The 240,939-nt window shown below is 45.8% G+C and overlaps 72 protein-coding genes across 72 annotated transcripts; 33 read left to right on the top strand and 39 right to left on the bottom strand.

Annotated features, from left to right (window-relative positions):
• Positions 1 to 1,368: 1,368 nt before the first annotated feature.
• Positions 1,369 to 3,273, bottom strand: F5Y00DRAFT_272556 (salicylate hydroxylase). Its single transcript, XM_048013003.1, has 3 exons — positions 2,770 to 3,273; positions 2,098 to 2,664; positions 1,369 to 2,048 (listed from the first exon to the last, which is right to left on the bottom strand). Exons 1-3 carry the CDS (start codon positions 3,019 to 3,021, stop codon positions 1,605 to 1,607), a joined length of 1,263 nt encoding a protein of 420 aa, XP_047861807.1. The 5' UTR covers positions 3,022 to 3,273; the 3' UTR covers positions 1,369 to 1,604.
• A 153-nt stretch (positions 3,274 to 3,426) lies between these two features.
• F5Y00DRAFT_245147 (uncharacterized protein) lies at positions 3,427 to 4,711 on the bottom strand. The gene has a single exon (XM_048008928.1). It carries the CDS (start codon positions 4,161 to 4,163, stop codon positions 3,768 to 3,770), a length of 396 nt encoding a protein of 131 aa, XP_047861808.1. The 5' UTR covers positions 4,164 to 4,711; the 3' UTR covers positions 3,427 to 3,767.
• A 2,392-nt stretch (positions 4,712 to 7,103) lies between these two features.
• Positions 7,104 to 8,226, top strand: F5Y00DRAFT_245148 (ADP-ribosylation). The gene is made up of 2 exons (XM_048008929.1): positions 7,104 to 7,276; positions 7,332 to 8,226. The coding sequence occupies exon 2, from the start codon at positions 7,589 to 7,591 to the stop codon at positions 8,090 to 8,092; it is 504 nt and encodes a 167-aa protein (XP_047861809.1). The 5' UTR covers positions 7,104 to 7,276; positions 7,332 to 7,588; the 3' UTR covers positions 8,093 to 8,226.
• A 570-nt stretch (positions 8,227 to 8,796) lies between these two features.
• F5Y00DRAFT_245149 (uncharacterized protein) lies at positions 8,797 to 9,692 on the bottom strand. The gene is made up of 2 exons (XM_048008930.1): positions 9,476 to 9,692; positions 8,797 to 9,416 (listed from the first exon to the last, which is right to left on the bottom strand). Exon 2 carries the CDS (start codon positions 9,385 to 9,387, stop codon positions 8,839 to 8,841), a length of 549 nt encoding a protein of 182 aa, XP_047861810.1. The 5' UTR covers positions 9,388 to 9,416; positions 9,476 to 9,692; the 3' UTR covers positions 8,797 to 8,838.
• A 187-nt stretch (positions 9,693 to 9,879) lies between these two features.
• On the bottom strand, positions 9,880 to 12,259 carry F5Y00DRAFT_245151 (HET-domain-containing protein). Its single transcript, XM_048008931.1, has one exon. It carries the CDS (start codon positions 12,215 to 12,217, stop codon positions 10,169 to 10,171), a length of 2,049 nt encoding a protein of 682 aa, XP_047861811.1. The 5' UTR covers positions 12,218 to 12,259; the 3' UTR covers positions 9,880 to 10,168.
• Positions 12,260 to 13,200: 941 nt separating this feature from the next.
• Positions 13,201 to 15,863, top strand: F5Y00DRAFT_245152 (uncharacterized protein). The gene is made up of 3 exons (XM_048008932.1): positions 13,201 to 13,740; positions 13,835 to 14,637; positions 14,696 to 15,863. The coding sequence occupies exons 1-3, from the start codon at positions 13,366 to 13,368 to the stop codon at positions 15,675 to 15,677; spliced, it is 2,160 nt and encodes a 719-aa protein (XP_047861812.1). The 5' UTR covers positions 13,201 to 13,365; the 3' UTR covers positions 15,678 to 15,863.
• Positions 15,864 to 16,467: 604 nt separating this feature from the next.
• F5Y00DRAFT_245153 (GroES-like protein) lies at positions 16,468 to 18,160 on the top strand. Its single transcript, XM_048008933.1, has 3 exons — positions 16,468 to 16,612; positions 16,671 to 16,947; positions 17,009 to 18,160. Exons 1-3 carry the CDS (start codon positions 16,538 to 16,540, stop codon positions 17,749 to 17,751), a joined length of 1,095 nt encoding a protein of 364 aa, XP_047861813.1. The 5' UTR covers positions 16,468 to 16,537; the 3' UTR covers positions 17,752 to 18,160.
• A 980-nt stretch (positions 18,161 to 19,140) lies between these two features.
• On the top strand, positions 19,141 to 20,426 carry F5Y00DRAFT_254957 (Golgi phosphoprotein 3; the record flags this gene model as incomplete). Its single annotated transcript, XM_048010233.1, has 4 exons — positions 19,141 to 19,392; positions 19,505 to 19,751; positions 19,819 to 20,270; positions 20,337 to 20,426. 4 exons carry the CDS (start codon positions 19,141 to 19,143, stop codon positions 20,424 to 20,426), a joined length of 1,041 nt encoding a protein of 346 aa, XP_047861814.1.
• A 545-nt stretch (positions 20,427 to 20,971) lies between these two features.
• F5Y00DRAFT_245157 (uncharacterized protein) lies at positions 20,972 to 22,586 on the bottom strand. Its single transcript, XM_048008934.1, has one exon. It carries the CDS (start codon positions 22,482 to 22,484, stop codon positions 21,099 to 21,101), a length of 1,386 nt encoding a protein of 461 aa, XP_047861815.1. The 5' UTR covers positions 22,485 to 22,586; the 3' UTR covers positions 20,972 to 21,098.
• Positions 22,587 to 25,525: 2,939 nt separating this feature from the next.
• Positions 25,526 to 27,914, top strand: F5Y00DRAFT_254959 (HPC2-domain-containing protein; the record flags this gene model as incomplete). The annotated part of the gene is made up of 3 exons (XM_048010234.1): positions 25,526 to 27,225; positions 27,276 to 27,533; positions 27,857 to 27,914. 3 exons carry the CDS (start codon positions 25,526 to 25,528, stop codon positions 27,912 to 27,914), a joined length of 2,016 nt encoding a protein of 671 aa, XP_047861816.1.
• Positions 27,821 to 29,797, top strand: F5Y00DRAFT_245163 (NAD(P)-binding protein). Its single transcript, XM_048008935.1, has 9 exons — positions 27,821 to 28,303; positions 28,360 to 28,389; positions 28,466 to 28,679; positions 28,734 to 28,849; positions 28,911 to 29,046; positions 29,124 to 29,151; positions 29,203 to 29,296; positions 29,363 to 29,505; positions 29,622 to 29,797. The coding sequence occupies exons 1-9, from the start codon at positions 28,240 to 28,242 to the stop codon at positions 29,712 to 29,714; spliced, it is 918 nt and encodes a 305-aa protein (XP_047861817.1). The 5' UTR covers positions 27,821 to 28,239; the 3' UTR covers positions 29,715 to 29,797.
• Positions 29,798 to 30,064: 267 nt separating this feature from the next.
• Positions 30,065 to 31,413, bottom strand: F5Y00DRAFT_265072 (glycoside hydrolase family 5 protein; the record flags this gene model as incomplete). Its single annotated transcript, XM_048011748.1, has 3 exons — positions 30,065 to 30,772; positions 30,842 to 31,168; positions 31,219 to 31,413. The coding sequence occupies 3 exons, from the start codon at positions 31,411 to 31,413 to the stop codon at positions 30,065 to 30,067; spliced, it is 1,230 nt and encodes a 409-aa protein (XP_047861818.1).
• A 1,349-nt stretch (positions 31,414 to 32,762) lies between these two features.
• On the top strand, positions 32,763 to 34,841 carry F5Y00DRAFT_245169 (SURF6-domain-containing protein). Its single transcript, XM_048008936.1, has 3 exons — positions 32,763 to 32,939; positions 33,025 to 33,108; positions 33,167 to 34,841. The coding sequence occupies exons 1-3, from the start codon at positions 32,919 to 32,921 to the stop codon at positions 34,652 to 34,654; spliced, it is 1,593 nt and encodes a 530-aa protein (XP_047861819.1). The 5' UTR covers positions 32,763 to 32,918; the 3' UTR covers positions 34,655 to 34,841.
• Positions 34,842 to 36,429: 1,588 nt separating this feature from the next.
• F5Y00DRAFT_265074 (uncharacterized protein) lies at positions 36,430 to 37,580 on the top strand (the record flags this gene model as incomplete). Its single annotated transcript, XM_048011749.1, has 3 exons — positions 36,430 to 36,528; positions 36,589 to 37,150; positions 37,216 to 37,580. The coding sequence occupies 3 exons, from the start codon at positions 36,430 to 36,432 to the stop codon at positions 37,578 to 37,580; spliced, it is 1,026 nt and encodes a 341-aa protein (XP_047861820.1).
• Positions 37,581 to 37,752: 172 nt separating this feature from the next.
• Positions 37,753 to 39,670, bottom strand: F5Y00DRAFT_159129 (uncharacterized protein). Its single transcript, XM_048004668.1, has 2 exons — positions 38,729 to 39,670; positions 37,753 to 38,669 (listed from the first exon to the last, which is right to left on the bottom strand). The coding sequence occupies exons 1-2, from the start codon at positions 39,398 to 39,400 to the stop codon at positions 37,833 to 37,835; spliced, it is 1,509 nt and encodes a 502-aa protein (XP_047861821.1). The 5' UTR covers positions 39,401 to 39,670; the 3' UTR covers positions 37,753 to 37,832.
• Positions 39,671 to 40,287: 617 nt separating this feature from the next.
• On the bottom strand, positions 40,288 to 41,688 carry F5Y00DRAFT_272573 (M6 metalloprotease; the record flags this gene model as incomplete). The annotated part of the gene is made up of 2 exons (XM_048013004.1): positions 40,801 to 41,688; positions 40,288 to 40,735 (listed from the first exon to the last, which is right to left on the bottom strand). Exons 1-2 carry the CDS (start codon positions 41,544 to 41,546, stop codon positions 40,288 to 40,290), a joined length of 1,194 nt encoding a protein of 397 aa, XP_047861822.1. The 5' UTR covers positions 41,547 to 41,688.
• A 490-nt stretch (positions 41,689 to 42,178) lies between these two features.
• Positions 42,179 to 44,061, bottom strand: F5Y00DRAFT_272575 (putative GMC oxidoreductase; the record flags this gene model as incomplete). The annotated part of the gene is made up of 2 exons (XM_048013005.1): positions 42,179 to 43,797; positions 43,852 to 44,061. 2 exons carry the CDS (start codon positions 44,059 to 44,061, stop codon positions 42,226 to 42,228), a joined length of 1,782 nt encoding a protein of 593 aa, XP_047861823.1. The 3' UTR covers positions 42,179 to 42,225.
• A 773-nt stretch (positions 44,062 to 44,834) lies between these two features.
• F5Y00DRAFT_245175 (MFS transporter) lies at positions 44,835 to 47,090 on the bottom strand. The gene is made up of 4 exons (XM_048008937.1): positions 46,863 to 47,090; positions 46,495 to 46,566; positions 46,053 to 46,432; positions 44,835 to 45,994 (listed from the first exon to the last, which is right to left on the bottom strand). The coding sequence occupies exons 1-4, from the start codon at positions 46,872 to 46,874 to the stop codon at positions 44,884 to 44,886; spliced, it is 1,575 nt and encodes a 524-aa protein (XP_047861824.1). The 5' UTR covers positions 46,875 to 47,090; the 3' UTR covers positions 44,835 to 44,883.
• A 991-nt stretch (positions 47,091 to 48,081) lies between these two features.
• F5Y00DRAFT_265079 (putative gibberellin 20 oxidase) lies at positions 48,082 to 49,178 on the top strand (the record flags this gene model as incomplete). The annotated part of the gene is made up of 3 exons (XM_048011750.1): positions 48,082 to 48,610; positions 48,675 to 48,794; positions 48,841 to 49,178. The coding sequence occupies 3 exons, from the start codon at positions 48,082 to 48,084 to the stop codon at positions 49,176 to 49,178; spliced, it is 987 nt and encodes a 328-aa protein (XP_047861825.1).
• A 722-nt stretch (positions 49,179 to 49,900) lies between these two features.
• F5Y00DRAFT_272581 (membrane dipeptidase-domain-containing protein) lies at positions 49,901 to 51,733 on the top strand. The gene is made up of 3 exons (XM_048013006.1): positions 49,901 to 50,218; positions 50,279 to 50,480; positions 50,546 to 51,733. Exons 1-3 carry the CDS (start codon positions 49,944 to 49,946, stop codon positions 51,536 to 51,538), a joined length of 1,470 nt encoding a protein of 489 aa, XP_047861826.1. The 5' UTR covers positions 49,901 to 49,943; the 3' UTR covers positions 51,539 to 51,733.
• A 476-nt stretch (positions 51,734 to 52,209) lies between these two features.
• Positions 52,210 to 54,262, top strand: F5Y00DRAFT_245180 (cytochrome P450). The gene is made up of 4 exons (XM_048008938.1): positions 52,210 to 52,549; positions 52,605 to 53,396; positions 53,462 to 53,759; positions 53,829 to 54,262. The coding sequence occupies exons 1-4, from the start codon at positions 52,373 to 52,375 to the stop codon at positions 54,161 to 54,163; spliced, it is 1,602 nt and encodes a 533-aa protein (XP_047861827.1). The 5' UTR covers positions 52,210 to 52,372; the 3' UTR covers positions 54,164 to 54,262.
• F5Y00DRAFT_245182 (NAD(P)-binding protein) lies at positions 54,248 to 55,696 on the bottom strand. Its single transcript, XM_048008939.1, has 4 exons — positions 55,345 to 55,696; positions 55,189 to 55,289; positions 54,631 to 55,102; positions 54,248 to 54,570 (listed from the first exon to the last, which is right to left on the bottom strand). Exons 1-4 carry the CDS (start codon positions 55,421 to 55,423, stop codon positions 54,362 to 54,364), a joined length of 861 nt encoding a protein of 286 aa, XP_047861828.1. The 5' UTR covers positions 55,424 to 55,696; the 3' UTR covers positions 54,248 to 54,361.
• Positions 55,697 to 55,850: 154 nt separating this feature from the next.
• Positions 55,851 to 59,101, top strand: F5Y00DRAFT_159168 (uncharacterized protein). The gene is made up of 2 exons (XM_048004669.1): positions 55,851 to 58,185; positions 58,238 to 59,101. The coding sequence occupies exons 1-2, from the start codon at positions 56,252 to 56,254 to the stop codon at positions 59,004 to 59,006; spliced, it is 2,703 nt and encodes a 900-aa protein (XP_047861829.1). The 5' UTR covers positions 55,851 to 56,251; the 3' UTR covers positions 59,007 to 59,101.
• Positions 59,102 to 59,237: 136 nt separating this feature from the next.
• F5Y00DRAFT_245184 (chaperonin Cpn60/TCP-1 family) lies at positions 59,238 to 61,472 on the bottom strand. Its single transcript, XM_048008940.1, has 6 exons — positions 61,326 to 61,472; positions 61,172 to 61,266; positions 61,097 to 61,118; positions 60,794 to 61,030; positions 59,742 to 60,741; positions 59,238 to 59,681 (listed from the first exon to the last, which is right to left on the bottom strand). Exons 1-6 carry the CDS (start codon positions 61,365 to 61,367, stop codon positions 59,452 to 59,454), a joined length of 1,626 nt encoding a protein of 541 aa, XP_047861830.1. The 5' UTR covers positions 61,368 to 61,472; the 3' UTR covers positions 59,238 to 59,451.
• A 727-nt stretch (positions 61,473 to 62,199) lies between these two features.
• Positions 62,200 to 63,177, bottom strand: F5Y00DRAFT_272585 (uncharacterized protein; the record flags this gene model as incomplete). The annotated part of the gene is made up of 1 exon (XM_048013007.1): positions 62,200 to 63,177. One exon carries the CDS (start codon positions 63,175 to 63,177, stop codon positions 62,200 to 62,202), a length of 978 nt encoding a protein of 325 aa, XP_047861831.1.
• A 1,951-nt stretch (positions 63,178 to 65,128) lies between these two features.
• F5Y00DRAFT_245186 (prenylcysteine oxidase) lies at positions 65,129 to 67,508 on the top strand. Its single transcript, XM_048008941.1, has 3 exons — positions 65,129 to 65,322; positions 65,518 to 66,131; positions 66,187 to 67,508. Exons 1-3 carry the CDS (start codon positions 65,208 to 65,210, stop codon positions 67,162 to 67,164), a joined length of 1,707 nt encoding a protein of 568 aa, XP_047861832.1. The 5' UTR covers positions 65,129 to 65,207; the 3' UTR covers positions 67,165 to 67,508.
• Positions 67,237 to 70,736, bottom strand: F5Y00DRAFT_265087 (uncharacterized protein; the record flags this gene model as incomplete). Its single annotated transcript, XM_048011751.1, has 10 exons — positions 67,237 to 67,715; positions 67,772 to 67,865; positions 67,916 to 68,047; positions 68,112 to 68,633; positions 68,686 to 69,425; positions 69,477 to 69,573; positions 69,628 to 69,671; positions 69,726 to 69,921; positions 69,985 to 69,993; positions 70,050 to 70,736. The coding sequence occupies 10 exons, from the start codon at positions 70,734 to 70,736 to the stop codon at positions 67,237 to 67,239; spliced, it is 3,000 nt and encodes a 999-aa protein (XP_047861833.1).
• A 1,045-nt stretch (positions 70,737 to 71,781) lies between these two features.
• F5Y00DRAFT_159192 (uncharacterized protein) lies at positions 71,782 to 73,890 on the bottom strand. Its single transcript, XM_048004670.1, has 7 exons — positions 73,373 to 73,890; positions 73,236 to 73,308; positions 73,057 to 73,172; positions 72,959 to 73,001; positions 72,726 to 72,907; positions 72,390 to 72,639; positions 71,782 to 72,324 (listed from the first exon to the last, which is right to left on the bottom strand). Exons 1-7 carry the CDS (start codon positions 73,494 to 73,496, stop codon positions 71,955 to 71,957), a joined length of 1,158 nt encoding a protein of 385 aa, XP_047861834.1. The 5' UTR covers positions 73,497 to 73,890; the 3' UTR covers positions 71,782 to 71,954.
• Positions 73,891 to 74,285: 395 nt separating this feature from the next.
• Positions 74,286 to 75,573, top strand: F5Y00DRAFT_254973 (longevity assurance proteins LAG1/LAC1; the record flags this gene model as incomplete). Its single annotated transcript, XM_048010235.1, has 2 exons — positions 74,286 to 75,089; positions 75,178 to 75,573. 2 exons carry the CDS (start codon positions 74,286 to 74,288, stop codon positions 75,571 to 75,573), a joined length of 1,200 nt encoding a protein of 399 aa, XP_047861835.1.
• Positions 75,574 to 76,212: 639 nt separating this feature from the next.
• On the top strand, positions 76,213 to 77,682 carry F5Y00DRAFT_245196 (galactose oxidase). The gene is made up of 2 exons (XM_048008942.1): positions 76,213 to 77,377; positions 77,429 to 77,682. The coding sequence occupies exon 1, from the start codon at positions 76,229 to 76,231 to the stop codon at positions 77,264 to 77,266; it is 1,038 nt and encodes a 345-aa protein (XP_047861836.1). The 5' UTR covers positions 76,213 to 76,228; the 3' UTR covers positions 77,267 to 77,377; positions 77,429 to 77,682.
• Positions 77,683 to 78,050: 368 nt separating this feature from the next.
• On the top strand, positions 78,051 to 80,237 carry F5Y00DRAFT_245197 (MFS general substrate transporter). The gene is made up of 5 exons (XM_048008943.1): positions 78,051 to 78,397; positions 78,463 to 78,485; positions 78,538 to 79,621; positions 79,679 to 79,760; positions 79,827 to 80,237. Exons 1-5 carry the CDS (start codon positions 78,208 to 78,210, stop codon positions 79,987 to 79,989), a joined length of 1,542 nt encoding a protein of 513 aa, XP_047861837.1. The 5' UTR covers positions 78,051 to 78,207; the 3' UTR covers positions 79,990 to 80,237.
• Positions 80,238 to 81,331: 1,094 nt separating this feature from the next.
• On the top strand, positions 81,332 to 83,865 carry F5Y00DRAFT_254976 (TIP-1 family-domain-containing protein; the record flags this gene model as incomplete). Its single annotated transcript, XM_048010236.1, has 4 exons — positions 81,332 to 82,942; positions 82,998 to 83,286; positions 83,340 to 83,389; positions 83,446 to 83,865. The coding sequence occupies 4 exons, from the start codon at positions 81,332 to 81,334 to the stop codon at positions 83,863 to 83,865; spliced, it is 2,370 nt and encodes a 789-aa protein (XP_047861838.1).
• A 246-nt stretch (positions 83,866 to 84,111) lies between these two features.
• On the bottom strand, positions 84,112 to 85,243 carry F5Y00DRAFT_254977 (mitochondrial carrier; the record flags this gene model as incomplete). The annotated part of the gene is made up of 2 exons (XM_048010237.1): positions 84,112 to 84,929; positions 85,141 to 85,243. 2 exons carry the CDS (start codon positions 85,241 to 85,243, stop codon positions 84,112 to 84,114), a joined length of 921 nt encoding a protein of 306 aa, XP_047861839.1.
• Positions 85,244 to 87,569: 2,326 nt separating this feature from the next.
• On the bottom strand, positions 87,570 to 88,991 carry F5Y00DRAFT_265094 (uncharacterized protein; the record flags this gene model as incomplete). The annotated part of the gene is made up of 2 exons (XM_048011752.1): positions 87,570 to 88,163; positions 88,764 to 88,991. 2 exons carry the CDS (start codon positions 88,989 to 88,991, stop codon positions 87,570 to 87,572), a joined length of 822 nt encoding a protein of 273 aa, XP_047861840.1.
• Positions 88,992 to 90,092: 1,101 nt separating this feature from the next.
• F5Y00DRAFT_245208 (kinase-like protein) lies at positions 90,093 to 92,294 on the bottom strand. Its single transcript, XM_048008944.1, has 5 exons — positions 92,135 to 92,294; positions 91,485 to 92,081; positions 91,089 to 91,357; positions 90,816 to 91,033; positions 90,093 to 90,764 (listed from the first exon to the last, which is right to left on the bottom strand). Exons 2-5 carry the CDS (start codon positions 91,760 to 91,762, stop codon positions 90,411 to 90,413), a joined length of 1,119 nt encoding a protein of 372 aa, XP_047861841.1. The 5' UTR covers positions 91,763 to 92,081; positions 92,135 to 92,294; the 3' UTR covers positions 90,093 to 90,410.
• A 1,334-nt stretch (positions 92,295 to 93,628) lies between these two features.
• On the bottom strand, positions 93,629 to 95,150 carry F5Y00DRAFT_159364 (uncharacterized protein). Its single transcript, XM_048004671.1, has 2 exons — positions 95,082 to 95,150; positions 93,629 to 94,995 (listed from the first exon to the last, which is right to left on the bottom strand). Exon 2 carries the CDS (start codon positions 94,654 to 94,656, stop codon positions 93,910 to 93,912), a length of 747 nt encoding a protein of 248 aa, XP_047861842.1. The 5' UTR covers positions 94,657 to 94,995; positions 95,082 to 95,150; the 3' UTR covers positions 93,629 to 93,909.
• A 2,039-nt stretch (positions 95,151 to 97,189) lies between these two features.
• Positions 97,190 to 99,715, bottom strand: F5Y00DRAFT_159373 (cytochrome P450 4V3). The gene is made up of 4 exons (XM_048004672.1): positions 99,160 to 99,715; positions 98,576 to 99,102; positions 97,600 to 98,511; positions 97,190 to 97,503 (listed from the first exon to the last, which is right to left on the bottom strand). The coding sequence occupies exons 1-4, from the start codon at positions 99,286 to 99,288 to the stop codon at positions 97,374 to 97,376; spliced, it is 1,698 nt and encodes a 565-aa protein (XP_047861843.1). The 5' UTR covers positions 99,289 to 99,715; the 3' UTR covers positions 97,190 to 97,373.
• A 389-nt stretch (positions 99,716 to 100,104) lies between these two features.
• F5Y00DRAFT_245214 (carbohydrate esterase family 4 protein) lies at positions 100,105 to 101,283 on the bottom strand. Its single transcript, XM_048008945.1, has 4 exons — positions 100,965 to 101,283; positions 100,841 to 100,913; positions 100,402 to 100,769; positions 100,105 to 100,349 (listed from the first exon to the last, which is right to left on the bottom strand). Exons 1-4 carry the CDS (start codon positions 101,209 to 101,211, stop codon positions 100,276 to 100,278), a joined length of 762 nt encoding a protein of 253 aa, XP_047861844.1. The 5' UTR covers positions 101,212 to 101,283; the 3' UTR covers positions 100,105 to 100,275.
• A 3,280-nt stretch (positions 101,284 to 104,563) lies between these two features.
• F5Y00DRAFT_159474 (Mss4-like protein) lies at positions 104,564 to 105,462 on the top strand. Its single transcript, XM_048004675.1, has 2 exons — positions 104,564 to 104,647; positions 104,759 to 105,462. Exon 2 carries the CDS (start codon positions 104,772 to 104,774, stop codon positions 105,228 to 105,230), a length of 459 nt encoding a protein of 152 aa, XP_047861845.1. The 5' UTR covers positions 104,564 to 104,647; positions 104,759 to 104,771; the 3' UTR covers positions 105,231 to 105,462.
• F5Y00DRAFT_159475 (MFS general substrate transporter) lies at positions 105,463 to 107,298 on the top strand. The gene has a single exon (XM_048004676.1). The coding sequence runs from the start codon at positions 105,695 to 105,697 to the stop codon at positions 107,150 to 107,152; it is 1,458 nt and encodes a 485-aa protein (XP_047861846.1). The 5' UTR covers positions 105,463 to 105,694; the 3' UTR covers positions 107,153 to 107,298.
• Positions 107,299 to 107,932: 634 nt separating this feature from the next.
• F5Y00DRAFT_159447 (uncharacterized protein) lies at positions 107,933 to 110,458 on the bottom strand. Its single transcript, XM_048004674.1, has 2 exons — positions 109,791 to 110,458; positions 107,933 to 109,733 (listed from the first exon to the last, which is right to left on the bottom strand). Exons 1-2 carry the CDS (start codon positions 110,222 to 110,224, stop codon positions 108,191 to 108,193), a joined length of 1,977 nt encoding a protein of 658 aa, XP_047861847.1. The 5' UTR covers positions 110,225 to 110,458; the 3' UTR covers positions 107,933 to 108,190.
• A 7,970-nt stretch (positions 110,459 to 118,428) lies between these two features.
• F5Y00DRAFT_245225 (uncharacterized protein) lies at positions 118,429 to 119,468 on the bottom strand (the record flags this gene model as incomplete). Its single annotated transcript, XM_048008946.1, has 2 exons — positions 118,725 to 119,468; positions 118,429 to 118,662 (listed from the first exon to the last, which is right to left on the bottom strand). Coding segments are annotated over exons 1-2 (857 nt in total), but the record flags the coding sequence as incomplete, so codon positions are not given.
• A 1,033-nt stretch (positions 119,469 to 120,501) lies between these two features.
• On the top strand, positions 120,502 to 121,660 carry F5Y00DRAFT_265103 (uncharacterized protein; the record flags this gene model as incomplete). Its single annotated transcript, XM_048011753.1, has 3 exons — positions 120,502 to 120,895; positions 121,014 to 121,184; positions 121,308 to 121,660. 3 exons carry the CDS (start codon positions 120,502 to 120,504, stop codon positions 121,658 to 121,660), a joined length of 918 nt encoding a protein of 305 aa, XP_047861849.1.
• A 747-nt stretch (positions 121,661 to 122,407) lies between these two features.
• On the bottom strand, positions 122,408 to 124,920 carry F5Y00DRAFT_245226 (glycoside hydrolase family 125 protein). The gene is made up of 3 exons (XM_048008947.1): positions 123,205 to 124,920; positions 122,923 to 123,055; positions 122,408 to 122,865 (listed from the first exon to the last, which is right to left on the bottom strand). Exons 1-3 carry the CDS (start codon positions 124,511 to 124,513, stop codon positions 122,757 to 122,759), a joined length of 1,551 nt encoding a protein of 516 aa, XP_047861850.1. The 5' UTR covers positions 124,514 to 124,920; the 3' UTR covers positions 122,408 to 122,756.
• A 313-nt stretch (positions 124,921 to 125,233) lies between these two features.
• On the top strand, positions 125,234 to 127,476 carry F5Y00DRAFT_245228 (uncharacterized protein). Its single transcript, XM_048008948.1, has 2 exons — positions 125,234 to 126,099; positions 126,155 to 127,476. Exons 1-2 carry the CDS (start codon positions 125,428 to 125,430, stop codon positions 127,139 to 127,141), a joined length of 1,659 nt encoding a protein of 552 aa, XP_047861851.1. The 5' UTR covers positions 125,234 to 125,427; the 3' UTR covers positions 127,142 to 127,476.
• Positions 127,477 to 127,735: 259 nt separating this feature from the next.
• F5Y00DRAFT_272597 (DUF1793-domain-containing protein) lies at positions 127,736 to 130,315 on the bottom strand (the record flags this gene model as incomplete). Its single annotated transcript, XM_048013008.1, has 1 exon — positions 127,736 to 130,315. The coding sequence occupies one exon, from the start codon at positions 130,313 to 130,315 to the stop codon at positions 127,736 to 127,738; it is 2,580 nt and encodes an 859-aa protein (XP_047861852.1).
• Positions 130,316 to 133,188: 2,873 nt separating this feature from the next.
• On the bottom strand, positions 133,189 to 134,721 carry F5Y00DRAFT_159560 (uncharacterized protein). Its single transcript, XM_048004678.1, has 3 exons — positions 134,514 to 134,721; positions 134,436 to 134,459; positions 133,189 to 134,385 (listed from the first exon to the last, which is right to left on the bottom strand). Exons 1-3 carry the CDS (start codon positions 134,561 to 134,563, stop codon positions 133,632 to 133,634), a joined length of 828 nt encoding a protein of 275 aa, XP_047861853.1. The 5' UTR covers positions 134,564 to 134,721; the 3' UTR covers positions 133,189 to 133,631.
• Positions 134,722 to 134,808: 87 nt separating this feature from the next.
• On the bottom strand, positions 134,809 to 135,898 carry F5Y00DRAFT_245231 (endoplasmic reticulum-based factor for assembly of V-ATPase-domain-containing protein). Its single transcript, XM_048008949.1, has 2 exons — positions 135,604 to 135,898; positions 134,809 to 135,533 (listed from the first exon to the last, which is right to left on the bottom strand). Exons 1-2 carry the CDS (start codon positions 135,856 to 135,858, stop codon positions 134,988 to 134,990), a joined length of 801 nt encoding a protein of 266 aa, XP_047861854.1. The 5' UTR covers positions 135,859 to 135,898; the 3' UTR covers positions 134,809 to 134,987.
• A 525-nt stretch (positions 135,899 to 136,423) lies between these two features.
• On the top strand, positions 136,424 to 137,640 carry F5Y00DRAFT_254985 (terpenoid synthase; the record flags this gene model as incomplete). Its single annotated transcript, XM_048010238.1, has 2 exons — positions 136,424 to 137,422; positions 137,479 to 137,640. The coding sequence occupies 2 exons, from the start codon at positions 136,424 to 136,426 to the stop codon at positions 137,638 to 137,640; spliced, it is 1,161 nt and encodes a 386-aa protein (XP_047861855.1).
• Positions 137,641 to 139,877: 2,237 nt separating this feature from the next.
• F5Y00DRAFT_265110 (uncharacterized protein) lies at positions 139,878 to 141,084 on the top strand (the record flags this gene model as incomplete). The annotated part of the gene is made up of 2 exons (XM_048011754.1): positions 139,878 to 140,413; positions 140,658 to 141,084. The coding sequence occupies 2 exons, from the start codon at positions 139,878 to 139,880 to the stop codon at positions 141,082 to 141,084; spliced, it is 963 nt and encodes a 320-aa protein (XP_047861856.1).
• Positions 141,085 to 142,760: 1,676 nt separating this feature from the next.
• On the bottom strand, positions 142,761 to 145,415 carry F5Y00DRAFT_272601 (uncharacterized protein; the record flags this gene model as incomplete). The annotated part of the gene is made up of 5 exons (XM_048013009.1): positions 142,761 to 143,844; positions 143,903 to 144,177; positions 144,244 to 145,152; positions 145,227 to 145,319; positions 145,389 to 145,415. The coding sequence occupies 5 exons, from the start codon at positions 145,413 to 145,415 to the stop codon at positions 143,316 to 143,318; spliced, it is 1,833 nt and encodes a 610-aa protein (XP_047861857.1). The 3' UTR covers positions 142,761 to 143,315.
• Positions 145,416 to 149,189: 3,774 nt separating this feature from the next.
• On the bottom strand, positions 149,190 to 151,937 carry F5Y00DRAFT_159704 (cytochrome P450). The gene is made up of 5 exons (XM_048004679.1): positions 151,279 to 151,937; positions 150,969 to 151,223; positions 150,203 to 150,916; positions 150,073 to 150,154; positions 149,190 to 150,022 (listed from the first exon to the last, which is right to left on the bottom strand). The coding sequence occupies exons 1-5, from the start codon at positions 151,397 to 151,399 to the stop codon at positions 149,332 to 149,334; spliced, it is 1,863 nt and encodes a 620-aa protein (XP_047861858.1). The 5' UTR covers positions 151,400 to 151,937; the 3' UTR covers positions 149,190 to 149,331.
• Positions 151,938 to 154,648: 2,711 nt separating this feature from the next.
• On the bottom strand, positions 154,649 to 157,313 carry F5Y00DRAFT_159710 (ferric reductase like transmembrane component-domain-containing protein). Its single transcript, XM_048004680.1, has 2 exons — positions 156,639 to 157,313; positions 154,649 to 156,566 (listed from the first exon to the last, which is right to left on the bottom strand). Exons 1-2 carry the CDS (start codon positions 156,803 to 156,805, stop codon positions 154,853 to 154,855), a joined length of 1,881 nt encoding a protein of 626 aa, XP_047861859.1. The 5' UTR covers positions 156,806 to 157,313; the 3' UTR covers positions 154,649 to 154,852.
• Positions 157,314 to 158,958: 1,645 nt separating this feature from the next.
• F5Y00DRAFT_265114 (uncharacterized protein) lies at positions 158,959 to 159,662 on the top strand (the record flags this gene model as incomplete). Its single annotated transcript, XM_048011755.1, has 2 exons — positions 158,959 to 159,366; positions 159,417 to 159,662. 2 exons carry the CDS (start codon positions 158,959 to 158,961, stop codon positions 159,660 to 159,662), a joined length of 654 nt encoding a protein of 217 aa, XP_047861860.1.
• Positions 159,663 to 160,233: 571 nt separating this feature from the next.
• Positions 160,234 to 164,473, bottom strand: F5Y00DRAFT_159728 (uncharacterized protein). Its single transcript, XM_048004681.1, has 5 exons — positions 162,368 to 164,473; positions 161,481 to 162,308; positions 161,279 to 161,352; positions 160,925 to 161,194; positions 160,234 to 160,847 (listed from the first exon to the last, which is right to left on the bottom strand). The coding sequence occupies exons 1-5, from the start codon at positions 164,154 to 164,156 to the stop codon at positions 160,266 to 160,268; spliced, it is 3,543 nt and encodes a 1,180-aa protein (XP_047861861.1). The 5' UTR covers positions 164,157 to 164,473; the 3' UTR covers positions 160,234 to 160,265.
• A 646-nt stretch (positions 164,474 to 165,119) lies between these two features.
• On the top strand, positions 165,120 to 166,119 carry F5Y00DRAFT_245249 (uncharacterized protein). Its single transcript, XM_048008950.1, has one exon. The coding sequence runs from the start codon at positions 165,608 to 165,610 to the stop codon at positions 165,884 to 165,886; it is 279 nt and encodes a 92-aa protein (XP_047861862.1). The 5' UTR covers positions 165,120 to 165,607; the 3' UTR covers positions 165,887 to 166,119.
• Positions 166,120 to 168,081: 1,962 nt separating this feature from the next.
• On the top strand, positions 168,082 to 168,929 carry F5Y00DRAFT_272603 (uncharacterized protein; the record flags this gene model as incomplete). Its single annotated transcript, XM_048013010.1, has 3 exons — positions 168,082 to 168,346; positions 168,415 to 168,801; positions 168,898 to 168,929. 3 exons carry the CDS (start codon positions 168,082 to 168,084, stop codon positions 168,927 to 168,929), a joined length of 684 nt encoding a protein of 227 aa, XP_047861863.1.
• Positions 168,930 to 168,942: 13 nt separating this feature from the next.
• F5Y00DRAFT_159772 (VIT family-domain-containing protein) lies at positions 168,943 to 170,146 on the bottom strand. The gene has a single exon (XM_048004683.1). The coding sequence runs from the start codon at positions 170,010 to 170,012 to the stop codon at positions 169,077 to 169,079; it is 936 nt and encodes a 311-aa protein (XP_047861864.1). The 5' UTR covers positions 170,013 to 170,146; the 3' UTR covers positions 168,943 to 169,076.
• A 740-nt stretch (positions 170,147 to 170,886) lies between these two features.
• F5Y00DRAFT_159857 (phosphoesterase-domain-containing protein) lies at positions 170,887 to 173,104 on the top strand. Its single transcript, XM_048004684.1, has 3 exons — positions 170,887 to 171,390; positions 171,453 to 171,806; positions 171,931 to 173,104. Exons 1-3 carry the CDS (start codon positions 171,177 to 171,179, stop codon positions 172,581 to 172,583), a joined length of 1,221 nt encoding a protein of 406 aa, XP_047861865.1. The 5' UTR covers positions 170,887 to 171,176; the 3' UTR covers positions 172,584 to 173,104.
• An 860-nt stretch (positions 173,105 to 173,964) lies between these two features.
• F5Y00DRAFT_254992 (carbohydrate-binding module family 21 protein) lies at positions 173,965 to 176,601 on the bottom strand (the record flags this gene model as incomplete). The annotated part of the gene is made up of 3 exons (XM_048010239.1): positions 173,965 to 173,990; positions 174,137 to 174,548; positions 174,652 to 176,601. The coding sequence occupies 3 exons, from the start codon at positions 176,599 to 176,601 to the stop codon at positions 173,965 to 173,967; spliced, it is 2,388 nt and encodes a 795-aa protein (XP_047861866.1).
• A 15,602-nt stretch (positions 176,602 to 192,203) lies between these two features.
• On the bottom strand, positions 192,204 to 193,640 carry F5Y00DRAFT_160130 (uncharacterized protein). Its single transcript, XM_048004685.1, has 2 exons — positions 192,569 to 193,640; positions 192,204 to 192,459 (listed from the first exon to the last, which is right to left on the bottom strand). The coding sequence occupies exon 1, from the start codon at positions 193,280 to 193,282 to the stop codon at positions 192,584 to 192,586; it is 699 nt and encodes a 232-aa protein (XP_047861867.1). The 5' UTR covers positions 193,283 to 193,640; the 3' UTR covers positions 192,204 to 192,459; positions 192,569 to 192,583.
• Positions 193,641 to 196,589: 2,949 nt separating this feature from the next.
• F5Y00DRAFT_254994 (uncharacterized protein) lies at positions 196,590 to 197,952 on the bottom strand (the record flags this gene model as incomplete). Its single annotated transcript, XM_048010240.1, has 4 exons — positions 196,590 to 197,079; positions 197,132 to 197,508; positions 197,588 to 197,692; positions 197,761 to 197,952. The coding sequence occupies 4 exons, from the start codon at positions 197,950 to 197,952 to the stop codon at positions 196,590 to 196,592; spliced, it is 1,164 nt and encodes a 387-aa protein (XP_047861868.1).
• A 2,937-nt stretch (positions 197,953 to 200,889) lies between these two features.
• On the top strand, positions 200,890 to 202,498 carry F5Y00DRAFT_254995 (MFS general substrate transporter; the record flags this gene model as incomplete). The annotated part of the gene is made up of 3 exons (XM_048010241.1): positions 200,890 to 201,069; positions 201,128 to 201,424; positions 201,578 to 202,498. The coding sequence occupies 3 exons, from the start codon at positions 200,890 to 200,892 to the stop codon at positions 202,496 to 202,498; spliced, it is 1,398 nt and encodes a 465-aa protein (XP_047861869.1).
• A 464-nt stretch (positions 202,499 to 202,962) lies between these two features.
• F5Y00DRAFT_160188 (uncharacterized protein) lies at positions 202,963 to 207,181 on the bottom strand. The gene is made up of 3 exons (XM_048004687.1): positions 206,889 to 207,181; positions 206,118 to 206,819; positions 202,963 to 206,056 (listed from the first exon to the last, which is right to left on the bottom strand). The coding sequence occupies exons 1-3, from the start codon at positions 207,089 to 207,091 to the stop codon at positions 203,548 to 203,550; spliced, it is 3,414 nt and encodes a 1,137-aa protein (XP_047861870.1). The 5' UTR covers positions 207,092 to 207,181; the 3' UTR covers positions 202,963 to 203,547.
• A 1,825-nt stretch (positions 207,182 to 209,006) lies between these two features.
• F5Y00DRAFT_245316 (uncharacterized protein) lies at positions 209,007 to 214,866 on the top strand. Its single transcript, XM_048008951.1, has 2 exons — positions 209,007 to 212,999; positions 213,059 to 214,866. Exons 1-2 carry the CDS (start codon positions 209,339 to 209,341, stop codon positions 214,756 to 214,758), a joined length of 5,361 nt encoding a protein of 1,786 aa, XP_047861871.1. The 5' UTR covers positions 209,007 to 209,338; the 3' UTR covers positions 214,759 to 214,866.
• A 955-nt stretch (positions 214,867 to 215,821) lies between these two features.
• On the bottom strand, positions 215,822 to 218,661 carry F5Y00DRAFT_160235 (multidrug transporter). Its single transcript, XM_048004688.1, has 2 exons — positions 217,409 to 218,661; positions 215,822 to 217,289 (listed from the first exon to the last, which is right to left on the bottom strand). Exons 1-2 carry the CDS (start codon positions 218,041 to 218,043, stop codon positions 215,918 to 215,920), a joined length of 2,007 nt encoding a protein of 668 aa, XP_047861872.1. The 5' UTR covers positions 218,044 to 218,661; the 3' UTR covers positions 215,822 to 215,917.
• A 6,455-nt stretch (positions 218,662 to 225,116) lies between these two features.
• On the bottom strand, positions 225,117 to 226,447 carry F5Y00DRAFT_272608 (uncharacterized protein; the record flags this gene model as incomplete). Its single annotated transcript, XM_048013011.1, has 2 exons — positions 225,117 to 225,790; positions 225,850 to 226,447. The coding sequence occupies 2 exons, from the start codon at positions 226,445 to 226,447 to the stop codon at positions 225,360 to 225,362; spliced, it is 1,029 nt and encodes a 342-aa protein (XP_047861873.1). The 3' UTR covers positions 225,117 to 225,359.
• A 1,037-nt stretch (positions 226,448 to 227,484) lies between these two features.
• F5Y00DRAFT_272610 (uncharacterized protein) lies at positions 227,485 to 228,532 on the top strand (the record flags this gene model as incomplete). The annotated part of the gene is made up of 2 exons (XM_048013012.1): positions 227,485 to 227,873; positions 227,929 to 228,532. 2 exons carry the CDS (start codon positions 227,485 to 227,487, stop codon positions 228,530 to 228,532), a joined length of 993 nt encoding a protein of 330 aa, XP_047861874.1.
• Positions 228,533 to 229,754: 1,222 nt separating this feature from the next.
• Positions 229,755 to 231,034, top strand: F5Y00DRAFT_272611 (oxidoreductase; the record flags this gene model as incomplete). The annotated part of the gene is made up of 3 exons (XM_048013013.1): positions 229,755 to 229,815; positions 229,876 to 230,290; positions 230,349 to 231,034. 3 exons carry the CDS (start codon positions 229,755 to 229,757, stop codon positions 230,839 to 230,841), a joined length of 969 nt encoding a protein of 322 aa, XP_047861875.1. The 3' UTR covers positions 230,842 to 231,034.
• A 193-nt stretch (positions 231,035 to 231,227) lies between these two features.
• On the bottom strand, positions 231,228 to 233,000 carry F5Y00DRAFT_265130 (MFS general substrate transporter; the record flags this gene model as incomplete). Its single annotated transcript, XM_048011757.1, has 5 exons — positions 231,228 to 231,243; positions 231,295 to 232,180; positions 232,230 to 232,492; positions 232,540 to 232,712; positions 232,779 to 233,000. The coding sequence occupies 5 exons, from the start codon at positions 232,998 to 233,000 to the stop codon at positions 231,228 to 231,230; spliced, it is 1,560 nt and encodes a 519-aa protein (XP_047861876.1).
• A 244-nt stretch (positions 233,001 to 233,244) lies between these two features.
• Positions 233,245 to 234,943, top strand: F5Y00DRAFT_160393 (FAD/NAD(P)-binding domain-containing protein). Its single transcript, XM_048004689.1, has 2 exons — positions 233,245 to 233,742; positions 233,797 to 234,943. The coding sequence occupies exons 1-2, from the start codon at positions 233,489 to 233,491 to the stop codon at positions 234,857 to 234,859; spliced, it is 1,317 nt and encodes a 438-aa protein (XP_047861877.1). The 5' UTR covers positions 233,245 to 233,488; the 3' UTR covers positions 234,860 to 234,943.
• Positions 234,944 to 237,062: 2,119 nt separating this feature from the next.
• On the top strand, positions 237,063 to 238,163 carry F5Y00DRAFT_272613 (Pyruvate/Phosphoenolpyruvate kinase-like domain-containing protein; the record flags this gene model as incomplete). Its single annotated transcript, XM_048013014.1, has 5 exons — positions 237,063 to 237,152; positions 237,239 to 237,263; positions 237,334 to 237,460; positions 237,523 to 237,761; positions 237,814 to 238,163. 5 exons carry the CDS (start codon positions 237,063 to 237,065, stop codon positions 238,074 to 238,076), a joined length of 744 nt encoding a protein of 247 aa, XP_047861878.1. The 3' UTR covers positions 238,077 to 238,163.
• Positions 238,164 to 240,939: the final 2,776 nt, after the last annotated feature.

Here is a 240,939-nt window from a genome sequence, read left to right on the forward strand (position 1 = left end):
TAATTTATAAAAATATAAAATATATAATTATAAAATATATAAATATAAAATATAATTAAAAATATTAATTATAATTAAATTTAAATTAAAATATATTTTTAAATATATTATTAAAAATTTTAAAATTAATATATTTTAAAAATTATATATAATAATAATAAAATATATTTAAAAATTATATATTAAAGTTATTTATTATATTAATTATAAAATAAAATTATTTTATAAAAAATTTTTTTAATATTTAAAATAAATTTATTAAAATAATAATAAAAGTTATATAATTTTTATAATTATTAATATATAAAAACCAATTATTATAATTTTAAAAAAGTTAAGTTATTTTATTAAAAAAAATTATTTTTAAAAACGTAAAAAACTTTTTATTATTAATTTAATTTATAATAAACGTAAAATAAATAATAAATTTATAATAAATTTACCTTAAAATATTTAATATTAAAATATTAAAATATTTATAATAATTATTAATTAATATATATTAAAATAATATTTTTTATATATATTAATAAATTATATTTTTTTATAATAATTTAAATTAAATAAATTAAATAAATTACATATTTAATTTTTTATTATAAAATTTATTTTATAATTTTATAAAAATAATATTTAAAATTAAAAAAAAAATTTAAATAAAATTATTTAATATATTTAATAAATAATTAATAAATAATAAATAAAAAAATAAATATTAATATATATTTATAATAATTATTATTAATAATACCGTAAAATTAAAAAATATATATTAATATAAAATTATAATTTTATTAAAATAATTTTTATTAAAATTTATTAAAAATAAATATTATAAAAAAAATAACGTTTATTTATAAAATATTTATAAAAATAAAAATATATAAATAAAATTAAAATATAATATAATATAAATTTATTAAATAATAAAAAAAATTATTATTTTTTATTATTATTAAAAAAAATTAAAAAATAAATATAATTTAAAAATTTATTTTATAAAAACTTTAATAATATACGTTTTTATTAATATATAAAATTAAAATTTTAAAAAAGATATAAAATTATATAAATTTAAATTATTATAAAAAATTTTTAAAAAATAAATTATAAATATAATTTAAATAAAAATGTTAAAATATATAAAATTAATAAATTAAATAATTAATAATACGCTTTACACCCGTAGTTTATATATAATAAATATACTTATTTAATTCCTTTAATAAATAATATAACAATATAAAATATATATATCTTATAACCTGCGTTTAATTTCAATAAAAGCCAAGTTAAAGGCAAGCGGAGAATGTTCCTAACAATAGACAGGTCATGTATCCGCCCAAGATACTTCCAACTTTCAATACCGCCATGCTCAAATTGACAAATTCTTGTTCCGCTGCTACGTGCTCGCGACATTTGATTCGGCCAAAAGCGTGACTTCATCACATTTAAGCAGAAATATACGAACATACCTAGGTATAGATTACAGGTAGCATAGCATATGAGTTAATCATGTCCAATATCTGTCGACCTCACTACCTATAGCCAAACTGTAAAGGAATACTACCCAATTACGTTTCATGCTGTCGGGCGTGTATCATTTACTCCACATCTGTTTTTAGAATAGCCTGCATCGCCTCGAGGGCGTCTTGCTTGTGCTGATGGACATCAAGAGACATAATGAAACCCCATCTGCCGGGTAAGAGCTCTCTCAGCTTGTCTGGATCTAGGCCGATCTCCTGATTCTGCCCGCAAAAGATCTGACCCGTTCCCCGGCTAGAGTCGATCACCTGTTGACCTCGTGGTCTTCTGACGGCATCGTACGCCTTGAAAGCGGCGTTGAGTTCGTCCCTGGTTTTGATGTGAGATAGAAGGTGACCCAGGATCATCGCATCCTCGATAGCGAGACCGGCACCAGAGCCCTGCCATGGGGTAGTTGCATGTGCAGCGTCACCGAGGAGACAGACGTTTCCCTTAGAGTAGGTGGGCGTCGATTTCTGCTCCCACTGAGAGTAGGCCTTAAGATCACCTGGTTCAAGGAGTAACTGTGAAGGAATGAGTCCGTGGCCTAAAGCATAATTTAGGAGGGCTTACATCGATCACCCCTTTTGCGATGGGACCTTCAAGCCAGTTACTCGACGTTTCAATAAGCAACTCTTTAGTTAGTGGTCGTTTCCTGTCGTTCGGAGGGTCCTTTTCGATTGCTGATACCACGACCTGGACCATGGTTCTATTGTCTAGGACGTCGTGCATGATGAATGCATTGTCACCAATCCATCCATATTGTCGGTCCAGCTCAAAGAACTGGTCCCCGATAACACTGCGTGCTTTTTCAAATGGAATTAGAAGTCGGCAGTCCCAGAAGCCGGCAGGTGATGCTTGGTGCTCGCTGAAGTTGCCCACTACATAGTTACGGACCTTGCTGAATATTCCATCCGCACCAATGATTGCGTCGAAGCGTTTCACGGAGCCATTTTGGAAGATAATTTCTAGCTCGTCTCCCTCAGTACGTATCTCAGAAAGCTCGTGACTTGTATGTATAATCTCTTCAGGGAGCGGCGCGATAATTTCGCGCATTAGCGAAGCACGATGTACCACGACACCGGGATCTCCAGCACCTGCGAGATCAAAAACGAGAGTCCCTGCATCTGGCCCTGATCCCTAGTAGACCTCAGAATCTTTTCTAGGAAGCTCTTAAGCTCTAGATAAGATACAACGCATTTTAAACAAACGATAAAGGGAAACTTGGATGGAATGAAAGCTTACCAGAACAATGCGAGAGGAGTTCATCAGAACAGCACCAGCTTTGTTCAGGCTCTGCCTCATCGATGGAAGTATCTGATCCAAAGCTCGTTGAGCATTTGAGGTAAGACCAACAGCAGCGCCACGTTCCGATAACTCAGGTGAAGATTCGTAGAGGTCAAGATCTAGATGCGGCACCTTGATGAGTGCATTAGCAAGCGTAGCTCCGGCGAGACCACCGCCGATGATGGCTACACGGATGTGAGGCTGCGACATTGCTTCGTAATCCGAGAATGGGAGTATTTAGTGTTCAGCGTATGAGTATGGGTATAAAGTGGTATAGGTAAAGGTATCCCGTTGAGCTTTAGGAAGGGCTGGATGAGATTTATATCAGTGATGTAGGGCAGTAGTACAGGCTCGTTATGTTGGATTAAGGATAGGTAGGTATACATTAGATACAGGTAGGTACTTAGGTACCTAGGCATATAAGACAACGACCGCCATGTACCTGTTCTCAATTAATTAGGGGACAGTGGTCTGATTATGAAATCATTTCTGAACAAGATTCTCAGACGTATTATACTACTTTCCGGGCTAAAAGTCTTGGTAGTAGCCTACCTATCCACTGAATTTAGGTAGTTTACCACTAGTATATTTATAGCGACATTAAGCTTTGCCAAGCTCAGATGTATAAGGACATATTATGTATGAGCACAAATATCTTTCTGGTGGAAGAGACTGTCATCTGCGTCACAAGTTTCGACGATATAGTAAAACAAGTTTCAAAAGAAGGCTTTCGAAGAACAAGATCTATTGTGACACCCACCCCCCAATAACGGGCTTCTCTCATATACTTGCTACACTATAAACACATAAACCAGAAGAGTGAAGGGAACGCTTCGTGGAGACGCCACAAGACGAGATGAATTGTCTTTGTGGCATCTCGACCTAAACAAAAATCCTCCTATATTCGAATGTCACCCAGTTGCTGACGCTGGTAGGTCCATACGACCAGATCCAGCCTACGCGCCGTTGACAATAACACAGGTGCCGTGCTTGATGATATCGTGGAGGCCGTCGTGGCAGTTGATCTTGTCGTTGTCGTTAGACGAGCATCCGCCAATCTGGAGGCCGCCGGAGTCAAGAAGGGCGGTGGGGGCGCCGCCGTCGCCGGAGCAGCCGGTGAAGGTATACATCACCTCGCCGAGGCTGAACGGCTGGTCACAAGGGGCTTCTGTGAGAACGTTTAAGACTTGCATGCCGGGGCACGCGTGTTCGCCCTCGACCCAAGTGACCCAGTGGTTGGTCTGGTCGTTGTTCTGGAGTTGCTGGCCGAAGGCGACTGCTTGTTGGGCACTCGCAAGGCTGCCGAAGGCGGTGATGCCTAGGAAGACGAGAGATCCGACGTTGAACTGCATGATGAAGTAATAATGGAAGTAATGGCGTGGGTTGGTCAACGCGAGCTGTGTGGAATAAAATGCTTTGATGGTTGTAGTAGTGTAAGAGCCGAATGAAGAGCTTTAGTGGTGATGATGATGATGATGGTGATGAGAAAATTGAATCATGGAAGCTGGATAGACACGACCTTTATATTGATATTTCGAATGGAGACAGGTAGTCCCATTGCACCTCGTCTTAACTAGGCTCGCGGTGGTTTGCCATAACTAGAACGTTCCCACTAAGCATAGAGCCGCTTCTCTCAGGATTCCGAAATCAGTCGAGTATGCCTCTAGCTGTAGCACCACTGACGTGTTGTCGATTGTCTCCGTACAGTGGTATAATCCTGCCGAGTCGTAATAATAGCTCTCGTGAGATCGCGTCCGGCTGCCATGACGATGCTGACCTTGGCGTCCTTCTCACAATAGTGGCACAATTTGTGATCAACGAAACATGGACACCAAAAAAGCATAGAATAGGAATCCATCGTACGTCGATCTTGCATCGCTGCAGAGTTGGAGGGGGCCCGAGCGGTAAAAATAGCAATTAACAAACTAGTGATAATATTAATGGACCTCTCAAGGTTATTTCAGCCCCGGAACTGTCGGATATTCCTATTACCTACAATATACTAAATAAGCTCCAGCTGTGCCACTTCAGCTGTAATTCCTTTCCGCCCCCTTTCCACTTCCCCGGCCTTGGCTTACATCACGGGCCGTCACCGTATCGCGGTCGATTTGCTTAATTTAACGTCCCTTAACAAAAGTTATAGAGAAGGTATACACATGAATGAGAATATATAATAGATATTTTGATTTCTATGTCCTCAAGTGCGACAAAGACAAAGAGAAATACCCCACTTACATAGGTTTCTCGCACTTGAGGACATACATAATGCACAGAAAGACAGAAAATAGAAATTAAATTCTATTCCTCTATGATGTAATCTTACAATATTGTTTACAGCCTATCAACCTACCTAGGCACATCGTTCGATCGCCTCGTCGTAGCAGCTCTTCCGCTAGCTTAGGGCGACCATTCGAAAGCGCAGCATTTAGTCCGCGCATTATGATCTACGCCCGCATCGAGTAGGTATCGTCACCGATCACGTAGCTATATCATATCATTACAAGGTACATTATTAGGTACTATAAAAACATAATAGCAGAATAGATGAACGAGGCTATGTAGAAGTACGTACCTGAGAGGGGGCAGACTAAAATCCTCCAAGGTCGCGCTAATATCGAAATGCCCGTGATCGACGAAGACCTGCCACGTGCTGGCCGAGTATGTAATTGTGCCTGCTCATAAACGGAGAAACGCTGATCAGTACACGACAATAAAGAAACCATGGAATAAGCATTAAAGTACCTAATATAAATAGTCTGATAGTCGGTACCTAGATTAGCTTCCCTGCACACCCTAAATCCCACAGCCTCATACGATATCTGCAGACTATTCTCGGTAGCCAATGGGACGACCCATTTTCAGCCCTAGGCGGAGTAAATAAGCCGCAAAGGTAACGCGATCTACGGGGCTCGACAAGTTCCAAGTGGATAATCAGCGGGTCCGTACGGGGTACGGTTGACCAGACGTACCACTGTGCCAAAATGAAAAAAAATAATCGCAGACTAAGCTAAAGTTGGTAGGAGGTCACTTGCCGCAATTTAGAAAATATTAAATGTATACTTACAAGCCTCATTACGGCTTATTGTAATAGACATATTGATTTAACCGGTATAACACCACATTTATACATACACATTTGAATAACTTTATAATTTTGGCAATTATAACATCATAACTGGTATCATTTAATAGCCCCAATTGATGCGAAAACAATGATCCAAGTTGCATTTGAATCAGCCTTTTCGTTGTTGTGTTATAGTAGAATCAAATAGCAATTGTCTTGGGGGGGTTAAAGTCTTGAAGGGCTACCCCCATTGCTAAAAATTCAAAATCAACCAATCAAGTTAAAGGATTCAATCCAATTCAATTCAATTATCAACTAAATACCACATCTACGCATTTAGATAACTTTGCAATTTTAACAGATACAACGTTATAATTGGTACCATTCTATAGCCTCAATTGAAGCGAAAATAATTATTCAGGTTGCATGCTTATACGTTGTGTTGTTGAAACATTATAATGTAAATGAAAAAGCCTTATTCAAGGAGACGGGTATGAATAGTAAGTAGCGCGGCACTAAAAGACCTGTACGTACCTAACCATATATAGTTGCTAGCACGTGATACCCTTTGAGATGACTGTTTTTAAAAGACTTCCAAGATCTTAATGATAATACCTTATATGAGCATGCAACTTGGATCATTGTTTTCGAATTAATTGAGGCTATTGAATGATACCAATTATAATGTTGTAATTGCTAAAATCGTAAAGTTATTTAAATGTATAGATGTGTAGATGTGGTAGTTGAAATTGAATTGACAATTGAATCCTTTAATTTGATTGGTTGATCTTAAATTTAGCGATAGGGGTAGCCCGTTAAGGCTTTAAAGGTTAAAAATGAGCATACCTTCTTAAAACATTATCATATATAACGTTATAATGTATGTATTTATAGGGAACAATTCATTTTTCCTATTTAAAAGTGCGAAGTACCGCAATAAATTGAGCTAATTGCGCTAACCTGTGGCTGACTACCCTTTTAAGCTAAACTCACAGACTTTTTTTCATTTTGGCACAGTGGTACGTCTGGTCAACCGTACGGGGGCCGAGGGGTCCTCCATCCCGCGCCATTCCGTCAGGAAATGCCGGAACTCGTCAAACGCATTGTCGGTGTACGCTAGGTTGAGCCGCCGTATTCGCGGGATTCGAAAATTTAGCCCATGTAGGTAACCCCTATCACACGACCTTTTTTTTTTTTTTTTGTAGGTATGGCTAAAAAAAAATCATCTCTTTGATCAGCGGCTGGATCAGCCAACCTGAGATAAGGCTGAATACACGTCTATAATCCTACACATTTTTTGCGGTAACGGCCAATATGACTATTACGTCATTACTTGATCCTTCTATTAGGCATTACCATCTTACCTTACCATCTCTCCTAACCTCTGTAGCTTTCAAGCAAGTAAGTGCGCTTATTCTACTTGATCCTTCTATCAAATCTCACCATCCTACGTTAGAATCCGTGTATGTAAAGCCGCTGTAACTTTCTGATACCCTGTCAACTCTTTAACATGTAACTGAGATAGTAGAGATACTAGAGATACTAAAGCATATAAGAAGTTGTTGTTATTGCTCCGTGACTTGAAAATTTGCAATCTTCAACCCAAGCCATCTATCTCATCTTGACACTCTTATTCAACTCTCCAAGCCTCTTCATCTTCCTAATCCTCTCAACTCTTCGACGTTTGCAACAAGCAAAGCGAATCAGCTCAAAATGTTCGGTCGCGCCTATTTCAAACACTTCGTTTCTATCCTGGCGCTACTAGGCCCTGCTGTGGCCGCCGATCTCTATCGCGTGGATTTCCGTCCGCCTGTGCAGGTTAAAAATGATGGAGGCCTTCTGAGCCGTAACCCTGACGGCGACGGCTCCGTCATTGACCATGTCAAGAATACCTTGGGAAACGATGATCCATGGGTATCGACCACGAGCGATTATAACATCGCTAAAGGAGGTGCCATGTCTCCTGGCAACGTCTATGTTTACTACATCGACCCGTCGGGCCTCAATGCCGTTGACACTATCAAGGCGTTCCAGGACGCGGGTGAAGATCACCCTCATCCTGGGGAGAAGGAAGTTTCGATAAAGGGCTCTGTCCCTTGGGACCACATCACTCAATGGGACACGTTCAAGAGGAACAAGAAGACCGGGACTACGACCAGGGAAGACTTTGACCGGGGTCAAGGTGCGAAGCGTTCGGTCCGAACATTCGTTGCTTGAAATCAGCTGTCCTTTGATTACAGCGCGCAACCGCCTGGTACCTCGCAACGCTAGATTATTTCTCTAGATATGTATTAAGTAAGGTAGCTTTGACCGTCGTGTATGAATAGGAACATTCGCTTTTCATAGGGAACACTCTTATAGAATCACTCGCTTTTCCAATGCATGTTCTAACTTTTATTTCTCATATGTTCTTTGCTCTAATTTACAGTCTGTGTTGCTTCTTTAGTAGCTGCCTTTTGATAGTGGGTCGGTTGACCTAGTAGAAGAGGAAGATTGCGGCGTAGGAGCTGGAGATGGAGGAAAGACTTCTTGCGGTCCAGTGCGAGATCGTTCGTCTGCAGCATACTGCAGAGCGAGAGCGTCTCTGTGTTAAATGGCTCCCAGTGGCAGGTGTTTCGGAGTCGGAGCTTGTCGAGGGTGCTTTGATTGTTATGGTGGTTATAATTGTTACGATATTATCAGGCAGCGAGAACAGGCTGAAGTATATTAGGACTAGAGGTTACCCCCCAAGTAATACAAATGCCTAAGATTATCACCACACCATATCTCTATACTATTTTCTAATTGTTATATGCGAACAACTTATCCCTTATTAAACCGAGGGGTCCTATGTCGGGTTGTTATAATAGCCCGAATTTACTGCTATTACATGACTACACACCTTAAACGTCTTAAATATTTATTTGCGTTTAATACAATATGCCTGAGATAAACCTTAGGAAAAGATTAACTATCATATCAACCTATTCTGCATCCAGCTTCTTATAGGCATTACGATCCCAAAACACTGATGACGGATACTGAGGGAGCGTCTCAAACTTGCAGCCCAGGTTGCCTCTGCACAGAATCACGGCTTCCTTCTTGGCCTGCTCTGCGTCGCATTGCAACCCCGCCTTGTTCCCTTCCCAGGTAATGCCTTGGATCTTTGCACTCTCGGCATCATCGTTGTTTGATTTTGGAACAATGTGAAGTATGTAGCACTCTTCCTGTAACCAGTTTCGAATGATGTGGAGTGATATGTTGCCGTTTTCGTCCGGATCCTCAACCAGCAGGTCCCATTTGTCGTCCATGCTTTGAGATTTGAACCCGACTTTGAGCTTTTCCACATCTTCATCGCTGATCGGCAGATCCAAAGGTGCTGTGAGAGGCTCCTTCATGGGCTTTTTGGAACCGCGCTCGTACGCTGTCGAAAGCCACTTCTTCATCTCCTCCTCATCCACATCAGATTCGCTGTCCGTCGTCGGAAGCTCCGTTGTAGGCTCCTCGTGTTCTTCATTGCTGTGCGAAGTCATCCTGTAATTTTCGTTGCGGAATATATTAACTGTGATAAGTGTTAAAAGTCCAAGGATGGCGATTTGAAATTTGAAATTTTGTACGTGCCTGTCGTTAGACGGTCACGGGAGTTGGCGGTGAATTCGTTGATTGACTCGGGTAGAGAATCTAGGAGGTACTGGGAAAAGGAGAAAGAAATCGAGGTCTGGTTTCGGGATGGCGAAGCATGAATAAATAGAGGCTATGCGGCTGTGTTATGGCAATGATGACACGCAGCTCTACCTTATACCTGACTTACAAGGCTGATATTAAGAGTTGACTTAGGTACATGTACATATGTATACATTAGGTACCTATGTACCTCCTATAAATACATTCAACCCACAGGATTCTTAGCATGACGTCAGACGGATCATAGTTAATTGTCACGTGCCAGCTGTTAAGGCAAATGTAAGCTTATTTTCTTAGCCCCGGGAGGATCCACAAGCCTACCAATAAAGACGAAGGATAATTCCCAAGGAAGGTTAATGACGTCCATTTCTGCATTACACACACAACAAGCTTTGTTTAAAGGATGTTGCGGTGCTGTCGACGATCAATTCGGTGAAGACGACCTAATAATGGCAAGGTGGGGCCAACGCTTGGGTCCCTCAAGCATTGTACAGCCAACAGCTTGCTTACCTTGAATCATCAAGTCGAGCTTCATTCTATTAATCTTTAATTATTGGCCGTTCTCTTAATTCAAGTGTAGCACCTTCTAGGTGCAAGCAGGCGAACGCCAGCACCAGTGTAACAACCCCTTTATACCAATGTTATATCCTCGACCCCTATTTCATCAGCAGGCCACAACTCCCCATTCATGATCCCGTAAATATAAGCTGGTGCTACGAGTTGGTAGCGGTGATGTTCAACTTCTCTCAGTATAAAGGGGACATTTGATCCAGCCAGAAGCGCAACTTTATCACCTTCTCTGCAGTTGAAATATGCTCTACCAATATGGCCAGTTTCAAGGAATAGAAAAGCCCAATTAGCCAGCTGGAAGCAGAGTTCAGAATGAAACAAGTTTGCACCCCTCAAAATCCGCTTTACGGCATCTGATACAATGTCCCCCGAAGACCTAATATTTGCAACGTCCAGAGCAGCTTCTATCATCTTCGGGTAATCTACCAAGCTAGGGTCTAGTTGCGCAACAGCTTCTATATCTTGGGTTGTGACGACATCGCAATCCGGATATATGAAAACGTCGGCCCAGCAATGAAACCGCGCTTCGATCTGGTCTAGCTGCTCCGAGTCCAAATCTTCCGTCCCAGAAAATTCGAAGAATGCCAGCGTGTTTATTAGCGCGTTTATAGGGACTCCCTGGCCTTGGTATATCTCTGCCTCCCAGATAGAACCAAGCTGCACTAACCACGCACGACACGCAACAATGAAGTTGAGAGAAAAGTCTCTTACTCCAACCAGCTCCGGCTGCTTTCCAGCCGTAGATGACACGATAATTTTTCGTACACCCCCTACGATGAAACCTCTTACTTGAAGTTCCGTAGCAGGTGTAAGGCTTGGGGTGGTTGCTAAACTATAACCGCTGGCACGATACGTGGATCCCTCGAAGAAGACGTTTCCAGTATTATCGAAAACGTCTTTCCCTGGCAAATGAGACATTTCCCAGTTAGGCGTCCAGGATGGAAAGTCATCGTGACCTTGGGGCCTAATGCTGATAAGTAGCACATTGAGGCTACGGCCATGCATTCTAATGAAGCTCTTGGCAATGTCTCCGTATACCTCTTGCACAGTCTTTTTATAGTCGACGTCTGGTAGCTCGAGTCCAGTGGCCCTGAAGATTGAGTATAAACCATAGACCTTATCCTGGGGAACAGAGCATTGCAAATGTCCCAGCGTCCTTATCCAAAATACGTCCATTCGCTCAAACTCAAATTTTGATTTGGATGGCATTTTGTCCCGGCTGGTGGGAGATGTGTCTGACACTTTGCTAGTCGCAGCGTTCTTGTATTTTCGGATTTGAGCACCTGCAACATTTCTGGTAGTAGCTAGCCATAATACCCCTAAATCCCCAAACGAAATGTCTACGATGCCTAGTGCCGAATTAAACAACGTCCAATCCAGTTGGCTATTGCCGCATAGAATGACACACTTTCGAGCAAAAACAGCCTCCTGCATTGTCCATACCCGAAAGAACCACCTATTTCCTAGAAGGTGTTGTAGTCCTTCAGTGTACCCCTTCGATTCCTTACCATTCGCTATCACAATGTCAACAAACAATCGTTTAATATGAACAAAATCTTTCAACGTACCTTGGAGGCGGCGAGAAAGGGCCGTACGGATTATCTTCGCCGGACGCTGGGCAAAGTCGTGCCCTTCCGGCCAGTAAGTTACGAAGCCGATCATTCTGAGCATACGAAATACCCTTGGAGTAGATTGATGAGCCAAACCAAGCCAAATAAGAACTCTTGACGCGTTTTCATAGACATCTCCCATCATCTGCACTTGAGAATTCCGTTCTCGGATTGCGCGATCATCGTCTCCCTGGTCAATGCATATGGCGTCTATCCAGAGGATGCGTCGCGAGAACCTGAACCGTAGATGGAGCAGGGCATCGTGACAATTTGGCGTCACCAAAAGCTCCATCCCTTTACACCGAATCGGTATCGTACCGGTCGGGGAGCCCCATACATATGATAAAGCTTCGTAGGGCACCTTTGTCCGTCGATCGTGAAGCTCTACAATAATGATGTCGCATTGTATTGGTGCATTAGACGTCACTGAAGGGGCTAAAGAAATTAGCCTGATCGACCGCGACGAGGGTAACGGCTCATGGACATATGTTTGTGCCATCGTGTATCATCAGTAGATTTGAGGAGTGTGTATTGAATGAACAGATAAATGAGCAGAGATTAGGTACTTCCATCGCAGCCTTACAAGAACGCCACGCATATTATGCTGAGATATTGACCTGACCCAGGTAACCTAGTGATTGATATTGATTGGCCAAAAGTGTCTAATATATCGCTCGCAATTATAAGCTACATGTGAGTCTTTTTCTTGTAGACTTATTGATGGCACCCCTTAAGATAGAGATTGCTTAGGTGTCTACGATAGATTAGGGCTATGAAGCTCAAGTTGACTTGTTATAAATTAGAAGCTATAACCCATTCACTTCCTTCACTTCCGTTTCATAGGTACCTATCTAAGTAGGCTGAGCCGTAAAGATAGGTACCTATACCTACCTATATATCAATAAATGCAGATTAGCTTATCAAGAACACCAAGCTTCAAAATGCCCAGTAGGTACCTCTTACAGTATATTTGCAGATATAACGAGGCTCTTTAACTCCTACTCTAACCTAGTATACTTGTGCTATCTCCGTATCTAACGTGGGGTCGAGTTTAACGTAGACAGTACAAGTACCTGAGATATCATCATACGTTACGCCAGAGGTTTTGTCGTGACCCAGGTGAGCAAGCTAAGTGAGTAAACTTCTAACTATTAAGCATGAGTGAAAGCCATTGAGAAATAATAAAAGTAAATTTCAAGTTCAATATCGAAACTTTAGAGGGTATTGTTACATAAGATTATTAACCCAGGCTCCCAGCGACGTTGAACCAATTAATGTATCAATCGAAGCTTCAGTTAGAATTCTTGAAGAACATGACGTTTAAGCTTAAGACGTGGGGGGGGGGGGGAATATTGAAGGTACAATACATGGATATGTACATGTATATAGGTACCTAAAAGCGGGCCGGACAAGTACAACCCATCCCGTAAGAGGGAAAGACGCCAGCGATCAGTGGGTCCGCGTGGAATTTCTGCCCCCTTCCCCATGTTTTCTTTTTTTACGTTCTTTGCGTTCGCGCGCGCGCATCCACCCATTTGCACCAACTAACTGCACCGCATCTCACGAAGATTCGCCGGACATCCGCCGACAACTTGCCGCCGTTAGTCCTTTTCAACGGTCTGCCGGGACCCTGACGATCTTTCTTAGATGGCATCATACCCAGAACCTTCCGAGCCTGCTGAACCAGGTCCGGTTCCTCAACCAACCACGCCGTCGCATCACCACCAACAACTCCAAGAGTACGATGGCCTTCAGTCGCCCATATCCGCCACCACAGTCGCCCATCATGGACTTCAAGTCTTGCAAGCTGCATCTGCATCTGCAGCCCCTACCGCCCCTAATCCCGCCGACTTGGCCCAGCAGTATGCGCAGTCCGCTACCTTGCAGATGAACGGTGCATCATTCTCGCCCCCTCTCGTCACGTCGGCCGCGACGCCTATGCCTGTGACGCCTACAACCCAAACCCAGAAGGTAACCAGACTTCGACGAGCTTGCGATATGTGTAGTCAGCGGAAAGTGAAGGTATGTAATTCACGCCCTTTTCTTACCTGTCACCCCTATGTATCTACTTCGTTGAACGTTGAAATAGTCTAACAACCCTTCACTTCAAATGTAGTGCGACGAAAGTGGCCCGCCTTGCAAACCATGCTCCGACCTTCAGGTTGAGTGTACCTTTAATAGAGCGATGAAGCGACGTGGCCCGCCGAACAAACATGCCGAAGCGGCCAGGGCTGCGAAACGATCCCGGAGTGACGATGCCTCACCAGCTCCCCATCACGCCGCCGAAACGTTGGTTTCTATCGCGACTCACAACCCCCCCGTCACCCTAGACGCCGAGATTATTGCGCCGTGGCCCATCCTAGAGCTTCTCGTTGACGATTTCTTCACTTATATACATCCTCTAATGCCCTTCCCGCATCAGCCATCCTTTCGTGCAGCCTTTACTAGTCGCATGGATAGATCTAGCGGCGAATTCTTAGCATTGCTAGCCAGCATGGTAGGTGTGTTGGTAGCATCATTTCCTAGAAGTGCAAGATCGCACCTCAAGGCCCAACACAGTACTGGGCTCTTCCCCTCGGCCATTGCCATGATTGATCACTGCCGGTCCATTGCGTTGGAGGCCCGGGGTGCTCGCTTTATGATGAAAGATGAGATGAGCCCGGACGACGCCGCTACTAGCTATTTCTTAGGTATCGCTTGCGCGCATACGCTCCAATGGAGAATGTGCAAGCGCTTCCTAAGCGAGACCATGACATTCTGCAGAGAGCTTGCTGCCCGTCGGCAAAGAGCTATGTCCGCCGTGGAAACACTTATGCCCGGTCTTACCATAACGCCTAACGCTTCGCCTAATAAACCCATCGACCTCATCAAGGATCAGATTAGCAAGCGCATCTTCTGGGTTATGGTCGCTGGCGTCAGGTAGGATATCTCTCTATCACAGTGCTATATCACATCGGCTTAACTAATTGCAATGTAGATCGATGACCCAATTGGGAGTATCAATCAATGAAATACCATTACCTCCACCCACTTCTCAAGAGCCTTATCCTGAGCAGCCGGTAGAAATCGACGATGAATATATATTCTCGGAACAGATACTACCCCAGCCGGAGGACACCGTCTCTCTAATCACGGGATTTAATCGCAACATTCGTGTGTATATGACCATGAATGAACTTGTCGGAGTCGATATGTGCTATGGAATCAACTTCTTCGATTGGACTGCGCAGAAAAATATCCTAAGCAATGGGCTTGCCAGCGCGAAGCAGTCTGCCGAGGACCTTCCACCCGAGCTCCAGGTAAAAGCGGATAACCTTCAGCATCTTCAAAATCACACTTTAGGGTTTGACGACTGGGACTTGGAGTATTATCCACCTGCTATTCCCACTACACAGCCGGCAAATGACTTGCGACGCGTGCTTGCAGAGCAACCTACGCGCCGGCGTCACCTTCAGTTCGAAATTCAGAAGGCAAATATACAGATGTCACAGCTAGCCACTCGCTCGTACTTCGTAGAACGATACCTTAACCTCCGAAATGCGCGCCGGGCGGATCCCAATTTTGCGGAAAGGACAAAAACGGAGGAGAAAGACGATCGAGACGAGATGATGGAGAGCGAGCGGGAACTTATCGTTCAGAATCTCGTCACGGTACTGACATCCATCAGTCAACGTAACATGGAGCCGAATGGATGCTCGCTTATCAACAAAATTCGACAGGTTGCTAGCACACTACTGGATATCAATGCGGAAGGTAAGGAACTTGCCGTAGCCAAGGCCCAGGAATACCTCAACGGCTTCCTCGACATACTTATGAAATTAGAGAAGATGGGAGCCTCTCCTCGTGCCGAGACAATGACGGCTCAGGATGAGGAAGAGGAATTGCGGAACTGGTCTAGTCTGAAGGAATATCAACATCGGTTCATGTCAAGCGGCGGGTTCCTTGGGGACGGCTATTAGAGAGTGGATTCGTCACCCTACCATATCCCACTTGAGCTTTTTCTCTTAGACGGTCGTGTATGTATATAGCTATTAATATCCATTGAGCTCACTATTAAGTAATAATTGCCTGGAAGTATACCGCGATGGTTTACTGGTGAATGAAGGAAGTTTAGCTCGTATATTAGAATTGAGTTCTCTTTTACGGCACTCTGAAATGCACGTATTGCTGATATCATTGCCACCTCATGGGACGCGCAGGATTATAGATACGATTAGCAAGGAACAGTTGTCAATGAGCCAATCACAATTCCCAGGAGAACTCAATTTTAACCAAATAGGGATCCAACGGCAGAAGCATTGAATAGTTACCGAATACCTTGATGTCCACTTACTAAACCACAACTAATTAACCATTTTATAATCTCTAACACTTGCGAATATCTTCATTTTCATTTTTCATTCAGATCTTACCGAAGTCTTACCGTTGTCGCGAGTGGCTTAAACTGTGCAAATATTAGGTATAAGCACTTGTTTCATATTCTCGTCGTCATAGATACCCGGCAATAAAAAATAGCGGTGAAGTAGCAAACGAAAACACTGAAGCTAATTCTTCTTATACGTCACCATCCGACGTATTCTGTTCCACGACGTTATGTATTAGCTGTAGTGCCGTAATTACTTATCTATTTCGTCATACTCTGCTTCTCACATGTTGGCATTCTGTATTTTATTCGGTATAAATAGTAGATAATGCATCTCTTTCTCAACAGTTATTTTCCAGTTAGTCTACATAGGAATCCGGTTATCTGTCAATTCGATTAAGTAATACAGTATACCGAGAGTAATTCATTATTTTACTGTAAGACGAAGCCGCCAAGATGGCTTATCCCTACGAGTTTGAAGGTTTTATGATTACCGAGCTAGGTAAATACAAGGACTTTAAAAGACAATCTGTAAGTCGTCTCATACATGAACCAGTTCTCAAGCCGCGAATCTAACTCGGTCTCTCAGTTCAAACCTAAGATCTTCGGCGACAATGACATTGATATCGAGATTGAGTGCTGCGGTGTTTGCGCCTCTGATGTGCACACAATCACCGGCGGATGGGGCGAAGCTCCGACTCCGCTATGTGTTGGCCATGAGATCGTAGGCAAGGCGGTTAAAGTCGGGCCTAAGGTCAAAGACGTCAAGGTTGGCGATCGTGTCGGTGTTGGCGCTCAGATCTGGTCGTGCTTGAAGTGCGGGCAGTGCAAGAACGCCAACGAGAACTACTGCCCGAGTCTAGTTGGTGAGTAAAAAGGCGGTCCACGTAAGAGAATGAAGAAAAAAAAATATTTACGTGACGATAGATACATATGGCGCGCCTTACCCCAAAGAAGCTGATCCGAACGAGACGATCAGCCAGGGAGGCTATTCGTCGCATATCCGCGCGCACGAGTATTTCGTCTTTCCAATTCCTGACGCTATTCCGTCGCACTTGGCCGCGCCAATGCTTTGCGCCGGGCTAACGGTATGGTCTCCCCTAGTGCGAGCAGGCACAGGTCCAGGCAAAAAGGTGGCGATAGTAGGGCTCGGAGGACTGGGCCATTTCGCAGTGATGTGGGCTAGCGCATTAGGTGCCGAAGTGACTCTGATATCACATTCGCCGCACAAGAAAGACGACGCGCTGAAGCTCGGCGCGAAGCACTTTGTCTGCAGCGGGGATAAGGACTGGGAGAAGCCGCTGGCGTTTACGTTCGACTTCGTGCTCAACTCGGCGAATATGACTAACAAGTTCGACCTCAAGGCGTACCAGTCCATTCTCAAGGTCGGCTGTCAGTTCCATCAGGTCGGGATACCCAACGAGCCGCTGCAGAACGTGACGCCCAAGATCTTCATGTCGAACGGCTCGAGTATGGGGGGCAGCCACATCGGGTCCCGCCCGGAGTGTCTTGAGATGCTCAAGCTGGCGGCGGAGAAGAAGCTCTTCCCCATGGTTGAGACGATACCGGTGTCGGAGAAGGGCTGCGCGGAGGCGATCGAGAGGGTTAATAAGAATGATGTGCGCTACCGGTTTACGCTGGTAGACTACGACAAGGCCTTTGGTAGATGAGCGTTCTAATGGGTTGTATGGAGTATATTTGTATATGATGGTGACTTGGCTAGTTAGTCAACTCTATATAACTATGATAGTGATTAACATGTATATGCCGCTATTTGAGTATTTCTTGTTCTATTCCGAGACCGAGACCAAAAGCTAGTATATTATTGACGATGGTGTTTAGATTTCTTAGAACATCTTCGCAGCACTCCCCGGCTCATAACTCCTATTATGGCAACCGGGAGGTTATGCTTATAACGGCTTGGGAATGCTCTTGTTCAAGTATTTCAAGTATGTATTGGCTATTAAAGGCTACCTAGTTGGATTGCTTGATGTTGGCATTTATTTATGGGAGTTGACTGCTAGTTTAACGTGGTAACATCAATGGACTGAATAAGTATAGGTCGAACTCGGGTTTGACCTATAATATGGCGGGAATACCTAGGTCGTTTAAATACATATTAGATGTGGCTAAGTCCTCATATAGGTACCTAGGCACCTATTTTAAGTATCTGTGGCGGTGCGAATGTTTCAAGAGCCGTTGTGGCAAGGATAAGCACTTAGGTAAAATTGGACTAGACCTGCAGTGCCGCGTGCGCAACAAAATCGATGCGCCACCAATTCAATTCAATACACTGGATTCATTTCAATCAATGAACCGGTTGAAATGTTCAACCTAGACCTTTACCAGAACTTGGATGTGATTACCTAGGTAGAGAGGCTCACATAACCGTTGTGATTTACTTATTACTTAACTTAACTCTACCAAGATTCGAAATTCGAACTTGTACTTTTTATTTTCTTTATTTTTTTTTCTTTATTATAACTGGTAAAAGTGTCCCTTAGGTACCGACCACGAGGAAGAAACGTTAGATCGGTCAAAGGTGGAAGATCGAACCGAATTCACTTACGTACACTAGTCGCCTGGTCGCAAGCTGGCCCTTTAGATCCTAGTGAACCTAACAAGTTTAGTTGCCGCTTGGTTTTAATCAATTTGTCGAGGGATAATTTCGGGTCCCCCATAACAGAAAACAACCGCTCGCAGCACCCCGTGGCTTGGGGACCTCGCTATTGATTAACGCCAGGTCCACCTTTAAGTCAGCCTCCTACATACGTACTACTACCTACAGTACGCCAGGGATCGTTAGGAAAGGAGTCAAGGAAAAAAAAAATAGTTTCGCGAAAGCATCCCGTTCGTAAACATCGATGCTTATCTATTGCAACGTCGAGCACCAACAACGACCCTTTAACGGCCGAAATTAATACTTTCTAGCACGAGACTCGGTATATTTCAGGATCGATTATCTCACGCGACAATTACGACTACACCTACGACTACACCTATAACTACGACGAACTACTTCATAGCATCGAAAGAGAGCAAGGTCTTACAATAATAATATGTCATCGGGATTGACAAGACGTCGCGGAGCTGGCGGTGGCACCGCCACCGATGACAGCAATGGAATCAATCGGTCCAACTCTTCCTCAAATGTGCGCGACAGCGCCCCTGAAACAAGTTACGAGAATGGCGAGAACGGTCACAAGATTGCATTCGATCCGCGCGATATTAGCGAAAGCGCAGAGCGAAGCAAACAACCCAAGTTGACATTGATGGAGGAGATTATATTGTTGGGGCTTAAGGATAAGCAGGTATGATGAAGCCCGGTTAAATATCTCTTCCATCTCTCCCATATCTCTCCCATACAAGTCTGGGATACAAGTCTGGGACGTATGTACTATGATGCTGACGGCGATTGAATAGGGCTACCTCTCGTTTTGGAATGATAATATCAGCTATGCATTACGTGGTTGTATCGTCCTAGAACTGGCCTTTCGTGGCCGCATTAGCATGCAAAAGGATCCTTCTAGGCGGCGATTCCCCCTCGCGGACCGGGCAATCGAAGTCATCGACGACACCCTTACCGGCGAGGTACTACTAGACGAAGCTCTGAAGATGATGAAGCAGAGCGAGAAGATGAGCGTAAGCTCGTGGATCGACTTGATGAGCGGTATGCCGTGGCCCACGCGCAACATGTCTGTATTGCCTGCTTGCTGACCGCGACTATTTACGAACAGGCGAAACCTGGAACCTCATGAAGATCGGTTATCAACTAAAGCAAGTCCGCGAGCGACTATGCAAGGGCCTCGTCGATAAAGGCATCCTACGTACCGAGAAGCGCAACTTCTTGCTCTTCGACATGGCAACTCATCCCGTGGCCGACGGCGGCGCGAAAGACGAGATCCGACGGCGCGTTAGAAACGTTCTGACCCAGCGAACTGTCGTTTTGCCTGCGTCCCAATTCCTACCCGAGAACCTCGAGTTCCGTTATATCCGAACCATCTCCATGGTTTGCGCCGCATACGCTGCTAACGTCTTGGAGAACGCCTTAAGCACGCTGGGCCACGAGGCTCGGGAGAGGGCTTTTACGCAGACCGACGAGTTACTCGCCGAGTATTCGCAGTGGCCGTTTGGAAGGAAGACTGGCTCTACCGGCATTGGAGCCAACCTACCGCAGGTCATATCTGAGGTAAGCTCATTTATCCCCTGGGGATATACTCGGGGTGGATAGCGGCATACTAACTATAGCCTCCAGGAAATTAACAACGCTAAAGACAAAGAGCTCCAGCTTGAAGTTGTTGCCGCCTGTTTGAGCGTCTTCACCCGCCTCGATTCGCTTCTATAGACGTTGGGTTCGCCCACATTAATCCTTCTACTTATACGAAACACGATACGACCAGCATCCAACCTCGTCAGCCTTCACTCCCTGCCCTCCTGACACAAACCAACTCCCAACCCGGCATCGTTGCAACGGTGTTGACGCGGTCGAGGGCGCTCTTCTGGATTAGAAAGGGGTGAGATTTAGTAACGTTTGCCACAGTGACTATGTACGGAACTGGACTGCGAATGACATGGAGAGAAAGAGAGGAGGGGCGGCGGGGACACTCGGATGTGCTACTCCTCGCTAGGATTCGGATAGGAATCCCACGAGGGAAGAAAACGGGGGGGAGAGGAGAGCCAGACAATCACGGTACAGGCAAGGAATGGGTCATGTCATCTTTCTCGACGGTGTTATGTTGTAATAGTCTAAAAATCATGGATTTCTTCTTTGCCCTCGGCGTCGGTCCCTTATCACGCTTGTTTGTAAGTCGTTTTTTTGCGGGACGTCGTGATTATCTATATATACACCGTCCCCTTTTTTTTATCATCACATAACTAGAGCCAGTATATTACGACTTTCGAGTATATATCTGCTTCATTGCATCATTACATATCATATTAGCTAACTTCTTCGCACGTACGCTTCCCACATACTTATCGGGGTTTCTTTTTTTTCTTTCCTTTTCTGTTTTTACGTCTATTTGCCCTTCCGCAGACGCTCCTTCCACCCGCCCTTCTCATACAGCCATATCGCTTCCGTAGCAAATACCCTTGCGCTGCGGTGCCCTCTGCCCTCCTCGGTTCCCGCCTCCTCGTATAAACTGCGCATGACGGCGCCGTCCTCTACATCCGCCCATATGCCTTGAGCGACGGCGGAGTCTGCCCCGCCAAATTCTCCGCGCCCGAGCCGGTATAGAATGCGACCGAGGGTCTGGTACGCGACACACCTCTGGCCCGGAACGGCGCTGCGACACAGGCGCGCTAGCTCCCGCACCGTGTACCCCGCGGCCTCGGGGGCTTCGCCGTGGTGGTGTAGGCCTTTGGTCACTGGGACGGCGCGCGCGATCCGCGGCGGGAGTAGCGACCCTCGGAAGTCGAAGCGCAGTACGGAGACGGGGAGGGAGTCCTGTTGCGGATGGTACGGACTGTCGTAGTCGGCGGGCGAGTTGGGCGTCGGCACGGGCGCCATCCAGGCTAGTTTCGAGGGGTCCGCGGGCAGGCTTGGGAAGTACTTGTCGTGAAGCTTTTGGAGGAAGTCGGGGTCGTGCGGGTCGAGGTCCCCAGGTTGGGGAGGCTGCGGCCAGTGCGGCTTAGCTGGTGTTTGTTCGCGGTCGGTGGGTTCTTCCGAGGGGGGGTTCTGTGCGGCGGCGTTGTTGTCGGAGGAGAGTTGTGAGGCAGATGTCGATTCTGTCTCTGGGATTATTTTTGCTTCTTGCTCTTCCTCGTCTGCTACTGAGGCCCATCGTACACGTTTAGAGCCGTCGGTTGTGGTTGGTTCTGCTCCGCTCTGCTCTGTGGGCTCCTTATTGGGTGTATTGTTATTCGATTGAGTAGATGTATCCTCTATCGCTATCTTGGGGGGGTCTTGCTTCGGCTTGGCATCCGAGGAGGTATCTTGTGAGGTAGAATTAGGAGGGTCGAAAGGTGAGGGCCCAGTAGATTCGTCCAAGTTGGCGCGTTTGAGCAGCATTTCGATTATAGACGGGTCTAGACCGTTGAAAAGCTCCTGTCTGGCTGCCTCTATCTCTTCTGGTGACATCGATGCTATTCTATCATTATTTTCGCGATCTATGCTTTGCTGCTCGTTCGATTTGAAATCTTCTCCTGGTCGCGTTGTCTGCTGCGCATCTTGGCTCGGTGAGGAAAGAGGTTCCTTCGACCCTGTCGTGAAAACTTTTGGCTCGTCTCCCTTTGGCTTGTCTCCTTCTGGCTTTGCGGACTGTCGCTTTTGCTTGAAAGCTGAGATCCGAGTTCGCTTCTTGTGTTCGGGGAAGCCGGTCGTAGTCGATTTAACCTGAGGGAAGCTTGGAGCTGTCGGTACAGTCACCTCCTTCTCCTGAATATCCGTAATAAGGAAGTCCATGGCTGCTGGTAGTGCCCCTTGACGGCTTGGTCGGGAGAATAACGGGAAATGACTTGAAATGATATTTGTTTGCGACAAGTCGATAGAGGGCTAGAATTATATTTTTAATTGATGCGTTGACGTAACAGCCACTCAGCCCCTCTAAGTTTAGTTCCTTTCCTTGTGGCTGGTACATCTACTAGCTGCATGGATAGTGCAGCGCTAGCGCCATGATGTCCAACTTGGAAATTCCAGAAGGAGGAAGAAGCGCCGACCGCCGCTTAGCGGGCCAATGAGATATCATCGGCCCGCGTTTCATTACAACTGGTCCGGAATTTGGGCTGAAACTTAAAAAGGTACGTAGGTACTCATCAGTTATGAATTGAAGCTTTATGCTTGACGGGTTTGTACAAGTATACTTTAAGTGGTTATAAATGAGGTTGACTATTCCCAAAACCTTACTTGTTTGTTTGCTTGGTATAACTACCTACCTATCTTGTTCGGATACTTATGCATATTTTAAGATAGTACGGCTATCAGAGCAGCCAACTCGTAAGAGTAGTACTTGCAAGATTAATAGTAGCAACATTTAGTTGAACTTCAGAATTATATGAGTCATAAATGTGCCATGCACATTAGAAAGATCAGAAGAGCTTCATGCTGATTGAAGAAATGAAAACTTCGCGTTTGCTTTATTAAGTACCTAAATAATGCTGCGCAACCCCCACCTAGTGTAAGTATGTACATAGAGTCGTATGTGATAATTATTAAACAGGGGTTGGAAAAAGAAAAGAAGGTATTTACTTGCCAAGCTTTATTCAATTCTTTCTTCAAGTATACTATCAAGACTATCAGCCCTGTTTGATAATTCCATAAGCATAAATGACAATTAAAAAGTCTCATGTAACAATATGCATGTCCTTTACAAAATACGTACAAGTACAGTCTAATAATAGGCGCGATGCACGTTTTTTGCTAATCCCTGCTCAGCGTGTCTACATATCTTAGTAATCAGCATTTTGTATTGTCTATGACCTAATAGGCCCTTGTCTTTGTCGCGGCTATCTTGCGTTAAGCGTTGTAGTGGGTCCTGTGAGACGTTAACAACTGAAACATAGGTACGTACCCCGCGGTATCTCTTCAATCCGCAGTTCGGCGGAGAGGACTGGAGGCTCAAGCTGCATGAAATTGAGCAGTTCCCCACCCGCCCTGCCTTTTTTAAGTTTGCCGACTGCTCGGCTCATCCAACCCGGGTCCTACCCATTCAAGGAAAGTACACTTCTGCAGCTGTACCTGACCACCTATCCTTTGAGTTACTTGCTTCAGGTGAAACTTCCTATATTAGATAGCAGGTGATACATCCCTGACTATGCCGTCTATTGTATCAGGAGGTATACATTCAATGACGGAGCATTTGATAATATCGGCCGATGAAACCCCACACTTACCCTTAACGAACAATTCCCGTCGGGTACAGTATTCAACCCAGTGCCAGCGGAAATACTTACCTAAAGCAAGTAACTATACGATGTATGATTGTACCTCGAACGCCCAGCCCAGCCACGCCTGGAACTTTTAGCTTGTCCATATCCTAACGTAAGTATCTTCTCAAATGGCTACTAATGTGATCCGATCCTTCACTGCTTCTCTCATCCGGTTGCCCTTTCTAGCTACCCAAGGTTCCAGTGTACCGAAAACCTCTCCCTAGTGGATTCCTTCTTATTTTATGTGTTTACTTTTACTTAGTTACCTATCAAGAATACATCCTTAAAGGGCCGAACCTAGGGCCACCTCATCAATGTGAACTGTCATACGCCCCTCCTTGTTTTTCCCTTTTTTTCCCTTTTCTTCGTTGAGTCCCTCTAACACTCTACTATGTATACTAATTAGTACATGTTCCAATTATCAAGGCCCCATCGTCATCTTTAAGCTTAGGCCAAGTCACCCACCCCCCGTCGGATGACAATTCGCGATCTGATGCCTATGCGCCTAATGTGTTCTTCCCTTCTCCCTCCCCCCCCCAATTGTCATGTCACGGTTCCCCTTGAATTCCCAGCTGTTCCAATGACACCCCCAGGCTTACCTAGTTCCGATCTTCTAATTCGATTTTTTAATAATAAAATTTCCCACGCAACTTTCATTTCTAGCTAGTTAGCCAGGCCCCGATTTTTCTCGCCTTGTTGGAGAATACATAATTCCCAATTCCAAAAAAAAAAATAGTAGCCATCCCCATCCCTCCCGCAATCTTCCAAAAACTCGCAATTCTCCCCCCTTCTCCCCTACTTTTTCTTCACAACAAAGATGATGTCCCAAAGATAAATTCATCTACATCCATCACTTTATCGCGACTTTTCATTCTCTTATTTACGTCATCTTGTGCATCTAAATTTGGTGCATCCTACCCGATAAGTTTCGGAGTCTACCACCTACAAAATTACGACTTTTTTCAAGGCCAAAGTTCGGTTCACGGAGCTACTTGCGCAACCTCTGCGCGATCTTCGTGAAGTTATTCAGACCCGGACTCTAGCTCCTACGGCGCACCGACCACACGATTTTGAGGTCACGTTACTCGATAGTATGTACTCTGGTACAACACACTCCACTAAGGCCTCACCACTTACCTTTTTTGAACCAATAGTCAATCTGGTGCAGTGTTTTTCGCGTACCTGCTTTGCAACCTTAGCTATAGCTGGACCCACGTGCGTCTATTCGCCTATTCGTCTATTCAATAGTGGTCATCAACGCTATACCTCATAACATTATCGCGAACCCGTAAAGACGTTATCATTGGCCAATGCGCACTTGATACCGAAAAGGAAAGGAAGTTTATACAATTGCGAGTTTACTTCAACAACTACAACTTTAACCATTCACAACTACTACTTATCAGATAAATACGGTTCATTTGTTTTGAAAGCCTTTTTTCATTCTATTTGGTTGAATTCTTTTATTCGCCGAAAACAAATCTGTCGGTGCACCATCCTTGGCTCTAATTCTTCATCAAGTAGAGTTTTATCAATATTTGGTGTCTCGGATCGGGAATTTGTCTATAGATCGCCAGGATGGCTGGGGGTTCTGCCAACGCCCCGGCTCGATTCAGTTCTTCGCCGGAACTGTCTGATCCCCCTTCTATGCTATCAGGACCTGGATCAGCAAATGGAGAAAGCAGAGCAAAGAATGGAGAACTGGATGAGATAGTAGTAGACCCTACTACTATTAGATATGATGGATCGGGTCAGCCCATGTTAACTAAAGATGGATTACCTAGAAGAAAGCCTGGCCCGAAACCTGGAACGAGGATCAACAAGCGAAATAGCGCCAATCCCGAAGAAGGAGAGAAGGTTAAGCGAGTGCGGAAGCAAAAGGACCCTAACGCACCGACAGTCTCGAGAAGACGTAAGGGAGCATCTCTCGAAGGCGAGGCGAGCGAACCAAGATCTCGTGCTGCTAGTGTCAGCGGTGGTGCAAATACTGGAACTACGGTATCACGACAGACCAAGATCACTGAGATGGCTACGACTCAGACTCGGTTGGAACCGCTTCCTCAAAGGGAAGTGAAACGTGATAGCATGCCCGGATCCATGTCCAACATTCTGAATAACGACCCCGAACCCCTACAATTCCCTCGTCAATCACAGAAATCACCACAACAACAGCATCAACAACTGACACGGCCCAGTGCTCCGTCACGGACGAGTGGTACTAACTACGACCCAATTCGCTCATCGAATTATGACCCGATAAGAGAGACCATGGTCACACATACTTATTCAAATCCGATGAGCGGATCTCCTCGTGGACCTACCACAACAAATGCCATCAACCGCGCAAGTGCATCGCCTTCGATCGCCAGTCTTGTTGACCCACCTGTACCGAATATTATTTCGCCTGTTCCATCTCATACCTCTTTTGTTCAGAGCACACAATCTCAGCCCCCTTCTCAGTCTCAACCGCGCATTCATAAGGAATCCAGCTCGATGCCGGAGTCTCCTAGTCCTTTCCGCAAAGACTTTATACCTCCGCCCGCACCAAAGCCGCCCACAACTGAGGCCAAGGAGGGTAAGGAGACTAAAGAGGCTAAGAAGCCTTCGTCAACCCTTGCACATGCCATTACCTCCAAAATCGAGATTCGTCCGACGTCTATCACTACGATTGGTGCGGCCGGTACGAAGAAGACGTCACCTAAAAACCACAGCACCACATCGTCGTCACCCCGCATCAATGCCATCAAGGATACACTCGCTCCCCCTCTTCCAAGTGGGCCTGAGCGTTCCATCCTGGACTTTGGTAAAGCGGAACCCGGATCCGAGTTTAATGCTCCATCGATTATCCTGAACATTCCTCTCAACGGGGAAACAAATAAATACATCAACTTCATGCGAATGGCCGAGGATCAGTATGGTTGGGAAGCCCTTCATCCGCGCCAGGCCGAACTCAAAGCGCGTAAGGCTCGCATCGCCGCTGCATCAGCCGCATTGGCCCAGAATGACTCCAGCCGTGAGGGGGATGAGATGTCAGTTGACGAATCAGAGAATGAGGACTCGAATGTCGAAATGGGCGGCACGAGTGGACCAGATAAGGCCGCCGACGACAAGCCTGCAAAAAAGAAAAGACATTTCAAAGAGGACGAGTACGATAAGGATGACGATTTTGTCGATGATTCGGAAATGCTCTGGGAGGAGCAAGCGGCAGCCAGTCGGGACGGCTTCTTCGTCTACTCCGGTCCCTTAATACCGGAGGTTGAGAAGCCTGAATCTGGACGGTACGTACATCTCCTATTTTTAGTGGCTCGAGTATACTAATTTAATGCAGTGGCGAGGGCCAACCGAAGCGAGGACGTGGATCACGAGGTGGTCGCGGCGGCACTCGTGCGGCGACTACAGGCGCAGGACGAGGTCGCGGAGGAGGCCCCGGGTCCCGAGGAGGCGCAGTGAGAAAGCCGCGAATGACGAAGGCCGATAAAGCTCAGATGGACCGCGAAAAGGCAGAACGTGAGGCGGCCTTTTTGAAATCGACGAACAGCGGATCATATAATGTTCTTCACCCCGGCAGTCCCCAATTTGCAGGCTTGTAGGCTAAGTCTCCATGACCAACTCGGGGGAAATCTGGTATTGAGTAATAGGGGCGATGTAATATGTACACAAGCGACATTGATATGATCGCCAAACAGCGGGCGTGGCCTTTGAAGGATTCGTGCGCAGGGGCGACGCTAAAGCTACGGTTTGTTTTGATACCACGATGTTCTTGACGCGTGTCAGGGGTTTGGGATTCCGGCGTACGCTTAGTGGCTTGGGGTGGCTAGATTTGCTTCGGCTCTAGAAGTGTATACATCGTTTTAATTGCAAGAATCAGTACTATGTTGATCTAAATATTGGTATTATCTTGTTCTTTAGGTCCATGTTGATTGGTCCGATCCGAATCGCCCCCCCCGCCATCTCATTAGTGGATTAGATCGGCCTAGGATGAAAGCCCGAAGTACGTATGTATAAGGTGGACTTCGGCCTCGAGGCGCGTGCAATATGTCTCCTAGCTTATAGAGGGCTAGGTGGCGTAAGAAGTGTTTCGTTTATACGCCCTTAGTAGTTATACATTATTGGCAGTATACGGTTTTCGCCAAGGCCTGTTCGTATCTATAAAACAGAGGCGTTCACCCATCTCTTATCTGTGGCCCCTTTTCTCCTTTTTTTTCCCTTCTTCTACTTTTCTTCATTACCTACCTGACTTCCTAGCAATCACTTCTACCCAGCTTCTACTCGGAACTTTACTACTTATTAAGATGACTTCTTCTCACCCCCTTTCCGCAACATCTTTGTTTTCGCTAAAGGGTTGGGTCGCTGTCGGTTGGTATTTACCCCCTTTTTCTAGCTTCCCCTCTTTTACTGATTTTTCCACGCAGTGACGGGCGGAGGAACAGGTGTCGGACTGAGTAAGTCCTTAATTTCCATTTCACCCTCCCTATTCTTTCGTTTAACTTTCTAGTTGCCTAACACGTACCTTTCTAGTGATCACTCAGACACTGGCTGCCAATGGAGCTAAAGTCTACATCACCGGGCGCCGCGCAGACGTTCTAGAGACCAGTACTCGCATCCACGGTTCGCCAGAGAGGCTGGGCCCTCTTGGGGGTAGCATCGTCCCTATTGCCATGGATATTACGTCGAAGGATAGCGTTAGGGGTGTCGTCGCCGAGATCACGCAAAAGGAGGGTTTCGTTAACGTGTAACACCATCGCAACTTCAACGGTCGTTACTTTTCTAATTACTGTCTTGACAGTCTTGTTAACAATGCGGCAATCTGGGTAGGACGGCCCACTGCGCAAGCGGAAGACGGGCCTGAGGCTTTTAGCGAAGCCATGCTAGCCGAAAGTAATGAAGACAACTGGCAGAAATGTACAAGGCGGTTTTCCCCAGGCTATCATTGAAAATCTAAGTCCGATTAACCATTTCATAGCATTTGATGTCAATTGCACCTCGCAATACTTCGTCACGGCCGCGTTCCTCCCGCTCCTCGCCAAAGCTGCGTCCGGTCCGACCGGGAGAGCTGGAAGCGTGATCAACAATGCCTCGGTGAGCGGAATTCTTCGAATGTCAGTACAAACACTTAAGTTACACCGTTGGATGGAAATAGGGGGCTCCTATTCTAATAGTTATGATATCTCCACAGGTCGCAGAACTGCCAGTTCTCATACAATGTATAACACCTCTTATATTCGTCACCTCTGGACATAACTAATAAGTAGCAGGTCACCAAAGCGGCACTCTTACACCTAACGCGCCAGATGGCGTTCGAGTTTAGCCACGAGAAGATCAATGTTCGCGTGAACGGCCTTGCGCTCGGTAAGTATCCATCTTTCTACCGCCCTTTCAATTCATGATTGAGTCAAATCATACTGATATGATAAGGATACTTCCCATCGGAAATGACGACGGGCGAGTCTAACGACGAGAACGAGAGCACAGCTTCGAACGAGCGTTTTGCGCTCCTGATGAAAAGCATGGGCGCTGAGAGGGTAAAGCGCATGGGAACGCCGCAGGAGGTTGCGAGTGTAAGTTGACTTATTCTCTTCGGTTATTTATTTCAATATTCCCTTTCGTCTTGAGGGTGCGTATAGGGCGCGAGTAATGAATTAAAGTCACTGATTGATGATTCATTGGTTTTTAGGTTATTCTTATGCTTGCTACAAACGACTTTGTCTGGGGCACCGTCTCGATTGTTGATGGTGGCATGACTCTGACTGTGCCTGCAAATATGTAAAGGATGGTGGCTAATAGTCGCACGTTACTTATTTTGGGAGCATTCTAAAATTATTACTTGGATGCTTGTTCTTAGACAATCTGATACTCAAATACAAATTTTTGCATTATGATGTTTCCCATTTCTGATCTACTTTATTAGCATTCTCTTATTTTAACTATTTACACGAATCTATCTTACGAAGGAAAAGTCGGCGCTTAGTTTGGCAAGGGGAACCGGTTGGCGTTCTAGTGCAATATTTGTTATAGAGACACAATCTTGGATGGCTAGCATGGCCACGTTGCTGGAGATAATTCTTAAGGGGCGAACCCCTTTTTCGATGATTCATCCCTACCGACTAATGCGCTCTCTCAAAGGCTGTTCACTGCTTTCGCGTGGTCGTAGACAAGTGTCTGCGCTTCTTCGTCATCTAGGTAAATGGTGAAGCCGTCGTTATGGTTACGACCATAGGAGTATCCCGAGAAGCCGTATTGCCAGTATAAGTCGGCCATACCCTCTTCTAGCATGATCTTCTGCCAGCCCCCTTCGACCTCCAATCTCGTCGCGTTCACGGCAGGGATTCCATTCTGCTCACGCACCTCGGGCGTCATCCAGCCGTACTCTTCATGGACGACCGGCTTATCAGCATCCTTGCCAGCGGCCGCGTGATCACGGATCCACTGGTCGGCCCAGGCGACAGTCTTAGTCCACCAGTCGGGGTAGGTATGGAACACGCCGAAGTCGATGTTGGGTAAAGCTAAGTTGGCGTCGAAGTCGCCGCCGTCAGAACCATTATAGGCCCAGTCGTCCGACTCCCGGTTAAAGCCACCTTCTCCACCCCACGTTACCAAGTGGTCCGGATCTAAACTCTTGACAAATGTGCTCATCTCGTCGATCCATGAGGTCAGCGTGTCTGCTGTGCAGTTGCCACTAACTGGTAGATTGCGCACGGCATCGGCGCCGCAGCGCGGTTCATTGGCAAGCTCCCAAGCTAGGATAGTCGCGGAGTCTTTATAACGCGTAATAAACTCTTTAATGTATCGCTTGTATGCATCTTTAATTTGAGGTAACCGGTAGAACTAAAATGTCGTTAGCATTGTATTCCTATACATATCTCAGTAAACCCGAAGAGTGCGTTTATAACTTACATCATCATGATACTTCCCACCAAGGTTAATAGTAAAGACGTCCATACCACCATAGTCGGCCCAGTTATTAGTAAAGGTGACGATAAGTTTGATACCGATCTTGGTGGCGGCATCGACTACCTTGTCAAATTCGGTGATGTTAACGGTAGAAGTGCCATTAGCCCACCATTGGAAAATAGCATTGGTCGCGCCCGCACCCTCGCCACCATACTGCGGCAGGCCTTGAGGATCATAGGTGACATTCTTGTCATTAAAGCCCCAAGTGCGGAATACTTTCAGGCCGGCATCCTTGGCAGCAACAAGTCCGAGTTCGACATCAGTCGTGTTCTTAAGCTGTAATTAGAATATGTCTCAAGGAAGGAATATAGACTACGTACGCTATCAAAGGGGAAATAGTACGCGTTGCTCCCGGCAAAGTTGAAGTCTTTCCCATCGAGTTGGAACTTGCCCCCTTTAACGGTGACGAAACCCTCAGGAACAGCTCTACCCTTAGTTTTGCTTAAGGGGCCTGCGTAGACTCCTCCGCTTACGAGCAGACCGAGCGACAGAAGACTTAACAAAGTGAGGACCATATTGACGATCGAACTGCTCAGTATAAAAACGACGAGTAGCCATTGTGAACGACCCGATGTTGTCCAGCATAAGGTACTTATGTATTTCATCAAGGGCCCCTTTCCCCAATTCGGGTATTTCCGTTTTGGGGAAACGGAGGCCTTTAAACCGCGTTGCTAGGATCCCGCTAATTGAGCCTCTTGGTAACATTGACAACCTGCGCCGAACCACTTAGAGACGGTCGTTCTGTTTTATTCTACGGGGACTACGGCATTTGTGGGTTAACGCAGCGGTTAGAAAGTCTGTTTAGAGATTTGGTCTTGGTGTTGGAGACTCGGAAATCAGGTCCGTTTGTGGAGAAGTGAGAACATCGCGGGATTATATGCCCCGAAGTTTTGAACTTATGATGAAATCATATTATAACTTTAGCATTAACTAATTAGGCATAGGAAGGTAATTATTACTAAAATATAGGTACTCTCACACTTGACAATACGGACTTCAGTACTTACCTATATAGATTTTGAAAAAATGGCGATGCAAATGTGTAATATGCTAAACAAAAAAGGCCAGGGATTTTCAACTAAATAATTGGAATATCCTTAAATGGGAGACTTGACTTATATATTCATTAAAGCCAGCAATAAGTCTTAAAAGCAACATTATACACCATATAGTAAACGTAGGTATACATGTAGATGACAAATGTACGCACTCTATCTTCGTCCGTATCTTGTGTTCATGGACCAAGGGTATCCCTTTATCGATAAAAGGTAGGAGGGTCTGTTTGTTCAGTGGGGCCGATCTTTCATCTCCACCCAACTCCGGGTTGTTCGGGTCTCCATATATCTTTGCCGTGTTAGTGGGGTAGTACGTCTCTCCCCGAAATAAAACTGGAATGGCATTTACAAAAGAAAGGTTTATTATCATGGGTCATAATGAGATCTTGTAATTCGTTAAAGGCGATTAGTAGTATCTTTAGATGACTACCTAGGTACGTATAGTGCAAATCTCACATAGAATTAACGCTTATATGAATGCCTACCTACCTAAGTACAACTAATATTCATGTACATAGTGTAGTGTATATTTCTTATCGATAATGATGTCACCCCCACAAGAACAGGACAATGCCTCATACGGTAAGACCCCTTCATAAAAGTGCCAAGATTTCGTATTTGATAAGGTAAGCGATAAACTCCGCACTAATAAAAAATTCCCACCAGCAAAAAACCGATTCTTGTTCCATCCAATCAAGGCTCGACTTCATCTACTTTTTGCTGTAGCCCAAGGCCCCAGGCTTTTCTAACACTGGTACTGGTACCACTGCTGCGGGCAACCAACTTTTTTTTTTTTTTTTTTTTTTAACCTTGAACTTTTTCTTCCGTCTACTAATCTCCATCATCCAATTTTTAACGAAGTCTCAATTACGCCAACCTACCTTCGTTTGTCGATTTGATAAATACTACTGGTAGGAGGAAGTACGGAGCATCATTCTACTTGATCTCCTAGTTTAATAGGCATTATGGAGGACTCTTCGTTAAAGGTTGGTTAATCCAACAATCCGACCTGTATCGCCGACAGGATATCGCGTGCTCTTGAAGAATGATAACCGACACCTCAATACATAGGAGCGTCTCCTCAATTCGCAGAAGTCCTTCGATGGACTCTTGTCGTTAATACCTGCCAGAATGTATTATGGAGAAGACACGACCGTAAGTCGCACTCCGTAGCAACGCACCTAACTCATTTCCATTACTTATCATTGCGCAGGACCAATGGAAACGGAAGAAGCAGACCAAAGCTGAGGCGGCTGCTGCCCGACGTAATAAGCTCGATCCCGATAGCGCGCTGAACCGAAGTGTGAAAGAAGTTATGGATGAGCAGGCATTAAAAAAGCGGAAGCGCAATCAGATGCAAGATGGAGATGACGAAGACTGGTCTGATGTGGAAGGAGTCGAGACTGAGAAGCCTGGCGAAGGATTGAAGAGGAAGGCGGCACAAGATGCCAAGAAGCAAAAGAAGTTGAACGAGGAGCAATCCGAGCTGAGCGAAAAAGAACGGCGGTTGCAAGAGAAGAGAGCTGCGCGAAAGGAACGAAAGGCGGAACGACAGCAGCTAAGGGAAGAGGAGGCAGCCTTCCAGAGACAAACTATCAAGGGTGTCAACAAGATCAAGTTAGGGCCTAGAGAAACGAAGACCAGCCCAGCGCCAAATGGTGATATCAAATCCGCCGACGCTAGCACCGAGACTGACGATGAGCAGCCAGAGGCGGAAGAAGAAGTTGATGCCTCGGATGTCAAGCCCCTTGATGTTTCTGGTCTCGCTGATGCTGCCGAAGAACAAAACTCGGTATCTGCCCCCTCGCCCCCTCCATCGGAACCCCAATCCCCCGTCTTCGACACCAACGGTACGCCCGCCGACTCAACCGGCCAAGCTCCAAGTACAACGTCCGTATCATCCTCCGCCCCTGCTGAAAAGCCAAAGCATATCAAGATTCCCCCTGATACCACCGCTCTTCGTGCTCGCCTCGCGGCAAAGATACAAGCGCTCCGCGATGCGCGAAAAGCCGATGTTGATGGAAAGCCAATACGTACGCGTCAGGAGCTAATCGAAGCGCGACGCCAAAAACAAGCGGAGCGAAAAGCACACAAGAAAGAGTTGCGACAAAAGGCTAAAGTAGAAGAAGACCTCAAGCGTGAAGAGGCTTTGGCATCTGCCCGTAACTCTCCAGGCAGCATTCTTAGCCCAGCCATCGATCTCGAGAACAATAACTTCTCCTTTGGCCGGATTGGATTTGGTGATGGCTCTCAATTATCCCATGATCTCTCACATGTTCTCAGTAGCGGCAAGAAGAAGGGCCCATCAGATCCTAAGACAGCCCTTGAAAAGCTAGAGAACCAAAAGAAGCGGCTGCAAGAGATGAACGAAGAAAAGCGAAAGGACGTTGAAGACAAGGAACTTTGGCTTACTGCGAGGCGACGTGCAGAAGGCGAGAAGATCAAGGACGACGAAAAGTTGCTCAAGAAAGCTGTCAAACGTAAGGAGACGACAAAGAAGAAGAGCGAAAAGGAATGGTCAGCCAGGAAGGAGGGTGTTGCCAAGGCGATGAAGGATCGACAAAAGAAGCGAGAGGAGAACATCAGAAAACGACGTGAGGAGAAGCTCGCGGGCAAAAGCGGCAAGAAGAAGGGGGCTAAAAAGGCTAAGAGCAGAGCAGGGTTTGAGGGTTCGTTTATAGGTGGCGGGAAGAAGAAATAAGTTACTATGTGATCTGTCTATGCCTAGAGCTTACCGTCTTACCCCTTTACTTAAGGTTGTTTGCATCATGTATATAGTGTGCTTCAGGCAGACCAGCAGTTGGCGTATCTGGGTTATCCAAACATTTTAACACCCTGTAATCTCGATGTCCCGATGGTAAAAATTACCGAGGACTGTAATCTTGTCCCACTTGACTCGAGGATGTGAGTGGGTGAGAATTTAGATGTGCTGACTTAAGAAATATGAACTAAGTTGAGATTGGAACGTTGATTTAGCTAGGACCTCTTTGTTCTATTAAATAGGTGTCTTAGTAGTCAAGTGACAAATCCGGACGTTGACTTCAAGTTCCAATGCTTTCTAACATTATACTTTTAGCCTTATAGAGACCTATGGGGGGTTCTTCGTAAGTAGTGCCTAATTAGATTTTCTTGATTGCTTCATGTAGACGGTCAAAATAGGGGTAAATATACGCTAACTTCCAAAATGTTATCATAGTCATAGGAAATTGGCATTATCTTATAATCGCGTAGGTACCAAACTACGAATCTCTTCTTATCCCATAAATCAATGTATTAGGCAGTGCCCAATATAAAACTTATAAGTTTATCGCTACGTCTTAATATCAATATGGCACATGTGAACGGCTTGAGCCCGGCTCAGGAATTAATTATGACGTCTTATTATCGCTTTGAGTAAGTAAAACTGTTGCCCTTTAAAACATATTTAAGGAGAGTACATTGTAGGGATATTATTTTACCGTTGGCCACATAGGCTGGTTCTTTATGTAAATAGTCTGAGCATGACTCAGGTAGTCTATAGCAAAATACTTCGGCATTGTTTCTGAAGACATAATCAACTTGAACGGATAGCTTGAATACTCGCCACCATTGACAAGTCCACCGTCTTAATCGGAATACTACCAATCATATCTCGAGTAACTCACTCTGTAAGTAATACTAGTGTTGTAGTATTGTAGTATTGTCGTATTACTCCCAATACCTCAATTTTCTTACTAGGTGCTACTAAGACTATTGAGATGGAGAATCGAAATTGATAATTATTGGAAATGGTCCAATCGTTATATTCTTTATATACGGGAATAGAGACCTCGATAACTTTGAATGTTCATTGTATTGAGAGTATCTGAGCACATATCCTATCGGAATCTCGCGTTCGAAGCTCGGTGCGTTTAAGGTACTTGTCGGCCTCTTGGTGGTGTGCGAAATGCACCTCCTGTACCTATCTTGACATATGCGGAATTGATGACAGGTTCGAGTCATGTAGTCTTTGTTAAACTTGGCTAACCGCGGAAGTGTTCCTGATGTGCGTGACCATTGACCAATCGTCGTGAATGTACTTTTTATCGTCCTTTGTTTCATTTCACCGGAAGGTTTCCGGTGAGCATTAATAATCGTTACTAGGCTCGCAATATAGGGCTTGTTTTTAAAACTTAACGTTCTGGAATCTGTAGAAATTCTATAAGGTCTTTGTTGAATCGGCCTAAAGATTATCACGATGATGTTATAGCGCCATTGTTAGAGTTCCTGAACTCGGGAGGTAAGTCTAGAGCTTCGTGGCCATGGGGTTGAATTCGGTTGACTTATGTTTATCATTACCCTCTTAATTTCAAATGTCCTCCTCGACTTAGGATAAACCTTTCAAGTTCAAAACACTTACACATGATCATGATCTTATTAGAGTTAAATATCATGGAAAGCAGAAGTCTACCTCCTATACGTGGGACGGGACTAGCCATATATATTGTAACAATTATAATGGCTCTAGTCTCGTCCATCGTTGTATTTTTTAGAGTATACATCCAATGGGCCGAAAGATCGTTCTGGTGGGATGATGGTTTGATGTTGGCCGCATTGGTCAGTATTCTTACATTATAGCAATCGAGCATCTTGATCTTATTAACGAGAAACTCATAGATAATATATATTGTTAACATTGGATTTGCTTGTAGAAGCGTACTATATAACGGTACCCCCAATGCGAATATTCCTATATCCATGCAGGTCGAAAGTAACAAATATCTGACCCTTTGGTCACTATTATACGCTTCATGCCTTTTAATCGTCAAGGCTTCTATCTGCTTGACTATGTTTCGGCTGAGAAAGCCCACGAAATATATCCGCTTCGCGATCTATACTCTTCTCCTGGCAAGCTTTGCATCGTTTCTCGTTGGCGTCATAGGTCTCTTAACTCAATGTGATTCCGTCGAAGCTATTTGGGACAAGAGACTCATGAGAGATGGCAAGATAGCATGCAAAGATAAAGATAACATGCTGGGCATCATATATGCTACTACGATTATAACGATCGCGACTGATGTGGCATGTACTGTTTTACCGGCAGTCATGATGTGGAATACTCAACTCAAGCTGAAAAAGCTACTAATTAGCTTGCTTTTGTTATTCGGGCTGTTCGCTTCTATTTGCACGGTAATCCGTATGTATGATATTCAACGGTTTACGGGAAAAGGTTTACATTGTGAGTTGCATTACCACTACCTGCTGTTTAATTGCTGTGCGGTTCTAATATGTCGCAACGTACAGTCTGGACCTTGAAAACTGTGCTGTGGTCGAACATCGAAACGGGCATTGGTATCATCTCAGGGTCGATGCCAGTGCTGCAGAAGATTATTTTGAGCCAGCCTAAGAAACGAGAGACGATCATATCATCTAAAGCTCCCAGTTCAGCCCTCCCTCATAGCGCACCCATCAAGTCTCAAAGTAACCGAGAAGACTTTGGTAATCCGTTTGACGCCGGCTGCAATATCACGACAGTATGCGCGAGTCGTCGTTCTCGTGATTGGGACCGTATGGAAGGGACGTTTAACTTTCCCTTTATTCGTGCCGAGTATACTTACGAAGTTACGCGATCAGATTTCTCTACCGAGATGGCAAAAATGGAAGTGTAAAACACTATAGTAAAAAGTCGGACAAGGTTGGGATAGCTACCTGTTTATATTTACAAGTAATTGATAAGTGTTTATACGAAGTTGCCTTTCCGGGTCATCTCAATAGAAGGGTCGCATATTAAGATCTAGTTCCAGAAGGGATGGAATTATGCCGAATTGACTGGTTCCATGGTTTGTCTGCGCTCTGAAGTTCAATTTATTACCTATATGATGTGATTAAATATAACCTAACGTTACCGATTTTATTTTCCATTATTTTACACTAACATCCACGTTTCCTATCTTATTGTAATTCGTATACGTCGATGTATCGCTGGGGTCGCCGAGCCATTCATATTCCACAATCTTCACGTCGTTATCGTTCTGGCCTTCTAGGCAATATATCCTCCGAGCGTGACTGGCAACAATTATCCCGCGGTCTTTGCAATCTGATAAATCGCTAACTTCTTGATCCGCCGCAGTCCAATTACCCCCTTTATAATATGTCAATTGGACTCCGTCATCGACAGTAGGGTCCATGGTTAAAACCTGGAAGCCCAGCGGTTCGGACCAGCCGGTGCTCGTCTCGTTGAAGCCCGTCGAGAAGGCAGCAATCGCGGTTTTAGGTCCTATATCCCGCCCAAGGTAATGCCCTACGTACCGACCATCGCCATTCACGATCTGAGATAGTGCGCTGGTAACAGAGCGGTAGAAAAGATTCATGCTCCTGTGGCCGTCTGTTGTCGCAGCGGCTGCGTGTGCCTGAACAAGAGACGCGTTCTCGGCGGGCGCCGATATGTCAACCTGAATGACATTCGTGTTACTATACCATCCGCTGGTGTCATTCTGGTAGCTAGCTTCTCTTATTCCAGCAGACGTCTGCCAGTAGAGGTATGTGTATTGGTTGCATAAGTCGCACTGCTTTCCGTACGAGGCGAGGGACGATCCGGCGGTAGAAATATAACTATCTCCGGCTTGCGAATCCACCCAATTTGCAGTTGGGATAGTCGACTGTGTCGAGATGCCCTTGTCATTATTGTAAGTTAGAGCTTTGATTGTAGCTAGACCGCCGCTGTCGGGAAGTTGCCAGTATACGTGTATATCGCGTCTCTAGAGCAAGTATTAGTATTTTGGTTCGTTCAATATTTCCGTCATGTTTAATTCCTCACCGTATCATCATACGCGAACACATCAAGTGACAACGCGGTTCCCTTCCTAACGCTGTCCAAACCTAGATTATTTGTCTTGCCATCAACTATCGGTGATACCACCCAGCTTTTATGCGACGAGTTCCATGCCGACAAGTATATGGCCTTGTTATTTAACTGGTAGGCTACTAGATAGTTCTCATATCCAAACTCGTCTGTGAAGTTGGCGGTCGCAAGATTAGTATTAGCGTATAGAGCGGTCTCGTCGTCCTGTGAAGCTGCTGGATCCTGACCACTGCTTGAGTCTGAACTAGAAATATTATCTCTTCTTGTTACAACACCGGCAACAACTCCTGCTACAATTGCTACAATAGCAATCACAGCTCCGATAACAACGGCCCAGAAAATCTTTCGCTTCATTCCACATATCCTAGGTTCTGGCGGTACTGGCGCGTCTAATGCTTTCTCCGTCTCCTGTATGAAAACCGGTTCCGGAAGGGTGCGGTCTATATCTCCTTTGGGGGGATCGCCAGCAACACCAACGACCTCGGGATAATTGAAATGTTCGGTCGCATTCTGATTGACCTCCGGAAACTGTGCGGCGTGGGTCGTCTCGGCATATTGATTTCGGGTATGCGCGTCGGTGTCCACCTCTAACGTGCTATATTCGTAGTTATCCCTCGGAGAACTCATGATTTTTTGGATAGACGGACAGATTGGTCTGTCGGTGCCGTACAAAATACATTGACCATGTGGCGTTGAATCGCGACTGATCAAAAGGAAGAGGGAGAAGAAGAGGTAGGATCCAGGATGAAACTAGTTAATATGTAGTATGTAGGTATAAGTAAGCTTCTCAGCCCTGTCGAGCACGGTCTAAACTTGACGGCCTCTTCCACGAATAGAAGGTCGGGGAGATTATGGTCTGACCCTGTTTATGTTCCAAATAAGGCAACAATCCTCGCGTGGATAGCAATTCCGCATTAGTGACATACGGTACCAGCTTTTGGGCGGTGCTGAGACTGACTGGGATGCTGGATACGCCAAGGATGATTCACTAGACCGTAGTTGAACTAGCCAAACATTCCAATAGGTCGGTACCAAGGGAAGGATTTTCAGGCCAGGAGCATTAATAATGCACGAAGCCCCCCAGAGCGCTTAGTAGAGATCGACAGTACCTACAATACCCTATCAACGACTGGGTTGTTGAAACCGTTTTGTGGCTGGAGTACTGCTATGGACACGATCTTAGTAGTAGATTAGAAGACACCGGGAACGTATAGAAAAGACTAAACTAATAAATACTCAACGTAATTTATTAAACATAGCTTAACTATAGGAGATAGTTACACAGCACTCAAGCTAGGCTGAATAAATACTTAAGCTTTCGCCTAGAGGCACCTGTGCGGCGGCACTGGTAACTGAGCCGCGAAGATACAACCAATTACGATTCAGTTGCATTCCTCATTGGGAAAGCTCAAGTAACCTTAATTAGTGGTTCGGGTCGATTTATATACATAAGAGTATACAAGAGGATATACAAGAGGTATGTTGTAGTTAGCGGAGACTATGAGAGACTGACATCACGAAACTTCCACCCTAACGTCAACACTACCGTTAGACTCGCTCACAACCGTGACTTTTATACCCCAACCCGGAACAGTATACGAACTTATTCCTCCCAGGGATAGTGGTGCATCATTCAACTTATCACCCGCGCAACCACTCGATCCAGGGGTTGTGTCCAACACCCGAATAGGGCCTTCTCCTGTCGCCGTCGTCGTTGAGACCGTGTAAAGTAGTACGCCAGTTGAACAAGATGCCGAGTCGAGGCCGCTAGCTGAGCGTAATTCTGCCACCAATACGTCTGTGCTGCTGTGCTTGATGACCACGGCCTTAGAGCCTCCTGGTTTCTCTAATGGAGTCAATGTGTGCGTCGTTGAGCCCGTTTCCGCGACGCAGCTTATTTGTTCATCAGATAACCATCCTAGCCGCCACTTATCCCAAGCAAAATAATCAGGACTTGGCCCGCTACGCAGGTTAAATCTTAGTTATAGGTGCTGCTTCCATGAGCTTTTCTTAGATTCGACTCTTACCTAATAAGTCCCATCAAATCCCATCCTCCTATGAACAAGCCAGTTGCGCTTCCGTTAAAGGGGTAGTAATCCGGCAAACACATTGTGTGGCCTGTCTCATGGTTCAAGACAAGATACTTCCAAGTTTCGTATGCGTCTAAGCCGAACGTCACCGACTTCTTGGCAACATATGTCCCGTCGCGTGTCTTAACGTCGCCCATGAAAGTAGGAGAGAAAGAGATAGCGGCGGCATTAGCGGTTGGGACGACATATAGTACATCAGTAGGTGGGATGGTCTTTCCATACGCATCTAACGCATCTTGTATATACTTTTGATGCATTTCATAACTGAGGCCGCGTTGCCATCCGTAAGAATCTGCCTTAGCAGGCATCCGATAGAAACGCGACGTATCAGCAGTGACATTTAGTGTAAGCGCTCCGTATGACGACGTGGCATACCATTCTGCTGCTGCTGGCAAAAAGAAATCATACAAGCTCTGAGGGGTTTCGATAGCGGCTTGATCAGCAAAATCGACGAAGATCATGAACGCGCTCAAGGTACCAGTGCTAGGAGCGCAGTTCAGCTCGTATCCGAATCCCGCACTAAGGTAAACATTGCTGTTAGCCGCCAACTTGCACGCCGATATATCTGCTCTAGGGCGAGGGCGAGTATCTTTTGCCGAAGCGAACGGTAAGATTAATGATATTATCGTATACCACGCTGCCATCCTTAGCGCAGTTTCGAGCAGCTGAATAGGATTGACCATTGTATCTTGGGTACGGTATTTTGGTATCCCGTTTATGAAATTTCAGAGCTGATTTGAATGAGCTGAGTGTTGTTTTATGTAAATCAATCCATTATCTAAAGTCGTTGATACGACTGTCACCTCCCCAGAATGGAATATGCGGGGGACGCTGGTTTAAGTATAGCTCTTTGATTTCATGCCTGCAGGTCTTATCTAAAGACATAGCCATATTCCCTAAGCGTGAAAATACCTTACGAGAGCGGTTGATAGCTCCCCTGTTCCCTCGGTCGACATTTAGCCGAGTCGTATATCCATATAAACCCAGTTTACTAAGAGTAAGAATGAGTAATTGATAAATATCTTAGATAGGGGTTCACCAAAGAGTTGGCCCATCATATACATATAGGTATTTGAGCACTCTTCTAGTTCCATGAAGTGTGTTGGGTTGGTAATTAATAACTAGATTTGATTTGTTACAAATTCATACATACTTGTTACTTAGGTACCTACCTATTATCGTTATGTTTTCGTGTGCTGGTTACAAAGTCAAAAAGGTGATTAGAGGCTCTCCTTGTGACTGGGTGCTTTCTCTATAACTCCTCTGCTGAGGACCTATTCAAACTTTACCAAGATATATCACTAATATCTGTTCTGTCCTGTACCAACTATCCTAGGGTGGCTCTGGCGTATATACTGGGCCTCAACGACCAGATTTGATAATATCCGCAGCCATTTCCGCAACTCCATACACTGCCGCCTGCGTACCCGCGTGAGGAACTATAGGGATAACGCTAGCGTCACAGACGCGCAGGTTCGAGCAGCCGTAAACACGTAACTCGGGACTAACAACACCGCCCATATCCCGCGGCATCATTGAACAAGTACCAGTGAAGTGGATGGCTCCTACAGCGGTGTCGCGCGCGTAGTTGCGCGCATTATCCAAATTTTCAAGCGAGAAGGCCGGGTTGCGTTTGCCATCTGACTTGATGTGGCTCGCTAGTGGCTCTGTAGAAATCAGTGATTCTATGAACCGTAGATGGTGTGCTAGAACCTCCACATCGAGAGGGTGTGTAAGGTATTTAGGGTCGACGATGGGAGACGCCGAACTGGATGCAGATTCGATATGTACTGAACCCCGCGAGAGTGGATGATCAAGGAGCAGAGCGACTGTGAAATACCTTTCTCCGTCCTGAGATTGTGGCATAGATGTCCTTGACCCATCAGGATTGTTTCTACCAAAGCCAGGTATCGAGAGGTAAGTGCAAGAAGCCTCTGTTTGCGAAAGAAGCACAGAGCGCACGAATGATTCGTGCTTCTTCGTAAACGCTGCTGGCACCTTGTCTGTGTGGGTCTCAGAGCCTATTATCTCTAGGATTTTCGAGACAGTTTGTGCTCCGCTTTCAGTTTTGATGCCAGGGAACGGAAGGTATGCGGCATGATTAGCACCACTTCTAGACAAAGGACCGGTGTGGTTGGAATAGGCTTCGATAGCAGCCGCAAGGGCATCTGGGTCACCCTGTGCAAGTTTGTCTACTGTCTCGAAGCCCTCTTCATCTAGAACCTGAAAGTTAATATAGCATATAGGATGATTTTGTAGGTTTTCGCCAACGCATGGGTTGTCGATAACGACATCGATGCCAAGTGACTCCAGCAAGGCTTTATCGCCTATGCCCGAAAGCTCAAGCAGTTTGGGCGAATTAATGGCCCCGGCCGTAATTAGTATTTCCTTTTGGGCGTTCACGGTCTGTGATTCTCCTCCTTTAGTATACCGAATTCCAGTTGCGGTTACTTTGTCGCCTTTCTCAAAAATAATCTTTTCTACCAAGGTGCAGGACCACAGAGTTAGGTTCGGCCGATTCACTGCTGGCTCGAAGTGTGCATTTCCGGAAAAGCTCCTTTCCTTCGTAGGATTGCGTATGGAATCAGGAATTGTAACACTGCCGTATACCTGGTCGGAAAAGGGGTCGTTGGCCGTCGGGAATCCAAGTGCACTTAGCGTGTCTCTCCAAACTTGTGGCCATCCGTTATCTTCGTCGGGAAATGCCAATTGAAGCGGACCGTCCCCCTTTATCTCCTTAGATGGAAGAACCGCACTATATGCTCTCTTGAGAGCTTTGGAGAAATTCGATGATTCCCATCCTGGGTTCCCTAAGTCCGCCCATGCACCAATATCTGCTTTGGATGTCTCGAAGAACATAAGACCATTTACGGCACTCGATCCGCCAACAAGACGCCCTTGAGGAAAGTTGATTTCGCGACCGCCAAGTCCCTCCTTATTCGAAAGGTGAGTTGGTATACTAAAAGATGTATGAGGCCAGCTACGTACCTGAGGGGCAGTCTTAAAATTCCACGATGCTCCTGAGCCAAGAAGTTGCGGCCACATAGAAGGATTCTTTACCATGGCGTCATCCCTCATATCTTCCCCGGCTTCAATCACAAGAACGCTGGTATTAGGATCTTCGGAAAGTCGTGCAGCAAGGACAAGGCCCGCTAGGCCGCCTCCAACAATAATATAGTCGTAGCTGTCGGAAGCCATTGGATATATTATACTAGTGCGACTGTGCTTTTCTTTACGAGGGTGTAAGGTAGCGTTGAGGGTGAAACCGTTGAAAGGTAGTCATGTGGTAGTTGAAATGACAACGGCTGGATAGGAATTGAGGAGTGTAATGCTGGATCGGAGGTTCCGGAGCCAAAGTAGAAGAACCTCGGGTATGTAGTAGAAGTCGTGTAGCCAACCACTATTGCAGAAGATGATTACTTTATCACGAAGTGGAGCAAAAAGTGTAGAGAGAAGTTCGTTGCTTTACATATAACTCTAACCTCAACTATAGAAGCTTGAGTTATGTAACAAGGTCCTTAGTGATCTCTCTTCTTAATCTAAGGAGATCACAACCTATTTATAGATGATCTAAAGTACGTATCTTCATACTTAGCCACCCCCTCAGTTATATATTGGTTATCTTAAATTCTACTTGCATCATGTTGTGATACATCTCATCCGATAATTTGGGAAATAGTTATCTTAACCGCCAAACTAGATCTTGTCTGTTTACTCGTTACTAGGATTTTAACTTGAGTCGACTATGACTTATAGAATGTAACAAGGTCTGTATAAGGGCTTGGAACGTATTCAGATTACTAATAATTTTCTAAGGTCTCAAGGTCCTTGATGATCTCTCTATCTCAGTCTGAGGAGATCAGGACCCTATTTGTAGACAATTCTAGGAAATGTATCTCCGTAGCTAACCGCACCCTCAATTGTGTGTTGGCTATCTTGCATTCTACCTGCATCTCATCCAATGATTCTGAAAATAATAGTTATCCTAACCGCCCTACTGGCCCTTGGCTGCATTCGTATTCAATAAGTCTCAGCCATGTTGTCCGTGTGACACGGGACGTCTTCTGTAGGCTTCGTTTCTGGCTGCTTTAAGGAAAGCCAATCCATAAAAATGGGCCCGATGATGGACAGAGAGCTAACGGCAACAGCAACGTAAAATGTTTGCGTGAGGGCATTGTTGTACGCTTCGAGGACAGCAGGCAACAGCTCGGGCGAGACAGTATCCCTCAACGCGGTGGCACCACCCCTGATAACAGAAGCGGAATCGACTTCGGGGGCTTGGACGATAATATTCTTAATCAGCTGGTTTTGGAAGACGTTCTGGGCCACGGCGAGGAAGATCGAAGAAGACAGCGACTGCGTGAAGGTTAAAATAGAGATAGCCATAGGCATATCAGCCATAGGGACAGTAACTTGGGCGACGAGCATGACGTTCTGAGCACCTAGACCAGCACCAAGCGAAAGTATTACTTGGTACCCAAACCAATATCCGATGGTAGAATCAACCTTAAGAGTACTGAGAAGGCCAGATCCAACCGCAGTGATCGTCGAAGAAGCAATGAGCAGCGGCGTATACATGCCCAACACGGTGGCAAGACCTCCACCAATGATGGAAAAGACAACGAGACCAAGGATACTGGGTAAGTTATCAATGCCAGATTGAGTAGCCGAAACTCCCTTCACTGCCTGGAACCAAATCGGGAGGTAGTAGGAAAAGATGAAGAGAGCGGCGCCCATGCACACACCGTACCATACAGCGCCAATGATATTCTTGTTCTTTAGGACTCGCAACGGAACGGTGGCTCGGTCCTTCTGCCAGAGTTCGACGATCCAGAAGATAATAGCAAGGACGCCAAATACAACAAATAACGCGATAATTCGGCCGTCGCTCCAGGGATATACAGCACCACCCCATTGTAAGGCGAGGAGAAGGCAGATGACAGAAGGGATCAGGAAGAAACTGCCGGGAAGATCAAACTGCTTAACCTGTTCCTTGAAGGGCAAACCGGGCTGCGCCGGTGGCTTGTCCGGCAAAAAGAGAATGAGGAACAGAATGGTAATACCGCCAAGAGGAAGGTTAATGTAGAAACACCACCGCCAAGTTACGTGGTCGGTAAAGACACCTCCCAAACTACCGCCAATGTTAGAACGCGTGAACAAAAGTTTAGCAAAAGGATGAAGTTGTTTACAGAGGACCAGCTACACTGGCGATACCGTGCATGCTCGACAAGAGACCAGTGTAAATGGGTCGTAGTCTCAGGGGTACATTAGTTGCCAAAATAATGATGGCCCCTGCGAAGATACCGGCGGCGCCTAAACCAGAGACAGTCCGCCCGACGATCAGAACGGCTGAAGACGGAGAAACGGCGGCGATGAGGGAACCAATCTCGAAAACGAAGACGCCCACCAAAAATACCCATTTCACGGAGTACATGACGTAGAATTTGCCGAACATCAACTGCAGTGCGCAAACAGCGAAGAGGTACGAACTTCCGTACCAAGCAACATCATCTAAGGAGTTGAACTCGTTGGTGATTCGGGGGATGGCGGTGGCGAGAATAGTACCGTCCTAAGGAGGGGGTTAGGAGACTCCGACGTAAACACATACGTCTTCCAACAATAGCGACTTACCAGGGACACAACGAGCATGGCCATACAAAGGGCGATCAACAGGAGGACCAATTTCCAGAAGGCAGGATACTCCTGGTCGGCGTCAGCAGCAGCAGCATCGACGGTGGGTTCGCTATTTTCCACTTCTTGCTTTTCAACATCCTGCACTTCTTGAGGGCGCGATTGCACGGGGGCTTCTTGGCTGTTCATTTTCTCTAGAATTGCAGAATCGTTGGCGGTGGAGTGTACCGACACCGCGGTAGCGGCAGAAGAAGCGGGCATATCATCTGGAGGTCGCATCGCGGGCAGTGATGTTAGTAAAGCAAGAGAGTGTAGGTAGTCGAATTTCTACATGTCAACTTGGTATGATAGATTCAAAAACAACAAACATTCAGAATCATGACTTTGAGCCGCTTCGACTTTTAAGAATGTCTCTCATACGGGGATCCATTACGGCACCCCTTACGGCACTCCCCCTACATAGGTACGGCATCACTTACGGCGTGGTGAGTCACGCCGAGATTTAAGAAGATCATTTAAACACGGGGCTGTGTATGTTCTCTCGTAGCTATTCTCTCGTTGGAGGTCGATACGGCATAAAATGAAAAGATTTTGGAATTCTGATGGCACGTCCTTGTCGCGAAAATCCGATTGGCCAATAGAAAGTCTTCCCTACTAAATTTACCCAAACTTACCCTAAAAGGGTTGCGGCCCGTGCCGCTAACCTGCAGCTAATACTATCCTAATTTAAGCATATTTGGGATGTTTCTAGGTACCCAAGTACCTAATTAAGGACCCTACTTGCCCACCAAGACTTGCGGCATATGCATACACGATACCGCATTCTCTAAGAAACAATTGATTCTAGGGCACGGACCATGGAGATCAACTATACGATATTTGGAAATGATTTGAGCACATCTTGCTGTGGGGTGCTTTAGCGAAAGCCGGATGTGGTCTAAGTCATTGCAAATATAGTGTAGTCGACGCCCGTGGTCCGTGCCCTAGAATCAATTGTTTCTTAGTAGATGCGGTATACTCCATTGACAAAATTATTTGAGATTATCGCATTGCATAATTCGTACATATTGGTTCTATTGCTTAATTTCAGCCGTTCTTAGCCATCACCAGTGCGTAGTATAGCTAGGCGGTCCCGGAGGCCGAGGCTACTGGTAGACGGCTTTTGCGTTGTAGTAAGGTAACATAATAAAACACTCCAAACGTGTTAGAAATAAAAGTAGTCGGACCACACTTATTTGTCGTAAAAGGGTAATGTATCAACCTGGTTAAAGGCCCTAATAACTAAATGTATTATAGGCTACAGTAAATGGGAAAATAGGAATTATGTGGAATCATTTTTTGCGCTGCGGAAAAAGGGGCTAGAATAATGATTTTGATGACATTGATAGTTAACGAACCTAGGTTGAAGAGTATAGCCTTACCAACGCAACACTACATTTACAACCAATGATATAAAGAATACGATATTAGGAGCTTTAAACCCCGAGCACCCGATAATTGGGAGAGGGGATTGCCACGAAATATTCATCCAGTCGTGAACTTGATACTAAGCAATGGCGAACAAACTTGGACTATCAGTATCTCAAGATGACTATTAACCAATCTTTAAACTCTATAATCCCAGTTATTGATATTTCTGGTTATCTGGCTGGCGATTCGCTTCGAACGGCCGAAATTGCAAGCGAATTGAACGCCGCGTGTTGCGCCCCTGGATTTTTCCAGATCGTTGGCCACGATATCCCTGCCGAGTTGCGAACTCGTCTCTTCGACAAGGTTACCCAATTTTACGATCTTCCCGTAGCCAAAAAGTCGGCATTGAGTCGCAGTCTTTCGGCCAATGGCGCACGGGGTTACGAGGCCGTCGGGGCTCTGACATTCGAGGGTGACTTCGTAGATCAGAAAGAGGGATTCATGATAGGTCCCGAAAAGCCGCCTGGGAGGCTCCTCCAGGGCCCGAATTTATGGCCAGAAGAAAGGGATTGTCCAGGATTTCGCTCCACGATGGAGGAGTATTTCGCCTCTGTGCGAAGTCTCAGCGTAAAGATGTTTCGACTACTGGCATTAAGCCTTCATCTCGACGAATATTACTTTGATGCTTTTGTGAATAGTCAAGACTGTTAGAAATGAACTCGGCACATTCGTTATCTGGCAAGTGCTAACCCCTTAACCATACATATCAGCGATCGCGATGTGCCGCGCACACAGATATCCTCGAAGTACTATTGAATCAGCAAAACACTTTCGAGGAACCGGTGCCCATACGGACTTCGGTGCTATGACATTGCTGCTGCAGGACGATGGTAAGTGCTTTATTCTGCATTTATGTTTTAGCTGCTAACGGTTTAGTCGGTGGCTTGGAAGTCTTCCACCGGCCCAGCAGCACATGGCATCCCGTACCGTACGTTCAAGACGCGTATATTGTCAACATCGGTGATATAATGGAACGGTGGACGAATGGCCGATACATGTCTACTATGCACCGCGTGATTACACCGATATCGAACAAGGATAGATACAGCGTAGTGTTATTCAACGAAGGCTCGTTGGATCAAGTAATCGAATGCATTCCAACATGTATCGAACCTGGCGAGACTCCTCTATATGGCCCTACAACGGTAGAAGCACATTTAAAAAAACGATACGAGGATACTTATGGGGAAGCCGAAAATGAAGAAGGAAAGTAGCAACAGGTATTTCAAATGACTGGGATGACGACGATAGCTCAATAGACCTTCCATATTTAATCCACATTGATCCGTTATAGTCCTTTAAAATAATAAGTTTTGGTTTACAGATTTGCAAGTTGAGCCTTTGAGATTCCTTTTGAGACAGATTTTTGGTGTATTTGGCGTTAGTACTGCACCTGGGGGGTTATGCTTCAAGCAACTAGTTTTCGCTAGGCGCACAAAGCGGTCCTGTAGACCTAAATCCAGAGATTAGGTTTTATATTAATGGTCTGCTCTGGTAAAAATATTATTTAATTGGCAATTCTGGACTTTGGACTTAGAGAAAAAGCTAGTTGCTGACCTCGCTTAGAATAGTCTCTCATTCTTGTCAAAATACGTATAATCAAGCCCCCTCCGGCCAGAAGAAGTAGTTATAAGCCGACATCAGGATTATCGAGTAGCTCCGCATGCAAAACTCTCGGGAGCTCTAATAGATGCGGTTCTTATCATCATATGGCATCAGAGTATAGAAGCACGCAATCGCACTATTATTTCAGGGATAGGTATGGACCGGAGAGCTGTATTTGATGTGACGGCGGGGGAAGACTACCTAATAACCGCTACTAACCCCTATCTCGCGGAGCGTGCCCCACTTCCACCGGGGGGAGAGGGAGGGGGAAGGGGGGAGAATTCAATATCACCACTTAATATCATACTCGTTTTATTTTCATGATCTCTATTGATCGTTCTGGCTCCAAGCTTACAAGGCGCAGCTGATTCATCATGGAAGAACAGCAAACCAACATTGAAAGCACATCGCCAGCTACCGATGGGCAGTCCCAGTCTCCACAAAGAGTAGACTCGAGTGCTCCTGAACGTTCTCTCATTGTTCATTCTCAAACACACAACTCGGGATTCTTTTCTAAATTTCGATATCATTTATTTGCAGCTGGATTTGCATTTCTGTTAAGTCCCCTAGCATTTATATGGCCAGGTCAATCCTCTATTGATCCGACAAACTACGTGGAGCGGACGAGGAGAGTTTTGAAGACGACACCGTAGGTTCTGACCAACACCCAATTTGGAACTATTGTTAATTTAATCCTTTATAACTATAGCTTAATTGATGGGCATAATGATTTACCCTGGCAATTGCGCATAGAGTTGCATAATCGCATATATGATGGCCGGGTTGACTTAAATAAAAGACTCCTGGGTCATACAGACCTTCAGAGGATGCGAACGGGAATGGTGGGGGGTCAGTTTTGGAGTGTGTATGTGCATTGTGATGTTCATCAGCAACAGTTTGAAGATCCATCTGTAAGTTACATTGAAAATAATTGCAATTTGACACTTAGCGACTAGATACTGAGACAGACAAACAGTGGATAGTAAGGGATACTTTAGAGCAAATTGATGTCACTAGAAGATTCATCGACGAGCACCCTAAGGATCTCCAGTACTGTGATACGACGGCCTGCGCCCGTAAAGCTTTCAAGTCAGGCCGCATCTCTAGTATGATCGGCATTGAAGGCGGCCATCAGGTTGGGGGCAGTATTGCTAGCATACGGCAGATGTACAATCTTGGAGCACGCTATATTACCCTCACTCATAACTGCGACAATTCATTCGCGACTTCGGCTTCTACTGTGGCGGCTGGAGGACCCGACGATGGGCTCTCTAAATTAGGGTATGATGCTATCAAGGAGATGAATCGGTTAGGAATGATAGTAGACCTATCGCATGTGTCGCATCAGACGATGAGAGATGTGCTGAGTGTAGCACAAGCACCGGTCATCTTTTCGCATTCAGGGGCTTACAGTGTAACTCCACACCTTCGGAACGTACCCGACGACGTTCTCCGAACGGTAAAGCGCAACGGAGGCATCGTCATGGCCGTATTCGTGAATCGGTTCCTCAAGATGAAAGACCCAGACCAGGCGACTATTCACGATGTTGTAGATCACATATTTCACATTGCGGAGGTATGCGGCTGGGATTGCGTCGGTGTGGGCAGCGATTTTTCAGGAACCCCCTATGTACCCATCGGCCTAGAAGATGTCTCAAAGTTCCCCGATCTCGTTCAACTTCTGATGGAACGTGGCGCGACCGATGAGCAGATCCGCCTATTTGCAGGAGAAAACATCCTCCGCGTTTGGTCAAGGATCGAGCAACGAGCGCGTGAGATACAAGCTACAGGGGAGAAGCCTGTAGAAGAAGAATATGAAGGAAGGGAATGGCATAAGGGACTAAAGGACTCGCCTTGGATGTTGAGAGGGAGTAGACAAAAGGCTATCGAGGCTGGCGCTGCGGATAAGCCGTACATGTTTAACGTAGATGGAGAGGGGAAGCATAACCCAGCAGTCAAAGGTGTATAAACCACCCAAAGTAAATAGATCAGGGGTAACATTGAAAAAACATTAGAAGGTAATATTGACCTACCTGTCGATATGAGTATCGTTAATTAATAATTGTAAATATTTTCTGAGACGGCACATCTGTAGAACTTAGTAAACGCAGGTGCGAACTACGATATCACCCTACGTCTACATGCAGCGCACCTCAAATTTAGGTAAACAATGTCTCCCACGTGGTATACGCATCGCTTAATTTTTTCATCTACCGGTCGAATCCTTACAGTCGGGTTCGGAATCCTTGGAATCGCCATCGTTCTCCACAATGGCGTTTTCAGCTAGCTGGGGATAGACTATCGAAGCTCTGGAGGACAACAAGCGCGGCATACTAGACCCGTCTGCCTGGATACCCCATTTCTTGCCGATGTTGGTTTCTGCTCGGCAGGGGCGAGCCGAAGATGGTACTATCATTCGTATGCACATGCTCCGAGGTTATGTCCGTCGTGAACTTGAGGAGCTAGCCGACTGAAGGAGATGCGAGATATAGGCTTTCGCCTAATTTTAACGCGACTATATCGGAGGAATAATGGCATGACAAGAAGAAATCAAGGATGTCGTGATTGTGGAGTTGTACTGCGTAAGTCCTGCTTTAAGATAGACAGAAAAATGATAGCCTACCTAAGCAGCATGTCTAACTCCTATGATCTTGACGAGATACTACCCTTTAGGAGGGGTACATCTGCAAGCTATCATGTCAACCTTATTCACCTCGTCGGCCTGGGTTAGATGTAATAGTATTCTATCAACTTTACTCACGGGGCCAATTTGACTACCCCATTGGCTTTATCTCGTTCCAAGATGTCACTCATAGAAACATCACCTCTCTATATTTTCAAATTTCTCAAATATATTATCTCCGTACCAATCCTAGGACTCGTTATTTACCTCATCCAAAATGAAATCGCCCGATATCGTAGTAGGATAAAGAATCTTCCAGGGCCTCGCGGGTGGCCCATAGTTGGGAATCTCTTCCAAGTACATGAAACACTTTATCCCCTTGTAACTCATACCTATACTAACAACATCGCAGCATCCTGATGTGATACCTGCGGAAACATATCGGCGATGGTCCTTCAAGTACGGCCCGGTGTTCCAAATCCAACTCGGCAATACGACCGCAGTTGTTATCAACTCCACGCGGGCAGCTAAGCAATTGTTCCTTGGGCAGAGTCACGCGATGAACTCGCGGCCGACGTTTTATGTATTCCACAAAAAAGTTAGCAAGGCCGTGACGAGCATTGGAACCAGCCCTTGGGACGAGAGTTGTAAGCGGAGGAGAAAGCTGGCCGCGGGCGCATTGAACAGGACCCGCGTGGATACATACGGGCCGCTCCTGAATCTGGAGGCGCGCGAGTTCCTCAAGGACCTATACTCGGCGTGTCGGGATGGTACTGTTGAGATCGACTTCCGGCCCGCAGTGAAGCGTTTCTCGTTGAATTTAAGCCTAACATTGAACTATGGGACGCGTGTGTCGAGCGTCAAATCTCTCACCGATGATCCGCTCTTGTCTGAGATCATCTACGTCGAAGGAGAAATCTCCAAGTTTCGCGACACCGGCAAGAACTACGCCAATTATGTCCCTTTACTGCGGTATTGGGAGCCCATAGCGCAGTTCCTAGGAATTGACGCACAGCCAAAGAATCACGCAGCGGATATCGGACGTCGCCGATTAGAGTATAATGATATTCTTTTGGAGAAGCTGAAGGATGAAGTGCAGAGGGGTGAAGACAAGCCGTGTATTCAGGGGGCCGTGCTCAGAGATCCGGAATCTGCGACACTCACGAGAGAAGAGCTGATCAGTGTTAGCTTAAGTATGATGGCGGTATGTCCTCTATCGTTTCGCATATAACCATCCCAAGCGATAGCGTACATGCTGATCCTAAATAGGGCGCGGACTCGAACCAACCTACCCTTTCATGGGCCTGTCTGCTTCTCGCCCATCGACCAGACATACAAGAAAAGGCTTACTCCGCAATCAGAGATGCAGGGGTCCTCAGCTTACCGTCAAACGCATATGCTTCGACGAAAGTCGAGTACATCGACGCCTTAACGAAGGAAATCTCACGATACTTCGTGGTATTAAAGCTAGCCCTCCCAAAGGCCACTTACACCGATGTGACTTGGAAGCGTGCCACGATCCCGGCGAACACGATGGTATTCCTAAACTCCTGGGCTTGCAATCGAGGTATGTCCTAAATCTTCCCTCACGACATAAACTTGGCCGTCTGTTTGAAACTAAGTTCCTCCACTCCAGATCCGGAACTCTTCACTGAGCCAGACACGTTTATCCCCGAGCGCTGGCTACAAAATTCTTCTAATATACACGCACACCAATTCGCATTTGGAATCGGCGGGCGGATGTGTGTCGCATCGCATCTGGCTCATAATGCTTTATATACGGTGTTCTTGCATCTGATTGCGCATTTCCGTATCCTGCCCGCGGAAGGAGAGACAATAGAGGCGATTGATCCGATTAAGGGGTTGAAGGGTATGGCTTTTGTCGGCACCCCACGCGGGTGGCGCGCCAGATTTATCCCGAGAGGAGGAGAAAAGCTTGCAGCTTGGCTAGAAAGCCCTGATGGTTCATGATGGAAATGGGGAGCAGCGGCTGTAAGGTTGGGAGTCAATTGGACAGTTTCACTTCATTAGAAAATTTAGGAACGTCAATGAAGACTCAGATATCATACCAAATTTAATGTGCTCAGATCTTCATATTGCAAGTGATCTAGCAGATGCCCCTTTTCAGGCTATAGTAATTGCCATATCCCCATGTCATTCTAAACCATTTCAATACGCAGAAGGTACAACGCCCAATCGTCCTCCATCCGTCACCAGTACATTCCCATTGACGTAGGCGCCAGCTTTACTTACAAGAAAAAGGATCGCGCCGGCAATATCTTCCTGGTCGCCAATTCTCTGTTCTGGAACAACGCTCTTGGGCCACTCCTCAGTTTGCCGGTTTTTGAGCAGAGGCTCGGTCATTTCGCTAGGGTAGACTATCGTATAACTTCAGTTAGTAACCCAAGAAGAAATTGGCTACGAAAGAGCTAACTTACATCCCGGGGCGATGACATTGGATCGAATGCTATACGGCACAAGAGCGGTTGCCAACTGCTTCATCATGTGGATCACTCCGGCCTTGGAGCTTCCGTACGCATATCCAGCAGCAGGGATTCTGTTGTATGCTCCAATGCTGGACGTGGCGATGACCTGACTCTTCTGCTTCAGATTTCCACGCTTGTTACCTTCGTCAAGAAGCTCTAAGAATGCAGCGACGGTGAAAAACACGCCTGTAGAGTTTACAGCATACGTGTTATTGAATTCGGCCGTATCCCAGCCGAAGACGACGTTGCGGAAGTCCGAGAGACTGGGGTTTTGAGACAGTGCGCCCATAGTAGGGCCAGCTACACCAGAATTGGCGACTACAACATTGACATATCCTACTGCTGACTTGATCTCAGCGACGGCCCGCTCAAGGTCGGCCTTGTTACAAACATCGCCTTGGATTATGCGAATATTTCCATGCTTCTATATCGACGCGAATAATGGGCAGGAAAGTTAATAATGCATCTGGGAGATGTAGTGAAGATGTAGTGATTGACGAGGCAACGTACAGCAGTAGCAGCAGCTTTCTCTAGGGTCTCCTTGCGACGACCGATAATATAGACAATCGCACCGTTGCTCTCTAGGGCGTTTACCATCATGAGACCAATGCCTATATTTTATGTTCAGTCATTCACTCATAGATGAACCGGCATGAGACAACCTACCACTTCCCCCGCCCGTTACAACAACGACTAATCCTTTGACTCCGAAAAGGTCATTGGGTTCTACTGAGGTTGAGGCCATTGTTAGATAATATGACTAATTCCCGGGTTTGAAAGGGGTAGTATTAATTATGAAGTAGCTCTTGTAATTCTGTTGAACGTGGGATGTTTGTAGGTCCCTTGGTAGGTTAGGTGGTAGATAATGGACGGAGGAAGAGCTGAAAGGATGAGGACATTACTACCTCATGTATGTAGGTTACCTAAGGTAGGGGGTACTTAACCTAGAACCTAGTAGCGTCCGGCTTGCAGGTGCTTACCTACACGTACATGCTTGCGTGATGAGACTGCTCTTACCTTACATGTGTGTACATTGTCTTATCTACTATCTACATGTATTTTGTTGCTGCTTAGAAAAGAAAAAGTCTGTCAGATATGACTATCTGTCCGATATAGATATAAAGCATAATAGAATAAAATCTATTACCAAATAACCTTTTAGTGGTATAGCGGTTTGTTTAAAAAAGTCCAATCATCTCTGCCTTCCATTAATCCTTATATTACATGCATAGGTACCTACCTACCTAGGATGTAGGTCCAGTAGCACCAGATTGAAATCGGGATCTTGGATGTAATAACTTTAACATGTTCCGCTGCGATTTGTGCAATTATTCTTCATTTATACCCCGCAGCATCGTGTCGATTACCAGAGATCCGTTCCGGTCAGAATGCAACGCCAGATCAGGATGAGAGCCCGGCCTGCGATACGACCTAATGTCAATAGCCACGACTGCAATGGACTACCCAAGACCCATTCAAGATGGCACATCGCAAAAGATCCGGCTATTTATGCTCATAGAACCCTTTTCACGAACCCCGAGCTGAGCTGCGATGAATCATTCACTGATGCATCATGTTTCGCTTTAGTAGTGAACTTTTCATCGTTGGCCTCGCTTGCCTCTTCTGCCGTGTCGTATGTCAAAGCGACGATCTAGGCCTTAAGAATGGTTATATCACCATTAAAACTGCCAATTTCAACGCTAAGATTGTTCGCGATGCGCAAGTGCTCGCGTCGCTAAGTCCGGCAGGGGACTCGTTCGATTTTCTACCCTTTGATTTGATATCCGCTCGAGCTGGAAATGGTCAGTATCATTGGGGTGATATTACGTACCGTTATCGCGAAGATAATTATGGTCCGTGGATCGACGGCGACTCCGCAGCTTCCCGGAAGGCCGTCACCACCCGCAAGGTCGGAACAGGAGTCCTAGCTTCTTCAGGTTTGGCACCAACACTTCCTGATGGGGGACCTTTAAATGTGACTCGCGAATGGCTCGATGTCTCCGGTGACCTAGGTCTACGTTTCACAATCGAGAACTCGGGAGCGTCTCCCGTTGAGATAGGCGGTTTGGGGTTTCCGGCCGAGTTCAACAGCATTTTTACAAATCGTGCTGCAGAAGATACGCAGCGTCTGTGTTCACTATCCGATCCATATGTCGGCATGCACGCGGGTTACATCCGCGTCAGCCCAGTTCGCGGAACCGGCGCCGCGCTTGTCGTGACACCACTTGGGGATACTCCGTTGGAAGCATACCGTAATCTAGCCGAGCCTTCTTACGAAGCTACAGCTTACGGTAGCCAGACCTTCGAGGGCTTCTATGAGTGGCAGGTCCTCAGCCGTGCATGGGCTGAGAAAGAATGGGCAAATGTGCAACCATGGAATGCGCCTTCATCAAAAACCCTCCAACCTGGCCAAACACTACAATTTGGTGTACGCTTTTCCGTGGCTAAAGGTGGTGTCCGCGACATTGATGAGACTGTGCGAAAAACCGGCACCCCCGTAGCTTATGGTGTTCCCGGGTACATAATCCCAAGAGGATCAACGTCGCAACTTTTCCTAAACGCCCAGTCGAACCCGATATCTTTTTCCAGTGAGCCCGTAGAGTCCTTAGCCTTCAGCCAGCTCTCATCGGGCTCATATGGCATAACTCCGTCTCCAACCTTCTGGGGCCGCTCAAGGCTCACTATCGACTACGAGGACGGAAAGACCCAAACGATTCATTACTACGTTACTAAGTCTGGTACGGAGGCTATCGGAGATCTAGGACGGTTCCTCACAACGAAGCAGTGGTTCAATGACACATCGGACCCTTTCGGTCGTGCTCCCTCAGTTATGAGTTATGACTACGAGGCCAACTCTATCGTGGCGCAAGACTCGCGAGTATGGATTGCCGGACTTAGTGACGAAGGAGGTGTGGGTGCATACCTCGCTGCAACGGTGAAGCAGGTTATACAGCCGGACCCCGAGGAAGTATCAAAGCTCGAGATGTTCATTGATAAGGTTCTCTGGGGCACTATCCAGACGAAAGATTTTGGCGTTCGTAAGAGTATCTTCTACTATGAACCCTCAGTAGTCCCAAAATACACCTACAATTCCGCTTTCGATTGGTCTAGCTGGACATCATGGAACAAGGACGCGGCCTACGCAATCGATCGGGCCTACGACTACGTTCATGTTGCAGCAGCCTATTGGTCGTTATACCGTGTGGCACGGGCCTACCCTGAGCTAGTAAAAAGCCATGATTGGAAATGGTACATCAACCAGGCTTATAGCACCGTCATACGCGGAATGCAGTCCGATGTTGGATATAATCGGCTCGGTTTAATGGGAGAAACCGTGTTTGGGGAAATTCTTACCGATCTCACCCGAGAAGGTCTAACTACACAGGTTGATACGCTCACTAAAGCTATGAGATCAAGGGCTGCACAATGGGATTCAGAAGAAGTTCCATACGGAAGTGAGATGGCTTGGGACTCCACCGGCCAAGAGGGGGTTTACTACTGGGCGAAGTAAGCTCTTTCTTTCTCTTAACCTAAGATCGCCACTAATGGCAGTTACTAGATATTTCGGCTTCTCAAGCACAGCAACAAAGACAGTAAATAGTGTTCTAGGTTATATGCCCACGGTTCCCCACTGGGGATGGAATGGGAACGCTCGTAGGTACTGGGATAATATCTACGGCGGCAAACTCGAACGCATCGAGCGCCAAATCCATCATTACGGGTCAGGCCTCAATTCTCTAGTTCTCCTCTCAGCCTTTCGCAGCAACCCTTCCGACACGTATCTCTTACAAGTCGGCTATGGCGGCTCCAGTGGACCTTTATCCAACATCAACCAAGCTGGATTCGCGTCTGCATCTTTCCACTCCTGGCCCGACACCCTGAAATGGGACGGCTATAGCGGGGACTACGGCCCCGGGTTTCTCGGGCTAGTCCTTGGATCTGGCACCTACGTCGCGGAGCACGCCAGCTTCGGACTCCTCGCCTACGGTGGTGTGCTTTCCAACACCGAAAACGATGGCGAGGTTAGCGTGCAGATTAACGGCCCTGTGACGCGACGTATCTTCATTGGGCCACTTGGTGTGACAATTAATACGGACGCTGGCAGAATAAGCAGTTTCAGCTATACAAGCTCCTCGGGAGCCATTTCCGTCGTACTAACGCAGCTTTCCGGTGCACCAAAGGCGGCCGCCGCGGTTCTGTGGGTCGACAAGAGTGGGGACTCGGCCTCCTACAGCGTATCGAGTCCCGAGGCGACTTGTGAGCGATCGGGGTGGCGGATCCCGTTGACGGCTAGTGGTGATGTGGTTGTTGAGTTGACGAGCAGCTAAGTGAGTACTTACCTAGGTAGTATACTATGTAGTATACTATGTATTTGATGTAGCTACCTACTCAGTACACATACATTGGCCTCTCTAATTTGACCGTTGAACAAAAATTTTATCTGATTTCTAAGACCCCGTTAAAGAGTTAGTAACGCTGTTTGGATATAATGAAGTTACCTACCTGCCTTAATTACGTTACTATGAAGATATGATTTCAGCTGTATAATGAAATAGATAGGAGGTAAGCATTTTTCAACGGCTTGGTGATTTTCGGGCTTCCTATTCCATATACTACGATTATCACTGATGCGATCAAGACACGGTCTCGGTACGATCATGTGTACTCTGTTCGATACACGGATCGACTCGTCCACTTCTATTAACAACGCCTTTTTGCGTCTAACGTACAGTGGTATCAGTAAAGCCGTGCTCGCCCATTTTGTTCACTCATTTATTCCTCTGCACCCTCCGGCCCTGGACCTTGTCGGCCCATCTGGCGTGCCTTGAGCATTTCGTCGCAAAGTAAGAGATTGGATGCGATACTTGATGAAGAGGCCACGCAGTTCCTTAGTACTCTGAATGAGTCGTAGACACCCTCCAAAGTAGGGTCCATGGGTTGGCCAAGCACCAAATCCAATCCGACAACGTTGCCATCTGCGTGCTCGTCTTGGAGTGAAGCAACTATAATAGCGTTAGTATAGGTAAGCTTAGTTAATTATGAAGGGTAAGTGTAATACATACGTGCGTCTTGAATATCATGGCCCGCATTTGCAGCGAGCGTCTTGGGGATGATTAGGAGCGCATCTGCGAATGCGTCAACACCCCACTTGGCCTTGCCCTTAACCGTCTTCTTGAAGGCGTCGCTCTTCAGGTGAGCGGCACAAGCGACCTGGTAAGCACCGCCACCGGGGACGACGCTCTTGTCCACGATCATATTGTAAACGCTTCGCAAGCCATCCCGAACCGCGTCCGTAATCTGTGTGATGGTGTGGGCGTTCGGGCCCTTGATCATTAGCGTTACGGATTTAGGATCCTTCACCTCCTCAATGAAGGTGTATTTCTCCTCGCCCAATTGCTGTTCATATACCAAGCCAGCCCAGCCGAGCACGTCAGGAGACAAATCTTCGACACTGTTCTGCGCGACACCGCCGCAGATAAGCTGTAATCTCTCCATGTTCCTCCTCTTGGCTCTTCGCAGAGCAAAAATGCCGTTCTTGGCGAGTACATCTAAGGAAAGCGGGTCGATACCCTTCTGGTTCACGATGACGAAGCTCTTCTTGGGGTCATTTCCGCAAACCTCCTTCTTTAAGTCCACAATCTTCTTGAGCTTGGCATCCACGAATCGACGCTCGCTCTCGACTAGTTTGTCGCGCTGTTCCGCGCTAGAATAGAAGAAGCTCGAGTTGATTTCCGACTTCTCGTACTCCAAGCTAACATTCATAGTCAGGATGAACGCATTTTCCAGTCTCTTGGGCATATCAGGATGTCTGGCACCGTGATCTAGGACCAAGCCGCGGATGAGTTGAGTATCTGAAGCGGTGCGGTGCTGCATCTTCATGATTTCCACCATATGTAGATCCGGCTTCGCAGGCGCTTGATAAATAGCGAGGACGGCGTCGACGATATCGGGGGTCAGCTTCTTAGCAAGGTTCGCATTGAGTTTGGTAGATAGAGACGTCCGAGCGACGGAGAGGAGGAGTTCTCTGTCAACCTCTTTCGGGAGCTTAAAGGAGTCCAAAAACTATGACAATAATTAAGTATACGGATTATGCAAAATGGACATAGCAGCATACCTTCAAGGCCTCGTTTTTCGCAATCTCGAAACCCTCTGTTATGATTCGGGGATGTAATCCTTCGGCGATGTATCTGTCTGCTTGCTTTAGAAGCTCTCCCACCAACAAAACTACCGATGTTGTTCCATCTCCGCAGATATCGTCTTGCGCTGTCGCGGCTCGGGCGATCATAACTGCGGTCGGGTTCTGTATTTGCATTTCTCTCAATAGGACGTTTCCATCCTTTGTTAGTTTGATCTATTCGGTAAAGGTCAGCTTGGTGTCGTATAGTTTTATATGGCGTCAAGACAGCTCAGCTCGTACCTGTCCAGAACCATCCACAAGCCTATCATAAAACATTAGCAGCTACTTTTAAAATTAAATAAGAGCTGTACATACATCTTAATAGTTCCCAGAGGACCCAGGTTGGACTTGAGGACATCTTGTAAACCTTCACCCGCGCTGATGTTGACTCGAAGAGCTTCACCCCGCCGCTTGCCTAGAAGTCAATATCATTGCTTCATATGTAAGAAAGTTGGTTAATAAAACATACCCGAGATTCGGCCTTGGGATTAAGGAGCTGAGCAGCAGACATTATGACCCGACGGAATAAAAGTTGCTGTATGAAAGTGTCGGGTTCAGGTAGAAATTTGTGATTATCGTCGTCGAGGGGCACTCAGCGTTATTGGGGAGATGGGAGCTTGAAGCGGGTCAAGAAAGCACCGACAACTTTTTTTTCTTGTACGGAATAGCCTTATTTCATTAGGTAGTACAAGGTACATTCGCACGCCTAATATGAAATAATCCGTTTCATGGCAGCCTTGCCCCACGTAGGTAGTACACAGATACATCTATGAGGTAGGTAGTACCCACATATGCACCGACCAGAAGAAATAGGTGGGGTAAGATGCCAGCCGTTGTATCTGAGACCCCACCTATCACGACCTCCTTTCTAAATACATATCATTATAATCCGTATATAATATCGGTCTATCCGGTTCATCTTCAATGCTCTTCCAAAGGGACTGTTTAATATAAAATATAAAATTCATCATTTGACTAGGTACCTGATTTAACGCAACGCATTGTGAAGAAATGGTTTTTACCTATCATCGCAAGTCGTCATGTTAAGCATTAACTCTCCGAGAAAACCACCACATCTCGAATCTCGAATCTAAGGCCCCGGTTGTCACGAGGTGGAACCAAACAGCATGGAAAAGACTTCGTTGTTCCGCGAGGAACTCTAACCTATCTGGCGAGCCCATGGCTCGTATATACATGCATGTTCTTTGTCCTAGATGTCTCATCTAGAATCCTGACGCCGGTCGACAGTATTTATTCGGCTTCGGCCCAACTCCCTCAACCCCTTAACAGTCCCGTATACGTAGAAGTTGGCGTCACTTAGCTTCGGTGCCAAGTAGGTAATCTTAGCTATACTGAGACCTACGGCCTTCATATAAATCGTATGCCAGAACCATACCTCGACGATTAGAAACGACCTCCAATCCATCACGACCGTCCCTATTACTCCACCGACGCGGCCCAGTTGTGTCATCTGGAACCGGTGTAGGAGTTCTGTCGAAAACAATAACCGGTCTGATCTCGGGCATCTCAGCGATTAGTCTGCGTATGACATGGTGCTCTCGGTTCAATGCTCGCCGCCTGCCCTTATAGCCGAATGTGACGCCGGTAAATAGCTGCCCAAAATATTTTGCGTCAGGTGCTCTTAACTGTGAGATGAGCCACTGTTCCTCGAATAAGAACTTCAAGTCACCATCCCATTGGTCATGGAGTTGTTTTAGCAAACACGAGGGGCGTCTATGAGCCATGTTTCGTAGTAAATCCATCCTATCTTTGTAACTGCCGCGGATGTCATTGAAAATAGGACGTAGCATCGTAGGGAGCCTTTTATCATCTAGTCCCACGACGCCAACACGGCCTTCCTCTCCGTAGGCATCATGCTCTTCATCCCAGTGGACAGCTTCACACTTGATAGTTAACATCGCGAGGTCGATGGCACGGACATCTTTGAAGTATCCTGACTGTATGGACCGCGTAAAGGTTTTACTTGGCCCGTGGCCGCAATACTGGTCTTCAACCGTTTCAAGAACGTTGAGGATCACGGTAGCGCCACCCATACACCTTTTCCACCCATGCCATAGTTTGAAGACATGAATACTCGGGATGTAAATTGAATCTCGCCTGGGGTCAAACCATTCACAGTGGAGTGGCTGGTCATAAGCATAGAAGAGCAAACCCATGCCCCATTTCGAGACAATTCTCTTAGATTCGGAACAAACTAAAGATAGCTCCGGAATACCGATCGAAGGATAATGAAAGAGATAATCTTTCAAATAATCACTCTGTGAATGAAGATAGATAACTTTGCCTTGCGGCACTGTCATAATAGAGGTTAGCAATCATTTCTTTCAATAGGTAATAATTTAAGAGATCTTATGCATGGTTTCGGCGGGATATCTCCACGAAAATTGAAGATTAAGGAGAAAACAACGGTAAAAACAAGCGGTAGAAGGGAAGTTAAACAGTCAATGCTAGGTACGTACTAGCCATTTCCCAAATTTTTGCCCGGATTTCATAGGGGAGAAAAGGGAAGAGATGGAAGGATTGGTGTGTTTTTCGTCCCTCTGCCTCTACGCGTCTCTTTTCTATAACCCATTGGGGAGCTATCACAGGCATGGCATATGCTAGTTCCTCCTGTTGGTGAAGTGGATTGTGAATATGAGTAAAAAAAGGTGAAATGTCGTGTTTGCTGGAATGCGTTCCATCAGCATTCTTTGGGAGCTTTTGGTTAATGATTACGACCGTTGGCCTTTCATTTAGACGCATCTTATGCGGAGGACCCATCCTATATGGTAGAAACAGTATTGGTTAGTCCCTGGTCTTTTATGAAAAGCTACTTCAAGCGAAAGAACGTATCATTGACAAGACTTACTTGTCAAAGCCAGGAGGAATAGAAAAAATATTGATAGTGATGGAAAGTGCTGCCCAGATCCGACGCGTGCGAAAATTAATTAAGCCAAACCCGGTAACAGAAACTGCTGCATGGGTTTCAGAAAGGCCTCAATGACAACTGTTTAAGGTAAATAAACGGCTGACAAAGAGTTGATACCGGCTGAAGAAACGTTAGAGCCGTTAGGAGTGTTTGAGTTGCTGATATAGTGACAACTAAAACAGTAAATCGCAAAGACGGGAAGGTGAAGCTGGGCGGTTGGTCAGCTTTGCTCTCGACCAAGATATTTATGGAAAGAGAAAGTTGTGTGTCAGACGGAAGAGTTCGTGATAGTAGTGGATAGCATGACTTAGATAGGTAGGTAGGTACCTTACAATCGAAACCAGTCAAGTGCAGGTGGAGACGCGCCTACCTGATATTTTCTGATAATGAGCAGGACGGGCCGTCAACAATACATATGTACCTATGATTGACTATCTGATGCGGCCAGGTGGTGATATGTTTCCCCCACCAATTTCAATTTTTACCTGCCCCTTTTTCATAATGACGGAAGTGACGACCTGCTCATTCTGCTATATACCTACCTACCTAGGTACTCCCCAAGGAAAGATTAATGCAAGTGCTTGATATAGTTACCTCTTAATCTTGTAACTTTTCTTATATATAAATAAATATGTACCTTAGGTACTTATAGTTACTGAAAAAGGAACATTTAAAGTATTTGTGTGGAACTGGTCTTGTATTATAGGTGCGTTGTTGAATCTAAAAGAACTATGTACGGGACCTTGTCTATTTATATACCCAGCCCTGGGGCCTCGTTCCTTCCCTTGATGCTGTAACCGTGACTCACGATCGTGACGTGGACCACCTGCCAACAATTTGTATGAAAATAGCAAACTAAGAATAGCTACCTACCTATATTATGATAATCCAAAATCCCCCAATATACTTCTGTCGTTAACAACTCAGAATAAAAGGAAATAGGTGTGGTATAGTTTTATCAATCACTTATATACCTAGATACCTAGATGTAGTCCATGACTCCTCCATACATAATTAATGTAGTGACTGTAGCGCTTGTCTACGATTAAACGAGTCTGTTTGGAAGTATGAATCCATTAAAGCAATCTATCTGTCTCAAAACTAAAATCGAAAATTTACCATATTAATCTTTTGTAAGGTCAAGTCCAAAATATTGCAGTGTTGTTGCCTATCCATCAAATGGAAGTCGTACTAAATTCGGTCTTATAAAAGGCCAATAATTTAGAAAAGGGGGAATTAGCTCGTATATTGCAATATCCGGATAAGGGGACTTTCTCCAGCCACAATGATGACAATGTGGCTCGTGCATTCGACATTATGGATGGTGGATGCCTGCGCGTTCACGTTCACCGTCTCAATTTGTTGATCCATCAGCTGATGTTTCTATCACCATAAAAATGTCAAATACATAAGAAGTTAACAATGCATTTCCTATTCGCACGTTCATCTTTTTTGGCGTGTTTACTATCACCATTTGCGGTTGCTGCTGGCGCCGGTAATGTTGACTATCAACATGTGAAGCAAGTTGCGATCATAGGTAAGTTGGAATTAGATCACCTTTATCTCACAGCCCAGCATATGATAATCCCAACATTGAAGCTATCGAATTTAGCATTTATTCATGAAATGACATTATTAAACTTAAAATAGACCATCAATATTATCCCCAGGGAAACTGTTTTACGAGACGATTAATTTCATATTGCTTCCCTGTTACTAACACATTCGCTAGGTGCTGGCGCTGCCGGCTCGTCCGCGGCTTACCACTTGCATAAATATGCCCAGCAGGAAGGCATCGATGTCAATATCACCATCTTTGAGAAAACTAACCACATCGGTGGCCGTACTCTCACAGTAAATGTCTACGATGACCCTCTCAGTCCAGTTGAACTGGGAGCCTCTATATTTGTCGAGGTGAACCACATTCTCTATAACGCTACCAGGGACTTCAACCTACTCGTTACTGAGCCGGGAACGGATGAGAAGGGACTGCTTGGTATCTGGGATGGCAAGCGCTTCGTTTACACGCAAGACTCGGAGTCCTGGGGCTGGTGGAACCTTGCTAAGCTCTTCTGGAAGTACGGGACCGCTCCGTATTACACTCATCGGCTGGTGCAAGAAACCGTAGGATCCTTCTTGAAGCTTTACCAATCGCCTTACTTCCCCTTCAGATCTCTCTCAACCAGGGCGTATGAACTTGGCCTTGTACAGATAACGGGCTTGACTGGAAAACAGTTTCTAGCGGAAAACAAGCTTGATGGGCCGTTTGCTCATGATATCGTGCAAGCAAGTACCCGTGTGAACTATGCCTCAAACCTACAGTATATACACGGCCTAGGCACTATGGTAGGTTCTCATAACAACTCTAAGTGGACTAGATGAGACTAATTTTCGATTTTAGGTTGCCATGGCCCCTGAAGGGGCAGTGGCTGTTGCCGGCGGCAATTGGCAGATATTCTCTAATATGGTGGCGGACTCTAAAGCTCATCTCTCCCTGAATTCAACTGTGACTGCGATCACCAAGGAAAAGAGCAGTGCTTCTGGCTCAGCGTCGCCGAAATACAGAATACGGACTTCAACTACCGGTGCTACTAACGATGAGGCAGAAACATACCCAGCTGCCTTCGATGATGTTGTCATCGCAACCCCGTACCAATTCAGCGGGATTAGCCACGATGATAATGTGATGCCTCACCCTGTGGACTCTATCCCATATGTCGAGCTGCATGTGACGCTCTTCGCATCTCCCTACAAGTTCAGCGCAGAGTTCTTCAACCTCGAGCCTGCTTCCACAGTGCCTATTTCCGTGCTCACGACGTTAGGCGAAGATGATGAAGCCAAGCCCGGACCGGAGGGGGCTGGCAGCGCCGGTTTCTTCTCCGCGACTTTAGTAAAGGTGGTTACCAACCCGAAGACACATAATGCCGAGTATGTGTATAAGATCTTCTCGCCTCATAAAGTGACACCTGAATTCTTGTCCCGATTGCTAGGCGTCCAGGTACCGGATACGTTCACTCGACCTATTGACGACGAAGAAAAGGACACCAGGGAGGGCGCAACGACCGTTCTCGACCCCATCTCGTGGTACTATCCCACTATCTTCCACCCTTATCCTCAGAAGTACCCCCGCGTCACGTTCCAGGACCCCATCCTAGGGGACGGGCTGTACTACACGTCGGGTATCGAGAGCTTTATCTCTACCATGGAGACGAGCGCGCTCATGGGCATGAACGTCGCGCGACTTATTGCTGACGACTACCTAAGTAAACTACGCGTTATTAATGATGAGGGAGAACGTTCCCAGAAAGTCTTATCTGAGTGGCAGAATGAGACTGCGGCAGGACACAATCTGCCCGTCGAGGATACGGAGGAACTTTAGGGAATGTATCTTTCGAGTATCATACTATAGCAAATTGACTAATGACACTACTGTTCTAACTTGCCCATCCGTTTACACAGTCGAGCGTTCGATATCTTCTTCCCTGTCACCCCTCCCGCGAAGTCTATTCCAAATCCACCGGGAGGAGAATTGCTCGGTCGACTTATTTGGTTGCTGGGAAGAACCTCCATGAGAATGGCCGTTTGTATGACCGTTAGAATAGCCATTTTCTTGTCCGTGCTCAGGTAATGAACCATTCCCAGCACCCCCTTGCTCGGTTGTAGCACAATTCTCTTCTTCCCGCCGCTTCTTTTCGAATCTTTTTGCTAGATGAACTTCCCTAGCCTTGCTTTTGACGCGATTAGCGAATATATTCGCTTCTTCGTGGAACTTTTTGCTGGGCCAGCTGGCATCGCGCCAGAGGTTATATATGCCAGCTTTCACTACAAATGCAATAATCAACCTCTTCCAGAGGTAGAATAAGCCAGCACGAATCCAGCTACCGAAGGCGAGGAGCAAACTGAAGACAATCACTGCGGCGGAAATAGTGACTGAAGGTTCCAAGATTATGTCAGTTTGAGTACCTGTAGTAGGAATGATGCCTTACACATATACAAGAATTCCCTATGTATAGACCAAGTCTCATTGCTAATCTCCATGTTATTCATCCCGAAAACGCTGGACATGAACGATAAGGGGAGCTAGATATCGTTAGCGAGTATTAACTAGGCAAAATCGTGCTTGAACTTACGAAAATGATCGTCACAAGCGTAAACATCATGATCGACCTTCCCTGCTTGATGGTCTCGTCTGACTGCTTCATGCCCTGCCACGCCTGGACAACACTGGCCTGTTGCTGCTTCAGCTCCAGTAGGTCCTTGACCTAAATCCAATGTTAGCTAATCCACCTTGTCGAAATTCCAATTGAAAGGAGTTTTTTTTCTTACGCTTTCAGCGGTACGGTCAGCAGTACTGCGCAACTCTTCAAGTTCATCGATCCTCCCGATGATAGTCTCTAAGAGCTCATCGGCATTGAGTTTAAACCAATCGTAGTCGTCGTGTCTTTTCTCAAACTTCTTGCGCAGTGCTTCGTCAACCTCCCCGTTATACTCTTTTGGATCTCTGTACTCTTCAAGATCATTTTGCACGTCTCCAGACTTTTTCCGGAGATAGCGACCTATCATTTTTCGTTTCTCGCTTCCGCCGAAATTACCAAGGGGGTCCAATAAGCACTCCGCATTAGCAATAAATCCCAAGAGCATTTTTTTGTGAACCTTGGTGATGTGTATCATAATATCCAACTCTTCGACTATGTCCTTGATCTCCCGCTCAAGCCGACCTTCAGGACAGATATCAAGAAGTGCCACATGAAGTCCAAACGCATCCCCATGCCCATCAGACTTGTAAATTTCACTGGCATCCTCAGTCCAACGCCATAACCTTTCAAATGCCACTGTTTGCTTGTGCATCTACCAGTGTAATTAGAATCCGCATAGATCAACGTAAGGCTACAATACTCACAATGTTTCCAATTGACTTAGAGAACGCATCAATCACCCGTGGTTGTCGACCGGCCGTCTTGTTTTGATTAAACAAGGTATTGATGCATTCATCAATGATAATTAAGCCCAAGTCAAAGGCAGTTCGGATCTGGTCAGGGTCAGTATCCTGAATACGAACCCTGATAGATTTGTGGACGGCCGAGCTGTCTTGTTTATTCGAGCCATATCGTTTCGGAAAGCAGGTAATAATGGTGTTGGCGTCTAGAATCCACATCCACAATTGATCCACCATGACAACGCGAGATAACTTCTGGATATTTCTTTTGCATTCTCTGCAGTCTTTCTCGATTTTGAAATCGACATGCTCCTTCCATTGCTTGGTTTCCGGATCATATTTATGAAAGCAATCTGGTTTTGCAGTGGTGTGCCTGTATACAACTTGATCCTGGTCTCGCTCCCATGTTGTGTTAAGTGTCCAATGGTAAGCTTGGTCAAGAGTACGGCGAGGATGAAGAGGAGGATCGGCGGTGATATATCGGCGGAGTAGCATCTTATCTCGGTAGTTTGAAATTCCTTCGTATAGTCTCGCGGCGTCAAGTAGAAATTGACCTAAGGGATTGTTGACTTTGATCCGACCATTACCGTCTACCTCGAGACTACTCTTAATTAACCCCCTTTCCCTCATAACCCTTAAAAGTTTTCTCATAGTCATGACTTTCGTCTTAAAATTCCACTGTTTGGTAGGCGGTGAAATGTCACCTGGAATTGTTAGCCGTTCGTTTAAATCCTCGATTTCCTCTTGTGCCTTACATTTCTGCCCAGTTTCTTGAGCGGCTGCCATGATCCCGTCAATCTCCATCGTGAACTGCTCGTTTTTCCTCGAAGTATCCCAGTGAAGATATGGCATCTAAATTAATTCGTTAGCTTGCCGGGATCCTTCATGATTCCAAAAGATTCTTACAAAGAGGACCATATTCTTGTGAAGGCGCTTGGTATTTTCTGGATCTGTAATAATGTTACTTCAAATCCAGTGTAGAAAGGATTACATTATTTGCTTACCAGATGATACTGTTGCGCACAGCGGCTTCATATGCCTTGCATGTGCTGGGCTGTGAGGTTGGCCGCCATGTAGCTGGCCCCGCCAATACTCGTCACGAAGGATCATGTAAGCTTCCGTCTTCTTTTTTCTCTTTAGCTCACGACGCGTTTCATGATAGTCCGGTCTTTCAACGTCGAAGTATCTCCCAATGGCTCGCTAGAGGCTGTTAGTTGGTGTAAAACTTAGGGGTATATGTATATCAACGAAAGAAACCCTTACTTCGATCCACTATATGACAATTAGCAAAGAGCTTGATTTATAATGTCGTGCAGTCTATAACTTACATCCATATTATTAGACGGGATGTGGAAATATCTGATGAGCTGATGAGATGAGGGGGGTCTACGATGCAGTAGATTGTCTTTGTTGTTCAACAAGTAATCAAGGGTCGTCTTCTGATTTGGGAACTTGTTCCACACCCCACGACTCTCCATTTGATCAGGTCGGCCGTCATTAAATTGAATTATCGGCACAGTAACATCCCTTTCTGGATTATAATCCTCATTGCTTTCCTCATTTGACGATGATGAACCATCTGATGACGATGAGCCATCTGGTAACGATGAACCGCCTCTGTCATCGTCTTGTTGATTTGATGCGCGTTCGATATTGAGATGGGACTCATTCCAGGCGTCGTGACTTTCTACAACCTTCTCTACCAAGTGATTATCCTTCTCGTCTTCAGACAGTTTCCGGCGGAGAAATTCAATGCGTTTTAATTCGCGTATGCAGTCGTTTCTCCAAGATGTCCTCTTTTGATTGATAATCTCAGCTGCCTCATTGCTCGTCTTTCCAAGAACTTCTTTTTGATGTTGAAATTCATGTTTCCAGATACTGCAATCGCTCTCGAAGAATTCTTTTCGTTCAGAAAATTTAAGACATCCTAAATAATGAAGTAAGTGATCCTTAATGTCGCAACCATGCTCCCGAGAACTGAGGCAGGTAAACTTGGAAACAGCATTATTGCTCATATTGGATTCAGATACGGGCCCCAGGTAAATAAGCGTAAATAATTCTTCTTAGATACATAGAAAATAAGGAACTATAACTACCTAAGACAGAGAAAGAATCTCTTATAGAGAAATGAGCCGTTGGGGGCCAAAGTCACGGTCTAGAGGCAACTCCATTACAAGTTTCTATAGGTACATTGGGGGTAAACCTCTAATACATAAGTGTAGCAAGTACTCCGTGCCTAGGTACCTAACCTATATGTCATCAATTGCTTCGGTGACGTGCATGGTAACCCCGACCCTATAGCAGCGGAAGAGGATATGCATCGATGAACAGTACCTAACACTAATCAAGAAGCGGTGTTTTCGAGATACCTTAAGAATTTACGGGCAGCTACGTGAACGAAGACTTCATTTTTGCATTTTGCGCTGACACGCATCGGAGTTGCCTGGAGGACCTGAACGATTAGCCAATGATATGTTAGTTACCTACCTACCTATAGATACACCGAACGAAGTCAGAGTAACGAGGAACGGGCATATGCCGGGAACTGTTCCCCAATATTGGGCGGTGGGCTATGCTAATCGATGCGGCTGAAGGTGGTCATGGAAGTTGGAGGCTCTATCGGGATATGAATCGGCGAATGGGCTTGCATAAGATATACATATACATACCTATGCAGGTAAGTGCTTAGCTGGATCCCCCCTGTCCGAGGAACACCTCCCAGTGGGCATATAGCCGGCTGGGCCCCCCAGCCTGCCTTAGGGTGGAGGACATATTTAGCAATAGTGTGCTGCGTGATCCTCAGCTGAAATCCCTTTTTGACCCCTGAAATGACTATGCCTATTCGATAGCCCTCCTATTGTTGGTGTCTTTACTTGGCTTGGGGGTGAAGTTCCTAGAAACTGTTAACGACGAGAACCTGTGTTTCATCGAGATTCGTTTATATCCCTACCTAAGGTATACAGTATTCATTACGTGACACCCGTTGACGAAAGTCGGTATTTTAACTTTTACTATTTTCGTCTTGGCTTTGATGCCATTTACATATCACGTATTATGTACCTCAGCTTGTTAAGAGTATCTTGTAGCCTCATTATTAAATCCCTAAGTCAAATCGATCGCATCAATATCCATAGATAGTTAGGAAGGGGGGTTAGGGAGACAACTACCCCTTGCTACCCCTATCCCTTATCTTCTCTTTACTGAATAATCGTCAGCTCTGGTGATAAAGACCCTTATGCGCAATGCATATCATCTAGCCGATACTCGGTTCCTATCGCAGCCCGCGTCATATTTGGTCCCGATATATAATCCGTATGATGCATTTCATTGGCAGCATTCCATGGGCTCCCGGGCGATGGTAGGGGCTTTAGCTGTTTTGTTCTCCATCTCCTGGGAACGAACTTCTCGTACATAATCTCCCGGAATGTTCGAGTAAGGCCAAATACTATCCATATTGCCAATCCGGGTGTCACTCCATATACGTATCCGATAATGTTCGATCTAGCGCGTCCTGCACTTAGGTCGGGCTGATCTGCTTGAGCGTCCCTGGCTACATCGTCGCGCTGGGGTAGGTGAGTGACTATGCTCGCTACTATGAATGCGCTTGGCACAATTGTAAGTAAGCAAAGCTTCTTGGCTGGCAAATCGTCTGACATCAAGAAACTTACGATATGAGAATGATGGCAGTGAAGAGTCGGAACACCAACCAGTTGCTATCAAATACCGATGGCAAGGTCCTAGTTACTTGGCCCTGACGTGGTTCAGAATTGCTCTCTGAGCTCGCAGAGTTCCTGAAGGGAAGACTCCATCGTCTGGAATGTCGCGAGAGTGGTAAATACTTCCAGGAGAGCTTTGTGTTAACGTATTTCCAAACGATGATGGATATGGCTATAATTCCAACTACACAACTCCCGACGGCTATACAGAATCAGTCTATGTTCAATCAATGAGTAGTCGAGGGAAGCCTTTCTTTACATAAAAAAAAAAAAAAAAAAAGCACATACCTTGTACATTAGCTACGACCATGTATACGAGGAAGCTGCTTTGAACTGCCGGTGTTTGAAGTAGCCCGATGGTGATGATGTCTAGCACAAAAGGCACAATCCTACTGGCCACAATGTAGACTCTCTCGGCAGATCGTCGTGTTCCCCAGTAACCGTAAATAGTCAAAACCATGTGGATTGAACTAGTCACAGCATTAGTATCGTCGGCATATTGAACGGAGAATGTTTCATACTATGTCATCAGGTAAGACGACTCTATGATGTAGCAGAACAGCCCTATGTGGCTTCAGTATATGGATTTGAAAGAAAAGCGTTAGATGTTATTGCGTACGGATGACTGCCAGGGCTCGCATGAACCCAAAGTTGCCATTGTTGAAGATAACATCGGCATTCTCATAGTTCGCTTTGATATAGTAAAGCTGAGCCCACATGAGATCATCCCATAAACTAGTGAGATGAGTTGTTATAATTACCTAACATGACAATTATCACCTTCATAAGAAAACTTACGCGTAATTATATATCTGCTGCACGATGCTACTCATGGTGCATAGTAGGCCAAAGTACGCGATCAAGGCCACATCTACATGGGGGTTGGTTAGAATGCATCTGGATTTCAGAGCGTTGGTGGGATCATTAGGGCTCACAGCTTAGCCTCTCATGACTGATCCAGTAAAGCCATATGAGGAGAATATTGGTAAATAAGCAAACAAACGTGAACAATAGCACGCCTACGGCATCACCAACAGTTCCTGCTGGCAGTTGAGGCATCTTAAATCGTCTCTTAACCTGCTGCGCTCGACAGTCGACTAGGGTTAACTGAGGTAAGATAAAAGAATCAGCATCTAATCCTGTGTTCTGCCGGAGCCTTACGGATCGGTTGCGCGATGATTGCGGGAGGGGTTTTTCTTGGCGATTCCAATATGCGCCGTAATCACCATAGCAAACGCCTATGGCTGTTTGATAGGAGGTAGGGTTGTAATTAAACAGCTAACAGGCATTTTGCTTGCAGCTGAAAAGCACACAGACGAAAGAGGATAATATTCCGATAATGAATCCAGTTCCTTGGCTGTTTTGAAGATAATTTTATATGCGACTTCTTATTTGTACCTCTTCCTAATAATATAATATTGCTCGCGGCAAAGACCTCATGTTCAGTTTTTGGCCGCACTCACTTATGAATGCAGATACAGAACACCGGGTTCTAGTTCAAATGCACTCTATAAAATTGACTTAATTTTCAATTAACTAGAATCATGGGATTCAGACATGTTATTTCTTAGATACCAGGCAGGTACCTATGTTTTGCACTTTACTATCCCCGTGATGAAGCGGCATGGGGAATGAAACAAAACGCCATCCGCGGGCGCCGAGCGGTGTCCGTCGGAGAGACGCGTTGAAATGAGTCGCTAAAGGGGCACATTATCACAAACCAATTGCTCCCATTTAGAGCAAATAAAATGGCGACGAAGAATGTGTTACTCGATACTATCTTGACGTGTTATTACATCTTTGAATTCACGGTCATTATTAGGGTCGATTGACTTAACCGACACGATCATGGATAGCCATCTTAGTCCAGCGCAAAATAATACTTCGCGCCAACGTAGGAAGGGCGACACTTGCATCGGAAATGGGACACCGAAACTTTCCCTAGGAACTCGGAATGGACATGCGAGCTGGCCGACAGAGAAGCATTATCATAAACGCAGAAAGTCTCGATCTCTCCTGCGTCGGTCGTGGACTTTACCGCTGGTGCTCACGTTAGCGACCCTCCTTCTCTACGCTCCCAATCCGACAAACTCTAACGTTATTCATCACTTTCTCTTTCTATCTTACGAGGTAGATGATGTTGACGGCTCTCCACAGTACGGTAAAGGGCCGTGGGACCTCGCTTTCGTGGGTTTCTACACCATACTCCTGTCCTTCACCCGCGAGTTCGTCATGTACGAGGTACTACGCCCGCTGGCTCGAATTTTCGGTATTAAATCGCGAGGCAAGCAATTAAGGTTCATGGAACAGATGTATATAGTCTTCTATATCGCGTTCATGGGGCCATTCGGCATGTACTGCATGAAGCAGACTCCGGTGTGGTATTTCAATACGAGAGGCATGTACGAAGGCTTCCCGCATAAAACTCATAACGCGAATATTAAGTTTTATTACTTATTTCAAGCCGCGTTTTGGGTACAACAGTCTCTAGTCATGCTACTAGGCTTCGAACAGAGACGTAAGGACTTTCAGGAACTCGTCGGTCACCATATTGTAACCATAGCCCTTATTGGTCTAAGCTACAGGTTTCACTTCACGTATATGGGCATTGCAGTCTATACCACACACGATATTAGCGACTTTTTCCTAGCTGTGAGTTGATCAAGCCGCGTGCCCTTCTTTCGCATTCTCTACAAGGTTGTTGAGAAGATTTTTAGCTAACTTATTTATTACCCTATAGTTATCTAAGTCGTTGAACTATATCAATAGCCCATATCAAGGACACTCGTTCGGGTTATGTATAATTATATGGACTTATTTACGGCATTACATCAACCTCCGCATCATATACTCCCTATTTAACGAATACGGCACAATCGGACCTTACGAACTAGACTGGGAAACCGAGCAATACAAATCTCCACTGTCAAATATCGTCACGTTTGTTCTACTAGCATCACTTCAGGCCTTGAACCTATTCTGGCTATACTGCCTTCTACGTAACGCCTACAGGTTTGTCTTCTTGGGAATCGCGAAGGATGATCGGTCAGAAGATGAAGCGCCGGAAACTGACAACGAGGCACGCGGGAAGGCCCCTTCACTGGATGGAAATTTGATAAAAGGCACTTCTTACTAGACTTACATTCTCCTGGCCAATTAAACGAGTAGTTAGAGGTTCCGAAATATAAATATTCTTAATAAAGGCGAAAGGCGGGTCATATCATACACAGCCTCCACGTGTCTCGATGCTTGAAGTCTGCCCACGCTGAAGCATACCTAGGTACCTAGGCATGCCGATATACTATGACCATAGTATGCCAATCAAATATTAGCTACGAAGCTAACTACCTAAATGTCCTAGCTAAATACCAATGCCATAGAAGTAGTATTATAATGCCAAGATGTTTCTGGGTCCATATGTAAGTTAAGGTGTCGTTTCCATAAGGATCAACATTAACTTCACGTCTTCGCTGATACTTGAATATGCCATCGATCCCGGCTAGAGACTGTGATAGTCATACAACTACTGGTCCCTCGGCTTAAACAAGGTAGCCAGGTGCACGTCTTCCGAAAAAGTCGGTCGGAATTAGAACATGCGGGGGTTATCCCCGGAAGGATTGTGTGGCGCACGGAGGTTGTCCACTATGGACTTCGGCCGGGACGGACGGGTTGGAGGCATCCAGCTACGTAATTACTTTGATATAAGTAGCTATCCAACATAGTATCAATCATGTGTTCATCAACATATCCATCACACATTCCATTACAATAACATCCAAGGGTAATACAACATGAAGCCATCTGCAGTGTTACTGTCCCTCCCTTGGGCCATATCGGTTGAAGCATCCTCTATCGGTCAACCGCAACCACCTAAGTTTCAATGGACAGATCTTCCGGCTGTTGGTAATGGCGCCGCCATTCAGGAACACGGCACTACAGCGACCAATACTCATATCTACCTTCTGGGCGGCATTTCACCTAACGCTAACGCCAGCATACCAGCGATCCAGTCGAGAGACACATTCGAGGCTTACTCGCTTGAAGAAGGCACATGGGAAAGTCTCACTCCAATCCCGGAGGCTTTTACCCATATTAACGCCGCTGCTGTTAACGATAAAATCTACTTGCTCGGAGGTCTCACGGGAAATGGATCGGATATGGTGTGGCGGTCTTCACGCGACTGTTTTGTCTACGACATCGCTGAACGCACATGGACGGCCCTACCCCCTATGCCGGAGGGACAAGGCCGTGGTGCTTCAGCTGTAGGAATATCGGGAAATATCGTGTACTTGGCTGGAGGGTTAGATCGGCTCGAAATTGGTGGCGATCAACTCACTCTTGATATAGTTACCGCATACGATACCGAAACGGGAACATGGACAACGTTACCAAGCATTCCTGCACCGAGAGATCACGTCGGAGGAGCAGTCATAGACCAGAAGTTCTACGTTGTTGGCGGTCGCGATCACGGGCAAGTGAACGTGCGTAACACGACATGGTCTCTCGATCTCAACCCGCCATCGAAAGGATGGGTAGCTCATGCCGAAATGCCTACTGCCCGCGGTGGACTTGCGGTTGGCGTCATCGGTGATTGCATTGCAACTTTCGGAGGCGAAGGCAATCCAGCACCCGAGTCCAACGGTGTATACAACGAAACGGAAGTTTATAGTGTGAAGGACGATGTATGGTTCAAGCTACCGGCGATGCAACACCCCAGGCATGGTACGGCAGCAGCCTCAGTCAACGGTCGCATCTATATCCCGGGTGGTGGTACTGCCATGGGATCGGCACCAGTAGATACGTTTGATTCATTCGAACTGAGTCATTGATATCCTATCAAGGCTATGGGAAGAATCGGGCGGACTTCTAAGGTGTGAAATAGATTTATATGTCAGTATGCTTTTATAAAATCAAAGTTATTACTTAGATCTTGTCCGATCCTAGTGATATTGTTAGTCGTAACTATGATTTAAGAAACGTTATGTACCTACCTAGGTATTTATATAGATACTATGTATAATTCCGAGCTACCTTGAGTAGAAAGGCTCTATAAGTAAACCGTAAATATTGTCTAGTTAACTTAGGTAGTGAGAACTAAGAGAAGTTGTTAGTTTTAGAGAGGCGAGATGTTAATCAGTTATGCTTTAGACTGAATTATACTAAATAAAGTATTGGAGCTTTTGCGATATGAAAATATGACTTGGGGGTTAAAATATCTTTAATTAAAAATGGCTATTCTGATTCATTCTTAATTATGAAATATATCTTTAAAAATGGCTATTCTGATTCATTCTTAATTATGAAATCAGTAGGTAGGTACTTAACGATCCTAGACTTAATATTCCAATTCTTCTGGTCTTACTTCTCGACTACATAGTACCTCATTACCGAATCTTACATACACGACCGGACTTTCAATAATAGAAATTTACTTCTCAATCCATTAATCGTAGGTTCTAATAAGAGCCTATGTAATAAAAACATGCCTTGTTTTCCTAGTGGGCTAAGCAGGGCCTAGAACAGCCCTGCCAGCAATGAGGCAATTGTCGACGTGGGGGGGACCAGCACCCTCAACTAAAGCGACCTGGGAGTAACTACATACATACTAACCTAGCCAGCTTGGCATCCTCGCTATCCGCACTAGTCTAAGCGAGAGTGACTTTCGCGATCGAACGGAGACGAGAGAGGTTTAGCAAATTTTATCGTCTCTCGCCATGTTCCTTTCGCTGCGTTGAAAAATTAAACCCTCGGCTGATCATACGGCGGTACGATGGAGAAGGGAGCCGAACAACGAGATGCGCCCGCCGCTGCATTGCGGCCGGTCGACACGGAGTCAGTCGGCGACAAGGATGTCGCTATCGCGATGGTCGGAGAGGAAGAACATACGGTTGATCCCGTCGTCGTCCGGCGTGCCGTTCGCAAGATCGATTGGTTTTTTATTCCAGCTATGACTGTTGGTTGTAAGTCTTGATCGTTTTATGTTTTATTCATTTCTCGACAACATACGGCTAACTTTTATATTAAGATGGGCTCGTATACTACGACAAGGTAGCACCAAGCGTCTTCTATTCCAGTAACCCCAGTACTTACACAATCTTAGGCTATTCTGGGATCTGCAGCCCTATTCGGCATGACGGCAGACTTGAAGCTCAGCGTCCCGGATCCGCGGCACCCACCCGCGGTTGACACGTCGCGGCTCAGCTGGGCAACGTCCATCTTCTATTTCGGTATGCTGGGAGGGCTTTACCCCATGTCATATGCTCTACAGCGCTTTGAGACGGGACGTGTTCTCGGAGGCGTTGTTGTGCTCTGGTCTTTGATCTGCATGCTTACTGCTGCGGTGACCTCCCATCAGGGGTTATATGCACAACGCTTCTTCCTGGGCTTCATTGAGAGTATCATTCCGACGGGGTTTATGTGCATCGTCAGTGGGTATTATACGCAGCAAGAACAATCTCTGCGACAGAGCTGGTGGTTTTCCTCGACCGGACTCTGGACGATTATTGGTGGTGCTCTTAACTATGGGTTTGCCCAGATAACAGGAGGCGGTCTACGTCGTTGGCAATACATCTATCTCCTAGCTGGATGTCTTACATTTATTTTCGGTCTATTCTGCTTTGCCGTCCCGAGCTCTCCCGTGTCGGCATGGTTCTTGACTAAAGACGAGAGGTTCGCCGCAGTGGAGAGACTGCGATACGGTCAAACCGGCGTTCGCTGTACCAAGTTCAAATTGTCGCAACTGAAGGAGGCTGTGCTTGACGTCAAGATATGGCTGATAGCTATCATGATGGCCTCAGCTTATACCGTGAATGGTGCTGTCTCCGGCTTTGGTCCTCTAATTGTGTCAACATTCGGTTGGAGTACTTTAGAGTCTATCGTCTTCCAATTTCCACTAGGAGGTCTATGCTTGATCGCAATTCTACTCACAGGCTGGCTTGGGTCGCGTTACCCAAATATTCGCATATTCATGTTGATTATCTGTTGTCTTCCAGTCATAGCAGGTTGCGCCATCATCTGGAAGAGCCAGTGGACATATCATGCCGCAGCGCCCGTAGTGGGTTATACGATTACGGGTACCTTTGGCGCCGTGGTAAGCTTGATTATCACGATTGGAATGTCCAACGTCGCCGGGCACACTAAAAAGAGCTTTACTTCAGCAACTATCTTCGTCGCATATTGTGTTGGTATGAATCCCCAACTAATTATTTATTGACCCCATGTATTCACCCGTATCTCAATAGGAAACATCATCGGACCACAGTTGATCAAGAGTCAGACTAAAGCATCTCATTACCCCGAGCTATGGCTTGGGCTCATCATATGGTTCGTGTGCAATTTCTCGTCATCTCCTACCATCCCCTTAGTCGCCTTCTAATTTTTCTGTCACAGCTATTGCATAACCATCTTAGCTTCAATAGCCCTCTTCATAGTGCTCAAGCGTGAGAACCGAAAGAAAGAATCCGCAATGGTAGAAGACGAAGCCGAGAGATCCAAACTCGCGTTTCAAGATCTCACGGATAAGGAGAACCCGTATTTCAGATACGTCATGTAAGGTTGAATGAAGACAGTTAATGGCAACTATTACTCTGTTGTGTAGTTGACAGTTCTGCCATTACTTCGTCATCCCTGATGACTTTGTGTGTGAGCCAAATATGTTTTTGAAGCGCGTGGAAAACTTGGATGACTTCACTTCCCCGCCCTCCTCAGAAATAGAGCCCAGGCTCATAAGGCTACTTCTACGGCGTTTCACGGCATCGCTGATGGAACTCATGTCGCGTACAATCGCTTCCTCCCGTGTTCCTAAGTATTATAGCGCCGTTAGTGAGTCTGGACCATCCGTAAATAATCGAAGAAGGAAATGGCGCATACGGATATTACCTGCACCTCCTATTCCAAACGATCTCCGACGTTCATCTCCGGCCATGGCTAGTATACTTCAGCTCAGAGTGCACTTCGCTAAGATAAACTGAGATAATATACATATAGGCGTTCGATGTAGAGTTGAAGAGCAACATGCGAATATTTGAGTAGAGACTAGGCTTTGTGTCTCCTTTGTTGTTGGTGACGGGTCAACGGCCGCTATGGATATCAAGATGATGGCGTGTATTCATATTCTCCGTGGTATGATTCCCCCTCGTCTCACTGGCGACTCATTTCTCCTATTGAAGATAACCCAGCCGTCTCTAATTGGCTCCCCACGGTTGACTCTAGGTTCGTATATCTAGAACAGGCATTTCATCTGAATCAATGCCGTCATATTCCATAAAGCTTAGATGATTCGTGTGGGTAATCGATCGCCGTTGGAGATAGGGGCGCGGGGCATCACTGGTCTGCTGGTTTTACGACAACCAAGGGACGCTGAATAATGAGATCACCTAACGGCTTTTAGTTAGTTTCTGCTGAGTTCCTTAAGGGATCCCCGATCCCCGCAGCTTCAAGTCAATTGCAAAATCTTGATGCCGTAATATCACAGCCGGCGAAGTTATATTAAGTCGTGAGGGTAAAATAAGGGGGAATAGGGGTTTTGCAAATCTGCCGACTCCAACAGAATAGCGATGAACAATATAAAAACATTCGCTCTTAAATAACTTTCTATGAGTCCCTAATATACTTCTTTACTAATATAGCATTTAATACACATTCGTACATGTATCATCTCAATGTTTGCAATGCATACCTACCTGGTACTTGGGTACTCTAACCTAGGTGGTTAACTGCATTAGGTATTATTAAGTGGATACACTCGGATAGGTACCTAGATACACGGATATTCGAATATCTTCTGATTGTAATACATGCTATTAAATGCATACGACACTAACATGTTGACAGCTTTGGGCTTTTGCGACTTGGTCAACACTAAATGTTAAGTCCTACATATTGGAACAATAACCATGGCTATAAATGCGCCGACGCCTTCTTATTCCCAAATACCTGATATTAGATTGGAGGACTACCTTGACGACAAGCTCCAGTCCAGTACCGACTTTGAAAACCTCGATAGTCTAATAGCAAATGTAGAAGTTCAACGTAGCCAACTCCAGACCCAACTCGACGATGCCACTAGGGAGCTTGAAGATGCTCGTCGCGCAGCCCAGGACCACCAAGGGGGGATCGCCAGATCAATAAATGAGTTCAACGCTCTCCAGGAGAGCATCGATGCGCGCTTAAAGATAGTTGCCGAGTCCAGCGCACCCGATGAAGCCATCCGACGCCTCGAGCAACCCATGAAGCAGCTGCGCAAGGTCGAGCTCGCCCACCAATACGTTTCGTTACTACACGATGTTGAGAACCTAAGAGTTGAGGCACGGTCTCATCTTCCCCAGAGTCCTAAAGCCGCATTACAATCATACTCGAGACTCAAGAAGCTAAGCATGCGGTTGAGGGAGCTACAGGGAGCAGCAGATCAAGCCGCCACACATCTCGTGAGCCACGTCGAGGGAACTACGGAGCATCTATGGGACGAGATGAAGAATATTATGTCTAAGGAGCTAGAAAATGTTCTGAAGGAGCGCAATTGGCCCCAAGGAATTGATACCGGTGCCGAGATGGACACCGAATGGCTACAATGCTTCGAGAAGCTCATCGACTTACAGGCGCCTGAGGTCATCTACTCGAAAAAAGTAGTTCCGCTACTACCCTTCGAAGTTATGGCAAAACCTTTCATCCTGTGGTTCCAATTCCAGTTCATGGGTAACAACGCAACAAGCGGCCCCCAGTCATTCGGAACTTTCTGCGTGCCTCAGTTCCTAGCGCTAATCGATAAATGGGAGGGTTTCTTCCGAGACAACGTGGGCTACGTTCTGGCGTCCCGATTTCAAGATACGAAAGTGCATGGCTTATCAGTCTACATGGACCCCGCCTGCGCTCTCATCACGGTGCTGCTACCTGTGATGAGAGAGAAGATAGATACTCTGGTCCAACACGGTCTCAAGAATCCACAATTTTTAAGTAGTCTCATGGTACAGCTGATGGATCTTGACGATGAGATACGATCAAGATTCAACTACGACGGCGGTGATCCAGATCAAGGCTGGGCCGGTTTGACGTCGGAAGTCCTCGAAAAACACTTTGATAATTGGTTCAAAGCAGAGAAAGATTTTGCTCTAGAGCGTTACCACGTAATTATGAACTCTCCGGATGCTCGGAATATTGATTATGATTATAGCGGTGTTGGTAAGATGAAGCCAACCTTTGGTGCAGTGAGAGTGACGGACTTGTTAAAGTCTGTCACGTCTCAATATGAGCGAGTCCGCAGGTTCTCCCATAAACTCCGGTTCCTCATCGATATTCAGCTTGAAATTCTAGATGATTACCATGACCGCCTCAAGGATTCATTAGACGCATACTATACAATTACCTCTACTCTGGGTCGTACCCTACATGGCGTAACTAGGGAACAAGCCGCCGCTTTGGAAGGGACAGGGGCATTTGAGACTCTCTGCAAGGTCTTGGGCAGTTCTGACCATATAATTGCTACTTTGAAGGATTGGAGTAACGAGGAGGTAAGTTTTTATTTCCCAGGCGCATATATAGTAAATCCCTTGCTGATTTGGTTAGTTCTTCGTATCCTTGTGGGAGCAGCTCCAAACGAGGGCTAGACAGACCAATGGCGATGGTAATATTGCCACCGGAATGAGTTATGAAAATGTGAAAGATAAGACCTCAGCAGATATTGGCTCCGACGGTGACAGTGGAATCTTATTCGATGAAACTATCGCGGCATACGCTCGCCGCCGAAAGACCGCCGAGGAATACCTAGTCGCAGCGTTGATTGACTCTCACCAGAAAGCATTTCGCCCGTACTTCGCCAAGGCTCATTGGACTACAATTAGTGATGATGCCCACTGTAAGCTCTATTATTCAAAATTTACCGCCACTCAACATGCTAAATATTTTCAGTAGACACTTCCCAGCTTTCTGTAACTCCAGAGTTAGATGAGCCTTTAAAGGTAGAACTCTACTTATGAACCATGAGTACACAAAATTGTGACTGACATTTCTCTAGATACTCAAACGAAATCTTACCTTCCTTACTTCTGCATTGAGTGCCGCTGTTTATCGCAGGGTATGGCGGGAGGCGCTAGAGAAACTACAGGATACAATATGGACGACAGTGCTTATAGCGCAAAGTTTCACAGCCGTCGGTGCTGCCCAGTTCGCGAAGGATCTGGAGGCTATCGCTTCTCTGATAGACCGTCACATCCCGGATGGTTCGCTCGCGCTTGGTACACTACGAGACGGTGCAAGGCTATTAAACCTGCCTCTAGAAGCCACTGACGGGGCCATATCTCTCCAACAAGCGAGCGATCGCGCATTCACAGATAATGCCGAGGCCAAGAAACTTTTGGCTGAACTAGATATAGAATCCCTCACTCCGGCAAACGCTAGGAAGATTCTACAGAGGCGTGTCGAGACTAGCGAATAGAGAAATTTTCGTCTGCCTTCTATAGGTCTCTAAATCTAGTTTAGTTTACGCTCTAATACCGGTCCAAGTGCGAAGTGTTGAATTGCTCCCAAATGAGATCTATCGTGATAAACCCCCTATCTCACGCATCTTTGGTTGAAGCCCAACGCCTTATCATATGACCTAAGCCCAGATTTTTCTCAACCTCCTTACCCTTAATTAGTTACCTGCCTCCCTACCAGGTAGGTAGGTACTTAAGTTTGCGTTTTAACTGATAGCACGCATTGTCGCCTCCACCACGGCGAACGTACCCGCGCTGACTGGCATGGCCCTCAGTAGCGTGGGACCGATACCCTTCCAAAAGCCCCGTGCGCCCTCAGCCTTCCAGGTCTGCGCAAAGCAGTCCCGCATCGTCTTATACTTCATCTCGCTGCCAAAACCATCGGTCTGCATCTTGCTCTTGACGACATCAAAAGGGTAACTAGCAAGCCAGAGGGCTTCACCAGCCAGGCCACCGTACAGCGCAACCTTGTAACTCGGGATTTCGGCTCGGTCAACGCGGTTCCGTGCCGCATCGGCCATCATCAAGTACTCGAAAGTCAGAAACCACGTGCCATAAGCGGCGGCCTCACGCAAAATCGTCACCGCCTCGCCGCGGTACAAGCCACGCAACCCGCCGCCGCGCGAATACAGCTGGCGCACGCAATCGAGAGGTCCAGAGTACAAGCGCGCTTCGCCGTGGGGTTGCGTCTGCAGCCGGATACGCACGTGCTCGATGGGCCCCGAGATCACGGAGTTGGCGACGCCGGCGAAGGCACCGGCTGCGAAGTACTGCCCGAAGGACAGGTCCTTGGAAGAAGATGATGAGGAGGAGGCAGCATTCCGGGCCTCAAAGTAGCGCCGCGCGTACCCGAAAGCACCGAATTGGATTGATACGCAGGCTCCAATACCGAGGAGAGGGGTTAGTGTGCCCTTGTAGAATGCGAGGGGGCCCTCTTTGACGTAGATAGAGGTCGCGGCATCGAGGGCGGATTTGTATGCTGTGCTTGTTTGGAGTCGAACTTTGACTATGTCGAAGGGTTGGCCTGTGGAGGGTTAGCGATGAGGACGGATGTTTAAGCTAACCTTGATGTGGATGAATTTGGGACATTGTCTCTCTCTTTCGTGGCTATGACCGTTTGGTTTGTCAAAGCTTGACCTTTTTTTCCATGATAGCTGACATCCCAACCATTTATTTTCATCAATCATTATAACAGATAGCCCTATAATGAGATAAAGCTGAAAACAATGACCTACCTATAAGAACCTGGGCAACTCCTCCGGCGGCTCCTGCAAATAAGTCCTTTGCCGTGTCAAGAGCACCGCCTTTGGCGTCGAGGTCCTGAGCTGCGTCTCCCATCCCGGCCCCGCGCACAATATAATCGACCCCGAGGAATAAAATACCTCCTATGAAGTTCTCGTATATCGCTTAGAACAAGCCACGTCTCGCGTATAGAAAGCCAATTAGACTTTGAGTTTTAATTGGTTTGCGATTGACGATTTACTACGAGACGGGATGTAATGAACTTGGCCGATATAGGAGATGAGATTAGATGAGATGAGGTAAACAATAAACGGCAAAGATTCAGGTGAGAGATATCGGATTCACCTTATCAGAGCATCGTTTTGGTGGGGCTCCAAGAATTGGTATTGTATTGTACCTATTCCGTATGGAGGTTACCTATCGATAGCGGAGGGGTCCAAGTCCAAATACGCTCAGGCTCGTGCTACTATTCGAATGTGACGCGATTCGTGTACTTTATAGTACCTTTAGTAGGCGCTAGGTAAGCACGCAGGCACTTAGTCGTATCCCCTTGACTGGCATAAAACAGCAAAAACCTTATTCGGTAAAGTACGTAAAGTCCAACGCAACCAGTCTATACTTCCTTTAGCCAATCTTGATGTATCGATAATGAAAATAGTGGGTTTGCTGTTTTATACCAGTCAAGGGGATATAAGTCCAATACATAAATAGGTAGGTACCAGGTATATTATCCAAGGTACGATTTTATATCAAGATAACAGAACTTCACATCGAGTAAACTGATGAACCAAAATTGATATCTTATTGAGGTGTTCTCAAAGTGTATTCATAAATAGGTAGGCAGTTAATAATATAACTAAGTCATACATTAACTTATACATGTAGCAATGTGTTAAACTCATTTTCCGGTGTAAACTTATCATAAATCGGCGCATTACCTTACTAGAGCCAAGTCTAGGAAAAAGAGAAGACTTTTATTACGAGAGATCATACTTCGAGTTTCTATAATGTGCTATGGTCCTAGACGAGACATCTAAGCAAAGGACGTTGTTAGTGCGTATAGCCATAGTTTCCCGTAGCTAGCTTGGAGTTTCTCGGGAAACGACGAACTTGTTCCCATGCTTATTAGTCCACCTCAAGGCAACTGCATATTGAACAATATCAAATCTTATAGCTACTCGGCGCCTTCCAGGATGTAAACTATTTTTTAACTTACTCTTTTATATTTAAACAAGCAAGCCCCCCCAATACCGAGCCAAAGTATCCTCTTGAAAATTATCTTCATACTTCCCACCAGCTACTATGTATCCTTTCCATAATCTCGCCAACATCAAGCTATCACCTGGCTCTGTCGTTCACTTGACTCTATCATTCACAATACTTTGGCATTCCTAAAATCAGGGTATTTAGCTGCTGCTCTACCGTTGACATATTGAGATTATCAGGCTAACGGTTAGGCAAGGACCATTTACATCATCGTATAAATACAGCATTTGCTACTCAGCGCCACCACGATGGTTTACACTATGGAATTTCATACCAGCAGTCTCCACAGAATGCATCCTCGATTTGGTAGTATTGGAACCACTGTCGCCTGTGTAGTAACCCAGGACGGACACACCGAGACTTATCAACAGAAAATAAGAAACGGGTCATTAACTAGTCAGAGAATCGAAATATATTCCATTATACTGGCGCTCCAGAAAGCCCTAGTATTACACAAACAGTTGCGTCCAAGTCGTTCAATATCTATATCGATTCATTCGGACTCTAGATACGTCGTCGAATGCATGACAAACTTGCTTTTCAGATGGAAATCAAACGGGTAGAAAAACCAATATGGGGAGGACATCTGGCATTTGGACCTGTTTAGGGATGTTTACCGCCTATTACTACGCGTCAGAAAGCTTGGGAGTGTCGACTTTGATTATATCCCAAGTCAGCATAATACGCAGGCCCACCAAGCCTGCAGCGACGCTCTGGATCAATTTGAGCGAAATATTACAGGACGCAACACTACCTAGAGGAGACACGATCGAGACGATTCCCGGTACCCGGGATGGGACCATATACACCGTCTAACGATACTGTTGGAGTATAACCGCCAATGGATGGATATCTAGTTCTATAGCGAAAAGTGTTGAAGTGAGTGGTCAAGGGACTACTTTCAGGTACAGTACATGGTATCTTGGCATGGAATGTATATATAAGAAGGACCTCCCTCCTCACTCATACAGTTGGTAGATCAAGTCAATATACAACTACAGCTCATATACCGTATCTTTCAGCAAAAAGGAGTAATTGATTTCATAACCAGTATATCGAGACCAGATGATGCAAAATCCCTTACTATGCTATGATTACTGACCGTATCGCATAGCTTTGTTTGCCCAACATCAAATTTTATTCGCAGGTTAGACGACTAAGCTATTGCAAAAAGAAAAGAGTACAATATGGATAAGGCAATAAGATATCCTTTGAAGCACCGAAAGCCTTGAACTCTTCCTTCCTGAGTTGTAGATGACGCTGTTGGTGTAGCAGCAGTGCCTGAATCCGTCCCTTCCGGAAGGGGCGTCGAAGTTCTAGTCGAAGATGGAGGACTTGAACCCATAGATCCTGATGTGATAGACGCGCTCTGTGTTGATGATGCCGTAGTTTCTGTGGCTGTCATGCCTGAACTTGTCTTCCCAACAGTTGTAGACCCGGATGTCGGCGTGGTAGCCTGGCCGACCATTGACTTAACCCATACCGCCGCTGCGCCAGAGTAGACGTCAAAGTAATTCAAGTGATGTTGGACGTTATATACTCGTTTACCATCACCCTCTGCGCAAATTGGATCATCCCCCTGACACCAGTCTCGGAGCACACCTACAAAGTTGTAGATATCCCCAAGTTGCTGGCCGCTTCGAGGAAATAAGCCATTGATAAGCGCACCTCCTAGTGTATTATACGGCTGATTGGCGGTATGGCGGGTATCACCAAAAAGGAGGGCAGCCGAAACCGTGCGCCAGATTATCTAGTTAGAAAGTTTTTCAACGCTGTGACGTATACTAGATAGTACAGGCACCGGATCCAACTTACTCGTATTACCAGGGGCTGAGTTTGGATCTAAGCCTGAAACCTTAGGCGTCATGCAGCCTTGGAAGAAAACACCGGCGCCACCACCGAGTATATCTCCTAAGACATGCGCGCCCTAAGAGTAGCCGCTGACGACGAGTTTCGTATTCGGACATCGCTTGTTATAGGCGGTTATCTGTGCAATGCCAGCTTGACGCCCTGCCTCCACGGCACCGCAGTACTCAACTGCCAGGGCATTGTTAAACGTAATGTCCTCGTAGTCGCAGCTCTCGAGCCCCGAGCATATAGCCCGCACGAGCTTTCCTTAGCGGCCGAGATATGACTCATTGTTCCCTCGAGACAGAAAGATGTGGACATTAGTGCACGTGTCTAAGCCCGTTTTTTGTGCGGCTACGACAGCTGAGAAGATGGAGGCTAACAGCAAAGCCAAATATCTAAGATCCGACATGATCAACAGCAGTGGAGGAGACCATCACCAAAAACATTGCCGCGAACCTGGAAAAAAATATTTATGATCAACTAGACTGGAAATCATCACCTTTTCAAGCAGTTTACGCATAAATCTCCGAGCCAGGTTAAAGGCAACGACCAATAGCATATCCTCTTCGGGCATATCCATATAACCATGCTCAGTATTACCAGTGAATTCACGTAATCCAGCATACTCCCGAACCAGGGCCAGTTTGGCATTGTATCCGTCCACCATTACAACCATAGCACCCATTCTTACCCAAGCATTGGCACTGTCCGGGTGTGCAATTGGCATGCTGCGTTAAGTATCCGCTGCAGCGTTTATCAAACTCAGACTATATAAATACTTATTTGTTTACATTGTAGCGATAATGGTGATGTGCTTATGCGTTACTAATTTATAACGGCCGATAGTCTTAGATGCGAAAGAGTTAAGGAAATGTACTCACATTTTCGCTCACTCCGAGATAAGTGTATTCGCCACTTATGAATGTACTAAGTTCGACCTCTGGTATAGCCCCTGCAGGATGAGCGATGGCGTTACCAGCGACGATGGAGAGAAGAATAGCGATAGGTTGAAAGAGCTTCATATTTATAGCTAATTTGGCTATTATAGGGGCTGGAATAATGGAAAGGTGAAGTTGTATGTATCAGAATAGAGTCGGTATCCGTTATTATGATCTGAAGTAATAGTGATTACTTCAACTTATATACCCTCTCGTTGCGCAGTACGAGAAGCCAATTACTGAGGCTTCTTGGTGCCGCAAAGGCCTAGATCTTCAGTTGGAATTGTTGACGGAGTACAATGATATTATATGCATGAAGATTCGAAAGAAATAACTCATTCTAGGACTATTGCTGACATGTCTTAGGTTCTCGTCTCGTACAGCAGTTATATTAACTCTCGAAACCATACAAGGAGCTTCTGGTATTTACCTCGTCTTAATCAGCTATATAGTATAGATATGTAGGTCTCATCCTTGTACTCACCGAGAAAGGTCGAGTAACACTACGGCCTGTTACATCTCTAGTAATATTTTAAGTACCTAACCTATAGAACCATGAAATAGGGGCTGTTATGGATTAGCTACACAAGCCTCTGTCGAAAAAAGCATCTCCCAAGGCCAGTCTTTAAGGGGCCTGTTCAGCTTGCGCTTGGAGATTATTAGCTGTTTTAAACGCAGCTATGTAAGGACTATTAAAAGTCGATGTATTCCACGATGCCCTGGCCTATGTAGCTATCTGTTGACTTGCCATACATCTGACAGGGTTGATCGGAAAGGCTAGTGCTCAAAGTGAAATGCATACGTCTATTTAATCGGACGTGCCGTTACGTATCCATATCCCCAATACCAACTATCAATTCACCTAATTGCCAAAACAGCACTACTCATATGACAGGTAGTTTAGCGAGGCTTATTTTTGCCACTCTTTCATTCAAGTCTCTAGTCTAATTATATGCAAGTGACTTACCCTGGTATTAGGTATTATGATTAGAACTCAAACGAGGCTGAGTTGGTGCGGGCGTGCGGCGCCATTAACATTATTGCTTTCTATGTCTGTAGTCTATATCTCTATCCCTCAAAAGTCCGTTTTTTCAGTCTATATCCGGTTCCGTTTCCTGTTCCCGTGCCGTGAAATCAAAGCTTGAAATCAAAACCGTGTGCGGTACTGTTTCCCGTAAACCTGATAATCGCCAAACCCAAGGTATCAACTATAGCTCCTCAACATCGTCAAACCAGACATGACCAAGGGCTTCCCGCGCCGTGATTCTCCTCCTGGGATCAAAGTTGGTCATCTTCTTAATCAAATCCTTGAAGTCTGGATCAAGTGAATCGCTTTTCCAGAGCGAAAATGGTCTTCGAGGATTCTTAGAACCGAAAGAGTCTTGCAAGCGAGAGAGCTCGCCGACCCAAGGATGTCTTCGACCAAGGTAGTTGATAAAAGACTCGTAATCGTTCCACTCGGCAAAAGTGGAGATTTGCCGCTCGAGAATGGCGTTGGTAAGATCGACATTTGGCGCGCTGTCGATCCGGAAGATGACCATTTTGAGACGCATGAATATGAACTATGCCCGCATTAGTAGCCGTGACACATAAGCAAAGGCGGTCAAACTCACCACTAGCGCCAAGGAGAAGATGTCCGAAGGCTTTCCGACCGCGCCCTGTACGTGCGCCTCCGGGCTGCGCCAAAACTGATTGCCAACTTTGAGCCCACGCAGAGCCTGTCCAGGTGGGATGTGAGTTGAATCTTCTAGGTCGGATAACTGCACGCGATCTACAATGATTCCTTCACTGGTATCGCGGTAGTCGACCATGATGTTATTCGCTTTGATGTCTAAGAGGCCACGTTAGATTGAAATCCGAAGCTTAAGCCTAGCGGGCATACATACCTAGATGCGCGATGTTCTGGTCGTGCAAGGTAGCAAGGCCTCGCAGACTATCTCGAAGGACGCGCTTTTGCGCAGCCAGGGAGAGATCTTTAAAGGCGAAGTTGAGGAGATGGTCTGTCATGTATTCGTTGACAAACATCTTCTGCTCGGGGACGGTGTCCCGCAGCGCCCGCAAGTAAGGCGAGTGATTAAACCTCAACTGCAAAGGAAGCGCATAATTGTATTCCTTCTCAAAAAGACTTTTCAGAACGAACTTCTTCTCATTTGCCCTAAAGACGTGTTAGTTGGTTTAAATCCGCCCCACACACGCAAGCGACGAATGGGGCAAAAGATAAAGAGGATAAAGAGGATATGAATTTTCTGCTGAGGTAGATCCTGAAGTAGAGCTTAGCTTACCTGGCGAGATAGACCAGGCGGTCTTGTCTGTCCTGCAGAACATTTTCAATGGTATACTCGCGACCGGAGTATCCCTTCAGAATGACGCCGGGCTCAAATTGCTGAGAGCCGAAAGAGCTGACGCTGTGCGGAACGGTGCTAGCTTTGCGAATGCTACCGCCGAAGCGAGCTCCGGCGCTATAGTGGGAGGATGCAGTGGATAAATGAGCACGGCCAAATCTAGATAGGGGTTGTTTGAACGCGGTCAAAGCTGCCGAGGTGACGGCGCTGCCGCGCATCGTATCTCAATAAGAGGTAGAAGAAGGAAAACCCGAAAAAAAAAAAACTTGAATAAATCTAATCGCAAAGAAAAATGAAGGAAAAATGAACGGCGAGTTGACAAAACGGATTGCGAGAGTTTCGTAGGCTTATGTTGATGAAAAGGTCAAAAAAACGCAAAGGGAAAATGTCGCAGGGCTCCTTCTGTTAGAAAGGAACTAACAAAGTTTGTTGAAACGCCGCAAATCAAAGAACCGGGCGGTATCCACTTTGGTACCTTCACGTGGCGAAATTACAAACGGTGAAGGGTACCGGGTACCTAGCGTCGTTGACCGTTGACTGTTGACTGTTAATGGTACCGTATCTGTACTGTGTGATCAGTTGATGCTTACTGTATATTGTGCACAGTCCAATATTGTAGGGGCTCTTTGGGTCGTACAATTGAAATTTACTGGGTTTAGGCCGGGATCGCACTCGTTTGTACCTAATGTAGTCGTCGCTGATTTGTTATGCGATTTGTTGTGCTGATTGTAGTACAAGATGAGAGAAACCTGGGGGGAGAATCGATGACGAGGGATGAGAAGGACGTATTATTATATATTATAATCAATTTGGGTTTGAGTAAGGTACGAATCCCGATATTACTAAGTCGAATTGATTGGAATGCACATATTACACACTCAACTCTTGGCCCTTGACCGAGAACTATCGTGGCGCTTCCGTCGAGCACCAAAACTGTATTTCTAAATTCTAAATATTAGGCAAGGGTCTTTAATCCCTAAATCACTAAAACTAAACCAAGCTATAGTTATTAAATTATTAAACTGTTAGATCTATGTTCGTTAGTAAAGAATAACAAATATTTTGAATTCAATTCAATCGAACAGTTACTTTTTTTTAATGTACACTCTCCTTATGAAGCATGACTCAAATGAGGTATTTGTCTTACTTCTTAGTTGTTGACATTCGTGCGGCGTGGGGGACACCAGGTGACCAGATGACCTACCGAGCTATCCGCTTTGACGTTCGAATGGAATTAATAAAATTGTGTCGAATGGTTTACTACCACGTCCGTTCGGAAATGAAATGAAAACTTCAATCAAAGGTTGCCTTCTTTGTTTGGTTGGTAGGTGTATATTTATAGTTACCTAGTCGCAGAAAGAAGCTTTGGGGTAAAGCTTTGTTAAAGCCCAAAGAGATAATTTGAACCAATATAAAACGTTAACTTTACTAAGTCCTCTTTGTATTTTACGCGGCTATCGTGCTATGACAGTCATACCTTAGCGTTAGCTTTATGAGAATATGCAATTATATGATATGGCAGCTCAACGGAACGGACATTGAAGTATAGTTTGCAATAGCTCGATATAGTCTCATTCAAGCTTATACCTGGTCTATAGTTACACCGATGGCTCGTTCCATAACTGTCTGTGGCTTAATTGTATTGACATTCTAGATTACTTGCTTTCATCCAAAGCATGGGTAAATTTAGGGCTAAAAGTTAGAACTCATAAACCGCTCTTCTTGGATAAGTGCAGACGGAACTTGAGTCATTATAAATTAACTTTTTATTAAAGTTCATATTTAAGAGTCATTTGATATTACATTTAGCAATAGTAGATAGCATAAATTGTGTCATGAAACATGCTCTTCTGGCAATGACCTCCTAAGTGATGATCTACCCGGGCTAGAGTTAGAATACATCCATGGCCTTAACTCTACAATAGATATGTGTATTTCATAGTCTTTCCTAAGATGATGATATCCACTGCCACTCTTATAAAGTTAACAACATGCTCAAGCAACCTGGTCGCGAGGTATGAAGTGAATTGTAGAATACGGGATATGGTTCCCTACTTCAAAGTTAAAGTAGCTTGGAGACTTCGTGTATAGGTATGGATATGAAAATTTTCATTGTCAAGTATCACCTTTATCTAGTAAGGTGACATCTTACCCCTACGTGATCCATTCGTAGGTAGGTACCCAGTCCCCAGAATCCAGCTAGTCTATCCAGCCAGTCTATCTCACCAAACAGTCTATAAAGATCTAAGTGTTCCAAGTCCTTCCATTACCTCATCTAATCATTATCGTACCAGTCTTACAGTATCGTACAGTCGGTCGGATTCATTATGCTGTAATAACTAGATAGCTTCATCCGTCATGCCTCTTAGTTGGCATCCTGGACCACGCGCGGAATCTCTTGTAGTATCTCGCGCTCGCGCTTCGGTTCCCCTTCGGGTTGCTGCACGTGGTGCCCGGGTTGGGCGCCGGTAGTAGGGTGGGGGTGGAGATGGCTGGTAATACCGCTAGGCCAGGAGATGCTAGCGGGTCTGTGGAACCCCTCGTCTCGCTTCTCATGGTTGCCCTGCCAGTTTCCGTCACCGTGGTCCTGTTTATCACCTGGGGGATGGTGGTGATGGTTGGGTCCACCAGTAGGTTGTGGGAACCCGCCAGTTGGGTGAGGGTGGCGACCGCTGGGATGGGCAAAACCATCCGGGGGAGGGTGTACGTGGTCCGCATCCCGCCTTAGAAAAATATTGCTGGTTTCAGGACGTCCGGTTGGGTGAGGAAAGCCGCCACTCGGGTGGTGATGATAGTGGCCAGTTGGGTGAGGAAAACCCCATGGCTCTTTATGGTCGCTTTCTTGACCTTCATTCTGTCTCTTTACGCGAGGGGTGGGATGCGGTGAGCCAAACTGCCAAGGGAATTTGCCAGTGGGGCTAGCATAACCATCATGGTGATGCCAATCGCCGGAGGGATGCAAGAAACCGGGTGGACGGGGGAAATCGCCCGTCGGATGCGGAAATCCGCCGTGGGATATGGTAGTAGGAGGTTGTTGCTGGTTGCCAAACGGAGCCGCTGAGCCGCCCTGCAACGAGGCTGCTGCTGCTAAGAGAGTAACGAATGACCGCATAGTTGATGAGTTGATGTCCAACTTGTCTTCTAATATGGGTGAATAATAGGTATGCCGGTTCCCGAATATGGCTTCTTTAACAAACGAATGAGAGCAGCAGCAGGTTTTGATAGTAGTAGTTGTTGGGTCTGAATCAGTACGGATGGAAATAATTCTGGACTGAAATCGAGGTCGAGCCAACTCCCTTATATGCTCATTGATTCCTAAGAGCCCCTGTGCGCAGCAGATAACTGCCACAATACCATTACTTCTTTCTTAACCTTGCATCGACGATCATAGCTTTCCATGCTGACTTCATGGTTAGTGTATGTTGATCACTTCGAACATGAACACGCCGGACTGTTATACGTAGTTAGTATCGTGGGTCAAGGTACAACGGGCACGCGGGATTTGGCCACCCCAGCCACAATAATTGACGTTAGTACCCATCATAATCCGGTTTTAATCGCAGTTGACGACGACTTAGGTTACTCTAACTACCTAGCCAAGTCGGAACGAATAAATTTTTTGGGTTGTTTGGTTATGACTTCTAAGTTGTCGAGATAGACATCCCGAAATGTTTCAACAGGTGGGAATCACCAAAGATCCGATATTTGCACTTCACCTTGCACCAATACGATATAAGCCTTTAGCGTAGAAGTAACACTTTTTCGAGGGTTGGCTCAGTCCTATAACTTGCCATATTGGAAGGTTAGGTCATTTCAGGCGAATATTTTGATAGATATGCCCACCTATGGTGTGTGGAAGATTCTGCAGAGCTCCTTGATATTCTGATATTGTAGTAGTTTGGGTTTGTAGTTTGGTTCACTAGGATTAGGCGACCCAGATCCAACGCTGTCCCAGCCACATATAAATGGGGGCGGCTACGTAGTGTATGCAGACTGGAGTCGTGGGAGAAAACAAGAAAATATTGTACGCAATATCTCGACAATTTGGCGTCACTTTTTCTTTGATACACATACTAATCAACTAATGAATACCTTACGTACATAGTGTATAACTACAGATTCGGATGAAGCAGGTTTTGGTACCCCTGGATTAGTTTTGGTGCTAACGGCACATCTAACAGTTTTAATGTCCAATAGGCTGTAGATATTAGGGGCGTGTCTAGACCGTTGCCTCGACATGGAAATGTATTTCATATATACACTGTGTACATGACTTTACATGACGACGTGGTATGTGGGCTTCTATTTAAAGCCTTTCGGATAACTATCTGCCGATCTTGGGATCACTTCAATGGGCCGATGCCGCCACCAAAGCAGTAAATATGTAATAAGAAGTAAGAAAATAGTTTGCATGTGTGCACATAGGTAGTAGTTGATACCCAAATCCTGAAAGGACTTGAATGTATCACGCTTCTAGAACGCTCGGAAAAGTTTGGAGGTTGGGGTTCGGGGTACGACCTGGTAATAAGATGGGGGTGGTGTACATTACACTACCTACCTAATGTATGTATGTATTGTACATGTATGTAACTATGCGGGCAGTTAAAAAAGAATTAAGCTTTTCGGTACCTGTGTTAAATGCTTGGCATATGCTCTAATATAGAGGGAATATTAATAATTGCGGTATTACTTAAAACGTGGTCTACGCTAGATTTGGAAATTCGTCGCGAAACATTCACAAGCTTACCTCCTTATGTACTTATACTAGAACACTGCATAGACGATAAAATCCTAAAATGGGAGAAGCTGTAGGTATACCAACATACGCAACAACATCTGCACTTGTGCGCGAGATCTACATACAGCTGAGGTTACGCCGCGGCCTTGACGTCGTACAGCTGTAAGAATGGTCACGTCAGCCGCTTACGACAATCGCAATCCTCGAAGACTCGGTCAACGAGTTGTTCCTCAAAAGTGCAATGCTATTGCGTTCGCATATTCCATTTTTGGCCAGGTCCTAATCAAGACTTAGAAATGATCGCGAGAATCAACTACGAATAGAGTTAGTTAAGTTCACTCGTGTCCTAGTTAGCATCGTCCACGATTCCTCTATCTGTTACCGCGACTGTAAGTGCGAGGTAAGATGGGCCAAAGAAAAATCCAGGAGGATGCCGCACGGCATGGAATCTAATGCCGGCTCGAATCTCTAGCAGATCAACATATCCTACACACTACACCCAGAACAAACATTAAGATTTATTATCAATTACAACTTTAGTGGCCTGGGGTTAAACTAAATCAGCATGATAAAACATGTCGATCCTGCAATTCTTCAAGCCCCGATAAGGATCCGATATCTAGGACGACGTGGGGTCCAAAGGACGGATCACCAAGAGGTAAGATTGAGCTTCCCCATGTCCACTCCTAGATATCCTCTATTGCGTGATTTACTTCTTTACTGATGACGCCACAGGTATAATCTAATTCTATTTCATGCCAACGATCATCTATATTTGCTTTTGCTGGCTGTACCTGTTAGGGAACTCTAGTTGCATAATGTAGCGATGAGAACATACACTAAAGCTTCTTCTTAGCTCGAAACGAGAATGAGACCATTTATAGTGTTACCTAGTTCAAAAATGAGCTTTCAATACATGCTCGGAATAAGCCACAAGTAGCCTCAACAGAGATCATGGATTTTAAAGAATATTCTAATCTAGATGTAATAGGTACAAGTGAATTTAAGTACGCTAATAATAGCAATCAGATCCTCAAATCTGGAAACTGATCGTCATATTTATACATCACGAATAAGATAGTCCATCACTCTCAGACGGATAGCTTATGATTTCGTAGCCTCACATGTACTGGCATACCATCCTTCGGGTGGACCGGTCCACCTCCAACACCATAGAGACGTTTGCCGTTTACAATGTGAGTGGGCGTAGCATTGGGACCTCTGTTAGGAGTAGTCGGGTTAGTATCCGTATACACAACTGTTTCCAAGGAGATATAGTAGGGATGGGTGGGTGATTATTTGGACTGGAGTACTCACTGCTTCTTGTCCCATTCTTCCCATGCCTCCTCAATGTCAAACGTGCGAGCTATCAATATGGCGACTAATCTTAACTCGACCATCGACAACTCCATTCCAACGCAATTCCTTGGTCCTAGGGAAAACGGCACCCATGCTTCTTTAGTAGCCACATACAGCGGATCGCCCTCGGCAGCCATCCAACGTTCAGGAAGACAATCATTTGGTCGTGGCCAATAATAAGGATTGCGATGTACTCCCGATACCCCCACCCAAGGTCCGAACCCCTCCATAGGATACCTGGTAGGCGAGCCTGGCGCGCTGACTGAGAACCCTGGGATACTGTCGCTAGTACGAACCGTCGCAGCGAGCGGGTGCAGCCTTAGAGTCTCCTTAATGACGCCTAAGGTGTACGGGAGCGAGTACAAGAGGTGGGGCGATGCGATCAAAACATCCATAGCCTTCTCTGGGTCAGGTCCTAAGACGGAATCATGCTCGGCTCGGAGCTTCGCTAAGCAGTCCGGATTATCCTGCAGTATCTTTACCATAAAACAGATCGTCGATGAGGTCGTATCGTGGCCAGCAAACATAAACGCTTTCAAATTCGCTATGAGTCTATCGACAAACTCGGCGTCGAGCTTTCCCCTGAAAGTACCTGAATTTTCCTTTTCGATAGACTGCATAGCAAGATCGACAATTGTTTTCTTTTGGCTGGCGTTGACGTCTGACTGTAGCCTTTTTTCTATTTGCGGAAGCAGAAACTCGCGCATAGTGCGGTTGTTTCTTTCAACAGATCTCCGATGCCAGAGACGCTGGCTGAAATGGAATGCTCTTGGGGTTTTTGATAGTTTCCCCATGAACCGAAGTTGGTCTACCAGGGCGGTCTTGAAGGGGCTATCTGATGGGTTTGACTGTTCATGTAACCGAAAACCTCTATCTCGTGTCAGTGTACCAAAGTATATAATCGGAATTGTGATAGTTATTCGGGTATACTAACACAGATGCCCTCACAATAATGTCGAAAGTCAGGTTGATCGTCTTTTTCTCGAGTTGGAATACCGATCCCCACTCCCCTCCTTGACCAGCTTGATCCTTGAGCCCATTTGCGAATATCTGGGCCTCTTCGATGAGTTCTGGAAGCAGAGCTGTTAGATTCCGTTGGCTAAAGCCGGGATTGAATATGGACCGCCATTTCTTCCATAGTTCCCCTTCCGCCGAAACGATATCCATGCTTCCCGTCAGCGGCTGCATATATTCAGAGAGAACCTGGTCCTTAGGGAGACTCTTGACCTGCGTGCACTGAGCCGCAGCCATGGCGTCATATATAAGTACGAGAGACCTTGACACAGGCCACAGGTCCAAATAAACCACCGGCGGCAAATACTCATGACCAGGGAAGTATTTGCTGACATTTTCAATGAGCCAATGATGGAATTCATATATATTAACATCTGGAGGACGAGACGCTCGAAAGGCTGCGAAGACGGGAAGGTGTCCGAATAGTAGCGAGTGTGGTAATACGGGCTTAAATGAATCAGTTCGATATTCTGCTATTTTCTTCTGGTAGTTAATCAAACTCACGATTCCTTGGGCTTTTAAACTTCTTACTCGCTTCCGTTCGATGTATGCCCTATACAAGAAGCGCAGCACGATAACGGCGAATAGGGCGGAAAAGCCCCGCACAAGTGGTAACACAACATCAGCCATCATGATGCTGTCTCAAGCGATCTTAAAGAGGCTTGAAAATGTAGGTGTATCTCGAGTTAAAATGTAGCCATGGGCATATTATGTAGATTAGGTACCTAAGCATTCACCACGTTATTCAATGTTCCAGAGTGAAATTAGTTGCAGAAGTTGATAGTTACCTAATAATAGATAACTAGATTAGGTAGGTATGTAAAAGTGCCCGAGTAAAGATCTTCGGATCTCTCGGTTTAACATATATTTTTGCTGTGCCTTATGTGCACGGATTCCTCGTTATATTAATAAAGACTCCCTTAATTCATTCACTCGCCTACCATAGTAAAGAATGGACCTATATGATGTTGGAAGGGAAAATGTAAGATTATATGGAAATTTCAGGGGTAGCGCGTCTCTATACGAATACGTACGGCGTACGCGATAGTGCATTGCCAGGGGTCTTTCTTTATTGATTACTGATAGCTGAACTTACCCCGCGGGATTGGCTGTATATAAATAGTATCGCCTTATGCATCTAGGGTAGGTAGGAAAATAATCGGTCTATTATTTCTAGCGAGTTAAAGACTCTAGATTATAAATGCCTTTATCGCCCGGGATCAATTGCTCATTATAATTTATTACCTAGGCGCGAATATGACATAGCATACGGTGCGCGAGGAAATGAAAACAGCCAAACAGTGAAAACGCACACAGCATAACATACAACATCTACCTAGATTAGTTATCACTTCTATCTCTATAAGTTCTAGATTCAGCCAGACATACATCAAGATAATCTATATCAACAGCGAAATATGTTAAAATAGGATACTGTCATTTTTGCGTACAAAATTTTGACTATCAATGTGTGTACTTTTTAAAAACATCCGCTAGAGTCCGCCAGCTACAATCGATCATAACGTGACAACGCTATCAAGACATTCAAACTAGGCTAGCAACTCGTAAATAGCAGCATTGGATATTCCTCGCCGATCACAAGAATCCCGAAAGACTTTTCTAACAGGACGTTTGTCCGTTGCTTGGGAATGTTCCCTCCTTATAAGCACCGTTGGCGTCGTCGAGACATTCAGCTGCAATGATATTAGTTATATACCATCCATGAATCAAACGAACAATACATACCAACTGTAACGATCTTCAGGTTGTTGGTTTTGGCCCAGTCAATCAGCCAGTTTGTTAGAGTCGTGACTGTGCCTTGGTACGTCTCGTGCATGAGCGGGATGTGTCCGTTACCGCCAGCACCGGCTTGTTGGAACTTTTGCTGGCTCTGCTGCGGAGATTGGTTATTCCAGTCACCAGCGTCTACATCATCAGTAACGACAGTGTAATTCATCTCCTTCATAACGCTCAGAAATTGGCCTCCGGTCTCGAGATATGGAGGACGCATATACTGCGGCTTCCTACCGAAGATGTTGACAAATGCTTGCTCGACCTTTTCCATCTCGCTCTTTATTTGAGCGGCACCCATGCTTCCCATATGGGGATGAGTCCTTTATGAAGTCTTAGCAGATGTTCCGGATATTCCATAGCCGAAAAATCAAATAGTAACAGGTAGTCATACCACGTGTGAGATGCAACTTGGTGGCCAGAGTCATAGGCCTTCTTAACAGCGGCCTTCTGGTTGTAGATGCAACCTAGTTCGGTCAGTTTACGCACGTATACGTAATAGTGTATGATTCGCATACCATATAGAGTGCCCGTGTAGAAAAAGGTTCCTTTAACGCCGGCCTTGTCCAGAGTATCTACTAGCGACGAGGTGTACTGATACGGACCATCGTCGTAGGCTAATGCAAGGACACCAGGCTTGGAGCACTTGTTAATGACGACACCAGGCGTATGCGCACGTTTGAAAACCTCGACGGGGTTCGGGACAGCTCTAGCAGAAGCGCAGAGAGCGAACGCGAACGCCGTGATCATAGACTCGAACAGCATTTTGGATGGGCGGTAATGGGTAACTGTTCAGTACGAAAGACGAGATAAATAGAGTTTATAGTTTCAAATTGCTAGAAATCATATCAATATATATATTTCTAGTTCAGGCGGCGACGGCTAGATCGTCCGGAACCTGGTAATATCGTACGTTGTAGCGCATATAGTAGTACGACGATTCCGCCTCAATATTCACTTCCAGACCTTATTGTGGAGTATCCGCCACAATGTTCCAGGAATCACCATTTAGCAGAACATGGACATATCTGCAGGTATTATAGATCAAGCTTCCAATACCCCGGCTCGGCGTTGAGGGGTTAAATTGTCTTTGTGGGGATAGGGGTTTTATGTTGCACCGAACATCACGAAGGTCTTTAGCCGCGAGACCATATCCTTGACCAGTTCAGGAACGAGAAGCGGACTTCGGTTTTGCCGGATTAGGAACGGATAAATAGATAGGTTACGACTGAGTTAGATACTAGATTTCTTCTAATATTTTAATATTTACGTTATGAGCAATGGTTTGAGAGGGAACTTCCTTATAACCCAGCACTTAGGATCGTCGAAGGGGGAAAAAATCTATACTTAGCTTCGAATACACGGTCTTCCTAAATTTCGACATAAAGGGACCTGTCGCCTGCATTTACCCCTTGCCGGAATAAATACATAGCAACCCAAAGCTGTGATTCGATGAGATCTAACTTGGCCCACGCATCGACGTTGCACTACATCTGCATGCGTGGCTTGCGACACCGAGAGGCTCTAAGGCTGTATAACCTAAGATGTAGCTTAAGGTTGCGTGAGGAAACATGAACTACTTTCTGTTTAATTTATAGACCACTTGATAGCTATGACTTACGGAACATTTGTAATTCTCATTCGATCATCTCCAAGATTGATTGGGTTGGCGTAATCCTTGCGAGCACGGGTCTAGCAACATTATCATATGCTTTCGCGTAAGAGTTCCTCACGTTTAAATGATGTCTCTATGTAATAATTTACCACTCTCAAAATGTTGTCAGCCGATATCAACAACATCCGCCAGGCCTCTGATATCGCTCTTCTAGTTATCAGTGCCGCTTCAATTCCTGCGTTTATCGGATGGATGCACTATCAAGTTAAGCATAACCGCACAGCACTTATTCCCAACTCTCTATGGCGTAGCTACGTCTTTACTAGTAGTTGTGTCGTGGTACTTTTCAGTACTTCCGTCACCAACTGCATGGAGCTGTTATATAGTTTATTGTAAGTCGTTAATAAATCCCACCCTGTAGGGCAGAACTAGTCACTGACTTGTCTTAGTTTTCAAGAAGTCTAGGGTAGCTCAGCACTTGGAGCGTCGCTACGGATTCTTCTCTCCCTCGTCGCTAGCGCCTTGACAAACCTTTCAACCAGCGTCTTCGTGAATCGCGTGCTGGTCATGTGGGCAGTATTTATCTCCTCAAGACTAAGCACCATCGCACCACTTCTAATGGAACTCGTTCGACCCGACTGGCCGTATTGGTATGACGCGTTCTTCGCACAGGTAGGAACCTTCACTATCTCTAATATAATTTTCTCCATATGTAACTTTTTATTTGCAACTCGAGCATCTCACTAATTACATCCACGTAGGTTCTTGCTCCTCTGAGCTGCGATATTCTCTTCACCGTCGGCCTACTCGTAGTCTCCGATGTTTTCTTAAAACGCATGCAAGCTCTAAGTGGTGCCGTGTTCAATACCTGCGCACAGCTCGGCACCGCTATTGGACTGACTGTGATCTCCGTAATTAGCGCTTCCGTGACCAATAGTTCGCAATATGCAGACAAGCCTTCCCCTGGTGCTCTTATAGTTGGGTATCGCGCCATTTTCTGGACCATGTTTTCTTTTCTTTTTTTTTCTTTTTTCTTTATATGTTACTTTTGTGTGTATTCGGGCTGCGCCGGATAGGGGTAATTGGCGTGAAGCGGGATCAATCTACGTACTTCTTTAGATTATTTAGCCCTTTATTATATACCCCGGCGTAGTCAGAGGCAAAAAGGGGTACTTTACAAGACATACTTACAGAGATAATGTAGCGTTAAGTAATCTCTAGTATATATATACACTTACAAATACGCTGTAGGGGGCGTAAAATTCTAGTTATCGTAACTTACTATTCCCAAGCTAAAGCCTGGCTGAATATTCTTCTACGGGAAGGAAAGTCTTGCGAATCTATAAACATATATCCGTAAATATTTAACGGAAATGTTCACGGTGATGGTTGAAATTCGCCGTATGTCTTATGAGTATAAAAGCTAAGTTTAGGAAAGGTATCACCTGTGGGGAGGTGGAGTGTTGAAAAGAATACCATAAAGGGGTGATGAGGAAGAAGATATCCTAAGGGTAATTCCCGAGTGTTTAGAACCGGCTGGTTTTCCCGGGAGCCATAGCCGTACGAATCTAAAAGAAAGTCATATGTTAATAGAAAATTGTTATATAAGAAAGCTACACTCGATAATACATGCTTAGAGCCTCAAAGCTCATGTAGTTTAGGTATGGTCGGGGTTATATGGCGAAGTGAAGGTGGGCTACTGGGTTTGCCAGCTGGTGCCTACACACGGCTGCCACTTGTAGTATCCTAGCAATGACTCTACTGTAAATACAGGTGGTTACCACGGTTTCCCAGTACACCCGCGACAGGAAGGTTATAAGACATAATTGCAAAGCATCTTTCAGCCGACCCCGCAAAAAGGAAGTAACCCTGGGTGACTGGAGGCTAGAGAAAACTGCACCGTAGTGTCATATGCTGGACCGGTATGCCCGTGACTTGACAGTACGACATTTACAAAGTAGTTTTTCGTAGGTTCTGCGTTCAACACCCAGACCGAGCTTTTTTTGCAATTCTTTTTTTAACATCCCCAACCCCTTTTGTATCCCTTTTATTTACCACCCCTTATTTTTTTTCATTACCATAAGCCCACACTTTACGATGTTATGTTCGAAATAAGTGTACTACGTCCTACAGACCTGTATTACAAACATATATAGGTACTCACTCGTATGACTGACTATAACGCGATCGAATTGTCTGTTTGTCTATGAGAAAGTTTTAATTTAAATTGCACTGCTTTGCGGTCTTCCTCTAAGGTCTGGCTTGATATGTGCCCCTATTGTCATAGTTGCATAACACGGATATTTACAAACTTTTCTATCTACATATTAGTTCTTTTAGTGACTAATTTGGTGGTGTTTTTCTGGCTCTTTTTTACCTTGCTCCTTACTGGAAGATATTACAAGTATATATCAGTTGTCACATATCGGGATTTTTATGAGTGAGTGCATTTAATAATGCTGCTTTTTAATAAACGCTGGAAATTTTAACCAAATGTCTCCAGGGACATGGCAGGTTTCCCAGGCGGAGTTTTGATCGACACCTCGGTCATTAACTGCCGAAACTCCTCAAGTTGGAGATAGCTAGGTAGACTATACCTATTCCACAACAGCCTCCTTTAGTATATATACATCATTCGGGTTCTCGTTATTCAAGACCGAAGTCTTGACCAATACTACATACTTACTTACTTAATAGAAAGGAGCCCGTGATGGCCTCATCAGACGCCAAGCCGCTCACAGCACAGTGCCAATGCGGTTACGTGTCGTTCCCAACGCCAACAACGAAGCCGATCACTATGTTCCACTGCCACTGCACAGAATGCCAAAGACAGAGCGGATCAGCCTTCGGCACATCCGCCATCTTCCCAGCCGAGGGACTATTCCCTCTCGCGCCCGAGCTAGAGTCTCGTCTAAAAGTCTTCAGGCGGCCTACCAATAATGGGCGCTCCTCAGATTGCTATTTCTGTTCCGAGTGCGGCTCGCGCATGATTCATCGCATCATAAGCGCGGACGGGACGCCTCGCTCGTCTGTTAGTATTAAGGGTGGCTGCATAGAAGGCTTGGATTGGGACGGGAAGATGCATATCTTCACGCGTTCGGCTGTTATGAAAATTCCTATCGAATGGGAGCAGTACGAAACTCTACCTCGGTGGATGAAGATGGATTAAGTGATTGGACGTGTTGGGAAGGGGAGTTAGATGGGTTGTATAAGACGGGCACCTATAAGTTAGGTACTTTCTTATAAGTGATAGATAAGAGATAAGGGGAAAGAAGATGTACTGTAGTAGAATGACTCGGTTATACAATTATGGTATATGCACGAAGGTCCGGAATACCTAGGTACCTAGGGTATTTTAATTTTAGATGCAAATTGTGACGCCCTTCTGATGCAAAGCGAGATAATTATGGCTGTCGAGTCAGCGAGTTCTCGTGGTATGAGGTCATCGATGATCGACCTGCAGGAACACAACGCCTCCTACAAGATGTTATCCAATAAGCAAGCTTCGATATTCGCTCCGTAACTACACCTCATAAACCACCGTATCAAGCAAGCTTTACTAACTATAACACATACACTTACACTTACACATACACATTCACAAACACAAGCACAAACACAAACACATCCAAGATGACGTCTGCGCCTTGGCTTCTTCATTGGCGTTCTAACACGGTATTCATCATTGCGACTGTTGCGATTGGGCTTTTCACCGATTTATTCTTATACGGATTAGTTGTTCCCGTTCTACCCTTTATGTTGCGCAATAGGTTATCCATACCTGAACATGAGATACAGTCTCACGTCTCTAATCTTCTGGCCGCCTACGCAGGCGCTTCGGTCGTCTCCTCCGTTCCGGCTGGGTGGATCGCGGATCGGACGAGTTCGCGCCAGGCCCCGTTTCTATGTGGCCTCACCGCTTTGCTAGCAGCTACTATTATGCTAGCTCTGGGACAGAGCCTACTCGTGCTCTTCGTTGCTAGGGTTCTGCAAGGAATCAGCGCGGGAGTCGTTTGGACCATCGGCTTTGCCATGGTCTTGGACACCGTCGGCTCGGAGAATTTAGGGAAGGTCATCGGTTCCATGTTCTCCCTCATCTCCGTAGGTGGACTAATGGCGCCGGTCATCGGGGGCGTGCTTTACGAGAAGACCGGATATGCAGGTGTCTTCGGAGTAGCAGCGGGTGTCTTGGGACTTGATTTTCTTATGCGACTCTTGGTAGTAGAGAAGAAGACAGCTGCCAAGTACAATGTCGACCAAGTGCCACATTCTCAGGATGGGGAACAAGATTCGCATAGAGATCATGAAGCGACCCAAAGTGACAGCGTTGAAGACGCTACCGAGCACGATGCCTTATTGCACAATAAGAAGCTCAAAGACGGCGATATCGAGTCATACAAGATTCGGCACGAACCTAACCGGATCGTCCGAGCATTGCCAATACTGGTTTGCTTCCGAAGCCCTAGACTCTGTGTAGGGATGTTCCTATCATTCGTCCAAGCTTCTCTCCTAGGTCTCTTTGATGCCACGATCCCGACGCAAGCGCAGAGCCTTTTCGGCTTCACCGCTCTACATGCAGGACTTCTGTTTGTTGCTCTATATGTTCCTTATCTCATATCAGGACCCCTAGCTGGGTGGGCAGTAGACCGATATGGCACCAAGTTAGCCGCCATCGTTGGATTCGGATCTTTAGTTCCATCCCTGATTTTGCTTCGGCTTCCATCGGAAGACCTATTATCTGGAACAAGTAATGTTATCGTATATTGCGCGATGCTAGCTCTGAATGGCGTGGGCTTAGGCATCATAGGTTCGCCTGGTGTGGTTGAGGCCAGTGATGTTGTTGAGAAATTCGACAAGGCCAACCCGGGATTCTTCGGCGATAACGGCCCATATGCTCAACTGTATGGCTTCAATTCACTATTCTTCTGTACGGGTCTTACTGTCGGTCCTGTTGCAGCAGGAGCTCTTCGTGACGGGATCGGATATGGCAATATGACTCTTGTATTTGGTCTTATATCAGCTTTTACCGCTGTTCTATCATTCTTCATTATTGGCGGGGGGCCTCGCTGGAATCTTGTTCGTCAACGATAAGACGATAAAATGTTCATGTTATGACTATCCTAAAAATCAAAACTGCTTTAACTAGTTTCAAATAAAAGTCTTCTCAGTAGTGCTCATTTCTACCACACTAAGATCATACGAGGAGCGAAACAAACAAGATGCTTTAATATTGATAATATCTTCACGGCAGACATAGAGTCATAGGCAAACCAAATATCGAACGAGAGCTGTGATTATCTATCTGAGCTACCAGTCCTGAACTTTAAGTGGTTGTCTTCAGAAGTATATTTAAAACCATATACTAGAATAATAACGAAGGAGATGATAAATCCGACAGGATCCAGCAGAAATTTGGGGTATCAATCCATCAGGACGCAAGTATCCGGACTGCCCCGGCCCTTTCAAGTAAAAAAAAAAGTCTCTGCTCTTGTCTATTCAGCGAAGCGGCAGGCCAATAAAGCTCCAAAGAAACTTTATACTTGCAACCACGCAAAAGAGGATATGCGAAAGACTATTATTAATTCCCCCGTCTTGCGATTCCCCTCATCTTGAAATGAATGGGTATCAGGTTCGTGTCATCAATCATCAGCTAGAAAATCATCGTTGGAGCCCCTATCTTGTGTAAGTCCATGGCGGCCGACCTATCCAAGGCAAAAGGAAAACGAAAGGATCCTCGTAAAACAATGCACGATCATGATACGGGGGAGATGAGGTGGCTTGTTGCCATGCAACGAATGAACATAGCCGGCCCTCGCTGTCTCTCCATCGCAAACAAGTTCCTCCACCCGCAACGCCAGTCCGTACCGCTATAATATAACCCAGTCCAATGGCAAATGCAACCTCAAACCGTGCAGGAAGGTATATTCGTAAGTCAAGTAGCGATCGTATATCATGCAAATGCTTGATTCTAAGAAAACAGAATACCAAAGGGAAATCATGAGTCTCGTTAACCTGCCGCGCTCCGTAGGCGAAAGGTTCGATATGTGTGTAATATATGTGGTGGTGGAGGGGCGTAGTTTATCTGGTACGGCTATGGCCTCAAGTTTAAAGGCATAGACAGTACGTTGTCTAATATGCGGTCGTCGCATTTCCTTCGCTTGTCGCAACCGCTACTAGGGCCTGCAGCCGAAGCATGTTATCCCGTTCGCCAGCATTTTCTTGCCTAGGTTGGGAGTTCGTAGTATTTTCTCTCGCTGGAAAGCCCGCGAATTCGGTTATGTTTGGATGAACCATCCGTTCTACCCGCGCTATCTTCTCCGGAGGAGCATCGGCATGAACTGTTACGGGTCCGTTATACCAACCACGCCGTTTGGTCTCTCTCGAAGTAGCGATTGAAGGTGCCGACATAGTGTGTTGATGATAGGCCCTAGACAGGTTCGCAGCACCTGGGGTTCTGCTTTCAATCACTACGGGTTCGTTAAACCGCACCGTCGGGGGATTCACTCTCATTCGGTCCACTTCAGCCTCAACAGCCTGGTTTGCTTCACGAGCCCAAGTACCGGCTGTATCCGAGGATGGTGGATTGGACGTGATATCCAAGCGAGTTAGGCCCCGATGTAGGCCCATATCCCAGTGGACCGTACTGCGCCTTTCTTCAGGATCTCCGGAGTGGGCTAGGGGAAGCATAGCTGGTGGATGAGCCACTTCGGAGTCAACAACCATAGGAGACGGGTTCCGCCTAATAGGAGATACTGGGCGATGAGGGAGGGGACCGAACGACTCGATCCCGGGTAACCGAAGTGTCGTGTTCTGCTGTGGCGCGACAGGTACGGGCGCGGGGTTATGGAATTGTGATGGAGTTACGACGTTGCTTAAACGGCTGCTGCTGTTGACGGTGCTGAAATTAGTTGAATCGGGATGCCATGTGCGGCGACGCCAATCCTCCGTCTGCGATGTAGATTCACGCCTCGAGGAAAATATGGAGGATGTGGGAGATCCTAGGAAGCTCCCAGTTGGGGAGAAAGCGCCGGGATTTGAAGTGTTCATGGCGCCCGGGCCGAAAAGAGGACGACCCAAGGGAGCTCCATGGGGAGATTGAAAGGGTATGCCGCCGGAGGGCACACTTAGGCGACGGCCTGGTGTTCTATGGCCGGCGTACATGCTTTGGGGTCGGGGATGGGATGAATTTGGTGATGCGATGGCGGATCCCCATCGGGGACTATTCTGGCCGGTTGAAAAGGTTGCTGAGGTTGGTGTACTGAAGTCGCTCGGAGATGGTGGTCGGTAGGAATATGCGCTCTCGGTATTATGGTAAGTCTCGATGGAAAGCCGAGACCGCGGATCCGCCATCACCAAAGGAGGTGGCCGTCGACGTACATCATCTCGTCCGCTGAAATTTGAACCAACAGAACTAATGCTCGACGTAGAAAGGGATTTGGCATGGCCTCGAGGCGGGGAACCCATGCTCCCTGCTGTCGAAGCCCGGGCTCTGCCAGGTTGTCGCACTCGATCGGTTCGAATTTGTCTTTGAAATCTTGTACCCGTGGCGGCAAGAGAATCTATCGGTATATCTTCGTTGACGTGTACGGTCTGTGCATGCTGCCGCAGGTTATCTAACCGCGAAAACCGTCTCGAACAATGACACTGAAATGGACGTTCTCCAGTGTGTTTCCTAAAATCGTTAGCCAAGGTCGATATTAAAGAAAGAAAGAAAGTCGTAGTATCGTACCGAATATGTCTAGCCAAGTGCTCGCTTCTCGTAAAGCTCAGACTACAAGGTGGATATTCTGTGCAGTAAAATCGTTGCGATTTCTTCTTCTTATTTGACTTGGTTCCATCCGCATTCACGCTTTCATCATCCGATCCGGCGCCGTCGTCCCCGTGGTTTTCTCCATCTATTTCATCCATATCGACATCCTCGGAGCCTCCTCGCGACTTTCTCGAATGTTGAGAGTTCTCTCGCTTGGGTGTTTGTTTCGGAGTCTGCCTTTCATCGATACTCTCTGGAATCTGGATTGCTTGCGGAAACGGCGACGTGGGTAATGGTCGCTGGCCGAAGCTAGCTTTCGTCGGGGTCGGGGTCGTGGGCGACCGTGCCGCCCCGTCATCTTTCTTCACTTCTATCGCCATGGGTGTATTGACAGGCCGGAAAGTAGCCGCCATAGCACCGCTTCCCAGTTATCCGGTAGAGGTAAAGTAGCTGTCGACCCTAGTAGGCAAGCCGGTAGTTCGGTAGTTCGGTAGTTGTATATTGCTTCTAGAACCCCAACTCCTCCGAGTCTAGATATCCAAGGTATCCAAGGCGAGCCTTTCAAGACAAGTAGTAGAAACGACGAGGACGAATAGCGGTAGATCAAAATGACAGGGGAGTGATGCGTCGGCTAAGGTAGTAGAAGAAAGAGGAAAGGAAAAGGGAGCTAATGATGAAAGTTTGATATAATTCATTCGCAATTTTTGTTCCTTGTGGACCAACAGGTATTGATATTCTGAAAATGGCTTGTGTTCCCAGTGTGTTCCCAGTGATGTGTGCTAAGATGCCGGGAATTCTCGGTGGGGAGGGAGTTCGAGTCAGGTCGAGCGGGCAACGGCTGAAACTGAGACAGGTGGGCTTAGAGCGGAACAAGCTCAAGAATGACGAATGTTTGTCCTTGGAATGTTGCGACCACGGGTAAGGGGTGGAGTTTGAAAACTATCCTTACGTTGGATGCAATTAGAATAGCATCAATAAAGAAGGTATTGTTTTCGAGTGGGTTATTATTTTTTTTTTCTAACCAGTTACCGGTGCTTCTATCGAGCGCGCATTCATCCCGAACGGCGAGTTAGAACAAAGAGCCAGGGAGAGCCTAGGCCAGGGACTAGCCAACCACCGAGGAGGCTGGGTCCAGAAGTAAGAGTTGGGGTCGATCAAGCTGAATATGGACGAAAGCCGAATAAATTCGTGCGGGTCTCCGATTTGAGAACTAACCGAAGAACTTGTTCCAATAATTTTTGGGATTAAAGACCACCGAGACCTTGACTTGTTAGATGATATCGATAAATAGATATTGATATTGCGCAAGGGAAGGGAAGAAAAATAGGGTTGGCAAGTGGCAAGGGATGAGGCGAAGAGAGAGGGGATCCGAAGCGGAAAAAAAAATATGTTGGAGGGGTGATGAAGCAAGATGATGAGATAGGTAGGTAGACAAGAGGAGACAAGAGGAGTAGGGTTGGGATGGTCGGCTTGTCAGTGATTTACTTGTGATGGGTTGTGGCCCAGATGGATGGGGATCCCTAGTCAAAGTCGGGAAAGACACATGTATGTGTATATGTTTACTTAATTTTTTTTCTCTTCTTTTTAGTATGTATTAAGATGTAGTTAATGTAATGTATGGATGTATGGATGTATGGATATGTAAGTATGGATATGTAAGTATGGATAGGTGGATGGATGGATGGATGGACATATGTGTACCCAAGTATGTAGCCATGTTGCCATGTTATAATACGGGGAACGCTATGTGTACACTAGGATATTGCTGTAAAAGACCGCCTAAGGCCTTGCTCATTTTTGACAGGGACAAGTTGACACTTGAGGAGGCTTGGCAGTATGAAAATATGCACGAATGAAGAGCTATACGAAGCGTATGCGTGTGTGTGTGCCTGATAAAGTGGATTAGAGAGGGACGAACATACAGTAGAGTGGATATCTGATGTGGTTATTATCGCTATTATCGCAACACTTTATTCGTTAGAAGCGTGGGAATGGCCATCGGGTCGACAGCAACGATACGCTAGTGAGGTCATCGAACGACAGAAGCCCTTCACCTAGCTAGGTTGTATAGCGGAATCGGTCTCGCGGTCATACATTTCTCTCGCAATAACACGCGAGAGACGGAAGACGGAGGAGCGATATTTATCGATAATCAAGTATACGTGAGGAATAGAAGATGAAGATAAGAATGAAAGCGAAGAGGAAACTCTACAAAACAGTTACGACAATTAGATTTGTCTTATCGGAGAGTTGCGGACTCGGTTGTGGAGGATTCCAGCCGCATAGATATCATATCACATCACATAAAAAAAAGACGGTTTTCCTTTTTGCTCTCTCCGGAGTGGGTTTTTGTTTCTGGTGGGATGGATCTATTAAGCAAAAAGAGCTTTGGAGAGGGCAAAAGGAGGGGCAAGCAGAAGGAGGAAGGAGGGGTTTTACCTTGTGAGCCTATCCCGTTTTTATTTATTACATATTCCACTGTTGGCGCGAGGGGCTGGGGCCGCTACAGGGGCAAGCTACATACCATGTCTACTATGTAGGTACCTCCATTGATGTCTTCCTGTACGCCCCCCTGTCGCTTCTGCGTAATGAACCCTGCGAGGTACCTATGCGGTACACGTTCTCTACACTAGCGCTAGGGACATCAAGTCAGGACAGGGACAAGATAGACAAGGCACCCACCTGCAACGATTACACTAGTGTAGTCTACTGTACATAACTGGCAGGGGTAAGTTCATTCTATAAAAAACAACCTTTTGGCTTGATTGGTCTAAACTTTAGCGTAGTCTTGTGTTCCAGGGAAAGTGCCCCCGGATTCGGGTACGATGGGAGAAAGGAATCATGGGATCAAGTTCATGGATGTTCCTCACTTAAACCATCCATTTACATACGTATCGTTCATCGTTCATCGTTCATCGCTCATCGCTCATCGCATATCCCATCGCACATCGATCCCCATCCTCCGACCCCACAAGTAGCCGCCGTCGCAGGCATCATACATGATTGATCTTCACTTAGACTGCTGAAATACTATATAGTTGTGCTAGTTGCATTAGTATAAAACTCGTGGCTCTGGCGCTTCAACTTTTACAAGGCACAGGAGGTGTTAAGTTCAACTATAAACTAAACTACTATAAACTACTATAACCACTAGGCGCATGCATCACATCGGCGGCATCTTCATCGCAATTGTCATTGTCACAGGAAAATAAAAAATAAAATATCTGCCCCTGACCGTCCCGAATATTCGTCACCGTCGTGGCGGGCGTGGTCATCTGTCGTACAACCGGCCTGACCGCTTACTTATAGGTTGGATCCTATCGACTCTTTTTCCTAGACATCGCCAAGCACATCCGAAGACAACCGGTTCCTGTTCGGTCCTAACTCCATAACGAATTGACACTGGCTTAGGGCAACTTTCACATAAATCGGTCGGACGAGTCCTCTTGGGCTCTCACAAGACTAGCCAAAACTTCCAAAGTTGGCCCGTTTTTTTTCTTCCTGCGATATTAGCAAGAAAGTAAGCTTGTTTGAAACCACGCGAGTATCGTAAGTATTCGTTCGAGTCTACGTAGCAAGAGAAAGTTCTGTTTGTCCTCGCGTCCCTCCCCCTTTATTTCTAGATATTTCATGTCTTATGCCCCATATGTGCGCTTCTCAAAAACCTATCGGTAAGGCAAACGAGTCGTTCATAAGCTCAATCTATACAATGAAGGGAAGATGCATTTTAATAATGTGAGATTTCTTTTTAAACAACCTCTTTTCTTCGACAGCCGTCTCTGCAACCCTGAGGAGAAAGCTAATATGAGCTAATCCCTGTTAGGTTATGATCTGCGTCATCTCGGCGCTCTGACGCAACGCCTGCCTATCCAGTATCTATATTCGATAGCTCTCCTCCAGTTTTTATTACCGGGGAGTGTCCATTATGATAGACACAAGCGCGTTGACTCGGTCAATGTTCTCGAGCCTAGATTTCCCTGTGATGTGCTTATGAGGTAGGCACCTAAGAAAGGATCACATCCTGCCAAGGGGTATCGTGTTATCGGGATATCGAGTAGAGATTCCCTCGGGTCCACGGAGATCTTACTGGCTTTGCCGCATTCCTACTGTTTTATCGCAACCGGATTGACGGGTACTATGTATGGAATGCTTGGGGGGATAAGCGTCCAGCTGACTGCTACTCCTTGCTACTGTGTAAATCTCAGTACTTTGTACAGTAAATACCTACCTACCTATACACCACCATCAGCCTTTTCCCACTCGCTTCTCGCTCCTCACTCCTCGCTCCTCGCCTCTCCCGGAGCCTTTTTTCCCCTTCTTCCCTTGCCTACCTACATATTTATTTATGTACATTATACAGCCGTACAAGCTCGTCTCATGCACGAGTTACAACTTGCGCCAACCCTCAAACCCGTAGCTTCTTCCGTCGCAAGATACGCGAACATGTCATCAAACACTTTACTCCCCCTGCCCTACGAAATAATACAAAGGACATATACATATAGTATGTGTACCTTGGCTAGGTATGTTTGTGTAACATGTATACGATACGATGTCTCCTATATCCATTATCGTGGTTCTTGTACCTGATGATCCACCGCCCGGCTACCACGTATGCAGCATTATTATCTGCATTAGTCATAGCACACAAGTTCCGCCCTGCCTTACTATTGTGACACCCAAATGTAAGACTCCTAAACCACGATCCAGCTCTACGGGCAGCGGCTGTTCATATTCACCGAAGCTGAACTGTCTGTGCGGACGAAAACTTTATTAAGTTTGGTATCTGACCCCTACATAATAGACTCTTTCGGACGTGCGAAATATCGTTGCACCAAAGCGTCCTTACAGACACTAGCAGTTTCACGTATGTATTGTACACGATATTGCCCAAATTTTATACGGTAGATGAGTTTATTAACTAGTGTAACAATACCACTTCTTTAACGCTTATGCAAAGTTCATCTTATCTGTTAAACCGCTGTACAAAATACGAAAAGCAATCAATCAGTGCCCAAGGGTGGTAAAACGTCCGATGATTTACACATCCTATCCTAAATCACTGGGTCCGTGAATGGAAGAGACCAGAACCCCTCGCTTTCAATCTTCACCCCTCCCCCGCTATGATCTGACGCTATCGAAAATCGTTTATCGATATGCCCTACAAGGAGCCAGGCTAGTCGGTGATGGGATACATGTGGCGTCATATTGCTAATCTCGACTCACTACCTACACTACATACATAGTACCTAGGTAGGTACCTATGTACGGGCTATATTACCTGGTTTTAATTATCTCTGATGTTGCTGATTACTTCCCTCATTCTGCCTGGCTCGATTACCCGGTTGGGGCATTTGCAGGAGCATAATTAACTCAGAAGCAGGGCTGTATATCAGATGACTACCACCTCTGTGTAAGTCCAGGCCCGTTATCGCCGGACACCGTGTGCGTATGCGTAAGCTGTCAGCCAACGTAAGTATACATCCATCTGTACCTGGCGAACGAAAGCATCGATCCCAGGACCCTGCCAAGGTACAGGGCTGAGATGAAACACAGTCTGCAAAGGGCCTTACGCACTGGCGCACTAGTATCTCAACGGCGTTAGAGGCCACGATACTAAGCCCGCAACTAGCAAAGGTGCAAAGAATAATATATCCGTTACCGGACGAGTTCACATTCTAATGGGATGCTCTCCTCTCTGATTGGCATATGATTAAATTATCCCTTGGGGAAAAAGACGAGCCAGGTACACCTGGATTTAGGTAGTTCGTTAATCATTTACTATGTACCTACCTAGGTAAGAATACACTTCTACATTTGTGTGTAACGCCCCAGCAGTTCGGGTCACTCCTTGAAGCCGCAAGGGGGGCAACATACCTAAGCTACCTAGGTACTAAGATACCAACCATCTATTATAGTAAGGCGATCTTTATATTAGGTAGTATAGGTACTATATTTAAAGGTGATATGTAACTATTTCGAAATACACTATGCACTTGATATAAGTCGTACATCTAGTAGTATCATAAAATGTAGATGCATGGTAGTTACATCAAACAGAGTTCGTTAGTTACATGTCTTGTAGCTGTACCTTAAAGTTTACATACCTCTTTTAAAGAGTTAAAAATTATAATACAATACATGCGACGGTCCTGTACGCGCTACCTACCTCTAAAATAAAACTGTCCTGCAGGATGCAAGGCACGATACATCCGTACCTAAGGCGCAGTAGCCAAATTTCAAAGATGGTTCCCTCGTAGGCCGGCCTTCATCCACTTTACCCGCACCGCTTACCACCGGCAACTTATCTCGTCCACGTTTAAGAATTCCCCTTATCTCCATTCAACTATCGTTCCTATCGTAGATGGACACCTTTTTGTCGTGCGTAATGAGTGATGCTAGCCAGGTACATATATCAGGTACATAGGTTAGGTACCTATATGAGATAGACTTATTGAAATTATTCTTTTCTCCACCCTACTTCTCTCGATTCATGTCAATTCATGTCCTCTTTTAAGACCGCTAAAAAGTTAAAGTCTTACTTGGTACAACTAATTAACGAACCCGAGGTAAACTACCCACCGGAGGGGAGACCATACAAGGTAATATATATTTTTCTCTTGATATCTTCTCGTTGACCGCCACTTGCGGATGACCCAAAGTAGCCATCATAATTGTACCTCGTCCCCCATCTTATGCTGCACGTCCAACAAGTGCAGCATTGCAGCATTGCAGTATTGTAGTATTGCGGCATTGCGGCATTGCAACCTCATCCAGAGATCCGGACGGCGCCCGACGCGTGCCTGATTCTGACGTACGTAGTAATTCTGCGCGAGTTCAAGTTTGTTCCTCGCCCAACCGCAGCCGCGTTCGACATTGCTCGCATATGACGATGTCCTATTATTGACACTACTCATGCTACTCATACCACTCCAACGAACCGTGCGGGCCCCCCGCTGCTTTGCGCGACGCTGTCTAGCTAAGCATCTACGAGTAGTATCAGTATTCAATATTGCTATCCCACCCTCAAGCCGGAGAGTTGAGAGGGCTGACAACGCCCCCTTGTTTCACAGATCGCTTATATGCGATCTAATCCAATAACGTTATAATACTAACGTATCTATCACCCCATTTCGCGATATATGTATGTGTGGCGTGGTACACAGGAGCGTGGTCGGCATGCAAGTGCTGGGTCCCGCATCCCAAGTAATAACCAATGCGATCGACTCTATCGTAAATACTAACCCTTCTTCTTCTTTATACTATTATCAGGTTTCGGTTTTTTTTTTTTTTTTTTTTTCTTTTTTTCTAACCCACCCTATAACTGTCGGATTCGTCGGCCGAGTCCTATATCATATAAATGGGCCGCGAAAGGGAGAGCCCGGACGACGCGGAGCAGCACTGTTTGATTTGCTTTTTTAACATACATGTGACAGTCTAACATTACATGAACATTAAAACATATTGGGCGCGGCGATATGCTACGTCGCCAATACACCAACCCATAACCTGTTTCTAAATACTACATTTGTGGTTGCGGCAGGCATCTTTGCGGGGTTTTTAGCCTCACGCCGTTGAAGTTTATTAGCCAACGGAAGGAGATGGAAAACGAGTAGAAGTTAGCCGAAATCACAATTAATCAAAGTCAATTCATAACTCGATAGTTGTAATTTATAATTTATACTCTTTCTAGAATCCTCTCGTTTTAGTAAATATTATGAACTTTATCCCAACCCGACATTCCCGACATGATTTATCAAATAAGCTTAATGCAATTAGGGCTACTTCCGAATATTTCAATTCGAAGCTGTCAACATGGGATGTTTTTCCTTGTTCCTAGCGATTACATAACCAAAGTTAGAATACATATAGTTATGACAAAGAGGTACAATACCTACCAAGCTCCGCTATGGAGGTAGGTAACATAACCCCTGAGAACCCTATAAACGTAATTATTTCAGCAAATATTCAGTTTACGCGGAAACTATGGTTTGTATAATGATAAAGTAAATAAAGAAGAACGCAGCAAACCCAGATAAGGCGAGTAGAACAAAATGCGTAAAGTCTCTTATCAGGCTGTGAAAAGTGGTTTCCACGACGAAAAGGAGCATACCATAGATAAACCTGATAAGTAAACAATCTGTTTCATAATACAAGCAAACAGCCATAGCTACATAGATGAAACTGCGAGGAATTCAGGCTACTTATTTATTAGCTTGTCGTTCGTTGACTTTGTGAGGGCAAAAGCTTAGCAATACGACTATTGCGGCTTGGCTTCTTGTGATAATGCTTAGACAATTCTACGCTAAAGGTTAAGATAGCTTCCATAATACGATCCCCCAAAGATTCGTAATGAATTATAGGATAGAATTATACATTGCTGTAACTAGGTTGACGTTAATCCATAGGTACCTTAAAGACAGCAGGAATAGCCTCATTAGGGCATTACGAGGCGGAATATAAAACCTGGAGCTTATTAATGGCTTGGTTAAATCCAAAACCCCATATAGTTTTATACGCCTCTCTATGTCGAATAAATAGGGTAGGGAAAGACTACCTTTGGTACATGTAGCTAATGGAATTATATAACGTTTACCTAATATAAGGAGATTTTTGTTCTGTGCATATCTGCTTCCTGCAATAAGGCAATGAGGCAATGAGCTTTAGCTTTAGGTACTGATTCCCGAGGTATGATCCCTCAATCAAAAAGATGCGCATCTGGATTCATCTCGTCCATTTTTTGCTTGTCTTCCGCGTCTTTCGACTTCTCCAATTGTAACAATTCGCTACGACACCGATCTTTGTCGAAGCGATCAGGCCATCCGTGGCGGAGATACGTATTATATACATCCTACGAATATTAGGTTAGCGTTAAACACCAGAGAATTGAGTTAAGCCTCTAAGTAAACGTACTGCTACATGTTTTCTCATATCCCTCTGCGCTTCGTATTGGGACTTATCAAGCTCGTTCCTAACGTCCGGGTGGCTAGCGTCATCTTGAAGATGCCACGGTTTCAATTGCTCTTCGAAAGCTAGTTTATCTTGCTCGGCACTCGTATCACCGCGGCTATAGAACCTCCCCGTGGTTGGCTGACCGATTGGATTTGGTACTAACATCCATACTAATTTCTCATATCGTCGCGTCCAAGCGTCTAAAAAGGTCTTAATAGGCGACGTGCGATGGGCTTTCCATTTATCTCTCTCAGGTAGCGCATCGTATTCTTCTTCGGAGACTGTAATGTAGGACCCAGTGTGACAGAACTCAGTTATGGTACCTTCGTTAGTGTCGAGAATCAAAGACGTGCCCTCTCTGTCGACGCTATGGGCAAGATAGACACAGTGAGCCGGGAGGGGGTAGATTTCGGGGTAGCTTTGTTCATCTATATAACATATAGGAATTGTTTCCCAGTAAATAAGGAGTTGCTCGTACGGCTTCTCTGAGCAGAGATATGGGAGATGACGGAGTAGATCAAGGACGGGTTTGGTTTTTCCATGGATGTTAACAGAACGCCAACCGTTTGGAGGGGGTAGACTAAGTGTGCTATCATTTAAATACGGGTGGCGGATAATTTCCTGGTAGAGCCGCAGAACGGCATTAACAGTCTCGTTGTGAGAATACATCTTGGACTATTCGGATGAATAATCGTTGTTAGTGGCGTTGAATAAATACAGATTAGAGTATAATAAGGAGTTCGTAATAAGAATCAGCTAGTCAACATGCGAAGGCGGGAATTGGCGGCATTGGCCAAATTGCCGGGCGCCTAAGTCCCATAGCGAAGTAGTCATAGCGTTACTTCAAGCTATGGACCTTCTATTGATCCCACGATTGCCGCATAGGAATGGAAAACACGGGTTGGATCTGTATTCTGCTGGTTCTTTTTCCTACGCTTTTGGGTAAGTAGAATGACAACGCCCAAAATTAAGCCAAAGTTACTTGCTCCCATTGATATAAATATGGAAGGCTACTTGATTTGACAACAATAGTAAATAGGAATTGGAAAATAATATTGTATGTAAGAGAATAATCATTAATGATAACCTCAATTGTCAAGTTCCATAACGAGGGAAAGAGGAGCAAGAGCTCGTGATGATCTAAAAGGTCCGTGTTATAATATATGACGCCGTAGTTAAGATTATTGCTTTGTCGAAGTTAAGAAACAAGCCCTAGATGCGCATACTACAACGCTCCTCTCTGGAAATAGCCTCTCGAACCACCCTCGATGCTCTATTTCTTTTGATACTTAACATAGCGGAAGGACTGACGAGGCCGCTCTAGGGGGCAGTGTAAACAGTTACTAATATTTAACAATAGGCGCTTAGTTGAGTTCCGCTCGGGCTTGGAGTCAAATGTTCACAATACAAGTCAACAAATTTAACGTTGGAATAAAACGTTGGTGCTTGGACTTCAAGCCTGGTTGCCGGGCAGGTATGATGCTATGTGAATAGATCTCTAGTTGTTGGCAGGTGGTCCACGTCATCATCATGAGACACGGTTATAGCATCAAGGGAAGGAACGGGGCCCTAGGGCTGAGTATATAAACAGACGAGGTCCTGTAGTCCTTTTAGATTCCCTGTTACCTCTTCTATCAATTTTTCCCATTGCAACCCATTCACATCTTCTTCTTCATCTTTATTTTCACACAGTAACATTATTTCTGCTCTCTACAACTATACATTTATCACTGCTACAATGCCGTCTTTAGTAGGACAAAATTCGCGTTTTCAACAGTACCAAGTTCAAACAGTAAACGGGCTACAGATACTCCCACAGCAATATCCACAGCCACAGACTGGATTCGATATTGAGCCTGGAAAGTACTGTTCCCTACCACTCGCCATGATAAAGGCTGTGCTAGGAAACGACCTGCCTTGGATCAATGAGCTACCGAACAACGTTATAATATTACAAGAGAACTTGAATACCATACCACCATTAGTCGAGCGCTATCATTCCTTCTTTTTCATACTGACAGTCTTCGCGCTTGACTACAGCGTACCGGAGGTGGAAACTAGGGATATGCCACCTTATTTGAAGACAGAGTTATCACACTTTATGGGTCCCAATCCTAAATCAAGTCGATTCAGTAAGTAATTTTACGACTCCAACTCCCGCCTCCTCTCAGGACTGAAGAAAACACAACATTCGTCATAGAGATTTTGTGTTGTCTGGTAAGAACGCTGAACTAATAGTTCCATGTGTAGCGCGCGAAGGGGATTGGCTCAACTACTTTGGCGTGCTCAATAAATTCATTGCCATTCACGGGGGCCGCTCTTCTATGGAGGCCACCAACCTGGTCGGATTCGTGAAGAGACTAGTGAGAAAACGCTATATCGACAGCGCCTTTATATACAACTCAATGAACCGGTCGTATGGTAAGTAAAATAACTGATCTAAATATTTCATCTTACAATATGTTTCCCTACCTTTTGAATTTTTCACCATTTTATTATTTCTCACTTGTTTGCACCTATGCTAAAATGCCTCTGCCATCGCAGAGCAATTTCGTTTGATTTATCGAAATGCCCATTTCATGAACAATGTATGGGATTTTGCAGTAAGGCTCGGCTACGTCCGCCTGCTAAGCGACGAGCAACTGGACACAGGGTTCATCGCCCACAAACGTGCTGTGCCTCGGAAAAGGCAACGGGAAGCCAGAACAAAGGCTACTTGGAGGAGGGTTAGACCGCTTAAGATATTGAGTGATACTAATTACAGATTACAAAATATTTCTTCCATACAGATTACTCCACAGAACAAGTGTATGCACCTGCCCACCAAAAATACTGGTAAACCAACATGGCCACTTTCTACCTCATTGGTTTTACAGAAAGTCCAATTTCACCAGTAATTACAATAGATTTTAGAATGTTTTTACATACATGGAATCGCTCAATTGAATTTAATCGATCTATGTCTTTTTTTATAACGCGACCGTGTCTCATTAGGTTATTATAAAAGTAATCTGTAAATCGTGGCATGCAATCTGTATATAAGGCCAACTAATCTGTAAATAGCAATATATATACTATATTTCCCAGCCAATACACCGTATTTTATAACCGTTACTTATATCATTATAATCCTTATGATGAGGCGCATCTAATGGTGTTGGAATTGTATAGAGACGGGGTATTTTCAAAAAGATATTGTTGAGTGACAAGTCTTATATTATGTAAAAAGCCTTGAATAGAAGCCTCGAATTAGGGACCTGACAGCGCCTGTACACTAGTGCCTGGTATGCTGAGCGTTCTACATGGGATTTGGTCAATTGGCTTGGTTAATTGGATTGGAATGGATAACGGATGGGATATTATGGCAATGGTAATTGTTTAGGATACTCGGTTCGGATAGTTTGGAAATAGGGGCGGGAGACCGAAATTGCAAACAACCCAGCACCCTTGGTACCTCACACACGAATTCGATACACACAGATATAGGTATTTATCAGTACCAATTCTCAATAACAGTTAATCAATGTGCAAAATTATATGGTAACGAATCCTTCATAAAACAGGGAAACCTATGAAAAGCGATCGCGGCCTACAGGATTTGGGCCTACGCGGCACAACCGCTGGATCTTCGAAGTATATTTAGAGTTGCGTTCCGTACCTGACCTATAATTGAGCGAGAATTTTCTTGTTGCGGTTTAGTTGTACTAGACAGAATCTTAAAATACCTCTTCCCCAGGTCTCACGGGCGTCCGATGATCCATCAGGTTGGTACTTCGGGAGCTTGGCATTTGAATTAATGACGGTAGCGGTTTAGATATCGGATGAGTTTAGAGGGAAAAAAATGTTAGTTGCCTTAGATGAGGTACCTACGTTAAGGTAAGTATCACTTGCAGAACGAGGCAAATGATGACTTCAGGATTGGCATGTATCCAGCCTTGTAGGATTTGGATGGACAATGATATCTTAGAGTAAGACCAGATTACATATTTGAAGCTATTTCTTATTTATAAAGAAGGGCTGGAAGTTCTCTTTCAATATATGTGGTTTCCTTTCTGCTAGGTCCATAATTAATTGGCCAAAAAGTCCATTTGCCCAAGTAAACCTATATTAGAAGTTAGTTTATTTACTATGAGATCCCAGTTTCAACTCTAACGCTCACCACTGACGTGTCCAATTGCTCGTATCAAAGCTATCGACGCTCTCGTGAATCAAACCATATCCATCGGTAGTGCTTAACACTTCCTTAACTGCCGATATGATTTCCGCGTCATCATCCGAGGTCATTGCTCGTACTGGAGTGGGCGGTTAGTAAGTCGTTTTCAAGGTTTAAGTCAAGGCGTAGGACCAAAAAACCACGAGTAAGGAATTTCTAGCGCTAATTGATGCGTAATGTTTGGTAGGGGGGCCTAAGGAGGATGTGATGTTGCTTAACATTACTTACTGATAGACGACATGGGCCACGCAGCTCCCGGCCTAATATGTGGGCTACCGATAGCGTTAAGATGAGGTCCTTCACACCACCACGGGTTACTTCTGCTGAGAATGAAAGCTCGCGTGTTTTGATAAATAGTGTCGTTCTTGTCCAAGTATCCTAGAAATGGTGCCGAGAGAAGCGACGGGACATTTGCATCATCCATCAAATTCTGACCGCCAAACCCGTCAACCTCGTATGCGAAGATCTTCTTTCCGTTAGGCGCAGTCACAATACCCCATTGATTGATAGCCTCCCTAATCTCGGAAGCCATGTCCCGCATCTTTTGCGCCAACCCTTTTGGCGCATTCGGTAGTCGTTCCATGATATCGGATGTAGATTCTAAATATCTCGACAACATCATATTTGCCGGGATTTGGAAATCGAATATAGCGGAGTCGTCACTCGGGCGGAATGGCGAGCGTACTAAGCCTGTCTCATTAACGGGGCTTCCGATACCGTTATTTCCCAGAGTGCCAGAACCGGTCATGGTCTGCGATTGGAATGTGTACACAGGCGGAATCCATTTCCCATCAGGCCCATAGGTAGGCTGCCTCATTTCTTCTGATGTAGCAAGAATAGATTGCACTGCTTGGATCCATTGGAATTTACCGAAGAAATCCAAGTCGCCTGTCGCATTATAGTAATCATGCGAGAGCTGCAAGAATCCTCCAAAATCATCAAGCTCAAAGTTGCAAGTGAAAACAATATTGCGATCGTACGACGGTGTGACAGAATAGATACCCCCATTTTGCGCTGGGGAGATATCGGACTCGGGTGGAGGCTGAAAAGCATTGCAATAAGGTGATATGATTAGATATCGAGCCTGTAAATTAATAGTACCGCGGAATACAGAGGCGATATCATCGGTCTTCTTGTTCAGGACAGTTTTGTAGGGCGCTATCTGGTTCGCCGAGTCGCGAATCCACATCGCATCAATATCGCCGGTAATTATGAAAGCCAACTCTTCCTCAGAGTTGTTAGCAGCAACTCCTCGCCATTTGATAGCCGTGTCGAGCGTATTCGGAAAGGTGTTTTCGAAAAGACGTGATAGATCCGCATCAAAAATGACACTCTTCGTCTTGTTAATAGCATCCTCGATCAGGCTCGAGTTAAAAGTACGACATTCGGGGCTGGGTCGCTGATACGCGAGCTTGTAGGCACCGGACGAGAGAGGAGGGTTCCGCGACTGAGAATAACTCGAATAACCGGGACAATTCTGACCGAGGACATGTCCAATAACTAGAGACGTCGACAAAAACACGTTGCCCGACCGCATTGTTTACCGCGTAGTATTCTAAGGGGTCGGGGAGAAAAGGAACAGTAAAACCGTGGGACAATCGACGAAGACTCAAGGAGAATAGCGACAAGAGACTTAACACCCTAGAGGAGGGAATCGTGTCCACAGCCTCAATAAGGGTCAAAAGGGATTGTCCCACATCCATGTCTATAAGCCAAGACTTTTGGGTGGTATCCTTGGATCTAGAATGTCGTCCATGGCTACGGCTCTCTCTATCCTTTGCTTGTACGAGAGGTCTCGCGATGCCGATTACTTAATTATAGTATATACTGCTTGAAGAGACTTTTGGGAATACCGTTTAAATAATTCCAAGGTCCGGTCTCTAAAGGCAGAGGTATAGATTAGCTGTCAAATTAATTGTAACTTATTAGAACGGACGATTAAACTAGTGTAACTACGAATAGAGGCTAGAGGATAAAGCCAAGAGATTCATTACTAATGTAACTAACTTGATTTATAGTGTACAGTGCCTATCGATAAGGTACCTAGGTATGTACCGTACATACACTATTATAAACTTTTCACTCGGCATCTCGGGATGACGTAGACAACGTCCTAACGGCCTCTTATCGTGCCCATTTGAGTTATCGGGCTGCATGCCGATCAAAACAATTGTGGAGATCGCCTGGTCGCTGAGAGACTTTTTTAACGCTAATTGCGATCTTATCCGAAGCTCCGGATTTTACTACCGACCGGAATCCTCTACTTCAATAAGCCTCGCGCTTTTTTCTTCCTTTTCCTATTTTTTTCTTCTTCTCTCTTTTTTTCGTTGTCGTCGCGCGCCTCGTTATTCCGTGATGGTCCCAATTTCTTAACTTCGTTACGACTCCGTAAGGATAACAAATAAAAGACGACGAACCCCCCTCCCCGCGCGGCCCATTCCGGACGTTACCATGTTTCTCCTCAGCACTCGCGATGGCTTCCCAAAGGGCGATAACGCGACCGATACCATCTTCCACAACATCCACTTCAACGCCTCCACGCTAAATTACTGGAATTATACCTATTACCCGATAAATGGCACGCTCTCGAATGGATCCTGGTGCATGCTTATGAATCCGCCTTACACTCCGAAAGGTATCCTAACCAATGGCACTTTTATCAATAGTACTTGGTGTTACTTGGCGACAGATCCTATTGGGGACCGAGCGCGCGCTGGTATTGGCTTTGCTGTGGCTTTCGCCTTATGTCTGATTTTTATACTGGTCAATTTGAAAAAGCACGGCGAATTACATCTACCCGCTGAGAAGAGATTCTACCCGATCGGGAGGAGGTGGCAATGGTATTGGTCGATATTCGTTTGCGCAACCGCTCTCGTTGGCCTTTTCACCGGGATCGATGTCGACCGGTACCATGTTGTGGAGCTTCCCATTGTTCTGAATAATTTCTTCTGGTACCTTATGCAGATCGGTATCATAGCTGTAGTCTGGGAGGGTGTTCGGCATTGGGGTAGTTGGATGGAACGTCAATACATTGATCCAAACCCCTTCGTCCTTCAACAAAACGATAAAAGAGGCATGTTTGAGCTATGGTTGCCCATCATCTTTTATCTATGGTTATGGCTGGTAAGTCTCCGGTAATATCTATATCCAAAGAACTATATATTAATTAACCGCCAAGAATTTCTTCCTCATTATTCCGCGAAACTGGGGTGCAATCGAACTCCAGCGATCCCCCGAACAGACTATAGAAAATGCAATACCAGCTGCCACCGATGGGCGCTTCAAAGCAGGGACATTCCTCTTATTTGTTGCTTGGTGCACGATTATGGTCTCTTTATGGCACTCTATCCGGCATTACGAGCCCCGAAATCGTGGTTTCTTCAACCGTATTATCGGCTTTTTAGGATATATGCCATTCCGCTTTACACTAATGATACCCCTTGCGCTAGCTGTCGTTGCTTACCAAGGGTTATGTTCCTGGGACTTTGGCCTGTCGCCTTTAAATGCCAAGACTAACTTATTAGCAATGTACCTTGGAGGTTATGCACCAACTTTTCTCATCCTCGTCATACAAATTATTGCAGGTTTTATGCGACCAAACGAAGACCGTGAACTCCTCCGTCAACGACGCGAGCGAGGACAAGCCCTAGATCAGGAGCTAGGTGTTATTCGAAAGCCTGCTTGGTGGCGTCGAGTCAACGGCGACGTATCAGCTGGCAGCATGCGAGACAGGATTATGCGAAACGTCCGTGAGGTCGGTGGTGGACGAGCCACCGGTAGAGAAGTTGAAAGACTAGCAGAGCGGAGGGCTGCGGAGATGGAATCTGATGCCGCAACTCGAAATAGTGGTATAGAAATGAACGGGATTCGAGGCGCCAATAGCGCCCGTGGTGGTGGAATCCCCGGTTCGGCTCCTCCACCACCGCCGTATACACCTTACGGTGGAAAGTCAGACCAGCGGAGGTCTGAGCGTACCGTAGAAGCGGTCGCTGGTCTCTTGTTCCCGGGTGCAAGTACTAATACCCCCGAGGGCAGAGGTAGAGGCTTAGAGGTTGCCAACGAGCAACCCCGGCGTCCGGGGACAAACGAAAGAAGTTCAAGTACGGCTAGTGGCGTGTCCACGAGTGGACCGCCTCAGCAGATCAGGAGTATGTTAGATATATGAGTTGAGGATATCAAGTTCGAAATCATGACATAGGTGGTATTATTCGGTCTTTACTCGGGGCTCATGACGACTGGATGCGGCGTTGGAATTGGATATTTGACATCTATTGAACATCTCTTTGGCTACAGGTTGAACTTCACTTGAATGAAAGATATGGGTACTTGAAGATTTTATAACGCGATCTCTACGCGATATATAAAATATTAGTTTTTAAAATTATAATAAATTATATATAATACCCAAGGAAGAATCACTATTGCAAGTACGGCATGCAGGAGCATAACGAGATTCAAGTATGCATATAGAAGTTGAGCAGAAAGAGTAATAAAAGTTCTGGGATTGAATCTTCATATGAAGTGATCCTACGACGGAAGTGTGACAATATTTACTTTGAAATATTTCGAGTCTATCAACGCTATTTAGATATATCTTCCATGCGTAACCGATACTGGGAAAAAGAGATGAAGACAAGATCGAAAAGTTAATCTGCGCGCTTGCCATGATATACCGGCGCCGCCGACCATGCGCAATTTTAATCGACCATAGGTACCTACCTATGGTGAACTGTCTGTCACGAGTGAATGTGATCGTCCCTTAGCGCAACTCATCTAGCCGAAGTGGTGATTTTCTGACAGCCCGTTGCTTATACGGTTTGCCCGTATACCAAGCCGGAGTCTTTGGTGCTTCAGGGGTAGGCAACGCTTCGGTGCCATTCTTCGTAAATAAGCTTCCTGTCGTATCTCCGCCCGCAGCATTAGCGAGCTGTCCGGTCTTCCCAAGAGTCAGCAAGGCAAAGTGACCACCAACAACAGGGCGGGCACTAAAGTGGTCTATCTGCAACGGGTATTCACCCGTCCCTACTACTTCGTATAAGTCGGAGAAAGGGAGGTTGGTGGTCGTCTCGTTTAGCCAGTAGGCAACGGCGTTGACGAAAAGTCTTCTCGTGGTGGGAGAACAGGTCGCCGCCGTCCAGATTTCCCAGTCGGATTTGGTATAGTGGTGTCGGTTATCCAGGGGTACACCGAAGGTCTGCGACACACTCGCATACCAAGCAGATTGCATCTCGTAGACCTTTGGATTGACAAGCCCCATGTTTAGGAGCTTATCAAAGTAGATGTTATAAAGTAGACCCCAGCTAGATCTCCACTGGTAGGCTAGGAGCGTGTGCTTCCCAGACGGATCAATCGCGAGATTTTCCCACTGATCGTAGTACGACGTCGCCTTGTCGGAAAACTTGGCAGCATCGGTTGGGTTTCCTACAACTCTAGAAATGGAAGACATAGCTTGCAGGCCAACGATGCCCTTAATAGCGAGGTTTGTTTGATTCGCGAGTTCGCCGGCGAAATCGTCTGTGCTGAGTTGTGCCGCAGGGACGAGCGAGAACTCGATCAGATATTGGGCAAACTGAGACAATAGTTCGTAGTGAGTCACCAACCAATTCGAATCGCCAGTAAATTTGTAGTATGCATAAGCCATTAAGATGAAATTTCCACTGTTTTCCACCGGCATGTACTCATCAGTGCCTTCAACGTGACCAGTTGCCAAAGGGAAATGAGCGCCGATATCATGTGTCGAGTAGGTATTGGGGTAGAAGTCACCCCCCTGTAATTCGCACAAAGGCTGGAAGATATATTTGAGTAGGGTTGGGTTTGCGTAAAGGAAAAATGGCGACGCTGGATAAAGGACGTCGACGGTATTGATATTGCCATTACTGGATATTTCCTTTTGAAACATGAGTGGCTCTACGTTATCATCTGCACTCGAGCTGTTGGGCACCGATGGGGGGACAGCAAGAACGTAAGCTCCCATGACCTGTCTGGCTGATAACGCTACAATCGCGTAATACGATTCCGCCTCCGAGACGAAAGGAACCGCGATACCAGTAGCATTAGTTGGTTCAAGGAATCCGTAAGCTGAACTGGGGTCAAATATGTACTGCTGTCCATATTGATCGGTTCCGTTCAGGACATCTTGCGCTGTATAAGATGAATCGTTAGTAAAAACGACAGCTGTGCCATTGATATAAACTGGAGGCTCGTTCCCTTGGTAGAAAGCATTGACATCAGCTCGAAGCTGCGTCTCAAACTCGTTGGCTAATGCTGCGACAGTATCGAAATCATTCCAATGAAAACGTATCATATCGTGCATTTCTCCGTAGCATTTCTCCCACCATGGGGCCAAGTTTGACAATCCACCCTTGTGGAGATATCTCACAATTGGGTTCTGAATTGAGCCGATGGTATAGCGAACGGAAGTCTCTATCACATCACCCATGTCATGAGCAAAGGCATAGACAGGTTCTTGGTTCCCAAAGCCGCGAGCTGCCGAGCCAGCATTATCATTGAGAGCGCGATTGTTAACAAACCCAAACCGGACGCTCGTAGCTGATCCGCTTTGGTACGAAAAGTTTGCAGCTCTAGCAGAGCTTGTAGTGAAAGAGAAATTTCCCCATCGAGGGACCTGTGAGGCCTCAGCAAAGAGTTCGGGAGATCTTGGCCGTAGGATCCAGCTAGTTGGGACATCAGTTGAATTTCCTGTTCCATTCCCACTTAGAGGGCCGGTGTGGAACTCCTTTATGATGTCGAATTCATTCCCCAGTCCAATCCACTGAGCGTTCACATCAGAGTAGAATTTCACATGATGTGGACGGCCGTCATTTGACTGGACGGTAGTAGTTAAATAACTAAGAGGAATAGAGCTTCGGCAGATATCATTTGGCGTAACTGGTGAGAAGAAGCTGGCGGTAATAATTACCGGACCAGCTAAGAAAGTAAAGTTCGAATATTGAGAATCGAACCTAACTTCGAGGGGTATCGTCGTATTGAAGTATGGTAACTCCGGAAAATCATTAATGGAAGTGCCCATGTACTCGAACGAGTTGCCATCGACTACCACAATTCCTTCCCATCCTAAACCCTGGCCAAACCAGAATATGGGATTTCGATTACTTAGCGCTCCTTGCCCAGCGGTAGAAGACCAAGCGCTAGTGTAAGGAGACCTGACAGCCAAGGGGATAGCTGGTGGTCTTAAGGGGTAATACTTTGGGGCATCTGCGGCGGCGGCGGCATTTGGATAAATAGTGAAATTAGTAAAGGGGGTTTGAGCTAGGACACTAGGCAAGATGGCTGTAAGGGCACAAGAGGCTCCAATAGCCAAGTTATGAAAGGTAGGCATGATTGTTCTAGCGTCCTATCCTTAGATATAGAAAACGTGTTAGATCAGTCTACCCCTAGGGATACCAGTAGTCGAATTATACCTACATCACGAAGTGCAGCACGGCACGTATATGACTTCATGAATACACAATATTACTCACCTTTCGCTATGTAGAGATAAAGTAAATAACGACATCCATAGCATGAATGGGAAGATATTTCGGAGTAGGCGGATGAGTCTCCAATAACGGGAAGCCGATATTATTCGACGTGGGCAAGGAAGAGATTTAGGACTGGAGGGTAATAAACGACCGCTGCATAACCATATGAAAAGATTTAATGTATGGTTGATCGGAAGATAGCAGCAAGTAATATCTCAATATAAATAATTTCTTGGTGAATTCTAGGAAAATTCAGAGATATTGAGTAGATAGATGATGGTGGTCCTGTAGGATGCAACGAAAGAGATTCAATTTCCATAATTCCCGGATGTGTAAGATGTACCTAGCTTATTATATTCTCGGTGAGGGAAAATTGATTCCACTACATAGATGAAGGGCCCAAAGTGTTAAAGGTAGTAGCCATCAAATAATGATTGCTATTTACGAAAGGCGTCTTACAGTTGAGAAGAGTATTTGGGTTTGAGGTTACTGGTTTGAGGCGTACGGCGTATTGTACCTGCTTTAACGCCGACGGACTGACATCACTAGAGTTTACATGTACTTGTTGATTCTACCACATGCGAAAGAGCATTTACCTACCTATGTAGTACATACACGGAGGTTGGGTGTATATCAAATCCCAGTTACACGGGATGTAAGTGGGCACGCAACTACCGTTATCAGACGCTGAGTGGATAGTTTAGTGCTCACTCAACGTGATTGGCTACGTTGCATCTGAATTTACCCTTTTAGGTAATTAACTATTTGTGCTACGGGAGGGGCACGAGGAACTATGTTCTGGACCGCGTATCCATTCGATGCTTGATTGATTGTTGATTGATTGTTGTGGAGTAGTGTCCACAACCCGGGTTATACGCAATATACCTACAAAAGCCCTCAAGTTCATGGGTTCATCCGAAGTGAGCTGACCAAGCAATTTCAATCCTGGGTTGCCTAGCGTGTTAATGGGTAATGGGTAGTTGGCGGATTGGGTGGGCACCTTAGTTAAAATAGGTGATTGTGTCGTACGTAAAGTAGAGTTGCTTGGTATTTCATCACGAGAATATATACCTATCTACCTGGTATCTAACACTATTGTTCTCAGGCACGTGTTACACCCGTGATTAATATGTTATAATGTTATACAGAAGTTGATTCTAGTCGGAACTACACATTCCACACCACATGGCCGGCCCGTAGGCCCCCCCTCCACCAACGGCGAGCCCCGCGATTCAACAGCCTTATGAAGAAAACGTACCGTAGGTACCTAATCTACCTAGGTAGGTAACCATGCTTATAATCGTCTGAACTATATGCTTATATTGACTTATTTTATTAAACATCCAGGTCACTTGTAGGTAGTAGCACTAGCCGGCATACGTCTGTTCACCTAACACTGCTCCTATCCATTGCGCATATTAGGTGGTGATGGAGAAACGCAATATGTATATGAAATTCACGTTAGCCGCAAGGCAGATGATATGGAATCGCCTTCGGATAAATTAAACCTAGAGTTAGCATACTTCGTATAGGAATACCACATGCTCATGCTTCGCGTTCCTGATGCGGGTACGCAGGTTGCATTGGGTGTAATACGTTTCCCCTAATTCAATCCTCTCTGTACCTGATCCCAAACAATAGTATACTCAGTATCGTCCCGAAGATCCATTAGCTTGACGCCCGGGAGTTGCCGCACGAATTGCCGTGGTAGATTCGCATCGACCACGATGATATCGCCTTTTAGCCATCCCTTATGGATCTTTAGCCCGGTGAGGTTGAGCTCAAAGCGCGTGACTTTTCAACATAATGAAGAAAATGCCGCTTATAGAATGAAAGCTATCGCAACGGTTTGCGTATACCCTTGGCATACGGACACAAATACCGTGTCTGCTGCTGGCTTACCTACTACTTAAATTAAAAACCGTAGTAATCTAATGCCATGAGGACGAAGATCATATGGAAGAATGATACTAGCGATCTCTACGACTGACTGATAGACAATGTGGTAGTCGGGCAGAAATTGACACAAGGTCAAAGTTTAGTCGGCAATGATCCTTACATGTAGGTGGGGGCTATGATCATCTAGGAATGTTTTTGCTTATGTTCACCATCTGAAGCATTAAAGCAATTGATGGGGCAAGAGGAAGGAAAGTGTGAGAGGCGAATTCGCCTGCTTTTCGCCCGTCCCAACCAAAAAGTCCCATAATCATAATATCCGGAGGTTTTACATGTGCCTTTAATGTGGGGAGACGATGGTGTTGGTCTTCCAAGGAACGAACTGATTTTCATTTATAATTAAATGACGTTCGCTGGATCGGCGGCTGGGAAAAAGAGGGATGCCGACGAAATATTGCCCAAGTGCTAACACAACTTATGCCAAGATTTACCGACATGATGCTAGAGGAAAATCTCGTCGACGGCTCGTTAGTATTCGCCTATCGTTAGATTGATCGTGCTGCGGCTGAACTTTGAAAGCCGTGATGCCGACCTCAATTACTCGGTTTGAACAGCTCACCCCCCACAGGTAGATACCTGGTAACTCATGCTAGAGAATATGTCCTTCCGTATTGCATTCACTCGAACCCTTGGCTTGACTAGTGCCTGGAAGACAATTCCAAAGGAGTACGATCCGTTTGGATCTACACGGGCGCAAACGCCTCGTAACGAGAAGGCCGTGATACATGCGTGACTTATCTCCCATACACTGCCGATTCTGTGTCCCGGACTACTGAGCGACTTCGGAGGTCGTTATCCCTCAATGGACGTCAAACTGCGCAAACGCCCTTTTGCGGTACTTTTACTTTTTTCTCCCAATCTTTCTGCTGCGGATGATCGTGCGGGTGTATGAAGGTGACCTCAAACTCTGCTTCTAACAATAGTGCTGGGTATTCCGATAGGAAAGACGCCCCGTCCGCTGTGATATCGGCCTAGGCACATCGAATAGAGGGTGAATTGGAATGCGTCGATACCGCATATTTCGTAAACAGTACGATATTTGCTCTACCACTCAGCGTGTATCCCTCCTATCATAGATAAAAATATTCACATCCTAAGTAGGTAGATGTATTTGTTAGCTAACTTATGTTTTAAGTTGGACGGCTTAAAGCTGCATATTGATTATTATGATAAATAGGTTGAACGGCGGTGTGGTTCCTCATAATGAGATGATGCCATTCAATCCAATATTTCGTTATTGTCATAGATACTCGATTTCGCCTTGAGCATTGCCGCATGACGCCTAGCATGGCATTTCGCATCTTGCTTGTGTAGAGGGTTGTATAGCATATTGCATTCGTTGCATTCAATGAACCCTTTATCTTCCATTGAAAGACTTAACGTCGTTTGTACTGTAGCGGGTTTGGAAGCCTTCTTCGTGCTCCGTTCGCACTTCTTAATGTCTGGCAGATTTGTTTGCTCTGTGACCGGTAGGTTGAGTATCTCCGAGGAAACTTCTGATAAAACTGCTGCTGAGCCGGTGGACAACATGGACGACCCAATATCAACGTCATTCGTTCTTTCCTTTTCTCCATCCTTTTTTATCGTCTCTCCCGCGTTCGATTCTTCCGATGTAGCTCGAGATGTTATACGAGTGGTGAGTCTTCGTCGATTCTTCCGCGGCAGGGTAGGCATAGGAGGGGATGATGGAGGTGTATTTATGGGATCAACTGGCTCAGAGGATGGCTCCGACGAATTGAGCGCGCGACTCGACGAAGAAACCACATTGAAGTAGCTCATAATCGTGCCTTTCCTTATAGGTTGAACGGGAGGTAGTATAGGCGAAGGGGGAATGCCGGCATCACATGTCGACTCTATTGCCTCATCGTTCGATATTATAGCTTTGTTGATATCCTCGATGCATCGCCTTTTCGGGGTAGGTTGTGGCGGTTCACTCGTTGAAGTGCGTTTTCCATAAGTTCGAAGAACTCGACTATATATATTAGCGCCCAGATCGCATATAAATAGTTATACTATACTAACTTGCGTTTGGGTTTCCTCGCGGCTCTGCAATGCTAACATTAACACACTAGATACTCAATTGGATATAGATATGCGTACCTCGACTCGGTTCGTACCTCCGAGGTGGGCGAATCCATGTCTATTGGCATGCAGAGATTGCCCTTTCAAATCCAAATATAGAGGTATTAATTAAGAAGAGAGGTAAATATATTAATGTTAAAATCGAGTCAATCGTAGAGCCGATTCAATTCCGTATGACGATGCATAAGAAAAATATCCAAAGTGGAGGATGAATACCAAGATATGGAAGGGAGACGCGTAAATTGATATCGATTCCATATAAACGCGCCTCAAAAACGCGAATGTGGGGTATTTTGTATATGAAGTACATAGTGTACATCCTACCTAGGATCCCTACTCGACCGTCAGCAGGTGACATCACCAACTTAGCAGCTGTCCACCCAGTTTGAAAAGACAATCTCACCATCACAACGGCGTAAGACAAAAGTGATAATACTAACCTAGACCGGTGCGATTTATAATTTAGACAGGATGTAGCATATTTTAGTGAACTTATGTTGACCATTTTGTCCTTCGGCGGATGTTCGTTTCGGGCTCCATATTTTCTAGTGTAAGTTCTTCGACGGAACCCTCCTTAACATTGTCGTCTTCTCCAACAACCCATGTTTGAACGATCTTTTTCACTTCTTTCATCTTCTTTTGCTGTTTCTCCCCTTCTGCCATTCTCCATGTATAAGCAGAATAGACAGCAACTTCAGCGATAGCAACGATGATACTACCACCTAAACTTAAGAATAGTCGTGCTGGAACGCCCCACCACCTGGCAGCTAACCAGAGCGCAACACCGCAGCCGAATATGCTAACCAGGAAGTTGATGACCAGGGTTATCTGCTTTTGTATATCGCCATGTTCGATGTCTTCGCCTATGTCCGAAGCCCTGAAAGGCCGATTGACTTCAGCGAACGAATGCGCCATGGGATCCGAGGGAAACCTGCGCGCAAATGATTCTCGTGGCGGAGCTTTCTTTAACATGCGTTCGTATGATCTTTCTTCTTCCTCGTGACGTAATCGGGCCATTAATGCTTTATACTCTTCGGTCTATGGACATCAGGGTTAGTAAATATAGATACCTAGGTAGATACCCGGTGATAAGGTATAGGGGACGGACCGGCTCTGGCTTCGGTGGCGGGGGAGGTGCATAGACCGTCGCACCTCGAAGCAATTGTTCTAGTCTTGTGGTATTATCGTTCTCATCCTTAAGACGTTTCCATATATCAATTATCTGTCCGTGACTTATTGGGTTTCCGACCGAGGGGTCTTTTAGTAAAGGTTCGTCGTTGCTCATTGCAATATCGTCAAATCCGGGTTTAAAAGATTGATTGATCGCCTCCACTATGGAGGGGGTCATAGTGAGGAGTACCATATTGTGAAATGGTGTTGAACATGTTATTGTAGAAAGCAACTTACCTATGATTGAATAGAATGCGACGAACTAAAGCTTTAGCTTAGGTATTGTACCTAGGTACCTTTCAACAAGATTCCATCTGGCTAACATCAGCGATAGCTCCAGCCACAATACTAACATTACTAACAGCCACACTATCGGTATTTTTTATCGTGTAGTCAGCATCGACTGCCTCGAAAAAAAAAAAAGGCAAAACTAATATTTCGTAATCTTTAGCTCCCATATACTACATCATTATATCGTCAATGCTGCGACCACCTAATTTACGACTCCCATAGACCAATTGGGCCCTTGTACTAACCCCAAGGCCAGGAAATCGGTTATTATGCAACTCCGAACAGGAGCTTCGGTGCTCTCTAAAGCACGCACGGCCACCACCGGACGATCTTCAGTTTTTTCGTCATGCTCGGATTGCCGGAGGGCGACATCTTTAGAGGTTAGGATACGTATATCCAGATCTCTTTACCATAATAGTCCCAGAAGATCCTCAGCATGGGCAGCTGCAGTTTCCGTTGCCTCGAATATGGTCTCTAAAGCTGTTACTCGAGCTACCAAGTCCGAATTACCTATAGACCCGCTACGAGTCGTCGCCAAGGAAATGAAACATTTAACAGGGAATATACGACAGCTTTTGGGTTCGGGACATCCTTCTTTAGATCGAGTCGCAAAATATTATACACAATCCGAAGGAAAACATGTGCGGCCTTTAATAGTTTTACTTATGTCAAGAGCTACCTCATTATGTCCTAAAGCTCCAGAGTCTTCTTCGCCGCATACAGTACCTGTCACGATAGACTCTTCAATATCTCCCCTCAGTGTCCTTGCCGATGCCAACCCCTCCTCACCCCACGCCGACTTCTCGTCGCAACCCGGCTCAGACAGTGATGTCCTTCCCTCCCAGCGCCGACTAGCCGAGATTACAGAGCTCATTCATACCGCGTCGCTCCTTCACGACGATGTTATAGATCATTCTGTCTCACGTCGAGGGTCTCCTTCCGCCAACTTCGAATTCGGAAATAAGATGGCTGTTTTGGCTGGCGATTTTCTTCTGGGGAGGGCCTCCGTTGCTTTGGCCCGGCTGCGCAACGCCGAGGTTGTGGAGCTCTTAGCGACGGTGATCGCAAACCTAGTCGAAGGCGAATTCATGCAGTTGAAAAACACAGCGCGCGACGAGCGGAACCCCAAATGGTCCGAGGAAATATTTACTTACTACCTGCAAAAGACATATCTTAAGACGGCTAGTTTAATTTCCAAATCGTGCCGCGCGGCCGCGCTTCTCGGTCGAGCAGACGCGGCCACTGTTGAGTCTGCCTACTCCTACGGAAAGAATTTAGGTCTCGCGTTCCAATTAGTAGATGATATGTTGGATTATACCAAATCCGGGAGTGATCTGGGGAAACCTGCCGGAGCCGATTTAGAGTTAGGTCTTGCGACCGCGCCTTTATTATTTGCGTGGAAGACGACACCCGAGTTAAGTGTATTGGTTGGGAGGAAGTTTGGACAAGAGGGCGATGTGCAAAGGGTAAACCGCATTGCCGACCACTATATTGCAATCTGATATGCTAATCTTGTCTATAGGCGCGGGAGCTAGTCTACAAAAGCGATGGAATTGAGCAGACGAGAGCGCTCGCAGAGGATTATTCACAACAAGCTATCGCGGCCCTTAAAGACTTCCCGCATAGCGAGGCGAAAGATGGCCTCATAGAAATGGCTATGAACACGTTAAAACGCCAAAAGTAATACCATTTAGACCTTGATTATCACCTGCAAACGTAATGGTGTTAGATGGTCATGTAGTTGGGCGTTGTTATAGCCGTGTTTAAGACATAGCCGCGGCGAACGGCCTTTATTACATCAAACTGTAGAATTATGGGCTTCATGTATAGACAGAACCACCAAACTCAGCATTGGAAATTGGGCATCCGTTCTTCGGAATCACATCTCGCAATACGTAAGATCGATCATTTTGATATACTTCGCCCAAGACCCCCCAAGCATCCACCCATAAGATAGCCCTTGTTCGGTGAAAACGTAATAACGTACGTTCGCGGCTTAACACAAGCGTGATCCGCTCCACCCTGAAACGAGACCGGCATCTTACCTATTCAGATAATCCTTAAGTTCTTAGCCCTGATCTTCGCATAATTCGTGGGGATAGCTCGACGTGCTCTTCGGGGATGAAGTGGATGGTGTTTACGTGACCCGGGTGAAAACACGCAGTTACAGCAGCCTGCTTCCTCAATAGCTACTTCTGGGAACGCTTCGTCCTTTCCCAAGCATAACCGCGTATTTAGGTCGTCGAGAGGCTCTAATCAAACAGAGTAGACGATCTATTATTTCTATAGGCACTGTTACGAGCCAGCTACTAAAGGGGATAGAAGTACAGGATTCGCAGAAATGTATAGAAAATGCTCGAGGGATCCGAGGAGGATAGAACGAGGTATTATCGGGATTCTTGATGAGTTATCGAATGTCTTCCAGTCTACTTCGTGATGATGTCAAGTAGGGGCAGATGGCTCAACATCCGGGAGGCTTCAGTCGATAGAAATACTTACAGAATTGAGAGTAAAACGCACAGTAGTAGGACCTTCTTCGGAAACCATACGGTTCCTTACGAGGAAGCGCGTTATAAACTTAGATTCATACCGCATACTTTATCATGAGGCTTTTGTCCGAGACGCTTGATTTTAATATACTTGCAAATGCTCGTGTCTTAACAGGTACTCAAGTCTTAAATAAGCCCATAGAGTTTCTTGATCTTATGGCTATGTGTTTTTATATAAGGTAGAGTAACCGGTTCAGCTTTTGAAGCCCTGATATCCCACTATGCTTCTATATAATCATGCCAATTATTTATAGATAATCTTCGTCTGAATTCTTGTAGTGTAAACTCGGATTCACCGTAAAGAACCAAGGGGGCCTGATTGGTGAAAAGGCCCTGTCGTCCAGGGACCCTCGTAGGCTATCAGTCATTGTAAGCTCTCCACACCATAACTAGGGTCAACTGCCTAGTGGCAGGCTCACCGACTGGCCCCGCGATGTTCAGCTGTAGTGGCACGGGTAAGGCGGTTCCTAAGAGCTTAAATATATTCGATTTGTTCTTGGCGCGTTGGCTGTGAAAGATTCGTCCATGAACGATTATGAACTGATGATAGCGAAGACTGTTGATTGGTTCAGCTAAGCCTCCCTGAAGCTCCTCATACAGATATAGTTCTGCCCTATCTTACTTATGGAATCATGATTCCCCCATATTTTGTGATGACGCCACGAGAAAAGGTTCGCTGCAGCTGTTGTAACTTCGCGAGCTGCACCATCGTACCACCGACCATACATTGCACCTCCATGTAACAGGGGCTTGGATACCTGAGATACAGGTACTTATGCAATAGAACACAGTGTTGCTTGAAACTACCTATAGGTATGTATCATAAACTCCGCGACATCTTAACGTTAGACTTATATAAGAAGCGAATCACTAATTTGTGTCTGGCTTCTAAGGCCGACTTAGAGAGACAGAATACTATAATATCTAGCAGAAATTTACTCAATTCGAAATAGTCAAGTTTTTCAGGTGTCTACAGGGAAGCTATTCACCTAGTGGGCGACCTCCCATCATCTTGAAAACCCGTAAGTCATACACACATTCGGTCAGCAAAGCTGGGGTAGCATCGGGGATCTAAAACAGAATAGTTCACCACCTACATACATACATACATACATACATACATACATACATACATACATATATACGAAGGTAGACAGTAGCCTCGATAGTGGAGTGGCATGCATGTCAGTTCTGTATGTAAGAATCGATGCTATGTTAGCCTATGTAGGTATTCTTCGAGAAGGAATAATATGTAAGCTTGTCACCACTCGTCTACTTCTGCGCTCTTGCTTCCCGCATTTATACCTTTGAATGTTCTCTCACGGCTACTTTATCATGAAAGCTCAAGATACTGATAATTCTACGCCGAGCAATGTCATACCAATTGGGCCCGCAACAAGAGCCACAGCAGCAAGGGGCTTACGATGCGTACAATACGTATAACCATAGCAATGGGTACGGGTACGGCCAGCAAGCTTATACTCAAGCGCATCAACAGCAATATAATACGATGCATTCTCAATCGCAAACTTCGTCACCAGCGAGTTCTCCTCAAGCACCGCTAGCGACTATATATCATCAGGATGGTATCGCACGCACTCAGACCTGGGTCTCGAATCAACAACCTATTAGGTCACCCCCGCCGGTGGCTAAGACGTTCTCCGGCGAATGGACCGGTTCGCCCGAAAATACGTTTGACTACCGATCACAGAGGGGTTATTCTCCAACGATGCCACTACGACCTCGGATGGAAGATCAGAGAATATGCGGCATTCGGCGGAACACATTCTTCATTGTTTTAGCCATTGGGTTATTTTTGCTAGTTGTCGCTATCGCAGCTGGTCTTGGTGTCGGTCTAGGGACGAGAAAAAGCAGCTCCGTCGCCGTCTCTGCCGCCGAAAATTCAAGGTGTGTTTCAGTTTCTTTCGGTGCTATTTTCCCTTGGTCATGAAATACCTGAGTGATCGCACAGTATGGGGCGTAAGATAAACACGACATCATGTCAGCGATCATGAGAAAGGCCGTAAGAGGTATACTCCTCTCACGTCAGCCGGACGAGCCATCGCCGATGATGATTCGAGGAGCTAGATGATGTTTGGCATTCCAAGGCGGCGTCCAATAGATGCAATAAACTAACACATGTTTCCTGTAGTGCCATATCGTCATCTTCATCCTCGTCAGTATCGTCGACGCCCACTACCCCAACGTCGACGACACCGTCATCCACAAGGGTATCGCCGACGCCAAGCTTCACAGGAACCTTAATACCGGGCCCTGTGATCTGCCCACAGAATAATAACACCGTGTACGTATCACGGGGCAGTTCTAAGCCGTTCAATGTGCAGTGCGGACGCGACTATAACTCGGACGGTGGCGCCGAAGACTTGGCGCATATGTATAAAGCTAGCATGTCTCAGTGCATCGACGCCTGCGGCGACCATCCGGGATGCGTCGGTGTAGGCTGGGGTAACTATGAGGGCTCGACCGAGTGCTGGCTGAAAAGTAAGCTCGGTAAGCCCAACTCAAGTCCTAATTGGTATTTCGCGCAATTACAAGATATGAATCTTGCTGGGTCTTAAAAAAAGGAGGGATACTGCGTTTTTAGAGCAGAGTACTAGCATTTATACGGGTGTTAGCAGAGGGAAAAAGGGATAACGGTGCAACGGAGGTCGGATGGGCTTTTCTGAATTTAAGCGAGGCGTTCCAGAGTCGGGATTCCCATATTGTTATTATTCATCAATAGATGCTGGACTGGGGATTAGATGGCAGTAGATAGGAGCATTGGTGCTTAGAGCCTTCAAGATACCTTTGACAAGATACCTTCGATACACCTGTGTACTATCTACGGCAGTAAGCGTTACATACGAAATATTTAGTAAAGCTGGAAACTTTACCACTAAAAATCTCCTCATACCTCCAGCGAGACAATTCAAATGAATAATACTTCAGTTGACAGGCAAAGCAAAGTTATATGCTCAATAATTAGACAGCGACTTGAGAAAGCCTCGGCGATGCTTTCGTAAGATCATGGCACCATTCTGCATCGCGGGAACATGTAGTTTAGGCCCGGTTGGCTCGAAGGTAGCCGAGGCCTTAGCATCGGCGATGTTCTAGGCGTTCAAGCCGTCGGTCTCCTCTCAAACATAAACTCGGGCTTCCAAACAATGAAATATCGGCGTTCTATCGCTTATTAGTTAACAAGCGATAGGTAGCTAAGAAGATCCTCCTGTGCAGATGAGGCATAGACCTAAGACATGGTTAAAAAGGCGATAGAGATAGGCTTAAAAAGAAATGTCGGTGAGCTCGGTGAGCTTGGTAATCTAACCAACATGCCGAGTGACTCCTAAGTGAGTTTGTGAAACTTGCATGCGATGGGAGTAACCTGATAATAACGGAGACGTCGGTTTAGACCATGAGATATCATGCCAAGTGGGAGATTGGTGAGCCATAGTGCATATCTACGGCATTTAGTGTATTAAAGTAACCGCCAGGTGGCCGATATAAAGTTGTGGATATCGAAGGATGAATATAATTGGGACGGGCATCATTTAAAAAAGAGGATTCCCGCCGGCAACCTTTCAAGACCCCGCCACATCGCCGTCTATGCATGTTCCCACCCGGGGAATCCATCGGCTATGATATTAGGCCCGGCGAACTAGTGGGGACATATAGGATGGGGACCTGTGCTAATAGACTTGGAGGTAGTTCTGTGAAAAAGGGGAAGTCTCATAGAACATTGACATAGCTAAGTTGATTTCTAGTCGAGATATCTAGAAAGAAATACGTCAAGAATACCGCACAGTTATTGGAAATGTAAATGCTAGGTACTCGAACGCGTGAAGCAATAATAGACACATGCATAACATAGAACTCCTTAGCAGGCCTATTAATGGGATCCATCAAGACCACACTCTTGGGTGACGGGTCGCAAGCCCCCCAAAACGCCCCCAACCATCCTATCGGGTCTTGTCATGCTACCTGTCATACCCAACCTTTACTTACCTATTACTATGGCCTTATATAGGTATGGTCGAACCTGGCGCATGGTTGGCGTGCGTCAGTTCACTAATTCTAACCCAACATCGCCGCGTCGATCTCATGTAGGTTAGTCGCTAGTCCTTCTGACCATGTCGACTTTTCGATTCCACAAGCAAAGAAAACATGGTAATGGACGGCGACCTGCTCCGCTCCGCTCTGTAAGCAAGATGCAGGCCTAGTACCTAGGCGAATAGACCTCCTTCTCTCGACGCTACCACATGGCTAAGCTTGTACTATATCATCTATGTTAGGCGCTAAAATACGAGCAAGAGACCTGCCGCTATGCAAGCACTATCTGTTATTATCATTCTACCACACCGTAGCTTGAATAGATATTATATAAACATTACCCGTCTGTATCCAATCTTCTGTTAAACATTGTTAATGTGCCAAAGGCAAATAGGCGTATACGGCGAGAAGGAGAGACCACTTGTAAGTACATATATATCCTGGTTATCATCAAACCGATAGTTATATCTTATTCGTCAAGCCTTTTTTTATTTTTTTTTTTTCCCTTTATTTTGCTATCCCGCCCACTTGCTGCACCTATTTCTCAGCACTGCTGAGGCCTGCAGATTTTACGAATTTTCTGAACCTTCACCATGCAGCTCATCATTTATATGAGCCCCCCATATCTTATATATAACCTAGCTTGGACCTTGAATGGCGCAGATAATATACCCATTCACGACCGGTTCCTTATTGAAATGGATGGTACTCGACTGTCCTGACTTTATCACGATGCCGAATAGAGCAGCCAGTCTTCATTATTTCAAGGTGCACTCGGTGCGCTCGTGAGCATAGTGTTGATCTCGGACATGATGCCCTCGTCGGCCGCCATGCTACTGATAATTTCTTCCTGCGTGAACCCGACCCAGAACGAAGGGTTGTTCTGCTGCGCCCTCTTAGCGCGGTAGATCTCCTGCGCGACGCCCTTTACTTGGCTTGACGCCGTACTGGCTGCCTTCCAGACGCCACTGAGCTTATTTAGAGCTCCGATATTTAGTCGAATTCGTTGTCGAAGTTCGTCTTCGTCTTGGATAAGGTACTCGAGGGCCCATTTGCTAAGGTGGACGATTGAGGAAAGGGTCAGCACACACGTGAAAAAATGCGTATGGCTAGTGATTGGCACGTTATACGTAACCATCTTGCTGATCTCGCACGAGGCCGTGATGATATGCCTGGTGTGGATATTGAAATGATCACCGCTCTCGACCGCCCGATGTGGCGCGCAAGCCGTTACTTCGCGCGCCGGTGACGAGTCTAGCTGTGAAAGAGGCTGGTGCAACATTATCGAGCAGCTACACAGTCCATCTTGTTAGTATAGACGGCTCCGCGAGGTTGCATACCATCACTTACGCATGATTAATCATATGGGCTTGGAACATCATCTCGTCTGGCTGGCAGTTCTTGTTCAGACTGTGCTGCTTCGACTGTGGCAAGTGCATCCTCCAGTTAGAAAGCAAGGTTTCGATCTTGTTAACATTTTCGTCACTCGGATAACCGCTCAGTCGCATCATGCGCCCAAGGTTCCTTATGGATGCAACGCGGTAGGCGAACGATGAGAACTCTCGTTCTTCACCGGAGAAAATCTGATCGTCAAAGTCCTCTAAATACATCGGGCGCGGGATATTCTACCAGAATTGGTCTGTTAGCTAATGTATTCTTAGGTGTCAATACTCATCAGAACGTGAACATACTCCTGATGTGTATTCATGTTCCTCGCACGGAAGACCAACATCAGCCACGATATCAAAGAGGAGGAAATTTGTATGACGGTGCACTCCGGCAACCATTCCGTCCACAACGAATAGGTCCCACCACGTCCGTCGCCAACTCTCTTCTAGCCTCGGGACGTGGCCTCCGTGCGCGGCAGCGTAGCCCCTCGTATAGAGGCCAATTTCTATGGCGATCCGCTCGACGTCGGAGAGAATTTCGCGTGCCCTTTCCTGTTGGCAGTTACCGTCTAGTCCTATAAGGAGGATGACCATGGCTTGGACTAAGTAACCATCCTTGACAACGTTTGGAGCGTAGACCAAACGCATGGCCTCCTCGAAGAACGTAGCACGGGCAGGACCGGCATCAATATATAAGGACCCAACCCACCTCATCGCTGCGAGCAAGTGACTAAGGTCCATCTCTTTCGACATCTTGAGCAGGTAATCCTTTGGTAGAACAGCAGGGTGACCAGGATAAAAAAAGTAGTAGAACGCATCGATACAGCGCTCCGGAACAGTCTGTGGTCGCGAGCTGGCCTCTACCAGAGCACCATTAGTACCGTTAAGGTAAGGGTTTCTATACAATTGAAGGCCGTTCATGCCAGGGGGTGCAAATGGCGTTGCAGGCGACTCGGAGATTGCCATGGCCGGATTAAAGGTCCTTAAACTCGGAGGCGCAGCGGTTGAAACCGTCGCACCCAGCAGCATCGGACAACTATCGCCACCGGCGGAGGGCGGAGAGTCAGTTGCCTGACGCTTATTTGGGTTTGGGACCGCATTCTTTCTTGGTCCTTTATAACCGCGACGAGAAGCCACGTAGACACATTCAGATTCTGATGTTCGACAGCGCGAGCACGGATACTTCCCATCACACTTTAAATGCTTTCCCCTCTAGTTTCGCAAAAACATGTATAGTTAGCATAGTTAATAGCTTCATTATGAAAGTCAACATTTTCTAGACTCACACATGCAAGACAAGCGGCCTGCACAGCATTCTGGGGTGATGCCCGTGAATCGACAGCGCCCGAGTCAGAGGGAATCGATGTTGAGTGGGGTGGCTGATTGAGTATTTCCGAGCCAAGGCCATTTAATAACGCGGGAGATGGATTCGAGATCGAAGGCGCAACGCTGGGCGCGTGCGTGTAAGATTCCATTGGAGACGGATTCTTATTTGACTACAGACCGACGGGAAGATATTAGAGAATCAGCGACTATTTTTTTTAGGTTCTTTTTCTCGAAGATAAAAAATTCTATGCGGTAGTAAGGTGGATGGACGAGGGATTGCCAATGATATCGAAAGGTCGATGGCGGCCGATCAGCAATTGGATTTAAGTGGCCACTACTGCCACAACCCGAGATATACGGTGACGGGTATTTCCTCTCTAATCTCTTTTCTATCAACACCTCTCTTAAGCAGGCAGGCTGGATCAAAGGTAGTAGATTGTTTTGGTTAAGATACTATAATCAAATAATCAAATAATCAAATCTGATAGATGTCGAGCAAAGTACGAGCGTAGTTCGGTATTGGCGGGTCGTCCGGCTTATCCACAATCGGTCTATGAAATGTAATGAGAAATAAGGCTTAGCGTAAGGGGGGTTGCTGGCAGTTCCTAAGACACTTTGAAGACGGCTTCGAGATCTTAATAAGGCGCTAGAACTAGGTCGTATGCTCGCAAAGAAGGTTCGAGATGGAGATTCCGGTAACAGTGATGTTGAAAGGAGAATTGGGAATAAGTAAAGTGATTAACAAGTAGCAGCCATTGGATATGTACAACGATAGGTAACGAAACTATACAGGGGGTGTTGCTGGCGGTATCTGTCGTGATAGTCGGAAAGTTTTTTTTTTTTTTTTTTCTTCCTCTTCTACCTTGAACGAGATTGGTGAATAAGAAAAAATTGGACGAATAGATTGACAGAACTCGCTAACGTCCTTCGATCGAGGTGAGGGGTTCAGAATTCGCGATGGCGTTTCGCCATGTCCAACCCCATGCTGGGCGTGCAGACAAATCAGGGACCTAAGGTAGACCTGACAGATCCATAGGATTTATGATTATGAATACACCTATAGCGTAATAAATCAGGGAATATTTTGGACGGCAGACAGGGATAGCAAATACACTAGCATCCCGCTCGCCGCGATGGGTCAGGATGCTGGGATGGGTCTGTGTACCAGCCAAAGCTCAGCTATTCGAGTTCAGCTCCATAGATCTAAGGTTGTTATGTACCTCTTGTCTGGCCCGTTGTTTTTTTTTTTTTTTTTTATGTTAATATCTCTGCTGAAAGCAACCATGCTCGATCGGCCGGCGGTGGACGAATCTCCACAAGGAGCCACCAGCAATGAGTAGGGCTGTTCCTAGCAGATGGGGTCTCTGGTCATTTACCGGTCCGCTACTGTGTACTATTGCGCTCTGTACCTTGCCAGCCTCGACGCTTCGAACCTGCTAGCGTGCCTAATACGATTAATTATCACACGCGAGGTATCGAAGTGGCCGGATGTTCGGAAATAAAAGCCTCTGTACGTTACGCATTTCGAATATGTACCTCAGTGTATATAGGTGGTGAGGTGGACGAATACCTACATAGGCCAACCGTCCGATCAGATCGGACACCCATTGTCGCTATCCTTACGGATTATATCACAATAATAATTCTCTATCGCCGAAATCAAGCGCCGGGACCAAGTGGCTTGTTACTCGCCAGAACATCAAACATCATCTTGACATGATAGGAGAGTATTTGGACGCAACGATGCATTGGCTAGCGAAAGATTGGTGGAAGACAGGAAATTGTGGAAATGACAAGTCATTTACGCTGATCTGCCACCGTGGGTTGTATGTAAGCTGTACATTATGTAGTGGTGAAAATAGTGAAGGTTGCATAGCAGAGGAACATCTGGAGAATAGGCGAACACCTCTGCTACAAGCATTTAAAGCAGGCTACGGAATACATACCTACCTACACAGCTGTACATACATATCGGCCTAGCAGCTGCCTTCTACCCTAGTTCACACCCCGTATCTCGGGTCGCACAAGTTACCTACTGCGGGTCATGACATGGATATTCCATGCCGGCTTTAAATACCTACCTAGGTCTTAAATAGCTTAGCTACCTAAGTATATCCGTTTGTAGTTTAGCTCAAGTAGATACTTGAGAGATATAACATTTGTACCTCGAATGCCTTATTCTAGTAGTTACATCTTTATTGTTTAGTACTTTACACCCCATCTTTTCTCGATCTTGATCCAATCCATGGCATCGTCTCCTACGCTGTTCCATCTTATCTAATGACGGCGATGCCCAGACCCTAGTTAACGCCACGCAAATCTGGCGTACCTATTACCGATGACAACTCCTGCTCATCATCAAACTACCTATTACGTCCTCCAAGTCTATAGCGTCTCGTTACGAATTGTTTAATTATTATTGATTCTGGCCAATTCTCGGAAACCAGTGTTACATGGCTTATTTTCCGGGCTACATATATGGACGAACTCGAGATACCTCCCACGAAAGCGCTCGCATACATAGTATATATTTTATGGCCACAGCCTGACACGCAAGCAAACAATGGTACGACAGTATTGATCTCAACCATGCTTACTGAAGTGATGCCATATGAGGAAGGACTTAATAGCTTGGCGCGTCAGTGTGTCTATTAGCTAACATTCAGTTGAGAGACCTGGCATTCTCATCCTTCAAACTGACCGCTGTGTTCGAAGCCCAAGCAATCGTAATGCTACGATTACTTATACTTCCGGATGCTCTCATCTTAGTTCCATAGGTTTTACTCATATATTACATTCATTATTTGCAGATATTTCCGACCTACTCCGCGGATTTTCTCAACTCTACCCCTTATTTTTCAGCCCCTATTGTTCCTTGGCAGGCAGGTCGTCGGGAATGGTTGGGCTACCGTTGGTTCCCGATGCTCCGGCTAGTGACCCTTCCTTAATACTGTTGAGACCTATTAAGCAACTTGAGGTTTGATTCCTATGGGTGTTGTTGTATCTCGCTTACAGTTCAGTCTTTTACGTCTAAAGACGCCCTGCAACCCTGCATTTAATTCAAATTTATATGAACTATTCCGAGTTCATAGATGTTGCGCTTATAGATTACAGGTAAAGCAGAAGTAAAAGTAGAAAAAGATTCCGTAGGATGAAAATTTTCAGGAGTAATCAGTTAAATGAAAGACTGAAGAGGCACTAGATGCTCGTCTATAGTTGTATAATGACGATGCCCCATTGCCTACCGGCATCTAGTAAATACCTATACTAAAAATTCTCACATTTTCACAAGAAACAGGGACTAATGATACTAGGTACGCTTCATCCAAGACAGCTTGACTCTACTTGACCACGACCCATCCAGAAAAGTAAATCCACCAACCCAATTCCACCGGCCACGACGGACGTTCAGCATGCTAAAAAGAAAAAGAAAAAAAGAAAAAAGGAACAGTTACCTATACCAATTTAGGAAACTCCTCGAAACTCACATGTTCTCACAATTCGGAAGTGCTCGAATTGAGACCATCCAACAGGAATCATCAAGCACCAAAAGGTCGAGGAGGAGACCGGAGTGATAAAAGCTCTCATGTGCTGCCAACTTGTAGTTCCGGATACGAAGGTAAGCACGGGTAGAGGTGGTAGGGATTTTCTCGGAGATTATGAAAAATTGCATATACGACTCATCTAACACAACCGTGACTGAGCTATCGCTCATGATCAACAGATACGACGTTTGATCGAGTAGAAAATACGTACAGGAACCGTCGAACCCTCGATTCTCCGCGAACGTTTATGACTTGGGTCTTCATATCTATATAATATATACCTATCTAGGTAGACTAAGTGCTTTATATAGGCAAGTTAGAAAGGACAAGAGATGATAGACTTCCATAAGATTGTTAGTAAAATCGACTATTCAACAGTTTCGACGTCAAAACGAATGTTTATTCACATACCGATAGCTAACCTGCCGCTAACCTATGTATTTCCCCCTTAAACTAACATATGCCGCACCATACTATGCCATACCATGACATCCTATAGTTACCTCATTCAGCGTCCTTATCATTCCGATTGCTGTTGTACAGTTTGCTCTCCTATCTCCGCTGCCATCATTGCCCGGCGTTTCGATAAATGAAATCTGGACGCTGGTGTAGGACTACCTGTAGAACTATCCCCATCCCCGGACTCACTATCAGATTCCATACTAATTGATGAAACAGATCTTGCGAGTGATCCCGAAACACTTGTCTCGCTACCGCGATCACTCGCAGTATCATCTTCGTGTGCTGACTCCGTTGCCTCTACATCTACGAGATCTTCTTTTCGTGTCTGTACAAGGAGCTCGTTTTGCTCTTCCTCTTCGTCGTCTTCGCCTTTGCCTGTCTCCCACATCTGTCTTAGAGCTATCTCCTTGATCTTGCTTCGGACTTCAGCGTCAAACTCGAATGGCGCTGGCTTGGCTATGAGTAACGGCGTGTAGTCATTCCAGTGCACGGGTATTTCGCTACCGTCTTCCCGGCATTTTCTCCGGAGATTGAAAGCCCACACCATCCCGCCCATCGTCAAGAATAGATCTTGCTCTACGATTGGAACGCCTTGGCACGTGCGCTGGCCGAAGCCGAACTGACTGAATCCGTTGAGGTTTGGGTGTACAGAAAGTGGCTCCTTATAGGTAGGATACTTCGGCTCTAGCCACCGAGCAGGATTGAAAGTATCCGCGTCTGGATATACGGACTCGTCGCGGGTAATAGCCCTAATGACGGGTTAGAGAGACATTTTAAAATATGGTCATCTTAGACCTACCACTCTAGGGCGTGAATAGTAGCGCCGGCAGGAATAAAGTAACCATCGTATACGTCATCATTTTCGATGGCATGTGGGATTCCTTCTAAGCGTCAATGAAAAGCACATTTGATCGCAGTAGATGACCTACCTGTCGGAACTGGGGGGCGCCACCGAACCGTCTCCTTCACAGCGGCACGAAGCATCGGCAACTTTTCACGATCTTCCCATTCGGGACACCTTCCTTCGCACACGGTATCGATTTCATCTTGGAGCCTTCTCTGCCAGTCGGGATAATGCAGCATGGCAAGTATGAAGCTCTGAATCGGACTTCCAATCGTCAAGGCTCCGGCGATGGCCATTTGCCCGACAACATACGTAGCTTCGGCCTCGTCGCCCCATTTACTCTTATCATTTAGGCCTCTCGGTTCATTTATGAACGTATGTACAAAACTTGGTTCGGCCTTCCCCTCGCTCATGCGGTCGTGTACGTACCGAACGCTACCCTTCAGAAGGCCAGCTTCAAGTCTATGTCGAGCGTTTTCTTTCTGCTTCCACGGGCTTATAAATCTAGGTATGTGCATAAGCCAGGGTATGGCGTTAGGCAGGGCGCCTGTGGGGGAGATGGTTTCGAGGAGACCGGAAGTCGTCACTCGTAAAAGCTGGGCAGGATGGGGGCTACCCCAAGAGAGCCGCGCTACCGTGCGCGATGTGAATTGCTCGACATATTCCCGATATTGTGAGGGGTCACGCGATAGGAGGAATAAGAAGCGATCTCGTTCTTTTGTCGGGTAAGAATATAGTGAGGCGTTAGCCGACACGCTCATCAACTGCTGGCAGAGCTTCCGCTGACGTTTCCAAGTAGCTATATCTCATATTAGCGAGGAATGACATTTTATCATCATGTTCCTGCCTACCATTATGCCCCGACAGCGCAAGATAGTGTCCGCTTGTTCGATTATCAGGAAGGCCAGGAATCTGTGGACGGTCTGAGTAGTTGCGTGCCCGCCGCGAGAGCAGATCGACTGCGATTCGTTCTGTTGAAATCCAGACGTGGACCGTACCAAACATCTTGGTCTGGTATATTGGGCCATACTCCTTACTCCATTCGTAGAACTTCAGCCATGATGAATTCACCGGAATATCATGTACGCGGCCGATCAGAGGCAAGGCTATATCAAGTTAGAAGAAGGCACCTCGTGAGAATAAGAGGCTATGAAGACTAACACTTCGGTCCGGGTAGTGGTCGAGCATTAGGCGGGATCCTACGTCTGTCGTTTGTTTTTTTCGCTATGTGTACCAAGCATAGCAGTAAAATCGAAACTATAAGCCAAGAAACCATAGCCATCTTGAACGTCGTGAAGCTCCCTAGGAGTCGAGGCGATAGTATGAGAAGGGGAGGCCTAAGGACTTCGGCTAGGTGCTAAACCATGCTGGCAACGCGTCTCTTCCTCGTGGTTTTATAAGATAACCAACTCTGACACCTCTGACACCTATACGGCTGGTCAAGCCACCTTCGTCAACATATTATCTCAAGGGAGAGTTCATCCTGTCTAAAATGGACCCCCTGGCCCTCAGCTCGTGCGGTGTAGTCCATTCCGCGAGTGTGGCTTGGAATGCCTTGATTTAGCTTGTCTCACGATGCAGACTAGTAGCAAATCAAACTGAAGAATTCATAAATGGAGTATACTATAATACTGTAGCTTCGGGTTCTCTCCGAGAGGATGCTGGAGGTAGGATTTGACCATCCCAGGTTCAACCAAGCTAATGTTTCAAGACTCGTACAGGAATAGCAATAGCTCACTTATATCACGCGGATTGCCACAGGCCGGGGCCAGACCTGCAATTTTAAGACGAGGACTCGAAAAATGTTCTTCGTAGTGGAGGGTTACAGCACCTTAAGTCGGCGCGTATAAGGTTACGGGTAGCCTTGCAAGAAGGTTGGATCGAAGGGAGCCCCAATTGGGGACGCAGTGGGATCTAACAACTGGTTAGTCCCCAATTTAGTCTTCGTGGAGAGGGCAGAAAATTAGATAAACGTCATGGATCGTCCAACTGGTGATTATAGATAGTGAAAGTTGTGACACTATCGACTTTACCTCGAATGGTATGGACTCGTTCAAAATGAGCAGGTGCGTAGTCTTATTACTTATTAGTACGCCAGTTAGAATACACTTTGGCTAATAGTGAGGAGAGCTAAATGCGAGTCTCAGTTGGCTTACATCTGTTGACGATCATCTAGCCATATGGGGCAGACATACAATACCGAAGTGTGTTTCACTGGTCATGATATCAATACCTAGGGCCACGTAGAATATCTTCCAAGTATGTTTAGAACAGATATGACGTGTAGGTAATTCTGAACACGATATGACATGAGGTTGTTCGAGGTCCAAGACTACTGTTAGCATAATAGGTACTTAATGCAAGTAGAGCTATAGACACTTGACAAGTTCCTTCATCTTTCATGTTTTCTGCTACGCATGCTATGGAGTAATAGTTATAACTATAAGCCAAAGCATAGAAGGTGAATAGTGAGTGACGTTGATGTTATTCTGGAGTCGCTAGCTTGTGTATCCGCAGTACATAATCGACGAGTGAGGCTCAGTAGTACCGGGGAAATTCGGAAGTCCTCCAAACCTAGCTTAGATAGGCCACGGACACAGACATATAGGTTAGTGGTATTATTCATTAGCACGTACATAGCTCGTGAGGCTGGAACCAAGGGACCCCCCACATATACCAGGTCCTTGGATAAAGGTTGACAGGGAATGCCGGCCAGCTATGATCAGTCAGCTGGGGGTCTTTGGGCTAGAAGTTAGGCCATATAAATCAACTAAAATATGACGAATTCAATGCTTATATGCGTAACCCCTTGCAAGCCCACCGTCTTTACAAACTCGCCTTCGGGATTGTCTAGCTAACACTAGCTAGCGTATGCAAGCCTTTGTGATAGCTTTTATATCGTGCATTCGGCCGGGATGCCAATCATAAGTTAGAACCACGTGATTGTATATAGGCTGGGTCCGTCCTTAACTTCAGATTAATATTATCGCGTCGCTAAGGGACGCCACATGCGTGCTGAGGCTCGAAGTCATCTAATACGAATATCTATATGTAGTGAGAGACATTTCTGTACGTCCTTTTTTCTTTTTTTTCTTTTTCTTTTTTTTTTAGCTTCTACATAGGTACTATTAACTTTCTAGGAATATGATTCGCTGAGACTTACCTGAGTCGGCTTAAGAGATAATAAGAGACTGATCTCAACCCATATCAACAGATAAAAGCTTCATGTCTTCGTCCAAGGGTTAGTCAGTCTCATCGCATTGCAAGTGAGTTTTTGTCCGGAACCTGGTTGAGCGACCGTCCGTTCCTTGGGCAGACTATCGGCGCACGTTCGGGTCCGAATATTATCAAACTATGGGCGATACCAGAGGTTACTCATCACCTTAAAAGAGTAAGATTAGAGTAGTGATGCGCCCACATCCCGAAGCTTATGTTGCGCGACTCAATGCATGCGGCTTAGTATTGACTACCTATACCAGGATGCTCTCTTTCACTGAAAAGTTGTTAGCAGTTAACCCCTTCGTACTACCGGACAAGACATCCTTACCTACTAAGGTACCTAAGGTAGCAGTCTTAGCTGTGGTCATCTCACAATCTCTTATACGCAATTTCCCTCGCGTCGAGCAAGGCGACCCTTAAATTTAGAATATCCTCTTAAGAGAACAATCTTTAAATCAGACTTAAATAATAGTTAATTAACCTCTTATACCGAGAAGTTATTTCCTTAGACGCCACCCGCCAGGATTGTACTTCGCCAGCACTCTACTCTGCTTCACGAAGTGGACATGAAGCTATGCACGGAGATATTTCGCATATTCTGGGTACCTTAGGTACCTAGGTGTAGAATAGTCCTTGAAACCCTTAGCAACAAATACCTTTGCATGCCATTGGCAACTTAACATCAATTTTCTCATCTTAAAGAATCTCAGGGGTACCCAATACCACGTGGTTGAAAGTCACCTCCATTCTCCTCTCTCTTAATTTATCATGTCTCGTATTTCAACTCTAAATCGAAATAATTAGGCAGGTTCTTCGATGTCCACTATCTCGTGTAGTGGCTTATGTATACCTAGTAGTACCGAAGTTATATTGCATTCAGTAGTTGCGCGGCAGTACAACCTCCGTTCGTATCCGTAATGACCGCAAGCGAATGCGATACACATTGTACATCGACAGGACGAGGCGGATAACTACCTCCTATAAATAAGATAAATATAAGATTATTCGGGTTCAACAAGAGGAATGTTAAGGGAGAGTGCAAACCATACGCAAGGACCATTAACTTGGATGAAATACGGACCAACGATTATCTAGGTCCTAGGGGCACAGACCATCTGAAGACTTGCATTGATATCGTGTTGCACCTATGCCAGATGCTCAGTGTACAATACCATAACGTAGAGAGTATCTGGTGATCTTCAGCCGACACCCGTCAAGATAAGTAAAACTCGTAGCTAAACCTTATACTGCGTTTGCTCCATGTAATCACATTTACATCTAAGCAAGTTACTGACGTGCAATGAGTTTACTTGGGGGCTCAGCCGTGAACCGGCAGTGCATTAAAATTACGACACGTATATGTGTTATGTGGTCCGGGCGGTAACTAAGAGTACAACAACGGTGAAGTCCTATTTTGATAGGCACGAATAGGTATCATGAGCTTGTACCTCACATTTGCAGTCGGGTCATTCTGCAATCCTTATGCTCACTGCTATAGATGCTCTCCAACCTCCTGTCAGAAACAGTATTCCTCTACATGCAAGTAAATCCCCTGGGCGCCTGTGCCTTTGTGTACTGCGCGTTCGTCGCTCAGCTTCGCCACACTGGTTCTCACCGTGGTCACTAAGGATTGCCCACCACATACCACAACTCCCGTTTCTCCCCCAGTGGCTTCAACGGCCATCCTGATGAACTTGGCTACGTCCGGTCTTGACGCCGAGTGGTGTATATGTGAAACGGAGCTTGTCTCTGAGAGATCCATACGCGACCTACCCATCAACGGCTGGACGATTCCTTCAACATTCGCTGATATCTTTACATCTTCGAATACTTTTTTCTCGTGCGTTGAAGAAGTTGAAGATGATGAAAAAGTCACGGCACCTAGTGTTCCGAGCTGCCCATCCCCGGTCACAGCAATATGGACGAATAATTCGATGCCTACTGACTTCGCCTTTTCCGTGGCCTCATGCAGACGTTCGTGATAGAACCTAACTTCCTCGCCCTGCTTAGCCGTCAAAAGAAAGTCCACACGCTTGGTGCATGGCCTTCTCTTGGAGTGAAGTATGCTCTCTAGGATAGGAAGCACATACGACGCCCCAGTCGATGCGGATATCAAGACTAACGTTTCGAAAATATCCCATCGAGGTGGGTTTCCGTATGGGCCTATAACCAAGGATGTGAGAGCCTGCTTTCTTCCCAATGCTTCCTGTTTTCTCGCAAACTGGGCGAGTCGTTTGGAAAAGCCCGAATGAGATCGTATTACTAGTTGGATGCTGTTGCAGATACACGTTTCAGGAGTCTGATGAGTAGAAGCGATCGTGTACGGGTGCGCTTCAAATGGGGCTACTCTAGGCAGCCACAAATAGATATGCTGCCCTGCCCTCCACTTGAAGTGAACATCCTTTATAGTGAGCACCGTTATAGACTCTCCAACCGGAGAGAGTTGCGTCTTATAACCAATCAACTGTCCCCCATGGCAACATGAGCGGTTCGGGCGCAACTTGATGTTCTGCAAGAACAAGAGACCGAGACGGAACACTCGATCGAAACAGAGGGCGGCGACTGCGAACCATACATTATATCTGGCACTTACAGGAATGTGAACGTAGACAAGCCATAGGAATATAATAGCCGCCAAGATGTGTTGAATGACGAAAACCTCGTATGCGATGGATCGAAACGGTTTAAAGGATGTGATGTTCATCCACAGTAGAACCCCCCAAGCGCCAAAACCGTACTTGACCATATCCATCATCCCAAGTTCAATGCCGACTATGTCGCTGTCGACCCAGCCGGCAAAGAAACAGAAACCATGTACGGTTGTAGTAATTAGCATGGTCCGGGCTGCCCATCGGTGGAGCCAATTTAACCTCTCGTAGCTGGTCCCGGTGATCAGGGCGATGACGTTAGTTCTGGAGGCTAACAAATAGAGGAAAGGCACCTGCGTAACCGTTACCCAAGCATTGCGATACCCCAACCTTTCCATGAAATTGACATCTAGTATCACCGCATCTTTAAACATGATATAAACGACAGCGGCCCAGTAGAATAGGAGGAGGAGGATGTGACCCATAGGTGGCGGTGTTAGCCATGACAAGTTTCGAATCGGGACGTAAAGCTGTGGGTAGCTCATCTCCCTACAAACAGCAGTTAGGGTCGCCCATAGTTGCGAGCAGAAGTTCGTAGGCCTCGTAGGAAACCGCACTGAGTGTGATATAGACCTGCGTAGTCTATGCTTGGGGGTTAGTCCAACAGGGTAAAACACCACCAATATTTCATTCGATTTAATGGAAGCAGCTCACCTTGACCTATATAGGACGGAATTGATAATGCGGATTATGAGAAATAGGACGACGGCGGCTACGATGGAATACCAGTAGCCTCTTGCATAGGCCTTGTTGATCGTTGTGATATCACCACCCAGGGATGCGCTACCCATCTCCATATCCATCATATCCATGTTCCCCATTGCTGTCTTAAATGCTTCCGCTTAGCATTTGTCGAAAAAGTAGTGCAATGTGCAATAGACTTAGGAGGTAGTTGTAGACAAAGCCTGGGCTATCGGTGGCTTTCGTAAGGGACAGCTGGACATTGCAGATTCCGTATCGTGTCGAGATTCACGCAATGCCTTTTGAAAAATTTCTCTAGGGAATTAGGTATATGAAAGGTACAAGATAAGACGATAATTTCAAGTTTTGGATTGTGTCGAGTCCGCCGTCGAGTTGTGCCTTCGCCTCGGGTAGGTACATGTAAGTAGAAGATGGGTATTTGGAATGAGTGACGGTTGGATAAGATAAAAGTCAGAAACAGTGAATGGTCTGGACCAGATTAGATAAAAATACCTAATCAGCTACCAACTATTGAATTAGGAAGGCGAACTGGGTACGTAGGTTAGGTACCTAAACCAGGTAGATGGGTGAACTTGTCGAGAAGGAAACTGCATTATAAGGAACCTTATATTTTTAGGCTAAGGTACCTCGAGCAGTTTCATATTTTAACTTTTCCTCGGAACGGCGCGTAAGTTTCATAAGAAATTCTGTACCGCGTACCTAACCGACTATATTGCTCACATGGTTTAATAAGGAATCATAACACAGATCTTTGTTTGCTATTATCTAGTATCCTAATGACCCTTAGTAACACATAATAAAGAGCGGTCTGCCCAAGTAGTACTAAAGAAGTTTGAAACGACACTTCGATCCGCCTCTGCCATACGTCTATGAGACGCCCCGTCAAACCGCGTTTGATAAAATCCCAAGGTCGCATGATAATTATATTTGAGTAGCGCGGCAGCTGCGCGGGTATCGAAATCTAGATCAAGGACGTTTCGGGCTGGAGCCGTTAGTGGGAAAGAAGGGAGATAGACTGCCCTAATTGCTCTTTCTTTATGCCTGTAAAGCACGCTAAAGCGCTAAGTGGATGCCGCCACAAATTGCTCAAATAGCCTCAATCGGAAATCGCTGAGACTATGTATCAACCACTCAGAATGAGGCGGGGCAGGGCTTAGATTGGATCGGGCTGGATTAAAACTCCCTATAATTGGCGGCTCTACCCCCCTGTATCCTGGTAAGAAGACCCTGAGAACCAAGATGTGTCTTGCATGGATTCCCCACACCGACGACAGGAACAGCGAGAGCAAAACAATGTGATCTGGCTGTCTGGGAAAAGGACTTTCCTATGCTTATCCCAAGTTGCGAAGGGATATTTACTATTTGAAGTTACATAGAAAACCATGCCGTCATTAATTATGTCACTAAATCCTATTTGGGCATACACTTGTGTCCACGAAAACGGTATGTATTACACAAACATGGGCACAACCGATAGCCTATAGGTATATCATGGGATGATCTTGCTCTTGGTTTGACATTCTATTAAACAGGTATGGACTTAGACCTAATTCAGGGTTATTTTCGGCTGGTAGGATGGAACATCCATGTTCTGAAGTAGCGGCCGTACTTGACCGGTCCCAAGTTACTGTGTACACAAACAAGCCCAACGCTACACAAGCACCTCAAACTGACGCTTCCCCGTGTACTCCGTAAATCCAAAAGCTCTTTCCCGACTCGATTGGGGAAGGTCTAGGCTCTCGTCTTTAGTGTATCCAAGTACGTGGGAAAAGAAGGAAGTAGCCGAAATACAGATTTTTAACAGGTAGAAGTGATAAATTGGCAGCCCTTCAGTCCGTCTCCATCTTTACCGTTTCTCAGCCGAGTTGGTGATTCCGAACTTCGTCCCATCTCTAATCCCCCATCCCAAATTTCTACCTACCAGTATCACAACTCATCCCAATTTTTATTCTCTATTCAATAACGTGATTCACTTACTACCTACCTATCGAAGGTAGTCAGTCAGTCATTCAACAGCTTGTCTTACCTGTTACAGGTTACATCAAAAGGTATTCCCCTTGCATCTTCTTCGTCTCCTTTCTCTCCCCTCTTACGCGTTCCTTACCAATTCCTCCCGCATTCCCCATCCCATTCTTTACTCCTTTCTCGATCTCTGCTCAAACCCTTGATCCAACAAACAACTCCAAAACCTTCTATCCTCGAAAACTTATCTGATCCCGATAGTTACTTCTACCAGTAAACCAACGAACCGCAACCAGATCTAACGGTCACCATGTATCTCATGTCACTCTTTGCGACGGTGCTATTGCTCTTCACGAGCATCGCCAATGCCCACTTTACCGTAGAGCACCCTCCTACTATCGGTCAATTCAACGACGATGCCGAGGGTGACCATCCCTGTGGTGGCTACTCACCTGATATTACCAAGGTCTCTACCACGGATTTCCACGTAGACGGCGATGTCATCGCCACTACACTGACTCATCCTGAGAGTACCTGGTTATATCGTATCAACATCGACCCCACCGCACAAGGCAACTGGACCGCAGTCTGGCCTATCTTTCAGCAGAGCGGCCAAGGAAAGTTTTGCAGTCCCCGAGTCACCATTCCTCGCGAATTTGTTGGCAAGAAGGGTTTCCTCGGCATTGTCTCTCATGCTGTAGACGGATTTCTATACCAGGTAAGTTCTAGATCCTCCGTTTATTAATTTTGCTAATTTAGTAATTTTAGTGCTCCGCTGTTCACTTTGTGGAGGGAACTGCTACTACACCCAGCGATTGCACCAACGGATCAAGCGTCACGACCAGTTGGACTTCTGATGATCAGTTGACTGCCAAGCTCAACGAGTCTACTCCGTCGCCATCTGAGCACACTCCCAACTTTGCCGTCTCGAGTAAGGGAGAGGCATTCCAGGGCTTCAGTGGCATGCTTACGATCAGCCTGATGATTATTCTGGGCGGAATGCTGACGGTTTAAGGCAAGACCCTCATGGCACGGAAATAATTGGAGATACGCATGCTTTTATTCTTTTCGATGCATTGATTACGCGGAGCAAGGTGTCCTACTCTCGTAATATCTTTATCCGTAACGCGAGATACCTGGGGCGGCCCTAACGTATGGTTAGAAGAGGGCGTTCTTACTTTCCTACGTTATAAGTAGATACCCTGAGTGAATTGCGAATTGCATTATTGCCTTACTATTATTTGCTATTAATTTAAATTCAAGAGGAAATAACCTCTCGTTGGTTTCATTTCCATAATTAATTTGGTGACTATTGAACATCATGGTCTTTCACAAAGATATCCTGGGCGGCCGCTGATACCATATCCGTCGTCCGTCCCGTATTTCCGATGCTAGTAGATAGAGGCGTCATAAGCTCGACTCCCTTACCGTTTAACAAAACACCGAAGTACATCAAGGCGGATATTACTGAAATTGGGTGTATGCTTGCATCTAATCGATATCTGAGGGTATCTCATCGTCTTGTCTGGAATCGACCAATCCTAATCCATTAAACTCCTCAAGTACTCCGCCTATTTGTCCGTACACTCATATATGCATCTTATCCATATCGGAATCTCAAGCGCTGCTGCTCTCGCTATGGTGGCCGTAGAGTTGTTCACGCTTGAAAGCGGAGAGCCTCTTTTTTGATGCTTTTACCTCGCCAGCACTTCCTATTTGGGAGCCAGTCCCTGATTTGTGGATATCGTGTAGCGGGGGGACCTCCTCTTCTTCCTCTTCCTCCGTGATGCTACCTCGCTCGCTATAGTCGTCTAAATCGGAAATTTCAACTGACTCATTCTCCGGATAGTAGATTAATGGTTTGCCGCCTGGGAGCCGTACGTCACGCGCTTCCAAGGTTTCTGCGATGTCGAGGAGGAGCACTTCCATAGGACATATGTAAGCAACCTTTTTGCGCCCGCTCCACGCAAGTACGTGTCCACAGAGGCGACCATGTGGTCGATCAACTATCCAAGCGCCCGAATCACCTGGAATACCTAGCGGTAGACTAGTCCGAGGATATACTTTGGGCGGGTCTTCCGTAGCGGGAAGTGGGTATCCCCGTACTGTCGAGCATCTACCGCTGACCTGATACGTATGGCTTGGAGATGACCGACCGTAAATCTTGACAGAAGTCAAAGCCGGTAAAATCTGGCCCATCTATTCAAACACCAATACCATTAGCTAAGACCGTCTCTAGACTTAAACTATAACCAAAATCGATAGTAAACACTTACTTGCAACCCACTCGTGCGTGCAATGCATTGAACCTCTAGTCCTGGCAGAGACTTTGCCGGAACCACTTCTGTTGGATGGATATTCCCTATTGAAGTCGTAGAGCGGAGACTGCTGGATGCAGCATGAGGGATGAGATTATCCGGGGGTAGCCTCTCATCCTGGAAATCAAATAGAGCCCAATCAATCTCGTGAACAAGTCCGTTCTCATTACGTCTGCGTATCCCAGATGAGGCGTACATCTCTCCAAGCCTGTATGTGTCGATATGATCCTAGTAATCAATCAGTTTTATACATGTCTTAATTGCGGTTATGTGTAACCTGAAGGCTACAGCGTATCAAGTATACCAACTTACCTCATCCATCGTCTCTTCTGAGGGATAGAACCCTTCCGGTACGTCGTCAAAGGCAGGCTGGGTGACTATATATCCTATACATAACCCAGTTAGTCTTAGGCAAATAAACTCCCGGAAGACTTTAAACACATAGTAATTGGGAAATAACCGTGTTATTTTTGTAAGGGGCCGGGGCGCATACTTGGGAAGGAACCTTACATACCATCTCCGCAGCCGGGCTCTACGCCTGGGATATCTCCAAGCTCGGTGAACTCTTCTTCCTCATCGCTTCCCTCGTCATCACTAGTAATATCGGTGAGGGATAATTCTGATTCGGAATCCGAGAACTCCCCTGCAAATTCGTCGCTGCTATCTCCTTCTAATAGGTATACCGCGGCATTGCTGCGACGAGGTGCGTTGGCGCGCTTAGGATCGGTCTGATCAGAAGGATTAAATTGGTCGGTTGGGTCCGGGTCATCCAACATATGGTGAACCGTCATCCCGTATGGCTTATCGTCGACGAGTATTAGGCCCCCGAAACTGACGGGGGGGAGGTGCCTGTCGCCTACCCATGCGCCAATGCTCGCACCGTTTTGCGGTCTCTCTTGATATCCCGGATTAGCGACCTCGGAGTCATCTTCGTCATCTCCATCGGGAGAAATTGAATCCTGGCTCTTGGCCATACTCCTGATAGGTCCTTTCCTAGAACGTGCCATAGATCCACGGCAAACTTTTAGCCCAAATTCCGTCGTCCCATCAAAAAACACACCAAGTTTCTTCTTCAATATAGCTCGGACCTTGCTCACTGAAGTGCAAATAACTAATACAGTCGGCTTGGTCTTCTGGGGCGACTCGCCAATAGACTCCAAAGAAATCTCGACAGACTCCGGGTTTTTGCGATAAAAGTGCCGTAAGGCCAGGTTGATTTGAGGCATCAGTGTGCTATGCCATTGTTCAATCGTCTCACTTGATAGCGGTACTTGAGGATACAGTCGAAGCTTGGGTCGCGTGTCCTTTGGACGGTCTGATGTACTCTCAATAGTCTTTTCGTCTATTAATATGTCAGCATAGTAACTCTGGCTATAGGGGAGGGAGGGGGGCTCAGCTTACACTCGGGGGCTTGTTTGATACCACTTCCTGTTCGCTCCCGTTCTAATGGTACTTGGGGACTTGATCCGTGAGTCGGCTGAGCGCTGACGGACGGTCCTGCCGCAGACTCAGTCACAACTCCTTCTCTTCCCGAAAACCTATCGGAGTCTTCACTTATTCTTTCGTCCAATCCACTTATTCCGTCTAAGATGCAACAAGCTTCTAGATAGCGGCTAGCTCTAATTTGAACTTGGCTTAAAATCTCTTCGGTGGAGCCAGGATGGGAAAGCTCTTGGTCAATCGCATTCCAACATGTCTGGACAGCTTTCATATACGGTGTACCGCAACGTATTGCTAGTTGCCGCAGAACGGACTCTGATATGCTAGGTGACGCTTTATCCGGAACGAGATTCTCGAGTTGGGTCCAGAGGCCGATAGATACAAGCATCATGGCTAATGAGTATAGGTCTAACGTTCTAGTATCGCTCTTTGAAGAAAGGGGTGATTGAGTGGTTGTTCGAGGATCGAGCGGATGGCGATGTAATAAAAAGGTAGAGGGTGGCGCATTACGTGCGTCTTCCTCGGGAAAGATATCAAAAGACGATACGAGAGGTCTCCTGACATCCACCTCCCCCATGGGTAAGTCAGGGTCGTTTCCGGTGGTATTGCAGAAAGATATGGCAGACGCGCTAAGGTTTCCATGGGTGATACCTCTCGCGTGCATATCAAATATAGTATTGACCAAATTATGGGCAAGACGGAACTTGGCCTCCAGCATCGGTTCGAAATCTGGCCGGTTTAGAAGCTCCTTCAGCGTACACAAGTTGTCGAGGGGATTCTGGATAAAGTTATCGAAAGTCACGGGATTGAAACCAGGTGGAAACTGATAGATCAGTGCCAGTCTAGATTGTCTCATATCCTCGTGATATCCTAAAAGGAGAGGAAGACCGATCCACGAACTAGGAGACCTTTGAGAATCCGTTTGGAGGCCGGCACTTAACTTTTCAAACCGAGACATGTCGGGCATAATACCAGTTGCTGAGTATATCGGATCGAATGGTGCATATTCTACGAGGAGGGGAGACCAAGGCTGCAGTCCCTGCCGATGAATTGGTTCCACAAGGGCCTGCCTACCCATAAAAAATATCTCTTGCGGTCGATCTCGTGTTATCTCTGTCTCCGAGACGGACGCGAGTCGCATCGATCTTAAATTTGTGAGAGCTTGCAGGTCGATTTGTTGAGGTGTTCGAATCCTCGTAGAACTATAATGTTGTAGGTCTTCGGTCGAGGCGATAGGTTTAAATTGACCTGCAGCCCGCGATACTGCCGCAGAAGATCGCGTCCGAGAAAGGTCACAGAGTGTATCGATGGATGCGGTTAAATCCTTGACGAGATCCTCAAACCTCCCCTTATCCCAAACTACTAATGGTACCTTTCGGTCGCCTATCCCCTTTTCTGATTTCTTCTCGCTCCCGACGGCCTGCTTCGAAGCAAGCCACAGAGGTTCGGCTTCCGCGAGGATGTCTTTGATAGTAGCCATTATACTGCCTACGAGATCACTCAGGCCCGCTTTAGATAGTGATTCGTCAATCTCGGCAGCCTGGTTCGGATCAGACCATTCTAAGCCCCAGCTAACCAAGCGGTCCTTTTGTATTCGAAGCTTGCGATGCAGGGCTTTTATGTCGGGGTCGTCAGGACTCGGGGCCGATTCCTTGACGAAGTCGGAAGACTTTTTGGTGTCATTGTAGAGCCTACTTAGTCGACGTTGGAAAGGCAACTGGAAGCCGCCGCGGGGTAGAAAGGACTCCATGGTGACTGATTATTGATATAAATACAACAGCCTATGGTATATAAATTCGAACCTCTTAGGTTACGAAGTTATTTTATTTCGTAGAATAGTACCGACGACGTAGACATATAGAGATATATATATCTCGTCGGCCGATAGTAGATAATATAACGTCAGCCTGGGCGGCTCGAATTTCTGTCGTCCCTCCTCAGCACGACATTGGCAGGTCTAGTTAATTACGGATATATAGAAGCCTTAGGCGGTAGAAGAAAACAAATACGCATATATACCTAGATACCTAATGTACCCGTACCCAGGTAGGCAGGTATGTAGGTTAGGTATATATATTCGATAGAGCAGCGTGAGTTGAACCGAGAGGGAATCTCAATGCTACTTGAAATTGAGCTGGTGATTCAAACGAGAAGCGTCAACAATAACCCCCAAACAGGAGTGAGTGAGTTAGGCATACAAAGGGGAAACTCCTCGCATCATCCAACATCAGAAAGCTCCGCCGCCGTCATGTGATGGACGAAGAAGTAATTCAGCTGCCTTGAGCCCCGCGAAGAAGCGCAGCGTGAAAGTAATTTCGGTGCCTAGGCGCATGTGTATGTGGATCCATTGAGAGGGAAGGTATGGGGAACTAGTTCAACTCGGGTTAGACGAATCTTGCTTTTTTATACCTTTTACGTTTAACTGCTGAACTTAGTGAGTCGGAGGGCTGAAAAATGTCCGCGAATGCCAAAACATTTTGAGCAGTGAGCAGTGAGCAGTGAGCAGTTGCTGGCGGCATGCAAAGTTCAAAATGCTGTTGCCTGGATCGAGTGGAATTAAAGTTTGAAGATGCTATAACCTAATTGGTTCTAAATTGCGACTAAGCGTGCAGCAAGTTCACATGTCGTTCAAATTGGACAGGGATATCGTACATTTCGATGTACCTTTTTTTTTCTTCCTTTTTCCTTTTTCCTTTTTCCTTCCTTTTCATCCCCGACATCCGACATACAACACTGACATACAACATTGATGTTTTACAATATGTAGTCCTTATCTTCGTTCAGCCTGATCACTTTTTGTTGATTTAGGTACTCTGGCTCGCCGACAATCCGCATTGTCGCGATATCACAAAGACAACTTATCTTTACTACATCAAAAATCTCATTATGTATATTCTTTAAGCTTCATGTACAAGGTTCGGGGCCTTGTTTTACGGTTCCCGGTTTAAACAGGTAACTATCCAACAGCTAGGATCGAAACTCCTACTATAAAATCAAACGCGGCAGCCATTAATCTCGATCAGTCATCAGCTAGTACTAATGTCTCAGATTAACGTATTAGACCGTGAATCTGAGCCTAGCTGAGTCCGAACCTTCTATTATCTGCTGGCCAGAAGCTTCTTCAGTAAGTCCGATCGTTCGTATTCTCAAGTTGGTCTTCCGTTACTATTCCTTACAAAATTATCATCACAAAATATCACCATGGCTTCCAAATTGCAAGTAGATGGTATAACCCTCACGATTCCCACTGGAAACGGTCAGCACTGCTGGAAGTTCGACATCGTTTATTCGTGTGGACATCCTGTCTTGGAAACACACTGCGGCCACATCCATGACAAGGTCATCCGCATCAAGCGCAATGACCACAGTGGCCCCTGCTGGGCGCGGCGGTGCGCCGTAGCAACGAGCACTCATTTTATCCCCGAGAAGTGTCATCGTTGCGTGATGTATGACCTGAATTCCGAAGGCATCCGGCCGTGAAATTCCTAGATAATTCCTTGCGGTGGAGCAACTGTCGAGTAGATAGTAAGTACATGGTGAGCAACATAAGCAACAAGGTGTATTCTTAGTAGGTACAATACTTTGATCCAGTCTCGTCTATTTTTAGCCTAGGATGGTGTGTTCAAGTTAGGCTTCACTATTTAGATAGGTGAATTCAAGAGTGCCCGATGCATATGTAGGTAGGTAACATCATCTTCTATAAAACTCTTACATCACATTAATAATAATAATCATTATCTTCGTTCAATATAAACCATCATTCTACGCTGATTATATACAGTTAATTATATTACGGATACCGTCTCTTGAACATAAACTGACCTATCTAGGAACTCACTCGACCCTTAGTAAACTATCCCAAGATTATCTAGAGATACTAAGATCACTCATGTTCTTTGCATTCATATATATATGCGGCCGTTGTCATGGCCAAGTAGCTTCTCGTCGTCTGTCAACACGTAGGGTATGTTAGGCCCAATCGTTTAGGATGTACGTAACCCAAGGGATAGTTCCGTACAACTAGCCTATTATTGGACCGGGGGAAACGACACTCTATTATCTATTTTCAGATAATATTTCTGCCTGCTCGTTCTTATGCACGTAAGATTGTCGGTAGAAACTTCCATGAAACCGTCCCAGTTGACAATACGGGTTAGTAGCAAGTGTTCCTATTCTCATATTCGTTCATGGATTATAATAAGTGCGGCATCACTATGGGACAACAGGTTATGATTGGATTGCTAGCTTATCTCTACGGACTCTTACCATGACCTAAATCTTACGATACCAATAACACCTAGACGTTTTGACATTAAAGCTAGCTCTAATATATGAGAAATGAGTTCTCAAAGGTTCCTACTTAACATGTGATGAGCGCGGGAAAAGTTATCAAAGTAAATAAAGTCACATATAACATCAGTCTTCAAGATTTAAAGGAGGATAGGTGTCTAAAGTTGAGCACTGGACGCGATAATCCCGTCGCCGCCTCCTTAGGCAGCCTTATATTTCTATTCTCAGTTATCATAAAAGCCAAGCCCTTCTAGATACCCCGGGACAATCCAACTGGTGCTGAGAAATGGTTCGATCGAGATATCGGATCTGTAGCTCAAAATTGCTTAAATATCCGGCTGCAATGCAACGTTCATAAGTCTCCATATCTAATAGTTCGCGATCCACGAGCGGGGTGATTAGAAAAACATATGAAAGGCTACATTTCACATGGAGAGAGCTTTGTAAATAGTCACACTGGTGTTCCGTCCGGGGGACGAGGGGCCGCGCAAAAACTAGTATCGATTCCCCTATTCGCTAATAACCCGGCTAACCCGCAGGGCACGAGCATCGAGACTTTCATAACACGAGATTATTACTTTCAACTGCCGGCTGCTGTACTCCGTGATGGAATTCGTAGACTTCGAATGAACGTCGGTCCGGGACATGGTGCGCTCGCGCCCCCGAGATCTGGCTACCTGCAGGATCAGGCGGAGGTAATTTAGCTGAGTCCTCATGTCTCGAGACGGCCGGCAAGTCGCATCGGGCCAAAAAGGTGGCGCGAAGCCGGAACGACCTAGAATCCTAATGAGAGATCATTTGGAGGTAATCAAACAGACTCATGTTGGCAAGCGAGGCTTATGCGGCCGCAGAGGCCAGCATACGGTTGTTTGCAGCGCCTCGCGGCATATTCTCTTCATCGCTGTCGTAGAATATTACAGTTAACCTGCATTAACTCATATATCAGCAAAAAGACGCAATGTTGTAGCTCCTGGATACGTATGAATGGGCTTACGAGGCTTTAAGGGGTCGTCGGGATGTTGCAGCTCATTCAACAAATATGGGAAGATAGACTATTCCGGACTCCTCAATAGTAGGGATAGAGAAGGTCGCAACTCTAGTAGAACAAGTGATCAGGTACGAATACGCCAGAACCAAGTAGTCACCGAGTATAGGTTATGTGATACCCCCCCGATACGTAGACATGTCTCGGGAAATAGAATCAGGTTGACGATATGGCATCGCACGATCCACCAGCCAACACCAAACCCGGTTCTGTACCTCACGACAAACGCGGCGTCCAGTTACACCGATCGAGACGGTACTTCTAAAGATATATCCGCAGTTATGGTCCAACACATCATCGCCTGGGTTTCGAACACTGACGAAAGTCAACGTCAAACGCCATGGCGAATCAGGGGAGTATAGTTGCAAAGGATCCGCAGCGAACTGAAGACATATCAGTTCGTACACAGACGATCATCTGGCCTGCTTCAACGTTTGTTACGACGTGGACTTTGGGAACAGGCTCTGACCCGACCGAATCTCCGGCTACCGTTGTCCCTGCGCCAAATTCGAGTTCAACGAACAATGAAAATGTCGGTCCTATCCTCAGTGGTGTCGTGGTATTAGTAGTATTAATACTAATTTCCTGGTTTTGTTGTCGGCAGGGTAAGTTAGACCTGTCTTCAAAGTATGAATACCTACCTAATAGATAGAACTGACTACTATTGCTTTAGGTGGCCCTAACGGTCGTAACTCGAAGCGCTCAAGTCGGCGGCAGGGATCTAGTTATACAAGCAAAGGCAGCTCTAGTAGTTCGGGGGCTTCAAACGCTTCATCTCAGAACGACGCAAGTGTCGGGTCCGCAGCAAGCGAGATAGTTGAAGACCAATGGAACCAAGCAGCACCAGTGCCTGAAAGACCAATACCGGGAATGCCACCACCTGTTGCGGGACAATGGCCTGCACAACAGCCCGGAGTTGGAATGGGACAAATGCCGCTGCCGCCACATCCAGGTATGAGTTTCTCACCAGGCCGCGGCGGGCCCCCGCCGATGATGGGACAGGGGTTACCGGGCCGAGGAGGTCCTCCGCCCATAACGGGTCGCGGCGGATTTCCTCCAGGTGCCATGCAATAGTTCTTTAAACTTCAAGTTTCAACTTTCTCCCCGAAGAGGGTTTTCATCCGGAAGGCTCAGCTATTCTCACGAGTCTCTCCAGGAAAGGGAGTGGCGGTTCATAAAGTCCTTTAGAGCACTCCACTCTGAACGGAATACATAACTAGGCATTACTAGGCATTCCTATAACTCGGGTTGTTTACTGGATGACTTAGGGGAAGGTATAATAATGCGACGGAATCCCGGAGCTATATAAAATATTCTTGAGGAGGGTGTTATGGTTTACGGTACAACACCCTCGAAGAGTTTGACGCATAAAACAGCTGCAACGGCGGCAATACCTCCCATAACGACCATCCATATCCCTTCCCAGCAGCCTTTTTTCACCCTTTCCCACACGACAGGGCCTCTTTTCGTACCCCCATATTGCCAACTACTTCCGACGGATTCCTTATGGAGAAGATAGTCCTTGGCAAACCCGAAGACGAACAAGGCCAAAACGCAGACAACGAAGCTCCAACGAAGGCCATCCGCAACTTCGCTGACGAAAAAGTACGGGAATAGCGGAAGCAGACCACCGAGCATGTACCCGACGGATACTGACAGTCCGACCAGTGCAGGCGGGAATCCTTTGGTATTACTTGTCAAACCATCGGCAGTCGAGTTCAAGTGGCACTGCAGCCGTCGCGACACAGCAGGGTTGTAGTCGATATGATCCTTTACGTATTGGAGAAGATGAGACGGCAGTTCTAAGGGCGCAAGATATTCTAGGATGTTCTCTCGTCCGGCCAACTCGAGCCCCTCGCCGTGATCTCGGTTCTTCATGGCTGTTTCCCCCTTCGCCGCAAGATATCCACTGATGCCCATACTGATGCACCCAGCACAGATTTCGGCCATCCCGGCGTAGATGACCGTCTTAGTGTAACCTAGGGACGATAGTCCTGCCGTCAGTGCGAATGGAACCGTGAGGCCATCTGCGAAACCCAAGGTGAAGTGGGAGAGGAACTCGGGGAGACGACCCGGAGATAAGCTCCATTGGTAATCCTTTTGGAGGCTGGCAAAGCTAGAATCATTACTTTCGCTTCCAGCACTCATCGGAATGCCGATGGTATTTTCTGGATTTGTGGCCAAGGTGGAATAGGCCTTTAGGGTCTTTTGGCTTCGTTGGCGTTGACGGCCTAAACCGACGAAGAATGCTTTAATATCGGTAAGTTGCATGCTGATTTAAACTACAGACGGCTTGATTTGGGGGTTAATGCTAGTGATGCTAGTTGGAGCAATACTTGATCTTGCGGCTATTCAGATTTGAAGATAGAGCTGCATGCAAGATATCGTATCAACCTATTATATTCTTGGAAGTCGACAATGATACCACGGGCACCATCCCAGTGTCGATGCTACATGGGTAGTCGTGCCTACTTGACTTACAAGTCCTCTGCGTATGAGCTATATACACCTGCCTACCTAACCTACATAAGTAATGTGACTATTGACCGAGTTTGGAAAGTGACCGCAGTCTAGCCCGAGGTCGAAGGAGCAGACAAGGAAGGCCAATCATTGAGAAGGGAGTAAGCAGAACGTTTAGCTCTCGGGATTGGCAGCTTAGTGACGTACCAATAAAATGCAATGCATTGTCAGCTGTTTCTTTTTTCTTTTTGAGGGGAGACGACAGGGGGTTCATAATATCCAATGCTTGGCCATTCAAGACTCCACGTGCTCGGCTTGCCTACACCATTTGAACGAACTTATAAATACCAAATGCACGATAAACTTGGTTTAGTCCCAGAATATGAAATGTTCTTCGGCATGTCTCCATCTTTCCATCTTTGAAGAAAGGTACCTAATGGTTATAAACCTCTAGCTTCTGGGAGAGATCGACGACAACTCCTGATAGTCGCCTGACCCTTACCGATCTAGCTATTTTTAGTGATCAAGTACCCAGAAGACTAGAACTCATACATACCTAGGTAAGTAGTAATCTTCAAACTTCTCGTTTGGATACAAGTAAACCGATGCTCACAAATGTCGCTGTCTCCGCGTAAATACGGTGGACTACTATGCCATTAACATCTAAGCTGAGAATTTCAGGCTTTCTATAGGTAACCTGTAAGGTCACCTTCCCAAGTAGAAAAGATGAATGTAACCATACCCCGGTGAAAGGAACTTGGTCTCTCCACTCGTAAATCCTGGTATCCGCCAATAGTTATAACGGCCCACGCCCATGTGTTAGACACCTTTCATCGCTACGGCGGTGTCGTCGATTTCTAGCCTCTTATTCAAAGGTAACGACCTTGCCGTGTCGTGGTAAAAAAGTTGGGTAATTCTTGACCGCTTACTTGGCATCTATGCTCATTGCATTGTGATCAGCGTGAGTTCGACATCATGCACCCTCTCGTTCTCTCGGCTGCGATCTTCGCGGCCAACGTCGCCGCTCAAGCAGAAAATACGTACACTGCGACAGCAACCAGCGATGTTGAGAAAGCTAGAGCTACGGCAAAAACTCTCAGCCCTACTAGCAATGTTAAGGGAAAGGCCTTCGACCGACTCGCCATCATATGGTTGGAGAACACGGATTATGACATGGCAATAGGCGATCGTAAGTCATTCAGTCACAAAGACAGAATAAAATCGGAGAAATAATAACTAAACGGTCAACAGCAAACTTGACGTGGCTAGCCAAGCGAGGCATAACGCTCTCCAACTACCATGCGGTGACGCACCCCTCGCAGCCGAACTACATCGCTGCTATCGGCGGTGACTACTTCGGGATGCAACACGATGACTTCACGCAAGTTGACAAGAATGTTTCTACCATTATCGACTTGCTTGAGGACAAGGGTATCTCATGGAGCGAGTACCAGGAAGACATGCCGTATAGTGGTTTCGAAGGTTTCGCGTATATCAACCAGAAAAACGGCAAAAACGACTACGTCCGGAAGCATAACCCGGCCGTCAGCTACAACGCGAATGCTCGCCTGGTCGACCGTCTAGCTGTCATCAAGAACCTGACCAGTACGTATTTTATTATTACATGGGGGGAGGAATTTGTAGCAACTCCTTGGAAACCTAGAGATCACGACGATTATCTATGATGGTTCTTGAGGATATACTTACTACTTACTAACTAACCTTGTAGCATTCTACCAGGACCTCGAGAACGAGACTCTCCCGCAATGGATGTTCATCACTCCCAACATGACAAGCGACGGCCACGACACCGACGTGACCGTCGCCGGGACCTGGTCCCGGACCTTCTTGGAGCCCCTCCTCTCCGATAAGCGCTTCATGCAAAATACCTTGGTAGTAATCACTTTCGACGAGAACGAGACCTACTCTATCCAAAACCGTATCCTAGCCATCTTAATCGGCGACGCCGTGCCCGCCGATCTAGTCGGCACCACGGACGATTCATACTACAACCACTACAGCGAGATCGCGACCGCTGAAGCAAACTGGGACCTGCACACGCTCGGGCGTTTCGACGTCGGCGCCAACGTATTCAAATTCGTCGCTGAGAAGACGGGGGATACCGTACGCTCCTGGAACGGTGATGTCCCGCTCTCAGATATGTACTTCAACTCCTCGTACGCGGGGCCGCTGAATGAGGAGGGCGGCAACAAGCGATACCCGGCACCGAACTTGGTCGACGCGAGCGACTTGCACAACCGCACCGTGCTACCTAGCATCAAGGAAGCGTGGGAGGGGAACTCAGCACCGGTGTACTATTCTTCGAGCTTAGAGACTCCAGATGGGCAACACCCGCCAAAGGGGTATGCGCCGAGCGAATAGATAGCTTGGCGTATGTCTATAACCAGGTGCCTAGCTATAATCCTTATACCTATAGAATACTATATGTTGGTATTTCTCGATTCCGCCCCTGCCGGCTTCTCTTCACTAAACGGCACACTTTTAAGAGAAATAGAAGTACTGGGCTTATTGGAGAAATTGTCCCGTCGGTCGTATTTTTCTTCCTTCGGTGGTCTGGATTCTGGTCAAGTTAGCATGGACTGATCTCGATGAGAATAAATAAACCATACAGCCTTTTCCCTCTCACAACCAGGTTCATCTTTCTATCAAATCCGGACAACCTAACATAAGCCTAAGATGTAACATAAGTAAAAAGCATTCGCCAGCTAGTCTTGGAATAGCACCTAACGCATCATATAATATATTGGATTTAGAAGAAGGGTGGATAATAGACACTCTAGAACTACGCGATACAACATAAAGTGAAATGAGGTAGTTAGCCAAAAATTCTATTCCGAGGTATCCTAGTTTTTATCTGTCCCGAATTGTTAGGCTGCCGGGCCAGCCAACCGAGTACTACCACGTAACCTATTCGTATGTCCGTCTACTCATCTGTACAGCCAATCCAGTATCCCTAAACCCCAAACTAACATCATCTCCATCCCATTTTCCATATTAAGATAAAGATAATATACAAGTCGGTACGATCCAATAGCTAAAGACGTCAACAGCTATGCGCGCCACAGGATGAATATCCTAGCTCGAGCACAGCCGAACACTATTACGCCACAGCTACGACGCACTCGACACGATGTCGCTTAGGAAACCAACGGTTTACAAGCCGAAATCTAACGTATTTAATTGCTATTTTATAGCAATATACCTTATTCCAACCCTAGCCGCAACTCCTCTACCTTGTCGCAAACGTGAATTCATTCGTGACCTAATGTGCCGTGATAGCAACGCTTCATTCTCAGAAGCCCACTCCACCTCCTTTACCTTCTTGACCTTATCGGTTCTCTCCGCATTACCGCTGAGGCAGGAACGACACCGGTGAGTGTCAGGTGGCGGTATAGAAGAATTATGCATTAGGTCCCAACCTTCTTTCCTATCATAGCCGTACGTCCCACGACGAAAATCATCAGTCATGAACGCCGGCCGGCTTCCGAAGGCACGTGGCCATTTTTTTGCAACCGCCCCGTATACTTGGTGGTATCATAAAGCCACATATACACACAAACGCCGTGATGCTAGACCTGAAACGCCGCTCCCTAAAAGAAAATGCATCGTATATACCGAGAAAATGTTAAGTCGTGATAAAAAAAATGTGAAACACAAGACGATCGTTGCGCGTTATCAACATCAATCCGAGTGCCACTGGGAAATTGCAATCTCCAGTTCCAGCAGACACGTCGAAGATCGTCTAAATCGATATTTGAGGGCGAATATCTGCGAAAACTTGTAGTCCTCTTAAGATTCATGATGGTGTTGCCTTCGATGGGATCATACTCGGTCCCATACGGATTCAATCATTTAACCTCTTATCGCTGTCGCAGTATGAGCGTCTGACAAAAATGGAAAACGATCTTGGGCACTCTGGGTATTCTGGGCGAGGAATGGAGTTGGATCGGCAGGAAACTTGAATGGTGACGTACCAGCAAGGGGAAGGAAGCCAGTCATCGAGCCTGGGGATGTCACATTACCCGTAGGGGTACTGGAACTAGGCGGGCTAAGACTCTGCTGTGACAGCGGGGATTCTGCCGGAGAAGCGCCAATAGCTGCCGACATGTATCCAGTACCAAAGTACGGGTTAAGAGTCTGTCGTAGAGAATGATGTATCGCGCTGTGGTGGTGATGATATGACTGATCAGTAATGTTTGGGCTACCATTCGAACTCGAGTCGGTGCTAGTCGACCCATGAGTTAACAAATCGTCCACCCCGTCATATCGACCACTGCGTGAGGTCCCATCTCTCGTCTGAGGACTGGATTGCTTTGAACCGTTGAACTACATTAAACAGAAAGGGTTAGTCTAAACGTTATGAAACTTGATGTCTTCGGGCGTAGTTCTCGTTTCGATGCGAAGCCAAGATATTACCAGGTGTACGTACAAAGCAGTATTTGTTGAGGATCTCTTCGTACGAAGCCGACGCTATGCTGGCCGAGGCAGAACTATTGTGGGACACCTTCGGTCCCGATGGGGCAGATGAGGACGCGGGCGGGGATCGGTTGGGCTGAGATGCCTTGGGTATCTGGGCAGCGGGGGCGGCATTGAACGAAGCTCTCTTATTGGGCTTCATGTACAAGCCATCATTCCGTTGGCTAGATTCGCGGTGTGCCTGTTTGGCGGCAGTGAGCGAAGCCCCGAAGTCGTACCGATTGGCAAAAGCCTGTCCACTCGGAGCTGATAGCCGAGTCGACAAGTTGTCGCTGGACAGACTGCTCGTCGATTTCGAACCCTTAAGCCGTAGACCGGCGGGCCCAGACTCTCCGAGGACTTCATGGAGGGGTTTCTCCAAAACAAGAAACTTCTCATCGTCGTCGTCGTCATGCCCGAAATCATCCAGCGCACCGGCAGGCATAGACCTTGGGCGAGCCGCTGTCGAGGGATTAGCTCGGCGAGTGCTACGTGGTAAACCGTTAGCAGGGCGAGAAGATGCGGACTGAGCGCCCTTCTTGCCATTTGCAGCAATCGTCTTCTTGCGGAAATCAACTTGGAAATTGACGCCGTCATTACTATCCCAGTATTCGATACCGTTGACGATATATCTGATACAGAAGAACAAAGTCTTAGCTTCGAGATTAGCGAAATCAGACAATTTAAGACTGAACTGAAATCGATCGTGACCAGGTTCAGTTTCGCGTGGTCGAATTTCGTGGTGGAATTCGGCCGCCACTTCGGATGTCGTTTTCCAGTAGTCAAACGTAAATCTGCATACTACCGACTTATGAAAAGCCAGGTTGGCTACGGCTATCGATCCTATCAGAGACTTCTGGTCGGGCGACATCCATACTCTTTCCAACCGGACAGGGAGAGCCTTGCGTATCGGAGTCTCTACGGGAAAGTTGTGTAAGACAAGTTCCCATTCAAACGAAGCCGGCCGCGTGCTCTTTTTCTCGCTGACTCCGAACGGGTATTCGGTGTCGCTATCGTAGTTATCCGCCGGAGAAGTGCCGGCACTGACTGCGAGTGGCCGGTCAACTTGCAGGAAATGACGTACGTGTTCGAGATGCGAGTCGAAGTGAACAGCTTTCGAAAACGTCGGCGTCCCAGGCATGCTGGACGGCCTTCTGTGTGGCCGTAACGCCGGTCGGACTAACTCACCCGACTTCTTTCGTACCATCTGGGGCTTCTTAAACGGCTCATCTTGCTCAGAGCCTTCCTCAGACGTACTTATAGACTCCTCTGCTGACTTGGACATATAGATGTGGGAATCCGTGTTGGATCTCGAGTGAGAGATCTTACGGGCTCCGGTGTTAAGTCCAGTGTTAAGTGCGGGCAGAGTGGCTGTAAGAAGTGCTTGGCGTGATTCCCCGGTTAGTTCCTTAACCTGTGACGGTGACAAAAGAAGATCACCAGGCGAAGACCTGATCGGCGACGTCGAGCGGTGCTGCGGTATCGAGCTGATAGCCTCCTTCAGTTCCTTCATATTTTCAATCTCTCGTCCCCGATTTCGCAATTCGGCAGTTCCTTCATCCTCGCTGGCCGATTCTGGTGGGGAAATGATAGCCCCCGGCGGCATGGCCTGCACATCAGCGACCGGAGGCGGAGATTGTCTGACCGGAATCCCGCGGGAGGCTACCATACCCTTTAGATTATCCGAAGTCCCCGGAGGGGTAGTATCCGGAGTGGGACCATTTACGGTTGCGGGTGATGCAACCGGAGTTGCACTTCCAACCGAAGATGACCTTCGGTGTCTAGTGAGATAAGAGGCAGACCGGGGCAAGGTAGGTCGAGGTGAGGCGGGGGTTTGAATGGTCAAGGATGATCTTCGACTAACGTCAGGAGAAGGGGGGGTTGAGGAAGCAGGAGAGCGGTGGGATGGGGGCGTGTAAGGCATTCCCGAAGATTCGCACCGTCGCTGGAAAGGTAATATTAGGAGGGTAGGGGAGTGGGAATCCGCAGAGTCGGTGCTGCTGGATTTAGGAATGGCAGATTTCAAATGAGGTAGACAGGGGAATAGTCTCCTCGTCCAGACCTCAAGCCACGAATCAGGCCCGGCGATAGAAATAGTAGTACCGGCGACCTTTGAGTTTGGAGGACCGATTAGACACTCGCAAAAACCTGGAAAGGAAAAAGGTCCTGTTAGCATATTTGGATTCGGTGCAAGTTTCCATGATCAAGAGTCTTTCAATGGAAGAAAGAAAGAGATATCACGAATAGAAAAATAGGCAGCAATGGGTGTTTTTAACGACACCTATCACCCAAGAAAATAATATTGAGGTAAGATCCCAAAGGAATGAGAGACATCTTTAAGCTTGGGGCGTTGTCAGAGGTGACGACGCCTAGGAATGATATCTCGCATACCTAACCCATCTTCCCTCCTACCCTAGAATCTAACACATCTCCGCACGTGGTCCACAGGGAGGTTGATGCTGAAGCTGAAAGGCTTATATATATTGGAATGGGGGAATGTTTTTGGTGGTATATATGGAAATTTGACTTACACGAACCAAAGCAAGCAGAACGAACTGCTTACAAAACGCCCATAGAAAAATCCACAGAAGTCGAGTCGTTGAGGCGAAGAGAGAATATGCAAAGGCAATATTCCAGCAGCAATGCTAAACTCTTCTCCGGCGTACTCAACAAGGACCTTTCGACTAAGGATAAACGACGCTGGAGAGACGCTGGGCTGCTGTACAACCTTCTCAACAGGCGAAGCGGAATGGATGTTATATGGACGCTATAAAATAGAGGCCCGGGCGGCGAAAAAAAAACCCCTCTCGAAGCGGAAAATCAAAAAAAAGATCGAGGTCGTAGGGGAATGAAGTCACAAAGGCTGCGTACGACGTTTTGTTGGTGATCGGTGTGGTCCAGTGCGTGGGTATCGGATGGAAAGGGTGAAATCTTGGGAGGATGGTTCTTTGTTACGTTTAATCGGCTTTGTCCCTCTCGAAATCCAGACCAGCAAATACGCACCGTGATCTCTCCTATTATCTTTCTTATTCTTGACGGGTTCCTGGAAGTGTGTGGAGGTTCAACTGGTCGAGACTACAGCTGTGAATTGCAAATATGACGAAATCCGAGTCAGAAAGGTTGCGAAGGGTTTCTTCGATGTTCAGTGGTCCTCAAATCCGAATCCACAAAATCCACGGGGGTGCTAGGGCAAAGGCTCTTTTCTTGTTCAACTTCTCTTGTTCGATAAATCGAAAGGCAATAGAGAAGGATTTTAGGAGTTGCGGATGAAGCTATCTACAATCCTAGGCCTGCCTTTGAACTGTAGGAAGTAGGAAGGGAGGTGGTGAGAGAAGAAAACAAAAATTCGGCGGCGAATGGAGGAAGAAGTTGTGGGTTGGTAAATGTTAGCTCAGGTTTACATATGTACTAAAACAAGGTATGTACTACATATAGTAGGTATTCGATTCCCCATCCCCCGGTGGCCAAAGTACATGTAATCCACTAACCAGCTACTGTTGGGGCGACGGGGGGTAACTACGAGCAGCGATAGGTAACAGCAACCAATACATACAGTAGCAGCGCTAACTTGGCGGGCACGGTGACTGCTGTTTTTTTTTTTTTTCTACCTCTGTTTAGTATCCACTGGGTTAGCCGGGCTTTTACTGCTTGAGACAACCACAAAGTATTTGAATGGGGCGATGGTCGATGTTTTTCGATGGCAGGAGCATGGGCCACGAACAACATGGGGGGTCCAGGGGGGAGGGGTTCCCAGTATTGAACCAATAATGTTATAATGCGGAAGAGCAAGGACCCAATGGATTGATAACACCATTAAAAATACATTTATTCTGGCCCACAGAGTGATTTGTCGTACACGTACTGTGCTGGACCTAGCCGTAAGCCGCAGTAAGGAAAAAGAAAATCGTGGGTCGTTATCGTACTTGGGTAGAATTGCATCAGTTTCAACACATGATCCCCATACAATGAACACACGTCGACCAGAGAAACGCCTCGACTCGGCTGTGCGGGAGTTTCTAGAATTCCATCCCTCCCACGTAATACACGATTTCTGGGGAAGAAGAAGAAAAAAGAAAAGAAAAAACAGGAAAAAAGATTAACTAATTGAGAACCCGACGAAAGTATGCTTTGGGAAGTTCTGCAGGGCGCCTATCTTAAAGAGGACCTTAAAGAGGGCCTTGCGGCTTATGCTGACACTGACACTTGACTGATGATACTAATACGTTTTATCACATAGCCAACGGGGTTAGTAAACTGGGTATTTCCAAGATTTTGGTCCTCGCCGTCGGGGGGCCGGCGGCTTACTTGGATCGGATACGAGTCGTTCTGCGAGCTTGTCACCTAGTAAGAAAAAAAGTATGATACCTATTACATACCAGCATACTGGCATAACAGCACTACTGTACCAGAGCCGTCAATATATAATAGTCCCACATACACATAGTCACATAGTCGTCGAAACGCATTTAGGATTCGCACATCCACGCACGGGGCCCCGTATCTAGAAAAATAGGTAGTATCAAACGACGATGGGCCCATCTGCATGAAATGGAAGCGTACACTACATACCTTACATATGTACGTACATACTCGAAAGGGGAGTGTGAAGGAGAAACAGAGAAGACGGATAAGAAACGCTACCTATCCGATCTTGAGTTTATTATTATTCGCACCTACATAAAGAGAGGGAGAGAGAAAAAGATAGTACAGTATGGTTACACGGTCTAAGCCGCGGGATATCCACTATGACATGGAAGTAGATACGTATATTTCCGGGCATGGTATGGGTCCATGGTTCAAGGATGATAGGTGAAGTATGTGGAGCCTCCTGCACGCTAAGGCCAAGTAGACACTAGCAGGGATATTTCTCGCGCCAGCCCAGAGAAAGCTGGTCCAGAAGAGGCCAAAGGTATTTTATTTAGAAGATTGATCATTGCGTGAGGTATCACAATGACGTAGTTGAGAAACGAAGGTAAGAAAATATATCCTTGACCAACTTCCCTGCGTTTCGGGCATTGGCCAGCCAAATTCAATGGACAATGGACAATGGTCAAAGGTCAATGGTCAATGGTCAATCCAACCGTTTTCGCAGATGCAATGCGTAGGTAACTACGGATTACATAGGTATATCCAATATCAGCGCATGGGAACGGAGGCGCAGAGGCGCAGAGGCGTACATGCGTAGAAGGCGTCAGGACTTGCAGCAGGATCATGCAACTTATTTATTAAATGGCAATGATCAAAGCCAATAAAACATACTCGGCCGATTTATGTGTTTCCTCGTTATCAATTGTTTTAATTGATCAATAAGAAGATTATCGAAGAGAATGTCGTTGTCATCTCACACTTTTCTTTACTCATCTACTTGTCGGGACTCAGGCAATAAAAATGCGTGGTGTGGCGGCCACGAGTTGGTAGAATCAAGCCTCTCAACCTCAACCTTAGGTACTCAACTAGGTACCTCCTCAAGTTACCAACTTACTGTGTCGTATGTACGTCGTTTACGAAGAAACATCCCGATGACCCGACGATATCATTGGATGGAGGCTAAGCTGTTTCACGGAGATTTGTCGTCTGTGTGTCGAGGAAATTACTGTCGTTAGATTTTACATCCGTTCACCGTCAAAAAGGATAAATTCCCATGGTAAGGTCTACTACTAAAGCGAGCAAGCGGTAATTAGGGAGACGACCACGGATAAGTGAAATACCCGGTTGGTGAGAGCTTCAGGACCTCAACGCTTACATACATGTTACATGCCCACATTGTGCATTGTCCGTATAGGCGGGAAACTTACTACCATTGTGATATGTATCAAGCTTGTCATTTTACTACCCATCGACGTCCTCACCCCTGTCGCCATCCCGCCCACACCCATCACTCACCGCGGCCTTTTTTCCCGTTATAGTTTATCTTACAAGCTCGAGCCATCCCAACGAGATCGCTAAGCCCTGAGATAAGAGTCTATGTAGGAACGCGTGGTGCTTTGATCTTTACATAGTGTACTCCTAAACCATTGCCCCACTTCGAAGTCGGCCACCCGGACAAGCTTAGAGACCTATCTTAGCTGTCGATCTTCGCAAGTTGCGTTTCATTGATGCAGTATCATCACAGATGGCTTGTCTAGACTGTGTCTCACGTGAAGCAGGAAACATTAGGTAACAAAGCGTCTTTAGAGAATATCTCATATATATTAAATACATATATCAAGTATACCTACACAGTGGCATGGTATACCTATGGCATGTTACACTCAAATTACACGACAACGGGTTGCTATGTAATCCGCAATGTCGATTCAAATTTGAATTACTATCACATTAGACTCCCTATCGGATATCTATTACTTGGGTAACTAACGAATATAAGACCTTTGGTCGGGGATAACTGTCGGAGCGTCAGAGTCAGAATTGGAGTCATGCTAACGATTAGTACGCGGAATACCGAGTAATACCAAACTTAAAATAAACCCGTTATCAACCACGAAACCTACTAACGGGTTCAGCTCTCGACGATTCCCGACCCTTAGTATGTAGTATCACACTACACTACACTAGGCCGACCATCCCCAAGTTCGCTAAAGTTACCTAATAGTACTGTACAATATGTATAGTAAATGTTCACTGGAAGTCCCTGCATTTAGTCGTGTTACTCGAAATGCGGTCCATTGGTTACCTACATAACTACCTGGTTAGGTCACTACGGAGGAAAGGATAAGAAAGCAGGAAGAAATCAATTGTCGAGATAAGATAAAATGATAATATATATTAGGCATGTTGCTGCATCGAGTAGTAGCACGGCTGGCTCGGCGGGAGACGTGCAGGCATAAGGCTTCGCCTCATATATTGGCAGCATTTCATCACCAATAGCGACACCCGCCATCTTGTTCATCATGTTACTCATGCATATCCGGTTGTCGCCATCTGCATCTGAAGATATCTTAAAAAGCGGCCGTCGGCAGGCTCGAATCCCCGTTTCCTCCCTCATGCTGTACCCTGCCTCCGAAAAGATAAGAGAGTTATGTTATAGTTAATTCCAAGGTTTTTATTCAGTATTAAGCATATTCAGTATTAGGCAATGGGAATGATCTACCCCTTGCACAGCAGAGCCTCTCGCTTAACCCTTCGACGTGCGGCGCAGTGGCCTAGAGAACTCTTACATAGTAAAAGACTAAACTGTAGAAGGCGACTTTGTAATCTCGCTATTACGTTCCTTGCGTGTTAGCGGTTACGCGGCGCCGGCGTTGCTCTATGTATGCATACAGTCGCATATGTTTTACCAAGATAGCTGATCTCCTGGGCGCTTCGTTATCTTGTCCTTCAAGGTCGGTAAGGGAAATATGTGTAAGGCATGTCGAGATTCCACGGTACATACGGATCTAATGTTGGCGCGACGTCTTCTGATTCGTTAACTGGTAATCTAATCCTGGCTCTACAAGGCTAGGTACACTACGATAGCTGATGTACGTTTCCTATCCCTGTTCCCATAAACAGACCATAATTTGGTCAAAGCTTCACACCTAGACCTTATTCGTCAACTAGGCTGCTGGGTGTGCTCAAAGGAGCTGAACAAGCGCCACGCTTACATAGAACTCGGGGAGAGATATCCCCTAGAGTGAAAATTTTTCCTCTCCATCCTCATATTCGAGAGAGTCTAGGTATACGTTGAAAGAAAAGGTCGGGGTATGGAGTAGACAATGGGGATGGCGAATTAGACTACCTATTTATTTGGCGCGAGCGAGAAGTTACTATGTATAGGTACTATTCGCAATCTTAGAGCGATATCGAAAACGAAGATGAAATTTGTTTGTTTATGATATCTTTCTCCCCCCATCCCTGTAAGCCAACGTTCCCGAGGCGTCTGCTTGGTGGTACTCCCGATATGGCCGAACCAGACCTGGTCTAGGCTTCTGACATGCCGGGTTACACGATCATCGTCCCAGATCACAATCCGATCTACATGCCCAGCCACAGTTTTTAGTCTAGACCTCGCGATTCGACATCTTTTAAAGACTCGGAAACGCTCTTTCGCGTGCCGACTATTCCAAACAACCTTTTTTCCCCCTTCCCATACACTGACTACACCGCATTCTCTCGCCTTACTTGTTTGCGGCTGGGCACCTTCGTATTATATTTCCATCCTACGAGACGCATCGAGCCTTTAAGACATTCTCGATTGTCGTAGAAAGGCTGCGCCCAGCTTCAATTGTATTGTACCGATACATGAATTAAAGTGAGCAGCCTTCTAAATAAGGCAAGAGATCAATATGAGATAAGAACTCCGACAACGGCCCTCCTTTACGATGCTTCGCTATGCAACTCACCCTCCTCGATGAGACAATCCTGCTTCTTTCTGATACACATTTTATATTATTCACTTTCCCTCAACGGTATCCGTCCCTAAATCCTCTTAGTCCCGTTTTCCCTCGCAGGGACTAAGGAATTCTTGAGGGGATTTGATTAGGCTCCTTTGCGCTCGACCCGTACTATACTGACTATGTAGTCGCGCAATAATTCGTTCGGCGGTCTCATTTCTCTAGCGTCACGATCGGCGCGTCTGTTTACCGTATTAGACCGCAAGATGCATTGAAAGCAACCCTATCTTGCGTCGTTCTATCTTCATACGTTGGCCAGCTACTACACCACACACACTAAATCCCTATTCGTGAGATATACTAGACTTACATGCTTATTACATAGCATATCAGAAGAGAAGCCAACCACCCCGCTGACAGATCCTGTTCTGTGGCCTGATACGGATCGAGGTGAGTCTTTTATGCCATTGCTGCAGACGTATTTTTATTCACTCCAGAGTGGTGTGTACGTTTACGTCTTCCGCGGTCTATTTTGCAGCGTAACGATTACGTATTCTTTGGAGATTTCCCAAGATTTCGCCACTCGGGGATTATCAAGGCGCGTAGAACAAGTGCAACATACTTGCAATATGTATTAGTAAAACTTCTTAACCGGTGGCAAGCATCGTATAAGGACGATGGCAAGGCTGATGGATTGTCTCTCACTTCGACAGATATGTAAGCAATAGGAAAGGATAATAATACCCGATTTTGATTTGATCAATGAGACAGTGTAGGTAATACCGTGCTTATAGTAAAGACCGCCTTGTGTTCCATCCTTCATATCCTCTCGGCTAAGGGCCTGCAGCATTGTCGATCACCACAGTACTACGGTACGTAGTACTCACTGTTCTTGGCACCTCAGCTAGCAAGACGAGAGACATGGGCTCTTGTTGTTCTGGAAGGCGACGAAAAAATTCTCACAGCCCTTGTTGTCGTCGTCGTTAAAATTTTGGACTTTTTATACCAATTAACTCGTGACATGTCAGACGTTTAATACCTATACTGCGCGACGGGACAGTTTATAGATACACGGCCTTTATGGATCATCGGATGATTTCTCCTTTACACTACATCGAATCATTCGACGATGCTGTCACTTGAGTTGGTTGGGCTTCTACACTATGTAAAGATCCATACCAGTACGGCAGGTACTTTTATTTGCTACCATAACATGGTCAAGACGAGTGGAGTACGTTATTCTAAAGCAGGTCGTTGATTCCCAACCCGTCTTTTCTTCAGCGTGCCGTCAAAATAAAACCTAAGTGGAGAGAGGCTCAACGTTGATCATATACAAGATACAAGATTATATCCATCCATCTTCATGAGCGAGCACCAATCCCCGCGGCGATCCTTAGATTTCGGTCACTAGCCAATTAGAAATCTTGGCTGGGTTTTATTGGATCGCTCGCTTAATTCCGACTATTTTCTATTCTTTCTACGTATCCAATTCATGCTATACGTTATTCATGCCATACAATTTGATTAGAGAAAAGGCATCTCGATCATCGTCGTCTCGTGTCGCGATCGTTCCAAAAACCCGCGGAATAGCTCGATCCGACTGCCAACACCGCCGGGGAGCCATGAACCTCCATCATGCAGTGCGCCCATCCTAGGCATATTCTAGTGGTAGCTTGTTAAATAGCAGGACTAGATCCGGCAACTTTGATAGATATCTAGTTATCGCCGCATAGTAGACCTCAAACTTTACGGGCTTCATGCACTCCTCGCTCTTCCCTCAAGCTCGCAATGATCAGCGGCCAATATGACAAGTATCCAATCGCGTTCGCATCTTGGCGAGGACCGCATGTCGGCAATGGAAGGATAATATGGAAGAAGCAAAGGCGCCCGTCGACCTATAGTTGGTCCGTATGTACCCCCTCATTATGCCGCGACATCTTCATCAGAACGGCGGCGTTCATCGTGGGGATAACTGCGAGATTTCTTCTTCCTAGGGCTCTAGCGTGCTGCAATCTAGCCCCAGGCCAGCCAGAACATGAGCGATGACGACATCCTACGGCCAACAGCACCAAATGTCGCGTCCTATACTACGGAAGGACAGGGTAAGGTGGCAGCAATAGCGGAGACTAATGGAGCAGGCCAACGTGCTTCCTCTCGGCGCCGCGAGTACCGATGACTGATAAACCGTTGGAGCTCAGGGGGGTATGGCTAATATAACTCGAATTTGGGTTGGTGAGAGGGGCTTACGGGAGTATATATGCGGTTAGTTATAAATAAAAGCCTCAAATTCAAAAAGGCCCAAGACAGAAGCTCTTAACACAGGTCTCCAGAAGGGGTTAAGAGGAGGAGTCGGTGATAGCTGCATCTTGATGTAGATGGGTCGGTAATCTTAGATGGGCAGCTCGCTGTCACGCCGTCCAGGGGAAACCGGGCTAGGTAGCATTCGGGCCCTGACAAGAAACGATCGTGAGGCTTCGCGGCATTCGCGGCGCTTGCTGCGGCAGGCCGGTAGGTTAAAGTGCTACCGCGCCAGACTCAAAGTTGATATTGGCCCGCAGTCACGAAGCGGGCCGAAACGAAACGGGAACCTATTGAATAGAGCCTCCTCTCGTCCAACTAAAGCGAGTAATGATTTTCTCCTCGCTACTCCATAAACATTCTCCGCTTCTGGCTGTGTAAGGCTGACGGCCCATGCAATAATACCTACGACGGAGGCCATGTGACTATGAGAAGTCCCAAGGAGATGTATATCGGCCCAAGCTAAGAGGTGAGGGTACCTATAAATTTTCGTGCGAATAAAACGCCACCACGACAAGAAATACACCGCAACATCAACGCCTTCAAATCCTACATGGTATAATACCTAGCGCTTACTAGGAATATTGGTAGAGGGGTAGAATGCAAACCCACCCAGTCCCACAGCTAACAACTAGGATAACTCCCCCAGCTACCTCTTAAGTTCAGCATCGTGGGTCGCTTTGTTGTCTTGTGTGGGTTATCTGGGGAGAGAGAGAAAGATCTTGGGGAACGGGAATATCTCGATTTCATGCTGTATTTTCCCCATGGGCATGATGAGCGTGTGGTCTGCACGCACAAGTAGGCCCGAAAGACTATACTAAGGGTTAGGGCGGGCTTGAGCTCTGATTGATACGCTTAGCGATTTCAAGGAAAATATGCTTCCGGTGGGCCTTTTGATATATAGGTACTTATCTATTCGTATATATTCATCAAGGCGATATTATATGTTGTGCATTCATGATGCAGGATACATGTGATTGTGTTATATGTGGTAACACGTCGTCGCCTGCTACGACAGATGTTACCAATCATCAAATTTCACACAGAGCTGACCTTTACATAAATTAAGAACTAGGTACTCTAGCGCTAGCGCTTGTGGGGATTGGTTGGGAATACCTAACATCTCGTCAGCTTGATCGATTTACTACGAGCCGAGAACTATATGCTACATACTAGATGCATAATACATATGTTGTGTAAGGTCAGACAACATAACTGTTTGTGAAATATAGCCTGGTCTCGTCGTAGGCTCTACTACCTTGTGGCTACGTTAATAGGTAGCATCGTATTCTAATTCCATTGGACCACAATCGGCATTTCAAAAGGGATATCATATATCCAATGCCGTTTTGCAAGTTAGCAAACTCGAGCTTCTAGATGCTAAAAGTTGGGCCATTCTAAGTAAGGGGCCAAGATTGTTCGAAGGAGTACCGATAAAACACGGGCCTCTCAACCAAAGTTGTAATCTTTCAGTTTCCGAGCTAGGCAGTGACGGGGTCCCATGCTCCAATGAGACAAGCAAGCCCATGCCCGTGTCGATTAGCGGGTCTCTCACTTTTGGCACTGTCTGTCTTCCTTCGGTCGGAAGACTACATTGAGATAGCCTGGAAAGTCCTTGCGAAGACTTTTTACTGAGGCTATTCCCAACTTCCTTCAATCCTACATAGTATATTTGCTATGCCCATAGTGACAACCCCTTATCGACCTATAATAGTCTTTGCCAGTTTGACGAGATATAGTAGCTCGTAATTCCTTGCGTAAATTGACACCAATATCCATTGGGAGTCAGACGGGCCAATGTCTTTACATACTCTTTATCTACGGGCTCAAGGGCCAGTCAAACGAAGGCTATTAATCCAAGATCCTACTACGGTAATTAGGTGCTTGGTTATCCACAAAAGGGCGTAGCTAAATCATTATCGTAAAGCCCAGTAATGTGCAAGAAAGATACCGAATATATATATATTTCCTGGCGCAAACTGTCGGCAGATATATAAAGAATTCTTACAAAACCTAACCCTTAATACTCAAGACGAAAATGTTCGTCCCTTATCCCGGTACATATCTCATTAAAATATCATAATGGGTCTAACCGTCGCGTGTCTGGTTTGGTGGTACACGGCATCGGGCTTTTTGCTTGGGATCGATAATCTAGGAACACCAAGTAGTAACAAGATCGAAGTGCCTACCTACATAGGTTTTGTCTCGTATTAATACGGGCTAAGACCTGTTCCATCCCGAATAGGTGAGCTTATCTAAGCGTTCGACACTAATAAACGATAGTGTACTACATAGGGAAGCGAACCCAGTCCCGCGGGGAATACCTAAAGGCTAGTTTGATCGGAATTTAATCTTACGTACATACACTACATCGTGAAGCTCCGTGCGGGTTCTATCTAACGAGGGACTACGTAGTCGCCCGGGGCATGCCGGGACCATGCCCACTCGATACCTTAGCAACACTGCGGATCTAATAATAGATAATCCGGAAATGGAGACATCTACAATAGAGACACCGGTAGGTCGGAACGAGATGGGTAGATTTTGTCGCGTTTCCCAACTGCTTGGTTCCGAGAAGATATGCGAAACTCCGGGCTCTAAATCCGACACGACGGTGCGTCCGTCCAGATTGAACTTACAATGGTTAACCGAACTTATAAAATATCGATATGTACCCCGTGCCCATTAACGCGGTGTAATACTTCATAATCATGACGTTCGTTCGCAGCCGGATAAAGAGATCCGATCTTGTGTGACGGCGTCACGACAGAAATAATATGGCTTCGTCGTCGCTCGCACAGTGTTGTGTCCGACGTACTCAAGCCGTCAGATGCAACCGAACTGCTAATCATTACTTGCGCAACGAGAGAATGCCTGCCTACAAAATAATACGTCCCTGAAACTCTTGTCCTACATAAGCCAATTCTTTCATCTCATTCGACCTAGCCACGCCGAGATCCTTTTGGCGAACTTCGGTGATATGACCGTCTCCGGATACAATTACTACTTTCGACTCCGGCTTCTTTACAAGATGGGAATTCGTTACCATGATTCGTCGAGCTTCCAATACCAGCCACAAAGGTGCCAATACCAGCATACATATCTAGGAGAAAATGCTCCGCAGAGGATCGCAACCAGGTGACCATCCGGGAGATGCGGCCAAGCAGGGTTACAAAGTAACTCGATTAATCGCTCGACTTGCGCGACTCGATTCTAACTAGTAATTCCCCATCATACGATATGTCTTCATCTGATGTAAATCAGATCAAAGCATCATTGACCATGGTTCGATTACAAGTGAAGCTACGGATTTGGTTTTTCGATGTACGTACACGGCAAGTAAAACAGCGGTGAATCCGCAGGACTAGGAACAAGGCCAAGAATTAGAGGCACACAGACCTTGATTCAGACCTTGTCTTACCCCAAAGAGTTCAATTAACGCCCACGACGTCCTCCGCACGAGCCTATCTCCGCATGTTCTAATTCTGCATGTAGGGATCTCTTATCGCTTCGTTACATAGGAAAACCCGTGTCCCCTCCTTAGAAACACGGAATTCCGTTACAGATGGATCTGGGGTAGGTAGCGGCAAGTATGTATGTTGCGTACAACACACGTTCATGTACGAATATGCAAAACCCTGGACTCTCCACGGGGTTACGCGAGGATCCTCGTCTAGTCTATCGGCATGTCAACCGATGATCAAGCCAGCGATTGGTCTCTCGTTGCCTTGCTAAACACGACAGGATAGAATACTCCAAACTCTAAGCTCTTACAGGACAGCGAAGCCTCTCCATTACGATACAGCCTCTAATCCGGCATAATTACCTGGGTAGCTACCTAAAAAAAAAAAAAAATCTGCTTTCTCGAATTGGAGTAAGGGGTAGAACATCTAAGCCATACTGCTGTCCTACCCCTATTTGAGGCGTGGCAAGTCTACCTACAAGGTAGTGTGACAATAAGAGGCACCACCACGCATACTTCCAACAAGACTTAAGGTCAAATCGCCGAGTATGCCCTGATTCATCCGCCATCGGAGCAGATATGGTCAGCCCACCACACGTTAAGATATCGCGTAACCGTCGTTTACGTTTTAAACAGCATCCGGTTGCGGATGGGTTTAATGATAGACAGTCGGAAGACTCGGAATGCAACCGCTTCGGCTAGTCCGTCTCGCCCCGGCCGTCCGACGTCTGTACATAATGAAGGCGCTTTAAAAATATAGATTATCGGGGTCTACAAAAGGCCGAAATCAGATGGTTTCATTTCTTCTACGCCCTTCCGAAGATATCATATATATGGACTATTACATAGATATTAGCCAAATGTGCAGCCTTGGTATCGGTCCTAGCTCACCGGTGATCTACGAAGCATTCGCTCTAGATGCAGCGTTACCTCCCAGAGGTAGGGTTGTTAATAAAGGTAGTGTTGGCTAGAAATAGGCAATGTGCCCTTAACTATCAAGGCGAGTTTCTACTATGACCGAGAAAATAGAAGCTACTTGTACATGTGGTTACTTAAACTACAGTGCTTTCACATTTATATTGCACACCGTTTCCATCCCACTGTTCATTATATCCGTTCGATCCCCGGACTTAAACCTTCTGGGACAAACAACTTCTAGCCATATCAGAAATCTAGTCCTGCAAAGGCTTACGGTCCCTTGTGCATTAGTAGAGTTGTCTTCTCACTCCTTGCTCGCATCCTCGCATCCTCGCAACTATCCCGTTTGTGAATACTCCAACCCACAGATAAGTAATTGGTCAAGTTATATACTTCTTAGTCACTGCTATCCAATCCACCAATCTAGAGCACATAGTCCCTTTTTCACCATTCAAATTGTAAAAGTGGCAAAGGCTAAAGTTATCGTCGACTTTGCTAGCGGCCAAGAAGCGGGGGGAATGTCAAGATGAGGAGCAGTCAACCTCCCCAGCGCAGGCGCGTATAGGTGTGCACACTTACAGTAGTATGACGCCACAATCATATGTAGGGTTAAACTGTACAGACACAGGACTATATCGAATCCGACCGTCTGTCTTGGCACGAAATGGTTCTCTGCAGCTAACTTCATAGGACAGTGTGCAGTAGATGTGCAGAGAATTTGGGAAAGCATTGGACAAATAGGTATAACTAGCCCAATTCAGACTTACTATTTACCTCTCTAACGACTATGAGAGCTCAAATTTACCTGAAGCTGAGTCGACAATCCCTAGAAAATCATGTCCGCGATCTCAAGTCTTGTTTTGTTGTAACTGCCCAGTTGTTAGCATAGGCCATTATGATGAAACAACATATGATTATTAAGTCATATACCTCTATGTTGACGGCTTGGAGTAACCTAATCACGGAATCATGTTCTAAAATGATGATCTTCCTGTAAAACTAACTAATGGTCTCCGTATAGTCCTTGAACGTGTAAAAATATATCTTGGCAATAATGTTGATTATCCAGAGAGTAGAATTGGAAGGACCTTTACCCTTTACTTACTAAATGTTTCGCATGCTAGATACTAAGGAATTTCTTGTTGTAAACCTAGTTACTTACACATGTAAAATCGACTATATAGCTCCATATTTTACGTTCTCTTTGATACTCTAGATGATAGATGTAGAGTTGCGTAGACGTAGAGAGGCACCAACCAAACGGTAGGAAGTAAACAACTTGAATGAGGAATAGTTAGAAGATTAAGAGCATGCTTTAACTATCGTTGAATAAACTTGAGCCTTACCAACCATGCAGTTTAAAGTCAGTCTCCCTTTAATAAATGATGCTTATTTCTATGTAGAATACTATACTTATTAACCATATTTAACGTGGCTGTTGCTATCTATGAGTGTTTTGTAATAGTCCCCTTTCACCACAGTTGGATTCTGTACCTAGGATTTTGAGGTATAATTTATATGACGGTAACCCCTTAAAAATAAGATTACCTGCTGTTATTAGACCGGGTTATCTTGTTTTGACGCAGACTAGACTGCCCGGTAATCTATGATGACGGACTATAATTGATCATATATTTAAATATTATATTTAGGTCACAATATATTGAAGCTTTCATTTATATCTCACTCTGAACTATTTCGATATCCGTTATTGGAAGCTCATGCATATGATGGCTAGCGAGAAGTATTTGTCAGTATTATAGATGAGAAATCTGGAATAAACGACATGTTTAATACGTATAGCCACAAACTCTCGTAGTTAGATTAGAGTCCCTCGCGGAACAATGAAGCTGTTTTCATGCTGTTTGGTTCCACCTCATGACAGTATCAGAGATCACCCTCGGTATATTGTACCACCCATAGAGTGGTAAGAGGTAGCTAGCTGGTATATAGCCCAAGCATATAGTATATTGAAGGATATCTTAACGCTCGCTTCTATATCAACCAGAGGGCACTTCCTATATTAGGTATTTTCCTATTCTATCACTGGCCGGTAAGGTGAGGTAAGGTTTAGTGTAAACTCTTATCACGTCGCTTAACTATCACTGACCCCTATATTCTTACGGGAAGCTGGCGAATATTGTTTCGTATTTTCGCTGACATGAGTCAGAGTGTATGTTATATGTCTTGATTAAATATCTACCTGTTATATTGGAGAGCTGTACTACTTTCCGAGTGCTTTCTGAGTGAGCCATTTATGTTAGTCATAATGGCAAGGCACTTGGAATACCGAGTCTGGTAATAAGCACACCTTTGAGAGCGTATTCTACTTCGCGTTCTGAAATTATTGATATCCCCAAACTTTATACAAACATAGTAGTTACTACTGTCATCTCATTTCAAATATACGGTAATAGCTACGAGAATGTGTATCGGGAAATACCTTCGTAACCTTTTCTCTTGCTATTCGATATTCCCATTCCTTAGCTGATAAAAGAACATTCGGCGATGAAAACAAGCACGTAAGACCAGCGAATTTATATATTTAAATACTTGCTATTATATGATCCGTTCTGAGAAAGAAAATTTTGTCTACTCGGTAATTATGCTATGAAATTAAATTACAGACATAAGTGATATTGTGTTGATATTGTAATGAAACCTATAAACGCCCCACGATCGAGCCGACAGACTTTGATACGACTTTTGCCGATGGGACCAGCCCACCCCATGTTGTACAATAACAATACACTCCTACTCTAGAGTTTTATGGCTTCAATCATATCGGGTTCTATGATAAACCATAGTTAGCATTGACGCGCTACGAAGTAGGGGGCTTTTCTTTCAACTATGTTGTTTTCCAGGTTAAGTGCTAGGTACCTAGGTAGGCACGTACTTACTTCGCATTATGCCGTTCACCTCCCAATCCAATAAGTCGGGAGAACCCCCTGTCTCTCAATCGCTTCTGCAATTTGCGCGTCTGTCATGCTCTCCTGGCCATTGATAGCATACCAAGGGGAGTCGTGGAGCAGATAATAAGCCTGGCCGACCGGGACGTCAGCGCTAGAGGCGATGATAACTCCAGGCTCGTCCGTTCGCATCCGCGCTAGTTGGGCCCATAGGGCGGCCCGCTGAGCGGCGTCGAGTCCACGTGCCAGATGGAAGACCGGGGTATAGGAGCGGTCGGACCGGGCCGTGAACTTGGCCCGGAATGTCGGTGTTCCGTCGATCGGCCGCAGATGCTTGCCGCCCAGGGTAAAGTATCCAGCACAGTTGCTGCAAGGCTCGCCACGCCTTAAAAGCATAGCGTCGACAATTGGATATGACCCCGGGGAGTCAAATGCTTGAAAGTACGATAGTAGCATATTTTCCTCAGCGTGCGGGTGGTGTCCGCCGTCCCCCGTTCCCGCCATCGCGGTCCAGATATCTGCTTCTCCGTCCGCGAAGAGTAGAGACGCTGACAAGTCGACCTGGTCGCTATTGCGGAGGCCGCTGCGCACGAATTGGTACAGAGCACCTACTAACCCCAGCTGTGCATAGTTCAGGCGTACCGTATTTCCACTGGCGTTCTTGATGCGGAAGCTAGGAAGCTCGACGAATATGAATTGGGGCATGGCGTCGAACGGTTAGCGGCACGGGATATTATAACAATTATACAATTAAGTAGAGAAGAGTTCTGCCGGTCGAGACTATATGAAGGGAGACTCGGAGAGGACGGTCTTAGATGATATAGAATGAGAGCTTTCAACTTGATCATCGATGGCGTAGAGTCTGGTGATAGATATAGGAGATCAATCATCCCATGCCGAACGACCATTGCCGGGAGATAGGCGAACTGGTGCCTGGTGCCTGGTACCTGCTTCTTCGTAGCGAGTACAATTATCCAGTTCGTAGTATTCTTCACGAGAATGATTCACACGCCATGAGGTGAATCAGACGGCAATGTATCAAGAGTCACTGCTGACCCGCGGTAATCGAAAGCATACATGTGACGAATGGGGAAGCTCCTATGGGCAACGACGAGGTTGATAAGTTCACGAGAGGGAGAGGGGCACACGGGAAGGGCTAGTCAGGGGAAAAGATAGATACCCATAGCGCGAATAGGCTATTGCAAGGTTGGTAAGGTTGGTATATGTATTCTCCGAGACAGGCATCCCAGATCTCCCGATCGCCATAGATTCCACTAGAGAGTTACTCATATCTTCACCCACGTTTCAGCTTCTTTGGTAGTTAGCTTCCTTTAAAGGTAAGCTGACGCAAATTCGGTCGTGACGTCTTTGAACGCGGCCCTGAATGAGGCTGATAATTATCGGGAAGCTTACCGTGCAGCATGCAAGCCATAGTAAGGCTGACCCAGCAACCTGGTAATACATCTCGGATGTTTACTTTTCGTCTTAATCATCTTGGTCTCTATGCTGCTATACTGGTACCACCCGCGAATTCTCGATACGTAAGTGCCCTTGGCCAGGGCTTGACATCATCGAGCCTACCCCCCAAACCCCCCGGAGTTCGTGGTAGAGTAAAAGCTCAGGCCGGGATATGCTTCACCGTACACGCGTCGAGCGCGATTCTTGCGTGGACACATTTGATACTACATAGCAAGGTCAAGATATGCCAACACGAGGTTATGCAGAGTGGATAGGGTATTGACTTGCTATGGAACCCATGGAGATTCGGTTCTACTTTGGGGTTATCCCGGGTTCTGGGTATTTGATAGACGGGCTTGATGAGCATCCGACTCGTCGACTGTTGAAGTTTCAAATTGAAGCTCGTAACGGGTATGCATAGGACTAGGACATAACCATTTCGTGTCTAAATTTGGGCTGGTCGTTTTTGACGAGTAGTTGCTCTCGGCCGGCGTTCTGCTCGGATAGTGGGACATGGGGATATATGCGGCTACGTGGCGGGAGCGCGACGAGGCCGAAGATCCAGACTCGAAGAAGTCCCGTGAACCGTGCAGAACCCTGTCGCTAGATCACCAACTAGACGGACCGGGGAACGAGACTATTCCCCGTATAGCCTGCATGAACCCTAGCAGACCTGAATCGTACATAACCGTCTAAGAACTTTATGTGTAATCCTTAATCCTGGGTCGGGTCTTGAAGCACGTTCGCTTGGGGGGGTGACATTTACAATAGCATCATCTTTCCAACCCCTTGCAACCTTGCTACCTTGAGAAACGAACCACCAAGGATTAGGTAAAAGAAAATAGAAAAGAATAAGATATAAATTGACGTCACGAGGTAAATCCGTATTTTTCTATTTTCTCGTTCCCCCCGTTCCCGTACCGGAGTTATTAAATTTGTATAATTATAGAATTAGATACCTATTGGCATTATTTACTCGGCGAAAATAAACGCGTTTTTCTTCTTTTGGATTTAGTTGGCGGCACAAGCAGAGCAGAGTTGGTGCCAACCGAATCAACCGAATGAGGCCTCGCGCTTAGATTATTGTCCTAAGGCTAATCTGGAATGGTTATACGCCAATCGAAGAGGCCAATCCATAACCGTTTAACCGTTTATGGGGTTCCTTCGTATTTGTTACCTGTCCGTGGGTTAGCCTCAGCACAAACCCCCATCAGCCTCAATCTCGTTTCTTATTAGCTAAATCGTTATAGGTACTCGGATTGTTCCATGATTGGACAATCTCCGAACATCGTCTTCGACGACCTTCACCATTAACGCATTTCATTGGTTCTGGCGCCAAGCGCTTCTGTAATGCACTCCTCTTTTTACCTATTCCGGTGGGGGGTATCGTGGGGACCGCCGTCTTAGTCGAACGACCTCTTATCTTATTCTTATTCTTTATTTTCCGTCTCTCATTTTTCTTTTCTTTTTTTCCTTCTCACAACTTCCCTCCTGATTTTTCTCATTGACTGAATTAGTGACTATGGACGTCAAAGCCAAGTCGCATGCGCCATCTCATAGTCGTATGCGTAATGATTTTAGGCCTCCTAGGAATATATTGTCGCTCTCTTGGGAGTCATCGCACCTAGTACGTCCTGACTTGACTCGGTGAAATCAAATCACGCTGACACAGGTCGCAGCTTCAATCCTCGCGCTGATGGGCTCAAACAATAAGCTGATTTCATATCAACTTGGCCAATTCAACCGAAACCCCAAATCATGCAATCAAACTCATAGCAGCTGAGGATGAATGGCGCCGTGTTGTACTACAGTTGATCTCGGTCCTTCTGTCGGATAGGAAAACCGTTGAGATTATTTCCCCGTAAGTATTATCAACAGTCGGCCGTCGCCTTAATCTGAATGGTCCGTTACGGCCAAATCCGAATCCTTATGGTGTACCCCGGGGGCAGTGTGAGAACGGTAGAAGCACTCGGGGTAGAACATATCCCGAAAACTTTTCCAAATAAGGCGAATTCGTCGGCAACTACTTCCATCATTGTTGGTTGTAACACGAATTTTAAAGCGTTTTTATATTGCCACCCTTGATGACGTCTTAACTGCATCGATCAGCCCTATTGCAGGAATATGTTGGTTTCAAATCATATTAACAGGTGCAAATCTTACTATGACTGTGCGAATAAGAGTCGGTGAGATCCTATCGATTCCGAGGGACACCTACCTACCTACGTAATATTCGCAATTCAAACCAACGTACATGGCTTTAAAAGCTACTCATAACCTTTGCGTATTGGTTCGATTAGTTTCTATCTATCTCCTAAGTTCTATTCGGATGGTGGAAGCACTAGCATTCCCCGTAGCTTCTTAAAAAAATAAGATAGTTATAGGCACTTTGAGCAATCTAAGGACTAAACAGCGACAGAAGCTAGCGCATCTAAAAGGAAGAAGATACGACTATCGGTACTCTCTAAGTTTCCCAAAATCACCCGAAACGCGATCGTCTCTATTAGATAACTCTCCGCAATATTGAGCCGCGTAGCCCATTTCCCTCTCAACGTCATACCATCGATCCGATATACGGGTCGCGCTTACCATCCGGCGAGTACTCGACGGTGTACTGTACGGTCTTCTGTATCTGAAGACCCTTTTCCTCGTTTAGCGTATACTCTTCTGAGCTGGAATCGGCCCTACGAAAATTGGCTAGATTGGCGCCCTCGTATCCAAGCTTACCGTTGCTGATACGCGCCCATTTACCCTCTTCCGACTTGGTGTGACTCCCGCTGCTACTCGGGTAGGACTTTGGCAAGCCACTGCTAGTGTAAGCGGCGCGTTTGTCCGAATTCTCACGAGAATTTGAGTAGTAGGTAGGCATCAATTTTGGGAACCATTTGATAATCAAGGGACGGATCTGCGGAAGACAAGCACACACGAGCGCTACGTTCATCTCGATAATGGTCCACATGGTAGAGGCAATGTCGTAAGTTGGGTCTGGTGTCCTTGCTTGCATATCTATAGTCGTGACTCTTAGACAAGAAGTGATAACCACACTGTTGCCTAGCGTTAGTAAATTCATATTAAGGTGTGCTGCGGGCTACTTACAACACACCGAGAGCAAAGACGATCATCAGGGCAGCCTTTTGGACCCTAGGTATCTGCAATGCGTAGACGAGAGTCATGGGGAGAGTAAGGATGATGATATCGGTCGCGATTGAGAAACCAGAGTTGGCGTACCAGAACTTTCCGTTATCTATGCAGGTGCCCTTCATGGACTTGTCGAACGCCTTGGTAATCGGGGTGCATTGGAATATCGTCGCCGTGACCGATGCGATGCAGTACATGATCACAATGAGCAGCATGAAGCGGCACGCACACCTGAACCATTTGGTATTGCTGAAGATTCTTAGGTAAAGTAGAAGAATCGATGCCTTTGTCAGGTTGATACAGGTCTTATAAGTCACCTGGCAGAGGTAGAAGTACTACGTTCGGAGGATATCCAATTAGTGATATTGGTCCACACATGTATGGGGAGTAGATCACATGTATCTAAGAACGCACCTTAAAGGCTTGGTATTTGTCAGGACCAGACAAGCTGTAAGTATGTCTTCCATAGCCGTAATGACAAGCTGCAAGCATGATTCCGCTTGAAGCCAGGGCAAATGCCTTGAGTAAGGCCGTTAGCACATGTAGTTTATCGCCGTCTTCACGTACGTTGTAAGATTTTGACATACAAGTGATACTAGAATAGTCCAGTCATCGGCGCCAAGATGTCCTCCGTTTCCCAACCTCGACCATATTCTGGTGCCAACAATGATGGGACAGATAGCCAGGAAGACACCGACAGGAACGTATATCATCTCGGAGTTGGTATCATAATAACCAGGGTCACCAGGGGATAGGTTGCCTCTTGGTAAATTAGACATCTTGACAGAATATAACCAAGTGGCTAAACTTGTTATGACGACAGTTTCCTTGGAGTCCCTCAGGGTCTGGATTGCATGATAAGCCGTACACAACACAACAGAATAGAGTAGCTTTATCTTGAAGTGCGAGCGCAGAAGATTGGATACAGGAGAATAGTATACGGGTCCGAATTGCGAACTTGGTGGTGGATGAGTACCTAATTGAGAGTTTCTAGGAAGTTGATGTAATGGTGCGATGCCGACTGCTATATCTGATGACGGGCGACTATAATGTTCCTTCCAGAGTAGTAGCTATACCCCAAATTGTAAGAGAAAGCACCAAACTGGAAGTCTTGGATTAATTGAATAGGTACCTTGGTTGGTACACTCGCGATATAGTTAAGGCAAGTGCATGTGCGTACACTCTTGCGTACAAGTTGGTGTTATGTACGTCACTATACGCATCGTACCTATATAGTTCCTTCCCTGGGGGGAGATGTACCCCATAGAAATAGAAATAGAATTTAGCAATAGACTTTACCGCGATAGACAATTAAGCAGCTACAATTACTTGCCCTTGGTAACTTCCTTCGCCATGGGTAAGGATGCATTTAAGACCAGCAGCCACAATGAAGATCTCAAGTGAGACATAAAATGAGGTAGCAGCCGCATACTTCGACATATACTTTGACAGGGACGCCAATACCTAACTAAATTTTGGAGAATATTGGAATACGCTGAATCATTTCCTCCCTTTCCATATGCCTTCGGTACCTGACGTAACCTACCTAAGGTAGTCTCTTACCCAACATTACATACCTCCTAGGTAGACAAGCACAACAAGATGGTACAAGATAGTACTACTACCTGTAATTTCGTATGTAATACATCCAGGTGTTGTCAACTGATTTCACGGCGAACTGATAGGTAACTGACAAATTTTAAGAGTTGCTATATTGTTATAACTAATCTACCTATATAACTATTATATCTCTATATCCATATTTTCTAACCCGAATAATAGATAATAGTCACGTTTGCGTATACGGCTATCTCGGCTACCCGCTTGCTTTGCTATATTGCTCTGTTACCTTAGCGTTGTGGTTATTGAGCACAGCCGAGAAGATGTAACGGCCACACCAGATCTCAGATTAGGGCAATTCCGGATAGCAAGGGCAAGTTCGCAGCTATCATCGTTGATAGGTAGTGTACCGTGTGGCGAGCTGTCAGGTGCGGCTATTGGTAAGACAAGGCCGGCAAGGTGAGACAAAAACTCGCAAGCGCAGGCGACAGTTTCACGCATATCATCGCCAGGTCGACTCATGTCTGAGATGCCCTAGATCTGCCCTGGATTGTGGGGATGCTTTTACTTCTCCGTGGCGCTTCCTGTAAACCAAATTCAATCTATCGGGGCAATGAAGTGAGGTCGGGCATGTTTGTTAGTTATGGCCACCTTAGTAGTTTGACAGATGAGGTTGGTTACATATGTCGATGAATAGTTAGACGGTAACACGATGTTCTCATGCAATGAATAGCGGCAGATATCTTAGGATATGATTAACTAACACTTTTTTTTTTAAAAAAAAAAGGGGGGGAGAGAAGTAGAAAAGGGAGGATTAGCTGCTACCAGACCCCAGATCTGTATATGCACATGCGCATGTAGGTACATGTATATGCAAGCGTCCTACGTCCATTAGCTTTTGGTACGGCATTACACCTGAAATATCACAAATCTAATGTATTACTTTGTGTTCGTGGTATGCCGTATCATCACAGCCATCTCCATTCTCAAACCATTCAAAATACCTAATACATCTACTAAGTTACATGCATAGGTATGCATCGTCATCCCACGCCGAAGTATATGTATCTCCCCTTGATATTATGCATATGTCCCCCCACGTGTAGGCTACAGGTAGATAATTCTGGAATAAGTCCATCCACGTTTCACCCATGAATGAGTACCTACCTACCTATTTAACGCTTGCCGACAGTGGCCCGGAATTCCAGTGTTGGTAAAATTGATGAGGTACCTACGGTAATCTAAGCATCTGTCTGGGGGTCTAAGTAGGTAGGTACCTGTTATTCCAGAGGGCTGTCATAGCTCTACGAGGTCGTTATTAGAGAGCCGAGCTTTTCAACATTCCGAGCCTTGGCAGTGGTGAGGGATATCTATTTACGCCATAGCCAATTGCCGGGGGCGCGGTCGTTCTTGTGTCGCGGCAATGTCTAGGAACAGGTGGTTACCATGAGACGAAATGTCTCGCAGCCTGAATCCCTAAGAAAAGCCGCCGAGGGGCGAGAAGAACGAATTTAGTGAGATCTGCCTACATGATTTACCGTGGATGCGTAATCTGCCCGAGCTGATATGGATGTATTCGATGTAAGAGGTCGATGTAAGAGGTAGGCATGTAACTAACTAATAGCTTCGCAACCTAAGATACCTCCTCGAAGCAACGTCGAAAAAGAAATCATTGGTCGCCGACCAAACGATTTTGCGATAAGGTAGCGAGTTCGAGTTTCTTCTGTTTAAGGAGACCAGTGGAATAACCTTCTATTTATTTTTATTTTTATTTTTATTTTTATTCTTATTTTTTAAATTTTAAATTTATTATTCATTAGTTTCTTTTATCAGCTGGCATATCCAGCTGTTGCTCTTCGCTCTTCGCACTTTCGGTTGATGATCACCTGTCATGATCTTCACATGTGTCACTGATTAATCGTCTTTCTTTTTCCCCTACACCTGTTTCCTCGCGGTAGTAACGATCTTCCCTTTGGAAATCTAATTCTAGTTCCAACTTACTCCGGCTTCCAGTAAAACTTTCGGATATGCCGTCTAACGCATCGGAAGAGGAGCTTACCAACGAAGCCAAACTTGTTCGCATCGCTACCATCATGGCCAACCACAAATGCACGCCGCATAGCGCCGACGCCGAAGTGGCCGGTCTTCCTCCGGGCATGATCGACGCTCGTGCGGAACGCCGTCTACTCCGTAAGATAGACCTTCACATCTGGCCTATCCTGTTTGTCATCTATATGATGTCTTTCCTCGACCGCATCAACATCAGTAACGCCCGCATCCAAGGAATGTCCGAGGAGCTTGACCTATACGGTAATAAGTTCAACATTGCCCTCTTTGTGAGCCGTATTTTTTAAGTCTGTTGCTTTACATTTCAATTTTACTGACCTGTTACAGGTATACTTCATCCCTTACATCTTGCTCGAGGTTCCTAGCAACATGGTTCTCAGAAAGCTCAGGCCTCACTACTACATCCCGTTCCTTATGTTGAGCTGGGCTATTGTCAACATGTGTATGGGCTTCGTCTCAACTTACGAGGGGCTTGTCGTATTGCGCTTCTTACTCGGAACGTTCGAAGCTGGTGTCATGCCCGCTATCGTCTATCTCACTTCCATGTATTACAAGCGCCACGAGTTTCAGACACGCATAAGTTTCTTCTTCTGCTCCACTGTCGTTGGTGGTGCTTTTGGAGGAGTAAGTAACGTTTCTCTTTCGTCGGTGTACTTATTGTCATGTCTGTCCTTCACGTTATATCAGCCTGTGAAAGTCCGTATCGACCCAGTTGGTAGAGGATGACTTAAACAACGGTAGTCACTAATATATAAACACAGCTAATTATGAATATAGCTGCTCGCATATGCGATTGCGAATCTAGATGGCCATAACGGCATTGCGGGCTGGCGATGGATTTTCATCCTTGAAGGGGCGGCTACAGCTGTCGTAGCCATTGTATCCGTCTTCTTCATCGCCGATTGGCCGGAGCAGTGCCACTTCCTTACTCCGGAAGAGAAGCACCAACTGGAACTTCGACTAGCTGACGACGGCGCCAATACGGCGGCGCGCATGGACACGCTTAACGCATATGCGTATCGACGCATCTTGACCGACTGGAAGATTTGGGCTGGCGCTTTAATGTACATGGGTATCGGCGTTACGGGTTACGCTACCACGTTCTTCATGCCGACCATTCTGCGCGAGTTTGGTTGGGAAGCACAGGCTGCTCAAGTTCACACTATCCCCGTATATGTCGTCTCCGCAATAGGTATGATATCTGTGGCATACTTCTCCGATCGACTCAGGCACCGCTATGGCTTCGTTATTCTAGGCTGCATCATCGCCACGGTCGGGTACGCTATGCTATTGCGCCATGATGGCCTATCGAGCGATGCAAAATACGGCGCCGTATTCCTTGTGTCGCTCGGCGGCTTTGTGTCTACGCCAATTGCGCTTGCCTGGCTCGCCAACAATATGGCGGGCCATTGGAAACGCTCCTTCGCCTCCGCTATCCAAGTTTCTCTAGGTAACATCGCAGGCATCGTAGCAGCCCTGATATTCCGCCAGGAGGAGGCTCCACGTTACCTGACCGGATACGGCACTGCCCTAGCTATCACATGGCTGGGTGCTCTTTCAGCGACGCTACTTTTCGTAGGCATGCTTATCGAGAATAGGAGGCGGGACGCCGGTAGGAGAGACTCGCGGTTAAGTCATCCCAAGGAGGAGGTCGATAATATGGGTGATTATCATCCATCGTTCCGATTTACGTTGTGAAGGGATATTTGCCTGTTCTATTACTGGTTAGTTCCTTTGTCGCGGTTCTGGGACGGACGTGTGCTTGTAGCACCCTCGGAAAACTAACCCGTTCGGTACTCTCAACGACACCACACGTTGAAATAGCCTTCATATAGACAAGGGTAAACGTTGTATATGATAGAGGACGGGGCTCCCGCCATACGAAGACTTATGATGATGAATGCAGTAATTACCTTTATACCATTGCAAAGTTGTGTATCCTGTCTAGCGTCGGAACTGGGGTTGGCTTCAAATTGGCAGCGATAGTTTATAATTGTGCCGAGGTAATAGAGTAGGATAGTGTATACTCACGTGGCATAGTTGTTGTGATTTGAAGACTTGGGAGTCAATATGGAATGCACGATCTCCTGGTAGATGGGCCACCTGTGCTGGACAGGTAAGCGATCGGGTTAATATCAACTGGTAGGGTCAGCTTGGTCTGAGCGGAATATACAATTTTGAGGTCACTATCCAAAATATACGGAAGAACAAAACTTATTGGCTTGTGATGATATAAACCTGGCACCTTCGATATACGTCTCCCTAGCTAGTTGTCATACACGTAATTGATACATCCCAAATACCCTACCCTCCCCCCTACGCAGCCCTGCCCCAAAGCGTTGCTCGAACCCAGTTTGCTCCTGAGGGTTTCCACCAATGTCGGTTTCGTGAATAAGTCGTTCCAATCGTCATCCCTAATCGTAGGGGCACTCGTAAATTAACTCTACAAAACTGCTAGCCTGATCCGCCCGCAAACCTGTCTAGGTCGCCCCAACCTCCACGTTTGCTAACCCATCACAAATGAATAGCGTAGGGTACCTCATCTCTTTTCGCTAACGCATCATCGCAAAATGGAAATACAATATAGATGGGAGGGAAAATGTCGACGTCCAAATACTCTGGGTATATGCCATATTCCGAAAGAGCGGGAAGAAATAAATCAACCAAAGACCACTATAGCGTTTCTTTTGTGGACAAGTCGTAGATAAGTGTTGAACATGGGGCGCTTAAAAATACGATGCGAGCTTCTATAGCTCGTCTTTGATGTGCTTAACTGTATCCCCAACTTTTCCTGCGGCGGCGTCGGCAACGGACTTGGCGGTATCACTAGCTTCGCTGGCGGCGCTGACTGCAGTCGCGGATGCGACATTGGCAAGACTTGATGCAGAAGCAACACCGGCTGAGTATGCCCCTATAAGGCGCGAATATACCGACTCGGTAAAAGTTGGCTCTTTACCGACGACGAGCTCGGAAACGAGAGAGCTGACGGCCGAGTACTGGGATGCTGCAGCGACACTGGCTGAAGAAGCATAGTCTTCTGCTAATACCGTGATAGTTGAAACTTGATATGCTGCCGCGCCCGTAGCTAATGCTGCGTGGTCGCCAGCGGCGGAAGCGAAATTGCCGGCTGCGACTTGTAGATTCTCATACCATGGAGTGGGCGTCGGAGCGCCGTAGACCTGGGAGCTGACATGACTGACAAGCGCATCCCAGCTTTTCCCTATATAATCGCTTGCATCGGAAGCTAAGTCGCCGACGGACGATGCTATGGACTCGGCGTTATCGCTAGCGACCGAGGCTGCAGAAGCAACCGATTCACCGGCTACTGATGCAACGGACGAGGCAGACTCCTGAATATTGGTTGGGGTAGGCGTAGCCGTTAAAGAGCTCACAGCTGTAGACGCAGCAGAAATAAACTCGGAATAACGTGCATGCGCCAGACCTATGCCTGCATAATAATTGTGCCTAGCCTGGTCAAGAAGTTTCTCAGCTTTCCGTTCTGCCCCCTCGAGGTAAGTGCTGGGTGTCGGTTCGGAAGCGCCGATGGCTACCTTTGCAGATTCATATTGCTCCGAAACCCATTTTAACGAGTCGTCAAAATTGTGTTGTGCGATGGACTGGACTCTTTCCCAATCGACGGATGGCACAGTTGGCATGCTGGGAATCCATTGTGTGGTGGGAGTGCCATAGATACCTTCTGATGCGGCTGTCATCGCATTGTTGAGCCTCGAGTTGGCCGTGGCGATCGCACCCAGATATGCGCTCGAAACTGAACTAAACATCGCTTGGTGGATAGGTTTTGGCTCTCCGCGGATCTGTGCGGACACGGCCGACATAGCACGTGAATAATGGTCCGCAGCTCCCGCGACGGCGGCAGTATATGCGGATTGCGCGGCTGATGTGATACTAGCGGGGATATCTGATTGAACAACGGACGCAGCGCTGGACGCAGACGAAACAATGTCATCGTCTAGAATAGGTTGTCGCGAAGGTACGGACTGAGCTGCGGCGCCGAAGAGGGCAGATTTAATACTAGTAGTGGTAGCTGGCTCAACGGGTGCGGCTGGTTCATCGCGAAATTCGACGATTGTTTCCTGAACTTCCTCTGGTCCATCAATTGGATCAGATGACGGTAACGGCTCGACAGAATTAGTGGCGCTCTCAGTTTGTTTGGACACGAGGCTCTCCGTCGAGGCAAGCGAAGACGTATTGTGGTCTTCCGTATCTGTTTGAGAAAGCGATATTATGACAGTCTCAGCGCTGTTAAGGTTCGCTTGTTCGTTCTCGACCTTTTCGCTAGCGACAGGAACTGCTGACGTGGCGCTTTGCACGGCCCTCTGAGCAACGGATATTGCTGCCAATTCGGCTGTTTCGCTGTCGAAGTTATCGCTGGCATCGCCGGCTATGGCCTTCCACGTGGCAACCTGCTTCAATCGACTCAATTCCTCAGCAGCAGCTTGTGCAATATTCATACCCTCGTCCTCGATTTCAGCCCCGGTTGATTGCGCTAATATAAGGCCAGGGTGCGTTGTAATCAAGCGCTTGAAGTCATCCGTCCACTCGTCGAAACGCGCCTTCAGCTCGTGATACTTCTTCCAATCCTTGTAGGTGATGCCGTCCATCCATGCCCATTTCATACCGATCTTCTGAAGTGCAAGATCACGAGTTTGCTGAAGGATGCTATAGTGCTCTTGAGCTGCCTTAGTAACCGCGATTTCTGTCTCTTGATCATATGTCTGACGCCAGGTACGAATATCTTGGGCTTTGTTCTTGATCTTGAGACCAGCAGCCCGGACAGCGGCAGCAAGGGCTTCATCTCTCTTTTCATTGTCATTGCCATGCTTTTCCAAGATAGATACGATGGATTTCTTGAGGTTCTCTAACTCGGTGCTGGCGGTCTCCTCGAGTTGCTTCACTAGAGACCTACCCATACCGTTGGCGTGCCTTTCGATCATGCGGGCCGAGATCTCATCCACACGGTCCTCAATTTCGGCCGCACCTTCTTGTGCAGCAGTGGTAAACTTGCCTTCCCATAATTTGAGATCCTCGGCGGCGATCTTCGCGGCTAGCTCGCGTGTCTCCTCAGACGTGCGTGATTTCTTCTGCTTAATCTCGACTCCCGGCGCGTCTCGACTTTCAAAAGATTCTGCTTCGCTCAAGGGTTCAGGTTCTACGATGGATTGGACGGCCGAAGCAGCGGGTGAGGAGATGGAAGATGCTACTGGTTTTGTAAAAGTAGACCTGGGCGAGGTTGAACTATTTGGCTATCAGCGGACCACACGGGAAATAAATTCTTGACGAAGTGGTGGGAACTTACGAGCTAGCTTCCTCAGTCACCGGCTTGGCCTTTCTCTCATTGTACCTCCCTAGTCGCTCACCAATACGTACAAGCTGCGGCTCAACCTTCATAACGTAAACATCTCGTAGATGAGGCCAGATTGTAGTGTCCAGAAAAGTGTAAGTCTTATTCCAGGCCCAGATAGTCGAAGGAACCGCAGTGTCAGTTGTAAACGAATAGGCAGCATCGTAGCCTTGTGCGGCGTAGGGCTGTATGAATACGTAGGCCGGGAGTACGAATTCATGGTAGGTCTGTAAAGCATTGACCCGCGCGATATCATAATAAGGAGATATTACGGCAGAGATACTCTCAACATGGGGCGCTACCATTTGATCGTATTGGGCCTTTGCTATAGCTTGATACTCGCTTAGCTTAGGTTGCACGCTCTCCTCCCACTTGACCTGACCAAATGCTCGGGCCTGGGAAACTCGTGGGCCACCATATTTGACTGCGTACGTGCGGGCAGGAGTGATGACAATGCGGTCGACTGTCTCGTAGTATGGCTTGGCAACATCGACGTAAGGCGCCGCATAAGCATCGTAATAGGGTGTGATATGCGGTGTAACGGCCGATTTGATCTGGAAGTATGGTTTACATATCTTGGGCGATGTGTCGTCACAAGCGTCGAGAGTAGAAGGACAACGGAAAAGGAGGGTAAAGATAGAATACCAAGTTAATAGCCTATTATAGAATGCGGATTAGTATCTTGTTCTTAAACCAGGGAAGTATTCTGCGAAATCTTTATCCAACCTTGCGATGATGCTAAAGCTCCACGCAAAGAAGCTCCGCTTCTTCTTCTGTTCGGTATTTTTCCGCCTGGGAGATGTAGCATGTCCGTTTAAACCATTGACACCATTAATTCCGTTAATCCCATTTACGCCTTTGACACTCTTGGGTCCCTTAAGAGACCCGTTCGTGCTTGACTTAGATCTGGTGTTCGTTGCACCGGCCATAGTAAAAGCACCTAGCGGTGAGCTCGATCGATAGAACTAATTTTATTCGCATGAAGGTAAAGTTGATAAGTTTTATACAGAAATCGGTGTGGTGGATGGGATATCCCCGAGATGCGATGATGAGTCGTACGAAACCGACCAAGATAGGGTAGATAGGGAATATATTGATTCTTTATTTCTAGGTCAGCATCGAGTCCGCGACTTGAGATTCGAATGTGTGTACATAGGTGTATGTGACCGACTCGGGAGCTGACTACGTAGGAAGTCTAAGACAAGAGGGAATAAAAGAGGAGATTTAAGATTCTGTGGGATAGCAGAGTAGAAGAGAGTGGGAGAAAGTGGATACAGAAGTTTTAGAAGCTTTGATGATGGTGTGTGACGGCCGCGAAGCTAAGGCTGGCGTTTTGCCTTCCTGTAACAAAAACAGATGATCAGGGATTATCAGGGATGACGCAGGGGTGTGTGAAGGTTCGAGAAATCGATACAGTCTTTGTTGCCTGTTTTCTTCTTCTTCCCTCACCTAAAAAAAAGAAAAAGAAAAAAAAAGTAATAATGTAAACGTCGGGTTCGATGATATCAATTTACAAGGGTATGATCAACAAATAGAAGAGTTCAAGGACGGTGAACGAATGAATGATATGTACGTACCTAGGTACCTATGTATTTATTTTGTGCGCATCGAGCTGATGAACCCACAGGAGCTATGACGAAATATACGATAGTAAATATTTCACGTGAGAACGGGTATTTCGTACATAATCTCAAAGATAAACACGAGGGGTCGGATTGGGGATTGAAGATTGGAGAATTGGACGGTCGTACTTATATCAAGCTATATCTAAGTAGGTAACTTATATTACCGGACGGTTGAAAAAAGATGCTGGTGGTTGATCGGATCTCTGAAGGCTTTAAGGAGGTAAGATATCAGGAAACAGGCTACTCTTCCATCGCCTTATCGCCTATGACGTTCGTCTTTTACGGTCAACCCTCCATCTCAAGAACTAGACTTTGCCAACTTGCCTTGTACCTAGGTAGTGTATGCCATAATTATTCTGTAGACGTCATCCGGCTATGGCGTCTGCAGCCAAGCAGTGTAGAAGAGATGATCTGCCCCTGCAGCACAGATCTTGAGAGTTATATCAATGTCTATGTCTAATAAATAAAGAACTGATTGTCAACTGACTGTTGATTAAGCACTTATCATTTCAATAAATGCAGGATTCATCCGGGTATAGCAATGACCATTATTATATACTGTAAGGTCCGCAAGTCAGCTTGACGAACCCGGATTGCTGGAACGCTAGATGGGACCCTAACAGGACGGGAACCGATAGACTTGCATATATTTCGCGTGGGATGGAAACAAGTGATGTATTAATATAGTACTTTTATAATTACCAGACATTACAAGTATACATACTAGCAAAGTCTTTATCATCGCATCGTTGCCAGTCTAAGCTGCAATAGTGTAAACCCGGATTTGGGCCACGCCGATTACATGAGCATATAACTGACCAAGTCTAGATTTCTAAACTTATTGCTAGCGTAAATGTACCTAGGTATTGGTAAAAGAAAGCAGGTTTATCAAAATTAGTCAGTCGCATCAACTACATAGCAACCCGGACTTCTCTTGTGGTCTTGGGCATCACGTCATAACTTTTATTTGGCTAACGAAGACTTCTTAATAAATGAATGGTTATCTATTGTATAATTGATGCTTTAGTGCGTAAATAATAGCATAATCTATTTTGTTGCTGCACTTCGTACTATGATTCTCGTTTATGCTTCTTTCAGGTATTTGCGTGTAGCAACATTAGTTAGATACCTGTTATCACGAGATTAGGTAATCCACCCTAGGTATTGTACCATCGGCTTTGCTCTATTCCGATGACAATAGTTGCCACAGCGATATTACCTTACGTAAGATATGTAGTCTTTTTGACGTACTTTCTACCTATGTAGCTTCTATATCAGGTACGGAAACATACAAACATACAAAGAATCACTTCGAATTTATCGCCCCAGCTAAGGTAATTCACACCCGTTGGCAGGCAGTTTAATTGCATCGATTATCACCACCTTGTACCGTCTGTTTTTTTCTTTTTCCAACTTCAATCGACCTACCACACCACGCGCGACGATACCGCAATCTCATGGTCTAAACTAAAGAAAAGAGCCCTTTGGGCGAGAATTACAATTTATCTATCACCGACTGGTTTTAGTTTCAAGCCGATTTCGTTGCCTACGATGACGGATTTCTTACCCGACCTTACCGAATTCCCCAACGCCGCTCAGCGACGGAAGCAATCCGTTACGAAGCCTGATGCTATGGCGGAGAATTCCACGTCGGGAGTTAAACCTTTGACCAACGACTCGATCGATCCCGATACCTGTCGGATTTGTCGAGGAGAGGGCACCACCGACGAGCCTCTCTTTTACCCTTGTAAATGCAGCGGCAGTATCAAATATGTACATCAGGATTGCTTGATGGAATGGCTCTCACATTCGCAAAAGAAGCATTGCGAGCTTTGCAAGACGCCATTCCGCTTCACCAAGCTATACTCCCCGAATATGCCCAAGCGACTACCTCTGTACATCTTCGTCACCCATATGGCCAAATATTTCTTCCGCAACGTTCTTGTCTGGTTAAGAGCCATCCTGGTCACTAGCGTGTGGTTTGGCTGGCTTCCCTATCTCATGCGTTCCGTCTGGTCCTTTCTATTCTGGATCAGCGATGAGGGTTTCGGTCCTAGCCCACCTATCCTCGATTCTCGGAATGCCAGTTCAGTAGGCCGAGGCGATCTGTCTTCTCTTTCCGTCACGGGCACGACTACATGCGCATCCACACCCTTGCTACCCGCTACGACGACCGCTGCGAGTATTGGAGGTATCATCGACCAGATTCCTGTGTCCAATTTGCTGAGAGCCATCTCGAGACCTTTGAACGCAAGCCCTCCAACTTGGCTCACTACACTATTGGGCTTGTCCGCTACCACAGACAAGTCAATGTACGGAACTAAGGATTTCCTGAACGTGACAAATGTCGATCAGTTTTCTATCTCGCCTGCCGCTTATCGCCCATCATCTTTATTGAGCGAAGTTGCCGTCCTCAAACACTTCACGCGACACCCTGCCATCAACCGGACCATCATCGCTGTTCTAGAGGGTCAGATTATAACTTTGCTGGTCATCGTATGTTTTATCCTGATCATCTTAGTCCGAGATTACGTGGTGCAGCAGCAACCTGAAATAAACATGCGCGCTGCTTTCGCCGCAGCAGAAAACGAGGCTCCTCTGCCGCCCGGACCCGTGAACAATCCGGCACCGCGCAACTTGGGTCCAGATGACGACGAGGGCGTGGACTCTGATGAAGACTCCACTGCAGAACGGGATGGGCCGATAGCTGACAATGATACTCAAGACTTGGATCCTAATCGAGCAGGTCACCTGCAAGATATTGTCGATATACAGAACCCTCGTCATAGACCTATTGCCGAATTCCGGCGGCGAGCGCCACGGTTTGATACCAATGGCAGACAGGAAGATCAGCAAGAAGACCGCGGTCGTGCCGAGTCTATCGTACACAATGCAGGGCTCGAGGAGCAGAGCAACCAGTTTCAGGCTGGCCCAGCCGAGCATAAAAACAGCGAACGGACTCTCTCGGACATTCTCGATGGTGAGGGCAGTTCGCAGGGTACGGTGAAGGAGTATCTACGGATCTATAGAGAAGCCGGCGGAGACCAGGGAAGAATCCTCCAAATCATTCGAGAGGAAGGACTGGAAGAACGTATGCGATACTGGATCCGCGTAACGCAATCGATGGCAACTGCTGGTAGGGCTGCTGACGGAAGCAGTCTCGATCTGGGGAACGGTATTGGAAGCTCAATTCTAACTCACCAGGAACGGCGCTCAAGTCGGTCCCCTACAAAGTCGGACTCGCCCAGAGCTGACGCGACTAGTAGCGATAACTCGAGTTGGACGTGGGCGGAAAACGACGACGGCGATGCCATAGCGAGCCAGGGTCCCCACGATAAAGGAAAAGGCAAAATTACTGAGACTTCCGGAAATGGCAGTGATTCCTGGACAGATCCCTGGGCGTCTTGGGGAGGCGAATTTGGCGAAAATGCGTCGTCTTCAGACATACCGCCCTTAACTAGGCCAAGATCAGCTTCCGACGGTCCTCAGGCCCCCAAACCTATCAATAGGCTTGCAAATAATAACTGGTCGTTTTCCGATCTACCTTCTGGCCCGTCGAATGGTTCTCATGAGAATGTGTCTGGCCCCGGCGATTCAGCCTCACCTCCACCAGTATATTTAGGTGTGAATAGCGATATCCACCGAACGGGGTTGTCACAACCAAGTAGACCCGTTCACGACGGTACCGCTGTTGACCAATCACAACGTTTTGAACAGACGACCGTACCTCTCCAACCAGGATTCAACACGCCGGCGACTGTGGAAGACAGGATGGTTGATGAAATCAGCTTACAGAATCCTACGGGAGACGGCCACGCCGATGACTCCACTGCCTTGGTCGAACCGGCTCATGGTAACGAGCCTGCTGTCGTTGCGGCGAGACAGGCCGGTAGCATTGTGGATCGTGTAGCCGATTTCATGTGGGGCGACGTAGAGGCTGGCCATTTGGATGAAATTGAACCAGAAGAAGCTGTGGATATTTTCGGTGTGAATCAGAACGCGCCATTCTTCGACAACGATCGTGGGATTGAGGGAGAAGGTGAAGATGAGATTGAGATGGCCCCAGATGTCGTCGAAGCTGCCGTTGCTGCTGGTATCGATCCAGAAGCCGTCGAAGATGCCGAAGATTTCGAAGGAATCATGGAATTAATTGGTATGCGCGGCCCGATCGCAGGCCTGTTCCAAAACGCCATCTTCTGCGCCTTTCTCGTATCTATTTCTATCTTTGCGTGCGTATTTGTTCCATATAACTTCGGTCGCGTATCTGTTTGGGTCGTCGCGCATCCGACTCGTCTGCTCAGAATCATTTTCAGCGCGTCCAAGTTTGTTCAAGACGCCGTCCTGCTGGCTGTCGGTTATACCTCGACGATTGTATTCACCCTCCTCGAAGCATTTACTGTACTTCTAGGAATCGATCAGGGAGAACAACTGATACATGACCTCAGAATTGAGACTAGACACGTTGCCATCAGAGCGCTAAAGCGGGTTCTCGCTAGTTTCATGTCTGAGATTCCGCTCATCTCAGTTAGCGAGGTGCGTAACTTCTCTGCCGTCAGCCATGAGGCCCTTATCATAATAAAAAGCGAGATCCGGTACGCTCTCTCATCTGTCGGGCATGTCATTCTGTATATTTTTGGCGGCGACTACGTTGCCAAGTTGGCTACGGCCAAGTCTATAATTTCCGTTCTGGTACCGGCAACATTACAATCCCTGAAAGCTCTCCCCACCATCGTAACGCAGCCAGGGTCGTGGATGTTGAATCTTAGTCTTTCCGAACCGTCATCGTCTACAAATCCCGTTCTTGCTTATTGGGACGCGAGCGACAGGACATGGGCTATTCTTGCTGGATATGTCTCTATGTCAGTCATAGCCGGGTTCTATCTCGCCAGAGGGACACCGTTTTGTACAGGGCAAGCCGCTCAAGAATGGGAAGCATCCATTATCGACCTCCTAAATCAAGCCGGCGGCGTCATGAAGGTGATCTTGATCATCAGTATAGAAATGCTGATATTCCCATTGTACTGCGGATTGCTGTTAGACTTCGCGTTACTCCCCCTCTTCGAAGGCACGAGCCTCAGATCTCGTCTTTTATTTACCTACAATTATCCGCTCACTTCCATTTTCGTCCACTGGTTCGTCGGCACCGCATACATGTTTCATTTCGCTCTCTTCGTTTCTATGTGCCGCAAGATTATGCGAAAAGGTGTTCTATGTAAGAAACCCTCGATTCAAGCTACCGGCTACCTAGGTAGGTTTGCTAATTAAAATTAGACTTCATCCGCGATCCGGACGATCCGGAGTTTCATCCGGTGCGCGACGTCCTCGAGCGCAATGTTACAACCCAGCTCCGCAAGATACTATTTTCGGCTTTCGTTTATGGAGCGTTAGTCGTAGTTTGTCTCGGGGGTGTCGTGTGGGGCTTATCCCTAACTTTGCCCAACGTCCTTCCGATCCATTACTCTTCTAACGAGCCGGTCCTTGAATTCCCGATCGACCTGCTCTTTTACAACTTCCTAATGCCTCTCGCCGTCAAGTTCTTCAGGCCGAGCGACGGGCTTCACGCCATGTATACCTGGTGGTTCCGAAAGTGCGCCAGAGCCCTACGGCTGACATGGTTCCTCTTCGGCGAGCGACGCATAGACGAGGAGGGTACGTTAGTGCTTCCCGGAAGCTCGCCTTATCGAAAACTTCCCTGGTGGCGTCGGATCTTCCTCGAAGTCAATGCCGAAACTGAAGTGGTCCCGAAAACGTGGCAAGACACATTCAAAGGAGGAAGGGCGAAACCTTCTTCGGAAATTCCCGCCGAGGAGATGAGTGCGCACAACGAAAGGAAGGGGAAGCTTGTCAACTCGGGACAACTCATCCCCGACGGCCGCTTTGTGAGATCGCCAGCGTCTGATCAGGTCAAAATCCCCAAGGGCCAGTCAGTTTTCCTTGACGTATCAGAAGAGGATAAGAGGGAAGACGGCAAGCCAGATCGCCCGGATACAGACCTCTACTCGGGAACTCATTACCAATTTGTTTACGTCCCTCCCTATTTTCGCAGCCGTATCTTCCTATTCATCCTATCCATATGGATTTTCGCAGCTGTTACTGGAGTCGGCTTCACGATTGTACCTCTCGTGTTTGGCCGGCGCATGTTTAAGGTTCTTATACCTTCTCACATACGGACTAACGATATCTACGCGTTTAGTATTGGAGTCTACATTCTCGGCTCACTGGGCTACTTTGTCTTTCACCTACGGTCAATGCTCAACAAACTAAGAATTTTGACATCCTCTGTGCTGGATTCGATGCTCGACCGTCAGACAATCCAGCACGCTATCCAATTCACGAATCGTGCGTCCCGGCTGTTATATACTTATACAGTCCTACTAATCGTGTTTCCCCTCCTTATCACGCTTCTGGTAGAGCTCTACCTACTCATGCCGTTGCATACGTACATGTATCCGGCCGGAGCGAACGCTACGAGGCGATTCGAGGGTTTGCGAGGGGGTCACACCATCCGGGTTATTCAAGCTTGGACTTTAGGTATCCTATACCTCAAACTAGGTTCCCGGGCTGTGACGCTGTACGGCGGCAGGCCGGCGCATGCCGTACGCGCCGTTCTACGTCGCGGCTGGCTAGAGCCCGATATCGGTGTCTTGACACGAGCGTTTGTCATTCCCGGCATCGTAGCATCGTTGGTGATGATCGCGATGCCTCCGATTATGGCGTGGGTAACCCTTCACCACATTTTAGATGTCAATCCCGAAGTAGCTCAGGAAATGCGAGTCTTGATATTCCGCCTCGCCTATCCATCTACTGCACTCTTCTGGGCAAGTCTCATTTTGATGCGGCGCATATTACGCGTATTCGAAGGTTGGCAGGTTCGGATCCGGGACGAGGCGTACCTTATGGGGGAACGGCTTCATAATTTCGGCGGCACTTCGTCTAAGGTATCAAATTGGAGAGCCAGCGCGAGGCTTTGAATGCTGTTTATACGGGCATATAAATCGAAGTAGAATTCTAAGACTAGATGAACTTACGCGTATGAGTTGATGGAAACATATATATACACTGTCACATTAATTTTGCATGGGCCTCCTTTTTGTGAAATTACCTGTTGTAATCATTGCTATCATCGTACCGTTGTGGGCGTTACTTATGATACGTGATACGGGATACGCATACAACCATGTCTAACCTAGTAATATGAAAGGTAGGTATCGTTAAAATTTGAGGTTCAGTAACACCCGACATGGATCTCGATGAACAGAAGTTTTACCTACTGCAGATCTATTACTCCATTCGTCTCTCCCATCTAAAGTAGGCAGGTAGGTAACATGCGCCATTATCACGTATCTCGGCGTCTAAGAAGATGATTTAGTATTTGAAGTATAATTGACAAGACAATAAGATAGAGAAAAAAAAGTAAACAAAATATACAGGCGAGCTATATAGCTTTGTTTCCGCTTCTACAAGCAACCCACAGCGAAGCAATCTTCAATATTAGTATCGGGCCCCGAGTGGAACCTGGGCAATGTTGCGTTGCAGATGTAGGACTCGGCTGCTAGTAATAATCATAGGTCACTTGCGTGTCGTGCGCGTCTGCACACAACACGCACATGAAGTCGGCAAGTGCGAAATGATACGATAGCAGGGACATAAGTAATCGAATTTCTTTGTAATAAATAAATGGGCTCTTTCATTCATCAATGTAGTAGTAGATATGGAAACCCTCCTGTTCAACGCCCTGTTCCACCAATCAGAACCGAGGGAAGCCAACCCGACTCCAGCAGACGAGCACTCCTTGGAACAGCGAAGAAAAAAAAAACCTCACGCAAACGCCCAATGGAATGCCATCCCGACGTTTCAGTCCCGGCACACCGCGTGAGAAAAGACACCGGTGCCTTGGGGTATATAATAAAGACAGAAGAGCCCATCCACCACGATTGACTCTCTGCTAGAGACATAGTGTAGCAACTCTCCACCGCCGTCCCGCCCTTCATGCTGCTGTATATGTCTTATGTTAGTGCATTATATGTACATATACAGCCCAATCCCTCCGACGCGATGTAGTAATATCTTCTAAGAGGTTTCCATATCATCATAGGTTGGTGAAATATGGTAATGTTAGTCGACCTTGCCCTATGGCCGGGGCTCTGTTGGTTGCGTCGGTAACGAAGCGATGGTGTTGAGGTTCTGGAGTCGGTGGTGGAGATGGTGGTGAGAAACTCCTTCCTCCTCGCTATCCTCGGATTTCCGATGGAGATCGGTACTATTTCGTCTGCTAGGGTTGCGGCTGGCCTGTCGGCTCTGACGGCGACTTGCAGCCTGTGCGCTCGAGTAGTACGAGTTGTGTCGTGATGCCGACATGCGGTCACCAGGTCGCTTTTGCATGGTTTCCAGGGTCGGCGCGTTTGGTGCGGTTGTGGGTCGAGAGTGGGTTGTCGAAGTCTGCGGTCGTGTGTCGCCTCCCGCTGTCGATGGGCGGTGGGAGTGGACGTGACTGAGAGCATGACCGCCAAATTGGGCAGCGCCTTGAGCCAAGCTCTGAGCGAAAGGCGAGCGCTTACGTAGCGTCGGGCCCTTCCAGTAGATGACGTATACGGCAATAACCAAAACGAATGCGATACAGAACAGAATTGTTGACGCGTACTGCAGGTTTAGACCCTTCTCAGCGCCGATGTTGGTATAGAAGGGAGTCGCCGGGAGGGTGAGGACACCGGCCAAGAAGTCACGCGCCCAACCGTTACCACCGGTAGCCGAGGCAGAGTAAGGTCCGTACGCGCAGATCATGTAGTCAATTGTAGCCATGTAGATGGCGTAGTTGGCAATGCCGATTATGCACGTGCCGAACATAGAGCCGATCCAATGTAGCGGCGGACCACCGCTCGTCCAGGCGAAAATGATGAGGCCGACAGGCAAGCATGGGACGAGCCAGAGAAGAAGAGAAAGACGGGACTCATACTGGGCATGCTCGTCTTCGGGATGTTTCTCGCGACGTCTCTGGTTTCGCTTGAAAGCTGGCAGGAAAAGAAGCCAACCGAATACATAACCAAGACCTATAGGAACAAAGGCGAGACCGATCTGCCAAGAGTTAAAGTTCCAGCGCTGATAGACTAGAGCGAACGACTGGATCTGCATGAAGATGAGGGCATCCGAGAAACCAGAGAGTAGAGACAGCGTCAGCACAATAGGCTCGGTTAGGAACATGCGGAAAGGGCGGAGCCAGGTGTAAATGAGTTCCTTAAGCGTGAATCGACTCCAGAAAGATTCGATCTCATCGGGGCCGTAAACGTTGGGATCCTCGCCACTCTGTCGGCGCTTCTTGGCAATCTTATTGAGCATGATTGTCGTGCGTGTCTCGGGTACCGTGAAAAGATGCAACAGCTGCACAGCTCCGCCGAAGATCAGCTGGATCCAGGTACACCACCGCCATGCCTGATGCGGGGGAAGGGTCTCTACGAAACCGCCTACGATAGGTCCGAGAATAGATCCACCGACGGAAGAGAAGACACTACAAAAGAATTGAAGTCAGTATGCATATCATCTATATCGGCCCCGACATATTGAATCAGAGGTTATGAAGAGGAAAGCCGTCTAATATTCCAGACGCAAAGCGGATGGAGAACTTACATGTAGGCCACGGCATATTGTTGTCTGTCGCTTTCGAACATATCGGCCACCATACCAAGTGTCACACTTCCTCCAGCGGTAGAAAGACCTCCGAGGGCTCTTCCAGCTAGCAGGCAGCCAAAGTTGGGAGCTAGAGCGACCGGTAGGGTGAAAATATTGACGAGAAACATAGAAGCCTGTAGGATAGGTTTCCGGCCGAACTCTTCAGACCAAGGGGCCCATAACTCACAGCCAAAAGCGTAAGTAATGAGGAAGATGGCTGCACCAAGACGGGCGGCCTGCTTGCTAACGCCGAACTCCTCAGATATTCCTTCGAGGCCGTTTGAGTATAGAGATGTGTTAAAGTTCATCGAAGTCTGGACGAGGAAGATGACGGTGAGAATCCACCACTTCTTCCACCAAGAGAAGGCAAAGCCAAGTTCACTCTCGCAGTCTTCTTCCTTTAATTCTCGCTTTCCGGTTTCCGTCTTAACCTTTTCCTTCTCGGCAACCTTTTCGGCGAGGGTCTGGTCGACGGTCGGGCCCACAACCGTGCGACCACCGTTGACGTGACCAACAGTCTCCTCGGAGCTGTAGGTCGGACGCTCGTTGTTAGGCCCAAATGTGGCGGGCCATTCTTTCGAGGCGCCCTCCATGGCTGCTTTATAGACGGAGATACGCTACAGCAGACGTGGTATTTAACGGAAGAATAAGACGTCAAGTCACTGAGCTAGAGGGTATTTCCCCGCAATGAGAAACACTCTACCGGGACCACCCAGACCCGACGGGAAGGGAAGGGAGGGAGGAGGGATATAATAAACAAAACTAGGTCGGGGAGATGTATGGTATGGAGAAGGAGAGGAGGTATGATGTGGGTGGCTTGAGCGGCAGAGTTTGGCCCCGAGACAAAAGGCTGAGGAGAAAGAAGTCTTTCAAATAAACGCGCACGCCGGTCTGGGGATAGTCTCGAGTATATATACACGAGGAGACTGCGTGGGTGTGGGTATGGGCGTGGGCATGGGCGTGGAGATTATCAAAGGGGAATAGCGAGCCAAGATATGTACGTATGAGTATGAGGTATGAAGTATAAGGTATAAAGTATAAAGAGGTATACAACCTAAAAAGAGACTAAGCAACTAAAGGCTTAGAGAAGGCGAGACTGACTGGTAGAACCAGGAACATGACATGGAGGAGAGAGCGACGGAAACCGCAAACAAAAGTGGAAAGTTATCAAGGATCTCGGAGGCCAATCCAGTAACAATGAGGAATGAGGCAGTAGCAGTCAGCTTTCTTTGCTTGTATCATACCTGCTACCTTGCCCGCTACCTTACTTAATATTACTTCCTTGTAGTCGGTCAGTCCACACTTGCGGATGCTGATTGTACGTTAGATGTGTGGAGACATGGGTAATGGGTAATGTATACTTGGAAAATGTATACTTGGAAAATGTATACTTGGAAAATGTATACTTGACTCTGTCATCCACACGTTACATACATGATGTAGTTGATGTATCACGGTACATGCACGTGGTACATGTAAATAATAGAACCACAAATGTAATTTACATGTAAGTAAGGTACATGTATCTAGCCGATGACAGTGGACGTATCTCGGGGTCGTCTATTTTGCTATGTCGTAGGTAGGTAGTTTGTATAGTAGGTAGTGACGAACGGGGAATATAGGAACAAGGCACATAATAAAAATAGTAGAAAGGTCGTCGGCGCTACTTCATCGACTACCGCATCGACTACCGCATCTAGTGCTGGAATTACTGGACCCTGCACGTTCCTTTCCCGTAGACCATGCTATGCTACCAAGACTACGCTACGAATTAGGACAGGGGTAAAACAGTTCGAAAGCAACGAATTGGTCGAAATGGAGGAACTCGCATGCAATCCGCGGCGGGCAATCGGGTGGAAGGGGAAACCAAAAATTGGAATTGGGCTTCTAGCAAAGAAAAGAAAAATAGGCAGCTCGAGAGTGACTTTAACCCTTCGACCCGCGTTCATAGGTATGACGACAGCATTCGGCTGCAGGGTCTGCAGGTTGGGCTGCTCAATGTTTCCTTCGTCTGGCAGGCCGGTGGCTTGCTTTCAACCGAGGGAAATCGGGACAAATCCGACAAGACGAGATGCCAATTTACGTTGGTAAGGTACGTTGGATATGTTGGATTGGAAATGTTGGATTGGATACGTTGGATGAGGAGAGCTGGCAAATCCGGGGCTCCCCCTTGGGGTCAACCGGATGTAGGATTCATGTCAGACGACCCCATGTCTATGCAGCCCGAGGCACACGCCTCCTCTGATTTTTGACATCTTTTTCTCTGGGGAATGCGGGAAATAATTCATGTTTTATTCATTCCCCCCTTTGATTGTTTGGTTCATTTTGTGGAAAAGCAGTTGGGGAAAAATGGGGGGAATGGGGAAGGAAAATGGGGGACACAGGGGGACAAGAAGCTAAAAAAAACTGCAAGTTTGGTACACAGAAGAATCAGCTGCACGTGTACGTTAGGTACCTCGTACATAATAAATGTACGTATCCTATTCCGAATTATGTACGTCCCATATAATTGATGTATCTTTTGCCTCTTAAGGTATTTCCTTCGCAAGTATCCACGTACCTTCTTACTACATCTATGTATTGTACGTATTAATCTTACCCTCCATCAAGCATTTTGAAATGTACGCATTTACGCATACAGCTTTACCGAAGCGGGCACAAAGAAACTCGAAATCTCAGATGACCCAAGACTAGACAATAGGAACTCGCAAACAAAGTGAGAATGACGGAGTCAGCCATGAGCCTCACCAACGAGATTACCATCTGATGTCATAGGAGGGGAGTACTCAATATGGGGAGTCCTTTGGGGGAAACTTGGGGAGTCGGGGGAGTCGTACGGGGAGTCTCATCACCGCTTCTCGCTTGATACCCTAACGTAGCTTGCGTAGCTACTAGGACTTCTCGCCTGTTTACCTGCTACTACCTAGCTGCTACCCGGCTAAGCAGCCAACGTTAGAGATGAATTCATCGGTGGGTACCTAGCTTAAAGCACACAATCCCTTATACCCTTGTTTCATCGATTACCGCCCTGTCCACGGTAGCTTCGGCCTACCTGGTCTGGCCTGTCTGGCCTGTCGACTACCGCGCATAGGCCCATTAAAATCCCACGAGAGCCCATAAAAAAAGGTCAGATGGTTGGGTTGCACCGGTTGCACACGACTCCACGAAAAAACACCGCAGAATTCCGCGATCCCGTCTCGACTTGCGTGCCTATGTAAAGGGCAGACATGTCGACACGACCCTCCGCAAAAAGGTGGGCGCCATTGGACCTCGCTACTATATTTCGGTAACCAATTCGAACGCGAGAGACTTCTTCTAGTGGCGTACATGGAACGACACGTTTGCTACCCAACAGCAAACTGCCGACTTATTACGTGGGGTTAGGCCTGTTCGATAATATTTCCTATTTCTTGACCTCCCCGGTCGCTCTCGGCCTTGCTTCTGCTTAGATAAGTACTGTAGTAGTCTTGGGGCTTAGGTGTGGACCGAGGTGAGGACCGGCGGAGCTGAAGTCACGAGATCCACACCGTCACCTGTTCTTAAACATTTCGCCCCGGGATTACTAGGGCGTAGAAAAATCAATAGGCAAGAAAGCACGAAATACGGGGTTTCAAAACGCCAATGAGAACGACAACGATATGGACGATTAAAAAAATTTTGCGGCGAAAAGACAAGCATCGGAATAGCGGCGCTAAGCTTTTTTACAACTTAGTGCCCGTCAACCGTTGCCATATACGTCATCACGAGCAGGCATAAATTGTCTAGCCTCCTGCGAATGGCGAGGATTCAGGGGCTAGTCTTCTTTTCTAGTCCTTGCGCTCGCTTGATTCCTAACCGTATTTAAGTCTAGTAAGTCTAGGCAAAAGCCACATCCGGCGCTTCTGCGTACGATCTCTTGCGACTTGGCCACTCCTCTGCCGACGCGGCGGCTTTCCCGTTTCTCTTCGAAAAGTCGCCGCAACATGGATCATGACCTTGGCACGCGCTGAATCGCGAGCTATGTACCTGGAGTTAGCAGAGTTAGTTCGACGACAAAGTCGAGAGACCTTAGCGTGATCGTGACCTCACCGAATGGCCCACCAATTCGAATCGACTTCGTTGGAACTAGTGTATTGGAATTACTCGAGCTGTCGAGTCAAGCTTTTTGTCTTTCTTGTGCCAGGATTCCAATCCTTGTATCCATGATAGCGTCCCTCGTCATTATCTGTTATTTTATGCAAACAATTCATATTCGATTTTTCTGTGGTTTCTTGAGGATTCCAATGTAGCACTTGGGGGAAAATTCGCTCAATCTTAAAAAAAAATGACTAAAATCGATGAGCGGCGTTTCTCCTTGGTATCGCGAACGACTATCGTTGCCCTATAAGTATGTCGGTCATTTATTGTTAGACGCTATCAAGGCTATGGTCCGCATGTCCGCCCCATGCTTTTCGGTCCGGGATACTATGTTGGTTCCGCCAATCCTTACGCCAACCAGTGAACAATCTGACAATCGAACAATCGAAATACCCAGTCGAGCCTAGTCGACTTTTTACGCATGTGCCTCCGACGTGCTTCGCGACGAGTTATCCTACGCTGGGTAACCCGTTCCAAGACCGGTTCTCACATATTTGGAAATAGTTTGGCCTCTAGAATATTGGCGAAGTTTCAAGTTTTCTTGAAGTTTTTTCCTTCGCTGTTCCGCACTATGGTAGACATACCACAGTCACTAGACTTTAAAATAACAAACCGAATTCCATGCCACAACTTCGAACGAATACCGACACTATATTGGGTTAATAAGATTCCCGTCAGATGACGATAAGCATTCCAAGACGTCATCGGCGGAAATTATAAGGTTAAACTAGTTAAAAAGCTACCTTACGGAGACGGCAAATGGCGGGTTATCACTACCCCCTTCTCCAGACTCGACTCCAAGTTAATGGGGAGACCGATCCTGAGACGCTTCCTGTCCGCGTTCGGTCAACACCAGCTACATACAAGAGCGGATACCCATATCTTCTGCTACCGGAATATTAACAATTGGAATGTGGAGTTGATCCGAACAGGAGCCCGAGAGGTTAGCCGGGATGGTTTCTTCCGCATGCCACAGCCTAACTTTTAAGCGAAGCGCGGACACTTTAGGAGCCGCAACTAGACCTCCTTAATTTTTGCTAACGTAACGTGACTTCGCCCAGGCTTGTTGGGTTGCCCGCTGCATTAGTTGGGATGGTATCAGTCCTTAACAAGTTTCAACTTCGTAGGAACCGGCGTATTAACGATCACAGCGAACCAAAAACAGGAGATAGAGTTGCCACCAACAAATCGACACTGACAAATAATAACGAATCCAGTATCTTGGGGTAGACGCTAAATTGAGCGATAAAAGTCGACAGTACATAAGGGTACGACAATGAGCTCTGCTGGTCAGAGTACCTAGCGTAGTACCGGCTACGAAAACACAGACTATATAGTACGGATACCCATGAGAATATGGCCGAGTTAAGCGTATCCGTAAGATGTAATAGGATATAAGGACTCGACGGCTGAGAAAAGGTCGGTAAATGAAGTGATAGTCCAGTGAATTATTACATTCATTAATATCTTGTCTCGTACCGGTATAGATTATGATTACCGGAGCCTGTGGGTCTTTCGTAGAAATGTATTTCTCATCATGTTGCACCAAATCTCTTCGACCCGTAGCATTGGAAAGTGGTAGCTCTTCCAACCGCTCGGAATCGGTCAACGTCACGGGATCTAAAGTTCCCTCTCTCTGGCTCATGGGTCGACTCTGATCCCCTTGAGGAAGCTATCTTTGAGTCTGGACCGAGTCCCCTCACCCACTCTCGGTTGAGACGAATACATGCAAGACATGCATAGCTATCTACGCCCTCCGACCGGTAAAGCAAATGGGACGGGCTTCGGAATAAGTCCAGAACTCGTAGCCTGCAGGACGCGGGCTTGCGCAGTATGCAAGAGGCGAACGTTAGACAAGGACGAGCCTGCATATAACTGCGGCCGCCATAGGGTGGGCAAGACACGTTGACGCTTACACCCCCTCTCCCCCCAACGAGACGAACTTCGAAGCCGAATACTAAGGCAAGATCTACCAGGCACAATCGTTGCTACACAGTCAGATGTCAGATTCAGATTTGTGGGAAATCTTGACTAGTATTACCGCCCACGTCGCTGCGCTTACTTGGCGTCAGACCGGCCAAAATATTTCCGCCCGCGATGCATGACTTTTAAGATTACCCATAAACAACCGTTACACGTAAGTCGTGGCTTACTTGAACATAAAAAATAGGTCAGTCATATAGGTTCGATAGATAAAAATTTGTCCAAATATATTACAAATAAGATGGCCGCGGTGAACGTGAATTGCAGACTACTCTATATCACGAGTGGCTTATCGGGTATTTGAATAGGTTGCACCAGAATGAGTAAGCTGACTTGGCGAACGACGACAATTTTCAATATCGTAGCGAAGTGGCACAAGATATCGGGTTCAGCCTGGTAACCAAGGACTGCCGGGAGTGACCGTGGCTTTATTTGGGGGCGCGACGGTGTGTAATACTGATGGCACAGTAACTACGAGACCGTGCCACGGCTTTCTGTACTGCATTGAACGACATTCCCAATCAACCTAATCAGATCGAGGCCAGGTCTATAAATCAATATGAAATCCAATCGTTCTAGAAACCCGCTCGCTCTTACGATTGATTACAGTTAGGTAGTTCGAGGCCTCCACGGCAATTTAGCAGCCCCCAAATCTCTTTGTCGTAGCTAGTCTCAATTATGAAGACCCCTATCCGCACTTACCACTCAGCTTAGATTTCGTTACGGTTGGGTTGGATACGTGATTTATACCGACAGATCATATTCGCAACACTAAGCATTACCGACGATAACATCCGTATGTAGACAAAATGCTGTGATGTTTTTTTAAACACGTTATCTGATGAAACATCATCTCGCTCCTTAGGTCCTCTTTGGGGTTGAGACAGCAGGCGGCAAGACGGCAAGCCAGAAGGTCGAATATACGATTCGCAAGCCTCAAGCATTAGGTACATATATCGTTCCATCTCAAACCGTAGCACTCATGCAGTAACACAAGACGTGTAATAAGACCGCATTCGAGGCCATTCGTAATTTACAATTTTCAACTCCAAACAATCCTAGGGGTCTTACAGAATAACCAGCCTCCCCATGCAATAGCGATCCTGGTATACTTGCTCCAAATAGACGCTAGCCCTGCAGTCAAGCAAGGGTGGCGGCACGGGTGATCTTCGACGCTCTGGATCCTTTTGAATCCTTCCCGAACAATCGCGTATGCAAGTTCTAATTTATCGATTCGAGATTGGGCAGTCCGTAACTCGTATCATTTCGGACGTCTGTTCCGTGCGTGTGGACTGATTCCCGTAACTCCATTCGGACCTGTCCGCCGGCCTTGCATACCTAACTATGTAGGTAAGTAGGTACGCCGTCGTCGTTGAGAGGTTGATGTTTTCGACGGTGGCGACGTACCATGGTTGGTTGATCTTAGTTGTCCGCATAAGGGGCGAATCTGGTGGCAGACGAAGTTCGCGATGAGATCTCGTGGCCGATAGAAGATTACGGGTTTTTATTCGACTAGGGGTTGAGTCGTCACGGATTCCGATGTCTTACCTAGGTCGGGAATCACGGCGCATGTTGCCGCAATGGGCTGACAGCGACAATAACGTAAGAAAGTAATAACGCAGCCAGTTCGATATCATCCGGGACCGACTAAATCGGCAGAACCCTAAATGTGCACAAAATGAGGGGAAGATGAAAGGCTTAAACTACAAGTCCCTTTCGAGTGCTCATGGCCGGTCTCCGCGCGGAGGAAATGGAAAGAATTGTCTCGTCTCGACTCGCTGATATCAAACTAAAATTTACAAATGGGTTCTTAGAATATGCGTGCAGCACTGGATTGCCAACTATCAAAGTACACATCTTTGAATTCCTGATTGTCGATAGTGGTTTGGGCCTTCGTAAGCTCGGGATCGACCCCCTTTTCAGGGTCCTCTTCAATAGGCTCGCGAATCGTGTTATTTTCGACTATACACTCTGGCTGACAGAGAGTAGGTAACGATGCAGCGCGAGGCGGTCTCTTGCTCACGTGCCATTTTTGATTCACACCGGTACACTCCGGGATAGAACCCTGGGGTACTTCAACTAGACCACCGTCGGGTCCGGGGACAAAATGGCGGGCAGGAAGGATCTCAACTTCGTAAACAGGCTGGATTCGGTGGTATACATCATGGTTATGGATGTCACGATATATCTGTTCTTCCAGAATCTCGTGCGCCTGCGGGCGAATAGTTTCGTGCGTAACCGCTAGCGGAGATATTTAGTTAACTAGATTTCCTGTAGTTATTACAGCGGGCCAGACTCACCTGGAGCATAGGTAACAGTCTCATCGGTATCTACAGTATCCCTAAGGTCTATGACGGTCCTCTCACCCTCTGCATCACTACGTTCTCCTGGTCGAGTAGTGTTATCCTCCTTGTCAAGTAACTCTACTGGACGGCTCGTTTCCCTCGTAGATTGAGATAATTGTCCGTCTTTACTGTTCCGTATTTCCGTTGACGACTTTTTGGATCGCTCTTTTGTGCTAGGCATTTTATCAGAGTGAAATTGCCCGGGCGTATCTCTCCTAGGATTCTTTACTAACACATTTCTATGACGCTCCGAGATTTTCTCGATCGACGTTCGTGAGTTTGGTTGTCCTCCGACGGAACTACTTGTATTTGTATTTGCTGGATGCTGAGAATCGGAACTCTTGTGTTCGTCGGTGTCATGTTCCACTGCGCCCTCATTACAGCTTGATAAATTAAGACCGGTGATACGTCGATCCTCTTTTATAGTCCATTGATCCCCGTAAGACCCAAGGCTTCGTCGGGTGCCCGACAGCCTCGCCGCATTCCTCTCAGGGGGGACCGGAGTTTCCTCGCCGTAACTTCGTCTCCTAAGCAGGGTCTTAAGTCGACGCATGGTACGGGGAATAGACTCGTGAGTAGAAATAATGAAATAAAAGCTCCAATACCTCTTTAGGCAATACTAGGGTGCTTAAGATTTGCCTAATCCGCCAAAACGAAAGGGCAATTGTTTTCTTAGAGCTAATCTGAGTGCTGCTGTAAGTTGTGTTTGGTAAGTTGGAAGGATATGCGTGGATCATAACATCATCTCTAAATCCGTCATGACGAGTGGGTAATTCGTGGGTTTAAACGTCACCATGCGTTGCTAAATTTGGGAATTACAACTGGCTGGCATAGTAAGTTTAGATGGAAATTATTTGAACTTAGTGAGTAGGTCTCCAGGCTCCTCTCGAAGGTTTCCGCAAAGCCGCATCTAATAAAGGCTGTGCAACAAGCGCCTTGGTTTACCTTTAGGTAAAGAAGACCAGAGTCTGGAGTTCACGATGGTTCGGGCTAAGATCTATTACGACATGGCCGAGTCAATCAAAGCATTTCTGAGACTCTGATTCGCGAGAATCGAGGAATTTGACTCTCACTTAGCACTGGCACGCAGCCGTCTCGAGTTGAATAAATCTGTCGCGAGGATAGTTACTCGCTGAAGAAAAGATAGCACTGCATCCGGATATGCTCAGAATGCAAGACGTCATTATTTTCAACAGCATAGCAACCGTTTATGCTACTATATCCTCTGGTCATAATCACATGGTGGCATAAGCTGCGTGTAGCATTGGATTCTTGACGTACATTCCTCCACTTCGCCGAACCCACTCGTCCCGTCCGGTTCAGCCGCATCGACGTGATTGGATATTCTAGTAGATAATGGCCTAATTCGGTAACTCCCGACTAAGGACGAATATTGACGGCGACTCTGGAGTCTTGCTGTCCATTACGTCGATCATTTATCTATCTCATTATATATAACCCTTTCTTTTCAGCAATGTTATATCGTTAAATTCTTCTTCATCCAACAAATTCCATCTATCTAACATCTTTCAACATTTTCTATCCAACGTCTTCCATCTCTATTCGCCACCCATCATAAACTTATTCAATATGAACAAGACTAAGGAAGTAATTCGTGACTTCGTCGGCAAATCTGGCCACCATGATACTACCGTACACGAATCGGTTGAGCCAGCTGTTAAGAAGGAAACGATTAAGCCGAGAGAACATGAGGAGGTTAATACCGCTGTGAATAAGGAAATCCACCAAGATCATTATCACCGTACTGTACAGCCAGTTCACGATAAAGAGATTCTCCCCGAGCAGCATCAGCACAAAGTCGGGGCGGTCCAACATCGAGACTACGACCACAGGGACCACGATACCACAAAGAGGGCATTGGCCGCCGAGAATGCAAAGTTCAGAGACGAACAAGTCGTCCAAGATACCAAACATACTCAAAGTCATGCCCCTACAGTCCAGGGCGAGCATGTTCACCAGTAAGTTCTCCTTATCGAACAGTTGATTGGTGGTGTAGACCTAACGCCTCAAAAGCCATGTCCACGAAACAGTACAGCCTGTGCTTCACAAGGAAACAATTCAGCCCAGTGTAGTCCATACCACGGTGCCAATTCACGAGACTCACCACAATCCTGCTCAGCACCACTCTACAACCTCTTTACCCCCAGTCAGCGCAGAAGAATACCGACAGCGCGGAGGCGCGTTAGCTGGGGAAAAGGAACGCTTTGACGCGTTCGAAGGTGAGCCGAGGACTATTCGAGGGACCCTCGATACTATGCATGAGAAGGGTCACGGCATGAATAACCCCCCGGAGGGTGTTTTTCATGGAGATTTCAACCCCCTGGATGGAGGTCGAGACCACCAGGTATTTGGCAAGTCGACTGGCCGGGCTTCTACCACAAGCACAGGCGCAGGTGTAAACCAAGGCATGTCTAACCAATCTTCTGCTCAGAGGGAATATCGCGATACCACTAGGGGAGCATCGGATAATCTGGAGACAGAACGCTACTCCAACGCTTCCAAGACCACAGGAGCCACGGGTGCTGCGGGAACTACAAAGGAACACCCGAGCCTTCTAGACAAGTTGAATCCTATGACAGATTCAAATGGAGACGGAAAGGCTGGATTTATGAAATGATAGCAACGAATTGGAGGTTTCATGGTGCCTAAAGCGTACCTACTGACGTGGGGAGATTGGACTAATTTGGAGCAATGGACATGCAATATTAACTCGGTGCGATAGTCTTTGTAGCAAACTAGGTACTTCAACCTGAGATTTTTAGCCATTTAGCTGTTATGGGTGATTAAAGAGTGCTATTAGTTACATCTTTGATAGAACTCTTAATGCTCAGACGAACAATTAAACATGAATCCATCATGAAATCAAGGCCGTTAAAAATGGATTCAGATATCATGGTAGTGAAAAAATTACCTATCAGGTAACTTGGGCACTCTTAAATTCCAAATGACATAATACCACCCGAGATTTGCAATCTAACCCAGGTTCGGAATTAAACATCTGTGACTTACATCCATCTTATCATAATCGGGATTATCAAGTTTTTTTTCTCATCCCCGACATCATATGTGTTGTAGAATATGCCGCCCCTCTGCCAAGCAAGTCGGATTTTGGAAAAGTCCAAGGCTTTAAGGCCGTCGCTTAAGCGCCAAGTAACCTTAAAACCCATCTCTTTGGGTTTGATTTGTTTAAACCAATCATCTGTGCAATTCCCGAGTAGTATACGGGGTTTACTGCCTCTATTGAATGTTGGATTGCCGTTGTTGAGTGGAGAATTACATTACCAAGAGTCCTAAGAGGAATCAAGGGTCGTGTATCATGTACGATAATGTATATCGCTACCATATAGACGGAACTTAGATAATATATATTGAATACCTTAGGGCAACTGTAAGGACTAGAAAAACCAGTCAGGGGATCGACAACTGAGGAAAGTTACAACCGTCGGAATAGCGAGATTAAAAAAATTGTATAAAGCCGCTACGATTTGAATCGTACGTGGTGAAAGTACGCAGGATGACGCCATGATCCTAATAAAAAGTCTGGATGTAGGGCGATATCGTGACTAACAAGATCGGATCCGGAAGAAATGGGGAACTACCATTCGCGTCATTCATGGCGAACGAGATAGTCATCTCCGGGACGTGACGAGTAATACATAAAGTAGCCTGCTGCCTGGTTCATGGTTAAATAAGTCTCTGTCTGCGACCCTGCTTGGACATCATAAGACCGAAGCATCGAGATAGTGTTAAAGGCAGACGTTGAGCACTTATCTCTGTTCCTACTTTCTCATTATTCAGTCTGCGTATACAGGGTTAACATAGATCCTACCTTCACCAAAATGCGCTCCCTTTCCTTATTGCCCATGTTAATGGGCTTGCTAAACACAGGACTAGCCCAGAGTATGCGTATCCTTTTGCAAGACGATAAACTTGAAGAGAAGGCTAATATATAACATATAGAGCAAAATGTTGAACTGATAGATCCAGTAAATCGCTTCAAAGATATGGATTTGTCACCTCCAGCCCAAGGTTTCCCTATCTTGCAGACCAGCTTCGATACGCGCCCAGACTGCGGCGAGGACAGCTACAGAGGAACGGGCCGCCTTCAAGGCCTCAAAGCTTTAATAACGGGTGGAGACTCGGGAGTTGGAAGATCAGTCGTCATCGCATTTCTCCGCGAGGGAGCTAATGTGGCTATCAACTATCTTCCGGAGGAAGAGCCTGACGTGGACGACCTTGCCGATTTCCTGAGCGGCGAAGGATTATCATTCCAGCGCATTCCTGGAGACTTACTAAACGAGACCTTCTGCACGGAGTTAGTCCACGAGGCGGCGGATCGTCTTGGAGGGATTGATATCATGGTTCAAAATGCGGCGTAAGCTAACGAGCTAATCCCAGGGCATAAATATGGATTTGACTAACGGGGCTGCTAGATACTCCGGGATCCTCTCAGGCTCAAAATGGCAACCTATCACGAATCAGTCTACCGAACAACTCGAGCGGATCTACCGCACCAACGTCTTCGCGAACTTCTTCCTGACCCGCGCGGCCGTGCCCCTACTACCGCGAGGTGGCAGTATAATCTTCACCACTTCCAATATCGTCAACTCACCAGACAGCAACGCGGTAGACTACGGCTCAAGCAAGGCTGCTATTAGTTATATGATCCGCAGCCTCTCAGGGCAGCTCGCACCTCGGGGAATCAGGGTAAACGGCGTTGCCCCGGCCCTTATCTATACCCCTTTCTTGGCCAGCGCTGGCTTTACCTCGGAGGCAATCGCCCAGGTTGCCGCGTCAAATCCATATGGTCGTATAGAGCAGCCGGGCGAGTTGGCACCGATATACGTCAGTCTGGCCGATCCCTTGGAGACATACACGAGCGGAAATATCTGGTCGGCTAGCGGTGGCGTGCCTGGGCCCGTCTAAAGAATTTTAATGGATGGTTAAACTTATAATATCTTAAGAGGGTGATTCAAATCATGTTAGGGGTGATACGTGAATAATAATATTTACCAATATAGATACTATACTCGATAAGTATATCTATCTACTTCTCGAGCTTCTACATACGATAGGTTCAAACTGTGATGTTGTTAAAGTTCCAGCAGATGATGATGGGTGTCTTATATGGGTTCATAAAGCGAATATGAAATGAATCGAGGCACGAAATGTGGCCAGGCCGGGTTGCAAGATCAAGACACCTATCGCTGGCTGCGGGGAATTATGTAATGATAGGCAAGTGATATCCGAGAGGCAGGTAGCTATATGTATGTTTCCTACTAAATAGTAAGTGCCCTACGAACATTTCCAAACTAAAGGACGTATCGACTGTGTGCTTGTTAGTATATGCCAAATAAAAGGGGGTCCGGGACAACTGACAATGCAAGATTTTCTCTATCAGTAAGATCCAACTGTCTTGCGTCGACTATCTCTTCCCGCCGCTCGCCGCTCTCGTCAATGTGCTCGATGACTCCGACTTCTCTGATAGCGCCGCGTTTATCTAGCAAGTCTCTTCGTTTGTTCTCCTTAACCAAATACCATCTGAGGTAAAGGACGATAAACGTCGGAAGCACACACGCAACCCATAGAATAACCCACCACGTCACAATATACCTGGGCTTATATTGTTCTTGGAATAGCTGAGGCGAGAGAATATTACCCAAACCATACCCGACATGATACAGAGCGATGACGGCCGTCTTCTTCGTATGTCCCGCAGAGCAGTTGGCTGCCCAGATCATAACCACGCTGTAGGGAATACCTCCGGTAGATCTGATCCATATTGCCGACAGAAGACCCCAACGGTTGCTCCAAGGAAGAGCGATAAGAAGTATACTAGAAATAATGGGTGGTATATACGCAGCAGCAGAGAGCCACGCCCGACAGTTGCGCGTCTTCGACAATATTAGGGCGGCAGCTCCAAGCGACACCAGCGAAGTAAGACCGGTGATACAACCCAATAACGTAGTCTGTAGCGTGGTGAAGCCAAACGATTTGATGATAAGCGAGTACTGGTTAGTTAAACCGTTGGCCATCTCTTGGGACCACGCGTGGAGGAAGAAGAGCCAGGTCTTGGGGTCCTTTAGCGCTTCAACTAGCTGGTGGCGCTTGAAACGCTTCTGCTCGATCCCCGAATGGTTCGAAGCGATGCGGAGGATAGCTTGCGCTCTTTCTTCGAGGGTTAAGAAGTGGGCGGACATCGGGTTGTCCGGGAAGAAAAACCAGACGAAGACGCCGTATATAACGGTCAAGCTTCCCGTGATGACTGCGGGAAAGGTGTTAGATAGTTCGCGAGTCGAAGGTGGGAGGCCTACCCATAAACCACTTCCAAGATGAAAAACTACCCGTTTCTATCCACAAAACTCCGTATGACAGCAACCCTGAAGTTATAGGGCTAGAGTTTCCTGCAGCCCACATTATGGGCATCAGAACTGCTTGCTCGTCGTATGTGAAGAACATCGATAGCGTCAATAAGAAAGCAGGCACAATACACGCCTCCGCCAGCCCAAGAAAGAAACGAACGACGAAGAGAGACGCGAAACTATTGCAAGGAATATGTAATAGTAAGATGGAACCCCTATCGGGATTAGCAAGATGTTAACGGGTGATTAAGAACGAACTTACCAGACGACAAGATTCCCGGCTAGCCACTTTGCAACTGGGAATCGCTGCAGAGCCCAGTTTTGAGGCCATTCTGCTAACAGATAACCAAAGTAGAAGATTGATGACAGCCAGTTGTACTGGTTCGAATTTAGATTCGCGTCCTCAAGAATCCCAAGGATAGACGAACTTCCGAGCTAATGGGAGAAGGTAATGTCAGATTCGTAGACTTGCATGCCGACGTCGGAAACCGGAATCCTTACCGTCTGCTTGTCTACGTACATCAGGTGATACCCGACGCAGAGGAACGATAATATCCATCGGACGCTCTTCTTGCGGATTCGCTCAGCCTCCTCGGCAGTAGGGGGCTCAACCTTGACTTGCGAGAAGAGCTTGTAGCTTTCGTCGGCATACTTGTCAGGCAGTTTCGGAGTCTCGAAGACCACCTCAGCTGAGGACGTCTGCTCGACGACCTTGGACGTCATGGTATGAGGCTCAAGCAACAAATGAATACTAAACGGCGAGTAGATGGTACATGTCTAGGTAAAACTTACACGGGTAAATATAAAACAAAACTTCTTGCTATGATATAACTTGAGCTGCGTAACACTCGTCTCGTCAACTCCCACCCAAATGACGAATACATCCTTGTTAACGGGAAATGCTTGATCGAGGTCTTATGGCAATGGTTGATATACGCTAGTTAGGTCTGCCGCAAGAATCGCGACACGCTTGCATGGATAGTTATCGGGGGTTTCCCGAAGCGGCGATGCCATGAGGGGGAATAAGGTCGCTGATTGATAAGATATCGCTTCGCAATATCAGTTGTATCTTGCGCCATCTCGGATCCGTATGGTCGACCACGCAATGCCGACCCCGTCCCGACGGTCAGAGCTTAAGAAGCTGGCTCCGGCTGTACGACAACGTACGGAAAATCATAATTATTCTGTCTTTTGACGTGTATTGTTAGATCATGGCAGACGAATCGAAACTTCAGATCGCAATCGTCGGCGCCGGCATCGCCGGTCTCGGTGCAGCCATCGGACTAAAGCATCACCCCGCTATTGATGTGCAGGTGTACGAAAAAGCTACAGAACTTAGAGAGATAGGCGCGTCTATCGCTCTCGGACCCAACGGAATGAGAACGCTGGAACGACTAGGCGTCGACAACGCTTTGGACGACGAAATTGCTTTCCGTAATAAGTCAAAGTATCCCATGATCTATCGGTGAGCTCGTCCCCCATTATCTTTTAGAATTAGTACCTAGCTAATGGAACATAGCCATTGGAAGACTAACGAGATAATATCAACTGATTCTCACGCCGGCGAAGTCGAGTACCGTCACCTGACCGCGCGCTTCTACCGGGCACATCTCCAGGAAGCACTTGCTAAACATGTTGACCCGTCCAGGATTCACTTCTCTAAGGCTTTCGAATCCGTCACTTTCGATCGAACCATTCGGAAGTTGGTAATCACATTCGCGGACGGGACGACCGCCACGGCTGATATAATTCTAGGCGCGGATGGAATTCACTCACCTGTCAGGACGTTCTTCGTCCCCACGTCCAGCACAGCTTGGACTGGCTGGGTAGCTTTCCGGTCTGTGTTTCTCTATTCTCACGTCGCCCACATCAAGGATCTTCCGGACGAGGCGAACCACTTCTGGGGACCGGACAGGACATTATTCATCTCAAAGCTCGGAAGAGACCTTTTCACCGTGGTCGGATCGTACCAAGCCGACCCCGACGCCCCAGATGCCCCTTACAAGGACTCGACCTGGAACTCGGATGGCGACGTGGACACATTGAGGGACTTTTACAAGGACTGGTCACCGCTCGTGCGACAGATTGTCGACGCGGTACCCAGCACTAGGATTTATCCAAACGCGGCAGCACACCCACTCGAAACGTGGGTATTGGGCAGCGGAAAGGTTACCCTGGCCGGCGACGCGGCTCACGCCCACGGAGGCGCATTTGCCGCAGGCGGTAGCCTCGCCCTCGATGATGCTTGGGCGTTTGTATCGTCGATCTTATACGTGCTGCCCGAGAACGCGACTAGAAAGCCCAACGACGCGGAAATACTCAAAGCCCTACGTATCTACGAGAAGACCCGAAAACCACACACAGATCGCGTAATGAGTGTTGTCCATCAGAATAATAAGAACAAGGTGGCGCGATACTCGCAAGCTAGGGAGCTGGAGACAGACGAGCAACTAAGGACCCGAATAAAGAACCGCGTAGACCCCAGTTGGATTCACGAACATGACGTTCAAGCAGCGTTTGCGCAAGCAGTTGCGGATGAAACCACCGATCAAGTCTCGGCAGGGGAGCAGGCAAGATTGTGATTGCGTTCCTCTCTGAAGCCGTATAGATAAATTACGATGAATTGCCACGACTTTATCTCATGAAAGCTTGTGAATAGCGCGTGTTAAACGACGACGCGAAATCTGCAGCCAAGACATTTAGGAGGTACCTTAGGTACATCCCGGTCAGCGTAAGAAGTACCTACAAGATGTACTCTTCCATCATCAATCAATTGATATCTAATCTTCACGTCATCGCAAATCATTTCATTTTGTTGAAATTGCCCAATAAGGTACCTAAGATCAATGGTATAGCACCTGCTATGATAAGTTCCAAAACGGTTATTATCAAATACCTATCTTGGGAGAATGAGGTCAATAGATGCCAGGTAAAAGCCAACATACCTGCGGCGGAGCAAATTCATAAGACTCGACCAAGGTAAAAGAGTACTCGATTGCGCGATGCCATAAAGTATAAACGTTAACCCTATAGATTCATTTCGTCAAGGTCTCGTCTGACATTTCAACATAGCGCTTTGATTCTCGGTTGGTTGTAACCGAGAATTCGAGTGCTGAGCTTACATCATCCCTAGTTTTCGCGCGCGGATGGAACGTCGATTCTCAAGATGGCGGTCTAGCTAATTATAAACGATTTATTGACTATTATGTCCAAGAGGGGAGTGGCAAGAGGGACTTGATTCGCTGGTTCGTTATCGAGAAAGGGATATAGAGCTGGCAGTGAGCAATTCGATTCCGATGCCCGAGTTCACGAGGGGTTATCGTGTCGGATTCTTTCCATGGCCTGAATAGGAAATTCATTTTTTCGCCTAAATAGGACATGAGGGCATCTTTGCGGTGTGCTATAAGATGTAGCCCGAGTTTACGAAGATTATAGGTTGATTTATATAGGTTGATCACGTGCTGCAGCTGGAAACCTTTGCCTGCAAAGTAATGCGTTAAAGGGAAAAAGGTGCGAGGTTGAGGAATCGAGCTTGGGGATAACCTCGGGCTATTGTGCAGCCTCGGGGGTTGCTTCTTGTTACGGATATTCCTCGACCACCACCACGACCAAAGACTTGCGCCGCATTTGCTACCGCCTCTAGTACGGTTATTTAACTATCTCAAGCCTTCGAGATATTAAGATTCCTATTGGAATTAATTAGCAAGTCATAATTTTCTATCTTTAGTTCCTTGACCTGAAAGTTGATTAGTACTAACTGCGGTCTACATTCAAATCCTAGGAGGAGAATGGAACGGCGGATATTCGACGGGTACTTAATTAAGCAGTTACATTGGTAGCAAGTGGGTGAATGGATGCCGGATACGGTTGGTTGGACGTGAGGCCGTGGTAAAGATTGTAAGAATGACCGGCTAGAAATGCCACTCCGCCTGATCGCCGAGCGCGAACTGGGCATTGATAGAACTGAAACCAGTATAGTCTGTCCTAACGTCACAGCTCTAGTCATACATTTCAGTATGCTAGTTACTTATACTATTAAAGGGACGTGTCTATTGTGATATGACTCCTGATGAAAGAGGCACATTTTACGATCAAGATCCTCCATAACAGTACCTGGGTATGTATGTCGCGGCGTTCGCGAGGGAGGACCAGCGATTCTCGGTAGTGGGCTTCCGAACCGTAATATGTCAGCCGGACAACGACACTTTAGAAGAATCTAATTTATGTCGCAATGTAGGTCCGGCTTGAGTGACAGGCGAAGCATTTTAATACTTGTTAAACATAAGCCGAGTTGTGCCCTTGGTGCGTAAATTGCTACGGTAGGGTCAATTGGTTACATTTCAACCATATGATTACGGGGATTCTACGTCTACTCAAAAGTCACACACGCCCGGTCTCACACGGACAACACTGCCAAAAAGGTGTTGACCGCAATACGAGATGGCCAAACGCCAGTTAGCCGGTTAAGATAACTATTATCAGAATCATTGGATGAGACCTATCACGAAGATATGCAGGTAGAATGCAAGACAATCAACATATGTTTTAATATACCGGTTATGTCCCAACACATGTACCCTAGACTGTCTACAAATAGGTCTCGAGTCCTCCCCTTTGAAGAAGGCAAGAACCAAGGACTTCGAAACCTTCGAGAGTTATTAGTAAATTGAACGTACGTTCAAAGCTCATACAGCCCTCATTACACCTAGGATTAATTTCTATCACGATATCGAGAAAAAGTCTTGTTCAATTACATATTGGGATTGAACTAGCTCAACCGCCATCATGAGAGCTTCTCCTAACCCCAAGCTTCGGCTAAAAAACATACTCGAACGAGGAGATGTGGCTATTGCAACATTTATAACTCTTAAAGGAGTGAGAACAGCACAGATAATCGCTCATACAGGCGTGGATGCAAGTAGAATCCTATCACGTAGTGGCCGGCTAATAACCTTTTATAGGCGGTTGTAATCGATTGCGAGCATGGTCTGTGACTAGGACGAACTCATAATAAGTTATTCATTATAAAAGGGATATCTGAGCTGACATCGGATAGGTAATATTGACGATTCTGATATGCACGACATGGTTGCTGCTGTCTCCGGGTCTGGCGTCTCACCCATCATCCGCATACCAGGTCTAGATGGGACATTTATGAAGAGAGCTCTGGAGACTGGTGCTCAGTGAGTAATCCTTGAATGTTTCGTGTAATTATATAATGAAAGGAGCTTACAATCATGGGTAGCGGTATCATGGTACCTATGGTCAACACGGCTGAGGAGGCTGAGTTAGTTGTAAAACTAGCCAAGTTTCCTCCAGTTGGTATAAGGGGTCATGGTACGTCTTTTGCTTGCCTAGAGCACGGGTTGAAGACGCCTTCGCAATTTATTGCGAAGGCTAATCAAAATACTATTACGATGATCCAGATCGAGACAGCTTCGGCCGTGGAAAATGTCGACGAAATTGCTCAGGTAGAAGGCATTGGTAAGTGATAAAAGGGGCCCCTATTTATACGGATATTAATACACACGCAAAGATATCTTGTTTATCGGGCCAAATGATCTTTCCCTCTCCCTCCTCGGATACACGCCTGCGAATTTTGCGGATACCGCCTTACTACAGGCCATCAGCAAAGTTGTCGCGAGTGCGAAGAGATATGGTAAGAAAGTTGGTATACTTTCAACGGATGGAGAGGCAGCGAAAAAGGCGAAGGAAATGTTTGATCTCATAGTGTTGAATACGGATGTAAGGACCTTGCAGGCATGGTATGGGAAAGAATTGATCATTGCTCGATCTTAAGGCGTTGTTCCAGAACTTTTAAGGGCGTAAGATAGTCTATATTAACATTGGTTTACAACTCGTTATTATAATTAAAGGGCCAGCTCGTTTATTATGCTACATTATCCTTAAAAGACCTTTTATCGATCAACTTTTTTATATGATTAACCATATTTATACAAGTGGCAGTTTACACTTTTATTAAAAAGTCACTTATATATAAATTTATAATTAAATTTTATAAATCGAAAATATTATTATAAACCTTTTTAATAAATGGTTTATTTATTTAAACGTTTATTTTTATATTAAATTTTTTTTTATAAAAAATTATTTAAATTAAATAATAGATTTTTTTATAAAAAAATATTAAAATAAAAAAAGTTTTAATTTTATAATTATTAATTATATAATAAATATAATTTTTTTAAAAATAAAATAAAAAAAGTTTTATAATTATTAATAAAATATATTTAATTAAAATAAATATATAAAATATTAAAATAATTATTATTAAATAATTATTTTATTAAAAATAATATTAATTATATAATATTATAAATTTATTATTATTAAATATAAATTATTACTTATAAAAACTTATAAATTTATAAATAAAAAATATATATAAAATTATAAATAACTTTTTAAATAAATTTTTATTTATTTAATTAATTAATTAATATTATAAAACTTATTTTAATATATATTATTATAATAATAATATATTATAAATCTTTATATTAAAATATTAAAAAACATAAATAATTATTTTTATAAATAAATTATTAATAATAAAAAAATAAATAAATTAAACGTAATTTTTTTTAATAAAAATAAAACGATTAAAAATAAAATAATTATAATATTAAATTTTAAAAAATTTAATAATAAATAAAACATTATTAAAAGTAATAATTTTTAAATAAACAATTAAATAAATTATAAATTAAATATAAATAATATTTATTAAAAAATAAATAAAATCGGTAATAAATTATATATTATAATTAATATAATTAAAATATAAATTATTTAATAAAATAAATTATTTAATATAAAAATAAATATATTAATAAATAAAATTAAAAATATAAATTAATTTATAAAAAATATAAAAACTTAAATTAATAAATTTAAAAATAATTTAATAATACCGGTAATAAAATTACTATTATTATTATTATAAAAATTTATAAAATAAATTTTTTATATAAATTATTTTAAATAAAAATTTATTAATATTAATGATAAAAATTAATTAATAAACGGTAAATTTAATTTATATTATTTAATAAATATAAATTATATTATATATATATTTTTAAAAAAAAAGTAAAATTAATATAATTTAAAATAATATTAAATAATTAAAATAATAATTATATAAAATATAAAAATAAAAATAAAATCGTTTTATTTTTTATTTTTAAATTTATTTAAATAAATAATAAAATATTTAATAAATTTAAAAAAATATAAAATAAATTAATAATAATATTTATATTATATAACTTATAATTAATAAAAATAATAATAAAATTATTAAAAAACTTTTAATAAATATTAATATAAACGCACGTATAATTATTTATTTAAATTAAATTTATAAAAATTATATTATAAATATTAATAAATTATTATATATTATATAATTTAATAATTTTATTTATAATTATATTATTATATTAAAATAAAACTTTAATTAATTTTATATAATAAATTTATAAAATATTTTATTAATTAATAATAAATAATAAAACCACGTATTAAATACGAAAAATTTAAATTAATATATTAAAATTATATAAAAACGTGAAATATAAAAAAATTAATCGAAAAAAGTATTAAATAAATATATATTAATAAATAAATATTAATAAAAAATAAAATATATAATATTTTAAAAATTATAATATAATTATAAAATAAAATAACATTATTTTATTATATAAAAATAAATGAAATTATATTTAATTATTTTAAAAAATAAAAATTACATTAAAAAACGTAAAAAAAAATAATGTTAAATATTATAAAATAATTATTTATATTTAACTTTTAAAATAATAACCGTTAAATTAAAATAATAAATAAATACGATTATGTAATTAAAATATTAAATGGTAAATATTTTAATTATAATAAAAAAAGGTATTAAATTAAAAATTATAAAAAAAAATATAGTTTTTTTTATAAATTACCTTTTAACGGTAAAAAAATCATTATTAAAAATATATTTTTTAAAAATAATAAAATAAATTTTATAAAAAAATTTAAAAAAGTTATTAATAAATAAAAAAATAAAAATAATAAATAAATTTATTTTATTAATAATAAAAATAATAATAATAATATAAAAAAATATATATTAAAATTAAATAATAAAACTTTTAAATAAACTTTTAAAAATATTTTCGGTTAATATTTTATAAATAAAAAATATAAATAAAAATAAAAAACCATTATTATTTTAAAATAAATTTTTTTTAAAAAAGTTATAAATAAAATTAAAATTTAAAAAAACGCATATATTTATAAACTCGCGTAAACGTTTTTACGTATTTATAAACTTATACGTAAAAATCCGTTAAAAACATTAAATCTTTTATTAATTTTTTTATTATTTATTAATGAATTACTTATTAATTATTTATTATTTTTTTATTAATTTCGTATAATAATTTTTAAAAGTTTTAACGTAAAAAATGTTTTTAATAAATAATAAATTTAAAATATAAATTTATAATAATTAAAATTTTATAACTTTTTTTAATTATAATTATAACGTTTATTATATTTTAAAAATATTAATTAAAAATATAAAAAAATATTAATTATAAAAATAATTTATTATATTAAAAATTAAAAAAATTAAACTTAA

This window comes from Daldinia vernicosa, assembly GCF_022497035.1.
Source record: "Daldinia vernicosa strain CBS 139.73 unplaced genomic scaffold F5Y00scaffold_50, whole genome shotgun sequence".
In the NCBI taxonomy this organism is placed as follows: domain Eukaryota; kingdom Fungi; phylum Ascomycota; class Sordariomycetes; order Xylariales; family Hypoxylaceae; genus Daldinia; species Daldinia vernicosa.

Bases quoted from the DNA above. Each gene is read 5' to 3' on its own strand.
- F5Y00DRAFT_272556 (XM_048013003.1), bottom strand. From the start codon at position 3,021: ATGTCGCAGCCTCACATCCGTGTAGCCATCATCGGCGGTGGTCTCGCC. The intron at 2,665-2,769 runs GTAAGCTTTCAT...GAGGTCTACTAG, and splicing joins ACTCCTCTCGCATTGTTCTG to GGATCAGGGCCAGATGCAGG. The intron at 2,049-2,097 runs GTAAGCCCTCCT...ATTCCTTCACAG, and splicing joins TCGCAAAAGGGGTGATCGAT to TTACTCCTTGAACCAGGTGA.
- F5Y00DRAFT_245147 (XM_048008928.1), bottom strand. From the start codon at position 4,163: ATGCAGTTCAACGTCGGATCTCTCGTCTTCCTAGGCATCACCGCCTTC.
- F5Y00DRAFT_245148 (XM_048008929.1), top strand. From the start codon at position 7,589: ATGTTCGGTCGCGCCTATTTCAAACACTTCGTTTCTATCCTGGCGCTA.
- F5Y00DRAFT_245149 (XM_048008930.1), bottom strand. From the start codon at position 9,387: ATGACTTCGCACAGCAATGAAGAACACGAGGAGCCTACAACGGAGCTT.
- F5Y00DRAFT_245151 (XM_048008931.1), bottom strand. From the start codon at position 12,217: ATGGCACAAACATATGTCCATGAGCCGTTACCCTCGTCGCGGTCGATC.
- F5Y00DRAFT_245152 (XM_048008932.1), top strand. From the start codon at position 13,366: ATGGCATCATACCCAGAACCTTCCGAGCCTGCTGAACCAGGTCCGGTT. The intron at 13,741-13,834 runs GTATGTAATTCA...CTTCAAATGTAG, and splicing joins GTAGTCAGCGGAAAGTGAAG to TGCGACGAAAGTGGCCCGCC. The intron at 14,638-14,695 runs GTAGGATATCTC...ATTGCAATGTAG, and splicing joins GTTATGGTCGCTGGCGTCAG to ATCGATGACCCAATTGGGAG.
- F5Y00DRAFT_245153 (XM_048008933.1), top strand. From the start codon at position 16,538: ATGGCTTATCCCTACGAGTTTGAAGGTTTTATGATTACCGAGCTAGGT. The intron at 16,613-16,670 runs GTAAGTCGTCTC...TCGGTCTCTCAG, and splicing joins AGGACTTTAAAAGACAATCT to TTCAAACCTAAGATCTTCGG. The intron at 16,948-17,008 runs GTGAGTAAAAAG...ACGTGACGATAG, and splicing joins CTACTGCCCGAGTCTAGTTG to ATACATATGGCGCGCCTTAC.
- F5Y00DRAFT_245157 (XM_048008934.1), bottom strand. From the start codon at position 22,484: ATGGACTTCCTTATTACGGATATTCAGGAGAAGGAGGTGACTGTACCG.
- F5Y00DRAFT_245163 (XM_048008935.1), top strand. From the start codon at position 28,240: ATGACTTCTTCTCACCCCCTTTCCGCAACATCTTTGTTTTCGCTAAAG. The intron at 28,390-28,465 runs GTAAGTCCTTAA...GTACCTTTCTAG, and splicing joins AGGAACAGGTGTCGGACTGA to TGATCACTCAGACACTGGCT. The intron at 29,047-29,123 runs GTCAGTACAAAC...ATATCTCCACAG, and splicing joins GTGAGCGGAATTCTTCGAAT to GTCGCAGAACTGCCAGTTCT.
- F5Y00DRAFT_245169 (XM_048008936.1), top strand. From the start codon at position 32,919: ATGGAGGACTCTTCGTTAAAG. The intron at 32,940-33,024 runs GTTGGTTAATCC...CTCAATACATAG, and splicing joins TGGAGGACTCTTCGTTAAAG to GAGCGTCTCCTCAATTCGCA. The intron at 33,109-33,166 runs GTAAGTCGCACT...ATCATTGCGCAG, and splicing joins ATTATGGAGAAGACACGACC to GACCAATGGAAACGGAAGAA.
- F5Y00DRAFT_159129 (XM_048004668.1), bottom strand. From the start codon at position 39,400: ATGAGTTCTCCGAGGGATAACTACGAATATAGCACGTTAGAGGTGGAC. The intron at 38,670-38,728 runs GTGAGGAATTAA...TACTTGCTCTAG, and splicing joins TGTTCGCGTATGATGATACG to AGACGCGATATACACGTATA.
- F5Y00DRAFT_245175 (XM_048008937.1), bottom strand. The intron at 46,433-46,494 runs GTAAGTCGCTAT...CCCCCTCCTTAG, and splicing joins CCATGCTCGTTGTGTCCCTG to GACGGTACTATTCTCGCCAC. The intron at 45,995-46,052 runs GTAAACAACTTC...CATTGGCGGTAG, and splicing joins GCCAGTGTAGCTGGTCCTCT to TTTGGGAGGTGTCTTTACCG.
- F5Y00DRAFT_272581 (XM_048013006.1), top strand. From the start codon at position 49,944: ATGGAAGAACAGCAAACCAACATTGAAAGCACATCGCCAGCTACCGAT. The intron at 50,219-50,278 runs GTAGGTTCTGAC...TTATAACTATAG, and splicing joins AGAGTTTTGAAGACGACACC to CTTAATTGATGGGCATAATG. The intron at 50,481-50,545 runs GTAAGTTACATT...ACAGACAAACAG, and splicing joins AACAGTTTGAAGATCCATCT to TGGATAGTAAGGGATACTTT.
- F5Y00DRAFT_245180 (XM_048008938.1), top strand. From the start codon at position 52,373: ATGTCACTCATAGAAACATCACCTCTCTATATTTTCAAATTTCTCAAA. The intron at 52,550-52,604 runs GTACATGAAACA...ACAACATCGCAG, and splicing joins TAGTTGGGAATCTCTTCCAA to CATCCTGATGTGATACCTGC. The intron at 53,760-53,828 runs GTATGTCCTAAA...CCTCCACTCCAG, and splicing joins CTCCTGGGCTTGCAATCGAG to ATCCGGAACTCTTCACTGAG.
- F5Y00DRAFT_245182 (XM_048008939.1), bottom strand. From the start codon at position 55,423: ATGGCCTCAACCTCAGTAGAACCCAATGACCTTTTCGGAGTCAAAGGA. The intron at 55,290-55,344 runs GTAGGTTGTCTC...CATAAAATATAG, and splicing joins TGTAACGGGCGGGGGAAGTG to GCATTGGTCTCATGATGGTA. The intron at 55,103-55,188 runs GTACGTTGCCTC...GCGTCGATATAG, and splicing joins AGAAAGCTGCTGCTACTGCT to AAGCATGGAAATATTCGCAT.
- F5Y00DRAFT_159168 (XM_048004669.1), top strand. From the start codon at position 56,252: ATGTTTCGCTTTAGTAGTGAACTTTTCATCGTTGGCCTCGCTTGCCTC. The intron at 58,186-58,237 runs GTAAGCTCTTTC...GGCAGTTACTAG, and splicing joins GGGGTTTACTACTGGGCGAA to ATATTTCGGCTTCTCAAGCA.
- F5Y00DRAFT_245184 (XM_048008940.1), bottom strand. From the start codon at position 61,367: ATGTCTGCTGCTCAGCTCCTTAATCCCAAGGCCGAATCTCGG. The intron at 61,031-61,096 runs GTACGAGCTGAG...TTTACCGAATAG, and splicing joins TTGTGGATGGTTCTGGACAG to ATCAAACTAACAAAGGATGG. The intron at 60,742-60,793 runs GTATGCTGCTAT...TTATTGTCATAG, and splicing joins CGAAAAACGAGGCCTTGAAG to TTTTTGGACTCCTTTAAGCT.
- F5Y00DRAFT_245186 (XM_048008941.1), top strand. From the start codon at position 65,208: ATGCATTTCCTATTCGCACGTTCATCTTTTTTGGCGTGTTTACTATCA. The intron at 65,323-65,517 runs GTAAGTTGGAAT...CACATTCGCTAG, and splicing joins GAAGCAAGTTGCGATCATAG to GTGCTGGCGCTGCCGGCTCG. The intron at 66,132-66,186 runs GTAGGTTCTCAT...TTTCGATTTTAG, and splicing joins TACACGGCCTAGGCACTATG to GTTGCCATGGCCCCTGAAGG.
- F5Y00DRAFT_159192 (XM_048004670.1), bottom strand. From the start codon at position 73,496: ATGCCTCAACTGCCAGCAGGAACTGTTGGTGATGCCGTAGGCGTGCTA. The intron at 73,309-73,372 runs GTGAGCCCTAAT...ACCCCCATGTAG, and splicing joins CAGTCATGAGAGGCTAAGCT to ATGTGGCCTTGATCGCGTAC. The intron at 72,908-72,958 runs GTATGAAACATT...TGCTGTGACTAG, and splicing joins TCGTCTTACCTGATGACATA to TTCAATCCACATGGTTTTGA.
- F5Y00DRAFT_245196 (XM_048008942.1), top strand. From the start codon at position 76,229: ATGAAGCCATCTGCAGTGTTACTGTCCCTCCCTTGGGCCATATCGGTT.
- F5Y00DRAFT_245197 (XM_048008943.1), top strand. From the start codon at position 78,208: ATGGAGAAGGGAGCCGAACAACGAGATGCGCCCGCCGCTGCATTGCGG. The intron at 79,622-79,678 runs GTATGAATCCCC...GTATCTCAATAG, and splicing joins CTTCGTCGCATATTGTGTTG to GAAACATCATCGGACCACAG. The intron at 79,761-79,826 runs GTTCGTGTGCAA...TTTCTGTCACAG, and splicing joins TGGCTTGGGCTCATCATATG to CTATTGCATAACCATCTTAG.
- F5Y00DRAFT_245208 (XM_048008944.1), bottom strand. From the start codon at position 91,762: ATGCGCGGCAGCGCCGTCACCTCGGCAGCTTTGACCGCGTTCAAACAA. The intron at 91,034-91,088 runs GTATGTATGCCC...GTGGCCTCTTAG, and splicing joins CCAGAACATCGCGCATCTAG to ACATCAAAGCGAATAACATC. The intron at 90,765-90,815 runs GTGAGTTTGACC...ATGCGGGCATAG, and splicing joins TCTTCTCCTTGGCGCTAGTG to TTCATATTCATGCGTCTCAA.
- F5Y00DRAFT_159364 (XM_048004671.1), bottom strand. From the start codon at position 94,656: ATGCGGTCATTCGTTACTCTCTTAGCAGCAGCAGCCTCGTTGCAGGGC.
- F5Y00DRAFT_159373 (XM_048004672.1), bottom strand. From the start codon at position 99,288: ATGATGGCTGATGTTGTGTTACCACTTGTGCGGGGCTTTTCCGCCCTA. The intron at 98,512-98,575 runs GTTAGTATACCC...GACACGAGATAG, and splicing joins ATTATTGTGAGGGCATCTGT to AGGTTTTCGGTTACATGAAC. The intron at 97,504-97,599 runs GTGAGTACTCCA...TACTCCTAACAG, and splicing joins GAAGAATGGGACAAGAAGCA to AGGTCCCAATGCTACGCCCA.
- F5Y00DRAFT_245214 (XM_048008945.1), bottom strand. From the start codon at position 101,211: ATGCTGTTCGAGTCTATGATCACGGCGTTCGCGTTCGCTCTCTGCGCT. The intron at 100,770-100,840 runs GTATGACTACCT...GACTTCATAAAG, and splicing joins CAAGTTGCATCTCACACGTG to GACTCATCCCCATATGGGAA. The intron at 100,350-100,401 runs GTATGTATTGTT...ATATCATTGCAG, and splicing joins CCTGAAGATCGTTACAGTTG to CTGAATGTCTCGACGACGCC.
- F5Y00DRAFT_159474 (XM_048004675.1), top strand. From the start codon at position 104,772: ATGGCCTCATCAGACGCCAAGCCGCTCACAGCACAGTGCCAATGCGGT.
- F5Y00DRAFT_159475 (XM_048004676.1), top strand. From the start codon at position 105,695: ATGACGTCTGCGCCTTGGCTTCTTCATTGGCGTTCTAACACGGTATTC.
- F5Y00DRAFT_159447 (XM_048004674.1), bottom strand. From the start codon at position 110,224: ATGGCGGCTACTTTCCGGCCTGTCAATACACCCATGGCGATAGAAGTG. The intron at 109,734-109,790 runs GTACGATACTAC...TAACGATTTTAG, and splicing joins CACTTGGCTAGACATATTCG to GAAACACACTGGAGAACGTC.
- F5Y00DRAFT_245226 (XM_048008947.1), bottom strand. From the start codon at position 124,513: ATGCGGTCGGGCAACGTGTTTTTGTCGACGTCTCTAGTTATTGGACAT. The intron at 123,056-123,204 runs GTAAGTAATGTT...CGCCCACTCCAG, and splicing joins GTGGCCCATGTCGTCTATCA to TACGAGCAATGACCTCGGAT. The intron at 122,866-122,922 runs GTGAGCGTTAGA...CTTCTAATATAG, and splicing joins AGCAATTGGACACGTCAGTG to GTTTACTTGGGCAAATGGAC.
- F5Y00DRAFT_245228 (XM_048008948.1), top strand. From the start codon at position 125,428: ATGTTTCTCCTCAGCACTCGCGATGGCTTCCCAAAGGGCGATAACGCG. The intron at 126,100-126,154 runs GTAAGTCTCCGG...TTAACCGCCAAG, and splicing joins TTTATCTATGGTTATGGCTG to AATTTCTTCCTCATTATTCC.
- F5Y00DRAFT_159560 (XM_048004678.1), bottom strand. From the start codon at position 134,563: ATGCCAATAGACATGGATTCGCCCACCTCGGAGGTACGAACCGAGTCG. The intron at 134,460-134,513 runs GTACGCATATCT...TTAGCATTGCAG, and splicing joins GAGGTACGAACCGAGTCGAG to AGCCGCGAGGAAACCCAAAC. The intron at 134,386-134,435 runs GTTAGTATAGTA...TAATATATATAG, and splicing joins GCGAGGAAACCCAAACGCAA to TCGAGTTCTTCGAACTTATG.
- F5Y00DRAFT_245231 (XM_048008949.1), bottom strand. From the start codon at position 135,858: ATGGTACTCCTCACTATGACCCCCTCCATAGTGGAGGCGATCAATCAA. The intron at 135,534-135,603 runs GTCCGTCCCCTA...TGATGTCCATAG, and splicing joins CGCCACCGAAGCCAGAGCCG to ACCGAAGAGTATAAAGCATT.
- F5Y00DRAFT_159704 (XM_048004679.1), bottom strand. From the start codon at position 151,399: ATGGCTATGGTTTCTTGGCTTATAGTTTCGATTTTACTGCTATGCTTG. The intron at 151,224-151,278 runs GTTAGTCTTCAT...AACTTGATATAG, and splicing joins ACCACTACCCGGACCGAAGT to CCTTGCCTCTGATCGGCCGC. The intron at 150,023-150,072 runs GTAGGTCTAAGA...ACCCGTCATTAG, and splicing joins ACTATTCACGCCCTAGAGTG to GGCTATTACCCGCGACGAGT.
- F5Y00DRAFT_159710 (XM_048004680.1), bottom strand. From the start codon at position 156,805: ATGGGGAACATGGATATGATGGATATGGAGATGGGTAGCGCATCCCTG. The intron at 156,567-156,638 runs GTGAGCTGCTTC...CCCCAAGCATAG, and splicing joins TCCGTCCTATATAGGTCAAG to ACTACGCAGGTCTATATCAC.
- F5Y00DRAFT_159728 (XM_048004681.1), bottom strand. From the start codon at position 164,156: ATGGAGTCCTTTCTACCCCGCGGCGGCTTCCAGTTGCCTTTCCAACGT. The intron at 161,353-161,480 runs GTATGTAAGGTT...GGTTATGTATAG, and splicing joins AGAGCCCGGCTGCGGAGATG to GATATATAGTCACCCAGCCT. The intron at 161,195-161,278 runs GTAAGTTGGTAT...ATTGATTACTAG, and splicing joins CAGAAGAGACGATGGATGAG to GATCATATCGACACATACAG.
- F5Y00DRAFT_245249 (XM_048008950.1), top strand. From the start codon at position 165,608: ATGGCTTCCAAATTGCAAGTAGATGGTATAACCCTCACGATTCCCACT.
- F5Y00DRAFT_159772 (XM_048004683.1), bottom strand. From the start codon at position 170,012: ATGCAACTTACCGATATTAAAGCATTCTTCGTCGGTTTAGGCCGTCAA.
- F5Y00DRAFT_159857 (XM_048004684.1), top strand. From the start codon at position 171,177: ATGCACCCTCTCGTTCTCTCGGCTGCGATCTTCGCGGCCAACGTCGCC. The intron at 171,391-171,452 runs GTAAGTCATTCA...AACGGTCAACAG, and splicing joins TGACATGGCAATAGGCGATC to CAAACTTGACGTGGCTAGCC. The intron at 171,807-171,930 runs GTACGTATTTTA...CTAACCTTGTAG, and splicing joins TGTCATCAAGAACCTGACCA to CATTCTACCAGGACCTCGAG.
- F5Y00DRAFT_160130 (XM_048004685.1), bottom strand. From the start codon at position 193,282: ATGCCCCAATTCATATTCGTCGAGCTTCCTAGCTTCCGCATCAAGAAC.
- F5Y00DRAFT_160188 (XM_048004687.1), bottom strand. From the start codon at position 207,091: ATGGCCGGTGCAACGAACACCAGATCTAAGTCAAGCACGAACGGGTCT. The intron at 206,820-206,888 runs GTTGGATAAAGA...ATTCTATAATAG, and splicing joins AGCTTTAGCATCATCGCAAG to GCTATTAACTTGGTATTCTA. The intron at 206,057-206,117 runs GTAAGTTCCCAC...ATAGCCAAATAG, and splicing joins GTGACTGAGGAAGCTAGCTC to TTCAACCTCGCCCAGGTCTA.
- F5Y00DRAFT_245316 (XM_048008951.1), top strand. From the start codon at position 209,339: ATGACGGATTTCTTACCCGACCTTACCGAATTCCCCAACGCCGCTCAG. The intron at 213,000-213,058 runs GTAAGAAACCCT...AATTAAAATTAG, and splicing joins TATGCGAAAAGGTGTTCTAT to ACTTCATCCGCGATCCGGAC.
- F5Y00DRAFT_160235 (XM_048004688.1), bottom strand. From the start codon at position 218,043: ATGGAGGGCGCCTCGAAAGAATGGCCCGCCACATTTGGGCCTAACAAC. The intron at 217,290-217,408 runs GTAAGTTCTCCA...ATTCTTTTGTAG, and splicing joins CAATATGCCGTGGCCTACAT to TGTCTTCTCTTCCGTCGGTG.
- F5Y00DRAFT_160393 (XM_048004689.1), top strand. From the start codon at position 233,489: ATGGCAGACGAATCGAAACTTCAGATCGCAATCGTCGGCGCCGGCATC. The intron at 233,743-233,796 runs GTGAGCTCGTCC...AATGGAACATAG, and splicing joins AAGTATCCCATGATCTATCG to CCATTGGAAGACTAACGAGA.